Source organism: Cavia porcellus, unplaced genomic scaffold (genome assembly GCF_034190915.1).
Source record: "Cavia porcellus strain 051 isolate PalLab524CR breed Dunkin Hartley unplaced genomic scaffold, mCavPor4.1 scaffold_13, whole genome shotgun sequence".
In the NCBI taxonomy this organism is placed as follows: Eukaryota; Metazoa; Chordata; class Mammalia; order Rodentia; family Caviidae; genus Cavia; species Cavia porcellus.
The window spans coordinates 46,938,952-47,227,309 of NW_026947496.1; the positions used below are offsets into that span (position 1 = coordinate 46,938,952).

At 38.5% G+C, this 288,358-nt stretch overlaps 1 protein-coding gene, 3 long non-coding RNA genes and 2 pseudogenes across 9 annotated transcripts; 2 read left to right on the top strand and 4 right to left on the bottom strand.

Annotated features, from left to right (window-relative positions):
* Positions 1–57,401: 57,401 nt before the first annotated feature.
* Positions 57,402–58,018, bottom strand: LOC100714499 (prefoldin subunit 3-like; annotated as a pseudogene).
* A 33,832-nt stretch (positions 58,019–91,850) lies between these two features.
* Positions 91,851–94,259, bottom strand: LOC134478554 (uncharacterized). The gene is made up of 2 exons (XR_010051262.1): positions 93,172–94,259; positions 91,851–92,888 (listed from the first exon to the last, which is right to left on the bottom strand). It is a non-coding gene; the product is annotated as an uncharacterized LOC134478554 (long non-coding RNA).
* Positions 94,260–95,866: 1,607 nt separating this feature from the next.
* On the top strand, positions 95,867–207,789 carry Prkcq (protein kinase C theta). 5 transcript variants are annotated; one of them, XM_003473418.5, is made up of 18 exons: positions 95,867–96,000; positions 136,133–136,259; positions 140,134–140,333; positions 143,535–143,595; positions 150,899–151,061; positions 152,593–152,624; positions 152,721–152,806; positions 157,443–157,572; positions 162,594–162,703; positions 163,402–163,516; positions 164,792–164,952; positions 168,903–169,076; positions 182,860–182,951; positions 184,611–184,673; positions 189,711–189,849; positions 195,469–195,657; positions 204,242–204,370; positions 206,457–207,789. In XM_003473418.5, the coding sequence occupies exons 2-18, from the start codon at positions 136,142–136,144 to the stop codon at positions 206,610–206,612; spliced, it is 2,118 nt and encodes a 705-aa protein (XP_003473466.1). In that variant the 5' UTR covers positions 95,867–96,000; positions 136,133–136,141; the 3' UTR covers positions 206,613–207,789. The 5 variants fall into 5 exon arrangements, with proteins under 5 accessions (XP_003473466.1, XP_013011971.1, XP_063116232.1 ...); XM_013156517.3 differs by lacking the exon at positions 95,867–96,000 and adding an exon at positions 135,781–135,961; XM_063260162.1 differs by lacking the exons at positions 95,867–96,000; positions 136,133–136,259 and adding an exon at positions 139,330–139,460.
* On the bottom strand, positions 122,591–126,586 carry LOC134478555 (uncharacterized). 2 transcript variants are annotated; one of them, XR_010051264.1, is made up of 3 exons: positions 126,268–126,564; positions 123,084–123,298; positions 122,591–122,802 (listed from the first exon to the last, which is right to left on the bottom strand). It is a non-coding gene; the product is annotated as an uncharacterized LOC134478555 (long non-coding RNA). The 2 variants fall into 2 exon arrangements; XR_010051263.1 differs by lacking the exon at positions 122,591–122,802 and having other exon boundaries at positions 122,937–123,298; positions 126,268–126,586.
* On the bottom strand, positions 156,983–158,888 carry LOC134478556 (uncharacterized). The gene is made up of 2 exons (XR_010051265.1): positions 158,780–158,888; positions 156,983–157,070 (listed from the first exon to the last, which is right to left on the bottom strand). It is a non-coding gene; the product is annotated as an uncharacterized LOC134478556 (long non-coding RNA).
* A 33,996-nt stretch (positions 207,790–241,785) lies between the features above and the next one.
* On the top strand, positions 241,786–241,885 carry LOC111757917 (U6 spliceosomal RNA; annotated as a pseudogene).
* The last annotated feature ends 46,473 nt before the right edge of the window (positions 241,886–288,358 follow it).

Here is a 288,358-nt window from a genome sequence, read left to right on the forward strand (position 1 = left end):
GAGAATTATATCTCAAGACAAAAGTCTTTGTAAAGCTACCCTTCACTTCAGAAATATTTTATTGCTATTGACATGGTATTTACAAGGAGAACAAGGATTTGAATTTTTTAAAAATGTATTCACTAAAAAATGGTTTCTTACTGCATTGTTCCAGATAGTTTTATCGAACCACTAGTTGCAAAAATTAATGACTACCTCTGACCTCCTCTGGAAATAACCTACTCTCCAATTATGGTTTCCAGGATAGTTTTCTTTTCTGTAGAGCAGGAGGCAGAAGCAGCAAAAGATAATTAGCAAGAAATGTGAGTGCAGCATATTTTCTACACTGGGTGACACTGGGTTTGACTGAGGGAAGAGAATGTTATTTTCTCCCTTTGATGGAAATTTTGATCATCAACATTTCCATATATCTGAAGCATTTTGATATTGTGGAAAAATCATTGCCTTAAGGGACAGAGAAATTGAATAATGGGGGAATAAGAACAAGATAATTGGTGGTAACCAAAGCCAGGAAGGCTCGATGGTTTCCTAGACCCTGACAGTGTCAGATGTCTTTGTTCTTCCAGTGGCCTGGGAACTAGAAGGAAGCACAGACTAGAACTGGAATTAGTTGAAATGTTCAATAGGAAATAAGTGGTTTTCTAAATTTTTTTTTAAGTTTTAGCAGAAAACTGACATCAGGCAGATAGGCTCCCAACATAATGATGTCTTGGTGTCTACCATGCTGCCATGTATCTATCCTTGGAAAACATTCACACCGTTCATTTATTCAGTAGACATTTTCAGGCATGTTATATACCCCCAAGGATATGCGCTCAAAACCAAGAGAGTGATGGGGTCAAGAAAGTGGAGACCATTCAGAAAATAGCCTTCTAGGCTTGGTAAGATCAGCATGAAGTACTAGTTTGTGATCATGCGTGAAACACTAGAAACAAGTGGAAGAAAAAAAAAAAAAACAAAAGAAAAAAGAGCATTAGATTTCTAGGGGCTAATGCCAAAAAGACTTTGAACTTGATACAAGATGCCTTAAAGTTCAGAGGAGATGCAGGAGCGTACCTTTCTCATTTCAGTAGCATGCTCAGAAGGAAGTCAGAGCATCAGTCTGGAGGGATTTTCAAATACATACATTCTGTGTGCATTCATGAGGGGGGCAGCAGGAACTGAATTTTACATCAGTTTGTATAAAGCTGACTTGATTATACTTGAATTCTTCTACTCTGACATTTTTCCTCTACACTTCCAACTTGCCTCTATCAGCCATTCATACAGATAACAGAAAGAAATAAGACCTAGCCTGTTTTATACATAGGCAAAAGGAGGTACAAAAATCTAGGTTCTGTTTTCTGAGATGGCCAAGGACTCTGAAGAGGCAGGTTCTAAAAACCACCCTCCCTCCAGCATCTTGGGTGTCTCTAGGGAAGTCCTCCAGAAAAAAACTATTGCTTTATTTTTCAAGATAATACATTGGCAAGAAATCACTAACTCGGGAGATATTGCCGGAAATGGGAGACAGTGGCTCTCCTGATGGTCAGTTAGAATTTCTCATAATGACTATAGAGGAAAATAGTAGAAGGGACATCAGTGGTATAGGGATTATGTTTGTTTCAGTGCCATCTACATACGGTGAATGATGACATCTTTGATGCTGTCCTGTTGTCACGGCAGTGACTGCTGCTGCTGCTATTGTTCTGAGAGTGTGACCCAGGGCCTTGCCCAGGTTAGGCAGACAATATACTACTGAGCCAAACTCCAGGCCCAACACCTGTAACTTCTTTACTATATAATACTGCAGTGGGACGCTGAGTTGTTTAGTAGCCCTTTGCATCTTCTGAAACTTGCAACTTGAATTTCTTTCTGAATAAGAAGAAACAACAAAACAAAATTAAATTGTCCACACTTTCAGCTAAATTTTAAGCCAGCAAAGCTCTTCACATTTTAGACTGAACCTGAGATTTCTTTTTAATTTTTCCCTTTGGTCACTAGTGAAAGAAATTAAATTCTTTTTTACTTTTAATAATAAAAATAAATGAATTTTTGCTTATACAATAGAAAAACTATTTAGGCAAACCAGTCTTGAAGACAGCAGCAGCTGCTATGGCTTATTGGTCGGCGTCTTTCCCATCTCTCTGGCTTTGTCATTCTCCAGCTTCTCACTCAAAGAGATAGGAACAGGATAGAATCCCCATTGCTACTGTTAATACATTTAGAGATTCTTGGAGCCAAAAGGAAGTCACGCTGCCCATATACTCTACCAACTTCATTATAGGATTGCCTCAGTTTCCCTATCTAACAACCAAATGTACACTCAGAAGCAAAGATGTACTTTTTCCCCCCGTACTGTGAATTGACTCGGGCTTCACACAAGCTCAGTAAGCACCCTATCCTTGAGTTAGATTCTCAGCACCAAACAGGACTTTAAAAGCCAACTTTCTTGTCCAGAATTTTCGAGCCTCTAGCCTAATACGTGGTTACAGCTCTATTTATAATGTCACTCTCTCTGGCCATTTGCTGCATTACTGATCAGGCCTGCCTGACAAAAATACCTGCACAAAACAGATATGAGCTTAGAACATCTTTTGTCTACTATGTCTTGAAAGAAAACTTCCTGTAATCTACAGGTAGATCAGTTTCCCAATACCTGTGCTCTGTGACGTCAGTTTCCTTCCTCACCATCTGTTTACTTAAAAAGCAATGTGTTTACTAAAAAACACAGATACATACAGCTGAAACATCCCAGCAGCTTCTAGCTTCCAGTCTCTCTTGGATGAAGTGCCAGAGAAGGGTCAGGAAACACTGTCACCAAGAAGAGACCTCTTCAAAGATTTACTGAATCTTACTGGTGGATCCAGACATCTTTCCAGTCTATGTGAAGTGAAAGATCATCGCTGTTTCACAACACCAACACACTGATAAAAAATATAGCAGTTTTCTGAGGGAAAGACTAATAACTGTTGCCATCCTTTTCGTTGTGACTATTTTTAAAGCTACCTGACAACACAGACGTCCCCATCCCATAAGATCAATGATAAAAATCCTGACTCCAATGGGTCTCTGGTGACACCTGCAATGAGCAGGGAGGGAGGGATGGAGGGAGGAATCTTGTTATCCCAGCATGGGGATATAAATTCAGGCTCTCTGTGAGGCCTCTGCAGAGGGGATCCCAGGTCCCCGCTTGGCCTTTTCTCCTCCATTCCAGTAGGGATTGAGGAGAGCCTGTTTGCAACCTGTAGAGCATGAAAACTAGAGCTGTCATTCAGTCTTTGCTGGATGGTAGAGATTTGGGGGCCATAGATCTTTCTGTGGAATCTGGCTAAAGTAAAGTATTCTCTAAAAGTTTTCCATTTTGCTAGGCTACCTTTCCCTGGCCTCCTGAGTAAACAGAGCAAGCTTCTCATATACTTGTATATTTTATCTGTGCTCATTGATATTTCCAGTTTTCTGGTTTCTTCATGACCCAGCTCGTAATCTGTGAAGGAAAAAAAACACAGAGAACCCTCACTGATGTCATTCTTTGGATCCTGGGGTCTCTAGAGCACTGCCTTCATTGCTCTGCCTTCGAGAATCCTCTTGTGTTTGCTTTGTATGAAGGGTTCAGAATTTTTAATTGTACTTAGCAGGAAGAATAGGAAGTGTGTCTGTGCCATTGTGTTTGGGAAATCTATACCATTTGAAACTTTAAATTTGAAGCAAACTACTTTTAAAACTTAGTTATGGAACCATTATGTCCTACAAAAGCATGGGCAAGACAAGGAAGCATTTTCCAGGAAAACAAGAAGTTGTTTACTATGATCTGACCCACTGGAGCATGGACGAATAGGAGTCATTTACTGCACAACACAACAATGGGCTGCAAAGAGAAAAAGGTGCTGAAAGAAAAAAATGGTAGAAAAGATTGTTCAGAGCCTGTCCTTGGAGAGTTTGGGGTGAGAGGCAGAAGTAAAACCTACTTAGGTGTCACCGTGAGGTGTTGTAAACTTTGAAAGAAAGTGGGCTTTGGAGCAAGCTCTGGTATTTACACATAACTCACTTATATTACTTAACATCTCAAAGCATCTCTAGGCATTTTTAATCTCTAAAATGGGGATGATCATTAAAGGAATTACTGCAAGATTAAAGATAACAAGTATAATCATCTAGCTAGGGTCTGTGCTCAACACATGGTAATATTAAATGGGAAAGAGGTTATAAGCAATTTAAAGAACTGAAAAAAGATAGTAAAAGTGGATTCAAGAGCTTAATTTGATAAAGCATGAAGGGTATTAAAGAACATAAGCCTTGATGTGCTATTAGTGACTGTTGCAAGTTATTTGGGAGATGTGACAACAGCAAGAGCCTGGGAGTGGTTGAGAACCACCCTCCCCCCAAAAAATACAAAGACATTTTGATGATGGAAAATGACATCATTTACAACTAACTATGAGAAATGAAGGTGAGTAAAATCTCACTAATTTTTGGTCAGTAGTCGGAAACCTAGGAAAGTTTTAAAGAAATTTAGTATAACCTGCTGCAATTATTATCAGTGATTTTACCCAGGTGTACACAGTAAGTTCTTGCTATTGCTAAGCTTTTTCTAAGATGGTCTTATGATAATAAGAAAAATAGTCACAGTTTTAATTGTTTTGTTGTAAAGATGTTGAAATGTAATATTAAATAACTTCTGCTGTTAACATTTTAAACATGTCTACCAGAGGTTTTTTTGGCACATTCAATTTTTACTAGATAGTAAACAAAGACCTTTCTTTCTTTTTAGTTTTATTAGTGCATGTTTGTGATACATGATGAATATGTTCATCGTTGGTAGTTGGTACATAAACATATCATATCCTATTCTCTTTTATTATTCCTTCCCCTCCCTGCTTTCTGCCCCTGGATCTCTTTCCTATCTGCAAAAGGTCTATCTCTCTGATTTTTATCATCTATCTTTTAATTTCTCTTTAAATTATTTACATGTTGGGTTTCTCATTTCAGTAAAACTATGTGATATTGAACCTTTCATATCTGATTTATTATGCTTAGCATTTTGATCTCAAGGTACATATGTCTTCCTAAAAATGACTCATATTTTTTAAAAAGACTCATATTTACCCTTTTTATCACTGAGTAGTACTCCATTGGGTATATGCCATATTTTATCTATTCATCTGGTGATGTCACATAAACTGGTTCCAAGATTTAGCTGTTTTGAGTTGTGCTACTATAGACATGGGTATGCCTGTACTATGTCACTGTAATATGACATCTTTAACCTTTAAGCAAGATACCCAGAAAAGATAGAGTTGGAGCAAATATATTTCTATTTCTAGTTTTTTGAAAACTCTGCACAGTGTTTGTATTGGTTTACAGTCCCATCAATAATGTATAAGGGTTTCTTTTTTTCCCTGAACTCTCACAAGATTTCTTGTTTTTTGAGTTTTTGATGATAGCCATTGCTTCCGGAGTAGAATGGAATCTAGTGATGTTTTGTTTTGCATTTCTCTAGACACTGACCATTTGTTCATTTAATGCCCATTTGTACTTCTCCAGACAAGTGTCTACTCATTTCAATTACTTATTTTTTGATTAGGCCTTTCATTTGAAGGGGTCTAATTTTTGAGTTCTTCGTATATTCTAGGTGTTTGCTCTCTGTCTAAAGAGTAGCGAGCAAGTTTTTCCCATTCTGTTGGTTGTCTCTTCACTCTGTTGGAGATTCCCTTTGCTGTGCAGAAGCATTTTAATTTGAGATGATCCCATTTGGCATTATTTCTGGTACAACTGGGGTTCTATTCAGAAAGTCTTTGCCTATATCTGTGTCTTTAAGAGTTTTATCTCTTTTTTTTCCTGAAAATTTGCTGTTTCTGATTTAGAAGGTTTTTGTCCATTTTATTTTTATTTTAGTACAGGGTGATACATGTGGATCTATACTTATTCTTCTGCATATGGATAACCAGTTTCCCAGGAGAGTTTATTAAAGAGGATGCCTTTTTCCCATGTATGTTTTTGAATCCTTTGTCAAAACTTAGATGGTTGAATGTGCCTGGGGTCGCCTCAGCATTATCTGCTCTGTTCCATGAGTCTGCATGTCTGTTTTTGTGCCTGTACATGCTGTTTTTAATCACTGTAACTCCTTAATATAAATTGAAATGTGAGATTGTGATGCCTAGGATTGCTTTTGCTATTCTAGGTCTCCTCTGGTTCCATATAAATTTTAGAGTTGTTTTCTATGGTTCTGTAAAGACTATTGTTGGTATTTTGATTGAGGCTATATTAAATCTATAGATCAGTTTTGGTAGTATGATTTGTGTTCATGTATTTATTTAGGGTTCCTTTGTCTGAGAAACACTTCATCAGTTTTTAAGGAGGTGTGCATTTTGCAGGAGGTGTGCAAAGCATAGTGGACAATTCCTTGTTTTCAAGGTTTGGAAAACTTCACTTTAAGCGCTTATGGCCTTTACGGTTTATTCTGAGAAATACACTGTAATTCTAATAGGCTTGCCTTTGTAAGTAACTCACTGTTTTTCTCTAATAACTTCTAGTATTGTCTCTTTTTATGGAACTTCTGAAATTTTGATTTTGATGTGTCATGGAAAGGTTCTTTTCTGGCTGTGGCTAATTGTGTACTTGAATATTGAATTCTTTACTATATTTGGACAGTTTTCTGCTATTATTTCACTGAATAAATTTGTATAGCTTTTAGTTATCTTCTAATTTTTCCTTTATGCCTATAATTATGATGCTTTTTCTAAAGTCATGCAGCAGCTGTTGCACCAGGCTTCCAGGCTATCTTGTCAGTTTCAGGGTATCTTTGTTGTCATGGTTTACATACACCTCGGTTTCACCTTCTGAAACTTTATCCTCATATTGGTCCAATCTGTTGGCCAAGGTTCCCACTAAACTTTTTGGTATCTTGTATTTCTGCTTGCTTTCTCTTCACAATTTCTAATTCCTTACCAAGTTAGTGGTTCATGGCTCATATTCTCTTGTTTTACTCAATTAGTTTATTGTCTGTTTCTTCTCTAAATTCATCAAATATTTGATTAGTAGAATCCTCTATCTGTTTAATAAAGTCATTTTTAATCTTTCTAATCTTTCTAATCTTTCTAATCTTTCACTTTTTACAGTTGCTTTTGTGCTCCTTCTTTGTGGTCTTCTAACATTTTGACCATTTGGATTTTGAGTTCTTTGTTGTAATTTCCTCTACTTTGGTGTCCATGCTTTTGCTTTTGAGAGGCAAAGGATTTTTCTAGGTTCCTTTTATCTTGTCTTTTCATATTTCTATTATTTTTGCAGATTGAAGATCAGCGATGGTAGAGAGACTGTACCTCCTGTGCAGAACTCTTTAGTTAGAATCTGTCTTTGTGTGGTGTGCCTTTGTATTTGATTATATTTTGGTATTTACACCTCTCTTAAACCTACTTGTTTTAATGTTTGAGGTCTTTTTAGTGTCCAGCCTTCTTCTAAGAGCTTAATCTCCAGCACCACACAGAGAGGAGAAAATGAACTGCAGCAGTGTTGATGACACAAACATAGACCAGATATTAACATGCAATAAAAACCAATTGACAGCAGCAACTACCTACCACTGACAAAGCAAAAGAATCAGCAACAATAATAGAGTCAGAAACAAACCAGAAGTTGACACCATAAAAACCATTAGAAACAATAAATGTACCACCCTTAGCAATAGAAAAATGATCTACAATGATATAGACACAAAGATAAGCCGGATATTGACATGTAGAAAATATCTACAAAATGCAACAACTATGTCTTTATTAATAATAGAAAAAATAGGGGCTGGCGATTTAGCTCAGCAGCATAAGCGCCTGCTTGCAAGCAGGCAGTCATGAGTTCAATCCCTGGTATCGATAAAAAGGACACAAACAAACAAACAAAAAAATTCAGCAATAACAACATTTAGTTAACTAAATATCTAAAATATAAATAAAGCTCAATAATAGTAAAATGGAGGAGTAGAGAGAACAAAATGAATGAAGTAAAATTTTGAAAAAAGAATATGAGAAGGAAGAGAGAAAAATAAAAAAAAAATTCAATAGAAGAATAAAAGAAAGAATAAAATCCGGTGGTAAAAGTAAAAGAAAAAAATGAGAAATAGGAGATTAAAAACAGGAAAAGAATAAAACTAAATGCAAAAGAAAGGTACAAAAAGAAAAAAAAAAAAAACCTGAAAAAAAATCAAAAGAAAAATAAATACCTAACATCATAATCAATAAGGAAGAAACTGAAAGCTCCCCCTATAAAACTCAGTACAATGCAAAGATTCCCATTCTCAGCATTTTTACTGGGAATTCTAACCCGAGCAGTCACACAGGAAAAAGAAATGTCCAATTTAGAATAGAAAAAGCAAAATGACCTGTTTTCAGATGACATAGATACATATGCAGACAACTTAAAAGGCAAGAAAAACTGTCATAACTAATAAACAATTTCAATGTATCAAACAGTTGACATACAAAATTCAGTTATGTTTCTTTATATGAATAATAGACTACCCAAAAAGGAAATTAATAAAGCAATATTGTTCACAATACCAATAGTATTATATACCTAGGAAACAAATGGTGAAACAAAGAGGTAAAAGATTTGTACATGAATATCATAAAACATTAATCAAAGAAATTTAGACCATACACAGGTAAATAGAACAACATCAAATGTTCACAGATTGGAAGAATAAATATTATTAAAATTGTTCATGCTAGTTAAAGAGTTCTACAGATGAAACCAATCCCTAGAAAATCTTCAATGGCATTTTTATAAAAACAGGAAAAAATTCCTAAAATTCGTATAAAACCACTAAAGATCCCAAACAAAGAAAGCAATCTTAAGCAAGAATGGCAAAACCAGAGTAATCACACTTTCTGTTTTCAAAATATATATATATATATATATATATATATATATTTTTTTTTGTCTTTTTCGTTTTTACCGGTACCAGGGATCGAACTCATGACTGCCTGCTTGCAAGGCAGGTGCTTATGCCGCTGAGCTAAATCCCCAGCCCCCTCAAAATATATTATAAAACTAAGGTAATTCAAACAGCATGATAGGACAAAAATAGACATATATATATATATATATATATATATATATATATATATACATATATATACCAATGAAAAGAAATAGAAAGTACATAACTAAAACTACAGTAAAGCTTGGTTAATTGATCTTCAATAAAGGTGTTGTAGGCATGAAGGGAACCAAGTTTTCCACTCTTGACAACTGATTTTGCTGGAATAAACTGACAATAGCAGACTAACAAGAAAAAATGCATACTTACTGACTTGCACAAGAGCCACACAAAAGCTAAAATTCAAAGGGCCACATAGTGGAGGGTAAACTGCCCACTTCACAGAGGACAGAGAAGTGGGGACTCAGCAATTTTAGAGAATGATCAAATGATTTTCAAAAAAGAAGAAAGGACCTAAAGCCCAGAAAATAGGCTGGGACAGTCTCTCATATGAGATGGGAACAGTTGTGAAAAATCAAAACTACACTGCTAACAAAAGCTGTCTTGCCACATAAACAGGTCTCTCAGGCACAGGTATCAGGGGAGACAGAAGTCTGTGCTGTGAATATGATGTCAGCCTTCATTAACATGGTTTCAGGGAAGGTGGTCAAGACCATGGCAGAAGTGCCTTCTTCAGTCAGATGAACTTCACAAGTAAAATGTGTTGAAAATGAGTGTCCTTATCCATAATGCCTTAAATAAGCCTTGAAATCTTCTGTGATTGGGACTGTTAGAATGATCCCAGCTTCACAGACTCAGAAAGGTTAAGTGTTTTGTCCAAGGTGAGCCAATTAGTATAAAATTGAATTTGACTCTAAATTTATTTAATTTCCAATCTTAATCTTTTAAACCCTGTGAACACTGTTTCCCATAAACTCCTCCATCAGCAAAAACAGGTATGAATTATCTCTCCAATATTAAAATATTAACAAACTGTTTCATACTAAAAGCATTAAACCATTTTATTTAAATGTTTGCCCATTTAACCGTAGGAAGAAAGACTGTAGACTTGAATAACAACTAAGGAGGTATCTTGACTTAATTTCTGCTTCCCTCTTGTGTCAGAGACAAGTAATGACAACACAAAGAATAGCACACTGGCTTCTGTGTCCATTATCTCTCTGCTTTATTCATACAAAGAATGATTCCACTTTTCCATCTAAGTTAAGGAAAAATCTGAATTCTTAAGTTGGATCTGGCAACTAAGTATATCTTAGCTCCTTTGAAGCCCCCAGTAAAATAAATCTACTTCCTTAAAGGCATCAGTTTAGCTTGTGATAGTATAAGATTAAATCAATATAACACAACAAAAACAAACCTCCTTTGTCTTGCATTTTCCATACAAATGGTCTCCAAACAGTTTTTAATGTCAGGTAATGCTGTTACCCAGTTATAGGCAGCTCCTTGCAGGGACCAGAAGGGATAGTCTGACATACTGGAATTTAGGCTTATTTTAGAGCATTACTGATTTTTAACATGCTGATATGTTTTTGCCTTTTTTCATTGCTATGTTTCTAAAAAAAAAAAAAAAAAAACTTGCCATCTACTGAATCACAAAATGCTTTAGAAGAACTTTCTATTAAAAACCTTTGGTGAATCACTTTTCAAAAGCAAATAAAAGCCTCCCAATTTCAGCTGCCTTTACAAATTTACTTTTTATGCACAGCAGTTTTGCTTAGGGAAGATCTAGAATTTTCATATAAAAGACTTTACAGATAGACTTGGCAAGTGTTTTTGTTAGATTCCACATTTCTTCCAGGTGGTTTTGGTGTAACTATAGATGCTACTGGCCGGGGTACACAAGTGCTAGTCATCATTTGGGACTGTTGTCTGAATTAACATTAATATTATCTCTCATTTATACTACAAAAATTAAGACCTATAAAGTCCAGGATTCTAACCCTGATACGTCCTCCTTTTCCTTTTTTCATTGCTATCAGAATGTCTCACATCAGTGTCTGCGCCTTTCTATAGATTGCTACATCTGAAAAGTTTAGACACAACCTTATTATTTAAAGTGTGCTGAGGCAAAACTATCCCATGAAGCAGCTGTCTATGCCACTGAGCCTGACTTGATCACTGAGGAACTGGGTGCTGTGAGGTCTTTCATCTGAAAGAAGAAAAGCACTTTTGCCATAGCCTAGTCCAGCTGCCTTTCCCCCTTCTTGATCAGAGAAATTGGTCAGTCTGATTCAAACAGCAGCATTCTAGTAGAATGGGCACAACTGTGTGAAGAGGTCATTAGCATCCAAACTGTGCTATCTAACATGGTAGGTACTAACTACATATGAAAATCTACATTTAAATTAATTAAAATGACATAACACTAATACTGCAATTCCTCAGTTGCATCAGCCACATTTTAAGTGCTTACCAGCCACATATGGCTTGTGGCTACCACATGGGATAATGCAGATATAGAACACTGTGCTGGTCTGGACATCCAGTTTCCCATGAGGTTGTTTGGCTCCGACAACTTCATAGGCTCTGGTCCAAAGAATGGAGACAGAATCCTCAGAAGGCTTTCCCTTATGACTGTATGGATTAAGTCTAAGGTGAGTTAAGAGAATTTGAAAAAGCAGGATTTAAAAGTCACACAGGACCAGCAGGGGGCGCTATGATCCTCTGACATTGAGGTGGAGTTTTCCCCTACTACAAACTGAATTTTACACAAATGAGACAGAGTTAAGGCATCAAAATAGAAGTATAGTTGTTTTATAATTGTAGGATATTTCAAAACTCAAACACTTGTCACATTCTTAATTTTAGAAGCATTAGAAGAAAAACAAAAATCTGATAGGTTATTGACTGCAAAAAATATTGGATCACTATTCAAAATATGCAAAAAATGATACTATATAATTTTAAGGCTATGCACACAGCAAATATATGTAGGAGATGATTCTGTGTACCTTCAATATACATAAGTGATTTTTTTCACATAAGTGATTTTTTAAAAAATGTTTATAAGAATGAATTCCAGAAAATGATTTCTCCATCTCGAACTCTTTAAATCCAACCGTGGATGGGGTCTCTGCATACTTTTTGATGAAGAAAACAGGAAAAAAGAAAAAAATATGAATCTGTGGTATCATGAAATAAATAATACCTCTCACATCTTACTCTGAGAGAAAGACAAGTACCAGAATCCTGCAGCGTGAGTATACTAGCCCCCCTACACAGCAAGCGATCCACTTAAAGAGGAATTAACTCAGTCTTGTACATATCAGTACTGCACCGTTAGGAACATTTCCTAATTGTGTGATCAAAAGGGAGATTTGATATCATGAGTCAACATTCATAGATCAGCCTTTTGTGACCCACACATGTGGGAATTTTTAATTATTCTTTTATGAAGGCTTGACTAGAAACAGAAGCCAATATTTGGATTTCCAGGACCATACTATTTTCTGTTTAATACATCACTATACAGCCTGGCTTTGCCCACACAGGAAATTCATCTAGTAGATATTATTAACCCACTGCATTGATGAAGTAGTAGAAAAAGATACATGTGATGGTACAGTTTAGTGGGGTATTTAAAGGGTTTCCAGACATCACTCCTGGATTTTCCCTCCCAAATGTCAGGCATTTACATTATTGGCTTTTATTTGAAAAGGCCATTTGGGGGGGGGGACCCTAAACCACACAAGAGCCATTTTAATTGCCTTTGTGAATCTTTTGTCTTCTTTTTTTAAAAAAAAAGTTCTCACAAAAGGCTTTAATGAATTTTAGTATTTATTCAGCTTATCAAGGATAGAGCAACCTCATATTTCCAATTCAAATTTCCTAAGTACTGAACAAACTGACATTTTATTTGTTTTAAATCTTCCCATCGGAGCATACATCTTGGGTATCTTAAAATATATACCAATTTTTGAAAATCATTTAACAAAAATAGACCCTCAACATAGCTTTAGGGAAAGTAACTGATGAGAATATCAATACCATATGTTGTCCAGAACCTGCTAACAAGAAGACAATTGGACCTTAAGAAAACCTGAAAGCCAGAAACAGTTGTGTGAGCTTGTATTCCCAGGTCCTTGGACACAGAGGCAAAAGGTTGTCTTGAAGTGGGAGTTTGTGGCCAGCTGAACAACCTAGCATGAAATGGTCAGAAGAAAAGATAGGGGCCAGAAACTGAATGAAGTCTGTATTCTGTCTCTCCTCTCTGCTCTTATCTGCACATCTGATTTGTTTTTCTCTTTTGTTCTGCAGAATCACATGACAGGAAATATGGGCAACAGCATCTGTTGCACTTTGTATGTTACACTTACAGCTTCAGGGCCAACATTACCAAAGTGACTCTCGGTTTCCAATCTCACATCCCAAGAAGGGACTCAGAAGCCCATCAGGTGTGGACATGAATCAGGCCATGGTATTTCTTAAAGTGAATGGATAATTATTGAAAGAGAGAGAGACAGAGAGAGAGACAGAGAGAGAGAGAGAGAGAGAGAGAGAGAGAGAGAGAGAGACAGAGAGAGAGAGAGACAGAAAGAGACAGAGAGAGAGAGAGAGAGAGAGAAGAGAGAGAAAGAGAGAGAGAGCGAGAGAGAGAGAGAGACTAATCACAACTAAGGAATTATTGCTGGTTTTCTCAGTCTATCCTTTCTCTTGAAGTTATGATCTAAAAATTTCACTAGTGAATTTTTCTATGTACCTGGCTAAGTAGCAAAAAATATTTAACACTTAACCATACTTTTAGATTGAACCAACATTTTAAAATTTTAACACTGTTTTCAAGTACACTAAAATAAAATGCTTTCCACAAACTTGTGTTAGGTTTATTAGACATTCATATAATATGCAATTATTGTCTGAATACAATAAAATTTTAATTTTCTGAAATAACTAATGGAATTTATGTTGATTTCCCTTCTCAAAGAATTTTCAATTGCAGAAGCATACTTTAGAGAACTAAATAACATTATGGATTCCTAACATTTACACCAATTATAACAACAGAGGTTAAGTCATGTTTCCAGCACTTAAAAAGGGAACTATTAAATATATCTCCAATTCTCTAAGATTTTCCTTAATTACCTGTTCACATTATTGACACAGAGTCCATATATATATATTTATTCTAATTCATAAGAATTGACATATGATATATAAATGGAGGTCTAAGACAGTGTCTATCAACATTAACATCAATCTTCAGGCCAACTCTTTCAGCTTCTTCACTGCCAAACTGTCAATATTCTGATCCATCAGCCCACAAGGTAATCACTTCAAATAACAATCAAAGATAGTTCATTTGGTCAATATTCATACAAAACAATTCCCAATTGTATAGGAAAAAAAATTAGCTATATAGCTTTGGATATGGAACCTTCAAATAGAAATCCAAAGACACTACTGTTTCCTGGACCTAGCTTTATGAGACCTTAAAGAGATTATTTGCACATTGTGAGTTTCATTTTGTTTGTTTTATTTTGTGTATTGGTATTAGAAGATCAAACCTAGGAGCCTGTGTGCACCAGGTAAGCACTATATCATCACCTGTATCCTGGCCTTTGAGTCACAGTTTCTGCATGTATTAAATATTTCAAAGAGATACAGAAAATGGTTTTTAATTGAAGTAAAACTTCTATACAATGAAGTCCACAGCTCTTGAGTGCTCTATTTGGTATACTTTTGACAAGAATGGGTACTTACTCTAATCACACTGAAGTCAGAATACAGAATATTCCCGTTATCCCAGAATATTTCCTTATTATAGAAGGATTTAAAGATCTTCTAAATTTTTAGTACCATGTCATGCGTGAATCTGGACTTAAGTATAAGTAGCTACTACAAAAAATAGGTCCATGAATCTATATATATGCAACCAAGGCATTCATTAGAGTAATAGTTTTTCTCCCTCAACCAGTATTTCCGAAATGACATTTTATGAAATTTTTGTGGCAAGTTAACTTGTTCAGAAGATAAGTGAAAGAAAATGCCCAGTCCAATCAGACAGGTAAAAGGGTTAAACACTTGGGGACAATAGCTCAATGCTAAATATGGTTATTTAACTTATTAGTAGCTTTTTAAAAATTCTTCTTATGACTTGGAACTTTATCTCATGGGAATGTAACATTTCCAAAATTTATTGTGCACAGAACACTTTTGTCCAAAAAATCTGTATCTCAAGGGAACACAAGTTACTGCCAAGACAGTCTGAGAAATCTTGACCTTAATCCTGAGAGTCTCAAAAATATCAGTCTCCAAACTTTAATTTTCATCTCATTTGGATACTGAGATTTCCCTTAAGGCAACCCTCTTCTCCCAATCTTTCTGACTACTTCAGATGCATTAACTTTTTCAGAAGGTAATCAGCTAGCTTTTCCTTTGCTGGTGCCAAATATCTGAAACACACAAGTCAGAGTTCACGGTTTGGCTCATGGTTTCAGCCTACGGTCAGTGGACTCTAACGCAGAACCATCTCTGTGGAAGGGCTTGATGGGTCAACACTTATCAATTCATGGTGGCTGGGAAGTAGAGCGCAGGGAAATTGTGTCCTAAAGATTACAACTTCCAATGACAGCGACCTCCTCCAACTGAACTCCACCTCCTCACAGAAAATTTAACTATGCACATTAGTAGGTTAACCCACTGATTAGTATAGCACCCTCATGATCTAATCATCTTTCCAAGAGTCTCTTAAGCCAGTCAAGTTGACAATATTACATTTTTTTTTTTTTTTGTCTTTTTCTTTTTTATCGGTACCGGGGATTGAACTCATGACTGCCTGCTTGCAAGGCAGGCGCTTGTGCCGCTGAGCTAAACCTCCAGCCCCTAAGTTGACAATATTAATTGGTTCAGATGGATAGGAGAAAAAATCATGAAATTGTTCTTTTTCTGAAATCTTGCGAGAAATGTTTATCTACCATTATATCTTTGAAAATGAAATGATAAGATGTTTTAACAACCTGTATACATCTTATATGTTGTATTTAAACAACCTCAGACCCTTAAGGTTATAGATATCTTCGAGTGTTGTTTTTAACTCTGAAATAGCCTAAAGAGCTCTGTAAATATACATCCAATGCCTATTAATGTATTATTCCCTTTTCTATGTCACAAATTTTCCAAGATTTTGTCAGTAATTATTTCTACTGTATATTACATTTACTAAAAACACGTAAATTTATGTTTACTCAAAATATCTCTGTACTGCAAAAAAGTAGTCATCACAGGTGTTGATATTGATCTCCAGGTGTTTCCTTTGGTTTTAAACAACTATCACTCCAACCCTTTTGTTTTCTCTTAGTTTAGTTCTTATCTTTCTCTTCTCTTTATTTTTCTGGCCTCCCTTCATATGATTCAGCCTAATATACAAGTACCTGTATACAGAAAAATCACATGTCACTGTTTTCTGTCTATCTATATGTGTGTATTTTGCATTTATTTTGTTTGGTACTCCCAACTTGATTTCATAAAGACTTCTAGTTGTGAATTCCTTTTCATCAAATTGCTAAATTTATTAATAAGACCATAGGTTTATTAATATTTCAACTTGGGGAAATCTCAATACTAAGTTGGAGGAAGACATAGATAATTACAAACAAATCGGGTCTTATATGTTGTTTCCAATAAGGGGAGAAGAAACAGGGACAAGTTTCAGAGAGACTTTATTAAATCGTATTTTTCCAGGAAAGAACCTCAGTTGTCAACCATCGGTCACAGAGCTATAATAGAGATTTTGATTTCTTTGTGAAGAGAAACATTGTTTTTCAGGTTTTATAGGAAGAAACTTTTTGGATTGCTTGTAATGTTTTGTTATTTGCCATTAACTTGATCAATTCAAGTCTGTCATGGACTTTGAGCCCTTGAAAATAAATTTCTTATTCAAGACTTGACAGAAAAATCACTCCCTCTAACAGGTGTTTTAAAATCTATTCCTTTGGTAAATCTGTTTAAAATTATTGTAATAATTTTGAAACAGAGATAAAACAATAATAATTTTTGTACAAATTTAAACTAAGTTTCCTTGGTTATGAGACATGTATTGCAGGAAGGAAGCGGAGGCAGTTTATCAACGAGATGTGGGGCAACCTCCACTTTCTACTTTCTTGGCACAACATTACAGGCTTTTTGTATCAATAGGGCCACTTAAATGACCTAGAAGACCCCAGAGGCAGTGAGAAAGAGAAGACATTGTAACAATAATTGAGGCAAGAAGATCTCTGAATATTCACCTGGGAGAAGAAGCCAGTTCATCTTTGTAAGTTACAACCTTAAAAAGGAATGTTTTAAAAGAGCATCATGACATATATTTGAAAGGATCCCACTATTTTTCAGGGAAGATATTAAAGAAAGATATTCCACCAAGTCTTTATCTGTCTCTAATAACTGACACATTGTTTTACTTCAGAGAAGTTGAGATAGTCCTCATTTTGTATGTTGGTGTGTAATTAGTGGCCAAGATTTCCCTAATCCTTAAAAATTCAGGATGAAAAATAAAGGAAACTCTCACATCTGGTGAGAAAAGCAAAAAGCAATAACTAAAAAAGACTTGCTTATTTGATTTATTTATTTCTATAAAACCAACAGCCTATTTAGACTACAAATACAGATGTGGCAGGAAAAAAACCAGTCAGATATGAGTTCTCACTGCATTAATATGTGGGTACTCTCCCTCCAGCTCTGTTAGAGTGCTCAAGCCTTTTTTTTTAAGATTTAAAACTATCTAACTGATGAGATTGGATATAGGAGCCAGGGAAAGTGGCAGAGACACTCTATCATCATCATCATCATCATCATCACCATCATCATCATCATCAAATAATACTCGACTTCCTAAGAGCCCACGTGTTTAACGAAATTCACATTTTCAAACAATTGCTGCGTTATATCTCAGTGTTAAATAAAGACATGCATGACAGATATTTACCAGCCTGACCTCTCTCGTGAAGCAATGCAGAAAGAAAATGGATACATTTTTTATTGCTGTATTTTGTCTTTTTAACATCAATTGTGGTCTATGCTGTTTAAACAAGAAAAATCAAATTTCCTATTTATAAGGAAATAAGAGAGCAATGCTTCAGATGAACCAAATCTCCCAATTGCTTGATAATTTTTAAACTAAATGTAACATCCTTTACATTATTCTCAACTCTTCCCCCTTTTCTTTCTGAGATGCTTCAACATAAGGCATTCAGTTCTGCACAAATTGTTTAAAACACCCAAAGAGCACAGCCTCTGGAGCAGATTTGCATCAGGCTGGAAATCTGACTATGCATGAAGTAGGTAAAGCCTCAGTAGGAAGAAGGTAAAATGGTTCAGAATTATGATGATTTACTACCAAAATAAACTGGGAGCTATTACTAAATTTTATTAAATTTTTGGAGCTAGTTATAGATTGTTTTCTATAAACCGGAGGGGGCAAAAATCACTACTATATTCCTAGCTCAGCAGACTTCTCCAAAAGCTCAACAGGCTGAACTAGAGATAAATTCACTAAATATAATTTGCTATACACTTACCGTGTGCCAGGTACTGTTATAAGTAATTTATATTTATTAACCGATATATATAATTTTTATAAAAAGCATAGGAAACATGTCAGCAAGAATGGTTGTAAACAAATCTTTGAAAATCTGCCCCTGGGGGAAGGGGGCAATTATCAAATCATCATTTTCAGAATTCTGGAAATTAGCCAAAGTCATGCAACAATTTAAGGGGTATTTATTCTGGAAAAACAATTTAATATTGGCACAGTAGCTGAATATCAACAGCTTTGCAACCAGAGTGAAAACAATCATCCTACAAACCCTGAGGACAGACTAGGCAGACTAGGCAGACTAGGTTGGAATTCTGCAAAAGCACCTTTCTCAAACAAATGCCCTTGTTTTGCATTGCAGCTCCTTGGAAACCTGCACTCAAGGGTTTGTCTTTATTTGGCTTCAATCAGTGCTAACAGTGAGCAGCCTTACTCCCGAAGTGTTTTGTCAAAAGCAGTCTGCAGTAATTGTTTAACATTAAACCTTCCCAAAGCAGTGATAATGCTGTATCAAAAAAAGAGACTTAATAGGGCAGGGCATGCAGCTTAATGATAAAATTAAATGTCTAGCATGGACAAGACCCCGGGTTCAATTCTGAGTACTACAGGGGAAAAAAAAGAGGTTGAAAAGATCTTAAAAGGAAAATTTGGGAAATAAGATTCATAAGAACTTTGAAACATCAATGTATTTATGAGCACAAATATCGCATGACCAAATAACTACATAGACCACTTCTCAATACAATAGTGTTGGGGATTAAGTTTTCTGCAGGTGAACATAAGACAATACATTTAAACCACAGCAGAAAAAAAAACAGCAAGGAATTTAAAATAGTATTCTAAGAAATGTCTATTTATGACAGTGAGTCAATAATGAAAAAAAGAATGAACAAACTGTATAAAAAATAATGAATAATGTAAGTCCTACTTTATCAGTAACAATAAATACAAACAAATTAAATACTTCAGTCAAAAGATAGACTTTAGAAAAACTGATTTTAAAATGAGTATATACCGATTTCGCAAAATGAAAATTGTTCTTGCAAACATATACTATTTTAAATGGATTTTAAAAATCATGATTCAAATATGTAGTCTACAAGACATGCATTTTATGTCTAAAGACAAAAATATGTTTAAGTTGAAAGAATGAAAAGGATGCACATGCAAACTATGACCCAAAGAGAGCTGAAGTGGCTATACAAATGTCAGTAAAAACAAGTAAGAAAAATATTTTTACTCAAGTGAAGATGTTTGATTATGATGAGATGTATCAATCCAAAACAATTTAACAGTTATAAATATGCTAGAAAAATAACATACTAAGCTAAAACATATAAAGAATAAAATAAAAATTAGAGGAGAAATAAAGAAAAGAAAGAAAAACACAATAGAGCATAATCAGTGAAACTACGAGTTGGATAATACTAACAAAATTAAGTTAGCTAAACAGATAAAAAAAGAAGATTCAAATTGTTGAAACCAAGAATGAAAGATCGCACAGGACTTGTGATTATAGACAAATAACAAATAATTGTTTGTTTGATTATAGACAAAAGATTATAGATAATACAATGAACAATTTTGTGCTAAGAAGTTACATAACTTAGATAAAATGGACAAATTCCTAGAAAAATACAAACTACTGAAAATGACCCAAAATAGAATAGGCAATCAGGAAGTATAAATGAAACAGCTGAATTAATATTCAAGATTTTCCCCCAAAGAAAACACCAGTTCCTGATGACCTAACAGGTGGGTTTTACTGAATGTTTAAAAACATATTAACACAAATTCTGTGATAGGAGAGAAGAATGAGACAGAAAACAAGAATTTTTAAATCATAACATGAAGCAAGTATTATATGGAGACCAAAACCACAGGATAACTTCCAACAAGGGAATTGCAAGTGTTGAGAAAAATATGAACATAGAACAATCAGATATTGCTGGTAGGAATGCAAAAAATGAACCTACTTTAGATAATCTGGATATTTCTCAAAAGTTTAAACATAGTCCCAGGCCCATAATCTCACTCCCAGGTATATGTCCATAGGAATTAAAAAGCACGTCCATGTAAAAAGCATGCACCAATGTTTGTAGAAGTATTATTTGTAAAGCTAAACAGTGGAAACTCCAAAGGTCTATCGGTTAAGAGCCTAAATAAATGTGGTCTATCTACTCAGTGAAATGTGACTCAGCCATAAAAACACAACACAACAACATGATACACAACAACTGATACACAACAAGATAAAAATATCTCAGACATAAAAGGCCATATATTGATGAAAATCAGACTCATGGTTGTTTGGAGCTGGAGAAAAATGGGATATATGAAATTATTCAAGTAGTGAGAATTTTCTGGAGGATGATGAGTTGGTTTGGGAATTACATTATGGTGATAGATCACTCAGCATGCAATACAACAAAAATTATTGAGCTATACACTTTGGGCTATGGGGATATATGAAGTTAGGTACTATTATTTTAACTACTTTCTAGATTATTAAATGGAGATAGTAATGATTAAGCAATTTAATCATTAGTACCACAAAAATTACACAATACTTACCTGGTAAAATTAGAATTCAAACCTAGACTCTTTTTCTCAAGAATCCGAACTTTAAACACTGTCACATGGAACTCTTGCAAAGTTCTTTCTCATAGAAGTCCATCTAATATAAATGGATAGAACTATATTTCCTTTTCAGTTGAAGGCAATGATGTAAAATAGAGATATTTGTGCCATTTTTTGTAAATTATGTGGTATATCCAGGTATTCTGCAAGATTCCAATGACACATAGTGAAATCTGTAAGTACCTTTACAGAAATCACCTCTCGGTGAATCATTTGTAAACCCCTTTCATCTTTACCATATTGCAACTTTTCCCATAACGGTGACAGAAATAAGACTTTTACCTATAGAAGCATTACTAGTGCGTATTTGTCATTTCCTATTCTACAATGTCTTTTAATTCTTTGTATGCAATATAGGGGTCAGAGTTGTACCCTTTTAAAATGTTATGCATTTAAAATTGATGCTTAGATCTGTAACATGAGCATGGTGATTATGTATAAATGCTAGCTGTTATAATAATAAATAGTACCATGCTATCCCTGATATTATGAACAAACTTTTGATTGACTCTATTATTAATGCTGATATATTAAGTGACAGAGTTAATCACTTTAACTTAAAGGAGAATATGATAAATGTTCAGAAGCCAGTACAATGTTTGCCAGATGGCTAATCCATTGTGGACATGGTTGTAATCAATAGTGAAATAGCAGGATGGAACAGGGAGACTGAAAGGGAAGAGCATTCTGTAAAATGAGCAGGGATTTTCCTCAAGCAGAAAGTTTGGAAATAAATAGTAATTATAACAAATAGATTAGTGCTTTGTCCTTTGAACTAGAAATCAAACCCAGGGCCTTCTTCCTGAGGTACCTTCCGGGCCCTTTTTATTTATTTATTATTTTGAGACAGGATCTCACTGGGTTGCGCAGGCTGGGCTTGAACCTGTGATGTGCGTCAGCCTCCCCAGAGCGCTGGGTTTACAGGCATGCACCACCATGCCTGTAAGAGCCACGTAGCACAAGCACACAAATGCAGAAATGCTTGAAATTTGCCACTGGATATGGAGTCATCCTCACTTCCCTCCTCTTTTTATCTTTGAGCTTCTTTCTTTTCACTTTTCAGAAAACTGATTAACAAATTCTTTCATGACTACACAAAAATAACCAGAAGACACAGCGTCCTATGGGAACTTGGAAGGATATAGACCCAACCACAAATGTTTCCACTTCTGCGAGCATTGCCTGATGATCACCTTCTAACTCACAGTTTCACACTCCTCTCATGTGGTTTGAATTGTTTCCTTCCTTCTTTCCTTCCATCCCTGCTTTCCTGTAAAGGTATAAAAAGGATGGCAACAAATAGATCAAATCTAAAATCTACACCTAATCCCTTAAAAGCTGATCATTGGTTGAGAGAAAAGGCCTTTTACTACATAAAGACACAGGAAGACATGAATCAATACACAGGTTCTTTGCACTTGGTTTGATGTATTTTTGTACTGCAGCAAAGCGGGCTAGTGAGACTTAAAAATATTTGAGAAAAATTAAAACAATTCTTAACATATAAAGAGTTCAATATCACAATTCTTTTTTTTTTTTTTTTTTTTTTTTTGTCTTTTTCGTTTTTATTGGTACCAAGGATCGAACTCACAACTGCCTGCTTACAAGGCAGGCGCTTATGCCACTGAGCTAAATCCCCAGCCCCCAATATCACAATTCTTATAGTCTAAAAGTTATGTCTAATGCATGGCCTAAATTTCTTTTTCTGAAATCTACAATTTATTTATTTATTTATTTATTTTTATTTAAGAGGAAAAAGAGAAAAACACAAAACAAACCAAAGCGGCGTAAGGGTACACGCAATACAGAACTACAAAACAAAACAAAACAAAAAACCATAACAGTAAGAAATTACCCGCTAGTAGATTACACACTATTTTCTTGAAAATAGTTCCTCAAATCACAGTATCAAAGAACACAAGGTGGACATTCAAACAGGGAGACTGCAAACAGCTGTGTTCAATGTTCCAAAAACATTGATAAAGTCAGCTATTTAACACCCCCAAACACACTTGCTGTTATATCCGTTAGAGCTCTTTTTCTTTTTTTTTTTTTCCCTCTCTTTTTTACAACAAAATTTACACATCTTGGATTTTATTACTCCTTAGTGCTTATTACTTTCTTTGGGGGGGGGTGAAATCTACAATTTAAATTCTTAAAGGAAGGGATTTTTAAAATCACTTACTCCAAGTTCTAAATTTAATAAAAGTTAAAACAAAGACCCTTAAAAAAGTGATGTGACCTATTCAAGGTCACGCTGGTAATTATGAATATTTCTTCAAGGCATCTGCCTAAAATTTTTACAAAGATCTATAGATAACTCTCCGTGGCATTCAGGGTGGAATAGGAATGTCAATTTGATTGGCTTTGGGAGCCACCCAGATCCCAAAGGGATCTGCTTCTGAATGGGACCTGCTTCTGAATGTATCTGAGGACGTAGAGGTGTGGTCTTGAGAGCTGTGTCTGGTCCCTTGCCTGTCCCTCACTGGCACATTCCTCTGCTGTGCTTTCCAGCCACCATGAATTATGCAATTTTGCTCCACCATACCCTTCCACCATGATGTTTCTTCCCTAGAGCCAGTAAACCATAGACTGAATCCCCTTAAACTTTTCCTCTTGTAAATTGTGGATGTCAGGAATTGGGTCAGGCAAAGGGGAAAGGTAACCGATATACCACCTAGTTACTTAAATACATCATTACAATAGCATTTTATTTTACGACAAGACAGACAAGTAAAGCTCACTAGAGAAAAGACATTCAAATCTATTGAAATAAAATGCAAAGAAATATATATACCACTTTTCCCAGATAAATAATTATCCTTGTCATTTAAAATAGGAAATCATCTTAAATCTTTACTAGTTTACTTTACTTATTGGGGATATCCAGAAGATCTGAGTAAGAAGACTTAGTATAACTCCTCATATTTCTAAATCAGTTTCTTGCAGTATGATGGGATTATTATAATCAATATTTAATACACTGGCCATGTGTCTTCTAAGATCTTATTCAACATACTGCTGGTAGATACTTTTCTGTGAATTCCTCATGGTTCTGCATCTCTGGAGAGCTCTTTGTATCAAATAATTTGTCTGTACAGTCTGGAATACGGTCTGAAGCATACTCCCTTCAGGCATACTCGCTACTCCAGTTTGGTTCCATAAATTCCCATTTCCTCCCGGAATGATCCTACTTCACATCCAGCACCACCTGACCTTCTTCATGTTGAACTGTGAGAACAGAATTTAGAAAACAATCACAAACATTAAAAAAAATTTTTTTAAAAAAGAAAACAATCACAAACAATGCCCTCACTCACCACTGCTAGCTTACTCCTGCTATTGTTGCCTTAAGGGTCTCAGCATTTTCCAAGTAGCCACATAATACTAGCAGGCAAATTTGATGTCTGTGTACAGGGCAAAAGCTTAGACTTTTTATATATCCTGATATAGTGATTAACTCCAATCCTAAATGTTATGTAAGGTTCTGCATAAACCCAAATTTGCCTCATCACTCACTGCCCTGGTATTGTCTCTTTCCCTCTGTGCTCACGGCTCCTCTTCTTTAGAGACATCTGCATATTTCCATTCAACTGCTCTTACTGCCTTGAAGAGAATATATTGTATCACTTTTGCTTTATTAAATATCTCTACTTCCATGAGGCTCTAACTTTTCATGTGTAACATAAAAAATCTGTGAAGTTTCCATTTCTCTTATTATAACTGAAGAAATGAATTTACTGTCTTTGGTCAAGGAAATTTCTACTTGTATCTTTTTTTGATTTCAATAGTATGTCTTCTAAAACTATACTCTCTCCCATTCTCTGCCACTACTTCCAACCAGTGTACCATCAGAATGACATGCTCAGGACTTCCTGATACCATTCTTATTTGTAAACACTCATTACAATAGTTTGCCTCAATGTATTTTAATTATTTCAAGCTAGGGATTTAGTTCAGCCGAGCAAGGGCTTGCCTGGCAAGTGTGAGGTCATGAGTTTGATTCCTGGTATCAAAAACAAAACAAAAGCCAAACAAACAAAAAACTCATATAACATGTAGTCAGAATATTAACATTCTGGCAAGATTTATTTTGATTTCATAGTCACAAACCCACAGTCATATTTTGTGCTAAACCAAATCCAATAGATTCAATTTAATAAACATTCCTAAAAAGATGTAACTTCTATTTCCTGTTCACTTAGTAGTTTAATATAAATCTGGATTTGTATTTAAATAAAATAGAATAAATCTGTTAATATATTAGCATTTTTTTACAAAATTTTCTTTTGTCCTCAAATGACCCTTAAACTGATCAATGATATATTTCATACAGTCACAAGACTACAAAGAAGTAAATATCCATGTGCAAATATAGCAACAAAGTCCACTTAGCAGAAGGTCCCAGGTTTCCAAAGAAGAAAATGAATATCTTTTTTAATGAGGAGGTGTAAAATTCTATAAAAAGTTGTAAATTTTGTTGAATTGATATACAGATGTTGATGAAGAAAACAAAATCAAGAAAACCCTCTATGTATGCATATGGGCAAAATATTCGACTCTTCACATTTCTGGGTGATCATATTGAATTTTTGTAACTATAATCTGAGTTAAATGTCAGGAATAAATAAAGTCCAAGTGCTAATGTCAAAATTCTGCACAATTCTAAACCACTTATGCTATGAATGCTATGTTCTAAAATTTTTTTGTTATGGATGTCCAGGGAATTCTCTCATTCTGTATTCTCAGTTTAATACTTCATACAATTGAATGCCTCACTTTCAAATAAAGAGCTTAATCTATGGGCTTCTTCTTAGAGAAGAAGGTCTAGCAGCAAAGCTTCAGCTTCTATAGAAGGAACACAGAAGGAAGAGAATCAAAGAAGCAGAAGAATGGATGAAATGGATTGAAATTCTGCTTTCCAAAGGGCTAGAGTTGAGAGAGAACTCAATTCTGAATGGAGTTTTAAGTAAGAGAGCTCTGGGAGCAGAATTTTCATGTCTGAGTAGATAAGTTAGCTACAGGCATTAAAACGTGAACTAAGTAGGCCTGTTGTCAAGGGGAAACTTAAGGTGGAGGAGCTAGTAAGGTGTCATGCAAAAGGGCAGAGGATTTGTACCCTAAGACTGGTTGAATTTGTGTGATTGAAGGCAAGAGACCAATGTTTCTTTTTTTATTTTAAAGAGAAAAAAGATAGAAATGGAAATGAAACTGAACTTCAAAACAGGTTAGTAGGACAACTAAAATAATTAATATATTGCATATTCCTACCTTCATAACAGTTATTCAGTGTACGAAATACAGATATGACATCTTGTCCAAACAATTAGCACAAACCTTTCTTTTCAATGAACTAAGAGAAACTAGCTGTACAACTGTCTTAACTATCTTATATGTACATACATTTTTTCCGTTTCTTCTTTTCTTCTATCCCGCATCATAGTTTGTGTTTTGTTTTGAACAATTTCTTCCTAATTCACAATATCTATTGAACATTTGGGATCTTATTTACTTATTCAGTTTCTCACACTAGTGAGAACATATGATATCAAAACATAAGGATCTGATTTACCTCACTGATGAGTAGGGTCTCAAGTTGCATTCCTTTACTTATGAAGGCCTCCGGGTAAATCCTTCCTTACGGCTGAGTAGTTGTCCATTACATAAATAAAAAACACATATTTTTTATCCATTCTTTAGATGATGGGTATTTGGGTTGTTTTCAAGGTTTGGTTATTATGAATAAATATGAGATCACATATATCACTGTAGTATGTTTTTAAATCTTCAGAGAAAATGCCCAGAAAGGATACAGCGGATTTGAATGGAACCTCTAATTCTGGTTTTTTGGTTTTATTCTCTTCAAAAAAAGTAATAAGAATCATGGGAGTAATAAAACCCAAAAAGTCTAATTGTTATTGTAAAAAAGAGAGGAAAGGAAGGTGGACTAAGGGATATAACTGCAGGAATGTTCAAGTGTGTAGGATGGAAAACCATATAACTGAGCTTTTGTTGGATCATTGAATTTTCATGATCATATTGAATTTTTGTAACTATAATCTGTCTACAGTGTCACTGTATGAGTGTCCACTTTGTATGCTTTAATTTTGTAATTTGAACAGCTGTTTCTGGGAAGATAATGTGTAGCCTATTAACTGGTGGTTTCTTACTGTATAATTTTTTTCTTGAAATTCTCTATTACTTGTCCCCTTTTACTGCTTTGTTTTTTTCATGTCCTTTCTTTTTTCTCTTTAAATAAAAAAATTATTTGTATTCTTTTTTCCTTAAAAAAAAAAAAAAAAAAAAAAGGAATATCCACACAGATTTCCATAGTGGCTGCAGCAGTATACATTACCACCAACACTGGAAAAGGGCTCCTTTTTTCCCACAGTCCCACCAGTGGTTGATTTTTTTGATGATGGCCATTCTTTCTGGGGTGAGATGGAATCTCAGTGTTGTTTTAATTTGCATTTTTCAAATGACCAATGATACTGAATGTTTTTTGATATATTGATTTGCCATTTGTCTTTCTTCATCTGAGAAGCATATATTCACTTCAGATGCCCACTTCTGAATTGGGTCTTTGAATTTGGGGGATCAGATTTTGTTTTCAGTTCTTTATATGTTCTAAATTTAATTTCTTTGTCTGTGGGGCAACTGGCTATAATTTTTTTCCTACTCTGTAGGTTGCCTTTTCCCTTTTTGGTAATTCCTTTTGTTGTGAAAATAAAAACACTTTTTAGTAAGGTGAGATCCCATTTGTTGATTCTTTGTGATAATTCACTCACAGTCTGGGTTTTGTTCATGAAATCTCTGCCTACATCTGACTTTGAGACTTCTACCTATTTTCTCATCTAGTAAACTTAGTGTTTCTGTTTTAATATTTAACCTTTTATCTCTTTTGACTTTAGTTTAGTGTATGGTGATAGGCATAGATCTAGTTTTAGTCTTTGGAATGTGGAAAGTGAGTTTTTCCAGCACCATTTGTTGAAGAGGCTATCTTTCAGCAAACATGTTTGGTTCCTTTGTGAAAAATATGATGGTAAGATGTATTTGAGATTGCATCTGCATCTTCTATTCTGTTCCACTGATCTTCAGACTTCTGTTTTTTTGTTTGTTTGATTTTTGCTTGTTTTGTTCTTCTAATACCATGCTGTTTTTATCACAACAGCTTTATAGTATAATTTCAGGTCTCACATTGTGATGCCCCAGACTTGCCTTTGTTGACCAGAATTGCTTTGGCTATTCTAGGTCTTTTCTGGTTCTAGATGAATTTTAGGAATGCTTCTTTAGATCTCTGACATATGCTAATAGTATTTTTACTGGAATTACATTAAATCTGTATAACAGTTTTGGGTATATGATTCATTTTTATTGTGTTGGTTCTTCCTATCCATGAGCAAGGAATATCTTTGCATTTTCTGATATCCTCTTCAATCTCTTTTTTAAATTAGTGCAAGGTGCACTGTATATATCTTTTATTAAATTGATTTCAAAGTATTTCATAGTTTAGATACTATTGAGAAGGGTGTACATTCCCTAACTTCTCTCTGTGTGAGTTTGTTTTTTATGTACAGGCATGCTATTGATATTTGAGTGTTGATTTTGCATCCTACTACACTACTGAATTTGAATGATAAATCTATGAGTTTTTTGGGTGGAGTTCTTAGGGTCTTCTATGTAGAGTATAATGTCATCTGCAAATAATGTTAGAATAACTTCTCCCTTTCCTATCTTTATTCCTTTTACTTCTTCCTCTTGTCTAATTGCTCTGACTAAAGTTTCCAGGACAATGTTGAATAAGAGTGGAGAAAGTGGATATCCTTGTCTTATTCTTGATTTTAGAGTGAAGGCTTTCATTTTTGTCCATTTAGTATGATTGTGGATATTACTTTGTCATAGATTGATTTTATCAAATTGAGATAAAGACCATCTATTCCACTATTCTGGAGTGTTTTTATCATAAATGGATGTTGGACTTTGTCAAATGCTTTCTCCACATCTATTGAGATGATAATTTGACTTTTGTCTTTGGTTTTGTTGATATGGTGTATTACATATATTGATTTGCATATGCCAAATCTGCCCTGCATCCCTGGGATGAATTCTACTTGGTCATGGTGTACATTCTTGTGGATGATTTGCTGCATTCTGTTTACCAGTGTTTTATTAAGAATTTTTGCATCAATGTCCATAAGGGAGATTGGCTCGTAGGGTTTTTCTTTTTCTTTTTTTTTTTTTTTTTTCCAGTTGTATTTTTCTCTGGTTTTGGAATTAGGGTACTACTTGCTTCCTAGAATGATTTTGGGAGTACTGCTTCCCTTTCAATTTCTTTAAAGAGTTACAGCACTAATGGCATTAGTTCCCTAAATTTCTTACAGAATTCAATAGTGAATCCATTGGGGCCTGGGTTTTTATTTGTTGATAAATTTTTAATTACATTTTACATTTCATTGGCTGATATTGGGTTATTTAGAATTTTTATATCTTCTTGGTTTGGTTTTGGCGATTCAATTGTATCTAGGAATAAGTCCATTTCTTCTGTGTTTTCCATCTTGTTAGAAAATAGGTTCTCATAGTAGGTATTGATGATCACCTGGCTTTCTATGGGATTGGTTGCAATTTCCTTTTTCATTCCTAGTTGCTTGAATTTATGGGGGGGGTTCTTCTTTTTTGATGAGACTGGCTAATGGTTTATCAAATTTATTTATTCTTTCAAAGAACCAACTTTTTGAATCATTAATTCTTTGTTGTTTAGTTAGTCTCTAGTGCATTAATTTCTACTCTTTATAATTTTCTCCCTTGTACAAGCTTTGAATTTGATTTGTTTTTTGTTTCTTCTAGAAGTTTGCAGTTTGGCCTTAGGTTGTGTGTTTGAGCTTGTTCTGTTTTCCCAATGTGTGAATTCATAGCTATAAATTTTCCTCATAGAACTGCTTCATTTCATCCCATAATTTTCAGTATATTTTATCAGCATTATTGTTTAATTGTATATTCTGTTTAATTTCATCTTTAATTTCTTTTGTAACCCACTGGGTGTTCTGAAGGGTGTTGTTTAATATTCGTGCATTAATGCAGTGTTTGTGATTTCCTTTGTCGTTGATGTCAAGTTTCATTGATCTTTTGCCAAATAGTATGCTTAATATGATAGCAATTCCCTCGCCATTTCGGCTGTGCTTAGAGAACTATGGAGTTTCCAGCAAGCAGGTGGGCGCACACTATCCACGGAGCCCAGCCTATTTGGGACTCCTGCACCACACCATCTGGGTGCAGAGGAAGGGCTGGGTGGATCTGGGGCTCCTGCATCCACCTCCCTGTGTGTCTGGAGGACTGTGGATATCTCAGCAAGCAGGCGAGCATCACAGGTTCCAGAGGCCCCACAGCCTGCAGTAAGTGCTGAGTGCACTCTGGCCCAAGCCCAAACTGTTGGGGACACTCCAGGCTTCCGGGTGCAGTGAAGTGCATAAGTGGGTTTGAGGCATCTACATCCGCCTCCCCATTCTGGCTGCACTTGGAGAACTGTGGAGCTTCCAGCAAGCAGGTGGGCACACAGTGTCCCTAGAGCTCAGCTTATCTGGAACTACGGAGTTCTAAACAGGCAGAAGAGGGCCATTGGTTCTACAGGCCCAGTGGCTTGGGGGAACTGGGTGCCAGAGGCCCAGGAGCTGCGAACATAGAAGTAGATTTCCAACAGACCCTGAGGAAGCTTTCAAATAACACTTGAAACACAGAAATATAGGAAAATGACAAAACGAAAGACCAAATTACAACCTCAAACCTCCAGCCCATCTCAAGAAACCCTAGAAGCAATGTATATAGAAGAAAATATATGCCATTCACCTCAAATATCGGACATAATAGCTACTGAAATGAACAAGCAACTCCAGGAAGCTTTAAAGGAATTCAAACTCGAAATAATCTCCCAGGTAAAAAAAGAAATGACAAAAGAAATGAAAGAGATTCTGAATATATCTAAAGAAAACACAGTTAAAAAATTGGAGGAACTAAACCAAAAGATAGAATTCCTAGATGAGCAATATAAGAAACAAACAGAATACATAATGCAGATACACAGAGATATACAGGAAATAAAAAACTCCACTGAAAGTTATAAAAACCGCCTCAACAAAAGTGAAGATAGAATTTCAGACCTTGAAGACAGGATTGCAGCTAGTGAACAGGAAAGGAAAGATCTTTTAAAAATAACAAGGAATCAGGAAATAACAATTCAACAACTGCAAGATGATGCAAAGAAAAATAGCATAAGAATGATAGGGATTAATGAAAAAGAAGGAGACAACATAGAGGATATCAAGAGGATATTTAGAGAAGTAATAGCTGAAAATTTCCCAAGCATGAGATCAGAAACTGATATCAGGATCAGTGAAGCATATAGAACTCCAAATAGTCATAACCAAAATAAAACTACACCCAGACATATAATAATCACCATCCCATAATCCAACCCAAGAATGGATTATTAAAAACTGTCAGAGAGAAAAGACAGATCACTTATAAAGGAAAACCTATTAGAATCACAGCAGACTTGTCAGCACAAACAATAAAGTCAAGAAGAGCACGGAGTGAAGTATTCCAGATCCGAAAGCAAAATGATTTCCAACCTAGACTGATGTACCCTGCAAAACTATCATTCAAAATTGATGGTGAAATACTATACTTCCATGGCAAAGAACAGCTGAAGAACTTCATGAACAACAAGCCAACCCTGCAAAAAATATTGAAAGACAATTTAGATGCACAAAGGAAAAAAAAACCACTAAGCAAAGCAGATAATTAAACAGAACAGAAAGATAAAGATGCAACAGCAGAGAGATAACATGTCAACAATAAACCAGCATTTACCAGTAATAACTATTAATGTAAATGGTCTCAATGCACCAATCAAAAGAAATAGACTAGCAGAATGGATCAGAAACATAATCCAACCATATGCTGTTTACAGGAAACCTATCTAACCCAGAAGGATACTCACAGACTGAAAGTCAAAGGATGGAAAACAATACTTCATGCAGTAGGAATCCAAAAAAAAAAAAAAAAAAAAAAAAGCAGGAGTAGCCATTCTGTTTGCAGACAACGTGAACTTTAAACCAACAATGACCATAAAGGACAAAGAAAGTCACTACATACTCGTTAGGGGAAAACTCCAAGAGGAAGAGATAACTATCTTAAATATATATGCACCAAACGCCAGAGCACCCAGTTATATAAAACAACTATTAACAGAAATGAAAACTCAAATTATCAGTAACACAACTGTAACAGGAGACCTTAATATGCCATTGACACCAAGGGACAAATCAACCAGACAGAAAATGAGCAAAGAAATAACAGAACTGAATCACACCTGGGAACAAATAGATTGGATAGACATATACAGAATATTCCACCCAACAACATCAGAATACACATTCTTCTCAGCAGTACATGGGTCATTCTCTAAAATAGACCATATATTAGCTCTCAGAACATATTTTAAAAAATGCAAAAGAGTTGAAATCATCCCTTGCATGTTATCAGATCATAGCACTCTGAAATAGAAATTAATGATAAAAGATACTGCAAAAATCTCACAAACACATGGATACTGAATAACACACTCTTGAGTAATCACTGGGTCACAGAAGAAATTAAAGAAGAAATTAAAAAAAACACCTACAAGAAAATAAAAATGCAGGTACAACTTACCGGAATCTGTGGGATGCAATGAAAACCATCCTAAGAGGAAAATTTATTGCACTGAGTTCCCACATCAGAAAAACAAAACGAATACAAATAAATAACTTGATGCTACACCTCAAACAGCTAGAAAAAGAAGAGCAAGTCAAGCCCAAAGCCAAAAGAAGAGAGGAAATTATAAAAATCAGAGCAGAAATCAATGCAATAGAGACTAAGAAAACAATCCAAAGAATCAACGAATCAAAGAGTTGGTTCTTTGAAAGAATAAATAAAATCGATAAGCCCCTAGCCAACCTTATTTTAAAAAGGGAAGAAAAAGCTCAAATTCATGCAATAAGAAATGAAAAAGGTGAAATCACTACAGACTCTTATAGAAATACAGAGGATCATCAACACCTATTTCGAAAACCTCTACTCTCAAAGGTTTGATAACACAGAAGAAATAGACAGATTCTTAGAAACATATGAAGTACCAAAGCTAGATCAAGAGGATGTAAAACTGCAGAATAACCCAATCTCTATTAATGAAATTGAAAATGTAATTAAGGCCTTACCTACAAAGAAGAGCCTAGGCCCAGTGGGATTCACTGCAGAATTCTACAAAAAATACAAAGAAGACCTAGTGCCGACAATCCTCAAACTATTTAATGAAATTGAAAGGGAAGCAATCCTTCCTAAGTCATTCCTGAAGCAAATATTACTCTAGTACCAAAACCTGAGAAAGACCCAACTAAAAAAGAGAACTATAGACTGATGTCCCTAATGAACACAGATGCAAAAATCCTCAATAAAATATTGGCAAATAGGATCCAGCAAATCATCAAGAAAATTATACACCATGACCAAGTAGGATTCATCCCAGGAATGCAAGGATGGTTCAACATATGTAAATCAATAAATGTAATCCACCATATCAATAAAGCCAAAGGTAAGAATCACATGATCATTTCTATAGATGCTGAAAAAGCCTTCGATAAGGTCTAACATTCATTCATGATAAGAACTTTACAGAAAATTGAAATAGATGGTCTTTACCTCAATATAATAAAGGCCATTTATGACAAACCAACAGCCAGCATCATACTAAATGACCAAAAATTGAAAGCCTTTACTTTAAATTCAGGCACAAGACAAGGATGTCCTTTATCGCCACTCCTATTTAATATAGTACTGGAAGTACCAGCCAGAGCAATTAGACAAGAGAGAGAAATAAAAGGGGTAAAGGTAGGAAAAGAAGTTAAATTATCATTGTTTGCAGATGACATGATACTCTACATAGAAGACCCCCTAAACTCCATTGAAAGACTTAGATATAATAAATAAATTCAGTAATGTAGCTGGATACAAAATCAATACTCATAAATCAATAGCATTCCTATACACTAACAACAAAATCACAGAGAGGGAAATAACAGAAACCACACTCTTCACACTAGCAAGCAAAAAAATGAAATATTTAGGAATTACTCTTACGAAAGAAGTGAAAGACTTATACAGTGAAAATTATAATACACTGAAAAAGGAAATTGAAGATGATCTCAGAAAATGGAAAGACATCCCTTGCTCATGGATAGGAAGAACAAACATTGTGAAAATGGCCATTCTCTCAAAACTGCTATACAGATTCAATGCAATCCCAATAAAAATACCATCAACATACCTTATAAATCTAGAGAAATCACTCCTAAAATTCATCTGGAACCAGAAGAGACCTAGAATAGCAACGGCAATTCTAAGCAGCAAAGGCAAGGCAGGAGGCATCACAATCCCTGACTTGAAATTATACTACAAAGCAACAGTAGTAAAATCAACATGGTACTGGAATCAAAACAGAGACCAAGATCAATGGAATAGATTAGAAGATACAACCACAACTACAAATGCACTCAACCACCTTATCTTTGATAAATGAGCCAAGCAGGTTCACTGGAAGAACGACAGTCTTTTTAATAAATGGTGCTGGAAAAACTGGCTCTCCATTTGCCGAAAACTAAAGCTAGACCCATGCCTATCACCATGTACTAAATTAAAATCTAAAGGGTCAAAGATCTGAATATTAAAACAGAAACACTAAATCTATTGGAAGACAAATTGAGTAGAAACTTTGAAGACATAGGGGTAGGTAGAGAATTCATGAACAGGACTCAAACCACACGGAAAATACTTCCCAGAATCAATAACTAGGACCACCTCTTATTAAAAAGTTCCTGCATGTCAAAAGAAATCTCCAGCATAGTGAAAATAAAACCCACAAACTGGGAAAAGATTTTAGTGAACTCTCTCTCAGACAAGGGACTTTTATCTAAAACATATAAAAAATTTAAAAAAAACTCAGACCCCCAAAATTCAAAGATCCAATCCAAAAATGGGCATCTGAGATGAATAAGCACTTCTCAGATGAAGAAATACAAATGGCAAATAAATACATGAAAAAATGTTCATCATCATTGGTCATTAGAGAAATGCAAATTAAAACCACACTGAGATACCATCTCACTCCTGAAAGAATGGCCAGGATCAAGAGAACCAACAACAACAAATGCTGGAGAGGCTGTGGGGAAAAAGGAACTCTCCTACACTGTTGGTGGGAGTGTAGACTGGTACAACCTTTGTGGAGGTCAGTCTGGAGATTTCTCAAAAAGCTAGGATTGGAAGTCAGATTTATTCCAGCTATTCCACTTCTAGGCATATTCCCAGAAGAACTGAAAGCATTATACCACAGTGATATATGTACACCTATGTTTATAGCAGCACAATTTGTAATAGCCAGATCTTGGAAACAACCCAAGTGTCCATCAACTGAGGAATGGATAAAAAAGTTGTGGTATTTCTATACAATGGAGTATTACTCAGCTATAAAGAAGGATCATATTGAGATATTTATCAATAAATGGGCACAGCTTGAGACCATACTCATAAGTGAAATAAATCAATCTCGCATGTGTGAATACCAAATAGTTTCCCTAATGTAAGTAATGATTCAAATATATAAAAGTATGTGGTAATCATTATTCCCCAATATGTGGCCTTGAAGCCTTATAAAGTTTTCACTTATTAATTGGAAAGGCTTTATTCTGGGCTTCTTGATATGGAAATATTTGAAGCTGTAGTATATGAAGTTATATTCAAATATTTCAAGGAAAAAGACACTATGGTAACTACTATTAAGTCAGGTTATTTGGTGGTGAAGCACTAGGTTGCTGAAACAGTCATGCTTTGACCTGTATTATTATGCTGTTATGTCCTCTTTATCTCAATCTCTCCCTAATTCATTAAAAAATTTAGTTATTTTTTATGTTTTTTTTAATTAAGGGGAAAAATTTAAAAAATTAAAAGGATATATAATAGTAACTTTTTTTTGATTTCCTATTAACTTGTTTTGAAGTCCTGTAATACTCCCACTATCTTGTTTTGACTGATTAGACTCTGTTCCGTTCTGAATGATAGTATCAAGTTTGAGGGTATAGGCAACTACTTTGAAGCAAATAGGATTCACTAAGATACCCATTCTAGTTTGACTATTATCTCCTTTGGAAGTCCTGTAATGTTTACAATGTTTAAGTTTTATTGGTCTTGCTCTCTACTGTTTTGTTCAACTTTATAATACCTGATGAGATAGACAATTCTTTTTAAGGAAGCAAGAGGCATTATGGTAACCATTGCTGATAACCTTATACTCTGTTTTTACATCATGTACTATGTCTATCCTTGGTTTTGACTGACAGCTTTGTTTTGCCATATTTGACTTTATTCTCTTCCAAAAAAAAAAGTAATAAGAACTAAGGAGTAATAAAAACCAAAATGTGTAAATTTTGTTGTAAAAAAGAGAGAGAAAAAAAGTGCTCTAAAGGATACAACTGCAAGTGTGTTTAGGGGTGTTAAATAGCTGACCATATTAATGTTTTTGGTTGAATCATTGAACACAACTGTTTGCAGTCTCTCTGTTTGAATGTTCACTTTGTATGCTTTGATACTGTGACTTGAGCAACTATCTCTAAGATGATAATGTGTAATCTATTAACTGGTGATTTCTTACTGTTTTTTTTTTCTTTTTAGTTCTGTAATACTTGTATCCTTACACTTTGCTTTGTTTTGTTTTGTTTTTTCTCTTTTTCCTTTTAAATAAAATTTTTAAAAAATGATGGCAATTCCTCTATACATACTTAAAACATGTTTTGTTAGCTAATATATGGTCTATTTCAGAGAATGTGCCATGTGCATCTGAGAAGACCATGTATTCTGATGTTTTGGGGTAAAACACTCTGTACATACCAAGTCCATTTGTTTACAAGCTTGCTTTAATTCTAATGTTTCTTTGCTGTTTTTTGTCTAGTTGATCTATCTATTTGTGAAAGTAGGGTATTAAGGCCCCCCACTACAATTGTGTTAGTCTTATTTGGTTTTTAATGTCTATTAATATGTGTTTTATGTAGTTGGGTGTACTTTTGTTAGGTGCATAAATATTTATGATTGTTATCTCTTCTTCTTGGAGTTTTCCCTTAACAAGTATATATTGACCTTCTTTGTCTCTTTTGATCCGTTTTGGCTTAAAGTTTGCATTGTCTACAAATAGAGTAGCTACCTTGGCTTTTTTCTGAGTTTATGTGGCATCAAGAATTGTTTTCATCTCTGAATTTCTTTTTTGGTTAAATGGGGTTTGGTATGATTTGGTTTGGTTTGGTTTCATTTTTGCTTTTGTGTTTTTGGTACTGGGGATTGAACTTACAACCATGTCCTTATTGAGAGAAGCACATTATAGGATCTTGCTTCTTGATCAATTCTGCCAGAGTGTTTCTTCTTATTGGTGCATTGAAGCATTTATATTGATTGTTATAACTGGTATGTATTGGTTTTTCTTTTTTATGTTGTTTTCTTGTTGTCTGCTTCTTATCTTTCTTCTCTGTTTGTTTATGCTGTCTGGTAGCTTCTTTCTATTGGTGTTCATGTGTTTGTGGTCTTTGTTATCTCTTTCTAATATGTTCTTTAAAGCACTCTGTAAAACTGGTTCGGTGGTCATAAATTTCTTTAGTTATTATTATCTTAGATCTCCATCTTTTTTTTTTTTTTTGGTAGTGGGGATTGAACTCACAACCTTGTGCTCATCAGGCAGGTGCTTACACCACTGAGCCAAATCCTGGCCCCTCTTCATCAATTTTGAAAGACAGTTGTGTGGGGTACATCAATGTGGGTTGAAGATTGTTTTCTTTTAGGATTTGATATGCCTCATTTCAAGCTGTCCTTGAGTTAAGGATTTTCATTGAGAGATCTGCCATGGTTCTAATGGACTTTCCTTTAGAGGTGACATATTTGTTTTCTCTAACTGTTTTTAATATACAGTTATTGTGCTACATTTCTGAAATCTTGATGACTATATTCCTTGGTATAGATTTATTTGGGTAATGGCTATTTGGAGTTCTATATTCTTTATTTATTTGTATGCATAGTCTTTATCCAAATTTGAGAAATTTTCTGCCATTATTTCTGTGAAGAGGTTTTTAATAGTTTTTGTGCAGTGCCCAACTTTTTCACTGATTTCAGTCAGTCTTATGTTATTCTTCTTTGCTTCATCCAGCAGCTGCTGGCTTGATTTTTTTTTTTGTGTGTGTGTGTGTGTGTGTGTGATCTTTTGTGATTTTTAAGATATTTTTCTTTTCCTGGTTGCTACTCACATTTCTGTCTTCTAGATCTTACATTCTATCCTCACTTTCATACTTTTGATAGAGTTTCTAATCTCCTGAATTTCTGTTTGGATCTGTTTCATTGATTACATTTCTTGTCTGTGTTTGGCATTCATGATTTCCATCATTTTCCTGAGCTCTTCTTTTTGTTTATCTGTGTCTGTTTTACTGTCTTTTATTTTGATAGTCATTTCTTTTTTCACCTTAGAGATTTTTTCTTATGATCTCTTCCATTTGTTTTTTCACTTCTGCCATCATTTCAGAGAGTTCTGTTTGTTCCAATTTACTCTATCTCTTTGTGATGTGGACTTGTCCTGCATGGGCTGGGTCTTTGAGATTGCATTTTGCTTCTTTATCTTATCATTTTCCATTTTCTGTTTTGTTTTGTTTTATTTTCTGTACTGATGCTTATAGATTTCTTATATTAGGTAGCTCTATCACTGGTATTGAGGGTTTCTTAGGTGGTGCTTGTTCCTCCAAGTGTCTTTTAGATGTATGTGGTTCTTGATCTTTATGTCTACCCCTAGAACCTACCTTTCAATACATTAAGACTGAAGAGTTATCTATTTGACTTCAGGCTCATTTCTTTGGAAATGGACTATGGCCATGGGTTATGACCCTCACAATTAAAGTACTGACACTCCTCTCACAAGCAATGCCATCCAAGGGCAATGGAGGAAGAGAGGAGTGCAAATTCAGAATCTTCTCACCAGCTGTACCATACTTTTGTCACCAGTCACTCTGCCCCAGGATAATGGAGGAAGAGAGGACCACAAACTTACATTCCTCTCACTAACTGAGCTATCCGAGGCAATGGAATTAGAAAGGAGTGCAGACACTCACTGCTCTTGCCCGCACCACTATCCCAGTGTAATGGAGCAAGACCAATATTTCTGAGCTTTATTTTCTAATATAAAGCATGAGTGGTAGATTTCCAAGGATTCCCAAATTATACACATGAATGATTTTTCAAATAATACAAAAGGTTAAATAATTGCTATATCTTCTCTGCTATGAATTTCTCATTATGTGCAAACCTCCAAAACAATCCCTAGAGATTTGTCCCTTGCATTGTCTCTGAAGTTGAGCAGAGCCACAACACAGAATAGATCCTACTGTCATTTACAACTTCCCTACCTCCTCTGCCCAGGAGCCTAACGTATAAATCTACAAAATCCCCCTCAAAATTTGCAAATATTGAAAAGCCTTACTAGTAAAACCTGTCTACTATGATAAATGCAATCTAAAAAGTTTACAATTTTAAATTCAAGTTTATTATACGATCTAAATGAAATTATCTCAACCAGTTTTCTGAACATTCCATTGAGAGTTCTAGTTTGTGTCACATGGTAACTGTTGTCTTTTGCTGTTGTTAATACAAGGATGATTCTGGGCTATGTGGCTTAGCAACTCAGCAGCTCCAAGTATTTTCTGTTCACTCTTCATTCTGAGAAGATTGGGCCAGGAAGGTATTACGAAGCTGGGAGGCCTCATGCTTCTGCTCTCTTCTCTTTTTCCACGTTGCTTTCCTACATCAAAAGATAGAACTTTTGGAATCATTCCCTGCAATCCTCAGATGGGAACCCAAAGCCAGTCAAGTTGAAATCCCACCATAGCTACCACATTCTTGACATCAAGTATTTACCTAGAAACTAACAATACTTTCAATGTGTTTCTAAAGTTGAATCTAAAGAATGAAATTATAAGTAACAACTAGAGCATCATTCCACTTCATTAGGTGTATTCCAAATATATAAACGTTTATCATTCCCTCATTTCTGAATAAACATATAGGAAATAAATGGAAACTAAAAATAATTATTATTTCTTAAATAGTAGGTTTAGGTGATTATTTTCACTTTCTTCTTTATGCTTTTATATTCTTTGATTTCATATAATAAGCACATAGCATTAACTGAAAAACAATTGAGACAAATATGCCTGGTTGTTAATCATGGCTTAAACTAAGTGGTGAGACTTGTTGTTTTCCTTTGTATTTTTGTGTTTTCTTAATTATTTTGAAGTGGAATTTAATAAACAAAGAAAAGATATGGGAAGAATTTCAAATTATGTACAAGAAGTTCATATTTCTGAGTTTGTGAATGCAAATAAATTCAACTTGTATTAATTGCCCACTTTATGATTACCAAAAGATGAGTAAGATAACTCCTTTTAATGTTAAAGTCTATGGAGCTGGTTTGTACTGGTATTTGGGGTTGATGTTTTTATTATTAACAGATACTAATTTTACAAATTAATGTGTTTCACTGTGACATTTCTATACATGTGTGTATTATGGCTTGATCATGTCCACTCTCCTCTCCATGGCATGTGATCTCTAAGTTTTCATATATTTATGGAGCCAACTACTACATTTAGCTATTATTTAAAATTAAATCATATGTGCAACTATAATAGTTTTCATGCTAATGGATAGCTTAATCTTAATTTGATATATGACATTATAAGTAAAAAGGGTCACCAATGATGCTTTCTTTAAAAAGTTAAACCACACATATTTATAATATAATAAGTAGTATATCAAAGCAACGGTAATAAATACTCAGAACTCACCACTTCCTGCTTATTTTATTGCATTCCACTACTACTTGTGCTTTTGAGAATCCTCACACCTGTTATGCCTGTCTGGTGGTGGAGAGATGGCCACAGCAGGATACAGCACTTCTCTCCCCAAGTCTGCTTCCTGATCATACTGATCATACCTGCAGGAAAGACTTTCTCCATGGCAAATGTCAACTGCCACAGTTCTGGACTTGACTGACTGTATTAAAGAAGCAATGAAGAAAACATTGATGTACAAGTTGTTCTTCAATGAGTGCCACATCAGTGAATATGTGCTACTGGGGATGTCACGGCACATTTAAGGTAATATTCTTCTAGTACTGGAAACTGTCACCTGCTTCAGCAGAGGAATCGCTCATATTCCTGACAGAAGAGTGAAATTCCAACTATATCCTCCTTGTTTCACTTTTGTCTTGTCAAAATAAATGAAAATATCAAGTAATAACTGTGTTCTCTTTCCAATTGCAACTATATGTTGGTCACATACAAGAGTTCAGTAATACCAATGAAAGCATTTTATGAAAATCAACTGACTAAACAGAATTGACAATAGAATATTTATAGTATCATTGTTTGCCAATTATGTGTTTAGCATCCTTTATATTAGTGAAATTAGTAACAGACCCAGTTACATACATACATGCATACAATTTCTGTCAGAGTAAGTTGGTAAACATTTACCAATACAAGGCTGTACATAATCTAGTGTAGAAGAAAAATCCATGGAAGGTGATCAGTAACAAATGGCAGAATGCAAGAATCTACATCTTAGACTATAGTAGAACAACGTGATCCTCTGCCTGGAGAAAAAAATTTTCAACAAAAGAAAAGTTAAGCCTCATAAGGATTAAAAATATAGTTCAGTTCATCCCGACAGCAAAATCAATCAGAGCTGGCACTCAGCGCTAATCTCCCAGCAGCCGCCCGGGAGTGACTTTTTCTCATGCTGCCTGTGTGCCGTACACACACCATGGGTTCGCTCATTCCAGACCAGAGTCAGTGAGATGTGGAGGTATCCGGAAGCCTCTGAGCAACATGGTCAATGATCCAAGAACCAAGAGACTTCAGTTCTTCAAATCACTATTCTGTCTCTTGCTATAGTGCTGATTCTTCCCATGGGAGTCCTCCAATTCCTGCAAACCTGTGAAGTAAGGAGAGGACCGGAGCACATTTTCATGCACAACAGGGAACACTCTGAAGATACACATATACTTGATACAGAGCACACAGAAGCTGGAATACCTACCGTGTGGTTGCTATTTTTCTGACACAGAAATGGCATCAGTAATTTTAGTGAAACACAGGAGTCCTGATTAGATTATAGAGTATGTAGAAATTAATCTCTAACATAAACCTTTTCTGCTCCGGATAATAGCTGCAACCACCAGATAGAATCACAGAACAGAAAGGCAACTGGGGAAATGCTTGAATCCCAGCTGCGCCTTTATGCAGCTGAGTGACATGGGACCTCCATTTTAATCACCTATAAAACTAAAGTGTTTAACAGGATGGTTTTTATGTTCCTTTTCGGCTGTAACAATCCCTGACTCTAAGGAACAGAAGAGTAGAGATCTGTCTCTAAGGAAATTTTAGATCCAAACTGAGTTTGTTTTGCCTCAATGCCTGTTTTTGTAATTCAACTCCTTCCCTGACTAATGACTTGGGACTCTCTGGAAGGCAGAAAAGGCACCCTGATTCACACCCACTCTTCCCCAACACATTCTGCTTTGTGCCTTCAGTTAAACAGGAGCTTTGCGAAAAGTTCACCAGGCTGGCTGGATCCAAGCAGCCCTAGAGGAATCCAGATGGCACTGCTTATTCTGGCTTCTCCAGGGCACTATCTCTGGGGAGCTAGTGCTGAATCTTAGGCCTTACTGAGGCTTACAAAGTTAGAGTCGCATATTTGAGTATTTCTGGATTACTTCTATGTCTGCTAGATTTGGAGAAGTGTTGGGGTCCTTACCATCCATTCATATCATTTTCTGCATCTCTTTAGTATCTGTTCTTAAGCTTCAAACAGTTTCTGTTTTGCTTTTAAGAGTTAAAGCCATCATTCTATTCTCACTAGGATTGCTAATATTTTTATCAGTACTTGTGACAATGTTGCATAGGCCTTAGATTCTCTGCTTGCCTCAATATGATTTTTTCTCATTAACTTTATTATATAGATTAGTATATGACTTTGTAGAAAGCAAGGTTTTTCATGAATGTGTGTGTCACTTTATATCAGAAATACCAATACATTTGTTCAGTTCCATGTTTAACAAAATAACTCACTGAAATCTAATTTTATCCTTTTATAAAAGCTCATGTGTATCACTCAAGGTAAAAAAAAAAAAAGAAAAAAGAAAAAACAATCTCCCCTTCTTTTACAGAAGCCTGTACTCAGGAGACTGGTTTTCCCCTTTTCCTCAAACTTTCTCACCAACACCAGAAGTGCTATTTATATAGAGAGGAGGAAAATTCTCTGCTCTTGGCTCCATATGGAAACCACAATATATAAGAATACTGAAAGGGAGCGGGGATATAGCTCAGAACCATAAGCACCTGCCTAAAAGAATCACTAAAGATAAGCATATTTGGGTCTAGCATGGCACAAGCTTTTACATCATTCTAGTAAATTTCTGCGAGGCTATAAAAGGCATACTGCCTGGAGTCTGTTTTCCAAATAAGTGTAGATATATTTCTTAGCTTCCACCAGGGTGAACTGTGCAATCCCAAATGGCTGGGATCTCTAAAATATGGATACATGGTTTTCCTCCTGTCTCAAGTTCATTCTTTAGATGGGTACAGCTCTCAGGAAAGGATAAACATTGTTTGTCTAACACTGTGAATGTGGGCCAGCCATGTATCTTGCTGACTTGGGAGAGATGAGCCACCCCAGGCTTCCACCAGGACCTCTCCACAGACCCTGTCCATGCAGCCTGTGTGTCTGTAGGCTTCTTGTAGGCAGGAAGTGTTCTCTGCCTGCTGGGCTCCAATTTCAACTCCCTGGGCCTTGCTTAACTTCTGTGTGTTCTTTGTGGACCAAAGTAACTGTTTTCTTCTTCCAAGCCACTCTGCCAAAACAGGAACCCAGCTTATCATTCACTGTCCGAGATGTTTGCTGGCATATTTGGAGGAAAGGAGGGAAGGAGAGAGAGAGACAGAGACAGAGACAGAGACAGAGAGACAGAGACAGAGACAGAGAGACAGAGAGAGAACCAGAGCCAATTAAAAGGAGAGAAGGAAGGAAAGGAAAGACCAATAATTTTTATTTATTTGATTATAATCTTTATCCCTTTAATTCTCCATCTCTATTTTCATTCCTCTCCATCTTCAAGTGTTCCTTATTTTTCTGGAACCAGACTGGGAAGCCATAGCCAATCACTTACTGTCTTCATTATGGTGGTATGTGTATGTATGTCCTGTACTGACAAACTTCACATTTCCATATTTCATCTTCTAAATGTCCCCAAATACATAATCCTGTCTTATATTTTTGTATCACTATAATATAATCTGACAGAAGTGCCAATAAAATGGTTGCTCAATAACTTTCTGTTAAGTGGTTTTCCTGCCATAAGCTGATACCTAACTACTCACATGTTAGAACCTGGGGTGGCAGTGTGTAAGAGTGACTCAATGACACTGGCCTGCACCCAAGCACTTGAATCCCCTTTGCTAATTCTGAGCTAGGACCCTAATGCAAATTGATGATAATAGGAGGTAGAGTTTTGGAGAGGTAGTTAAGTTAATGAAAGGGATTAGTTCTGCTTTAAGGGACTGAAGAGACCCTTTCATCCCTTTCACCATACAAGGTCACAGAATGTGCCATCTGTGAATCAGGACACAAAATCTGCTGACACCATGATCTTGGACTTCTAACCTCCAGGACTACAAGAATTAAATTTCTGTTGTTTATAAGATAGCTAGCCTCTGCTACTTTATTATAGTACCCCTAAGATGTAGTCATTTTTCTCTCTCTGGCCCCTGTCTTTCTCTCTTTAAAAAAAAATTATTACATTTTAATGATAAACAAACCCAACAAAACAAAGCAGAATAAATACAATCAAAACCAAACAGTGAAACTGGTACTGAACTTCAAAGTAGGAAAACAGGAAAACAACAATAGCTACCATAGTATATCTTGTTATCTTCACAATAGTTGTCCATTCCTTCAGATATAGCAAAATCAAACCAAAACAAAACAGAATAAAACCAATCAAAGCAGAATATTGAATAAATAATTAATTAGAACAAAGCAAAACAGTGAGGATAATACCAGATTTAAAAAACAAGATAAAAGGAAATCCCCCATATTTACTATATTGCATACTGTTATCCTCTGTACAGATGCACAGACCACTGGCCTCAGGCTTGCAAAGTCAACCAAACAATAAAAGCATTCACTTGCTTTTTGTACCTCAGTTTCTGTGAACTCAGCCTGTCCTCCAAATCAACCCACTGATTATTGGGGAGGGGGTGTTATTGATTCCCAACCCATGAGCCAGTAGGCTCTGTTGGAGGCTCTAGCTAACTTTTCTTTTCCTAGGCTCCTCATGGCTTACATGGCTCACCAGAAAGGCTGGCTAGTTGGCTGGTTGGTTGGCTCCTCCCAGTCCCAGCATGGCTGGTTCTCGGGAGATGCTATCTGACTTTTCTCTTCCTGGGCCTGCTTCTGTCTTTCTCTCTTTGCAAACTTATGGCTGGTGGTGACCCTGTTCTATGAAGACTTCAAATCCCTGACTCTCTAGCCAAACTTTCCACCATCCTGGTTCTCACCCTGCCCATCTCTAAACACCATCTCTGATTCGTGGCCCTGGGAAGAGAAGATAGGGAAATGGGTGAAGAGCAAGACATCACCCTCATTAACCCAGACATTGCATAATTCATTTCCACCCTTTGCCTTCCGACAAAAGAATAACAACATAGACATGGCAGCCAAAAGGAGATGAGAAATGCATACTATTCTGGGAGCCATGTAACCACCTAGAAGATGAGAGAGACTGTTAAAGGGCCACTAGCAATCTCTCCACAAAAAGCATAGACAGGAAACCTTAAATGAGCTCAGGGAGAGCTTTCAGTAGCTTTGAAGGCAGATTCAGGTTCAGAAAATATTATTTTCTAACACTTGTTTCTCTCTCAGGCTACATCTGAGTTACAGGTAATTCAAAACAAGTACAAGAGAGTAGTATGTTGGTAGATTGACTTATTTTTCTGGAAATATAAGATCTTTCTAGAACTTCTTTATTAATTGATATGAGTAAAACTTTCCCCTTTTCCTATCCATCCGGCAGAAATAGTCTCGCCTCAGAATGACTAAGTGTTTTTGTAGTAAACCTCAGAAGAAGACGAGAGCTTCAAAGAAAAAGCTGAGATCCTTTCAAACACACCCCCCAATGCCGTAAGTAGATTCAGATGCTTTACATATTATATTGGTCAGGGTTTATTTTCAGATTCTACGATTTTCTGAGGGGTAAAATCAAATAATGAACAATTTGGGGGTCCTGGAAAGTTATACCTATGCCTCATTTTCTACTTTTCATGCTATTTTCCCAAATTCTCAGCATCAATTGAGAAGCTAGGTGCCCAGAAATCTTCAACAAAGATTCTTAAAAGTATTGATTCCTCACCCTCTTTCTCCAAAGAGATGCAATGAGTCTGGGTTAGGTGCCAGAAATCTGTATTTTTCAAATCCTTAAAAAGGATTTTAAACCATGTGTGGTGGCACATACCCATGATCCTAGCTCTTCTGGAGGCTGAACCAGAAGGATCACAATATTCAAGCTAGCCTGGACAATTTCACAAAACATTGCCTGAAAATAAAAAGAGTTAGGTGTGTAGCTCAGAAGTAAGATGTTTGCCTAGTATGTGTGAGCTCTTGGGTACAATCTTTAGTAACACACACACACACAAAAAGAAAAAATTAAAACGTGCAGGATTTGAAGTCAACAAGTGAATCACAGAGATACTATCCCTATGTTATAAGTAATTATATTGATAAAACAATATATGTAGATATACCACTATAAATTAATAACTACAGTATTTAGAAATATTTTTCATTAGTACTATTAAAAGCATTTTGATATATACGTGATATTAAAATTTTAGTAATCCTTAATAATACATATATTAAATTACTAGCACATAATTCTTGTTACACTTCAAATATATCTATGGAGTTGAATTTCTTCTTATGTAAAAAATAAAAGAAAACCTTGCAGATTTTCACTGGTCACCGGCCTACCATCAGGCATTATGATTATACATAACCAATGTGCTATTCTAGACAATCGAAGAATGAGGCCATTTGTAAGAGATTATGTCTGTTAACATTTGACCGGAAAACCAAAGACTCTTCAGGTACTTATACCAAAAGGAAGTCATTGCAGGGAAATAAATGGTTTATGGGTAGTGAAGGAGCTGAGCAGCCACACCAAGGCACAAGGCAACCCAAGCTTAAGCAACAGCAGGAAACCAGTGCTGCCCTTAGACCAGAGCAAAAGCAAGTAGCAGTGTCTCCTGGAACTTGGAACCTGTTCTGCCTTCTGGTCCTGGATGATTTGTAGATAAGCAAAAGAAAGAAGGGAGAAAAGAGAAGAAGGAAGAAGAGAAAACCTGTGTCAAAGTAAGATTCTGAACGATTTCACAATCTGTTACATGAAATGAACTTAAAATGGTATTTGCAACTTTTATATCTAAAACAAATGTATACATGCAGTATGTAAAGAATCCTTCTAATTCATGAATAAAAAGGCAATCCATTAAAAGTATACACAGAGCAGCTCAAACAGATACTCTACAAAGAAATTTATATTAATACTAAATATAAGAAAAATATCCATTATGTTATTATCTGGGAAACACAAGTCAAAATTATGAAGAGAAGGCAGACATGGTGGTGCACACCTGTGATCCCAGCACCCTGGGAGGTTGACGCAGGAGGAGGATTCCAAGTATGAGCCTTAGGCAACTTGCTGACTTAGTAAAGCCCTGTTTCAAAATAGAAAATAAAAAGGTGAGTTGAAGATGTAGCTCAGGGTAAGGACTTGTATTCAAACCCTGGCACTGCCAAAACAAATTATAGTGAGACATAATTGCACACCCACTAAAATGGCTAATATTTAAAATACTGAGTAATTGGAAATTGCACATGCTGCTAGTAGGAGTAAAATTTTGGTATAACTATTCTGGAAAAAAGTTTAATAGTTTCTTATAATGACTTTCCCCTTATTACCCAGAAATTCCACTTCTATTTACACAAGAGACACAAAACATACAGAAAAAGGGCTTCCAAACAAGTGTTTATAGACACTTTATTCATAATAGCTCAAAACTGGAAACAACCTTAATGTCCATTATCTCATGAACTGATAAGTCACAGAGATTAAAAAATGGTGCAAATCCATTGGCCTCCTGGAAGCTTTAAGATGTCCTCTAGTCATAACCACAGGAGCCAAAGATAGTAAAACAATTATCTTGCAAATATTTGTGAGTATGAAACAGATATCCAGTGAAATTCACTAAAGACCCACAAACTCCTTAAGAAAATGGTCTCAGCAAATACACTGCCATGTTGGACTAAAATGAAACCATAAGCAGAGATCCTACGTGAACCACATCCAGGCTGTGGCCACCCACACACTGTTTGGAGCTACTACATTGTTAGTAATTTGTTATGGAACAAGGAAAGGTAATACACTTTGCTTAAAGAAATTAAATATGAATTTGTTGCCTTCCTCCTCAAAAGAATGCAAAATATGTAACAAAGACAAAGGTGGAGTTATTTATCCAGTATCTGCTCTTTTTAATTTTTTAAATTATTTTGAAAGTAGTAAAATAGAACAGAACAAAGCCAGTCGAGACAATGCAGTGAAATTGGTACAGAACTTCACAGCAGATTACTGCGATAACAGTAATAGGTACCATAGTATATCTTATTATCTTCACAATAGTTGTTCTTTCAATCAGGTATAGCAAAATCAAACCAAATATAGAACATCATAAAATCTATCAAAACACAATATTGAATAAAGCAATGTAATTAACCAAAACAAAGCAAAACAGTGAGAACAATATTTGCCTTCAAAGAGATAAGTAAAAGGAAATCCCCCATATTTGCTATATTGCAGATGGTCATCCTCCCAAGAGATGCTCAGACCTCTGGCTCCCATTTGCTAATGTGTGTGTGTGGGGGGGAGGTTGATTCTCAGCCCCCATCCCATAGGCTCAGAGTTGCTACCAGAGGAGGCAAGCGGGTTTGTTGCCCAGCGCCCTAATTTCCAACATGCAGCAGATCTCGGGAGATGTTGGCTGGCTGGTTCTCTCTGCTCTTTACTGAGAATAGAGACCATGCATACAGGTGATACACATAGTATCCACTTAGCAGTTTTCACAATTTTCATATTTCTATTATGCTATTTCAGTTATAATATTTCAATAGAAATTTTGTGATAAGCAGGTGCATGGACAGATGAGGAAGGCACAGAGTATTTCCAAGAGTTTGCCCTCGGAGTAAATAAAATGTTATGATCTGGAGTATCTTTTATTGTCATCTGCTTTGTAGTTACAAGAATCTCTACTACATTCTTGCTAAATGTTCCCTAAGAAGTGCAGCATTACTTGACAATAATCAATAGATGGAAAAATGAAGTAATTTTTAAAACTATTATTGTTGTAGAACCTAGATTCTATCCTCTGTGTTCACAATATCCTGAGGGCTTACCCTCAATCCAATGCTTTGTTTCACCTACCCAGCCTTCTCCCATGGGCTCAGGATACCTAAATAAAGGAATGACTCTAAACACCAATATTTTCAATGGAAATTAAAATGTGGTCAATATTTTTCATTGAGATGTGGAATTAATACCAACAATGTTTTCAGTGGAAATTTGCTTGAAATTACAGAGGTTTTACCCCTAGGGTATGGTACATCCTACTTTTTAAAATTCAAGATAGATGAGAAGCCAGGCATGTTGGTGCACACCTGTAATGCCAGCACTCAGGAGACTTGAGGCAGAAGACTGCTTTCAGTTCAAGGTCAGCCTGGGCTACAAAATGAGTTTAAGGCCTGGCTGAACTATATAGCAAGACCCTGCCTCAAAATAATAATAATAGTAGCAGTAATAATAATAATAATAATAATAATAATAATAATTCGTGTCTGAAGGCAGACAGGAAGTGTTCCTTTTTCTCTGTTATGGTTTATGCCTAGATGTTCCCTAGGAACCTTATGCTCTCATAGATAGGGCTTTTGGAAAGTGATTGAATTGGGGCACTGTAGACCATTTGCTATTAGGAGGTGGCATTTGTTCTGAATAGGCAGGTTTCTGGGAGTGTGACCTGAAACCCTATATCTCCCTTCTTGCTTCCTCTTTCACTCTCTCTCTGTTTCCATGTTAGCATGAGGTGAGCAGTTTTTCCTCTGTCATGCCCCTAAAGCTACGCTAACTGGCCTTGGATCCAGCAGACTATAGTTTGAACTATAAGCCAAAATATACTTCTTGTCCTTTAAGTTGAAAGTGTTGGATATTATGTTTTACTAGGAAAGTGACTAAGGCCCCCACCCCTCTGTTTTTAGTACTAGGGATTTAACCCAGGACCTTCACATTGAAATACATCCCCAGCCCTTTTTATGAGATATTCTCAGACAGGGTTTCACTAACTCAATAAGTTGCATAGGCTGGGCTCGAACATGTAATTCTCATAAATCAGACTCCCAGAATGCTGGAATTACAGATGTGCAACACAATATATCCCTCTTTTTAAAAGGAAGATGGAGATTACAAAGGGGTGATAGCAAAGAAGACTAGTATAAAGGGTTGCCCCAAAGGGATTCCCAGACAGCATTTTTAGTAAAACTGATCTGTGCACATCAAGTTAAGAATCTGAAAACCAACTCTTTTAATATTCTGTCACCACATACTGCACAAAAAGTCTTCATGAAGTCTGCATTTCCCACTTTAAAAATTTCACATCAAGATATTCCTGAATAATTTCTAGAAATATAACTGCCAAAAAAGGGCCAGGAAATATAGGTCTTCCCCAGTCTTCACTTGAAGCACTGAAAAACAATTTTTGGGACTCATCACAAAAATCACCTCTAAACCTGGAGGGGTTTTTTTGTTTTGTTTTTGTTTTTTTTTTGTTGTTGTTGTTGTTTGTTTGTTTTGTTTTTGTCTTTTTCCTTTTTATCGGTACCAGGGATCAAACTCACGACTGCCTGCTTACAAGGCAGGCGCTTATGCCACTGAGCCAAATCCCCAACCTGGAGGTTTTTTGTTGCTTGTTAGCTATACCCCAGAAAGCCATGAGATTAGTATGTCTGTGTTTTTCATTGTAACTCTTTATAAAGATTTTAAATAAGAGAGGAAATTGAAACTTGAATACACTGACATTACAAATTTGAGTATTTTTGCATTGAATCTTGTCTAATATGGTGGTTCCATTGGTGCATCCAGGCACAAAGATTCTGATCTCAGTGATAGTCAAAATAGCCCATCACCTCATAGTGAAAACCTGTGCATAAGACTTGCTACAGCTGTATTCAGAATACAAGCATTCAAATTGGCAAGCATACTCAAGAAAATGACTTCTGTTCCATTTAAGATAATTAACATCTTTACTAGTTTTATCATGTACTTTGATTTATAGTGTAATTAAAGGGAATTTTTGGTGAATGATAGTAAGAGTGTAAAGTATTTGCAAGACTCGGTGTGAAGCTATCAATCTCCTATTTGTGGTGATATGCATGGAGAGAACAGTTGCAGAGTTTTACTAGACAAAAACCCTGTGAGGAGTTCATTAATGTTCAAGGAACTACCATTTATTATACTCAAAGACAAAGAAAATCAAAACTTAATCCATCTCAAGGGCAACTGAGGAAATGAAGACAGTCAATATTATTTTCTTCATTCCAAACATAAAAGTTCATCTCTTTGAAAGAAGCAGAGTAAATCCATCACAGAATAACCTTTTAATCTTATTATTACTCTTCTCTTGCTTGCTGGCTTGCACTGAGATGACCCAGTTTCTAAGAAGTAGCTGGCCAGTCATGTAACTTAGGGAGTCACGACCAGGAATTCACAGAGCAAATTTCAAAAATCATGTTGGGGACTGGAAACTTGTCCTGGACTTGGTAGATGTTTATTGGCCAGGTTTTATTGTATTCTACTTAACTCTGACCCAGCGACCAAGCCCCAGTTATGTTCTGAGCACCAGCAATGGCAATTATCTTCTATTTTTTAATATTTTGTCTTCACTAAGGATTGTGTTTAACATGCATCATTCTTTGCAATTATCACATTGACCCTAAGGATGGTAATAAATCTTGTATCTTCATTTTATATACAGTATGAGTGAAAAAAGTGGAGGAAAGTTTGGGTTATGACAAGGAATCAAGGTACACAGACACTCTGCACAAAATGTTATGCTCACATTGAAAACAATTCAATTTTAGTAAAATACATTTAAATCTGTAACATTAATGTTCTTAGTTGTATCAGTTTTATATTTTCTCATTTAAAATTTGTAACTCTAGTGTTTAAGAACCATAAAAATAAGGGCTTTGTAGTCTATTTCTGTGTGCCTAGGTTAAAATAATAAAACTAAATGAAATAAAAAAATAAAACCTGTGTAGTGTATTTTCCTTTCAGGGTTCTGTATTTTACTTAAGTTTATGAAACACTAGAGTACATATTTGCTATGATTTGAATGTTGAATTTAATTGCTCTCATAACACTATTAAGAAGTGGGATTTTAGAGAAGTGATTAGGCTGTGAAGGTTCCACTCTTGGAGATGGAAAAGGTGCTATTATAAAAGAGGTTTCTCTCTTCCCCACTTCTCTGTCTCTGTCTCTCCTTACGCTTTTTCCTCTTCCTCTTCCTCTCTCTTTTTGTCTTTTGCAATGTTATGACTTAACAACAAGACCCTCACCAGATGCCAGCACTTTTTATTAAACTTCCCAGTCTTCAGACCTACGAGTTGTTAAGTTTCTCTTCATTATAAATTTCCCAGCTGTCGCACCAAAAATATATTATAAAACAATGTTGATAGCTACAAGAGGATAAAAACAAGATGATGCTAGCTCTGAAGGAAAGAAAATTAGAGATGAAGAAATAAAGAGTCTTCAGTTACCTAAGAGGCTGCTGCTTGGTAAGTGCATTTTTCCCCATTGCTCTAAGCTCTGTAACTTTAATTGGTGAGTTGGAAGCCACAAACACACACAAGCACATATTCACACACATGACCACACATGGAATTGTAATAATAGCCTGTATAATGAGCAACTTTGAGTGAAAGTGCATTTTATTCCATTGTGAGAATTTGAAATAGAATTCTAGAGCTAATTTGTGCCACGGAAGTGAACTGGAAGACTAGACAGATGACTTTTGACATGTCTTTCCGAGATGGGCTTCTCTGGGTCCTAAGGAAAGAGCATTAAAACAAGGGAGACAGAAGACAGACTTCATTCGGGTCACTGCTTTTCCCAGGACTAGGTCTTCTTGTGTTGAAACCTGAAAAGTAGAGAGCATCTTTAGGATGTAGAAGCACAAGCCAGCAGGTAACAAGTTGCTAATCTGGAGAAACAAATGAGAACAGCTAAGAACACTGAAGGTGGTGACTTGTCACTGAACACACGGAATTGTCTCTCTCTTGACTTGCAGAAGGAGATCTCTCTGTTACCTCTTTGCTTTATTACATGTGTTAACAGATAATCTGGCTCTCCAGACTTCCCTTCCATACCCCAGCATACTCCTACTTAAAATAAAAATAAGTAAGATTGGCTCATTCCTCACCCTATCAATGTCCCAACTAAAGAAAGATGTCTTTATTGGTAAGATGAAGTCACTGGACAAAGAGCAGATGAACTGAAATCTTTTTAATTTATGCATCTATTGGCCGTGTTGGGCATTGAATCCACACCTTCACATGTTCTACCCAAATGCTTCACCCCAAACCTATGTATTTCATTTTGAGACAAGATGTTTCTAACTCACCTGGGCTGGGTTTGAACTTGATGATCCTATGACCTCAACTTCTCAAAGTGCTACATTTAGAGATATGCATCTCTGTGGGTGGCTAACACTTCACAGTCTCAAAGGAACTGAAAGCAGATGCAGAAGAAATAAGCATCTGGGGAGAGGGAATTAGCCCAAGGAACTAGAGCAGACAGAGACCTAGATGAGTTTATTGATGGTGGAATTGTTCACGTTCATGCCATAATCCAACATTTATTGTAAAAAAAAAATAGTTGAAAACTCAGATCTCATTATTACATTTTATAGCTTATCAAAGAAATTGAATAGATTTTCTCCAAATAGTGCCTGAATGGCTATGTATTTCCCTAATAAAATGCTCTTATACACTTTACTCATTGCAAACACTCTGCCCTCCAACTTTGTACTGCAACCTGCTTCTCACTCTTCCAGATCTCTATCTCCACTTTTTCTTTTCTCCATGGCAAACACAAATGACAGTATATTCAGTACATTTCTGTATTTTGTTTATATTTTTTTCTTTGCTAGGATGAGGACTTCATTGAGGATGGCTTGTCTCTAAGGTTGTTTTTTAATATATATCTCTGGGTCCAAAACAAAGCTTTACTTTGGGAAGTCTAATATTAAAGGTAGTTGGCCCACATTTGTTGAGTGAACATATCCCATTTGTGTCTTATCTGTCTTTCTGACTAAATTGTAGATTCCTTAAGCACAAGGACCCTCCTATGATGTAGCACAATGACCAGCATACCATGTAGTATTCTCCTATCCCAGCACACAATGATCTCATAACAATGTAGAATGGATGGAGGATGAGGAAAGAGCAGCACTGACTTTCACAAGTTGACCTGGATTCAAGTGATGCAGTGGTGTCTTCTTGCTACCCATAAACCACCAGGCTCAAGGATTGTACTCCAAGACCACTGTGAAATGAGAATTCATACAATTCATAATTCCACCTGGACACAGACAAAAATAAGATCACTGAGGCACTCATATATCAAACACTTCCTCTCTCAGTCAAAATGAATGACTGCTATTCTTTATCAAAGACAGTTTTCTCCTTGTTTTAATCTCCCCTTCCTGCAAGGAAGATTTACTGAAATTATAGTCATCACGTGTTCTAGAGTAAATCTCTGCTTCCTTCAGCCCTTTTCCAATTCAGTCAAAGCCCATGTCCTGTAATTGGTGTGAGGTTTTTGTTTGTCTGTTTGTATTATTCTTGTTGTTTTATTTTAGAACTCAGAATAAAAACCAGGACCTTTGCACTAGATACATCCCTAACTCTTTTTAAATTTCTGTTTTAAGACAAGATCTCATTGAATTGCCAAATCATCCAAGCTGGATTTGAACTTCAGATCATCCTGCCTCAATCCCCCCAAAGAACTGGGATTGTACACAGCTCTGCCGCCACACGCAGCTAATTAGTTCTTTTTATATCTCTTATAAAACTGCCTCTTTTTTCTCCTCACATGTGTACTCTTTAATACAGTAAGTCATAAGCCTAGTTTGTTTAACTATAGTACTGTTTGAGGGTCATTGACAGAATAAATATAATAGTCGATGCAAACATTCCATGAGTTATCTGTTTAGAAATGTCTTAAGTATACTGAGTGTTACAACTCCTCAAAGCCATTAGAAGGAAAAGTTTTACTTTCTTGCTTCTCCATCAAACATGACAGATCTTTCTATCTTCAGGAAAACCTCAAGAGACTCATCTCAATGGGATTCAGTCATCTGTAAGTTAACCCATATATCAAGGATGATACTTAAAAGCCTATGTATCTTTTAAATTATAAAATCAAGCCACATTACATCTATACATATGTACTTATTCATACTCACAAGCTCATCACCTATAAAAACAGCAAATTCAAATTACATCTCTGATCCACAGAGAACTATCTTTCCAAGACTATGATATATGGAGGATTTCAACAGCTCTTCTAAGAACCACATGATAAGTAGATATTACTTCAGATTCTGTGATCTACAAATCCAGAGAAATGAGGATAAAGGGAGGGTAAGGAAGGAACAGAGATTTGGAAGTCATTCTTAAAGAACGTGGTACCAAGGATAAATAACGCCAGACACTAGTTAAGAGAAATAAGAGGAGAATTTAGTCTATAACAATAGAGAAGAGAATATAGCATTGGTTTTCAGTCTGCCCAAAGGTGCCCCAGCATTTAAAAGGGTGAATGTGAGAATAGGACAGGGTAAGAGCTGGGGCTCAGTAGGGCCTGGGTAGTGACATTTACAAAAAGTAGGCAGAAATCACAGGGTTTTTGTTAGTTTGTGTTTAAATGCCCCCCAAACTCTCATGTGGCCATGGGGAGGTGGGCCTTTCAATGGCAGCTAAGTCTAACTTCTTTTTTTTTTTTAAAGTTTCAACATCACTATTTTAATAACATGAAATACAAGTACAGAACATTGTACAAATATACTTTTTTACTACACAGAGATGGAATAATACATTTGTGTTTTTACTCAAATCTGTATTACCCAGTACTTGCCACTGTACCAATGGCTTTCCACAGGGATTTTTTTTTTACTGTATTCCTATGCAGGTTTATCATGATTAAAAAGGCTCACAATTCTTTTAAACTATGCAGGTTTATATTTATCTTAATATTACTGCTAGAGAACTGTAAGAAATATAAAATTACCTTAGCAAAGGGTTTCAAATGCATAGTACTATTTCACATTGGCTAACATCTCCGTTATGCTGGCACTGGAAAGACACTGTGCACTTATTTGGTGTTAAAAGTGTTGTAACAGTAGCCCTCTTACTATGTAGGAAGGAAAAATCATCATTTTCTGAAAAGTTCAGAATATCATAATAGTTATTGTCAAGCAGTACCTCACAAAACTCCAATGGCAAAAGACAATGACACAGTGGACTAGAGAGTCTTACAAGTACTAAAAATTAAGTTTACAAATAGTGAAACTGCTTGTCTTTTCTACCTTGAAAATGGCTTAACCACGTAAGTCACTAAGAAATAAAGTGTGCTAATGCCCAGCATTCGGCTTCCACAGCATATCTCAGTTTTCTGCTAATTTTAGTTAAGATTTGCCTTTAACACCGATGGAAAACAAAGAGGAAAGTACCATTAATTTTGTTTGGAAATGTGAAAAAATACTGTTAACTTCGTAAGGCATTTGAAACTAATTTTGTTTTTATAAATAAATAAAATGGTGTTTTTCTTTTTAAAAAAGTTTTAATCATTCTTGCTCTTAAAAAAATCACTCAAAGTTATGTTAATCTTGAAGGAAAAATGCTGAATTTAAAGTTACATATTTGGAAAACTGAGTCTCATTTTTAATTGCCAACTAATATTATGCTTTTTTCCTTGGTAGGATCATCTTTCTTTCTTCTTTTGACATCCCAGTTGCAAACTCTGGCCGTATCTGTAGGAATGACTTCTGTCGCAGTAAATTGATCTCGAAGAAAGTCAAGGTCTTACTCAAGAGAATCAAGATTCTTCATGGAAGCTGGTAAATTCTTTTCCTACAAAGCGTGAGCTTCATCAGTATCATACTCAAGCATTACATTAGACCCCAACCACAAACACACTTTATCAGTAGGAGGAACCGAAGCTTTGCAGTACAGGTTATCTGCCAGTAAGAATATGGTTTCCAGTGAAGTGATACAGTCTTTTTTCTTCTGCATGTATTTTAGAATTTCCAAAGTCTGCTTGATTTCAGAAATTTAGCCTTTTAATCTCTGTTTCTTTTGAGCAAGATTGAGTTCCATAATTTATACTTCTGATACTGTTCGTCTAGCTTCTTTAGTACTGTACCTGCAGTCTCATTCCTAGGCAGTTTCATGGAGTCTACATCTTCCACAAACACAGCCTTAGAAATACCCAGGTTAAGCTGCTGCTCATTCCCCATAGCCACTTCTCCCAAACCACAGCCATCCTTGACTGCCGCCATCTTGAGGAAGCCAGTCTAGCATTTGTGATTGGTTCACTGTCTAGCACTGGGATTGGTTATGTGAGTGCTGTACCCACCAAGGAGTGAGTAGCTTGCATACAATACAAGGGAGGGAATGAGTCATACTTTTCCCTTCTGCCTTTTTCTCTCTTATCCTCTCTTATCACTTGTGACCATCATGAACAGCTGCCCTTTAGCCATATCATCCTGCATTGGAACCAGCTGAGTATGGACTGAAACCTCTGTTAACTGTAAGCTAAATAAATATTTCCTTGCTTTATTTTGGGTGTTGAGTATTTTGTCCCAGCAATGAGAGAAAAGTAACCAACACAGTTTTGTTAATAGTTACTGATCCAGGATGAGCTTCTACACTTCCAAAGATATTGGAAGACAAGGATCTTATCTTCCCATGTTGCCTCAGTGTTACTGGTTTATACATTGTGAGAAGTCTAGAAGCTTAACTAAGTGACTCCACAGCTCTACATCCTGGGGTATAGAGAACAAGCAGTTACTTTTCTAGGATAATGTTCATTGTGTCAATTTGAGGAGATCAGAAGTTTAACTAAGTTATTCAGCAGGGGCCAGGGTTCCTAGCTATAACTTCCTCAGCCTGTGCAAGAGGAGGGCAGGCAGATGGTGTGAGTGCTACACCAACCCCAGGGGAGCAGCCTGCACACAGTAAAGGGCAAAGGAGGACGGACTGATTGCCGCTTCTTCAGAGGAGCTCCAGCCTTGGCCTTCAGCTTGGGCATGTCTAGCACAGATTGTTCTGCTTCTGCCTGGGACTCTTCAGTCTTCCTCATAGACTCTTCAGCCTTTGTCCTAGACAGATTTTTTGGCATTCTGTCATAGACCCATCAGCCTACTGATATGGACTTGCATGGGACACTTAAGTAAGCTCCAGCCCTTGGGCTGGACTCTTCAACCTCTAGCATGTAGACCCCTCTGCACACTCCCTTATTCAACTTTGTGGCTGAGCACTGTAAACTAATCTTGTAATTTCTTAAACAGTTGTAAATCTTGTGTTATAACTGTTTCTTTAGTAAACCCCTACTGACACACTGAGACAGAAATTAATTGTTTTAGCAACTTTCAACCTTCCCAGGAAGGTGGATAGGGGGGTTGAATCTTGTCTTGAGGGACACAGACTTGAGCGTAGCTACTATGTTCAATGTTTATTAAAATTTTTAGGAGGAGGAGTAGACAAGTGAGATTGGTTGAGTATCTGCTGTAAGCATAGGCAAAGGTAAGGCCAAGCCCCCTCCCCCAAAAAATCCCTCAAAATAAAAAAACTTTTTAAAAAAGCAGCCTAGAAAAGCCCCATTTGGTCAAGAAGTTTGGTCTTTGTCAGTAGTTAGACTGACCCCTTGTAGTCATTTGCCTGTTTACAACTATTATATATGGCTTCTCCCAACATGGTAACTGGTGTAGGTTATTAATAGGCTACTGGTGTAGTCTATTAATAGACATCAAAGTTGTTTCCAAAACCTTCACTCTCCATGCCTTTTGTGTGCAACATCCACAGAGTTGAAGTGTGTCTGACCCAAGAATGAGTCTGTAGGAGAGAGTACTTGCTGGGGATGCAACAGTCCTATCCCTCTTGGTCAGGTACCCAACTGGTCAGCCTACTTATTTCTCCAGCTGCATGAATTGACAGATGTGGATCAATACATGAGAAGCTCAGTGCTTTGATTAGGTGACTGTTAGAGGTGACTCACACATTTTTCAGGAAGCATTTTCTGTATTTATGTATCTCCCTACCTGAAAGAAATCAGCTTGAAGACAAAAGTGCAATACAAAAAAAGGTAGTGAAGGGAACCTCTGAGACTAGAGCCAGGGCATTGGTCAAACGGTTAAGCCCGTTCTGCCTCCAGTCAACAAATCCCCATTGTTTAATACAAACTGGGTTTGCTTTTCTTGTTACTTGTAACTAAAAGCATCCAAACTGAAACGTAAATTCTAATGTGATGGGGAGGCAGTAGTACAAATAAAATCAGAGGGCAAACTTCATCTGGGAGGTAAACAGAGCTGGAAACAATAAATGCAGAACTATTTCACAGCTTCATGTATTGATGTTTCCTGTATCTGAAGACAGGAGTTTCCCAGCCTGTGATTGCATGTGGAAAGATGGAGGGTAAGTGGGGCCTGCGAGAGATTATAAAACATAATCCTTGGTACTCAGTGCATTTCTTCATCTGGGCATCTTTTATTATCACTCGCAGTAATTGATTGCTCCTAAGTATACATTAAAATAAAATTAGTTAGTGAATAATGACTCCTTTTAAATTCATGTACCTAATGATGTCAATTTATTTAAATAGTTGGCCTAAAAAGCCATTGTATTGAACTAGGCCTAAGTACCTAGACATGCAAGTGCCTTTTATAACCCTGTGTTCACTACACTCTCATATATTATGTCTTAATTAAACAACAAAGATTCCTTGGAAATGTCACAGTTAGACATCATTACCAAGCATTTTGCCACCACTTGCTAGATTAATGTGACTAATTATACAACCTGCAACCATGAGTCAAGACCTTGGTGAAACAGTAGAAATGAGGTGTGCAAATCCTCTTATAAGCTGCTTTAAATCAAAATAAGTCCATCTCTTATTAGTAGACAGGATCACTTTAAATGTTAGTAGTTCTCTTCTGCTCTCAGTCATGGAATCCTCTAAAAAGAAAATGGATGACTCATAACTCTTGAGAATTAGCTATCTGAGACAACCCTGGATCTATTTTCGACTCTAGGGTGCTGAACAGTTGAGCCGAGTCATGACACTGGATATTATATTAGGTCTTCACTTAGGATAGACTACAAGAGGAGATAAGAAGGAAAGTCTATGAAATGTACTGCATGTGGTGAAGAGCCATTCATGTTTTAAAAGATTTAGAAGAAGATGCTTTTACTGGTTCAAAAGGAGGGCTCTGAGAATGAATCACCAAGGTGCAGATTCTGGCCCCTCTCCTTCCTAGTTATGTAACTCTAGGGAAATTATTTAACCTTTTTTGAGCCTCATTTTCCATTCTGTGAAATGGAAAGAGCAATAGTACCCCTTATATAATGCCTTGAGAACTCCATGCTAGCAAAATACTCAGCCCCAGTGCTTACTGAAGTTCAACAAATGTTACCATATGGTTTTGCAAAAAAGGATTAAGACAAGCTGTTATAAAAAATGAGCATTAATGTAAATAAGTTTGTAGTCTGTTTATCCTTACTGCAGTTTTAGCAGTGTTAAAACAGAACTATAACAAATTTAGTTCAAGATCTAATTAGCTTATTCTATTCATGAATCACAGAAGCCTCTGTTCTATGAAATAGAATGCAAACTCCCATTGGCAATGGTTTTGTAATGTGGGAGAAAGGAAACAGAACATTAAGGGGAAAATGGTTAGTTAACATCAGTTTACTCCAGGTTACGGTATTTTGTAAAGATTAAAGGAGAGAGAGCTTCTTTATTATGCTGATTTCTACAAACTGGTATCTCCTATTCTCAAGAAAAACTAAACTGATTGGGAATCTATCTGCATCTTTAAAGTTCATCCTCGACTATGTGACATTTAGCATGAGTGATTCCATTTTGGCCTTCTCTGCTTTATTGGGGCTTAAGGTATGAAATAAATCGAAAATAAGGGCTTCCTACAACTTTTATTTCTCAGCATCATCTCAGAAAAGTACTCAGGATATTTGTGAGATTTTGAAGCCAATTTAAGACAGATCTTTCAATGTGGGGGCTTGATTAGGATTAGATAAAGATATAGTAGTTTAGGATGCGTACAGCTGTAATTCCAGCACCATGGGAGGTTGAGGCAGGAAGAATATAATTTTGAATACAGCCTGGACAATTAAACAACTTACAGAGACCATGTTTCAAAGTGAAAAAGAGCTGGAGCTGTAACTCAGGGCCAAGTCCTGGGTTCAATCTGCAGAACCTCATAAAATAAACGTACTGTAGTTTAGGAATGATGAATAAAGCAAGACAAATATTTTTGGGAAAATAGTCTTAGAGTATAAGCTTTTTTAATATTTTCTATTGGAGAATTGATGTGCCTTTTTTTGAAACGAATAATAAGGCCATTTGAAGGATTTATTCTCCCAGTCAACAGCTGCCTGAATAGCAAAATTGTGTTGATGGACACAGTGAAAAAATAAAGACACATTAATAAAGACGATAAGCTGTGTGGATTTCTACTTTCAACATAAATAAGTAGCAGTTAATTAAAAATTAATTAATTCAAATCATAGAAATTAATTTCTATGATTAACTTTGGCAGTGAACATCTATTTCTAATACTATTTTGTAAAAAGTGCTGCCTCTGTGTTTTCATTTATTATTTATTATCTACACACCAAAGAAAATGAACCATGAAGGAATAAAAGTAAGCCTTAGATTAAAATTTATCAACAGAGAATCCATATTTGCAAAATCAAGAAGGAATGTACCATAGTAAATTGTAAATGATTTTATCAAGAATTCCATCTTCTATTTAGAATGTTCTTGACATCTATGTTGGGGCACAGTACTAAGATTCTTTTTTATTTTAGAAAAGAAGGAAAAAATAAGATTATGGTAATAATTCTTGCAAGTTATCAATCATTTGAGTCTGTTGTACTTTCCAGAACCATCTCCATGGCTTCACATCCCTCCCAACTCCATTTATATTCTATAGACCAAAAGTGCAACCACTCCCATTGTGAGTACTTCAAATCTCCTGCTTCTATCTTCCTGGGTCTCACTTACCTTGCAAAATGCCATCTGTCAATAAAACCAGCTGTTGCAAGCTGGCATGTCAATCTGTACTTGTCCATGCAAAATCATTGGTTATTTTTGGTAGATAACAGTAATACAGAAAGTTTGAAGTGGATGAGGGTTGGCTGCTTCCTCATAAGACTGCCACTTGGTTGTAACAATAAAGTCACAGATCAAATATTGCTATACACATAGACATTTTATATATAGTCATTTATTAGCAGATGAGAAAGCCTGGGTAAGTTCTGTGGAGTCTCAGGTCTCTGATCCATTAGACACCTGTCCACATTTGGAACAAGACATTGGAGGCTGATGCAACGTTTCAAAAACAGGATTCTTTCACCCTTATGGGAGGGCAACCAGAAAACCTCAGAATCATGTTTAGACATTGCATCATTTAGAGACATATTTTGCTCTAAGTGTAAGTAATGTTTCTGAACATTTAAGGCCACCCATGTCACTTGAATACCATTGATTTAAGTACTGAAAGATCATTTCCAACAACTGTGCTTCATCTATGAATCCTTAGTTTCACAAATTTAAAAAAAAAAGCATTCTTAACATTAATGATACTAATAAGAAAAAAGTTTAGTGTTTATCACGGATAAAAAGGAGCTAAAATTTTTGGACTAAATGCTTATGGAGTGTGGCCTGTCTGACATCCCTAAAGGATAAATTCAAAGAAGGCAACTAAAGATTTTCTCAAACTTTTCAATCTAGAGGAATCCTTTCATTGATTTCAGGATCCAAAATTTAAAGTCACTATGTGTGACATGCATAGGTAAGTTGAAATTTGTTTCTCTTACTTAAAGCTAATAATGAGTTTTAAACCAGTATTTCCTAGAGAAAATAGAAAATTAGATAAGTAAGCCTAGTTTATCTTTCCTTTCCTTTCCTAAAAATTAAAAATTCTTATAAAGCATATATGATTAATTCCTGTTGAATAACTAGCTTAAGCAACAGTAGAATTTAACCTTACTAAATTTGACCCAATGGATTTAAATTAAGAGAAGACTGTAAATTTTCTTAATGTTATTTATAGGATGAAACTTACCCACCAACAAATAGGAAAAATTCTAAAATCTCAAGCCAAAGTAACATGAATAAAAATACATCTTTTATTTTATATAACTCTTGGGAAAAAATGTTTCTTACTGACTGATATGATCAGACTCAAATACAGGCCTAGCAATGATAAAATGTTATGCATTGATTTCTTCATCTCGTGATAAACTTAGATGCGATAAACTTTAAGAAGTGTTATTTCTGAAACTGAAAATAAAAAAGAATTTTTGTTTTTAATGTGCAACCTGTGCTTGTGTGGTGCTGCCTGAAAAATTAAGCACGAGTGGATCCCATTTTCAGCCTTTGCCCTCAGTGCTTGTGAAATAACAGAAACCTTGCTCATTGCATTACGAGATGCTGAAACCACAACATTGTTTCTCTGTGAACCCCGGAACATGCTTCCTACTCTGGACACAGGACTGGTCTCTAGAGAGATCTCGTGACCCACCAAGAAAGTAACGTGGATCCGGTTCTAGCTGTTGCTCCTCTTTGTCTCCAAACTGCTGAGGCTGAGCCAGTTTCAGAGAAAGGCCCCTCGCCTCCTTACACACTTGCATTTAAAATGCAGGGAAAAACGCTTCTTCCAAATTCTTCTCAATACGAATTGAGACTTGACATTACCCATAGATTCAAGCAGCAATAGAAATATCTCAAAGTTTTCTTTTGCAACATGATTTTTCCAAAAAATTCAGGTGCTTCTAAATTCAAAACCTTGGCATTTGTAGTAAAAACATTTTCTCCTGGGTTTTACAGGAACTTATTTAACTGGCTTATGTCATGAAAAAAGTATCTACTGATTTGTCCATGTCAGCAAGTCATTTTTGAGTTTCAAAACCTTTTGGAAAATCTGCTTTTGTATGTTTTCCAAAATACCCATAAAACATATCAGTGATATTTCTATTTAGAACTATTTGAGTTTCCTCACCATTTTTAAAATTATTTGAAATGATCTCTGTTTAGTAAAGCTAACCATATCCTTATCATATCATCCAAAACTTTTGCTATTTCCTTTCCAAGGATATTTAACCTCAGTACCTCTTTATGAACAAATGAATATGTTATGACAATGTCAGGATTTCTTCTTCTATAAAATAAGTAAAAGCTTTCAAGGAACCCACTATGCCTGAGGCATCATCAGCCCAGATACCAACACAACTCCTCCAAAATAGATGTTTTGTTTTAAGTTACAAACACATATATACTATATCTTGGGCTTTGCTTATACTCAGCAGTTTTTTGTAGCTGAAAATATTTCATAGTTTTGTCATTATTTACAATCTGTACAAATAAAATAATTGGTGTTAAGCTAGATGAAAAAGGTTTTCATCAAAACCTTTCAACAACAAGTGGTTTGCCCTTGGTGCCAATTTGTCATAGTTTGAGGCTGTAAACATCTGAATTTCATACATTACAAGTTATATCAGCATCTAGGTCAGTATGCTGTGTGTGCTGAGGATTATTCCATTCTCACTAAACATGTGACTTTTCCTTGGAAGGGGTGGTAAATTCTGCTACTAAACACTAAGTGGTTTCCTGATCAATGTCCCTGAAAGTAACTTTTCAAAACAAATAATTTGTGGAGTTATGCAATTTCAATGGCTGCTTCAGATAATCAGCACCTTTATTTGTTCAGTTGTGATACTTCTTTTATTTTGCCAATCATTGCCACATTCATAACTTGTTTACCATGAAGGACACAAGATAAAGTAGAATCTCAGATGACCCATAAAATCCACTGATAAGTAATTTCCATTGTCAGTAGGAACATACACATTTCTTGCATGTCCTCACTTGCATTTATACAATATGATGACTCAAATGATTGTAAGTCTTCATCACTTCATTACTTTATCTGAAATGGCTGTAGGTCTGCGCTAAAGATTTTCCTATTTCTTCTCACATCTCATTTTCAAAAGCCACCACATAGACCTTTAGACATATTTGAAAATATAAGTGCTAATAAATTATAACACAGGATGCAAAATGAATAACTGAACCTAAATTGAAAAATATTACAATGAAACTCTTCTTATGTACATACTCTTTGCTGTGCCATGCTTAAGATAGTGAAATGGCAAGAGGTAAAACTAAATGGAAATACATAAAAATTTCTTCCATGGAATGAAAGTTTCCCTCCAATTTTCCATAGCACTGAACACAAATGGTTTGAGGACGGGGAGGTTGGGTGGGTGAGGTGACTCCATGAGGGAGCAATTGGCTTCTTCAGCCAAAGGTCTTCTTTATAGGCCACATGATATTCAACAAGGATCAGTGAATGAGAATTTCCCCAGTTTGAACAGAAACTAAAATGGACCCCATAAATGAACACAATCTCACCACTCACAGAATTTCCACAGGGATTCTAAGTGTGTGTAGTATGAGAAAGTAAACAATGTTTTCTTTTTCATTTATAGTCTCTCATAAAACTACTAGTGACAACTTGCAAGATTCTAATAGAAAAACACTGTCGTAGAGAATGTCATTTAGCATTTAGCATGCACGCACACACACACACACACACACACACACACGCACGCACGCGCGCGCATGCATTCAAATCATACTGTTTATAATAGAGAATTAAACATAAATAACAGATAGCAGCATGCTGACTATCCACTTTATGCATTTCAGTGTTTTTGAAGAAACTTTATTTGACCAGGCTATAGCAGAGGGTTGTCTGAAGCCATGGAGTAGACTCAAAGACAAGACAAAAATCAAATTAGAAAAGTTTAGCTAGGTAACCGGACCCAGGAAGGGAATGTGAACTCAGAATGTACATGCTAAGTCCCATGCTACATGAGCTAAGCTATCTCTCTACCTCTTCTTGCCCCTCAAAAGAATTAAGGCTTTTTTAACTCAAAGAGTCCTTGAGCCAAATGATCTTGTAATTTAAGGACCACTGAATCTTGGATTCATCTATGTAAGTACCAGGTAGGGAATCAGAAAGCAATGTCACCTGCCCCATTAAAGGATGTTTGCTTTAAAAAAAATATTTTTCCTACTCTCTCTCTCTGAAGGTATGTTAGTGCAAAGTGAAAGTTAAGTAAATTAAAGTCATCATTTTGGACAAGTTTTGATGCAGTCCAACTTTCAAGGTCTGGCCTAGCCCCCAGATTGCTCTCATTTTCACCATGGTCATAATCTCTCCCACTCATCATGATCTAGGACCTCAAAGAAGCCTACCTCGCGTAGGCTTGCTCTGTCAGCCTCCCCAAGGACAAATTCACACCTTTCGTCCTCCCTTGCAGCCACACTCTGAGCATCCCTGCTTGCCTTCCCGCTGAAGCTCCTACTTTTAGATGATTTACTTCATACCTCACACAAGATCTGCAAATCTATTTGCAGTTACGCCCAGCTTTCCCTCACTCTCTTCTATTTTCATGAAGGAGGTGTCTTCCTCATCTCTACAGTAGTCTCTGTGCTTGTAATCTATTCCCATCTAGCTTTATCATTTTACAGAGTTGAATTTTTATTTTATTTGCTTCTTCAGAACTGTACCATCACTCTTTCTCCACTCAGCGATTCCCATCAATGTGAAAACAAACTCCAATATAGCTCTCTTTTTAAAGAGTATGAAAAATAAACTTTTGACCTATAGCCCCTTCCATATCAAGACTACCTAAAATAGTTCCCTCCACTTGATTCTTCAACCCAATTTTTATTCTGCCCCTTCACTGAATCTGCTCTTATCAAATTGACCAGTCTTCTACAGTTCAAATATATGAATAACCTCTATCCTAGTTCATATCATTCTTAAGAGCATTTTGTGTATTTCATCATCCTACTTTTCATTTTTAGTTACAAGAATATTTATTTCTTTAGCGTAAGCACCTTATTAAAATATAGCTTATATACACTAACAATAATTCAATTAAAACATACAATTCTGTAGTTTTTAGGATACTCACAGAGTTGTGCAGTCATCAGCAGAATCATTTTTAGAACATTTTGTCACCCCACAAAATAAACTTTGTACCTTTTAGCCATAACTCTCTAATCCTCCTCCATATTCCCTCCAGCCTAGGCAAACAAAAACCTACTCTTCATCTCTGTAGATTTGTGTATTCTGGACATTTCATATAAATGGAATTATACAGTGGGAATGATCAGTGCATTATTATGGGTTCTAGTTTTCTTTTTAAAAGTTGGTACTGCAAAGCAGCATTATTTTATATACAAAACATGTTCTAGTTCTCCAAGTGTTTGTCACATACTTTGTATTATGATCATTACCAAGTACAGTGTGGGAGGGTTGATCTCATAATCTTGTGTAGCAATGATATCGAGGGCACATAGTAGGAGACAAAAAAATTAGGGTCAAAACATGTCTAGACCACTTCCTTGGCTGTGAAATGGAGTTTTATAGAAACTAATTATGATAATGTGCATAAAATTCCAAGTACGATGCCTAGCACATAATTCATTTGCAGTATATGAGAGATTTTTTTGGTTTTGGGGGGGTTATTTTATGTTTTGCTGTGTCTATACCAATCTGGAGAAATTCAGGACAAGCATGATCACAATTAGAATCTCATCTACTCACCAGCAGCACTATGAGACAACTGTTTCCTGAATTTCCCAGAATGCTTCATGCTCTTTCTTTTTTTTTTTTTTTTTTTGTCTTTTTCCTTTTTATCGGTACCGGGGATCTAACTCACGACCGCCTGCTTGCAAGGCAGGTGCTTATGCCGCTGAGTAAATCCCCAGCCCTGCTTCATGTTCTTTCAAGGCCCTTTGACTTTCCTCCTGCTGCTCTAAAATTGCTGTCGCGCCTTTTCAATCCAGGTAACTTCTCACTATCCTTCCTCAAGCACTCTTTCCTATATCCCGTGCTGAGTGACCTTCTCTGGGCTCTTTACCCGACTATCCCCTCTTTCTGCTGTGTTTCACAGTGCTGTGTATTAGCTGCCTGTATGTCTGTCTCCTCTGCTGCCTGTACTTACCTTTTAAGGTAGCACATGTACCATTAATCTATTTCTGCAGTTCTTGTTTAGGCATTTTCTCCTTAAGTGAATGACTATACAAACAAGTACAAGAAAATAAGAAGAAATTCCTTCATTTGCTCTTTTGAGCATGTGCCCTTATAACCAAATGAGACACAGACCAACTTTTGGGGTATCTCACAGATAAGCCAGCAGCACCTTTTGAAGTTGAAAGCAGTAGGTCATTATTTCTCTAAACAGCTCTTGAATTTTCAGGAATCTGCCCTGTGGCCACAGGTATAAAAACTGACTGCTGGTTTGGGAGAAGGAGCATTATGGTTGCAAAGACTGGTTTTCTTGGCACTAGTGAAAGAGGAGAGCAGAGACATCTGCATGTCCAGTGACATCACTTGGCCCTGCCTTGCACAATAGAGAAATAAAAGCTGCCAGGGCAAATTTCCAGCTTATCTAGACATGGCTGAGTCAGGACCAAGATTTTCCCTCTCTCCACTGTTACACTGAAAATGATGCTTAGAGCATTAAATAAACTATCCAGTAAAAGCCAAATACTTAATTGGTTTTCAGTCAGGAATCCAAATACCCTTATCACATCATTCTTTTTCTGTTATCCGTCCATTCCTACCCCCAACTGCCACCCAACTGCCTTCAGTTTGAAAGTTAACATTACTACTCATTTCTTTACGCTTAAACTCTCTATACACAGACTTTTAACATTACATAGCATTGCTTGAACTTTTTAAACCTCATGTAAATTGTGTGTATTCATCTTTAACTTTCGTGTGTCTTCCCAAAACTGCAGTGTGAAGTTTGCACACGTGGATATGGACAGCACTGCTTCTTTCTTGATGGTTTTGACATTCCCTTGGGTGAGAGTCAGACCCCTTGTACCAAACGTGACAGGTGATGACCACAGATGTCTTCTGTGTTTTTTCAGACTGGTAGGAAGAAGAGGTACATTACTCACAGCTCTTAGTTTCTTCTCATCCTCAGCAAATATGCATCTGGGGTATCCGTGATTGGTTTTATTTCAAAGAGACTAAACCTAGAGCATTTCCTGAGCTTTGTTCACTTCATGAGTGATTTTACAGACAGTCTGCTATAACCAAACTAGGCTGAGCTGGGAGTCAGAAACCTTGATTCTTGTCCCAGTTTTGTGATCAGAATCCGTGTGACCGCTGGTAAGTGATGTCGCCTTAGCATACTTTGGTTCCCACACCAAGTGTAACTTCGTTTCCTAAGCCATGCTATCTCAAAAGAAGTCATAGGACACTCTTTTAACATGAGTTGAGGTAGCAGTGTCAGACCTCACAGAAGGACCCAGTTGTGGTTTTTGCATCTCTACTACCCAGGTGAAGATAATCAAGCAAATTACATTCCTCATTCTCCCTCCTTCACCTCCCCACACATTGAGAAAGTAGTGATTAAATTACACAGTGTATTTAAAGTATTCAGCATGAGAGTAGCACATAAAAAGTGACTGATATTAGTCAATAACAGTAATTTTTCTGGTGACAGTATTTTCTCTTTATTTAATAGAATCTTAGTTCTCCTGAGAATTGCCCTCCTATTTGACCCTTTAAATCATCAGAGGATGTTTTGCTGTCTCCCACGACTGCTCCTAATGGAAAGAACACAAATTCCTCCAAAATAGGTGCTTGTTTTAAGATATTTTTTAAAAGGCACTATAGAAAAATCTGCTCTTGAGTATATTTGAAAGTATCCCTCAATCATGCCGCCTCCACCTGCACAAGCCCGGTCAACACAGTCCATGATGCTCACCTTTTCCACAGTCTAAAAGACTTCTTAATGCCTAAATGAAACACGAAACTCTCTGTCTCCTCTCTAGGGACATAATTAGAGGGTATGGTAGGCAGAATAATGACCCCTCCAAAGATGTTCTCATGATAATCCCTAGAAACTATGAATATTAACATGACAAAAGAGACTGCCCAGGTATGATTGCATTAATGAATTTGAGATGACTACCCTGGATTACTGGGGTGGATTCAGTTTAGCCATGGCTTTCTTTCCTTCTTTCTTTTTGTGATACTAAAGGTTGAATCCGGTGAACAAGTGAGCTATGTCCTCACCCTTTTCTTTTTTCTTCTCTTTTCTTTTTCTTTCTTTCTTTCTTTCTTTCTTTCTTTCTTCTTTCATTCAAAATAAGTCATGCAAACAGCAACAATAAGACATATTTAAAGAAATGGAAATTTGCAATATGAGCTGTCACACCATGCTAGAGTGAAATTTAAAACTAACAGCAGAAATGTACCTTTTACCTAATCTGCTTTTTATTTCATATTTTATTTATCTATTAACTTTTTCATGTAAGGGTAACCAGGATGTTTAGGCTTGTGTATCTGACTTATTTCAGCAAAGGAAACCATCCACAAAATGATGAGACAACCTACAGAATGGGAGCAACTTTTCCCACTACTCCTTAGACAAAAGGCTAACATCTACAATACATAAAGAACTCAAGGAAATTGTATGCTCCCTAAATTTAAAGGCTTAATGAAAACAGCAGTCATCTAAAATACATAGACACTTCTCAGATGAATATATTTAGCTAGTCAATACGTGAAAAAATGTTTACCATCACCAGCCATTTGAGAAATACAAATTAAAATAACATTAAGATTCCTGTTTATTTTTTTAAATTTTGAGACAGGGTCTCACTAAACTGACCAGACTGGGCTCTCACTTGCAGTTTTCCTCCTCAGTGTCATGAGTTTTAGATACAGCACCTTCGGGCTCACAAAATACAAAAATTTTTTTGAAGGTCATTCACAGAAATGCCTTGATTCTTTGTTTATCAAAATAAAAAAATTTAAACCCTGAGTGTATGTATTTTTAAGTTAAACTTTCTAGTACAGTTAAAAACAGTTAATGCAGGGGAGGAACAAAGATGGTGGATAGATAACAACTAGCTACAGAAGCTCCCTGAGATAGTCAACTTAGAATTCAGCATAATACACCGTGGGAGCCCTAAACACAGAGAGATGAATTCTCTCATCCCAAGAAGAAATTAAGGTGACTTGCTGACCATCCGAGCTCCCACTATGACTGGCTGACACTGTGACTTCCCGGGGTCCCACCGTGACTTTCAGAGAGGTCCCGCTGTGACTGGCTGATTTCTTGCTGCGATATACCGAGGCCCCGCCGCGACTGGTTGAGGTCCCACCGTGACTTGCCGAGCTGTCCGAGGTCCCGATGCTTCGACTCACTGGAGGTGTCGTTACATTGAGCTCTGGGGGTCAGCGAGCTGAATGGAGAGCTGAGTTGGTGGGGAGTCTACATCGACCTATGGTAAGTGACAGGAGTGGAGCTATCCCATAAATAAGGGGGCCCCAACAGATGACATTCTGGGATCGGGCAGAACTGGCAAGTACAAGGGGCAGCAATGACTTCAGTCAATTGTTCCCTTCCCGAACGGGATTGGTAGAGTGACCTGGGTCACATGACCTGTCTGAGACAATAGGTTATTTGAGGTCAAGTCTCTGCAGTAGTTTCGCACACTAACCACACTGGCCCAGTGGGACCTTGGAGGTTTGACTGGTCCGGAGGGAGGCAGCGCAAAGTAACACAGTAGTGCAGGCCACAGCAGCTTCTACTAATCTGGAGGGGAAAGGCCAGCATAGGCTGCCCCTGTCTGCAACTCACTAACACACTGCAGTGTGAAGGGTCATCTAGCCAGCATGCTTCAGAAGAATTGTAACCAACAAAGAAAGAAACTGAGGCCTCCTGGAAGAAGCAAAAAATGATGGGAAGAGGAAGCAACAACAAAAAGTCCCCAGGCTCCAACCCTGAGAACACTGACTCAGGACAGGTAAATACAAAGGAGAATGAGAACAGCAAACATGCAATATCAGACACAGCACCAGTGGACATAAAGAGATATATTCAGGACCTCATAGACGAGTTCAAAAGTGAAATATTTAGCCAATAAAGCAAGATTTAAGAAGATTAATAAAAGAGATACTCAGCACCCCTCAAGCAGACACAAACAGAAGAAGGAAGGAACTCAAACACAGGAGAGAATCATTTGGTGAAGAATATAAAAAAAAAATAGAATACATGAAGCAGATTCAAAGAGATCACCAGGAAATTAAAAATTCTATGGAAAGATGATAAATCAGCTTGAAAGAAACTAAGGATAGATTATCCAAATTGGAGGACAACTTTGCAATGTGGGGGGGTGGGTATGGAAGGGAAAACTTTTTAAAAATAACAAGGAAACAAGTAGTAACAATACAAAGGCTAGAAGATGACAAAAGGATCTAAAATTTGAAAATAAAGAATGAAAATCAAGAAGCTGGGATACAAACAAAGGAACCACAAAGGTTATTCACAGAAATATTTAAGGAAAACTTCCCAAACATAGGAAAAGGAAATGATATTCTGATATATGAGGCATACAGAACCCCAGCCACCTACAACCAAAACAGAGTTACACCCAGACATATAATAATCAAGACCTCAGAAATTCCACATAAGAACAGAATATTAAAAGCTATTAGAGACAAGAAACAGATAACCTACAGAGGAAGGCCCATCAGAATAACAGCAGACTTCTTGACACAAACCATCAAGTCAAGAAGAACCTGGAGCAAAATATTCCAAGCCCTGAAAGAAAATAACCTCTAGCCAGACTGATATACCCTGATAAACTGTCTCTAGAAATTAATGGAGAAACAAGATGCTCCCAAGACAAAGAGGAACTTGGTAAATTTGCAACCAGCAATCCAACTGCAGGGCATTCTAGAGAGAGAGAAAAGTACTACGATTCCAGGAACAGTGGCAGAGAGGCCTCAGTGATTGGAGCAGAAAACAGAATGAAGAAGATACGCAGACAACTGATGGCAAAAAAAAGAGCATAATAGAAATGAGGCAGAGAACATTTTATTCAAAACTGATATGATTGATAGTATCAAGTCTGAGAGTATAGGCAACTACACTGAAGATCACAAGACTCAATGATACACATTCTGGTTTGATAAATGCCTGTTTTTGAAGTTCTATACTATATACAAAGTTGTGTTTTTATTAATACTATTATGTACTGACATATTCAATTATACTATGTCTGATGATATAGCCAATTCTATTGGAGATAACAAGAGACAACACAGGAACTATGATAGAACAATTCATACAATGGTCTTATAAGTTTATTTTGTTTCATGTGTTTATAGGAATATGTTTTGTTTTGCCATGCTTTGTTTTGTTTTTCCCTCTAATATAGAAAGGATAGAAATACATGTTAAGACTCATGCATGTGTAGAATCTATAAACAGTTTATGAGAACTGATCATATGACACATGATGAAATGAACAGATACTCTGAAGAAAAAGAGACACTAAAGTACCCAGTGCTGAACCTCGAGTGTCATAATGTGAAACCAAGCAATAGTATTATTCTTTGTTTAGAGTGATATTAGCCTGCTTGTGTTTATTCAATCTCAACATAATTGGAGAGATGGATAACTGCATGTATGTTTAAGTGTATAGGATTGATAACCATATTTCTAAGTTTTTGTTGGATAGTTGAACAGAACTGGTTGCAATCTCACTGTTTGAATCCCAATTTTATAAGCTTCACTTCAGTATCTTGAACAACTATTTATAAAACGACAATATATAAACATCAACTAGTGATTTCTTACTGTTCATTTTTTTCTCTGAACGTATGTATTATTTCTACCTGTTCTCTGTTTTGTTTAGTCTTTCTTTAAACAAAATGAAAAAAAAACAGTTAATGCTTATTCTAAATGTAGGGTATCCTTGGCACTTTCAAACCCAACCAAGTAAGATTATACTCCTAAACTTTTTCTTTTTCACTCTCGTTCTTTCTTGAGAATAGTTACAATCAGAGTAAAAGTTTAATTGCAGAAAATAAATTCGATTCCATCTAGTATAACTAAGGAAGGAAAGATTCATATCATTGGCTACTAAAAAACCTTCCAAAATCATGATGAGGGCTGCAGAAACAATTTCTGCAGTGTATGTACAAAAGCAACTTTCAGATTACACTACAACAGAGCTGTAAGTACTACCTCTGGGCACAGCCACCAGTCACAAATGCTACTTCTGCCTTTGCCAAATCTCATTGGTTCTTCTAGGATTTGCTTCAAATTCATATCCCAAGCAAATATTTCTGCTCAACAGAACCCAAACCTTATCAGAAACTTCGACTTCAGGGAAGCTGAGGGGATATACCTTTTAGCATCTGGGATCTGCTCTAAGAAGGCACGGGAGAAAATGATCTGTAGGGTTGGCGTTCCTGCTCTGAGGACTCCTAAATGAGACACTATCAGAGAACCATCTATAAAATCATGCAGTGAGAGTAATCAGAACCTAACAGTGGCATTGGTGAGCTCAGAATACACAAGGAATCTCTTAGTAAATGAGCCAGAGCACTGGGAAGGATGCAGAGCCAGCTGTCTCTGAGTGAGGGAGAAAATTCAGTCTCAGGGTAGACATCACTTCCACCAGAACTTCGAGGAGCTGGGGGAGAAAGTGTATGCTTAGCATGCACAAAGCTCTGGGTCCTATCCCCAGCACATGCAAAAAAGTGAACCCCAAAGTATTCCATTTTTATCTTTTTTTTTTTTGATAGTTTAGAAACATGTCTATTTTTTCCAGTTTTTACTTTTTATTAGCATATGCTTGCATTTCACAATGCCTCTATTCCTTATGAGGAGTTGGTATGTGTCACAACACTTCTCAATTCTTTTTTACCCCCTTTCCCTCCCCTACCTTCCTCCATCTTGACCTCCTTCCCGTTTGAGAAAGCTCTGTCTTGGTCTTTATATTTTGGGTTTCTTCTACAAAAGAAACCATGCAATATTCAATCTTGTGTACCTGTTTTATTTCATTTAACATATTTATAGTTACTTGTATTTTTTAAAGTTGTCCAAATTTATTTCATAATGAAGACAGAAAAAGATTTCCACACTCTATTCAAGACACATGTTGGGAGCAGTGAGAGACAATTGCTTCCCATCAGAGAGAAATTCCTTCCGCAGTTTCTACAGGGAATAAGTTGCAGCTTATGTCGAATTCGGCAAATGGGAGCCATATATACGTTGATTTTATTTTGGAATTTGGTTCTGTATAATTAACTAAGTGAAAGCTAGCATGCTGTGGGAATGCTAATTTCTTACCCTTCATTTAAATAACAACAATTAAGACATTGTTCAAACCGTATGAGTTTGCATATGCAAATCATGTTTGTCTCAGCTACTCCAAACTCACTGATCACAGCTGCAAATGCCTAGTTTATGAAACTTTCATCAGTCCTCACACGATAATGCTTAGTTATGGAAAATTAATTAGCATTTACAAATTAAGAAATCTGACTTACATTAATGTGTACCTTTAGCTCCTATGATTGGCCAGTTAATTCCTAAGAGAACTAGTGAAGAATAATCATTTAATATTAAATTAAAACACTTAAAACTGGGATGCATATATGTGGATGAGTTTGGGAATGAGGGAAATTCTGATGAATTGTGCCTGGGAAACCTTTTGCTTGATTTCAGAGACAGGATCTCCGAGAAGTCCCAGACAGTTTATGTTGGTGCAGAGTCTTCAACAACGGAACTTGTCCTTTTTTCTCTACACCTTGTTCTACTATCCCAAACATTTTAAAACTGTGTACTGCTTTTCTACACTGAAATTATCAAAATGCGTCCAAATTTTAAAGAAAAGAAAAATCATTCTTTAATCACAGCAGAAACAGGGTGCAGGAGCTGTCTTTACATTTCCCTCAACCCACAGAGCCAAAAACACTTAGCTCTCCTTGTGCATGCACAAGTTTTTTCTCTTTTTTAACTAACATCAAGAAAGTCTGACGTGATCTCATTTATGTGGCCATACATTGGAGGTTTGTGTGAAAGAAAGAAAGAAAGAAAGAAAGAAAGAAAGAAAGAAAGAAAGAAAGAAAGAAAGGAAGAAAGAAAGAAAGAAAGAAAGAAAGAAAGAAAGAAAGAAAAAAGAAAGAAAGAAAGAAAGAAAGAAAGAAAGAAAGAAAGAAAGAAAGAAAGAAAGAATATCTAGGGTCCTAAACTTAAACCATACTTTAAAAAATAAATCATTCTTTTTTTTCTAGTTACCTGATCTAGAATCCAAATAAGCTCTATAAGTAAACCTGAATATTTGTGGAAATCCAATATGGATAAATTAGTAAAGAAAACTACCCAGTTTTTCTTTATGCATTAAATTACAGTGTGGCAGTGGCTGCAAATCACATCATTCCTCTGCATCTCAAACCTTGGGTGGCTGCATGGGACTTTCCCCAGAGTTGTAAGATCAGCACTGACAGCTGATTATGTCACTGTGTCTCCAATTAGCAGCCTCTTTTCCTTCTTCTTGCTGTGCTGTTGATTAATGTGTAATCTACTAGTAGATCTCCCGATGCTTGTTACTAGATACGTATTTCTAGAAAGGATTTTTTTCTTTGCCAAACATTTCTTTAGTGACCATTTAAAGTACAGACATGCATCTTAACTTTTTTTGAGAACAGAAGTTATTGTGAATAGTCAATTTTGTTACTCATCTGCTTCTCTTTTGTGTCTCTGTCAGATAATACTTACCAACTGGATAATTTATCTGAAGAACTGGTTGCATATACTGGTGGTATATGTTAATGAGGAAAATTTTTCCAAGGAAAGTTGGTAGAAGTTTACTTGACAAGGTGTGCTGTCATTAACTGGACATGTGATTTTGGCAAGTCAGGTAAGCTTTCTGGCTTTCAGTTTTCTTTTCTGTAAAATGAGAGAAAAGCTACCTATTTCACAGTCTACGGCAGAAGTCAAGACTGGAACTGGGGTGGGGGCTGAGGTACAGTGTTTGTCTGGCGTATATGTGGCCCTGAATTCAGTCTCCAGCACAGGAAAAGAAATTAATCATGCTTATAAATTTTTTATAATAAATGAATAATAACAGGAAGCTTAGATATCAAAATTTTATTTTCTATCTCATCAAAACATGCTGAAAAATTAACTACTGTGTGATAGGAGGGTAATTAGTTTCCTAATTATAATTTCAGTCACTGGGATAGACTCTACTCACAGGAATAATTTTGAGTAGAATTTAAATGTCTCCATTAAATCTTGAAATTTCTATAAGAAGCATAAAGTCTGACTTATTGCTTATTTGTGAATGGCCTATTTAATTTTCATGGATTTATTTCACTGCCTTTCTCCTGACTCAAAAAGAAAATGGTAAATAGAAAGTTCTGTATTTGTTTCAACACGGTTCTTCTCAAATCACTTGAGATACCTGCTTTTAGCCTTACAATCATCTAAAAATTCTCTCACAAATTGTGAAATACACAGTATTGTCTTGATTTCCTTTGTCTGTTTGGAACTTAATTCTTTAAGAGTCAATGACTTCATTTTAATTACTCATTTTGATTGGTTCTTTTGGGGGATCTCATTTTTTAAATTCTATACATACTTTAGATATTAGTCTTCTATCTAAAGAGATGGCAAAGTTTTTTGCCCATTCCATAAGTTGGCTCCATTCTATTGGTTGTTTGCTTTGTTTTGTAAAACCTTTAATTTGATATAATCCCATTTGTTAATTTTTTTATGCCACTGGGGTTCAGTTAGGAAAATCCTTGCCTGTGCCTGTGTCTTCAAGAGTTTTGTCAATTTTTTTTTCATGGATTCAGTATTTCTGTTTTTATGGCTAAATCTTTGATCCACTCTGAGGAAGTACAAATGATCAAGAAATATAGAAAAAAATTTAGTATTTTTGGCCATTAGAGAAATGCAAATCAAAACAACACTGAGATTCCATTACTCTAGTAATTTACGGCCATTACCAAGAACTCAAAATAACAAATGTTGACAAGATTGTGAGGAAAAAGGAACACTTTTACACTGTTAATGAGAATGTTACCTTATACAGCCACTATGGAAACCAATAGGGAAATTCTTCAAAAACTAAGCATAGAAATTTCATCTGATCCAGCTATATCTCTCCTGGGTAACTTCAGAAAAAGTTGGAGTCATATTACAGTGATTCACGCCTGCCTCTGTGTTTATCAGCACAATTCACAATCACTGACGTAGCATATATGCCTATCAACAGAGAAGTGGATAAAGAAAATGCAGTATACATATACAGTGAAGCACTTCTCAGCCATAAAGAAGGATAAATTTGATCCATTTGCAGAAAAATGGATGCATTGTTAGGCCATAAAGCTAGGTAAACATAAGAGAGAGAGAAAAAGTGGAAGGGAGGGAGAGAGGAAGAGCAAAAATGGTCACAATGTGACAGTCTCAATTCCCCAAGCCAAATGTAGTCAGTATGTATTGTAAGCATAAATAATAAAAATTTTTAAAGGAGTCAGTGACTTAAGCTTGTTCTAAATCATCATAGTATAATTCAATTATATAAAATCAAAAAACACATTACTGAGAGAAAAATAAATGATAAACTCATATGCCTATACACTTTTCAAATGAATCACTGAATAAAGCTTTTTAAGTTAGATTGTTATAGGCAGACACAATATGCTTGATTAAAACTATAGAAATCAGCAAAAATCTCTAATATTCTTTAATAAGCTTGTTGATAGAATTTTTGGCACCGCTAAAAAGATAAGAAGTATGAAATAAAAGTGGCCTTTATTTTAAGAATGTGGAGAGAAACTCCACAGAGAAACTCTGGAGTCTGGCATTCTCTCCCCCAGACACGTGGTGTGGGGGCATACGTGTAGCTTAGGTTTGGGGTGGAGCCTAAGGGGCATTACTGATGCACAGGGAGTCCACTGGAATTCATTTCACACCACAGGTAAATTGCTTAGGGGTGGAAAAGGTGAACTCAAGATAGAGCCTCTTGGTTCCGCCTCCCAGGCTCCCACTGGCTACAGTGTCCCATCTGGGGCGAAATCCTCTCACTTGTTGTTTGTGATAGTGTATTAGTGAGGTATCTATTGAATAGGTCTCTATGGCTTTGTGCAACTTGGAAAAATACTTAGGAATGACATTTATAGATGCCATTTTTTACCTGTAGAAAATAACAACCAAGAAAAGCAGATCAAATATATAATACTTTAGTTAAACAGCTGTTTGTACCTGAAGATGGGAGAGAAATCTAGCACATTTATCCATAGGTGACATGCTTCCATTAGTTAGAAAGGAGACAAGACATACTGCAAAATGTGATTTCTATCACCAGCTTAAGGTGTTCAACAAAAATATTTTGACCTTACAACGTCTGCTTTAAAGCATGCTACACAAGTGGGTATTTTATTTATTTAATTTATTTATTTAATTATATAACTCTACTTCTTTAATCTGATAAGAGTATTTTTAAAAATAAGAGTTATCCTTTTTTTTGTACCGCAGATCGAACTCACGACCTAGTGCTTTCCAGACAAGTGCTTATGCTGCTGAGATAAATCACAAAAGACAAACTCAGTCACTGTTCAAAACCAACATGGCTAGGCTGAAAATATCAGCAAAATCTGTGACTTTCTCCACAAACCCAACAGCAGGAGCAGGAGGCAATTTAACAACCAAATAAGCAAAGTAAATAACTCTACAGAGAACCTCTTTGCATGCAATGGGCTATGAACTGGATGCAATCACATTATGCAGGCGATCCCACTGCGGCTGCAGTTTCTTCTCTCCAAATGTGCTGCCAGCCATTACTGCTGCTGCCCAGGTCTCCTGCCACTCATCTGCTACTCCACTCAAACAACAGGTCTCCACATTCTCCAAATATTAACTTCCACAGCTTATCTTCACTTATGCTGTTACCTCTTCCCCCATAACTTATACCTATTTGTCCCCTAGGAGAAAGCCTGGTCGTTCCTCCAGATCCTGTTTGCAGTATTATGTTCATGCAAAGATATTCTAGAAATAGGCTTCATGGTATTACTTCTGTCTTTTCATTTAATCATGTGGCCATAACTAACTTTAAAGGAATTTAGAAAGTGTCTAGGCATGTGCCCACGAAAGGAAGACTTGTTTTGGTACATGTTTGTAGTACATAATAATTACATTCATTGCGGGGTGTTGGTACATATACATAATATCTCTCAATTTTTTTTCAGGAGAGAAAGACTTTGATTAACAGCCATCTGTCCCTGACTCAACTTCCTTATTATTTTTAATAATCAACTTTTATCTATAATTTTGTTCTACTGTTATGTGAAAATACATTACTTTTCACATGTTGATTTTATGTATAAAATGCTTCCTAACTTTTCAACCTTATAATTTATTTAGAGATTTATTTTCCTTATTTATTTATTTGTAGATAAGACACAATTATCTTGTCTACAAATAATGATAAAAATGTTTTCACTACTCAATCTTTATACTTATCTCATCCTGTAGCTAAGACTAGAGTGTAATTATGCAGGTGAGTAAAGAAAATATTTTTGTATTCTTTCTGATATCACAGAAAAATTGTTCAATACTTCCTCATTAACAATGATAATTCTTGCTGGGGATTTATCTCAGCAGCATAAGCACTTGTCTGGAAAGCACTAGGTCGTGAGTTCGATCTGCGGTACAAAAAAAAGGATAACTCTTATTTTTAAAAATACTCTATCAGATTAAAGAAGTAGAGTTATATAATTACACTGTTTTATTCAGATGGATGTCATTATATAAATTGTTTTTCTGGATCTCTTAAAATGAAGATAATTTTTCTCTTCTACTTGGTTATTGAGATGATTTACATTAACTCAGATCACTATAAGATCGAACTGTAAATTTCTGTATGTCCTTTTCTAATAAAGCAAGTATGATCTATACATGCAATGCTGTATTATTCAGCCTTAAAAGATAAAGAAATTTTTCCACATGCAACAACACAGATTAACCTGGAGAACATTTTGTTAAGTAAAATAGACCAGTCATGGGAGTTAAGTACTGCACGGTTCTGCTTATCTGAGGTATCAAAAATAATCAAACTTACAGGAAAAGAGTAGAAAAGTAGTTTCCAGGGGGTGGGGGGAAGGGGAGTGGGGTGTCATTATTCAATGGAAGAAAAGATTCAGTTATGAAGATAACTAGTTTTAGAGGCCTGTTGTGTAGCTTTGTACCTATCGTGCTTAAAATTTCATAGGTGGACAGGTCTCGTGTTCTTAACACAACAAAGAGAAAACTTGAATTAACCTCCTAAAGTATGATTCTCCCATCTTCCCTTCTATTTAAGATTTATATTATTTCATTAATTTTATTATTTTCATGTCTTGTGTTAAAGAATAATTTATCTACCATAGAATTCACACATTTTAATTGCACAAGTCAGTGATGTTTGCCAAATTTGCACTATACAGCCACCACTCCAATCAAGATTCAGACTACTACTGGGAGGAGGTATGGAAATGTTAGTCAACGGATGCAAAATTTGAGTTAAACAGAGTGATAAATTCAAGAGATCTAGTGTGCAATATGGTGACTCCAGTTACTAACAACGTACTGTATTGCTGAAAATTGCTAAAAGAGTAGATTTTAAGTGGTCCCATCACAAATAAATGATAAATATATGAAATAATGCATATGTTAATTAGTTTGATTTAGTCATTCCATGATGTATACATATTCAAAGCATCATGTTGTACACCATAAGTGATACATACAATTTTTGTTGATCAAAAAGTAAATAAATGTGGGGAGTGGCTGAAGCTGGAGATCAATCACATGCGGGGCTGGAGCAAGGTCAGCCCCAAGAACACAGAGCACCTGAGGCAAGTCACATGAATAAGCTGTTCTAGTCTCAAGAACACTGGGTGCCTGAGATAAACCGCATGAATAAGTCATTAGGCAGACAGGTTTCAAGTGATACGCAGCCTCCCAAAGGTATAAATAAGTGCGCTGCAGTCACTGGAACCTCTCCTTTTCCTCCTCCTCCTCCTCCTCCTCCTCCTCCTCCTCCTCCTCCTCCTCCTCCTCCTCCTCCTCCTCTTTCCTTACTTGCCATCAAGAAGGAAGGATCCTACAGCCTCAGTTTTCAGTATTCCTACTCTTATCCTTTATCCTCCATCCTCTCATCATCCTTACCCTGGGAACACTGAAGACTGCACAGGACATGGCAAATGTATATCATGTAGAACACTTTCATCTTACCATAAAAGTCTCTAGCATCCTTATGCAGTCATTTCCATCTTCCTAGACTCCCACCCCAGAAAGACACTCATTTCTATCACCCTAAATTAGCTTTACTGATCTAGTATTTCATACAAATAGAACTGTGCTCAACTTCTTTTAATCAGTGTCATGTTAATGGAAGTTCTTCCTAGGCCAGTTATTTCCAGTAGGATTTTGTAGAAGCACCATCACAGCCATTCTCCAGGTTTGTAGGCTTGCTGAGAAATTGATGTGCAGACAATATCTAGAGGAGGTCTTGGGCAAATGCCCTGAGCTGGAGCTTGCTGGGTCTGCTGAGAAATAGGAAAGAAGGAGGCTAACATGTCTGGAGCTGAGTGAGAAAGACAAGTTAGTTACAGATCTGGGGAGTGGAGCCTGGGGCAGGTGGTAGGGAGAAGGGAGCCCTGGAGAACTGAACCTATTCTTCAAAGAGTTTAGGTCTAGCCCTGCTTGAACAGAATCATTCTGTCTGTTATGCAGAAAATAGACTGCAGTAGACCAAGGAATTGGCCCTAGTCCCATTCTGTATTGGGAGAAATGCATACGTTACCCTACCCAGCTGGCTTGGTATAAACACATTCTCACTGATAAGATCTTGCTCACTGCAGATAAGAGTCTGTGAGAGGCAGAAGGCTCACTCCTACTTTCTTGTTCTACACGGGCTGCTGCTGATTCCTCGGAAACTGCGCCCATATGTGAGCATCACTGACTTCTCTGCCGCTTGATACACTAAAAAGCTTCACTCATTATATTCTTATCTGATTGTGACCAGTAGTGCAACTGGAAGAAAAAATTAAACCACCGTGTATTTGTGACACCATAGACACAATTTTCTCTTGGGGGCTGAGCAGACGGCTTCCTGAACCAATCAATGCCTGACTGTTTTTGTTCCCACTGGTAGATAACCTATCTGAGGAGTATTTCCAAAGTTAAATAATAGCATCTTGTGAAAAAAGAATTTGCATAAAACTTATTTCATGTAACTTACCAGTTTTGGTGATTATATTTTAGAAAATCCTTGAGATGTTTTTGTTTGTGTTTTGAAATTCTTTATGATGAACTCTGAAGTACAGATGCATGGTCACATCAAAAACTTACTGCTCTGTGAATATTTTTTGAAGAATTAACTAATTTCAGATGAAGAGTGAACTCCGTGAGTCATGGTGGAAGGCAGAATCAGTAGTTGAAAATACCTGTGAAGGCAAACTTTGCTTCAAAGTGGAACCCAGTGAGACATTCTGAGCACTCTGTAGAAAGTGGGAAATGTCACCTAGAAAGATGCTGCCCCTCCATACCACCCCCATTTTCCCTAATTTGAATTGAAAGAAAAAAAGAGTTACTGCTTGGAGACATATTGGAGGACTGAACAGAAAGTCAGTTTTTGAAGCCTTCAAGGGTATTCAACCTCAACTCCATTACAGTTGCAACACCAGAAGTCATAAGGCCCTATTCTCCAACAACTTTTGAAAACTGTAGCAATTAACAACGTTCTTCTCAAGAGAAAACTTTTCTCACATGGGTTTTTATGATTAAAGCAGAAAGGAACTCCCCACAAGCACTCTTTCTGAGCTATGCTTTTTCTATTCTCTAGTGGAAATTATAACCACAAGTTACCATGTTTTCTTTCCTGTGTTTGAAAACCACATGTGTTTTAGTGAAAACATTAAGGTGAGTAATGAAATGGAAGACTTGAAAATACTAGATACCCGTCTGGAAATGCAAAAATCTTACTGTTTCTTCTATAGCAATCAATTTTAATAAGTTCAATGTGTAATTTTTGCCTACCCAATCATTCATGAGTAATTTGAAAATAGAATACAATACAGGTTAGTTATTTCAGAGTTTACGGATTTTTTTTCCAATGGACAGGAACATTATCCAGTCCCTTACTTTGTTTTGCAACTGAGAAACTGAGGCCCAGAAAATGATGTGACTTCTGAAGTCCACATATCCTGCAGGTAATAGAACCCAGAGATGACCAGAATGCCAGATTTGGAGTTCTAGGGCTCTGAAATCCATGAACTTTCCTCCACACACTACCTTCACTCTTAATAAAGCAGGGAGTGTCAGGAGAAAGAGGAAGGGCAGGGTAGTATTAAGCACTTACTTAATTTCTACCTATTTTATTTAAACTAATTCTCACTCATGAGGTAGACGAATAGAAGCAGAGTGTTGTTCACACAGTGAACCCTATCAGGTGAGTGCCACAACAAATGCCATTTTGAGGATGTGTTGTTCTTCAAGGTGATGAAGAAAGTAATGATCTTTCTTCTAGGTTGAATCACTTTACAGTTTCCTAAAAGCATAGATCGAAAATTCCACCTCCAAGTTTCTGATCTTCTCAGCAACATCACCTATATGTCCAGGACCAGAATGTAAAATGATGGCCAACCCACTATCATAGAACACACAGATCTCAACACACACAGGTAGATGCCAGAGACACAGCTGGCCTCCATGCTGGCCACATGGAACCTTTTTCTGTTACTTCACTCTCTGATTTGATGTTTCTCTCTGCTCTGGGCACAGAGCTGGCTACTGGAGGATGCTCAGGTGGTTGCTTCTTGAAAGATTCTTCTTTCTGAATGTTGTTGTTTCAGAGATATGGTTTTGTCTGGCTAGCCAGCAACAAAGCAAAAACCCTATAAAAGTCTGATCTCTTGTCTACCATAGAAGGTCTGACTCAGATCAGACTATTCCAATCATTCCAGAGACTAAGCCACCAATACTTTCTTTAATAAACAAATAAAACCATAAGAAAACAATAAGAAAAACAATAAGAAAGTAAAATGACAATGCTCCAAATAATATTAAGTCAAGCTAATTTTAGATAGGCTTATTTTTCTGCAGTTTGTCAACATCTTCTGTGTCTTGAACTAAATTGCACTAAAAAGTACTGTACAACTAAATACAAGTGAGTTAAAACTGAGGAAAATCTGACAAATCCTTGCCATTCAATTCTTCTTTGTAAGTAATCCTTACCAGTGCAAGGACTAAACCTTTTATTTACCTCAAATTAAAATTTTCTGCGGACACTTTTTAAACTTCCTTTATACTTTATAGCATTTCAGTGGTATCTCAGTTCATGAACCATTATTCTGGTCACTGAATTGGACAAGAACTGAATCAAATTTCTCTATAAGGTTAATGTTGAACCTAACCATTGAATTTGATTTGGTTCTCATCCAATTTGGTTTGTGGCCAGAATCATGAAGCTTAATGCATGGAGGCTCCACTGTACTTGGTGAGATTTGGTCTCATTGCTCTGCTACCTTTAAAGAGTAATATTGAGCAAATCATCGCTGTTGCCATATACTCTCTATGCACTTTTGTTGTTAGATTTCATTTAAAAATTGGTATAAACTGCCTTTTGCCCACGTAAAGATAGACTACGTTTTCAATCTTTGAGACATCTATCCACTGACTACAAAGCAGAATTCAAACTTTACCAAGCTTTTGTCTCTGTAGAATCAGTTTATTATTACTATTTGCTCTGTGTGAGGCAGCAAGCTGAGAAACCAGGGGAGACACAGAGAAAAGACTAACACAAGCACTGATGGGGGCAAGGGATGGGGTAGGGGAGAGAGAGAAAGAGAGGAGCCTAGAACAATAGCAGTGAGTGCAGAACAGCTGGAAGCAACATTTTATCTAACTCTCTCACTTATCAAATTGGAAGAAGGATTGAAAAAATACCAATGACTGTTTAAGGCCAACTGTCACTAAGCTTTGACCCTGTAAATAGCAAAGAAAGGAAAAATTTACATATTAGCTGAAAGGGTTTTGGCCCAGGCCGGGCACTAGCCAGGAAAGCCTCAACCCGAACCTCCCCCGCCCCCAGGGATTTACCTGTGACTCTATCTCCCCCTACCCTTAGGAATCTGCCCCTGGCGCCAAACATGTGCCAATGAGATACCTGTGCATCTCTAATGGCCCTAGGGCACTACCCTAAGCTTAGGCTACTTATATACCCCCCCCATGCCACATGTCTGCCAGAGAGAAAGCGGGACTCCAGCGGTGAGGGGGGGGGGTGTCGGTTCTCAGAATAAAGACCTCTTGTTTTATACTTCACATCTTTTGGAAGTGATCCTATCATTAGCCACCTAATCTCCCTCATTGAGCTCCTAGTGAACTTCGTATTACCTGGAAAACAAATCCTCTTCCGACTGCACAGAAAAGACTCCATAAATACAATAATATAATTGTCCGTTTTCAAATATTTTTGTTGGGAGTGACACATGTAGCATGCAAACCACCAGTGGACAGCTAAGTGAACTGCTAGAAAGTGGACATGCTTTCGTAACTATCCCCCAACTCAATCAAAGAACCATCCTAAGGCCCTTTCTAGTACTCACCTCGGGTAATGTAATAGCTACTCTCCTGACTTCCATGCTTTTAACTAACTTTACATGCTTTTGAACCTCTCAGAAACAAAATCATATAGTATATATTCTTTCAGCCCCAGCTTCTTTTGCTCAACACTGCATTTGCAACATTTGTTCAGGCTGCAGTATGTGGCAGTAGTTTGCAAATGCTCATTACAACATGGTTCGGATGATTGAAATACAACAATTTTATTATGTGCTTGGGTTATTTCTAGTTTTGAGTGATGGTGAACAGTGCTACATACAATGAACATATCATGCATATTTTTAGTGCGCATGCACACATTTCTGTGGCTGGTGTACCCATGATATGCCTGATTCACTGATTATCCTTATTTTCAGCTTTAGCAGATATTGTGAAACAATTTTCCAAAGCTCTGTTAATTTGCATGAGAATTCCACTTTCTCCACGCCCTTCCCATTCTGTACATAATGGATCCACTATGTCCACGGAATTACAAAGCACAGCATGGAATTTTTGGAATTTTCTCTCAGAACTAAGAAAAGGAAGAATTTAAGTTCAGAACCATGCAGATCTGCATTCTATCTAAATGCAATTCAAGAAGAAGAGAACATACAATTCTGCCAAAGAGGTTTGAGGAAATAAAGAAAGAGAAGGTTTTTTTTTTTTTTAAACTCTTTTTTTTACAACTCTAAGGAACATGGAAATGACCATAAACTCAAGAATTTAGACTTAAAGATTTTCAGGTCATTTATTATTTGATCTTTTTGGATCAATCTCTTACTATGTTTCTGGGAAAAATGGAAGCTCTGTAACAGTTGTAGTAGCTAGCTATTGGTGTACCTTGCTGAGTTTTATTCACAAAGAGTTCTTAAATTTTTAAGTTCTCTTAGCAGTATACCACATAACTTCAAGGTCTTCAGGGTACAGAATGGTCTCTTGCCTTTTGCTTGGGGAAAAATTATTTTAATGTGATTAAAATTTAATCCCTATTTCTGCAGCCTTTTCAAATTCATCTAACACCTAAACTTATTTGGTTACCCTGGTAGTTCAGACTCAGTTGCTTTAGTCTTGACCAAAATCCTCTTTTTTTTTTCTTTTCTAGTTAAAAGTACAGGAACCAATTAGTAAATGAAGAGTCTGTGTTTTCCTTTTGTATAGTGAGAACTGCTTCAAATAAGTTTCAGTTAAAAAAAAAATTAAAATCATTCTATGGAGTTATAATGGCAGACTTAAATAGTCATTCTTTGAAGTATTTGGTGGGGAAGGGGAGTAATTTTTATCTCTCAGTAAAAAGCAAGCAGAGAGTCACATTCAGAGCAACCAGAGGATTATAATCATCCACCTGAAAACCATACTTATAATTTCAAGAAAAAATCAAAAATCAAGTAAAGTCCAAACAAATAATTTTTAATGTGATATTTCAAGCTAAACCATATACTGTATGATGTAGATAATTTTAGCTTTAGTCTCAAATTATGTGGTCTAAGCCAAGAACTGAATAAAATGCCAAGCTGTAGCAGTTATCTTCATATTTTGAGAGTATCAGAGATTTGAGATTTCTTATATTTTTTCCAAAACTTTTACAGTGATAGTTATTACTGTATTATCCAACAACCAGTAAAGGTTATTTTTTTAAAACAAAACAACTCTAAACATTGTGCATAGATAAAAAAAATATATATGTGAAGTAATACTCCAAAAATTTAACTATCTTTGAGTTGTGTAATTTTTTGTTTTTGTTTTTCTCTCGTTTCTAGTTTTGAATGTATATGTGTGAATGCATAACTTTTACAGTAAGAAAAAGAACAGACATTATATTTCAAAATATGTATGTGGAAATAACCCCAGTTTGTGGCCTCCAATTGGGGCCAGAATTCTCTAGACACACTCACCCTGGACAACTAAATTCCACCCAGGTTTTGATCCTGGTTTTGCCATTCACTTACCTACTTTGTGAATTTGAATCAGTAACCCAACCTCTCTGAACTTCACTGTTCTCATCTGTAAAGTGGAACAACACCTATATTGCAGGTTTTTATAAGGATTGAATAAGATTATATGTGTAAAATACTACAGTAAAAACAGTATAAACATTGTATAAATAGCAGTTATTGATTAAAAGAACCTCATTCCTTTTTTGAAACTTATAGAGATCAAATTACTTCCATCTTCCCAATGAAATTGCTAGGATAGAATATGAACAACCCTTATTAACTTTAAAATAAATAGTGGAAGAAGGAGACTGTGAAGTAGTACATGATATTTGTAGCCAATTAAGAAAAAAATCTTTCTGATTTCAAATATCTTTGATCCTCAAATTTTCATGTGATATATGAGGATTAGCTCCTTAGTTTTTCATTATTTTTAATGCTGCATAAATGTAAAAATACAAATTATTTGATATGATCACTTAAACTTTAAATTTTTCTTTACAATAGTATATTTTATTTGTGTGCTTATCAATAGTGTATATGTTTTGTCTTTGTTTTTTAATGAATAAAAAGAAGATGAAAAATCTGGTCTCTGAGTAATAGGCTGAATCCCAAACTTAGAGCTTTTCTTTGTTGGTTTGCCATCTCTGCTTAGTGACAGGCAGACAAAAGAAGAAGAAGGAAGAAGAGGAGGAGGAGGAGGAGGAGAAAAAAAATGAAAGTAAGGAAAACATCAGCTTGTGTCTACTTAAACCATATCGGCCAACTCAAAGAACCGGTCCTGAGATTTAAGACCAAGATCAAACATTTTGAAGGTGAAATGCTTGTTTTGGGGGAATAAACTGTGGTCATAAGTACAACACATCTGAGTGACTTAAACAACAGTGAAATAGTCGGTTTGGTCTCATGCTCCTATTGTGGCCACTAAGGAAATCCTCCTTACATTTTTCTTTCACAAAAAATTTTTGTTTAAAGTGAAAGATTGAGGCACGGAATAGTCAGAAAACTGTACACAAAAAGTAGGGTGATGATGTCAGTGCTTTCCTTGTGCCATTGGCATATGATTTCATTTGAATTTTTTTATAGTTGTGAATATATTGAATTACCAGTGAGCACCACTGGAAATAAATTGTAGTACCTTCCCCATCCCTGAAATTTATTCTCAGAATTTTGTAGAAAAAACCTGATACAATCGGCCTATATTGTTCAATATACTATTTGTAAAACTCAAAATCTTGTGTGTGTGCGTGCATGTCTGTGTACTAACAACTAAGTAAAACCCTGTCCTATATAGTGTATGCTAGAAAGTGTGGTAGGAACAGAAGAGAGATGTATACTATTTGCCTTTGCAAAAAAGAAATTGAAGGATAAGGAATTCTACCCTCAAGTAATCTGACTTCACAAGAAGATTTTCAAATCCTAGTGCAAATGTTCTCTGTCAAAAAATAGTAAAACTGTAATAATCAAACTTATAAACATGCAAGATTTTTTTCTGAGATATAGTAATCTTTCTGGGAAAGATTTCACACAGAAAGTATTCTTTCAAGTTTTTGTGTCGCTTCTGCCCAAGTTGAACAAAATAATTAAAAGTACCTCTTTATTTAGTCTAAACTAAAAAGTAGATTGTTTAGTTCATCTCTTTAGTTTCAGGCAAAATTTTATGTCTACTTAGGCCATCCTTACAAGGTCTGTTATGTGACCGTAGGTTCTGGAACCCAGAAGAACCATGTCTGTGGATTCTTTAAAATACTGGATTGCATATGTGAAGGTATGGACAGCTATTTTGAAGAGAACAAGAGACATTATGGCAGCCATTGTTAATTTTCCTATTGTCTGGTTTTGAAGGCCTGTAATGCTTTCATTCTTTTGTTTTGAACAGTTTTATAATATCTTATTTTGTTTGAATTCATTATGTGTGACGATATGGCTAACTATTTCAAAGGAAACAAGAGACATTATAGTGGCCATTGTTGATTTCCTTTAGTCTTGTTTTGAAATCCTGTGTTGATTGCATTGTTTTGTTTGGATTGGCTTTGTTCTGCTCTGTTTTGTTTTGTTTTATTCTCCATAAACTACAATAAAATAAAATCCTGGATTGGGCTAGGTATGGTGGTGCATGCTTGTAATATCTGTACTCTGGGAGGTTGAGGCAGGAGGATCACAAGTTTAAGCCCCTTCTAGGCAATTCAAGCCCCACCTAGGCAACTCAGTGATTTAGTGAGATCCTGTTTCAAAATTTTAAAAGGTACAAAAGAATGAGAATGCAGCTCACTGAGAATACTACAGGTTCAATCCTTACTACAATAAAACAAACAAATAAAAATCTGGGCCATAGTTTCCTATTGATTCTACCCTTAGAATTTAGAAACACACCTAGAATGGTTTAACTTACGGCTATGTGAAAGCAATACTGAAGAATTGAAAATATAACCATTTATCATTTGATATACTTATGTTACAATTAAAGTCTCTATTGTGGTGATATAAATGCCTACAAGATTATAAAATGAAATGATAATGCTGATATTGCTGTATTTTTAAAATTACTTTACCTTAAAAATATAAAACAAAAGGAAAACTTTCATGCTCAATTTCATCTTTTTATAATTAATGATAATTGATATGCAGGAAAACAATCTATTCCAAGTGTTCTTCATCATTGAGGATTATAGTTTTTTTCTTTTTCTGCAGTTTTTATTAAGTGAACATTGTGACACACCATAATTTACACATTGGCCCTACATATACATAGGCATTTCTTTGTTTTCAGTATATATTATTACTCAGGAGGCCTATTAACGTACACAATCCTTTCATTATTTCAAGTTTGACTCTGTATGATGCAAAAATCATGAACTCAGGATCGATTGATTGAGGCATAACCCACATCCTAGAACTCATTTGTTAAATGAATGTGGGGAGTCATCTTTACAGCTCAGCTATGAAATGAAAAAGATACTACTTTTCTCAATGGATGTGTTGCAAGAATCAAATGAAGCATATAAAATAAAGTACTTCAGCCTGTGCTGGCACATGTAAAGCACAATAAAAACTAGTGAATATTTATTCTTCATCATCATCATCACAATGTGTCTTTAAGTGAATATATAATACCTACCTCCTTTGTCTTGTCTAAGATTATAAAGAAGTTTAAAATTACTAAGCATATGTACCAAATATTTCAAATCATGAGATTATGAGCATGTTCCTTTTTACCTCAGGTTAAGAATCACGTTCTCCTTTCACTGTTTTCCTTCGTGGTTTACAAGCATTGATATCTGTCTTACTATCAGTAGCAATAGAGGTTTACTTACTCCCCGACAGGAAGGAAAATTTTTGCTTCTAGCTCTAAATCTCTCTTTTGGCAATAACAATTTTCACTTGAAACACTAAGGTTAGGTTAAAGGGAAAAAACAGCCACCTCCCTTTCCCTTGTCCAAGCTGTGACTTTAAAATGCTTATTTTTGTTGTTGTCTCTGTCAGCATAATCCAAAGCTCCTAGAATAACGTTGACATTTTCTGAGTACATTTGCACTAGACGGCGTGTTACTTGGTGAAGGTAGATCACGGTCCTTCAGTTCCACACTGATTCTTCAAAGGACTCAGGGTCACTTCAGAAGTGATCTCTGCCAGGCTTTGGAAGAAATGCACAGCCAGCAAGGCAAATTCCTCTTAAAACAGTCCAAACTGTTTGCCTCCATGTGTGAATTCTGCAAAGACAAAAATGTCCTCGTTACATAAGAGTGCATTCAAATCATCTGTTTCTCATCTCCTACTTCTTCCCCAAATACCATCCTTTCCCAAACTGAGGCTCAAACAACAACATTTCCTATGTACCCTCCATCCTAAATCCTTCACAGGTTAATCCCACAGAAAGCTGCAACAGGTGGTTTCCCTGGGAGATAGAGCACAATCACCAGCTAGGTCCAAAGAAAAAGCAAAATGATGTCTCAGGCTCTCTTCCAAATTCCAAACTGGAGCAAAATGGCTTACAATAGCTTGAATGACAAGATGCATGGAAATTGCTTATTTCTTAGCTCTCAGGCGATCCACTGGATCCCAGGCAGGAATCAGGTATTTCCCAGCCGAAGTGAACTGAACAAAGAAGTTGCTCCATAGTCTCTAGTCAGCAGGATTCCAGGAAACCTTAGGCAGACACCGAAGGAGGGAAAAGAAGTGCACAACTGAAAGTTAAGATGTTTTTAACGCTATGAGTAGAACCTCATCACCCACATATCATCCTCTCCCGGAAATGCCATTTCCTCTTCCAGGAAACAAAGGTGTGGAGAACTTCTAAGCAGCAGCCATGTGCCTAAAACGGTAAGAGACAATCTGTCAGAAAACAGAAATACTTGGTAGTCTGTGAAAGGAGATTAGTCTGCTGGAGCCAAAGAGTTTAAAGGTTCCCACTCCACCCAACCTGTGCCAAAACAAGATTTGGAGTTTTAGTTTTAAATGAAATGCTAAGGTAAAAATAGTATCCTTTTAAAACATATTATGAATATTGTTTTTAAGACTTCTATCCTTCAGATTAATGGGTTTTCAGCTGTAGGACTAGATGGTCATAGGATAGTAAAGTAGCATGGGTCTTCAGAGAGCAGATGATCAAAAATGTGAGAAGCTGAAAACTATGGGCAAGATTGTAAGAATGGGGGTATTGTTCTACAGCACTTGAGAGGACTGCTTGAGACTGCTTGGAATTGAATCTTGGTTCTAGCACTTTGTTAATTGTGAGGCCTTGGACAAGCTACATACATGATCTTTCCAAACTGCATTATTTTCATTTGTTAAAAGACATGGGGGATGGGGATTTAGCTCAGCGGCATAACGCCTGCCTTGCAAGCAGGCAGTCGTGAGTTCGATCCCTGGTACTGATAAAAATGAAAAAGACAGAAAAAAAAAAAAAAAAGAGATGATGATGATAATGATATCTACCTTATAAGACTTATAAATATTAAATGTGTAGTGCACCAACAGTGTTCATCACAATGCTTGCTATATAAGCATTTAGTATATGGTCAGCACTATCATCTCTTGAAACTTTAAAGCTACTGGCTATTCAATAAATTAATAGCATTCACTGTATTTTTTAAAATCACACTTCACAAACATCTTATGAAGAGAAATTCCAGAACTGCTTCAATAATTGTCAAAAATGATGGAATAAGTATAGCCAAAGCAAAAGGAAATATTTTGAAGGGATTTAATGGATATGTGTCTCTTATGGCAATATTATCTAAATAGTCACCATAGTTTTAAATAGCCCTTGCATGATTTCCTTAAGTCCCTATACTTCCTTCTCAAAGTGTCAGTGGAAATACCAGAAATGGAGAATAAAGAGTTTACTGTCTCTTGGGCACAGAAGCAATGGTCAGCTTGCCATCTCTTCTCAACACAGTAGGCTCCAGTGAAAGATCTTTGGCACAGGAATCAGGGAGAAGACCTACATGCTGAGGATGACAGTGGCAGCGATGGTCATGGCATGACCTCGGCCAGGTTATAGTGATGTCGTGGGGATCCAGCACTTTACACCATTGGGCTAGATTCTTTCAAGAAGTGCAGCCTATGTATTATAGCATCCTCACCTATGCCATTGAGGTGTTGACAAATGGGAGTTTTAATGGAGTATATATCTTTATCCTTAGAAAGTGTGCATGATGGCTTTTTGAGATTCATATAAACGAAGGAATCAAAAATTTCTGAGATTTTTCATTTGAAAATTAAATTTGGAACTCACAGAACTGGGAGGTCCTCTAAAATGACACTGCATAGCTCGAGGAGCTGAAGCCTGCTAATCCAAGCTTTGGCTCTTTTGTACATTTTAAATCTCTTTTTAAAAAGAAGGAAGAAAAAAGGGTGGAAAGGATTACTGCTTAATTTCTCAGACTAATCTGGTTTTAGTATTTATAGAAACAACAGCTTCAACCAAATATACTTTAATTGTATCATCATTGAAAGAAAATCACTTTGTACAGTATTGATAATTAATTTTCAAACCTCGATGAAAAATTAATTCTGTGAAAAATAGGAAAAACCACCCCAACTATCCTCATTATAGCCATCACTAACTGGTATTACCAGCAAGGCATTAGGAAGTTCGAAAATGACAAACGCACCACCACAACAAAATGGTGCAGCTTTAAGGACTGTAAAGTTTAAAACACTTTAACTTTGAAAAATGTGTATAAAATAACGAAGAGTAAATTACAGAAAAGCAAAATAGTAAGTCAGAGTCTAGAAACCACTATCCTCAGGGCAGAACCGTGCCCAAATTTCTGGGGTAGGCATTTTAAAGAACAATATTTCTAAGTCCGTTGGAGTGTAAAATCGACTAAGCAGACCCAGTTTTGTTTCCACCCAGTGACCTGACCCCTTCCCCCTGGAAGGTCGCCTTCTGCATTCAGGTCGCTGACAGGCGACGACACGTGGTCTCTCCCCCTTTCCTGACTCGGAATGTGGCTGAGGCGGAGGCGCCTCGGCTCTGCAGCCCGAAGCATCGCCCCGCTCCGGGGGTGTCCCGTCCCCGTCTGCTGCACGCCGCTGGTCCAGGTCGCAGCCGGGCGGCGAGAGGCCAGAGGGGCGTGAGGATGGAGGCGGGGGGCGGCTCGAGCTGAGGCCGGGCGCAGCCGCGGGCGCCGCAGAGTGCTCGGCAGAGCCCGCGTCGGCGAGCTGGGCTCGGGGCGCCTCCCCGCCGGCCGCGCCGGGAGGGTGACGAGCGCCCCCTGGCCGAGTCGCCCGGGGCGCCCCCGCCGCGCCGGCCCTCGCCAGTCCGTGCCACCAAACCGCTGCGGCGCCGCGCTCGGACCGCCACCGCGCCACCGGGTACGTCCCCTGCGCCTCGCGCCTGGCCGGGAGGGAGCGGGCTGCGGGGACCTGCGCGGGAGGGCCGCCCGGTGCCCCTCGGAGCGGCTCCCAGAAGGGGCGAGGGCTGCCGTGGGTGAGAACGAAATCGAAAAAGAGCAGGAGCCAGAGCAAACTTTGGGGCTGCCCCTGGGGTTCTCGCTCGCTGGCAGGGACCTTGACTGGCGAGGCTGTGCCCCCCATCCTTCGTTTCCTTCTCACCTGCACTGATGGAGCAGGAGGGAAGGGACGAGGGGAAAGTTCGTCTGTCTGGGGGAAAGTGTTCTCATTCTTGTAAGGAAAGGTGTTTTCTGGAGCTGGCAACCTGTCCACAGAAGACACTCGGTTTTCTGGGGATTTGCCTGTGCAGGACACAGGGGTACCAATGCTCCCTTTTCTCCACAAACCGAATTTCTTTGAAAGGATTTGAAATATAGTGAGGTTAGATTCTGATAGGTTAAAAAAAAAAGTCTGGGTATTCAGTTCTGTAACCTTCAGTGAAATTGTTTCCAGGTTGGGGAACGTATGTCAAATAAAATCTCTTTATTTGATTGGATTTTTAATAGCCACAATTGTCAACCTGGAAGTAACTTTAAGGTTTGGGCATCCCCCACAGGGGCGGGGGGCAGGCAGGGCGGTCTTAGGCTGCCTGAGCAGGGAGGTTCTGGCGTTTCTGCAAGGAGAGTGCCACAGAGCTGCCTTGTCCTCTGACTTGTCCTGCCACTGTGTGGGCTGGACACGATGCTAATAAAAGATTATTCAGTAATGGCTAAAGCGGCAGCGCGTGAGGTGGAAAGAACAAGCACTGTGCTCTGCCAGGCAGAGGGGAAAACAGCCATCTAGACCCAAGACCCAAGGCCTTCCAGCCGCAGGTGCCCTTTGAGAGTTTGTGCCAAACCTGTGGAACTGTTTTATCAATCACCTACAAGATGTGAGCTCCGCTTCCTTGTCCTTAACATTTGACAGTAAATTTTAAAGCATCAGGATGCTTTAGGCTCTGGTGAAAAGAGTAAGAAATCTGGGGGTTTCCACGCAGTTGATCGTGGCTTTGCTTCCCCAGAAGCCATGGCCCTTTCCTGGCTAGGCTGTCTCATAGGCAAGATCTACTCATGAGGTCCTGGGGCTCTCACCCAACTCCATACCCCAACCTTGGCAAGCATCATCTCCGTGCTTTTCTCTAACTTGTCTCTGGTAACTTGTAAAATGGCAGGCTTACTGCAGGCACATTATCTCCTTTTAAAATGCTGTGTCTAGTGGGAAGAAGGGTGACATTTACTAATTTGGCTGCAAATTACTTTTGAAGTTTATGCACAGCTGTTTAAAATCCCTCAGAGATGAGTGCCATTGTTTGATGCAGGTGTCTGCCACAGAAAGCTCTCATCAGTCCCTTTCTTTGACTGATTTGAATGTGCATATATTTGAAGACAAGGCATAGGAAGAGCTTCTGAAACCTGCAAAACTCTTGCATGTCAGCAATTCAGTCTAAGGTTTTTGTTTTCTCCTCTCTTATCAGTGCGCATGCAACCTTTTGGTATCACCTGCTTCTGTTTCAAGCGTCCTTTGATTGTCTTTGACACATTTATAAACTTCCAAGGAAGAGTCTTGTTACCTTCCGCTTTGTCTTGTGCATTTCCACTACTGTCCTGGCTCAGGATGGCAAGTGACACTGGGAAAAGTTCTTCACCTGTGCTCCTATGCCAGAGACTCCTCATGAATCTGGGTGCCACTACACAGCGCAACTCGAGGAACTTTGATTTCTCTTGTGGTGTCACTTCTCTTTCAGGGAATACAGGGGTGTTGTTCATTTATTCACACTTGGGCTCTTAGGATCTTAATGATGTTTTCAGCATTAGCATCTATTTGTCTTGTTCACAACAGACACTAGAGGTCCTGAAATAGCCCATTCATTTTCGGTCATTTCTATAAAGATGAAGGTTCTTCATTTCATCCCTACACTGTAGAAAAGACTGGATTCTTCCGTCTACTAAATTCCCTGTGCACCAGGCCTAGGTTGTTCTTTCAGGAGTGCGAGTTTAGGGGACAAGCTTATGACTTCAGACCCCCTGGAATAGATCACTGCAGATAAATATCTCCTTCTAGTGCACTGTTTAATAAAAGTACATTTGCCTCTCTTTAAAATAGGAATTAGAGGCAGTACTTCCTGTTTTTGACATATTGAATGTTTTTGAGTTATTGATTTTGTTGTTTGCCTATGAGAATATTTCTAATATGGTAACCAATGTGATAGTTTGCTTTTAAGTTTTAAGTTTGTATTTTACCTCAGATGATTACTGTTTTATAGAGTTCAATTTTTAAATTCTAAAATAATTTTCCCTGAATTATTTAAACTAATAAACCATTAAATGGTGAAAAATCCCAATGCATAATATGAGAAATATATATCTGACCAAAATGAAACATGCAATTGTAAGCAGCGGTATTAGTGTTATGGTGATAAATATCGCTTTAAACTCATTATTTTGTTCCTGTTCAATATTTTTAAAGCTTTAAACATTTCATCTGTGAGCAATATGCATTCAACTTAGTTTTTCCATAACTATTCTAGCTGTTGAGGCAGCAATTGGGAAAATTCATAGAAAAACATGATGTTGAGTCAAAAAAGTGATTGAAAGGTGTTTTTCTGTAACACGCCAAACATGGGAAGTCAAATACACATACACAGTCAAATCTGATTGCTCCATAATCCAAACATACCTTAGGGTAAATGAGAATCAGAGGTTTTAGAAAATTAGAAGTTACCCACATCTAGAATCATAAATTTATGCTTAAGGATTAAATTAGCAGAAATTTAAAGCTCGTCACATCCTTCTACTGGTTACTTTTAATTGACATTAACTTTTGAATAAAGCTAATAATATTAATGGTAGTAACAATTGGAATAAACAAAAGCAATGAAGTATGGCTTTATTACTCATTACTTTAGATTTAAGTGCTAGGTATACTCAGAATTTTACTTACATTGACAAATGTTACTGCCATAGTTAATCTTCTTAAAATCTTTATAAGCTAAATGTTATCATTTTTCACATGTTGAAACCGAGACTCAAGAGAATTGAGTCACTATCCCAGGTTTTACAGCTTGTAAGTGGAGGAGTATGGTTTGTCATGCCATCAAGTGCTTGATATAAACTATACATGACGTAAAATTACCGCTTTAATCGTTTTAAATGTGAAGTTCAGGGGCATTAAGTTATTTGCTTTATGGTGCAGCCATCATTCTTTGTCTATCTACAGAGCTCTTTCTTTCTGTAAAACTGGAACTTTAACCATGAACAATAACTCTTTATCTCCCCCTTTTTCCAGGCCTTGGCACCCACCTTTCTCCTTTCTGACCCTGAATTTGACTGTCCTTGGCACCCACTATAAGTGGAATCATATTCAAACTCATATTTTCATGGCAAGCTTATTTTATTTAAGGTACATTCATACTTTAGCATGTGTACCCTGCTTTTTTAAAGCTGAATAATGGTCAACATTTTGCTTATCCATTCATCTGTCAAAAGTCACATGGGTTGCTCCTACCATTTGACTGCTGTGAATAGTGCCACTAGAAAGATGATACATGAATACTTGTTTGAGATTGTGTTCTCAGTTCTGTAGGGATCCATACACACAAGTGGAGTTGGTGGATAATATGGCAATCTTATATTTAACTTTTTTCTGGTAACTATCTTATTTCAGTATCTGATATAATCAAATAGTTTTTCTTTTTTTCTTTCCTTCCTTCCTATGGGAGCTACTGTTGATGCTTTGGTAACCATCATTCCTATTTTTTATGGAAAAAAGTAAAACAACATTTCATAACAGTATGGTAGGAGAAAAACCATAGTTTCTGGAAGAATCACTGTACTACTTTCCACGGTGGCTGGACCATTTTATATTCCCAGCAATGATATGTCAGTGTTCCACCCATTATTCCACATCCTCACCAACCTTTGTTATTTTCTTCTTTTTAATTTTAATCATCCTAAAAGGTGTGAAGTAATAGCCAATTAATTTTTAACCAATTCATTTGATGCTCTGGTCAAGCATGAGAGGCTGTTTGCTCCTTGCCTGTCTATGCCTCACTCTCCAAACCCCTTTCCTCAACATTTACCAGCAAGCAAAGAGTTAAAAAAAAAAAAAAAAAAAAGCTTTGGAATCAAAGAGGTCTGGTTTCACTCTGACTTTCCCAGTTACCAGCTGTGTGACTTTGGATGAACTTTTTTTCTGAACCTTTTTACTTTCTCTGAAATGGACAATGATGCCCACCTCCAGCGGGTTGAGCTAAAGCACAAAATGAGATGTGCAGCTGTAGGCCTACTGACCGTCCCAGAAGTGGTGGCAGTGTCTAGCATTCACTCTCAAATGACATCTGCTTCCCTGGTCCTCTGCGAAGAACATGATTTATATAAAGTAAAGACAGCATTTTCTCCAAGGATGTGTGTATTCCAATAGAACGGGTGTCATAACCTGAAGAAAATTTTATTTTCCTGAAGTTCCAAATTTTATGTAGGGTGCCAAAGATCATTTTTGTCATGATAATGGGACATTATACCTCTTGGTGGCCTTTTTGTTTCTGTATCACATTGACCAAAACTCAATAACGTCTGTGTGACCAGACACAGTGAATAATGCTCAGCCGCGAGCCGTGGCCCTCTCCTCTCTTGTCAGTCTCTCTATTTTGTTCTGGTTCTGTCTGTTTTCTTCCCCAGTGTTGTATAATAGTGAAGGATGACCAATAAAGAGAACTTTGAAGGCAGGCAGACATGGGTTCAAATCCAGGCTTCCTCTTTTGGAAGATGTGTCACCTTAGTCACTTAAGCTTTCTGAGTTTCACCAGTTTCTTTATCTGAAACGTAAGCATAATAAACTATCCAGAGCTGATTTGTGAATTAAAATAATCTTTGTAATGCATCATGTTTTGTTTCAGACATTAAATAAAACTGAACTATTAAATGCTTCTTCCTCTGAAGGCCTGATCTGTCTTTTATAACCCTATAGTAAAAAAAAAAAAAAAATCTTTTTACGACAAAAGACAAGACGTGAGGAAATAATTCACTTTAGTGCTCTATTGCATTCATTTCCCATGTGAGATATCTCTGATCCCAACTCCATCCCAGAGCATTTTAGTGAGTTAGTTTAAAACAAAAACTAAAACATCATGTTGTAGGCTCAACTAGCAGGATTTACTTGAAGTGCATAGAGCAGACCCTTGGCTGTCTTGACCCTGTTTCCCATATCTAATCCTCCAAGTCATTCACATGAAGTGGATACTAAGAGCCTAAGAAGTAGAGAGCTACCAAAATAAGGCTGAATTTCCAGTGCAAACCGAGCACTGTGAGTTCAGGACCAGGTAAAAGCATTATTGGTGGTCTAGGTGCATGAGTTGCCAAGTCTTTCATAAAAATAAGCTGAAATGTTCTCTTGTTTGCAGTTTGGGGAGAAGTTTGTCTCAGATGTGGGTTCAGTACTTGTAAGGTAGTAGGCTTCAACATTTTCCATTCTGCGCCCATTGAGATGCTTCAGCGGGTTTCTTTTAGGCTGTAAGACTCGGTCTATTACTAAATTATTGTATGGTGGCAAGCACGTCTTTAAAATGAAATAGTCCATATTAATGTTTTTGGTTGGATCATTGAACACAACTGTTTGCAGTCTCACTGTTTGAATGTCCACTTTGTATGCTTTGATACTGTGACTTGAGCAACTATCTCTAAGACGATAATGTGTAATCTATTAACTGGTGATTTCTTACTGGGTCTTTTTTGTAGTCTGTATTACTTGTACCCTTACACCACTTTGTTTTGTTTTGTTTTTTCTCTTTTTCCTTTTAAATAAAATTTAAAAAAATAAAAATAAAATGAAATAGTATAGAAAAGACTAAAATAAATATCATACAAGAGTAATTATTTTGTGAAATTTAATAATTTGGTTTAAAACATTTCTTTCTTAACTAAAACTTGAATATTATAGACATAAGGCGTCTTGTTTTTTATACCATCCCTTTAAATCATAGACTCTCATAAGTTTAAGCTCAAAGAAAAGAACAGAAATGAAAGAGTAAGTGGCACTTGGCAAGTGTGCATAAAGCCCATATGTTAGATGGATTGCTCAAGGTTATAGAGGAGTCACTGAAGTTTCTAGACACTGAAGACCCGATCAAAGACCACACAATTCGCTAGCATCAAATTTTGATATTTTTGTTTTTTCAGGATGGAGGGTTTGAAAGCCTCATGCTGTGTAGTCTAAGCTAGCCTTGAACTTCCTGTGTGTCTCAGACTGGTTTAAAATTGTGACAGTCCTCCTGCCCCAGCATTGCATCTGCTGAGATTAACAGCATACTCTGGCTCTGGCTCTCATCTCTTTCTTCTTCACTTAACATTCTTTTTGCCCTCCATCAGTTGTGTTCACAGTGTCTGTTAATCAATTGGCTATTTGGGGAAGACATTTTCTTGGAGAAAGGGGGCTACAACTGAGTCTTTTATTTGTTAGGAAGAATATAAACCTTGGAATACACTCCATCAGTTGCATAAAGAGCTAGGTTGATTGAGAAGAAATATTTATTACTCAGAATAGCGATCTTTCAACATGGAGTTGGCAAAGACGAAACATGGCTGCCTGTCTCTTCCCTGACGCTTCCCCCTGCCATGGGGAGGACACAGCTGGTACTGCCCTGCAGTGTAATGAGCTGCTTTTTCCAAATCTGAGCTCACTGCTGAATCCAACTGTCTGCTTTTCCTAGCAGATGAGTAAACTGGAAAAACTATGCAACTATGAAAATTCACAATGCGATACGCTGAACTAGGCTCTCCAGCTTCCCCGGTGGCGAGGCCTTTCTTGGTCATTTTTCTTGGCTTCTGCAGCAGCCATTGCAGCTTCTGCCTCCACCACCGTTCCACTCATCCCCGGAGGAGGCCTAGCGTCTGCTCCACTGAGAAGAGAGTTTGCCAGATGAGAGCTCCCTTCACCCCATAACCGCCAGACTACATACCTAACTTTATTTGGGTCCACTTTCTCATCCTCATCTTTCATTACAACAAAAACAAAAAATCCCACACTGCCTACTGAGAAGTCCCAATATTTCCCACTGGTCCCTGGAATCCACTCTCAGTCTTGGGAACCACGTGTACTTAGTTGTCTGCTCCCCTGTATTTCTCTTCTCCCCTCACTACTGACTCTGTTCTTAGTATTAAACATGCTTAAATTCCTTCCTTCTTTGAATAAAGGTCATCTTTGTGTGCCTTCCCTGACCTGCCTCCTCCTTTCTGTCCTCTTCACGGTGAAATTCTTTAGGTTGTTCACTATGCTTACTGCCTCTGTTCCCTCATGCCCTGTGTCCTGGCCCATAGATCACCTCATGGGCACTGCCCTTTGGACACCATCACACTCACATGCCTCATTGCTATCTATTGCTGAGGTCCGCTCCTGCCTTACGGCACGTTCTCCACTGGTCCATTCTGCTGAGTCCTTTGCACCAACTTTCTTTGATTCTCCTACCTCCCCTCCCATTTTGCTTTCTTCCTCTCCTTTGCAACCTCATCCTCTCTTTCCTCCAACCTGAAAGCTTAATGTTTCTCAGATTTCTCATCCTAAGGGCTGCTTTATCCCTCATGGATCCAAATAGGTCCCGATCTCCTTGTGGACCTCAACGCTAGTCTCCATTACTCTTAGTGGTTCCCTTTGCTACCGATGGGAGGACCTTTCTAGAACCCAGATTTGAGTATGTCACACCCCAGCTTTAAGTTCTCCTGTGACTCCCCAATGTTAGGATGAAGCCCAGACATACAGATTAGAAGGTGCTAAGCCTTTCTTCCCCAACCTCTTCTCCCCAGCCCCACGTATCACATCCTCCAAGCATGGCCTTAGTAGCTTCCTCAGATATTCTGTGGCCTTGCCTTGCCTTCTGGACCACCCTACCCATCCTCTGAACCTCGCTTTCCTTTAGATAAATCCTATATATCTCAGCCTCTGCCATAGACATGTTTTCCTAAAGGATTTTCTTGATCCTGCAAATCAAGATTTGGTTTCCTAAAATGTGTTCTGAAAACCCCTGTCAGATCATTTGTGTGATGAGCTCAGTACAGTGTGTGACATAGTAACCAGTCAGTCAGCATTAGGTACAGCTGCCCTTAGAAAAGGTGTACTTCTATTTCTTTCCTTTTAGACTCCTCCAGTAGGCTGTACACTGCATCAGGGCAGAATCTACACTCTCATTCTTTGTTGTAATCTGAGATCTAATATAGTAGATGTCATAATAGGTGTCAATGCTTGTAAAAGAAATAAGTATCCCATAAAGTTTAGAATCTGTAGTAGCTAAAGGATGTGTCCTATGTTAGAAAAAGGAATCCCAGTCTGATTTAAATATCTGCACAAGTAGAATCCTTATTACCCTACAAACTTTTGTTCGTGAGCCTTTGGAAATATTTACATAAATTCTAGAAGAAATCAGAGCTGCAGGTGATGGCCTCACTACTTTCTATTAATATGAATTTTTAAATTTAAAACTTCTGGCAGTGACTTACTGCAAGAAAAGGATTCTGCTTTCTTCTGCATGTCTGTGGTTTTCTTTCCTCATGGCATCTCACTATATTGATCATTATTATGCCAATCATAAAGATTAAGCTAAGGATGAAATGAAAGATTATATTAAAATATTCTTAAATATGCTAAGGCAAAAGGATAGACAATAGGTTAACATAAGTGTAGATGTGTCAAGAACTCAAGGTTTATTTTAATAAAGGGACAATATTAAAAATGAAAAGGAGATATACTTTTTAAATTAAATGATAAAAGATGTTAAAGATTCTTCAAAACAAGAGCATAATTATTTTAAAATTCATTAAAGCAGCCAGGAGGAAGAAAGATAAAAAACAAAATATGAGATTCAAGAATTAGAGTGACAAGGGGCTGGGGATTTAGCTCAGCAGCATAAGCACCTGCCTTGCAAGCAGGCGGTCATGAGTTTGATCCCTGGTACCAATAAAAATGAAAAAGACAAAAAGAAAAAGAGAATTAGAGTGACAGAAGTATGTCAAAGATACAAAGAGGACCCACTAAAAGGTAAAAAATCAAAAATGTGAATCTAAGAAAAAAGTCTTTTAGAGAAGATTCAAAACAAATCCGAACGGTAATAAAATAAAATGGACACAGTAAGGGTTCCCAAAGACTGCTAACCAAAGCTAAAACAATGCTAAAATCAGTAATTTGGTGCCAGTTCATACCACAAATGTCCACGGTAGGTAACCTCTATAGAATGTGAGAGTCGAAGTTTCCAAAGGGAAACACACTGTGACTCCACTGTGACATTTTCCTCCTGGGAAGTGTTAGGACAGGGTCATGTAAGGGCACATATAAGAGTTCTGTTCCTGTTCCCTGCGGAGTAGGGCTGACACATCTCACAGAGTGAGGCTTGTACAGTCGGGCCCCTAATGACATCATCATCTGAAGTATCCTGCTTACTTTTTGGAAACAGGAAAGGTTTCTGGTACCTTAAATGCCACATGCCTTCCCCACTGCAGCCACGGCCACGAAGTTACCTTTTCAAACAACCCTACTTTCTCCTACATAACTGGCAACTCTTTCTCAAGTATCCTTATGTGTTATACCTTTCCATAAAGAGTCACTTGCAATGTGTTTACTCTCTGTATTCTCTTTCCTGTGTCTCCAGGGACTTGGAGCGACTATCCAGCTCATTGCTGGAGCCTTAATTCAATGATCATCTGCTGTGTAGGCATGCCTAGGTGTATATACTGATACCTATTTCTCTCTCTCTCTCTCTCTCTCTCTCTCTCTCTCTTTCTCTCTCTCTTTCTTGGCACAGAGTTAAGGCTGAAGTTTCATTTGAGAAAGTTCATAGAGTCTCTTCCCTCCAGACTTCATTGTGAAGGATTCTAAGCATGAATATTGTATTTTAAATTTTTAAGGTCTAATCATTACTATTAACAGCACTAAACACTCCAATTTTGGTCCATAGTCTCAAAATGAGTCTTTTGGAAATTTGCCTGAAAGTGATTAGGAATGACCAGGTTTATGGCAAAGTGGTGTGTTGACTTATCTTTGCCCAGTGTCTGCTCAGGCATCTGCTGCTTTCTTCTCTACCAAGTTCTCTCTACCTCACTGATCTCCAGACTCTTGCACTAATCTGGAACATTCCATAGTTGGCACTCAAGGATACTGTGGATGAAAATTCAATTGTGTTTGATGAGAGATGAGACTAAAGAGAACTTACTGATTCTTGTTGTCATCCAAGTGCCTTGACTCTACTTGGCCATGATACCTCTCAAAACCAACCAAGAGCAAAGGTCTAAAAGTCACAGAAGTAAGAATTCAAGGACAAAGTTCCAACTGATTCCAACTTGGCCAAACTGACTTTTGAATGATTGAGCTACATGAGAGCATCTCTAAGATTCCTTCAGATACTAATACGTCATAAATTTTGGGGGTATCATTTGAAATCTATGCATTCCAGTCAGATCACAACCTCATCCAGGTATCTATGAAATTTATCCACACAGAGGTGCATAAATTTCAAGAATCCTGGATTGTGGTTAAGCAATCTCACTGTAACTATTGGCAAATGCCTTATATACATTGTAGAACATATCCATTACCAGCACTTTAACCCTCACCAATAAAATGAAATATAATCACCTAAGCATGGAAGCTACTTGACTCCAGTTAGTTTTGATTTGAGAAAGTAAAATTTAATACAATAACAGAAAAATCAGCAAGGCATTGCTCCTCTTGTTGGTAATGATAATAACACAAGGAATATTATGAAAACCAAGTTTCTCCAAAAAAGGGTATTTTGAATTCTTCAGTAGCCTTTACTTCTGAGAGGTAACAGTGAATAATAGACAGGTGTGATGTTCTATAATAATAGGAACACATTTAATTCTTCTGTGTTATTCAGAAAGAAATTAATGAGACACATGCTATTTCAGATATTCTTGGGCAATACAGAGGGATAATATTAACAGCAGTCATAAATACCTCTTCCAAAAAACTCTAAGTACTCTTATATGGAACTACTCCTAGGCATGTCTATTAAAAACCACTTGATGTTGATGCAAATAATTCAGTAAGAATTCCAGTTTCTGAAGTGGAGGCAGCTGAAGTGCCCGTCAAAAGCACAGCACAAACCCCTGTAACCTTCCTCCCTCCATCCACCGGGAGCAGGCTTTTACTACTGAGATACTTCCCTACTTCCTGGATGTTGACGTTTTTAATATTTATAGTACACTTGACTTCTAAAAGTGACTAAAGGTATTTAAAGAAAGTAAAGCATCAGAGTAGGAGGAAAAAAGACTTTTTTTACTTTTTAAAATAAAGTAAATGCAACATCTTTGACAGAAAAAGGCTTCTATTGCTAAGCATAAATTAGCACATCATTTTAGAAACTAATAAAGCAAAATTCATTTGTTAACATAGGTGTTTCTCATAGTTGGATCCGGCAGAGAAAAATGTCAACAGAGAGCATCATATCTGAATTTTGTTACTTAGTGTGACCAAAGAACAAAAGGTAAACCCCTTTTCTTTGGAGAACAGACTTGAGCAAGTCGCAGCGGAGAGAATGTATGTTCATGAAAATACATAAAATCAATTTTCTCTTGGAAAAATAGTGTGGATATCTGCTTGTGAAAAAATAGTCCCTACCTCTGGGTCTACATCTTTAAGCCTAGAGAAGGATCCCACTCTTTATGCAAGTACAGTCTCAAAACACTTAATCATAACAGCTAAAAAAGAAAAGAATAAAGAACCATCAAATATCTTTCTACAAGCTCAAAAAGTGAAACACACATTTGTTTAGATATTTATCTTAAAATCACCAGTAGGAAAATTCAATCCAAATTCCAGAGGGTTTTAATCCACATGCAACACAAATTTTCTTGATGTTTTGCAAACTAGAATCCGAGGATTACATTTTCTAAGAACCCTTTTTTGAAATGCTTAAGCCCTAAGCAGTTAAGTGTGACACAGGCTTCATGTGGAATTAGGAATCACGTAATTAAGAGTCAAGTACAAGTTGGTACATATTGACCTAGACCAATGTTACTGCCCCGATACTGTCCCTGCGGTTTGTTGCTTTTTGACATAGATTTATTTGACTCAGAGCATTGCTTTTGGGTGTTAATGTGAGACAAACTATGCATATTTAATGGATTAAAACAGCGTCATTTGATTTGTTCATGATTCTCAGAGTCAGGAATTTGGGCCAGCTCTGGATTGGTTGTTCTGCTTCTCACAGCATCTGTGAGGGTTGGAGACAGGTTTGCTCACATCACTGGCCCATGATGGACATTGCTATTAAAGAGCATTTATTTTCTGATGTCATGTTTTTAGTGTCCCTCATTACGTAGCTTGACTGCAGGATCTTCCCAAAACAAAAATCTGATTCGCATTCTTCATTTTAAAACTTTGTGCTTATTGCATGTCCCCTGTAAATGAGAATTCAGTCTTTTGCAAGGCTTGCTGATTGGGTCCTTCCTGGTGTCTGCTCCCATGCGAGGTGCATATTCCCACAGCTTGGCTACTTGAACATTTTGTGGGTCTCCAAATACCCCCTACATCCACACAGCCCCATACGGAATCTCAGAGTCACAAAGTGCTTCCTCCCATCTTGCAGCGACTTTGCTAACCCCTGAGTCATCCCATGCTGTAAGCTGGCATCCTATACATATGACAACAATAGCCTTCCTCTATCTGTCCCAGCCGTGTTGTGGGGTCCCAAAGAGCAAGCTTTGCATTTGTCTCCAGTCTAGCCCTTGCTCTTAGCAGAGAGTCCCACACATTGTACATGTGCAGTGTGTCAGTTGAGATAGGCTAATGACAGTGTGGCAAGTGCCCGAGGGAAAGACAAGAAAACCCCAAATGGGAAGAAGATGAATGTGTTAAAGAGGAGATCCAGGGCCATAGCAGTGACAGGATGGACCCAAACCTGGGCTATGGTGGACAGAGTGGTGAATGAGAATGCTCCAGACAATGACAGACACAAAGCAAGAGCAGAGAGTAAACAACATCCAACTCAGTGGAAGAGAAACCCAGACCTGTGTCATGGTCAAGTATTAAGAGAGAAGAAGCAGGGCAAAGACAGGGTGGCCTAATATCAGGGTGATCATAGGCAGCCACAAGGACACAGGAGGGACCACCAACAGAGTACCCCTGACCTAGAATCAAAACATGGAGGCCCCAGGATCCAGACTAGCAGCACTGCCCCTCCAGATACCAGGCACAGACCCACAGGTGGCCTCTCAGAACCGAGGAAAGAGGAGGTTGGCCAAAATGAAATTGTTGCTTCTGAGAAGAGCTGGAGGGCTCTCACTCTGAAAGCAGAGCTGCCACCTATTCAGCAGGTGGAGTATCTTTAGTCTTGGGCCACATTGACTGAGTAACTGACAAGTGAATCTATGTGTGTGCTTGACTCTATTGACAAGGTCCAGGGAATATTTTCCTATAGAGGAACACAAAAGTGAAGCCATAGCAACCAAGGGCCACCAAAGAAGATCTACCTAGAATTTTCTCTTGACAAAAAATTCTAAGTGAAATAATCAACATAAGAAATTACTTTTCTGCTAAATATTCGGAGAAAACATGATTTCTACTAAATATTTGAAGAAAACATGAGCCTCCAAATATACAATCATGATAGCTAACATACAGTAAGCTTTTTCTGTCTCCTAGATGTTGCTTTTATCATTTCATACCTAGTAACCTATCCAGTCCTTGTAGCTATCTTTGAGGTTGGTACTTTGGTTATCCCATTTTGCAGGCAAGCAAACTGAGATTAAATAAACTGTTCAAAGTCACAGAGCTGGAATTCAAGCCCATGCAGTTTGATTTCTTTATTTGTATTCTTACCATTCATCTTGGCTAAGCCTGAATTTGGCAATATACTGCATTTACTGATTCATTTTTAAAAATAATACTGGATATTGATACTAATTCTAAGAAATGAGTTCTGAGATTCCCTTAACTCTTTAAATATCATTGCTGTGCGAGACACAGTACCTTGTTTAGGTGCCCAGTGCGTTTCCCATTTAAGTGACAGGAGGCAGCTTCCTCATCAGGTCAGGCGCTCTGGATTTCTGGATCCTTCTGCAGCACTTTTCACTTAAAGTTAAAGCATTAGAGGATGCATCTAAATGTTCAGAGATGTTGAAAATGCATGGAACTCCTAAAGGTTTTGTACATTCACAGACAATGTGGAAGGGAGAGGAGATTCATCTTTTCCTTTCCACTACATTCATTACTCTGTATACACTTCTACCCAACTGTATTTCAAACCTGTACTTTTGTAAGTTAATACATATATATATATATATATATATATATATATATATATATAGCTAGCCTGAAAATATACTTTAGAATCCTAATCCATTCTTCCTTTGGGCATTTAATTCATCTCATTGTCATTATTGTCATTATTCTTTCCTTGAACTTTGTTGCTTTTCTTCTTTCATTCACTATTTCATGTCTTTCATGCTATACGTATTTGACAATACACTAAATATTCAATTTGGGGTAAGGATGTAGCTCAGTGGTATACCATATGCTGAATATGTGCAAAACCATGTATTCAATTCCCATTAACCCCATCACACACACACACACACACACACACACTACCTGACTGCTTTAACTTGGAAAGAACTGTTAAGAAGAAAGTTTGCTTAATTAAAATTGAGTGAAAAACACAATCAGATTAACATTCTTGAACAACAGGTTTGAAGTTTGAATTTCAACTTTATGGGGCAGCTCTGGGAATTAGAAAGAGAATATAATCTGCCAAACTATGAAACATGCTTAAATTATTTTTAAGGTATAGCTGATGTAAATTTTTAAATTTGTTATTTATTCAATGTAGTCTCATACACATGAATCATTAGGAAATTTATAACAAGTTTCTGATACTTTGCATGCCTATTGTTGATTATTTAACAGGTTTCTGAAGCACTAGATTTCAAAGTTTTCCAAAGATACCCTTCATAAATAAAATTCTTTTGTCAACAATTTTAAAACCTAATTTCTCAAATTCTGAGGTGATCTATACTCATCCTCTTTATTTCAAAATAAAAGTAGAAATACAATGTATTTTTCATATTCATATGAAATTTTTGCAGGTTAACAATTAATTGAAATTGTATATTATCCCTGAAAATGATTAAATAGAATTAGAATAACCACCAAGCTATGGAACATCCGTGGCATAGTGTCTCAGGGGCAGAAGCAAACTATCCACATTTAGTATGTCTTCTTTTTTTACTTCATCCCTGGATATGCACATGTTCACTGTCAAGGATTTTAGAGAAAGAAAAGAAACTGTGAAAACCATAGAAGAGAAAACATTTTTGCCCTGAAGCCAGCTGCCCAACACTGCGCCCCACCTGATTTCAAGTATTGCAGGAAGTTTTCACTACACTTTATTCTAATACTTGAAATGCTGTCAAGAAGGATTTTGAGGAACATAGATCCTCTTAAAAATGCAAGTGCTGCTGAGATTTCCTTCCAACCTGAGAGCAGCTTAAACAGTAACAAAGAGAAAGTGGATAGTGTTGTAGGGAAGGGAAAGGCTGGTTTTATTCAGTCAACAAATACTTTCTGATCAAACAGCTAACATGTCAGGCGTTGTTCTGAATAGGAATACAGGAGAGAAAAGAGAATCAGGGTGTACTACTCACGAAGCCTAGCTTCATTTGGAAGAAAATGACACTCTCAAGGTAAAGGCCCATGCATAAGACAGTATAGGCAATGGCAGGAGCTATGAAATACACTTCTTGGGCCGCTTTTAGATGACCAAATGCTGTCATTTATGAAGGATGAAGGAGAGAAGAACATCAGATAAGTCCTCATTGCCACAAATAAAAGTAAGGAGGGTGCAGATGAGCCCTGGGGTGTTATCAAAAACGCTTGTTCTTCATTTGTGGGAACCGAGTGCTACAGAGTCTCTTCTCCTCTCTTACTCCTGGAGAGCTGAGGACAGTATGCCCTCCCCACTTTTTAGGATTGCAGATGGAACCCATGGCTTTCACAGTGAACTACTTCCCCAGTTCAATTGTTTATTTTATTTTCTATGTTGATACAGGATCTCACTGAGTCATGATCTACCTGCCTCCGCCTTCTAGAACTTGCCACCATACAAGGCACATAGCTTTTTGTTCACCACTGTGTTTCATTGCTGGTACTTAGTAGGTGATCTGTGCACATTTACTCCTAAACAAATCTAACTAAGAAATCTAACTGCTCTCATTCTTATTCATAATAGAGATCTATAAGTTTATTTTTATCCTTACTCTTTTATTGCTGAAACTTTGTCAGTGAGTTAAATGAGCAGAATGAAGCTCAAGAGCTGGCTAATTTAATTCCCACTCATGCAGTCCAAGCCCAGAAGTTTTTATTTCCTGTCCTTTTTTGACCTTCTGCAGGTGTCACCTCTCAAGGGACATGCATCACTGTGCACAATCATTCACTGAGTAAACATCTCACTGGGAAAGGAAGGAGCCTTATTAATTTTTCAAGAATTTTTGTGGCCCTTTTTTTCTTACACCTTAAGGATAAAAAACCAACTCTGGGAATTTACCCCAAATTCTCATACAGATTTAAAACAGTAAAATATTGCATCAGCTTCAACTTTAAAATTCTATTCCTCCTCCTGAGTCAAGGTGTGACCATGTTATCATGAGTGGAAGAAACAACCCCCAGGTGACAGTATTCCAGCAAGTAGTGATTCCCTGAGCACTTGCTGCCCTGGGGTTCTGTGAGGTCCACATGCAGCTCCCTAGACCGAAGCCGTGTCTCAGATTTCCTATTACACCCATGATGTTTGCTTGCTAAACCACCAGCTGAAGTTATTTACCCAGTCTCTCATCTCAGTTTTCTGGCTGTATTTTATCTAAGTCATCTTTACTTTAGTTGAGCTGAGGCTGTGGTTTTGCAATTTAAATCAGATGTGGGTTTCTGCATATGGCTTTCCCATGTGTTTACTAAGCTTTTTTGTTGTTGTTGTTGTTAATATTGTATGTCTGTTTTCATCTTTACAGTTGTGTGAAGAAAGATTTGTTTTGCTTACAGCTCATCATACAAATTGAAGTCTATTTAGAAGGACACATTAACATCTTTTAAATTCCTTGCTTAAAATACATCTTTAGCCACAATTGACTCCTTTAAAGTCTTGAAAAATGAAGAGATCAGGTGGCTCACACCTTACACTTTAGGTGAAGGGGCTCTGTTTCATGCTTCTAACCAAGAAAGAATTTTTTATAAAGACAGCTCATATGGCTAATATGGAGGAAGAATAGACAGAATGGCAAGGCACAGTGGTGGCTTCTAACTAAACATCTATTGCAATCATTTTCAAAAATCTAGAAAAGGCATTTGCACTTCTCGAACCAAAACTGAACAGTGGTGGTTGAATACAAAAGAAATAATCGGGTAAAGCTAGTATGACTTGTTATATAGATAGATAGAGGTAAGGGAAAAGGATACATAACAGTTGAAAAGAATGAAATAAATTCAAAATGTGGGTACATTCCATACTACTTAAGTAAATACAGTGAGACCCACATTGGTAACTGAAAAGTGGCTGAAGAGATGGAGGACATCGGGTGAAGAGGAGAGAGAATAGGAAAAGAACAAGAATGAGCCAGTGGGTGTGGACATAGCAAGTCACTTACGCCCCTTCAGAAAGCAAGGTCAGCAGTGGAGGGCAGGAGAAGCCAACTAGCAGAGCGCAGAGGGGGGAGTGGAAGAGGAGGGAGTACTGATGATCCAGGAAGCTTGGTGGTGAGGGCGGTGAGGCCACATCTGCTGGAGAAGCAATGTCAGAAGTCGTTAGAGAATGGAAAACATGACTATGCTTGTAAGTGAGGGTGAGAGAGCCTAACACCACAAGAAGGACAAGGGATCAAAGAAAAAGAATAATTGTGAGAGTGTGGACTGGGTAGGAGCAGGCACACAGAACACTCAAGGGAGAATAGGTGGCAACCAAGAGAAATTGAGCCAGAGACAAAGAAACTGAGCAAACGTACATCTTGTGGCTTTCATTTTCTCTTTGAAATAGACAGGCTCATCTACCTAGCGTGGAAAATGCAGAGGTATGATTTTGGACAAAACAACTGTTTGGGAAATGAGAAAAGAAATAGGACAGAAATTAAACAAAAATAAAGACTGTCGACAAATTCCCAATGCATGGCATGCTTATAATAGTAAATATAAAATCATGGTAAAAATAGACATAACAAAATTCACCATTTTAACCATTTTAGATATATAATTTAATGTCGTTAATTAGATTCATGATGTCACACTCTGTCTTCATCACTTCGCCATGGCCAAAACACAATACCTGCCACCCACAGCTTAAAGAAGGAGACGTTTGTTTGCACTCATAGGGTTTAGAGAATTTGGCTCATAGTTAGCTGCTGGATCAGCGATAAAGCATGGGGAAGGGTCTGGTGGAGGAAATCTGCTCTTACCATGGTGGTCAGGAAGCAGCGAGGGAAAAGAGGAGATGGAGAGTGATTTCTACTCTTCCAGGTCACGATCCAAGTGACCCATCTCCTCTTGCCAGGCCCACCTCCCAGCAGCACACTCAGCTATGGATCCATCGGTGTGTTAATCTACTGATGATCACAGTGCCCCTATGACCCAGTTATCCCCCAAACACATGAGTGTTGGGGGACACCCCAGACTGAAACCATAACATGCACCCATCCCCGTTTTCTGTTTCCAGTACTGTTTCATCTTCCCAAAAAGGATCTCATACTCATGAGGTAATAATTGAACCTCAGCCCGCTTTCAGCCTCTGGTAAACTCGTTGTACTTCATGTCTAGGTGAATATGCCTCTTTTAACATTTGTTGCTTTTAAAGCACAATTCACAAAATAAGAAAAAGGAAGGATTAACAGAAAGGGAATCATTCTTACAGAATTGTTCTCTAGATAAAGAGATCTTTCTTAAGTCACATTATTTGCTTAATTCATTGTACAGTATCCACTTGAAAAACATTTCTAGTGTTATAATTTAGTATAATGCATTACTTTTAAAATGGTTCAAATTAGCTACAACCTCTGAACATCACTAAACCTTATTTTATATTTAGTATTTTATTTATCACACATGCCCAGCTGTGAATATCTGTTTTTCCCATACAAATCATAATACAGATTTGCACTTTTGGTAAATATTTTTCTTTTTAGTGGTATGTGTCAGAGGATTGGTTTGTTCATCCGAATGTATGTTGTCTGAAATAGAAGTTGCCACAAATAGCTTGTATATGCATCATTTAGAAAGTGGAGAGGTTTTGCTATTAACATATGCAAACAAGTAATTCTGCTCAGTTGTAGGTGACATAAACAGATCTTTACTTCTCAAGAGGGGATGAAAATGAGTCACTATAGGATTACATTTAGTTATTTTTTCTTTCCAATGAAAGTAAGTTATTATAAGAGGTTTACTGGAAGAAATATCTGATTCCTAAGATAATGTTCATTTTCACTTTCTGTGAACCTCCAGCAAAAATTTACAAATTTCCTGCAGTGGGGATGAATGGAATATGCCTCTTCTTGTCAAGGCAGATAGCAGACATGGCTTATGGTTGCCTTCTAAATTGAGAGCTACAGATTGAATTGATAGCAGCCACAGGCAGCATTAGCCTGGCCCTCGTGCTAGCTGTCCCCCTCTAACTATCAATGAACTAAGCTACCAAATGGGAAACTATTTTCCTACTGTCTCAGTTCCTCTGAATCTAATTCCAATTGTCATTTAATTCCCAACCAGGATCCCTTCCACTCCTCAGACTACAGAACTGCAATTTCATCCTTGATCTGTGAAGATTTTGGGGCACCCAGGCCTTTGCTACCTTGTGTGTGAATTCTGCATCACAAAGAGACTACAGTCCTTTTTGTTTTTAAATTTTAAAGATCAAACACAATGATATAAAATTTCAAAACAAGATAATAGGACAGTAACAATCAATAGTACATTGCATATTGTCTGTGTTTTAATTCACTGAATTGTGAAAAAGTACCATTTTAACAGATAAGGAAATTAGACTTAGACAAGTAAAGCAACTTGCTTAAGGTCATACAGCTGAATTTAGTCAGTGGCTGTCTTTCATCCCTAAAACTATTTGTATGGTCTTCTTTTTCATCAAAGACTTACCAATGGCCAAGAAGCACATGAAAATTTGCTCAATATCACAAATTAGAAAAATGCAAATTATAACCATGAGATATTACCTCATACCCACTATAAGAGTTCCTATCAAAACCAGAAAACAGTAAATACTGGCAAGGATATGGATAAAATGCAAACTTTGTACACTATTTTTGGGAATGTAAAAACAGCTGCTATGCAAAACAGTATAGTAGTTCCTCAAAAAATTAAAAATAGGACAATTATATGATCCAAGACTTCTCCTTCTGGGTATATGCCTAAAGGAATCGAAAGCAGGGACTTAAAAACATTAGTTACTATAACCAACAAGTGAAAGCAACCTAAAAATCCACTGACAAATGCAGGGGTGAACAAAGTAAAGTATAGCCATGAAATGGAATATTATCCAGCCTTAAAAAGGAGGAAATCCTTTCACACACTATGACATGGATGAACCTCAAAGACATTATGCTAAGCCATATAAGCCAATCACAAAAGCACAGATACTATGTGATTCTACTTAGTTGCGGTATCTGAAGTAGTCCAATTCATAGAAACAGAAAGTAGAATAGTAGTTGTTTGGGGCTGGGGAAGGTGAAAATGGGGAGTTACTGTTTAAAGTACAAATTTTCAAGTTTATAAAAAGAAGTTGGGGTGATGGGTGCAAACAATGTGACTATAATAATACAGCTCAACTATGTGTTTCAAATGATCATCCCTCAGTATTGCACAAATAATAAGATAGTAAGTTTCATGTGGTTTGTGGTCCAGTTATTATAAACTGTTAACTATTTTTGAACTATCTAACTGAATGTCTTGCCCAAACTCCTTACTTTAGTTGAGTCCTTGACATAGGCTCATATTAAACATTCTTTCTTTCAAAAGTGTTCCAGAAGTTGCTCTCCACTTGCTTAAGTCCTACCCAAAGAAACTCTAGTGATCCCACTGTAGGAATCCCAACCATATCCTGCAATTTTCATGATATATCTGTGAACCAATCCAGACTTCTTGGCTTCCTCCTGCCTTAAGGAACAGGCATGGCACACTTTGTGCATAACTTCTCTCATTACTCGGATGCCTCATGGATTGCTTCTTCATTTGTCAGAGGGTTTTTGTTCACTTCTTGTAGAACCTAAGGCCTTGGAAGGCAGGAGCCACAATCACATACTGTGGCGTATTGGAGAGCTTTGCATGCAGCCAACACACAGCAAGACTAGTAAATGTGCATCAGTGGATGAATGAATGGATGAGTCAGGGTGATCTTTAACATGTAGGTGAGCTGAACGTGCTGTGAATTAAGGGTAGCATTTTCTATGAACCAGTCCGGCTCCAGAAGCCCTGTGCTTTACCTAAATTCCTTGTTCCATGCTGACATTTCCCTTCCTCAGCAGCCTCATCTTGTTTTATCCCCCAGAGCAGATTGAATATGGAGCAAGGCAGTCCCTCCCCCCGCCCTCATTGTCATTCATCGTTCATTGCCCTTTTTTGTTTTAAAGGGTTTGCTATTAATCAACACACAAAATAGTAAATAATAAAAATACTAAGCAGCAGGTTCTGTACAACATAGTGACTACTGCCTGATATATAATGTTAGTTCCTCATCTCTCCACTTACCAGCTAGGAGTCTTGCACAATCTATTTTAACCCTGCTGTTGTTGATATATTATCTACATTGATATTGTATCTATAGAGAGATTATATCTATATCTTATATATAATCTCATAAAGTTTTCTGTGTTATCTACTTTCAAGCACTGAGTTTAGTGATAAGAATATCTGCATTGTTGGGCAAGTTTCCTTACTATCTTCCTCAAGAGCTGTTACATCTTCCGAAGAAGAAATTTTGAATCCATTAAGCACTAACCCCCCATGTCACCTCCCCCAAGCCCTTGGTAACCACCACTCTTCTGTCTACCTCTATGACTATGTAGCCTGCTTATGTGGAATCATACAGTATTGGTCCCTTTTTGTGACTGCTTGTTTTACTTAATACAGTGTCCTCAAGGTTCATCCATATTGCAACATGTCTTAGAATTTCCTTCTTTTGATGCCTGAATAATATTTTCTCTAACCTTTTAAGCATCTGTTGCATTATCTGCAAAATAGGAGAGTAGCTGGTCTTTCGAATATAGTGTTAAGGACTTAATGAGATCTTGAAAAATAAGAGACAGTGCCCAACGCAGTGGATACTAATTTACCTTTCTTCTCTTTCCTTTTTAAATTGTAAGTCCCATGAAGATCAGAGGTGAGAAACGCACCTTTTTCATTTACCCAGCTCCTGAGATCAGACATAGTAGGTTCTCTGCTGCTGTTATTATTATTTTATAAAGGAGAGATTGGCTCCCAAAGTGCTGGCTTCATGAAAATGATCATTTTTTTCACACTTCTCCGCTGCTGTCTCCCCTATTCGCCAATCACAAGGAAATTTACAACAGGTCTGCATCAGGGGAGCCAAGTGGATAGAACACGGCTCAGGGTTAGTTAGATAAGAGAATAGGGGCTGAATGGTCATCACATGAATTCAAATAATGAATCTCAGCCAAATGAATCAAACCAACAAGCAAAGACCCAGTTTTCTGGTATAGTATCTTAATTTGTTAACCTTGGCCTAAGTCAAAGAGAGTTGATCATTGTAGTTAATTGTAGGCTTGCTCCTTGTTGGTAACAATAAATTCTCTAGTCGCTGGGTTATTAGAATGGACAGATTGGTACTTCAGCTGACATGGGGATTGAATCATTAAATCTGTTTGGTGAAGAACCTTGAGCAACATTAATTTGGGGAGAAACATAAAGCTATATGAGAACTATCACAATGGATGTCATGTGGCAGGAATTAAACTCAAAATGATTACTCTGATAAATAGCTTACCTGCTTTCAGAGTTATTTTCCTAATAAAATTTCCACAAAAAATTATACTTCGCATAATCTCGTAATTCTATAAACCTTCTTCTCCCCAAGCCTCTTTTCCAAGACCTTTCAAACAGATGGTAAGTTTACCATAGTGAGATCAGTGACACCATCAGTTTGGCTTATCTGGGGCAACAGCGAAGATGGGCTGCTTTGAAGTTGTGTACAGACAGGAAAACCTTTTAGCATTATGAGAGACGACTTGTCTCCTTCTACCATGGCTGCCTTTGGCATTGCTTTTCTTTTCAGTGCTGCCAGCTGCCTGCAGAGAGCATTAGCCAATAAGACCACTATCATTTCAACCCAGAAGGGTATGATGGGACATTAGTGGAAATGAGCATGTCCAACTCCATATTCCCTGAGTCCTTGTTCTCTTGCTGGTCCCTGGCCCCTGCCCTACTCAGGGTGCCTCTCTGGAAAGCAGCACTGCAGGGCCTGAAGGCATTGTGTGCAAATCTGCACTCTTAGCAGGGAGTTCATATGCTCATCTGTGACAGTGTTTTCAGTGGCTGGAGGTGTGTGTTTGTTTTTCTTAAGCAACCACAAAGTAGCAGTTAGTTTCTTTCTGATAAGGGTGACAGAGTTGACATTATCTTTAAGATGATGTATGATCTCTTACTCTCGTGAATGGACTCAGTAAACTTAGTTGTAACAGATTTCTTTTTCTTCTCTCACCTTTTTGTCAACATCACCTTTCCTCCCATTTTGTTGTTTGCTTTTTCCTTATTTGCAGACCGAAAGAAAACAGATTAGACTCAACAGACAGTGACAGTGAAGCATGTGCCACACTGCCAGGGCTGAGTATTTTCAGATGCCTGAGCACCACCTGTGTGACTTTTTCTTCCTTTCTTTTTAAATGTAAACATGGCAGGATGTGAGCTCACCAATTACTGAGCACACAGAAATACAGGAACTGCTGGCCTAACTAATGAGCATGACTTCAAAGGACGGTGGAGAGCAGCCCCTGCCTCCTACTAGACATTTAAGGGCTGTGCTCTCTCTGGGAGGCAACTTGCTGGTTGGGGTCCACCAAAACAGTGACTTCCCAGCCTGTGACTTCCCTTAGAGCCTGCACAAGGAACTCTATATAGGTAAAAGTTACACTGGTGGTGACATTTCCTTCTTGTTTTCAGGACTTTGGAACAGAAGTAGAGAAAGAGTTCTTTTGTTTTGTTTGGCAGACACAATACAGAATGTAACCTGGCCTTTGCATTGCCCTATACCTACGGATTATATATCTTCCCAGCATATTCCAGGGATTATATAATAGAAGTATGATATAGGTAGCCATATGACTTCTGTAATTTGAAGCACAAAGTAGGCAAGTTTATAAAATCAAATTAAACATTAAGCTTATCTTTTTCCTTCTTTCTTTTTTTTCTTTTCATGGATTTTTGAGACAAGGTCTTCCTATGTAATTTAGAATGGCCTCAGATTCACTGTGCTGGGCCAGATGGCTTTGAACTTGTGGTGATTCTCTTTGCCTGAGCCTCCTGAGTGCTGGAATTATAGGCATGTACCACTATACCTGTCTTAGAATTTATTTTATGATGTTGTAATATATGGCCCTAGAAGACAGTGTTACAAAAAGCGTGATCAAATGCCCCTGGCAATTCAGTCAATGCATTACATTCAAATTCTGTTCCTGTCTCAGAGAGATCTAGCAATGCAAAATTGTAGATGCTGTGTTGTAAGCTATTCAGGCCTCCAAAGTTTCTATCAGTACTGTTGTAGTCATGGTTTTTTGCTTCCACTAAAACTCAAGGATTTCATGGGCAAACTTCTTATTTCCCACCAACACTAGCCTATAATTCATTCTTGATAGATATTTGTGATATAAATAAACAGATCATTTATAGATTATTGCCATAAGATGAGAAGCCTCTAGCCAACTAAACCTTTATTTTTATTTAAATTGGGGAATTGTATAGCTAAATACACAGTGAATGAGTCACACAAAATACAGATCAATGCAGTGTGCTGCCCCAAAGGACTTTTTAAAGAGTTAATATACGTAAATTCTTAAAAGAATAAACATCCCCAAATTCGCAGGAAAAAAACCAAAACTATTCTCCTCAGAGTTCCAAAATGTGGTAGCCTTCCTCACTGATCAGTCCTGAAATTGCAACAAAACAAAACTGGGCACCAAAGAAGGAAAAGTTGAGCCATAATAATTAAATTTACTCTCATTTCTTCCTGAGAATTAGAGAACTGTTCCTACTTATGTCACTATCAAATATTAAAAACAAAAGTGTCTTCTTTCTAGGTCGTTTGGAAACGCAAAATTTAATAGCCTGGAACCTAAATGAGGAGGTTTGGTCTCATTCCAGCTCCAGCTTTCCACCAGATAATGACTGGGTGGTTAGAGAGCTACACCGTCAGGGATATCAGCAGAGTATCATAGCAAAGCAAGAACAGTCTCACTGTTTAACGGTGATGTTCTAGAGGCAGAAAGAACCAGTGGGGAGGTTCTTGCTCCACAGGAACCATTCTGTACATCCTTCAAACCTAACCCTGGCCAGGAGTGGTGGTGCACACCTGTAATCCCAGCACTCAAGAGGCAGAGGCAGGAGGATCACTGCAAGTCCAAGACCAGCCTGGGCTACAAAGTGAGCTCAAGGCCAGCTCAAACTGCATAGTGAAACTCTGTCTCCAAAAAGACACAAAAAAACAAAACACAAAAAACCCTAACTCTGGCAACCAGAGCCTTGAATGGCAAGCTTGAGCCTCACATTTCCCAGTGGAACTGCTTCTATCTAATGCTGCCTATCTCTTTGCTGAGTGGCTATTCCCATGTATAAAGCAATCCAAAACCAGCCCCTAGCTTACAGAGGCCCAGTGAAGAAGTCATGACTCGGTTGCAGATAGCACAGGCAGACTTGCCTGCTGTATCCTCCAAACTGCCCACCGAAGACTCTTCCTTCCAGCCCCAGCCACAAGGCCCAGAGTTTGAATCTCAGTGAGCCACCACCCTAATGCAGCTATTCCTGCCTGAGTCCAAGCAACCAAGAGGTGAGAGGAGGGTAGTGTCAGCCAGGAACAGAAGGCACATCTGTGGGGAAGCTGTAGGGCCAGGATCCCACTCCATGCTCCTGGGGCAATCAGCAAATTTCTTCTGCAAAGAGAAAACCCTTCCACTTCCTTTTTTCCCACTTTGCCTGCAGCCCAGATATTCTGTTTATATCATTCGCCTCTTAGCCCCTTATACATCTACATCAAAGACTCAGAAGCATTGAACTCCAAAGGGCCCAAGGAGGAAGTATGGGGGAGGGTGGGCACAGAACCAGAAAAGCAGCCTGTGTCCCCCTCTCCCTAAGTGTAAATATGGGAAGATAAGAGACTCCTCATCTTAGCTCCTACAGCAATGGAGGCCAAAGCCCTGGATGAGCCTGGGATAAATAATCACATTACAGATTCAAAACATCTTTTAATCATCCTGTCTCTGCAGTGAGGACCACCGCAGGGAACACAGGGAGAACAGAAAGTTTCTTGACAAAAAGATTTCACCCAATAAGATGTAATTAAAAATAATTATTAATAGAACTGCACTTAGGTTACAGGAGACAAAAAACCCTATGAGCTTTCAGAGGGGCCGAGGAAGGAGACTTGGCCACAGCATACTCTTGGCTAGCTGTGGCTCTTGAGTTCTGTTTCCCATTCGGCTGTGGCTAGTTATGCAGTGTTGGATAAATCACCTGGTCTGTCTGAGATTGTGTCCCCATCTGAAAAATAAGGACAAGAATATCATCTTGGATATGACTCAAGATTATGGCAATAAATGACACACATGAAAGTGATAATGGAGTGGGGATCCCTTGACTCAGTGGTGAAAAAAATGCAAAACTAGGCCAAGAAATATGAGCCAAAGCTTGTATTTCAAAAGGAAGATAGAAAAGGGAGGGCCTTCAGCTTGCGCTGAAGAGGGAAAAGTGAGAGAGAGAAAATCAGGATGATGATTTATCAAAGGAAGGCTGTAGCTTTTAACCAGGCTACTGGCATGGACCTGATTTCTAGCTGATTTCTGAGGTGGCTCCAGAGGAGTCCTCACTGCTTGACGGATGAGTCTGATTCCCATGAGATGATCGCTCCTACTTAGCAGGTGAGCGAGTCACAGGTGGTTCCTCTGGAATCCAAGATGGTTGCAGGTTTGGGATGATGATTGGTACCACTGCAGGAGGTCTGGAACAGGCCGTGGTAAAGGCTGTTCATTGAGTGTCCCTGTAAATCATGAAAACAATGTAGTTATGCTTGTCTTGATATTCTCATTATTGAAGAGCGAGATAGGATAAGTAGTTTTAAGGCTAATATATCAGTCTTTAGGTAAACATTCTTTGTATGATTAACATGCTGAGCAGGAACCCGAGCCAACATTTAAGATAATAAAGGAGACAAATGTGATGCCAAGCTTCGTCTTACTTTTAGTTATCCATTTGGCATCTGCAGGCCACGTGAAGATTCCGTGCTTTTTTGTTAAAGTAGCTTCTAAGTCCCTGGCTCAGAAGGAAAAACAAAACAAAACAAAACAAAACAAAAAAACCCCAAAAAACAAAAAACAACTCAGGCTTTTAATGAGTACCAGGTTGAGGGCCAGAAAGTTTGTGCTCTGTCCCTCTGTGATGATCCCTAACAGCCTTATTTTCTCATCTGGTTTGTTCCTGTCCATGTTTGAGACCAGTCAGGTGGTGCAGGAGGGTGAGGGTTAGGATGAGTGCAGACCATGCTTTTAATGGTAGCAGGTCCTGAGTTAAGGCTCCAGCGGTGCGCCTATTCTTTATCCCCAGAACCGCCTCTGACTGTCTCAAAGCACTTTGAGTAAATGTCAGATTTAGTCAGTCCTTATTCTTATTCAATTCCCTAAAAGATAGCAGAAGTACAGGTTAAAATTGCATATTGATTTCAATCCTTTTAGAACAAGGCAAAGTTTTATTTTTAAAAATAAAAACAAGGAAGAAAAAGATCTGCAACCTTTGAACAGGGATTCAACATATACCCTGGGGAAGAGCCAAGAGCAAAAGGCACAGCTCCTCATCTGACTCCCCGCCAGCCAGGCCCCCTGCCCCATCTGTCTATCACACGTGCTCACATCAGCTCAGTGAGCATGTGTTCAGTTCCAAGCGCCTGGGTCAGGAGACTCAGCATGGTGTGAGGATGGATAGCATCAAGATGTCCTAGGCTTTGCTCCTTTAAAGAGGAAAAGTTGTCTCTCCAGGATTTAGCCCTTTTCTTCCCTGCAGCCCAAGGATACCCTGGCTGTGCACATGCTTCCCTCCTAACATTCTTAAACAAAATATGAATTTCAAATTTTTGGACTTGGGGAAATCACTTTTGCCAGGAAGCTATTTGGTTTGTTTTACACTGTCAGCTGTGTAGATGGCACAGGACATGGAACTTGGTGCCTCATCTGGTTCTCATTATTTATCCTTCCTTACTCCATTCCCCAAAGATGGTTAGAGAGGGTGGTGATCTCTTCCCATTCTGTGTTTGTGATGAACATAGAAGAGAGCCCTATGGGGTGTGGATGATGAGCAGTTAGTTGAACTCACTCATCTGGCTGCTGCATTTGAGGCTAGAACAGTTTGAAATTAGCAAAACTAGTACAAATCATAGATAATGAAGTGTGAGTGGACCGAGGTGCTGCCATCTGGTTGATTAAGTTGTTCTTTCAGTCCAAGAGGGACTGAGGCTGTGTGCAGAAGCAAACCTAGTCACTCATTTAAAATCAGATTCCTGCTAAGGGGATCTATAGACCACTAAGACAATGAGACAGAGGAAAGGCGACAGGTATTTGGCACCTGGTACCACTTCTCCCTTGAACTGAACAAGTAGCTTGGGTCACTTGCTTGGATTGTTCTGAGGCTCAGTGCCCTCCTGTGTTGTACAAGAGGCCAAACTATTTGACCACTAAGGACCATCTCAACTTTCAAAATGGGAGAAAAAAAGAAAGATAAAGACAGAGACAGAGAGAGGGAAGAGGAGAGGAGAATAAAAATATCCCCAGCTGATATATCTCCTTATTGTAACTGACTCATCCATTCACTTGCTCAGGATACTTATTGTGACCATATTACATACCAAAGTCTATGTTATGTGTGATCTTCAAATGAGAGAGGAATATGATAAAGAGAAAAACAAACTTCCCCAACCTAGTATTCCCTCTTCACTTTGGACCTAGAGTTAGCCAATTTTGAGGATGTGATAGGAGATTGTGAAGAATGGACTGGGGCGGTATTCCTGGTACTGCCTCTTTTAATACAAATTTAGAACAAGTTTCCCTAGCCTCAGCCCCATGGGTGTATCTGGTGCGGAGAGGGGTCTGGTCTACACCCTACAGATTATCTGGCATTATCGCTGACTTTAACCTACTCATTGTTGATTGCATCTCTTGCCCCTAACTTGTGACAACCAAAATTATCTCCACACTTGACCAAATATCTCTAGGAGAGCAATCTTTTTCCTGGCTGAGCAGCAATGACTTTGAATTACGTAAACCCAGGGGCTGTACTGGATGCTGAGCAAGCAAAGATGAGGAAGCTTCAGCCCTGGCTTTGGTTTCTGTCTAACACAGCTTCTCTGACTGTGTAACTTCCTAAAGTTCAGATCGCTGAGCCCCACCCCACAGTTTCTAACTCATCAGGCATGAACAAAGAAGGGCTAGAAGTTTGCATTTCTATAGAGTTCCCAGGTGATGCTGACCTTGGGGTTCCCCCAGGGCCACACTTAGAGAAACAATGAGCTAGTGGCTTTATCTTGCAGAGAGGTGGTGATGTAGCTGCAACTTGGAAAAAGTGAATTCATATGGTAAAATAAACTCTCACAGTAAAACCAATTCATAGTTTTTAGATTCAGAAATTAGGTCCCAAGTGCGCTACTTAGCCCAGAGTCAATCTGAAGTGTCACAGAAAGAAAAACAGAGTATACTGTGAGAACAATGCCTCGTACGCAATTAGTTTTATAAATTAACCTTTGCTGCCTTAAGAATTAACAGGTTAGTGATTAATGATGTGAGAATGTAAATATTACTTAGCCTTGTACTTGCCATGGATTTGACACTCCAAACATTTGCAAACAAGCTTTTACAAGATGCTCATTTGTAAACTGGGGGCATTTCTGTGTGCAAGACGCAGGGCAGTGCACAGAGACCTCAGCGCACGTCCACTCAGCTCTGAGTTCCCACCTGGTCCTCTTACCTGGGCCACACTGCCTGTACTGCAGCATCCTTCATTTGATGGCAGTGACCCAGACCACCATCACCTGCTCTTGCTAGCAGTTAAACGAGTCCATGTGAATTCCGGGTACAAAACTGGTGACTTGTCTGAGGACTGAGTACTGCCATTTCCGCTTGCTGTGGTGATACTACTCAATACTGTATTTTCTTTGTAAAGTGTCACACACCCTCCGAAGGAAGTGGGGTGTGGTGTTAGCCCAACGCAAGAAGAAAGACATGTGTTAGCTGCTGTCTCACATCAAGTTCATGTTAACTGGCAGTGTCACTCTGTTCATAAGGTAAAAGGCAGATAGGTGGAGCCCAGCACTGCAAAGCTCCCTTCCCTGGCTGCCCTTTAGCAGGAAAGGTGTGGTCCTATCTGAAGTTCATGGCTCATCTACAGCAAGGACTGTGTCACTCTATGGCCCAGCACTGTGCTTTGCAACATAGCTAACGGGTTCAGCAAGTGTTTATTGAATAATGGCAAAAAGGAAAGTGAGTGTCATTTCACCTACTTGCCAGTACATTTAAATTTCTTTTGGGCCATGTCAGATAATCCATGGAAGAAATTACCACCGTATTTTCAAGAGAGAAAATTTTTCTAAAGGTATTTCAAAAAAAAAATACCTCTGTGATCATAGTAGCTACCTTTTCCATCAAGCAATGTGATAAGCATTTTCCATGATTTAATTCTTTTAACCTTCACAATATAAACATAGACCAACCCTTCAGAGACTCATTAGAAAGTAGATCTATTATATTCTGTTGACTTTAGAAACATAGAGAAGTTAAGTCTTTGTCAGGACTATATAGTTGGTAAGTGATTAAGTTGGTTTTTATCCTGTGACTGTCCCATTTACAAATCTATGTACACCTCCATGTGTTCAGTCATTCCTGGGTCCCTGTGCCCATTTGTACACTGCCAGGAGGATGATGGAGCTCCCATCCCCAAGGATGTCAGCCTCCTTTTTTCAATGACACACCCTGGATTCAAGTCTGAAGTTGACATCCCAATTTTATCTGGAAAGCATTACCTTACTAAGTACCTACCCAGCAGGAAGAAGACTATTACTGGTACATTTAGAAGACAAAGTACCCAAAGTTAGAGCTCCTGGGCCAGGGAGACAACAGATTTACAGAGACCATCTTTGCAGAGGAAATTTTGATCCAAAGAACAGAGCCACAAATTAAATAAATTTGCTTCTTATGCAAGGCAGCATCTTTACTATTTCATACACTATAAGAATCCAAGTCTTTCCAGAGTTTTCTCAAGTTTGAAGGGTATGTTAATCCCCTTCAGAATCCTCTCTTAATCTCTTACATCGTTGCCACAATACCTGACGTCAGTTTCAACACACACACACACACACACACACACAAATCCATTCATTCTGTTGTTTTCCCTAGTTAAGTCTAAAATAATTCTGTCAATGAGAATTAGAATAAGATTTCTAGGTGCTAAAGAAGCATTGGGTTCCCATTTAACTGATAGCATTCGATTTTGTCTGTAAAAATAAAAGTGTTTTGCAAGTAATGGAGACTTATTTTAGACATATTATTATAGAAATGACATAAGTGAATCTTTAATAATCATGAGACTATTTAGAATATATGTATATAGTGTAGGGTTTTTTTTAGCTTGCAGAGTTTTTCATATGCTATCTCATTTAATCTTCAAGAGTGTCATGTCAATTGTCCTAAGAAGCAGATTTGTAGATGGATACAAAAGTCACAAGTATTACTCTTTGAGGTAGCTACTATGGGGGGAGCAGGGATGTTGAAGTAAGTTGGGGGAGAAGGCAAGGCATTATGCCCCCAACTTTTAGATTTGTAGACCCACTGTATATGTAGTTTCTTCAAAGTAACACTTGATGGTCTCTAGTTAGAGCTTCCATATGGATACCAAACTGAAAAAATGATCTGCTGCCTACAGATTGATGAGAAAAGAAGTTGAAGACCCTCAGTCTACCTCCTGCAGCTGGTCAGGCACCTTAGAAAGACTAGAAGTGCAAGGGGGGAGCCAGACAGGGGCACAGAGGACATGCAGCCTGAAGGATCTGGCCTCTCCTGGAGGCTGTTACAAATGGCCATGCCCCCTGCTTGCCCTTCACCTGCTTTCTTCATCACAGCAACAGCTGTGACAGCAGAGATAATGATCATAGTTGTCCTGTCTACCAAACAGTTATTAAGGGGAAAGATATAAAGAGAAAACATATGCCAAAATGTCCTTAAGAGTTAATACCATTATGAATGCATGATAATTTAAAATATTATTAGACAAATATCTACTAATATATATTGTATACACCATAAGACTTTCTGAAGTCATAAGTCATACTTTCTTTCAAGCTATATTTTGAAATAAAATGCAGTCATAACCTTTGTAATAGTAAGTACACATATATTCTCATAACCATGCAGTCTTCATTGCTACAGCAGAATGCATCCATGTTAGAATTTCCCAAGTGTGTCCCAAGGACCATCTGCAGCGGTCACATGTGTGATGTATGAAATGTAGGTTCCTAAGTCCCACCTCCCTCCCTACCCATGGAAAAGAAGCCCCGGAATGTGATTCTCCTGCACACTGAAGATTGAAAACTAGTAATCTAGAAACATCATTCTTGGATCTAACACAGAATTCTTATTTTTACCCTAAAAGATGTGGAGTTTATTCACTAAAGTTGAATAAATATTTTTTGACCATCTATATCCAGTTGTTAGTGATAAACTCTTTAGAAGATAGGCAGGGTAAAATGTTAAAAATGAGTCACAAATTCCTACATGTCTTCTGGTCAGTAGAGTTTATTCCCTACCACTTGTGGCAGAGCTGGTCTTAAAATCTTCTCTGAACAACTGAATTCAGGAGAAGTGTGTTGACTATCCCATGTCTGGCCCTCAAAAGGCCTTGAAATCCCTCTTAACTTTCAGAGTGGAGCTTCCATGCACACCATCAGGGGATACTTCCTAGAGGATACAGATCCTATGCAGAGAGGCTTCACTGGCCAAGATGGCCCTGTGTGACCCCAGTTGACAGCTTGTGAACTAGAGATGACCCATCCAACTCAACATGGCTCAAATTATAGACACAGAACAAGTATATGATTGGCATTTAATTTTTGAGGTCACCTGTTATATTACAAAAGACAAACAGGAGCAAAGATGAGTAAAACACAGCCATTCCAAAATAGAAACGGAAGTTCAAACATCCTGCTTGACTAGATACAGTGGTACCTCTGTTCACGAACTCAATTCTTTCCATGATTTCGGTCATAGAATTTGTTCCATAGTATGCACGCAGTTCGGTTGCAACCAGATTCATGAAATAAATTCTGTAGCCAGAATCATGGAAAGAATGAAGTTTGTGGGCCAAGATACCACTATATAAGAAGTCTTATATGAAAGAAACCAACAGTAGATTTCTTGTTTTTATCATGGAAAAAAATTGGGGGAGAGATTAGTTTCCGCTGAGCAGAAGGAGAAGGAAAGGAATTCTGAATAAGCCAATACATAACAGGTCCGTGATGGATGAGACATTTGGAAGATGGTAAATTGTGGATGGGTGGAGATGGACAGGGAATTGGGGGAAAAAGAAAGGCCATAATCAGAGCGACAAAGGTACCCCAGGGTATACTCAGCAGAGAAGTCCTGATAGGCTAGGATTCCTTCAGAGTCCTGTGTGTGGGAAGGGCAAGATGAAACCAATATATGAAGGCTTGTAAGTGAAAGGTTAAGATTTATGGCTTAACACCACAAAGAGTAGAACAGTTTTCTTGGGGATGAGTAATTTAATCCGACCTCTGCTTTCATGTAATGCAGTAAAGTTAGTATCAGAATATTAATAGTGTCATTTCATGTGCTTTATTGTCTGTATTTAGATTTGTTTGGCACTGTTGTTGTGAGGTGACTTTGTTTACAGTGACCATAGTTTTGGGGGAGAGGATCTTGCTAACATTTGCAGGTAGCAAGAAAGTGCTATCTCCATCCACAAATCCCCCTCATTCCAACAGATGACTGATGGTTTGGCTTGTGTTCCTTTTGTCATATGTATTGCAAGGTTATCGTAAAATATTTCTTAAGTTTATATGTATTGTTTCAGTTCACATTTTTTAAATTTTATTTTTAAAATGAAACAAAAAAAGACATAAATATAGAATTTGAACCTGTGTCTGTGGGCAAGAGGCTAATATTTAACTTGACTCTTTTTAATATATTACTTTTACAGAGGTCAGAAACAGAGTAAACTACTACTCAATTATGTTATTTTTCACTCGTAGCATCTTCTGTATACTTTGCAAGAAAAATTATTTTTTACTATATGTTACTTTCAGTAGCAGTACGTCACTTTTTAAAGCAATCACTTTTCCCTAAGATGTCTCGCAAGAAAATAAATGTAAAATCTATAGGTGTAGTGTAATTTGCCAAGGTTTCCTAAGCCAGTGTTTCTCCAGTTTAGCTAAGCACATGCAACTGTAAACCAATGAATGTTTTTCTCATTTCCAAGTTTACTACTTATTATTCTATATTCCTTCTAAGTGTTAGAGATTTTGATGCAAGTAGTTATTTTACTATGACACCCTCCCCTGTTACTGAGACATCTCCAAGTGAGTTACAGCAATGAAAATGCTGCCGAAGCCAGGCATGGTTGTGCACACTTATAATCCCAATATTTGGGAGGCTGAGGCAGGAGGATCACGTGAGTTTGGGGTCAGCTTAGGCTACATAGTGAGCTCAAAGCCAATCTGAACTACATAGCAAGACTTTATCTCAAAAAAAAAAAAAAAAAAAAAAAGAAGAAGAAGAAAGAAAATGCTGTCCAATATTTTATCAGGCACGGTGGAATATGCCTATCATCCCAGCACTCTGGAAGGCTGAACAGAGGGATCATAAATCTGAACCCAGCCTGTGGAACTTAGCAGACTTAATGAAACCCTATCTCAAAATAAAAACAAATATAAGGTCTGAGTTCAATCCCCAGTACCAAGACAATAAAATAAGATAAAGAAATATGGTAATTCTTATTTCAGTTGCTACAAAAGAAAAAATTCTTGATTTTTTTTTCAGTTAATGAGAGTATATAGAACATGTATTGTTTTCTAGTTCTAGGAAACTTGTCCTTGTAGAGTTTGGATATATGAACACCCAACCTTAACACAGCCATAAAAGAATCTGGGGAATTTGACTTGCACAGTCTGTGTCAGCCTAGGTAAATAAGTGAGTTGATGTCCAATGAGTCAGGAGACCAGAATTCTCAGTTGACTTAATCACTGACCCAAAGGACACCGCTGAGCAGTTATACTTGATCAGGTACCTGTCTCAAAGCCATGTACCAAAACCAAATGAGGTCACATTTAAAGGTAAAACTATTAAGTTCATAAGAGTAAAGATTCTTCGCAGAATTTTGCACCTGGGATAGCAAAAGCATGGAAGACTTGATAGATATACCTTATATCCGTCAGACTAAGTGTCAGCAGTGAGATGACTGTACTTGAGGGTAGTAAGCGCTGTATGAGAGATATATGTAGAGTTTTACAGCAATTTTCTAGCAGAGCACAGAGCAAGTTAATATAATTCATCCAGATATACCCTTAAAAGTCTCTTTCTGCTCTTCTCCTGCCCTATTTGGTACATATCATCAAAATTTAGAAAGCCCATTAGAAATATATCAAGGCTATAACACTAATAGCTAACATTTATTGAGTTTGCTGTGGCCCACTCTAAGCATCTTATGTGTATTTGCCCATCTAATTCACATAGCCCTTGAGACCAGTAGTAATAACAACAGTGCTTTCCAAATGAGAAAACAGGTTTAAAGAGATTAAATAACTCCAGAAGCTAAGTTCATAAGAGCATTGATCTTCTTAATATAACAAGTGCTGGGATGTTTCCTTTGCTGTTGACTTCTTCCACAACTGTCTCTTGCTTAATTTTTTTTTTACTTTATTTAAAAAATTAAGATAAAAGAGGACATAACAAAACAGGTCAGAACAGAACAATTTAAGCAGCATAGCACTTCACCACAAGACAATCCGACATAACAGTAGCTACCATAGTGTCTCTTTTCTTGATCTCTTGCTTAATTTGACTACTGTATATCTTTGCAGGTACAACAAATACATGAGATTAAGAGATTATGTAAAATGTTGCTTTGGAAAATTAATTCCTGCAGCAAAAATACATTGAGCATTTCAGACCTTCAAACAGAGAACTGACTCAAGGAGCAAACAGGTGATTAAGTCATGGTCCCTGTACTCAGAATCCACAGACTTGCTAAGGCAGGCAGATATAAACCCATAAATCTAATAAGGCATTCTAGGAAAACATGACAGTGTAAGCACAGGCACTTTGTGCTTTTCCCCCATCCCACAAGCTGACTGAATGCCCCAAGAGATGTGCTAGTGGAAGAAATCCATTATCTTCCCTAGGAAAGAGGGAGGTAACACATTGTGAGCACACCGGAGAGGGGGTTTCTACCAAGTATGTTACAGACGGAGCTAGAGAGCTCCTGAAGTTGGAGTCGAGCCCCTCTTCTGAGGATATGAGGCTTCTCAAAGGTAAATAGGAGACATCTTGGAGTTTTGCTAAGCCCCACATGCGATGGCTGAGAGCTGGAGACACAAGCTCAGGGAAAGAGTTGCAGGATATGTCCTACTGCAGACTTCAGAACTGGCAGCATCAAGGCACACACATGTAGCAGGTTCTGTACAGCATCATAGCCAGGAGCCATGGGAGTCTGGAAGGCAAAGAAAATCCCACCAAGATGTGTCAACAGGAAGGTGCTGGAAGACGAGGAAGAAAGACTTCAAAGCAGAGAGACACTGAGCAGGAACTTTCAGGTTGAGGAAAACAAAGGATGGGGTGAAATAAGATGTTCCAGGGAGGGGTGTATTTTACTAAAACTCTAGGGCTATGAACTCTGAAAAACCATGGGAACTCAGCAAGATCCTAAAAACATCATTCAGTGTGAAGAATGGTGATGCTGTGGAAGGAGAAGTGACCAGAAATTGACAGAGATGCAAGGAAAACTGCATAGTGCACCATACAAGAGGCAGTGCACAACCAAACTGAGGTGAAAATGAAGGAAGCTGAGGAGAAGGTGGGGCAGCAGATAAAGCCAGTGGACAGTGAGGTGGGAGGGGAAGGTGCCATGGAAACAGAAGGCTAGGTTGAGTGATGACACAGGTCACTGCTGGCAAAGTAAAACAAGGGGCCGAGTTGAAACGGATGCTGGTGAGTAGCTTATGGGACCAAGTGGGTATGTGGTGGACACATATGGAGATGACAGATGAGAGCTGACAGTATGATTTTATTGCTCAGCTGAGATGTATATAGAGGAACATGGCCGAGCCCTATTAGAAGCAGCCTGGAGAATCAGTCATCTTATGCACATGCTTCTGGGAAGTGCAAGCCTACATGACTGGAGAAAAAAGAGACCATTGATGGAAATTTACAGTCTACAGAGCACAGTTCACAAGTTCCATCCTGAGGCAGGCTGTTTCAGCTCTCATAGATTTGTACACAAGGAACACTCCTTTCTATTTTTACACCCAGGGAAATCCCCGCTCCTGTCATCAGCTCTGGACCCAATATGGCAGCCTATAAGATGTTCTATGTTAAGTCCATCCTCATAGGATGACTATACTCTTCTTGGCTCTTGATATATATCCACACAAATGCCACTTCTGTCTTGTAGATGTCAAAATATATATCAGATCATGTCGCCAAGACCAGATCTTGTATTAATTTCTCACAAAGAATATAAACATTATGTGCTACAAATATGTACTAATAAAAATAATTTTAAGAAAAGAGAGGCACTGACTTAACTATCAAAGAGATACATGCATTGAGTAAATTTTTGAAATGCTTATGGAGAAAAGAATTGTGCAAATGAACTGAATGGAATTCAATTGAATCTGCATTGCTTGTTAAATGAGAAATTACTGATACCTAAGCAAGACCTTCAAGAAGGGAAAGCATTCTTCCTCAGCTCCCTTACACCCTGTAATAGACACCCTGGTACGTGACCATCTCTATTCCTGAGATAGATCCTTGCTGGGCAGAAGCTGCCTGATTAGGAACCCAACCAATTAGGAACTCAATCTGGAAATAGCAGACAAGTCTCCAAAGGTCAGAGTGGTTGTAACTCAGCCTCCTTGAGTCAGCAATTCTTCCACATTCAAATCAGAAGTAAATATTTTTCTTCAGAGATCTTCGGAAGTCCATACGTGGTTACATTCCTGTGAATGAGGGATGTTTCCTAATTAGTGAAGAAATAGAGACGGGCCTAAAATATCCCCATGGGCCAGGGAAGAAGATGCTCTCACAGAAGTCCTCTTAGAGGATTTTTAGTAGGTATTCTGACTCCTGCCCAAGAATCCTAAACTCAAAAATAGAGGGGTCCTATAAGATAAGACCAGAAATCATCTGGTTGCAATTCAACAGTGTGATCTATACGGAAAATGCTGCAAAGATGAAGGCCAGACTGCTCATGTTTACACAACCACTCCCTTTAGACCAACCTCCCAAACCCGTAGGAAATTAAGGTTTTATTAATATCTGGGAAATTAACTGTTTTTTAAAAGCACCTAATTTGCCTCTTTGTAGGCTCAAAATTTATCCAGGATAATCAGCATTTAAGAGTATTGGAGATTCTTCTTTCTTTCCTTCCTTTTTTTTTTCTTCCTTTGTCTTTCTTTCCTTTTTTCTTTCTTTCTTTCTTCTTTCTTTTTCTTATTTAATTTGAGAGTATTGGAGATTTCTTATACTTTTTCTAGATTAACTATTAGAGGCCCAAGATTTCCAGTTACATTACTGATTCTCAGTTCTGAATTCCTATTACTCCAAATAGTTTTTCAACCTCCACACAAAAGCAAAGGGGACAACCAAGACTCTGTTGGTGTTAGCTTTGGTTTACTTCAGAAAGTTTGGGAAAATTCACGAAAAGAGAATGATTCAAGAAAAGAGAGGAAGCCAGGAAATTACATTTTCACTCAATACCATCTGACAGTTTCAGAAAGTAAGATCTTGTGAAGCAGAAAGAAAAAATGGTGTTTAGTCAAGGTAAATCCTGTAACAAAGAATATAGCATAGTAGGTGAAGAATCAGACCAGATTCCTGAAATCAAGAGCAAATGTTACACTATGTTTTAGGAAAATATAATTACTAGTGGGTGGCTTTTGGCGATCATGTTGTATTTAGTTTATCCTTAAACAGCAAGGTACTACATTACAGTGGAGTCAATGGTTTAGAGTACAGTTTGGTGGTTTATAATGTCCAAAGGTTTTTTGCGTGGGATGAGAGGTCCGTGTATGTGTGCCTGTGTGACTAAAGAGAGCAGACCTTTTTGAAATATCCAAAGTAAACAAGGATCAGCTGCTAAATGCCTAGAGCCAATTCCATTACACACATAAATAGACCATGTAAGAATTTTGTGGTGTCATATTTAACTAGTGTGACTAAAATAGACCCGCTCTTTATAAACTCATTTTCTCATTACTGTATGTTGTTTCTTGGGCACCAGCTGAACAAGAGAAGAAATAAAATGCTGGAAAACTGCCTCATTCTGCAGCTATTAAAGATAACTCCATTAGGTGGAGTGGAATTAACTCTTTAGTTCTCACTACAGGGTTGGAGCAGAGTTCTAGAAAGCCACATCTCAGGGCCAGTCTGTGGTTTGGGTGAGTCCTACAAAATACTTTGCAAAAGAGGAAATAAAAGCATTTGTTCAGATGGATAGTTGGCCCAGTTGAGGCAGTGGCTGTTAGTGATACTGGTTCAGTGGACATGGAACACCAAAAATAATACATTTTATAACCCCCAAACCACATTTACTTTTTGTTGTTTTCCAGGGAGCAACCATGTCACCATTTCTTCGGATTGGTTTGTCCAACTTTGACTGCGGGTCCTGCCAGTCTTGTCAGGGCGAGGCTGTGAACCCTTACTGCGCTGTGCTTGTCAAAGAGTACGTTGAATCAGGTAAGTGTGGTGGGGGAGAGGGAGGAGACTCAAGCGAAACTTCCCAGAACTTTCGAGGTCATCTGGTTCAACTGCAATTTCCAGCTCAGGAGACAGCTTATCCAGTCAAGCCAAGTATGTGAGGGACACTTTAAGCCAGAACCTTTGTGCCTCATTGTACCATTTTCTCTCTATAAGCAGGGATAAGGGGAAGGTTGGGGGAGGGGGATTACATGAAGAGATAATGGGAAAGAAACCTATATGTATGTAAATATATACAAGATAGCTACACTACTAATGTCTGTTGGTTCATCCAAAAGAACAGTTTGTGCTTTCATTGTTTGATTAGATTTTTTTTTTTTTTGGTGCCTAAATCTTGGTAACCTGAACAACTACTTCTAAGATAACAATATGCAATATATTAATTAGCATTAATTTCCTATTATTTTTTTAAATTCTGTATTCTATACTTTTTTGTTTTGCTTTTTTAAAATAAAAGAGAAAATAAAAAAGACACCTAGTGAGCTAAAATAATACATATATCCTATATTCTATATATTCTATATGCAAAGAATATGCATAACTTATATGTATAACCTAATGGATGTAGGTTATTATAGATAGATTAAGACGGCCTAAGCTACTTGTAGGAGTGCATTCCTAGACTGCTAGCACTCTGAGAGACTGAGACATGAGAGTCAAAGTTATAGTCCAATCCCGCCTGGGCAATTAGCAATTTAGTGAGACCCTGTCTCAAGATTTTAAAAATATAAAGTTAGTGATATGTCTCGGTTAGGTTCTGGGTTCAGTCTGGACTAGGTTCAGTCCTGTATAACACACACACACACACACACACACACACACACACACACGCACGCACGCACGCACACGCACACACACACACACACACACACACACACACACACATGGTGTACATCCTGATTTGGGATGGTCTTGAAATCATCTCTAAACATTGCTTGCTGCTTCCCTGATTAAGCATAGATGATTGCGGAGAAACTACAATTAATAATTAGAATCCAAATTTTAGTAATTTTCACTTACTAATGTCTGCCCAAATGAAGGAATAATCATGTTTTGTCATCTGTGCATTTCAGAGGCAGTTCATACTGAGGCAGAAAGTGTGTCAGCACCCAGGATTCTTTGTGTGGGTTTAGAACATTCTGTTAAAACACTCCTATTGCGAAGAGACTCTTTAGGAGATCACTTTAACTGGCTCCCACTCTCTTGATCCCAGCCTCTGCATTTTAAAATTCTTATGGACTTCCCAAGGAAGAATACAAGGAACTTTACATCCCAAGAGCTTCCCAGCCCCGTTAGTTTTTCCTATTTCCTTATGAACAGATGCACTATAGCTAAGTCTGATGCACATTAATGCAGATTTGCAGTAACCAGAAAACCCATCAAAGTTCAGTTACCAAAAATGTGTTCATGGAAAGCCTGCTCTGAGGGCCCTGGGGTAAGACCAGAGAGGAAAACAAACAAATAAACCCAACAACTCAGAAAAACTGCCTTCCCTTTAGAGCTTCTATTCTCCCAGAGGGAGAGAGACAAAAAACCCAAAATATAATACAGAAAGTAATGATACACTAAGAAGAAAATAAAGTAAGGTACAAGGGAGAGAGATATTGGGGACAATATCTCAATATAACTGAGAAGTCTGTTATACTTTCTAGGCTGATCCTAAAATGACCTCTGTGGAGATTGGGCATTGGCAGCTCCAAGAAAAAACTGAGCCTGCTGTTTTGAATCTTGAGCTGGATATGTAGAATTCTAGGGTTCTAAATCCTACTCTGCTGGATCCTGCCTGATCCAGTGAAAGCCATTCCTCTCCATGGCTGACTCTATCCTTCTGGTCCACTCTGAGCACATCAAAGCCAAGGAGATTGAATCATCTTGATTCTCCTTCTGTCCAGAGTTCTGTGCTGTTTAGTTAAAAAGTGAGAATGCCACTTGCTTCACCCTAAACCCTTTCAAATGTCAGGGACATCTTTGAAGTGTGAAATGTTTGAGTTTTTCAAAGCTGCCTTTGGCTTAATGGGGCTCCTAGATCCCCTTCTCTTTACAACCTCAGGTCTCACTGACATTTGCCTCCCGAGAGCCTTTTTTTCTCCCTTTCTTCATCTTCTTTTGGCCTTGCCTTTGAACTTGGCCTAATCAGCCATGTGGATCAAGGGACATTGTCAGAAAAAAAGGAAACTTTTTCCAAAAGATTAAGCCTCTGGAATTTAGAGATTTTCTTGTATTTGTTTTTAACTTTTGTTTCGGTCGCGTTCTAAAACGAAATTGCTTGGAACACTGTCATTCTGTAGAATTTAAACATTCTTCAATATTTGGGAAATGAGCCACACTTTTTGCTACGAGTTGACAGAATAGAGACAAACAGACCACGGGTGCTGTGGCCTTTTGAAAAGAGTAACACTCTATGCAAACAGAACCCTGAGTCCTGAGCCACTTTTTAGGTAATTACTAACCTAATGGATGGAAATGCAAAACATGCTTGTCTGGGGGGTTTTTGTCCTTTCTTCTGGCATAGATAATGGTTACGATTGGAGAGAAATATTTGATAGGGAAGCTCTGGGTCTGTGGGAATAAAATGCTATTATAGTTTCTTTTTTCTTTTTTTTTTTTTTTTTTTTTTTTTTTTTTTTTTTTTTTTTTTGTCTTCTTCGTTTTTATCGGTACCAGGGATCGAACTCACGACTGCCTGCTTGCAAGGCAGGCGCTTATGCCACTGAGCTAAATCCCCAGCCTCCAACATTATAGTTAGTTTCTAAAAAGCCCAGTCCATAAATTTTTTTTACCAAGTCATAAAAAAATCTTCCCCTTCTTATTTCAGCCTTAACAGTACCACAACTTACACTTACACAAGCAGATTTACCTGAAATTTGAAGTTTCAATTTTGTTCAACTAGTTGTATCCCCTCAAAATAAATATTAATTTAACAAATGCCAAACACCTGTTCTGTTTAACTTTATGCCTTGTAGAGAAGGGCCCCAGGGGAGCTGGAGCTGCTGTGTGTCCCCGGCTTTTCTTCCTTTTTGCCATATCAATGTCTGTGAATTGCTAAGACTGCCACTTAATGTGTTCATTAGCACAAGCAGCAAACAATTGCAGAAGCACTTTTCTAATTCCAAGATGATTAAGAAATAAATGCTGAGAAAATCCAGTGTGGCTGAAAGACAGCACAAAACTATCCCATTGGTAAGCTCTTTCCCAGTCACCTGGTGGCTTCTAACGGGACTGCCCTGCCCATGGCTCCCATTCCTACATCCCTATCCAACCTGTCCCCATGACCCATGTTCAAGTCTACAATCTGTGACACTGACCACAAGGTGAAGGTCACTGCTCTCTAACCTACTTGTCAGCTCCTGCTTACAGTGCATATAAAATGCACCTTCCTTCAGAATTAGAGAGATAATCGCTCATTGTAGTTTAGAAACTGTTGTCTCTAGGTATACTAATGTCAAGTAGAAACTTAAATATTCTTTTAAAGGAATACTCTAAATATGCCACAGTGTTTTTCAGTTGAACACAGTAGTTTTGTAACTATTTTTTTAACCAAATTCCAATAAAATTAATCAATCGTGACCAAGCTGTTATAGGTTAACAAAGGAGGATCTCAAAAGCAATAAGAGATTTTTTGTTAGTTTGCCCAGATGTTCACTCCCAAAGTGAAACAAGAAACTGTTGAATATGAAAGAATATTTCCAATCCAAGAAAGTAGCATATGGTTAATCCTCAAATTAGCTGAACTGCGCATTTAAGATTCAGTGTATTACCTGCATTTTGCCCATGGCTGTCTCAGTTTCGTGTTACTTTGTTATTCTCCAGAGCAGGAAGGAGGAATAATGAGAACATATGTTTCTGCTCCTAGAAAATGGGCAGATGTATATCCAGAAAAAACCAACCATGTACCCACCCTGGGACAGCACCTTTGACGCCCACATCAACAAGGGGAGAGTGATGCAAATCATCGTGAAGGGCAAAAATGTGGATCTCATCTCTGAAACCACTGTGGAGCTCTACTCGCTGGCTGAGAGATGCAGAAAGAACAATGGGAGGACAGAAATATGGGTAAATGTCAGAGCTGGGAACTTTGTTTGAAGTGTGTACACCTTGATGATAGTTGATGACTCACTCAGAATTTCCCTGTCGCCCTAAGGGTATGACTACAGTGGCTTTGGGTCAACAGATTCCCTACAACTGACTCATTGCTGATCTAGTAACAGTGGCAATTATTCATTATGGACTACAAAGTGTACTGACATATGCAAATCAGAATTGGCATATTTGCCTATGAAGTGTGAAGGTCTCTTAAGCTATAAAAATTGCTATTAATTTATAAGTATTGAGGTAAGCTTTGAAATATCACAGAATTCCCTTAATTGAGGAACCTAACTACTGTCTGTGAAGATTTGAATGCTATAAGACAGAATAAAGACCTGTTTTGTGTTTGGTCTTCTCTCTTCATACTTTACCAATTACTATAAACTTTTTCCCAGGCAGAATTAATTGATTTAGCTCACATTATGATAAAAAGTATATCATTTACAATTCATGTTAGCACACCAAGTTTTGGAAAATTTATTTTAAACTGTTTGGGTAGCAAATTACTGAAGAGAAAAATAAAATATGAAAGCATAAGAAATTCTAATAAACATGTCTAGGACACAAAATAAAACAATATATCTGTAAAAACCTCTCTTACATTGTCAGAAACCCAGAACACATTTTCAAACTTTTGTATCATTTATGTCAAAGAAGTGAATTTTGCCTTTCTGTTTGTTGATATCTGTAATACAGATTTTAGGAACTCACTCAAAATATTCCCAAGTCACAGATTTCACATGGGAATGATATAAGCTTAAAATCTATACTTCTGTATTAGTTTTATATTTTGACCTATGAAAAATCACTTTTTAGGAAAGTACATGAATCTTTCCTTATATCACTAAAGCAGTCTTAAAAGACAAACACGTGTCAAGATTTATTTTTAAAAGGCCCCCACATTTAGCTATGCTGGGTAATATAGCAGTGTTCATTGAACATTTCTATGCAGCATGAAGAGAGAGATCTTGGGCCCAAAGCTCCAGCTGGGTAACTTCTTAGGAAAGTAGGAAATGGTTAAAGAACCAGACAACACCAGATGTTGAACTCAGTGCCAAGGGGTTTACACAGAGAAGGTAGAGAGAGATGGGGTCCCAGATGAGCCCAGATTATAGAACCGTTAGCCTGGGGAGAAGAAAAAACAGACAAGTAACAGCAAGTCTCCCCCAGTATGAACACCCTCATCCCCATTTATTTTTTTACTTTCTGTCTTACTTTTGGTTAAAAGAGTTTTCCACCCTTGAATGCTTAAAATAAGATTCTATTTGTGTTTCCTTCTCAATGAGAGGACAGCAAGTGTCTTTTTTTATCCTTCTGTTAGACTTCACTGATATACAGCTTGCTTTTCTGTTTCTATCTCTTAAAAGTTGCATTTGATTTCATTCTTATGTTTTTGCTGATTTTCCTATCAGACATCCTGTTTTTTTCTTCTCTTTTTTCAGTGTAGGGTGATATGTAGAAGGGACCACAACAAAGTGCCATGGTAAGCACAGCTCTTCCCTAACCAGCTAGCAAACTTCTCCCATTTTTAAGCTTCAGACTTTTTTCACAGTTATTCTTGATTTACTTTTAAGAATCAACAAGCTATTTTGAATATGTACTTTTCCTTGCTTCTACTGATGTCTACTTTTCCAGGTGATTTGTTTTCTAGCATTGGAGATAACGCCCAGGGCCTTGTTACGCTGGGCAAATGTTCTACCACTATGCTATATCCTCAGTCCCTTGAAAGCTGTTTTCTTAACATTAACTCCTCTAAGAAACTTTTTTTCCCTCAAATTTGTCCTGCATCTTCATAGACACTATCCTGCTTCCAAACACCGCAGGGAGACTTGCTTTCTTCTTTCCCAGAGTTCCATCTGTTGGCATGGTTAATTCCCATTCACTCTCAAAACATCATAAAACGTCACTTCTGGAGGGAACTGTTTTTCCAGGGCCTGCCTGGTTTAATTTCTTCCATCACCACAATTTCCTGAATATTGATAACAGTGTGTTCATCTGGTATTGATTTTCACCACTTTGGGAATAGGCCCCTAATTCCTGGCTCTTGTTCATTTTTATTTCCAGCTTTACTACTTACTGAAAATTGTAGAACAAATAGTGACTATACGTGATATCAAGAGCATTTCTCTTTCATCTGTTTAAGCTTTCATGAGAATTTATAGTTGGCTAAGCAGTGCGAGCCCTTTTATCATGAATAGTAGTGATGCTGTAGACATCAGTACTGCTATAATTTGATTCTTCCAAACAAAGATCTTCAAGGCTTAGTGACTCACACAGGATCATAGAGCCAGAAAATTACTTATAGTTCAGATTCAACCCTGGGTTCATCAGGTTCATTTGTATTATTTCTCACTTATTCTAGTTAGCTTACAGATGTGATTATCAGTACAACCACCATCTTTTTTATTCATTTTAGTCTATCATGGTACAGTGTGATGGTTTCATAAATTAGAAGGTATTCAGGTTGTCTTGGATTTCTTCTTTTCTTTGTTTGTTGTCACATTGTATGAGTCCTGCATTGTCTCTTAAAATGGCACTTTGTCCCTTCTACATAATGCTCAAATATACATTGTAATATACGTATATATGTAATCTCTTCTCAGACCAAACTGTTCACAGTTTCTTTTAGCAGACCATCCAGCATTTTTTCAAGGAAATAATTTCTCCTTGTGAAAAAATAAAAACTACTCCTATTAAATACTCCTGTTTACCTACATGTGCTCTACGAGGAGAAGGGAGGGAGGAGGGTGTGAAGGTACCCCCACAGGATTTATTTTTCATCTGAAAGTCCTGCTTTTCTCAGGGGGGCTAGTCCTGGTTCCTGGGATGCTTTGGGCATGATTAACATCCAGGTATATCTTTTATAGTTCTTCAGAGCATCAGCATCACACAGCAAGAAAACTAAATAGAACCTATTTATAGTTTTGTTTCTTTGTATAAATTTTGATCTCTAAGTAAAATTAATGAATTGCCAAGGTATCATAATAAAAGAAAGGCTGCCATCCCAAATGTGGCACTATTCTGATAATAATGAGCATGAGTAAAGTGAAAAGAATGATGATTGTTTCTATATTAGAAATCTCCTGCTGCACCCCAGTAGCCAGTTGTGATGTCATTGAGCCCGGGGCTGGCTTCACATTCTGACATTTCTCTCCTTCTCTCAACCAGTTAGAGCTGAAACCTCAAGGCCGAATGCTAATGAATGCAAGATACTTTCTGGAAATGAGTGGCAAGTGACATTTCTTCTTCTGGTTTGGGGGTTAGGAGGGCATGGCCTTCTCTTCTGGTATCATTTGTTTTATTTTAACAATGATCATAGAAAAGAATAGAGAAAAGGCATATTTTATTAAAATTCTCAGTGGTGCTTAGGTATGAGAGGAAAATAAATATGTGGGCCAGGTAAACAGAGAAAATATAAATATATAAATATAAACATAAATTATGTGAACTCATATGCCTGGCACTTCTATAGTCTTTCTATTTTAGTGTGGGGGTTTAATGTAAATACACAAGGCTCTGTTTATGTGTTTCTGTGTATGTCACATTGTTTGTACATAATAGTGTTCTATACAAGCTATCACACTATCAGCAGAATATAAAATAAGAAACTGATAATGTTTTCCATAGAGCTAGTAGTAAAAGCTAAGGCTTAAAATTAGTCACTTCACATTTTTTTTTTTTTTTAGGAACAAGGAACAGCAAAAAAAAATGCATTGCTAAAGAGTTTCAGTTCCATGCAACACACACACTTTGGTCACAGAAGTTAAATTTGTAAACACTATACACTGGAGGTCTGTGTCTGCCTGTTAGTGTTATTTAAATGAGTCAAATGTTACTACTAGTAAAATCTTAAACCTCAGAATGAAGATGTAAACCTACTAATGTAAACTGATTTTATTTTTTCCTAAATTAGTTTTGTTACAGGTTGAGTGTCGCTTATTCAAAATGTTTGAGACCAGAAAGGTTTCAGATTGTGGACTATTTTGAATTTGGGGATATTTGCATATCCATTAGGAGAGATCTTGGAAATGGGACTGAAGTCAAAACACGTAATTCTTTTTTTTCCCCCCTATATGGCTTATGCATATAGCCTTAAGGTAATTTCAAACAATTTTTTAATAATTTTGTACATGACAAAGTTTCATACATGATATTTCTCACTGTATTCTCAAAAAGTTGCAGATTGTGAAGTATTCTATATTCAGATTTTTGGATTAGGAATGCTTAATATACATGACAACTGAGTTTTAGTTAGAGATTTACAGTGCTTTTGCTTAGCATATATAATTTCTTTTATGTCCAGATGATACATACATTGGAGAAGACACTTTTATATGGCAATCAGGGGAACTTGAATACACACCAGATATTTGCTGATATGAGACATGGTTATTAATTTCCTAGATGTGATAATGATGATATGATTATTTAAAAAGAAATTTAATTCTTATACATATAAGCTGAGGTAGTTGTCAATAAAATAAAATGACCACGTGGATTTGTTTCAGAACGACCCACTGGCACAGGTATGGAGGTAGACAGTCACTGGAAGGCAGTGGCCATAAATTGATCATCTTCAAAGATGAATAATTGATATTTGGAAACTGATTACAACACTTGCATAGTTTTTGTATATACTTAAGTTTTTCCATACTAAAGTTTTTTAAAAGAAATTTTAAAGTCCTGAGGAGGAAAAATATACTCTGAATTTTTCTAAATGTCTCCCTAGTCTCTAAATATATAGTACATATAATTTACTATTTGTTAGCTGACTAAATGAGATACAAGGAGTGAGTGGTATCTGAATAATCAGTAAAAATACTGACCTAAGTTATACTAGTAATGATGTTTAATTTCTTGAATGAGTACAACAAGATTTTTAAAAATATGGTCTCCTATTAGTTCAACAAATGGTCCAATGAAAATTGGAGAAAAATTCCACTGGACAGAAAGTAATCTTGGTAAATAATGAAAAAAATCTCTGCTTTTGAAAAAAAATGCATAGGTATTTCTCCAGTTACCAGGGAATTTAAATGTTCTATTAAAATAAGAAAGTAAATTCAAATGAGGTAAAAGCAGCACTATTTCTTTTTTTTAAAAGCAGTACTATTTCATGAATAATAATTACATAAACCCAGGAATATTTAAAAACTTATAGTATTAAATTTTGTAAACTATACCCAGATTGAGATTTATCTCTAAATTTTCATATATCCAAAAAAAATCTAATTTTAATAACCTTTATCGTGAAATGACCTAACTAGAAAATTCCCTGCTGATGATAAGAAGAAAGTACAGGATGTTATTAAATTTTAAGAATGTTTGTAATTATATACAAGAAATAGTTTCCTAAAGGATTCAGAAAAGCAAAATATGAGTTCACACATTTAGAGGACTCAGCCTTAAAAAGTGATGTGTATAAAACAGCTAGAAAATAGTTATATCCTGCACTACATAAGTGCTGAATAACCAAGAGATAAATATGGATTGCCTTCATTCCATGACATTCCATAGTATGTTCTTTGAAAAAGAGGAAGAATTAAGAGTTCTGTCTTGTCTCAGTTAAAATGAAGGCATGAGGAAAACATGACATGGGTAGTGTGAAGACACCAAGTAGGCCACGTGGCCCTGCTAAAATCACAAGAGTCATATACAATGCTGGTAGGCATAGAAACCAGACAAGAAGAATCTGTAGCTTTCATCGTGTTTTGAACAAAAGGGAAAGCACACTCTCTCTTACTTGTAGAGTTAAACATTATTTACCTATAGAATCTCCTTTATGGTGCAGAGGAATGATGAGAATCTAGTTTAAGAGTGTGGTAACAAGAGTAAAATAAAAAGAAAAATCTGAAAGAAAAGAAAGCAAGATTTCATGGTAGTCTAGATGAAAGAGAATGCTTATAAATATACAGTGGAGGTGCTTTATGATTATTTTTAAATAAAAGAGGCATGCAGGGGAAAGTGTTGAGGATATCTCTTAAAATAGCTGCCTCGTGAAAATGATGGGATACAAAAAGAGAAGACAATGGGGTGGACAATCAGAAATTTTAGCTTAGGTAACATTTAAGGTAATAGCATGACTCCTGAATCATTCTTCAACAGAAGCCTGTACTCTTGTCTATCCCTTAATGAAGCAAATGGCTCTCCATTCACAGATCACTGGAGTCTTGCTCTGTGAACATTTCCATTTGTTCATTTCTGTGCTTGCATCACTTTTCCTCTTCTTTTCACTTCTGTGGCTTAAAAATGCACCATCATCATTTGATACATCTCTCACATGTTCCTACTTGTTATCCAGTCTGATAGGAATCTCACCCATGTCTTCACTCAAAATTCTCCAACTTTATGAACTCAGACTCCGACCTTGTTCTCAGAGCTCATTTGTCTCCCCGGTCAATTCTGTCCTTCCTCTCAATAAGTCCTAGACTTTTCTCTTTCATCCTCTATTATCCCACTTCTGGCATTAATTCCTCATCTACCTTAGTCCCCATGAAATGTTCTTGACAATACCACACTCTCATCAATTTTCTCTTCTACCAGACACATTTTGATCTCCAAGCATTGCATTCTCCATTCTTATTTTCTACGGATTTGCTAGGAAACACCACTCAACTGAGTCTGCTACAAACACATGCTGTTAGGTGATGTTCCAATATTTCAGACTCATATACTTGACCTCTTCAACTAGATTCCCTGTAAGTCCTTTAAATTATGTTGAGTTTAAATTACATGATTTGAAGGCCAACCAAATCATGTTAAAAGTATACTCAACCATTTTCCACAGTAATTCTTCCCTTTGTACCCACTATTTTAGTCAATTACTCTATCTTCCATAAAACCTGAAAGTAATTTTTATACTTTTCTTTTTTTACCTCCTATATTAGTTAATAATTTCTCTCCCTGTGATGAACATTTTTCAATTTTACCTTTTTTGCATCCTTGCTTACCGTGTCTCATTCATTTGCCTTACATTGCTGACCAGAAAGAACAGATTGGCCTCCATTCTGACTGTATCATGCTCTGCTTTACTCTCTCCCTGCCCCTGCTGCAGCTGTTTAGTGTTTGCAGTTTATCTACAAGAAAATATTCAGACTGCTCTCACATCTGCACATTCTCCACGTGTGAGCACTGATTTGATTTGCTGCCACTCCCCTCTCTCATGTACTCCTGTATTTTAGTGCCCCACTTGTATCCTGAGAACTCCTGTTTCTGTACCCTTTACCATTCTCTTCCACCTGGAAAGAATACTTTTGCTTTTCCCCACCCTGCTTTCTCCTGAACATTAGTAGGATTATTTATTCTTCAGAACTCAGCTCAGAAACCCTTGCTACTTGTACCTTACCTAGTTTTTCTAATTCATACCTCTGTCTACCTTAATTGGTGCTGTTTCCTCACCTTCGTGATCCCATAGTATCCTGGGCATATTTCTGCTGTTACATTACCACCTAGTTACCTTTCCTTTTAACTGCTCAATTCTTGCAAGGCAGCAATGGTTGGTTGATAGCTTATCTATTCCTTTAACTCCAGCACCAGGTTGCAGATAGGAGGAAGAACAAATACAATCATTGTTTATTGCATCATTCATTTGAATTCTCCTTGACATCTAGAAGCTTCCTTTATTTCCTTTGATTCTCACACAATGACTATTTCAACCATGCCTATCCTCCTTGATATCTGAGGGTTTATTTTTCTCTCACTCCTAGAGCTTGACCTTTGGCAGGTCTGTTGTTAGAGATTCTATCTTCTGTACATTACAGTGTACATTACTGTGTGGCTGCTTCTTGTATCCTCTTCTTGTTCCAGTGCTTTGGAGAAAGTCCCTCCCTGTTCTGACCTCAAGCCTCTCACCCCAGCAGAACTGCTCCCTCAAATCACTTCCTCCCAACGTCCTCAACTTTCCCTTCTCTGTGGCTTCCTCCTCATTATCAAGACACAACACAGCAGCCATCTTCCCCTATCATGGAAAATGTCACTTTTTTAACCATTTTACCTCTGCTATGCAGTTCACGCTGGTTTGAACTCAATTTGTAATCCACATTGGCCTCAAACTCACAGAAATCCTCCTGACTCAGCCTCTCAAGTGCTGGAAGTGCAGACCTGCACCACTGTGCCCAACCTCCCTGACATTTCTTTAAAAAAAAATTTGTTAGTCTCTTTTTATTTGCTATATTCCCAATCTCAGTCCCTCACAGTCTGGCTGAAATGTCCTTCTCCAAGATTATGGATCTTCTAAACAAGTTCCCAGTTTTTAGCTTTCAATTTCCTTGACTGCTCTCTATCAGTCAATGTAGAAAGCTGCATTCTTTTTTTTTACATATATGATGTAATCATATCTAAGTTTTGCCCTTAATTTTTCAACTACTCCCTCTTAGTCTCTCTAGTGACTCTTTTTCATACCTCCTAAAAGCTGTGGATGTACATATCCCTGAGACTACTCCACACCATCGTACACTGTTTCATACAGTTAGCTGCTCTTTGTGTGAGCAATGTATCTCCCTGTTGTGATCATAGCTGCTCAATGGTTAGGAATAATATCTCAGATTCTGTTAGGACACTCAGTGTAGTCATTTACACTTAGCTGATCAAGGAACACTTGTCTTGTGTTTGACTATAAATAAGACTAAATAAAAAGATTTGGAGTCATTGGTTTAAAAGACATAGCCAAACCTTTATATGTAAAACAACAACAAACTTATTCAAGCTGATAGAGGAGCAAATTACTTCAGAAATAATGCAGTTGATATCAAAAGAATTAAATCCCATGTTCTTACACATTTACTTATAATAATTGGAATCATTAGTGGACAGAGCAACAAGGAAGGAAGAAGGGAATAAATTCATTTCTAGAATTTTCTGATATTTGTTAAATGTATAGTAGTCCAATCCCTAGACTACTATACATGTATGTGTAGTATAGTTAGGGTTCCAGACTAATTCACTTTCATTTTCTGAATTAAAAGTACTTTTATTCTTTATTTCATGTCAGTTCATTGCATCTGACCAAGCCATATCAAAACATAATCTATTATACAAGCAGTAAATAGTTCTGCACATTTGTACCGGAGCATGTGAAAGAAAATTATTAACTCAGAGATTATTAAGCCCTCATTCAGCAAGCCTAATTCTTTCCATCCTTGTGTCAAATAAAATAACCTGAGTTACTTAGCCTTAAAGTAACAGGCAAAGTATTATGGTCCATCTGTAGAACTCTAGACAATTACTGGCACAAGGGTTTGGAGTTGCCCTGACACAGAACTGTGAACCACTGTAAAGAAGATGTGAGTCCTAAAATGAGTCTTGAGACTTGGCTAGCTTGCTGTAGGAGAGGTCTCCACATACACAGCTACTCCGTTGTCTGCCCAGTGTGTTTCTAGCCCAGACAATATTAGGAATGTAAAAACAAAGTACCTCATCAGGAACATTTGCCTCAAATACATTGTCAGACCTCTGTCACTGCAGCCAGAATGGCTAATAATGTTAACGCTATCTTTTCAAGTATGATGAGCCTCTTACTTTCACTAAATTTTAATTTTTTGCATTAAAAATAAAAGAAATACAAGTGATACAAAAATCTTCAAGCTATTAAATTATTATGATTCAAGCCATTATAATAATTATACTTAATATCTTTATTCTAGTAAGGATACTATTTTGCTATTTATCATGTTATTCTTTCTCACCTGCTGGAGTATTCATCATGCTATCTACCCATGATTACCCCACCATTTTGTATTCTTTGGGGTCCTGAGCCTCATGCATATTTCAGAATATCATGCATGTTTTCCGAATTCTACCATCTTATGCCCCCCTCCCAGCCTTTTAGAAAAATGTCATCTGGGCATTGGGCCCTGTGAACAGTGACTACTCAATGCCAGTATGCACAAGCCCAGTGAATACATGTGGATTTGATGGTTTGACTCAGATGATTAAACAATACACAGGATTACTTGTGCTTGTAAAAAATGCAGTTATCAATTTTCTGGCCTTTCCCACATTGATGAGTACAGACTGAAGCTGATACAGTGTATCTGATCCCTGTGGCCATCAAAACCCAGAACATAAATGCCTTGCCTTCTCAAAGTTCCTTTGTCCTCACACAAAAGGCTGGATAGCTCCTACCTGTCTGTGCCACTGACTAAATGGAGTCTGTTGCAAAGTGCCCTGACATCTCAGAAATGCTGCTCCCAAGTTGCTCTCAGTCACCACATTATTCTCTAGAGTTACATAAAGACTTGAAAGTGCTGATTTCTGGTTTTAAAATCTGAGGGTAACCTCAGCTCAGCCAAAGAGTGAAGGATGAAACCAGCCATCCAATTTCAGTTCAGTCCTCTAATATACCCTGTGATAATTCGGTATTATAGGCTTAAGGAAAGAAGTTTGCCTTTTACCCCCTTTCATAAGTATCTGGAATTTTATTGCTGTAGGTGATGAATGCTTGTCTGCTTGTCTTCCTCACCCAGTTCCCACTGTCCCACCCAACCGTGACTATCATACTGCAGAATCTCACTTTGCCCCTTCTTCTCTGCCTGCAGACACAAAAGACATGAGTGAATTGGAGACCGAAGGCTTCTTTGCCCTGCATCACCGCCGAGGAGCTATCAAACAGGCCAAAGTCCACCACGTCAAGTGCCACGAGTTCACCGCCACATTTTTCCCACAACCTACCTTTTGTTCTGTCTGCCATGAGTTTGTCTGGTACAGTAACTTAGCATTTTACTCCAAACTACAGGCTATGCATTTTGTCTTAATTCACAAAGTGTGGTGTGTTCTGTGGGGAAATTTATGGGGTGCAAGTACTAAGAGTTAGCAGTGACCTTGGCAGTACCAAAGAGGTTAAAGTGTGTGCTTTAATATGAGCATTTCATAATGTGGTTCCTGTAAAACAAAGTCCACTCAGGCAAGGTGCCTGTGTTAGCAATCCTTTACTGTGACAAAACACACAAGAAAATCAACCTAAAATGAAGAAATTTTTCTTTCACCCAGTGCTTTCAGAGGCGTCAGTGTGTAGCTACTTGGCCTTGTTACTGAGCGCTCGTGGTGAGGCAGAATATCATGGCAGACAGTAAATGGCAGCGTGAAGCTGCTCAACTCACGGCGGCCAAGAAGTAAAAAAGACAGACAGAGGGAAGGAGTGGGTCCCAGTATCTCTTTCAAAGGCGCTTCTCCAGTGACCTCATATCCTTTCACTAAACTCCACCTCCTAAAATTTTCACTATTTCCCAGTAATGCCAAAAGCTGGCAACCAATACTTTAGCTATGACCACTAGGAGAGAGGGGTACTTCAGATCCAAACCATAACAAAGCCAAGAGGATATTAGTTTCTGACTAAATGGTATGCTGATAGCGGCAAGAGGGAAAGAACACAAGTGGCAATGTATTATGAGTACGGTTTTGTAGTCAAACCTCAGTAACCCAAGTGGACTGGCATTATTGCGAGTCCCAGACTGTGCTTTTGCACTGTAATAAGTGATTTGAATGTGGATGAACAATTAGGGGACTCAGCCTCAGAGACCAGTTTAAACCTCAATAACCACATAGCAGAGGCTACCGTACAATCGAGACTTCGAACCACTTCTGTTTCTATTTTCAGCATCTGTGTCTATTAAGGAATGCTCTGTTGGGCTCCTGCAGAATGTTTTCATGCACAACTCCAATTTAACTAGGATATCCAAAGGTCAAAAAGGTTGCAATGGATTTTTATTAACTTGTTTTCTTCTAATTACTTAAGTCTTCTTTCTTTCAAACTCCGGAATTGGTTTTAAGGTTAAGCTTTATTGGTTGCAAATATTCTCACTCAGAAAGAGGAAGTAAGATACGTTACAGATGTCTTTGTTCATTTACATATAAACAAAGACAGTAGATGAGAGAGACAATATACTTTCAAATGAGACGATGATTTTTTTTTTTTTTTTTTTTTTACTGTAGGACATGAAACTTTGCTGCCAGGAGCCTGTGCTGCATATCATTTAGGCATTGTAACCTCTGTGTTTACTTAGCAAATACAAGCATGAAAAAGAAAATCAATGGTTCTTTATTTATTTAATTATCAGATTTTTAGTAAACTAGCTTAAAATTAAAACACAGGCTTGGCAAATGATACACTGGGACTACTAATCAGCAAAAATGTCCTGTGACCTTAGGAAGTCATGAGATCTGTCTCACCTCTAAAGTGGTTTCTGATGTTGACATGAACATCCAAACAAATCTGCCATGTGCTTTGTTACAGGGGTCTAAACAAACAGGGCTACCAGTGTCGACGTAAGTAAAAAAGATTTCTGTCGTATTGTCACTATTTTTTAAACTTAATTTCACCTTACATTCTAGAAATCTTAAGCCATCATTATTTGTTTTCAGAATGTAATGCAGCAATTCACAAGAAGTGTATTGATAAAGTCATAGCTAAGTGCACAGGATCAGCTATCAATAGCCGAGAAACCATGGTATGTATGTGCCATAAATGGAATCCTCTCTTTGACGTACAGTAATTTTATCCTGTTGTTAAACTTTATAGCACGCTAGTTCTTTGTAATAGTACCTGCCTGAACCTGAATCCTTAAACTTATCCATGAATATGAATCTCCCTAAAGTCTTTTTCTTTTTAAAACTTTGTATTGAGTTACCAAAGAAAAGCACAGTAAGAAGTTTTTCAGAAAAAATGTGAAGAAAGTGGCCAGAAAGCACAACTTAAGGATTTGAAAACAAGCCTTGTGGACTGTATAGCTGGTAATGGCAATGAAAAAGTAAATAAAGACAAGTGATTAAAAGTATGAGGACAGAAACATGTACAAGGTTTTTGAGAGATGGTAGCAAAAGGGTAATCCTAGTGTTGAGTGGAAATACTTGCTTCAGATGAACTTTGAGATTTAGTCTAAAAATAGGTTAGGTTTGACTTTGTAGAGGAGGGCACCTTAGATGAAAGTCAGGCAGCCTATCACTGCAAAATATTTTTTCTTCCTTCTCCCACCTACTTCTTCATCCAACAGATGTTTTGCGAGTGTCTAATTCATGGACAATATCATGCTATGTCAGATGTACAGCACAGCACAAAACAGGCACAGTTCTGCTTTCATGGACTTTCCGCAAAGCTGGAGAAACATATAATAAACCAAATGTGATCAGTTTCATTAATATCAGGTGCTATAAAGATAGCAAACAAGTTACAAGGATGGAAAATCACCAGTGGGCCTAAGGAGACCACGTGGTCAGAGCATTTCGCTAAGCAAAGGAGCATTTGAACTGAGACCTGAAAGTGAAAGGAGCCAAGTGTAACCAGCCAGAGGAAGGAGGTCTGAGATAGACTGATGGCCCTGAAGGGGGAGAGTCCAGCACGCTCTGGAAACTAAAATGAGACCGGTATGGCTAGATGCACGAGGCCCAGAGAAAAAGGGACACAAGTTGGGGAACCTGGCAGGATGTAAATCATGTAGGGATCCTTCAGACCCTGAGAAAGTGATTGATAATGATGGGTCTCATAATAACAAGCTCATCTTGTGACACCATAAGAGAAACAGTGCATTAAGATGTGAGAGTAAAGCCAGAGGATGCTGAAGGGGTCATATCAGGAGAGAGGGAGGTTGTTTGTATTAGCGTGGTGACAGCAGAGATGGAACAAAGTCAGAAGACTTTCAAGTGATTTCTATTTCAGAAATGCTTGGACCATTTTAGAGCAATAAGTACGGAGAATGAAAGAGAAGGACATATGGATGACTCCCACTACTGTCCCAGCTGAGAAGCGAGGGGACATCTAAGTATAATTATCAATGGAGAGTTTTGCACTTTTGATTTGTATGAGCCAGTGCACCAGTTCTACAAGGTTGAGAGTGATGATATTTCATAGGTGAGCTTGAAAGCTAAGAGATTCCTTAGTAATGAAATAAAGAAAGAAGACAATTCAGGGCTAATTGCAAATTAGATGTTAGGTAGGGGAGAGAAAGACAAAGAACCCAGGTTTGAAGAGAGAGTCCTACACTTAGAGCATATGAGGTTCTAGAGCTAGAAAGGAAAGGGGTAAACTGTATTCTATACAGCTGAACTGCTGAGGGAAACAAGGATGACATGGAGATGTTTGCAGCTCTTTGATCGGAGGGAGCGCAGGACGTTTGTGTTCCTGTTAGTGTGGCGGAGCTATAGTGAAGATGACTATAGAATGGCACCAAAACAAGATGCGCATTGATTTACCATTATCAAGAGATCACTACAAAGGACAGGTAGCTGGAAAGAAAGGGTTCAAAAAGCTGTGGGAGATACTACCATGCTAGGAGAGATAGATGGAGCTGGAGAATGATGAACAAGCAAAGCAAGTCAAGTCTGCTGGCAAGAAGGACAAGAGTCCCAGCTTCTGCAGAGAGGGGTTTTGGATAGAATGACATATCAGCAATTTTAACTGGAAAGGAGTAGGGCAAGATAGGAGCCAATGGGGTAGCAGCTTTCTCTCCAATAACGGGGACTGAACCCAAGCCCTTCACACTGAGCTACATTCCCAGCTCTTTTTATCTTTTTTAATTTTGAAACAGGGCCTCACTAAGTTGCTAAGTTGCCTGGTCTGTGCTCAAACTTACAATCCTCCTGCTCAGCCTTCTTGGTGGGCAGTGAGGAAGCTCCTTTTAGCTCGTTTATGTCCTCAAGGAAGTCTGCACACTGGAAGAAGAAGCAGAGTAGGCAATAAATATGGCTTTGAAGAAAGAATCAGAAATCAGAAAGCAAGGCAGAATGGCAGCAGAACTGAACTTTCACTTGAGTTTGGCAGGGCCACCCTGCCCAGATGTGTAAACTTCCCTGACAAAGGGACAGGTAGAGAGGGCAAATCAGCTGAATTTTTCCATCCAGAGAGGACATCCGTACCTATAACACCAGCACCCCGCGAGGCTGAGGCAGGTGGCTTATGAATTCAAACCCAGCCCAGGCAGCTTAGTGATAGAGTCTGTCTCAAAACTTCAAAATAATTTTTTAAAAGGATTGAGGCTGAGGCTCAGTACAAAAGTTCTGGAGTCAATCCTAAGTACTTGAAAAAAGAGAAAGAAGGAGAAAGAAAGGCCATTCTCTAACAGTCAGAGCCACACAAGCATAATGCCATCTTACCGTGTGATTCAGGTAAGGCTCAGTGTGGTCAAAGCAGTCTCTATGTAGTGAGTCACCTACAAGTAGCAAACCTGGGACAAAAACTCAAGACAACTGTCTTCCAGAGTTTTTGTTTGTTTAAACCAAACTGCCACCTCTAATCCTTCTCCCATTACTTGATGCTATCCGCTTTTCTGAAAAATCATGAATTATGAGCAATCATTATTAACCTCAGTGGGTAACAAAATTGCTGGCACAAGGTCAACTATTATAAATCATTAATTCTATGAATACATGACTGTATGAATAATATTATACTCTCTGGGAAAGTCTTAATTTTGTGCACATGCAAGAAAGTATTTTTAGGGCCTTTTTATACTCCTAAACCTGAAGTGGTATTATCTCATAGAAATAGTCTGAGAGCTACATGTATAGTTTTAGATGTTTAAGTAACTACTTTAAATAAAAGAGAAAAGCACATATGAACTCAAGTTTAGTCAATGTTTTGTCAAGCCCAATATGTCTGAATATTATCATTTCAGCCTATAATTAGTACAAAAAATAATAAGTTATTTCACACTATTTTCCCTACCAAGTTTTCACAATCTGGTGTGTATTTTAAACATACTTTTCCAATTCTAGCTCACCATGTTTTCAGTGTTCACTAACCCTAAGCAGCAATTCTGCTTGCATGTTGGAAAGATCAGATCTAGAGTCTTTATCAGCCTTATCTTGAGCTGTATAAGCCTGTACTAGAGTTTGAAATGAATTCTTTCTATCTGGGACCTTGACCTATTAATTACCATATTCATACTCCATAACATGAAATGGGCTTTGAAAATTATTTATTTATGGGGGAGGGTTGAAAAAGACTAGTGTGGGTTCTGAGCAGCTTTTAAATAATTCAAAGCAGCTATTCTATGGCTCCGATGCTGACAACATCAACCACAGAAGCAATATTATCACTATGTTAGCAAATAAAGCTTCTTTGCTGTGTATATCCTCAAGTAAATGGTTTAATTAGAAACCTCTGAAGTGATTATAAATCTTAAGTAAATAAAACTTTTTGTACTGCACAAAGAATATTTGCAGTCTTACCAGGAAGTAAGTTGCCCATGGTTGTGGTTGCTGTCATTGTCATTATTTTTCTTATTGTTCAGGTAAGAACTTTGATTGAAGGAGAGGATTTAAACTCTGGGAAACTTCAAATTCCTGAAATAAATCTACCACTAGCATCTCTCTATCCTACCTCTCTCCTTAAGTTGTATTTCTTTGGAGACTTCAAATAGAATGGTAGGCTCTCTGATTCTGATTGCCAAGCTCCTTGCTATCCAGACTCAATAACAGTGTGACCTGGGCAAGTTTCTGTGCTTGATCTCCTCACCTATCAAGTGAGGGAAGTAACAGAGCTCCTTCAAATGTGGTGCCTGAGGATTACATCAGATGCCATAAGTGTACCAGGTGACACATGTGACATACTTGTCCTCTATTCATGGGAAGAACTCTTAGCTGTCTCTTGCCTCTGTTATTCAGTTCATGAGTAAGGGGTGAGAAAATGCTTCAAGCTAATAGTAGGCTTTTATTTTAGTATCATCTTCTAGAAGAGGCATTTTTAGCATCCTTCCAAAGGTTAAGCACTGGTTCTGGCTAAAAAAAAAAAAAAGGAAATATTTATATTAAAGCAGGAAGGGCAGTTTCATCTGTTTAAACAAAAGCAGCATTTCCTTAGCTCCCATTAGATAAATAACCCCATTCTGTCTGCCTATGACATTCACCTGTCTGTCTGATGCCTTAGACATCTGCTGAGGATCTCTGTATGCTCAACATGTGCCAACATCCAGCTCATCCTTACCTGAAAGAGCCATGAGCTCTCTGCCACCCTTAAACAAGACAGGAAGGCCTGACAAGTCCCAGGGATGGCCTATGTCTGTATTGAAGTTCCTGTTAGGCTAAAGTGTCTGTGACAAAAGATGGGTCCCAGGGACATGTATGTAATGACACCTTCTGCCCTTCTTCCAGTTCCACAAGGAGAGATTCAAGATAGACATGCCACACAGATTCAAAGTCTACAATTACAAAAGCCCGACCTTCTGTGAGCACTGTGGGACCCTGCTGTGGGGGCTGGCACGACAAGGACTCAAGTGTGATGGTGAGTCCAATGGGAGGTGAGCATGGTCCCACTGGGGCACTGTGCGGTGTCTTAGCAAGAAGAAGGTAGCAAGGATGACTTCTACCCCAGCCTCATGTGGATGTGACTGTGACCATGAATGTCACTTCCTGGAACAATACATCCCTGCTGCTGTTTGCCTTCTACCCTACAATACTGTCTGTCGTGTTCACAGTCCAGAAAAGTGCGCAGGAACTCAGGTTCAAGATCAAGTCTCCAGGCTCGTGCTTTATGTTGTTATACACAGCCCTGAGGAGACGCAAAGCCGGTATTTCTCCTCTGACTCCACTTCACTCTAACCTGGCCTGCTGTCTCCTTGGTAGGGTCTGGCCTGACTCTTCCTAACTCCAGCCAAGTCTAGCTATGTGATACCTCAGCCTTCCCCTTTGCACCAGCTAGTGACCATCTCCCCTCATCTCTGCAAGTAGCAACCCCTACTCCCTTGAATGAGAAACCAAGTTCAGCACTGATCTCCCTTCTCCCTTGTCTGATCTTCCCCAAGGGCTGCGATCATTAGCAGAGTCCAAGCCTGCCATTCTCTGCTGATGGTGTTACTCAGCCCTATCCGGGAACAAAACAAAAAAAACAACACAAGCGGCATTCTTGCTTTAAATCTCTAAATTGCTAAGGAAATAAACTTTAGAAATTTGTAATGCTGCTGTGCCAAGATGAGGGAGTAGGGAGGAAAAATCCCAAGAAGAACTGACTTTCCAGGTGGGAACAAGGGAGGGGCAGGGCCTGGATAACATGGTCCCCCAAAGTTTCCTGCTGCAGTGCAGACCTTTGTATGATGGACTATTAAATGCATTAGCCCTTTGATTTGTCCTTGCTGCCCTGTCTTAGTTAATACCACTGGTTACATGTTTCTTCCCTTTTAGGTGCCAGAGGGGAAAGACAATCTTCTGCAGCTTCCATGATGCTTATGTGCCCCCATGCTTGTTTGAGTCTAGAGTGAAATCTTAGGGAGGCAGGAAGGGTTAGGTTTCCTAAGCAATCCCCAAGGCAGACACAGGTGGTCAAAGTGAACTTTTAGGGATCCCTTCATTGCCCCAAAGTACCACTTACATGCTTTTCTCTATACGCCTACTCAAGAATATATGGACATGAAGGGTATGATGTAGTATGTCCTAAGAGCCCCAAATCTCCCACTATTCTAGTTGTGTAAATGGAAATACAAATAAATTCTCACCAGCCATTACTCTTGTGATGGTCTCAAGGCCAAGTGTCATTTCCATGAGCCTGAGTGCCCACTTGCTAACGCAGAGCTGGTCTTGAGAGCCTGCCTAGGAAGTTTAGAACTTCCCCAAAGAATCCTTGGTATTATTTCACACTGATGTGTGCAGCTTTGTTCCATTCTTTCTAACATTCTTTCCCTTCCCCTCCATTCCTTCCCCATTCTCTCTTACCTACTTCATTCCAAGAACTCCTTTCCCTCTTTTCTTTCATCCCCATCCCTTTCCCCACCCCTCCTTCCCTCCTTTCCCCTCTCATTTCACTTTCTATTTTTAACTTTATTATTCCCCCCAAATTTCTCGGTTACTCAACTCTGTTCAACTCCACATGCCTGCATCTTCAACTCTTGATTTTTCTCTTTTTCTCTAGTTCTCTTTGTCCTTTGTCTTACCTCACTCTTTTCTTACCCCCTTATAAATCATCTACTTAAGTTAAGGTCCCTTATCAGTCTTTATCCTGCCTACTTTGTTCTCTCTCTCTTTTCTCTCCCTTTCTCTCTCCCCTTTCCCCTCCCTCCACAATAATTTCCATGAAAATAATCATCAAAAGGGACTCTTGGCACTCACAGAGATCAAGTTGCCGCCTGATAGGTTAGTGGCAGAGACTTATGGTATTTAGTAGTGGGAATGGTGGCCTTTCTTCAGTACAGTGTCCATCTCAAACAAGCATAGAGCTAGCTACAATTCCAAGAAGCAAAGTAAAATACCAGTTCTGTTGCACTAAATTCTCAACAAGTGTCTCACTTTACATTGTATGGTTAAGTAAGAAAATGTGTCTAGGGACATCACATTAAAACCTAACGCCTGCGAAATGAGCCCAATGTCAGTCATGCTGGTGATGCAGAATTCTAAGCACGATTATCAAAACCAACCTCCTATAGTAAAGATCTTAAATACACATGAAATATTTTGCTTCAAATGGATTTTTGTGGCTATATCTAAGCATATATATTGGGAATAGTAATATAGCTATTTACATAGAAAATGCTGTATTGATTTATGATGAACTATCTGAAGGATTGTAAGCTAAGTAAAACCAAAGGTAAGTGATGTCAGAATTTCACTTAGATTTTATATCAATGTAATAATTAATCAAGATGAATGAAAAATTGTAGTTGATAAACACATGCCTACTCCGTAACACTAAGCTAAGCTCTTTGCACACAAGTGTAATGGTACGCAGCTAAAATTAAAATTTGCAGGATTTCTTAGGTCCTACTAAATAATTCTGTTATAACAACTCTATTTAAATTTTTGCAGAAGCAAGTAGGTTTGACACTAGAGTTCTATCAGCTAGAGTTTGGAAATCTTTACATTATTTTTTCTTTTTAACAATGACATTTCAAAAGCAAAGTTTGGGTTTTCTAAAACTTGTAACATAACATGACAGTTGTCTTTACAGAAATTCACAGGCACACCCCATCCCTCTCAATCCAACAGAAGTCCTTTGGTCACTAGAAGTCATGAACACTTTCTTATTGTTAGTTGTTGTTAGTTACTTTCTTATTGCTAAGACACAATAGCTGACACCCACAGTGTAAAGGAAGAAATCTTTATTTTGGCTTGCAACTTGTAGAGCTTTGAGTTCATAGTCAACTGACTCCAAAGCAGAGGGACATGGCAGAGGAGAAACAGCTCATAGCATGGCAGCAACAAGCAGAGAGCAATCAAGACCAAAAGGAGGGAGAGAGACCCTTCCAGGCCACGCCCCCAATGACCCACCTCCTCCAATCAGGCTTTTCCATCTACATCACCATAGCTATAAACTCATCAGTGGATTAGTTCACTGATGAGTATAACAACCCCATGATCCAGTCACAACCCCATGATCCTCTTTCCCAAACCCCCACCTGTGAGCTCATGAGGCTAGAAATAAACCATAATAGTACTGTTTTCAGGACTCATGATTCCAAGTACTCATGGAGTCTGGACAGAGCATAAGTTCAGGGTGTGGACCCTCCTCAGAAACTCTTGAGACTTATGCAAGGTCATGTAGGGTCAGACCCTTGTGTAACTTATGACTGGCATGTGTCCTCCTTCCCTACCTGTTCTTGAATATTTCCCACTTCTCTTTGCTTTTCTTTAGAAATAACAAAAATAATGTCATGACATACAACATTGAAAGAAAACAGATTGGTTTCCTTTCCCTGAGTTGCTTTCTATCATTGCATCATAAATGCACATTTAAGATGATAACTCATGTGTACAAGAAATACCACTTTCTTTTATGACCTTGAAATCCACGTTAAGTGGGACGCTATTAACTGCAGTGGTCCTCCACCTTTCCTGTAACCACACAAGATTTAGGGGTCCTAAAGACATGATAATATCTTTTAACACCCTACTGTCGGTCCTGTTGGTGTCACAGCGAAACCCATTATGGACACGCCTATGGCTTGCTGTATTTGCACCGCCTGGAGCCTGTGATTTTGTCAAAGTTGAGATCTTAGTGTCTAGGACCAGCCTCTCTAGATGCACTCTGCTGTGACCTCCCCTGGCATTACAGGCCAGTGAAGAGTGTCTCTGTGCTCCCAGATCCACAATTACTTTCTTCTCCCTTGTGAAGTTCAACTGAGGTAAGGGAACACCTCCCTTCTATAACCTCTTTCCCCTCGCACTCTCAAGTACTTCCCAATCACTTCCTTCTCACGGATACCTAGCTAGGAGCCTTCACTTGCCACCCGCTCTCAAATATGAGACAAGCAAGAAGGAGAAGAACCAGACATGGAAAACCAAAATAATATTTCAAAAACTTGCTTATTATAATTGAAAAGTGTGGTGATAATTCTAAAGAGGTCTGATTCTGTTGGTTGGTTTCCTTTAACTAGGTCTTTATCACTTCTGACATCTTCAAACACTAGGTTTTCTTCCCCTGATTTGTTGTACTGGCCATGAGAAGTGTGGCAGTGTTTTCCAAACAAGGTTAGAAAGGCATCTGTCAATCAAAGAAGAAATGTTCATGAACTTTAGGAGAGTTTTATCCCAAGGATAGGACCGTAAGGATGATGTGCAAGGCTTGGCTGAAAAGGACAGGGGATAAGAACAGGAGGTGGCTTTGCTAAGTCCCATTGACAAGCTCTAGCAAAGTCACAGTGTGGCTGCCTAAGAAGTTCAGCAGTGTTCACATGAGAAACAGCTCAACATTGTCACAAGGCAACAAAATGAAAAGTTAATCTTGAGACTTACATGTTCCCTACCTTTTCTGTTATTCTTTGTTCCAAAGAAAAGATATTGCTTCAACAGGTTCAGATGGATTTTAGAAGTAAAATATCTATGTTTTTCTGGAAGTTCCCAAAAGTCCATTGGGTCCCAGCTCATCCAAGCTATCAGTTCTGCCCTCGAGAGAAACAGCCAACCTGACAGTCACCCCCAGCCAGGGCTCAGAGCTGTGCCCTTATGTCACAGCCTCATCACCACCAATTCTCGTAATTTATTCACTCTGCCCATCCCCAAAGTAAACCCCTGGCACAGGGCCACTCTTCCTCCGCCCACTCGCATCCCTTAACACACACAAACACCATTTCTTCTCTCTCAGTTCCATCTCACAGGCTGAGGCTGCAGCTGGGGCTTCAGCCAGGAGGATAAAGTTCCTCAAAGCCCAGTTGGGGAAGGGGACACTTAAGACTCGAGTGTGAGGTCACACTCCTCTGTTCCAGCATTTGTTGAATCCTTCTCTAGCAGAAAGACTCTGAATCTATCCCAAGAGAAAGTGATTTCCCAGCACCAGTGGGTACTTTCTCCCCTGCTCACCATCCACTTTCTTCCTTTCAGCATGTGGCATGAACGTCCACCACCGATGCCAGACAAAAGTTGCCAACCTTTGTGGTATAAACCAGAAGCTAATGGCTGAAGCACTAGCAATGATTGAAAGCACCCAGCAGGTAGGGAGACCGTGGAACGGGCAAACTCCCTGCCCCATGTCCACTCAAATCCTCACTCTGACCTGCAGCATAGAACATCCTGGGCTGTATTTCCAAGCATTTACTTAGCTATCTTTCATTTTGACACCCATGCCGCGCAGATCTTTGTAGGGTCTTAAATTCTTTATGGAGTGAGACGAGGCAGAAACAAATTTATTAAAATTATTGAGGACTTATTGCCAGCTTTAAATCCATACATTACACCTATGTAATACCCAGGGAAAATAGTTATTTACTCTAGCAAATTCATCACTAGACTACCCTCAGAACAAGAATCTGTGGAAGTTTTTGCATTGCTGTTTATACCTTAGCATTGAATGAACTCTCATATATAAAAAGAAATCCTCTTTAAGACTTTGCACTGTTCCTGTAATCTACTTTTTTACCAACCTCTTCTTATTGGCTAGAAAGGATGCAGACAGATAGTGTAGGAGATTCCAGATAGGCCCCAGAAAAGAGGGAAGGAGCTAAGTACTTTTTGCTGGTGCACCAAATACAACAGACCCTTAGGAAGTAAGGAATCCTTAAAAAGTGTTAAAGAGGAACTTTTATTGTCCTGTGCATTTTGGAATTTTAAATGGCTTTTGTCCTCTCAGACAGCAGACAGAGCTGGCCCATTCACAAGGGGTGAGTGGTCTGACTCTCTGTTTGTAATTTAGGCTCGCTCCTTAAGAGATTCAGAACACATCTTTCGAGAAGGTCCAGTTGAAATTGGTCTCCCATGTTCAGTCAAAAATGAAGCAAGGCTACCATACTTACCAACTGGGAAAAAAGGTAATTATATCGGAATGGTTTGCTACAGGTAAATGGAGAATCAACGTTAAGTGGTGTTCTCTAGACTTAAGTTCTCAGTTCACCTGGTCAAATAAGAGATCCTTTTCTATTTAACAATTTTAGACCTGACTGCCAAGTAAGAAGCTCCTACTTCTTAGAAATAAAACTGAAGCATGCCTCACCACAATGCCTTTTATGAGAGAGAGAGAGAGAAGGAAGGCAGACAGTGGGATAGATCTGGAGGAAATAGCTGAAAATGTTTTCTTAGAATTTTAGAATATTGTTTTCTGCCTATGTTAAATGATTTTACAGAAATAAATCTATCATAAAGCACACTAGTTGGAATATCACAGAAGATGTTCTTATTCTGGGAAGACTTTTATGAAAAATTTTAGAATAGAAAAGAGAAGAACAACCAGACCAAAAGCTCTTAATATTTATGACATTCTGGAATTTTTTCCAAGCTGCTGTTTGAAGGTGGTTCATGGGAAAATATGAGCACATGACTCTGAGACCTGAATCCACAAACGATGTGAATTACTTTCCTTGTATTTAAGAGAGAATATGAAAAAATATTTTAAAATGAAAGCAATATTATAATGGAAAGAATCACCTCCCCACCTCCCACTCCAAATTTTTGCATACCTCTTCTGATATTAGGCAAGAGCTAAACGGACATAAAATTTTTTCAAGAAGGTTTGGATTGGATTTAGGAAAGGTCACCAGTGAAGTAGACCTTATCTCAGCAATGATCAGTGCAGGCAGTATCTTGATATGCAGACTACAATGAATAAGGCAGTACAGATCTTTAACAATCTGCTAGATTTTATCCTTCTGCCCTCATATTGTAATTTACAGAAATTAATGCCATTGGTATCAAATAGGCTCATAGGCAAAATTAATGTCTATGAGCCAAATATATGATTAAGAATTACTTTTCCCCTAGAATTTGATTAAAATATCTATTTATCCATGGTCTGACATTTTAAAAAAAGCGCTCTTTTATTTTCCATAGGTGGTCTTTTGTTGATTGAAATGTTTCTTACATTGAATGGTTGGTTAGACAGAGGCAGTCCACAGCCCAAAGGTCAGACTTCCAGACAGAGAGAAAAGTAATGAAGTTGCCAGAAATGTAGAAAACTGCCTGCCCTCTACCCAGTTATTGCCAATGGAGCCTCAGAATGCAAAGTGGAAAAAAGAACAGGTGCTCTAAGTAAATATAATGACCTTCCCTTGCTCCATGTTCACAGTTGACCACTGGTTTTGTCTTTGTAGAGCCTCAAGGAATCTCCTGGGACTCTCCATTGGATGGGATGGATAAAGTGTGCCATCGACCAGAACCTGAACCAAACATAGAAAAACCAACTCTGCACCTGAAGCTAAAAATCGATGACTTCATTTTGCATAAAATGCTGGGGAAGGGAAGTTTTGGCAAGGTATGCTACCACGCTGTAGGATTCGATGCACCAGATTCCAAGAACTACAGAACAGTGCCCCTGGGTAGAACTAAGCTCTTGGAACCAGAGTGGAGCAGTGTGGAGAAAACATTCCTGATGTGTTGTAAGAGGACTGTGGACATCTCTGAATAAATGGTTATTTAGGGGCCTCTGATTCCTACTACTTTGCTTTGGGGGCACACACACCTCGTGTGCATGAGATGGATGTCTCGGTAACAAATAAGAAGGTTCTTTGGCCACTTAGTGTTTCATACACATCTTTTGCTTGTTTGATTGTTTAGTTTCACTGCTGCTTCCTTGAGTGTGGAATATTGGTTTTATTTCATATGTAATTTTTTTATCTAACAAATATCTTCAGGCTTGTATTAGTTTGCCCGGGCTTCTGTAACAAACCATTGCAGCCTGGGTAACTCAAACAAGAGAAATTTATTCTCTTACCAACATCAAGGTTTTGGCAGGTTGTTTCTTCCAATATCTCTCTTCTTAACTTTTAAGTAGTCACTTTATCCCTATATTTTCATACCATTTTTTTTCTCTGTGCCTGTCTGCGTCTAAATTTTCTTTTTGTATGGATGCCAATCATATTGGATTAAAATCCACCCTAATGACCTCATTTAACCTTAATTGCTTCTTCAAATGTTTCATCTCCAAGTATAGTCACATTTAAGGACACACATAAGTACTAACAGTTAAAATTTCAACATATGAATTGGGGGACATTGGAGAGGACATAATATGGGCCTGTAGCTTGGGAGAGTCCTAAGAAAAATTTCACACAAAAAAAACCTTTCTTCAAAATCTTTCCTGCCACACACTCAGGTTTTGAGCTGTCTCTGTTACTCACAGAGGATAAGTAAAGGAGGAGAGGATGGAAAGAAGAACACGGAAGAAAAGAGATGAGAAAGAAACAAACATAATTTAAGAAAATATCAAGGACAGCTGAAACTTTTCAAACTAGTGGCTGTGTAAGGAACGATGATACTGAATGTATAGACTTCCAAGTTATTTTAGAACTAAAGGTACTTAATGTATTAATAGGGCTCCCAGTTGTTTTACACTCTTACACAGCTACTCAGAAAGATTTAATCAAAGACTACTGTCCTGTAAACTTACGCATCCAAACCCAGAAATATGCACACCATACTTTGGCAGGAAAATGTTCTCAGTTAACTTAATATTAAACCAAAATGCAACTGAGCATCCACCACAGCTGAATGATATCATGCTTTAAAAGGCTTAAATTTAAACACCAGTCCATTACTTTTCAAAAATCTGCTCCACCCTCCAAACTGTAGCTGTAGTCCATGAATTCTTTTAGTTTATTTCCGCAGTAAAGTGAGCCACAATGGACTCATTTGGTTTTAATCTGGATGTAATAGGCAATTTTACAGCCAGTCCTTATTATAATTTAGCAGCAATTAATGCGTAATTATAACCTGTTTCCAAAAATTGAAAGCACATTATATAGATGGAAATTGCCTTTTCAGCTTCTTGGTTTATGGCTGGCTTTAAGATGTTTTACTGAAAGAAACAATTACTAAAAGAGTACTTTTAATTGTTAATGAAATGTTTATCTTTCTTTTTTTCCCATGTGGATTTCTACACTTGGACAAGGTTAATAAGCAGCACATTAAGCCTGTAAACTCAGCACTTGGGAGGCTGAGGTAGGATAATCACTGTGAGTTCAAGGTTAACCTAGGCTGCACAGTGAGTTCAGGGCCAGGTGTAACTATGCAATGAGACCCTGTCTCAAAAATAAATGACATTAAATTATGCATGCATACACACATACAAGCCTTGGTACATGTTCCAAGGGGCAGCTTGGAATGCTAGATGTCCTCTACTCATTGTCCAAAGCAGATTATATCTTTCCATGGGGACTTTGGGTCCCTGTTCACTGAGAGGACCGAAGAAGGACACACCAAAGTAAGATAAGATGTCTCCAATTCCCTTTTCACACCACTTAGCAGTGGTTTTTTGTTTGTTTGCTTTTGTTTTTCTTTTTCTTTTTTACACTGGAGATCAAACTCATGACCTCGCACTTCAACAGTCTATGGAATCTTCAACTCCAAAACTCGTATTTTCTCTTTTCACTCTGTATAGGAAGTGCAGGTCTTCACCAATATGCTAACCTACATGCGCTGTTTGAAATCTACTTTAAACCCAGGAGAACAAATTACATGCTGTTTAGAAAAATGAACATTATTCATTTGCCTGGGACATTCTGTGTACCTCCTATTAGTTCAGCTACCATGGATCTGCATAATATTGTTTTAAACCTACACACTCGTATTTTCATTGCTGGTACTGGTTTAGTAACACTGACTTCCACAATCTCTAAAAAGTCAACATTAATGACAAATTACAAGTGTCCTATTTTTATTTTACTTAAAAAAGTAAAATTTAATAACCAAACAAGAGAATAACAATAGTTATGACACTATGTATCATTGTCTTCTAAGTAGTTATTCTGCACAAGATATAAACCAAAAGGATTCTTACCAAAAAAATATAATAGCACAAACTTTGTTTTCAACAAACTAAAATAAACTAGTAGTATAAATGTAGCAAAAAAGTAGATAAACTTGAGGTATTCATAGGTAAATGGATGCAATTTAAGTACATAATGTTAAGTGACACACTTCAGTCAGACACACAGCTCAAATATATCCCATGGTTTGTCTTATATGACAGCCATATATGTATACAAATAAAGAACAAAATTGAAGAGTGATAAATAAGAAGTAGGGAGACCTTCAAATGCTTTCCAAAATTATACACTCCATTGTTTTAAAACTATTTCAATAACAAGAATTCTGAATGATTGTTGTTTATAAATCATTTTATACTTTACAAATGACTTTCCCATTGATATCCTACTAGAGTCTCAAGACTGTCATGTAAGTTAGAGAATACAACAATGTTTATCCATTTTCATGTAAGAAAGTGAAGCCCAGAGAAATCAGCTGCATTGTCCACATGTCTACAGCTAGCCAGTGTCTGTGAAATGCCACCAGATCTCAAATTTGTTGAGTCTAAATGTCACGTTAGCACTGCTGGGATATGAAAGTCACTGTGTATCATCTGGCCTTCACTGATACAAGACACCTGAAATCCAGTGGGAAAAATACACTTCAGAGTTAGTTCTTCCACTGAGTAATTCCACAATTTGGGGGCAGTTATATTACCTTCTGAACTCAGGTCAGAGAGATGTCATTAGAAGCTAAGTGTTAAGAACAATATTGAAGGGGCTGGGGATTTAGCTCAGCGGCATAAGCACCTGCCTTACAAGCAGGCGGTTGTGAGTTTGATCCCCGGTACTGATAAAAAAAAAGAATATTGAAAGCTAAAAATTAGATAATAAAATTAGATAGCACAAATAAGTACATAGCAGATTATCTGACATACAGTTGCTCTTAAAAATATTGTTTTTATATAATCAGGTTAAAAGGTATCTACTTATTACTATATAAGGAAAACTATATTCCTCAAGTTTTCTTTTTTGCATTGTGCTGGTTGAAATGTAAAGCTAAATTTGTGCCCATTATCAGTAATATTTCAAGTTCAGCACTATCCCCTTCTTCCTTTAGTGTGTACTTTTTCTCTCTGAATTTCTATTACACATGTAAGACCCTGGAGGGCATACCTTTTTAAATAGAATTGTTCATGTATTGAAAATACATTTAATCTATAATAATTTCAAGAAACACTTTAAAAGGTACAAAGACAATATGACACTGCTATGCAATATCCTAGACCAATTAGATGCTCCATTCTATCTAAGTAACATCCTACCCAGGATGGAGAAAACCTGGAGAAAGCTCCCTTTTGGCCCACCCAGAACAGGCCTCTCTGAGGTACTTTGCCTTGTCTTTCATGAGTGGAAATCCAAATTCTAAAATAAAATTATTTCTTCCTCTTCTTTCCAGGTCTTCCTTGCAGAATTCAAGAAAACCAATCAGTTTTTTGCAATAAAAGCTTTAAAGAAAGATGTGGTTTTGATGGACGACGATGTCGAGTGTACCATGGTAGAGAAGAGAGTCCTCTCCTTGGCCTGGGAGCACCCATTTCTAACACACATGTTCTGTACATTCCAGACCAAGGTATGGCTTCTGCTCAGACACCTTTCCTGCCACCTCCAGACTGTCTCAAGCCTCAGGCATTAGCCTTCCGTGCAGTCAAAGGATATTGTCTCTATTTTTATCTTCTTACTACCTTTCAGTCCACTTTCTATCCAGCCATCCATCCACCAATCCATTTATCCATCCATCCATATATCCATTCCAAAGATTTCATCTCTTTTAAACACCTAGAAATATTACTTAGAAATTTTTAATGTAGTCTGTTGAGTGAGCCTTTTGCTTATAGATCTGTCTGTTGATTTACTTAGATTTCTAGAATTTGATTTAACATAGCAAAGCCACCCGGTTTGTGAGCAGTTGGTAACTTGAAGGGGGAATACAAACATGTCTGTTTACCTAGTGTATGTGTATGTAACGAGACAAAAGTTGGAAATAGTTTAAAACATACATGTGCTGTTGCTTTCCTTTCAAATACTGGCAGAAAAAAATGGCTCATGCTTGGACTCCATCACTGGGTCAGCTGGTCCATGGGGGCTCTTTCCTTATGCTAATCTTGTCAGAAAGTGCTATCATTCTAGAAAGACTCTTTCCTTAAGAAAATATTGTGAATCCTTTTTTTCTGACTCAGATTATCCAGAGAATTTGGAAAATGCTTCCAAGCATTTATAAGAAAAAAAATCATGTATAATTCCATCACCTGGGTAGACTATTAATACTTTGAAATTTATCCCTCTAGATTTCTGACTTTTATGAATTTCATCAAATAAATACCCACCATTCTGTAACTTGCTTTTTTAACCTCCTGTTATACTCATTTCCTCATACCTATGAATATTCTTCTACACTATAGGCATTTAATTTGAAATTGGCTTTTGTTCTGACCTAAATAACATTGAAATGAACTGTCTTGTAGGTCACTCTTCATGCAGGATCATTATAGTTTTTCTTCCCTAATTTTTCTTGCTCTTACCCTATTCCCATTATGAAAAGCCTGAAATAATACGCCGACCCATGTGGGACCCTGGAATTTAGGTTCAATGAGTGCAAAGGATGGAGTATTCCTCTTTTTCTATGTCAAGTCATGGTATGAGACCGAGAGGGCTTCTAAGGTGACTTCAGCCATTGAAAGAACTAAACAGGGAATCAGGCAGGAGAAGTAGATGGCATCCTGAGGTCCTTCACTATTTCTGCAGTCCCAATAGATTCACAACAAATGTTTTATTGAAGTGCACTTACTTAAAATAAAGAGTACCATGGTAGAGAAGAGAGTCCTCTCCTTGGCCTGGGAACACCCATTTCTAACACATAAAGAGAAAGGCCATGACAAGACCAAGCATATAGTATATTCAAAGCACTGTAGAAGATAAAGAAATACGCAAAACAGCTCCTCACTGGAGAACTGCATACTCTAATAAAAGAGATGAGATCTATATACTTAGAAATTAGTCTGATAAGAAGAAAGGACATTGGGCATTTAAGCTGTAGGGCTTTAGGAGAAAAGGATGAAAGTGAAGACAGAGAGCAAAGTGAAAACAGGCTCACTTCCTAAAGCAGGAAAAAAGCTGGAGTTTCTGGTTATAAGAGAAAAATCTACTAGAAACTTTCTCCAGAGAATAATTATAAATGCTTGTTGGCCTGGGTGGTAGAGATATGTTACATGTAGTCAAAGTGGCAAATTCTGTCTCTCTCTCCTAGGTCAAAGTGCTTTCCAAATTCTCACAGGCCAGATTTATGAGATACCCTGGGGGCTGCTTATAATCCTGTTGTCTCCCGTAGAATGTTGTAAAACTTGTAGAAAACTGCAGGATATGTCACCTTGGTCTTCTAGGAACAATCAAGCAAATTGAACCCTAATTTCATATCCTTTGTTTCCACTACTGTGTGTGTGTGTGTGTGTGTGTGTGTGTACCTATATTGTAGGTATGATTATTTTCCTATATCATGGAGAAGGCTATTAGGAATCTCACTTTGTAGAAAGCAGATGTATTCCCTTCTTTGTGTAACAGAATCTTTGATGTTATTTGTTTCTTTCCCTTTATGGGAAATATTCTTAAGGTTTCACTCAATTATGATGCTTTACCAAGACCAGAGATGTCAGTGTACTTACTGCATTCACTACAAGAGAAGGAAAAAGGGAGGCCCAGAAGGCACATGTCAAACGTAAATGTGACTGGTTCGGAACTTAGAAATAAGAAAAGAAAGAACAGAAAAGAAAAGAAAGGAAAAAGAGAGGAGAGGAGAGGAGAGGAGAGGAGAGGAGAGGAGAGGAGAGGAGAGGGGAAGAGAGGAGGTTGTGTTACATCTTGCCAAGAATTCTGCATTATTGCGTTTGAGATGTTTTAATTTATTATTCAGACCTTGCACATCAAAGTAACTGAATAAATATCCCAAGTGAATGTAAAAAAACAACATCTGAGAGTTGATCAGCTCTGGGAACATTAGAGGACAGGCATTATGTGAGGGGACAGTTATCTCTGCACACTAGCAAAGACAGTAGGTAGATAAATTAGCCGTTTACTTCTCTAGGGGATTGTTATTTTTCAGAGAAAGTTATTCATTGGCTTTCTGCCTCTAAGGAGAGCACCTGTTGAATATCAGAGTATTCAGCAGGTGTCCAGGGAGCTTATTCACTAGTTATTTATCAGGACCATGTGGATTAAATCATTTGAGACTTTTTAAAAGTTATAAATGACTCTATGTATGACCTGTTGCAAGGTGAAGATCCCCAGTGCATTCAAAATATATGGTGAACAGTTTCTTAAATTTTTTTATTTTAAAGAGAGTAAAGCCAAACAAAATAAAATAGAATAAAGCCACTCAAGACAAAATAGTGAAAGTGATACAGAACTTCAAAACAAAGTAATGGGAAATCAACAATGGCTACCATAATGCCTTTTATCTTAAAAATTGCTGCCCATCCCATCAGACATAATAAAATCAAACAGAACAGAATAAAATCAATCAGAACAAAGCAATATATGACTTCAAAACAAGAGAATAAGAAATCAACAGTGTCTACCATAATATATATTATCTTTGAAACATATGCCCACACCATCAGATATAATAAAACCTAACAAAACAAAACAATGAAAATGATATAGGATTTTAAAACAAGATAATAGGGAATTAACAATGGCTATCACCTTCAGAAAGAAATTCCTGATAGGTGCTATATTGCATATTGTTATCCTCTAAATAGACGCTCAGAATACTGGCTTTAGGCCTGCAAAGTCAGTCAAACATTAAGTTGTTTTTTACTTCAGTAGCTACCATCTCAGACTGTGTTTCTCCAAATCCGCCAGTGTTGGGGGGAGAGGGTGTCAGGAGCTCAGTACTTCTTGTCTCCAAGCACACATGCTGACTGGCTCACAGGAAGGGGTTAGCTTCTTCTTGGTTCTCTTCCCAGGACACATGACTGCCTTTAAAATTTTAATCTATGGCAGTAAAAGACACACTACCATTAACCTTTGGACTCATTTACCCAGCTTGTGAATTTCTGAAGCAGTTGTGGAAGTCCACTTTTGGTTCTTTAGGTGACCTATAATGGCTAAAGTTATTCAACACTTTACGTTTTGTGATTATTTTTATTTTGGAAAAGAGCAAGATTCATACAGCAGTGAATTCAGTGAATAACAGGGGCCACAAATGTAGCTCAGTGGCACAGCACCCACTTGGCAAGCATAAGACCCTGATTTCAATTCCTGGTACAAAAAAAAATTAAAAATATATTACAGTAAAAGACACTGTCATTGATCCCCTTCAAAATACTCAAAATACTGTACACTTCAGACACACAATCCATCATTTCTTGTCAATATCTCTTTCACAATAATAAGTGTTGTTTTTTGTTTGGTGTTTTTTGTTTTGTTTTTTTTTAATCAAGGATCGAACTCATAACCTTGCACTTACCAGGCAAACGCTTGAGCCACCAAGGTTAATCTCCAGTTCCCTTTACAGTAATAAGTTTTTCTTAATGTAAACATTCAACTTAATTTTCAGTTGCTCTTTGTATGGTAAAGAAATTTAAGAAGCTCCAAGGAGTTAGGGAGCTGTCAGTTTGGGCGGTGATGTTTGGCCCCAGGTCTGCTGTTGCACAATGGGCCTCTGAGACTGCTGTGCCTCTCCTGCGCAGCTCAGAGAGGAAAAATTACGGTGCAGAGAGCTTGCAGTGTGCAAACCCCATTTCCCTTGGGGAAGCACAGCTCTCACCCCAGGCATACAGACATCCCACTGAATCTGAACACGGACACAAGTGAAGCTCAAACGCATCTTCCAAGTTGATTCTCTCAGAGCTACATCAAGATGACCTTGTATATCACTCAGCTCTGACATGAGCCACTGGCATTGGAGTCTAAAGCAGATCAGCATTTGAAGGGCTGTTATTGTCTTAGCTGGAGGAAGAATGGCTTTCTATTCTTTATTTGCACTAACATTTCTTTGTTTTCCCTGCACATTTACAGTTTCTGTGCTTCACATGAAAGTTCACAGGCTTATAAGTACATGATTTTCTCCAGTGTCCGCTCAGCATGAATGTAACTGACTGGGCACTACAGGATTTTAAAAATGTTCAACATTAGTTTTACATAATTTATATTTTATGAAGTAAAATGTAGGGGAGAAATTCACTATAAAATTTTCCTACAGGAATAAATGTCATAAATCTCTTTAATGGAATTCACGAACAAGGAATTTAAAAACTGGGGGAAAATAAACATAAAATTTTGAAGCCACATTTCACAAATTTATTTCAAAAGTTACAAGTTCTTCTTGGGACTTTACTCTTTTTAAAATCTGTATTTCTCCCCAGTGATGCTAGATTTAAAAATCGTAAGTGTGTAAATTACAAAGCTATTTTTTATATGTAGTTCTAATTAGTTGAAGAAAAAAAAGACCCACCTAACATGAAAAGTAATGTTCTATTTTCTTGATTTTAAAGAACTTTGAATATGTCATCTCATTTAACTTTGATAACCTTGACAAAGTATACATTAGTATTCACGGTTTACCCAAGGAAAAATTGAAGGCCTTTGGAGATTCTGACTTGCCTATAATTGTGCAGCTTGCTGCGGGGCACAAGTAGGACCTTCCCACTTGTCAGTGTCCAGATGCTGGCTTCCTCTGTACTCACGCTATGCCAGTATCATAGTGACGCATGCCTTTATAGTAACTAAATGTTCACCTACAAGAGAGAAAAACTGCTTTGAACAGTAGTATCCCTCTCTTCTTCCTTATGCTAGAGTAAAAGAAAGATCAGCAATTCAAATAAACTATTGCTGATAAAACCATTTCAAAGAAGAGGATTTAAATTCAAAGCTAGTCTGGAAAGAAAAGATGCACCTAACAGTATGAGAATATTGTGGAGTTTTTTTCAGAAATAATTTTTTCCTAAGCATTAGAAGTGAACTAAGGCCTTCCCTCATTTGAAAAGTCCTGTATTCAAATATTATCAAGCATATGAAACTGTAACTTAAGAAATGTTACAATTTCACACCTAAAAGAGCTTCCTATGAGACCATCTCTGAGTCCTTTCTCTGTGAATTTGAGGCAAAGCAGCTGTGGGTTTTGCAGAGCTCCATGCCCCGCCCCCATCCCCCTAGAGGAACTAGAATGCTGGTGTCCGTGGATTTACACCATGGCCCTTGCCTGCAGCACTCCTAGGTTGAGCCAGTTGAAGATTCTTTGTCAGTATTGCCTTGAAATTTCTCTTTTATGAAAAAGAAAACTTGAGTTTCACTTTCTATTTATGGGACATCCAAAGCTTCACTTCCGGCGATGGCTTCAGGGCATGAGTTAATGCCCTTTGAGTGAGTCTTCACATTTCTTTGTGACATTGGTTCTCCTTTTATGACTCCAAAAGGGCAATGTTAAAAAATAAAAATAGCACTTGCAGAAAAGTTGCAACCTTTGGTGAAGAGAGTACCATCTTAATTGCAAGATATTATTTGAAATAAAAGAAAAACTCCCTTTTAATACCAGTCTCTGGTATTTCCAGTATTTGAAAATTAAAGCCATTTAAGATTGCCCAGTGTTTAACTTGAAACATTTTATTCAGGAAAATGCCTCATCCAAAACTGTCAAAAACATTTTAGTGCATAAACCCTTCGGTTGAGTTAGGAGCCCGAGCCATTGTTACAATTTTAGCAAGGAAAAGAAAAAAGCCACACAAACCACATCCTTCAAAAGACCTGGCCCTGCATTAAGAGCAGAGTTAACTTCACATGCTGTCCTCGTTTATAGTAACTGATAAACCTCTTTCTTTAAGGTGCCGTGGCGAGTTGTTATTTCAGAAATTGTGAATCATTTGGATGTGCGTCAGGTCCCTAGCCACACACAGCATAATTGTGATTCAGCATATAGATTTACAGTAAATTTACCAAAATTAGTAGATTAGAGCCAATTTATGCTATATTATTGTTGCACCCACAACGTTTGCTTAAGGTGTTATATCCAAAGCCAAGGAAGATAATGTGGCGTTAGGGAACATATTCAGGAATTCTCCAGCTTGTAAGAAAAACACTTTGGGCACATCTGAAATTTCATATGCTCCTACATGCTTGCTTTTTAAATTCATAGGCAGTTTCTCACCTTTATATGACTCTCCTGTTTCTTCAGGGTTCATGGAACTATGTGGTCAGTCTATTCCTTTGTCAGCCCCATAAGTATTGTCACCAGCTTCCTACAGACATGAGCATTGTGCATATGCTTTTAGAGAGTCCAAAGGAATGTGCCTTTCTGTGGTTCATAGTTCCCTCCTTTTTGAAAATTGCCTTGAACACTGCCTCCTCCATAGTCACTTTCTAACCTACTATGTGACTTGCAAGCAAGTTACAAAGTACGGATATGTTGGATAAAGAAATGACTCACATTACAGATGAGATGGAACAAGACAGGACAAGATCTTATCAGGCAACTAAAGACAGTGTTAATCAGCTTTCCCATAGCTGGGACATAATAGTCACAATGTAAAGGAGAGGTTTAACTAGGCTCACAGTTTCAGGGGATTCAGTCCATGGTTATAGTTGACTCCAAGACAAAAACATGATGGCAGAAGGAGATAGTGGAACAAAGTTGCTCAGTCATGATGGCTGGGAAGCAGAGCAGGGCAACAGTACCAAGGAGGAAGGAGTCAGGGACCAAAGAGGAAAGAGCTGGGAACCAGGTTTATGCCTTCATGATCACCCAGACATTTCCAGAAGTGCACTTAGTAATCCCCTAGCTTTGTTAATCCAATCAAATTGTCATATCATGATTTATACTGATGGCTGCATAAGTTAAAACTTACAAATTGTGTGTTTCTGATATTTTGATCCTTCTGGAAGAATTACTTTATTCATATTAGTTTGGTTAAAATCAATGAATATGTAAAAATTTAAATTTTTTTTAAATTTTTAAAAATTTTATTTAAAGAAAGACTAAACAAAACAGAAAATAGGTAGAAATAATACATACATTCAGAGAAAAAAATAAACAGTAAGAAATCACTAGTTGATGTTTACATATTGTTTTACAAACAGTTGTTCAAGATACAAAAATGGAACATGTAAAGTGGGAATTCAAACAGCGAGACTGCAAACAGTTCTGTTTCAACTGTCCAACAGAAACTTAGTAACATGGTTGTCAATCCTATACACTTAAACATACATGCAGTTATCCATATCTTCATTTATGTTTAGATTAAACAAACTAAAGCAGGTTAAAATCATTCTGAACAAAGAATAATAGTATTGCTGGATTTCACATCATGACACTCCGTGATCAGCACTGCGTACTGTAGTGTTTTTTTTTTTTTATTTAAAAATTTAAATATTTTAAAATCTGAATTTACATTTGATTGGATGACTCTTCTGCCCTGTACCTGACTATAGTTTCTTTATAGTGTTTAATTATGTTTCAATTTAAGTGAAATAAAGGGATAGCATCCGAATTTACTTCAAACACTGAATCCAAATTTCTGTGTCAGTACTACAAATGGCAGTGTTCATGTGACTCTATCAGTGAACCCTACCTTGTTAGGAATTAGCATTTTCTGATACTTTGGAGAGCTTACTCTTCAATAGCCTAAATCTGGATATAAATTGCGAGCCTTCTTGCAAATATTACAGATCATTTAAACAGAGGTGATAGATGACTTCTCTGGAAAAAAAAAAGAAAAAAACCCTTGCTTATAATTTTGAGAAGTAAAACTTACTGAAAATTTTTTTAATTATCAAAAACCATCAAAATATACTTCAAAATTCAGATATATGCAAAAGTATTCTGAAAGGAAGGAGTCGCTCGTTGTATTCAGGGGCCCCAGAGGTAGGATTTTTGAGTATGTCCTTTCATCTTTCTTTCTTTGCAAGTTCACAGCAGTGATAATTTAGTGACTTTAAAATATTAAACAGAATAGGTCATTTTCACATCAAACCCGTGTTGCTGAAAACTCACCTTTTATGTTCAAACTCAATCGGTCCCCAGGACTCTTCTGTGCTGGTGAAGATATATTATTCCATGTGCATATGCATGAATATTATATTTAATAACTATAGTCATAAATATAATAACAGCATCTGATACTTATAGGGCACTTATTATGTGCCACGCTATGTTCTGGGTACATTACATATTTTAATGCATTCTATCCTCATAGTAACCCTATGAAGTAGACATTGTTATTGTCCCTGTTTGATGGGTAGGGATACAGAGGGAGCCCCAAGGGAATACACAACCCACTGAAGGTGAAACAGCTATTAAGTAGAGAAGCCAGGATTTTGCTATACTACCTCTCCACAGAGATCTAACCATGTCAAGAACAATTTTAAAATTCACGAAAGAGCTCTATTTGTACTTTTGCTGTGAAGGAAAAGACTTTATTAGTTAAGACCAGAAAAGTCCTATGGGACAATTAAGGCAGTAAATACCAACTGAGCCCAAATCCCTGTTGCAAGGTACGGACTTCTAGAAATTCAGGAGCATTAGTTCTGACACACACTAATGAATCAATGGAAGATAGTGAATTTTACTGATTAGAGTCCACAGTAGAAATATAAACAAACCCTAATGAATGCATCTGCTGGTTTTCAGAAAATCGTTGCTCTCTGAATCCCTTTCTTTCATTCTCATTCTCTTTCTCCTCTTTTTTTCTCTCAATATAAAAAGTACACAAGTCTGTTGTATTTTTAATGATGTATCCTTATGAAAAAGCAAAAATCTGTTTTATAGCCAAATATATTCATAATAGTTACTCCAGAGTCTAAATTGCCTTCCAAATACCAGCGTACCTCAAAAATTTAATGTGAATGTGGCCACACTAATGTGGGATGTTCAAATACACTAGGAGGATATTTCACCCCTGACAGGACACTGTCCCATGTGGTAAGCTAGAAATATAATCCCATCCCCATCTAAAGCATTCATTACCTGTCAAGTGTGTGCTTGGACATGTCTGTGGTCCTCACCAAACCACCAAGACCTCCCTTTACTCACAGAGGGCAAATGTCAAAAGGATGGCCTTGCAGCTCATTTTGGGGGATGGCTCTACCAGACGATGTGTACATCCTTTCTCTTTGAGAAGCAGACTTGGAGAATGCAAAGCTTCACCATGGTAGTCCACACACCACAGGGAATCTCCATCTGTACTCACACAAATCAACCCACCATGTATAGGTAGTTGATACAAAGGCAGAGTCCCAGACAGATATCAGGATAGTGGGCTACAATTAGCTCAGTGATTGAAAGATTTGGCCCTGAAAACTGCTGAAGTTATTTCTTATTTTAAAAATTGACTGTTTCAGGGGCTGGGGATTTCGCTCAGTGGCATAAGCGCTTGCCTTGCAAATGTGCGGTTGTGAATTCAATCCCTGGCATCGATAAAAAAAAGAAAAAGACCAAAAAAATTGACTGTTTCCAGTTTCTGTATTCACAAACTATTGTAAGCTTTTTATTCTTAAATACAATTTTTTAACTCTTTACTTTCACAAGAACAGGTCACCTTTACAACTAACTTGTTACGCAGATCTTTAACACAGAAAATTAATATAGAAGAATCTGAGTTTCAGAGTCACCCAAAGTGATCTTATATTTTTAGAAATACAGAAGAAAACAAAATATGTAGATAGTTCTATCAGCCAAGTGATATTTGTAGATGCTCTGAGAAATATACTACTTCATATGCAAATATACAGAATTCTCTTAAAAATACTGGGATATTTTGACAGTGTTTCATGTATATATTTAAGTAATTTTGCAAGAATCATTTGCATTTTAAAGCACCAAGAAAATAATCAAAAAGTAGAGGTTTGATTTTACATGTATCAACAGAATATTGACATTGATTATTCCTTTCAATCAGTTGTGGGAAAATCACAGCAAAGCAGTGAATAACTGTGGTTGTCTCATTTTTATACTTTTAGCAGACAGAGCAGCATGCATGCTGTAGGTATATTTTTGAAAACTGGAAAGTTCATTAGTAAATGTCACTGAGTCGTACATTGAATGTTTTTCTTTTAGCCAAGGCACATGAGCGTTACCCAGTCAATCTCCACTTCCAAGAGCCCTGATATAACTGCACACTCAGACTCCAGATGAAACCACTTCACCTCCAAGATACAAAGAGCTTGATATCTTATATTATTAATCAATACAGTGGACAATGGAAGGACATTCACAGGCACACTCCAAAGACCATGCACTGTAGTACAGGAAGCCTTGTAAGAATGTTCACCTTACAAATCAGTATGTTTGACTTAATACCAACAGAGTTGGCAAAATTTTAGTGTTTCCTCTCCTGGTTGAGCAAATGTAAAATTCACTTATCCAGAAAGCCACTTGACCAAAAGCCATGTCTGTGTTACCTAAAAAAGCAGGCAGAAGTCCCAGAGATCATCAGTCCCTCTGTTTCCATTCCCTTGCTCCAGGTACATCTGCTTAAGTTCCTCCTTAGAAAATGAGACGCACATTTTAGAAACAAAATACCAAGACTAATCAAAAATATCCTCATTAGTCCTTTTCTGCCCAAAGCAGGGTAAAGCCACATTCTCTTCTGACCTGTCTGCTTTTGTACCCTTTGTCCTTGGTGGGATGAATTCAAATATTTAAGCAACTCATGATCCTTGGAGCCTTTTATACCTGTGTACACACAGACGTGTTTGCACTAACCAGTAGCCCCGCTCTGTGAGCCTGCTGGGGCGGGGTGGTGGTGGTGGTCCTGGTGGTGGTATTTAAGCAAAGGAAGCCCCTGCCCTTTGTCGTACAACTTTCTAGAGCTTTTAGTGGGCCATAATGAACCCGCCATAATTCTCAACTCCTCTGAGGAAGGTTCAAAGAGAAGATTCATCCCTTAATTAACTTCAAGTCTGCATTATTTCTAGACAGTGATCTCTCCTAGAAGTTTGCAAGCACAGCATATCTTCTAGCCAACGTTTATTTTACAATCTGGGAAGCTCTACATAAATATCAGTATAATGTGCTTAATAATCATCTTTTGACCAAGAAAAAGAGAAAACTCCATAAATGCAGTCCTTAGGCTAGGAAAAGGGAATTTACTCCAGCGTCTCTTGATGACATCTCCCCTTTTGCTTATGATGAAACAGTGACAGTCTAGCATCTGGCTCACAGACTAGAATTCCACTTAATAAATGCTGTGCCAGTGGCGGTTGATAGACTGTCAGGCTGGGGTGGATTTGTGGGTTTCTTCTCCCAACACTATCACAGCTCCACTTCTCACTCACCAGGAAAAGTCATTTGCATCAGCTAATGTATCACTTAGCAAGTGGTTAGACGGTCATATAACATTGACCCAGGCACAAGCCCTGCTCCCTCTTACCAGCCCTGTTCACCAGCCCTGTTTTGCAATTTCTGTCAGCTGATGACCAAAACACAAAAAGAAACCTAATTTTCAATTTTTTTTTCAAGAGCATGGAATTATTCGTTTCCATCCTCTGGGAAGCATTTAGCCTAAATGTTATCTTAGGATCTCCCAGGGGACTTAAACTGACACACAATGCCATCATAAATGAGAAGAGATAAGCAATTGGATTGTTCAGTGTCCTGACTTAGTATCAAAATGAGAACCGGAACAGGTTATTTTGAAAGATTTACTGTGGAGCCATCAAATCTCTTAGAGGGATTAAATGTGGCATCCAACATGTGAAAAATCTCCACTGCTGTTTAATTAATAGTGACTGTAGCAGTGCAGTCTTCTCACTGCCGTGGAAGTAAGGAGAGCTTACGCACCAAGCCCCAGGGTATTGTGGACTCTTAGTGGCAGCTTCAACTCCCCGCTCATCGAGTAGTGCAGAGTCTAATTTAGTTGTGAGAACAGGCGAGATTGGTGTGCAGAACATTTGAGATGGAGCTGAACTTTTGTCTCCAATCTCCTCCCCACATTTTCTCCAAGTCTAAATTGGCAGTTTATTCATTGTGAAATTGCAACCTTTATATAGCTTTGTAAGCATCCTAACACTAAAGGCAATGTTCCCCTGAGCACTGTTATAAGTAGTCTTATGGTATGTATTGAGCATTGCATTCTCCTGGGTACCTAAGTGAAGATGTCACCCTGTGGCTAGGGTGGGGCCAGTATGTTTTTGAGTAAAGAGGTAAAAATTAGAAGTTATTCATGAAGTATTTAAGGAACAAGAGCAACAGATAAGGTGTGTCAAGGAAAAGGTAAGTATGTGTAAATGCACTAATAATTACTCTCAAGTGAAGTCTGAAATAGCAATTTAAGATTTATGGTACCTGAAAATTTTGGCTTGTCCACAAGGTAAGTGTGCTCCATTTAAAAAGGATTAGAATCAGGAAACTGGATCTTTGGAAAAAGCAGATGGGCACAATTTTACCCGAATTATTAAGACAATCATCACAACATTTGCATTTCCTTACTTTGTAGAAAACTGAGCTCAGTGCAAACAAGAGGCTGTGAATGTCACCAAGACCAGATCACTGTTTATACCATTGCCTTGTACACGCAGGACCTTGGTTAGTCACACATTCAGATGTGAGGTGTTAAAAATCAGCCGATGAGGTTTTTAGGTGCAAATTCATACACAAACATGCCAAATGCCCTTATATCCCTATATTTGACAGGTTACTGATTCTGTTGAGTCTCAAGAACCCTTGAAAATTCAGGGTGCTCAACGAGTCTGCATAGCACAGACTGGTTGAAAGTTCAGTGACCTCTGACAACCCAACCCACAGTCTGCAGAGCACTCGGCCTTGATTTTGATGGCTGCCCCTCAAGGACACTAGGTCTAATATCACATGTGGTGCCCTCTGCTAGGAGGAACATGCTCAAAACCATGGTTTGCCTCTGCAACAAGTGAAGTGTGGACTGGGGAGGAATAAAGCAAACTTGATTGCAGTCTTCAAAAGAGTGGGCTCTGTCTCATCACCTTTGATAGATGAAGTAGAACTGAACATCCTGTGCTCACTCACTCCCAGAATGTGGTCAGGGCTGACTTACTGACTGTTATGGGCCCCGCTTCTGGGTCAGAAGCCTAGTTTTGACCATATTCTACATCATTAATCTCAACAACTGTCTGATCTGCACCCATCAATGGCTCAACTCTTTTCCAGGATCCAGTGGGCAAGTTCAAGCTGCACCCCACAGCAAACAAGCAGATGGTACCCAACATTGCACCTCCATTCCTTAGCCAGCCTAGGGTTTAAAAAATATACATTAGCTAAATGATTTTGATAGTCTTTTTGTAAGTTATTTCAAAATAGAATAGTTTTTTATGAAATTAATCCATTTTCTAAAACTTCTTTCCTTTCTCTTTTATTTTTAAGGAAATAAAAGTTAAGATTTTCTTTTTTCCTCTAGGAAAATCTCTTTTTTGTGATGGAGTATCTCAACGGAGGAGATTTAATGTACCACATTCAAAGTTGCCACAAGTTTGACCTTCCCAGAGCCACGTAAGAGCTGAATAAAGGGATTGGGGGGGGGGGTTCGTGTTTGTAACAGTTTGTGCAAACCCAGCACTGACAAAATATTTTTCCTGTGTGATAAGTGTGACATTTCTTTTACCTCCTCATTCAGCATGTCTAAATCCCAGGGCCATGTAAACCTTAGGGATTACTGTATTACCAAACAAAGCGATCATTTTCCCTGTTTATAAAACTGAAATTTGTGTCCCTTTTATTTCTCTATGTTTTGAGAACAACTGCTTATTTTCATGAGGAACCACTTCACTTGTAAATAAGCACAGAAGCAAATATTTGCTTTTTGGAAAGAAAGCAGTCAAATGAAACACAAATAGTGGAAGTCACCCCAGGGATGCAGCTTTTAGCTGAAGCCTTGAGTGGGAAGCCCAGTGCAAAAGCATAAAGCATCTGGCTTCTGGGGGAAGGAAACTGGAAGAGACATTTGCTCAATCTGAGAAGAAATCTTCCTCTTCTTTGACACCAAACAGTAACAGATGCCATTGGGAAGGTACAGGCTGGGTCAACCTGGTAGGGCCATTGCAGAGTCCCACCAGCACCTGCATACACTGTCCCCGTGGGTCCTTCCTGTGTCCTAAACCCACTATGACATTCAAGTAAAGCAAACTGTGCCATCAGGCTCCTCTAAAGTGACAGGTCCATACTAGATTTCTTTGCTCGATGCTGGCTCAACATTCACTCACCTCTGCATGAACACTTTGAGTGACTTAGGGTAGAAATGGTTTGAAAGGTGGTCTTGGTCCATTGGTCCTACAAAAACCCTGACTAAAACAGCTAGTTTGTCAAATCTAGGGGATAGCATGAGCACATTTCATTGCCTCCAGGAATCCTCAGCAAAGCACTCAGAAATCATTTTCTGGGATTCTGGCTGCACAGAAATCACTGGGCATTTTTGTTAGATGGGGTCAAATGATTGTCCCACTGTCCTCTCCTGGCTTCATGCATGAAGTCAGTTTGGACACATGCCGTCCATTGTTCTGAATGGAAGGAAGAAGATGTTTGCGTTCATCCATGAGGCCCTGCATGCCTCACTTCCAGGATGTTCCCCTTGTATCTGGCCCTAATGCCACTAAAGCTATGCTCACTCATTTCCTTTAAGCCTGTCACCATTGAGGATCAGTAACTTATCACTTTCCATCTTCTAATATCCTTTTTTACACCTCTCAGGCTGTATTTCTTGTGCACGCCAAATATTGTCAATATAAAAATAAGCCAGCCAGATCTATTCGAAATCACTGCGCCTTGTAGAACTATGAGCTTGAAGTAGACTTTCAAATAAAAAGCATAACTATTTTCCTACTGTGCTATATCATTACATTTGATGTCTCTGTGTGTTTTATTAGCAGAAAATGACAGTACAAACATTATGCTTTATAAATAAACACGAACTATAGGAGAGGCTGGCTTAAGACCCCAGCTCTGTTTTGTACACTCAAGGCTCTGACTGGATGCTCTGACCGTTCATTTTCTCAAGTGTAGAATGAATAACACTTTCCTTCTTAGGATTAAACAAAATTATGTGTGTGCATAATTCGGTCAAGCACTAAACATGCATAAAGCATCAGACAGGCTTTGGGGACTTCATTTTGTTCTCTTAACACATTCATGTTGAACCTTGGCTTTTTCCCTTAGATTTTATGCTGCTGAAATCATCCTTGGTCTGCAGTTCCTTCATTCCAAAGGAATTGTCTATAGGTAAGTTGTGCTCTTTGGAAACAATTACTAAGATGTCTAATTTCCTGGCCCAGGTAATTTAATCATTGCACTTCAGTGATGTGAAATTGCCAGTGAGTAAGATATTGTTAGAACGTTCCCCACCCAGACCTCCAGCTAACCATGATTACATGAAAGGTGATTAGATAGCAACCAGGTAAGCAATTATAGTCTCCAAAGCAAGAAGGTTCTAACCTGATTTTGTTATTTATGCTGGTCCTAACTCTTATTCTCTCATCTTCTTCCTTTCTGTCATTTCATTCCAACATCCTCCTTTCTCATGTCTTACTCTTTTTTGCTCTCACATTTTTCTCTTTGTACCTCTTGATTTTGTTTATATTTACTTGGACCTCCTTGAAATACTTTTGCAATATTCTCCTTTTGTGTTGAGGCTTTTTTTCATACATACATATAACATATTGTGATCATTCCATCCCTGCTGTGAAATATTCCCCTCTTCGTTGGGGTGGGAAGTTCTGGGACACTCACATACCCACGAAAACCTGCTGTCTTATGCCTTGCAAAAGTGCACAGAATGCTCCTGGTGTGCTCTTTCATGAGTCCAAAATTTCTCCATTCTGTGCTATCATTTCATGCTCTGCTGCCAAAGCTCTCAGATGGGAGCTATTGTATTTCAGTCTTCTTTCTTCTTTTCTCAAAACCCAGTTGACACTTACTTAACATACAAATCTTCAAAGGCTTAGTTGTCGTGTTTCCAGTGCACTGTAGATTAGAGCGGGGAAAATAGAAAGCGATAAAGAGAGGAGTGGAGAAGAGGCTGGCTAAGCTGCTGAAAACTCAGAGGGACCTCTTCTGTGACAGACTCACAATGACTGGGAGTCACCAATAAAGATTTCATTGTGTTCCACTCAGATTGTTGAAACAGCAAGCAGCACAGAGAGTTGGTTAATACTGAAGCTTTGGTGCTTACAGTATATCTGGAAAATTCCCTTAAGGAGGAAGGACCCCTTCATTTCCGGAGGCTGTCAGTGTGAGTCTACAGTATTTAGCATCACCGGAAGCTAGGGAAGTTTGGGAAGCCAGGTTTCTTAAACAGGCTTTTGTATATATATATATATATATTTTTTTTTAAACTGGCTTATGTATATATTATACATATACTTATATAGAGAGAATTATGTACATATATACATATGTGTATATATGTATGTACATCATAATATATGTATGTAATGCAAATATGTCTGTAAAATAATAGATTTTGAAGATATTTTATGATTTTTAAAATCTCCATCAAGTTGCAACTCACCTTGATCAGAATCCATAGGTTTTATATTTTTCTCTATATATCTATAATGACTGTGATATCTAAAATACACTTGTACCTGGATGCTAAGAAGATTATATTGAATGGGTGCGTGGATAGATGGATGAATGAATAGAAGGAAGGGAAGAAGGAAGATAGCAAGGCATATGAGGGTGGGAAAAATCAAGAAGATTAGCAAAAAAGACAGAGATCTGTAAGTAGAAGGCAGCTCCCTTAACCATATCTATTCTTCCCTACCCCAGTGCTTCTGTCATACCTTCTAAATTATTATCACATCTTCTAAATTATTGGACACATGCAACATAAAGACCAGTTAAGGTCTGTAAGTAGTACTATTAGCACAATCAACACATGTCTAGTTTAGAGCTCTTATTCTGTCCATGCATGGAAATCATGTTAAGTCTTCTTCTACACCACTAAGATAAAATGCCGGGCTTATTTGGCATAATCATAAAGTTGTAGGAGGTTTTTAAAAGCTATCATCAGGTAGTTAAAAATGAGGACAGTCATTGATCCTAAATTGCATGCTGATTGTTACAGACTGAAGGCTAAAAACTATAAGCAGGCTGGGAGCGGGGTGCCAGTGCTGCTGATGTGGTGACTGCTCATGTGTAATTTGAACTAAACTTTTAATTTGGCAACTGATCGAACAAGGAGTTTTTATTAATTTTCTTCTTTTGATTAAATACAATTATGATTTTCTAGGGTCACAAAACTGATATATTAGTTTTGATGGGCTGTTTTAAATAAATTTACTGCCAATTTAGTGGCTTAAAGAAACAAAACTATTCTATTATAATTCTAGAGGTGCAAACTCTGGATTTAGGTGCTGGCAGAATCAATGCTTGCATCAAAGGCTCTGGAGGCCCCTTCTTTGCCTCTCTTCGCCTCTCGTATCTCCTGGCCTCTTTGGCTGTGGCTGCATCACACCGGTCTCCTCCTCTATCTTATACATGCCCTTCTCTGTACATGCATACCCTCTGTGTGTCTCTTAGAATAGTCCTGGACAGATTTAATCCATACACACGCCCAGCATGATCCCCTTTTGAAATTCTTAATTATATCTGCAAAGACATTTTCTCTAAAAAAAAAATAAAGTCACATTATCAGAGTTCTGGGGATCAGGACATAGAGATATCTTTGAGGACCACCATCCACCATCCAACCCTCCACAACTGGTATTACAGATTGTCTGCTGAATTACAACCCTTTGCTAAGCATTATGGTGGCCACAAAATATGTAGAGGACCTAACCCACAGATGCCACTTTCTGGGTTTAATATGCTGTAGAATTACATGAAAGGGCATAAGAAGTAGATTCTTTTTTTTTAAACCCAATTGATTATAATATAATTAAAAATGTAAGTGCAGAGGGAAGAAAAGACCTCTTCAGAACTGAGTAAGGGAGAGGCATCTGCCAACAAAACTTTCTAAGCAGAAGGTAAATCTTTTAAGGGAAAGAGGCTTTGCAAGTGGAGGAAGTGAGTCCAGAGGAGATGCAGAAATAATAAAGGGAAGGACAAATGGGAAAATGTTAAACAAATGTCTCTAGGTTTAACTATAAGCCTGTTGTTGAACAGCCACAAGACCCAAGGCCCTGAGATATAGAGAAGCAGGTGCACCATCACGTGATTTAACCACCTACTAGTGGGACTATAAAGGAAGTGGCTTCTTCCAGGAATTTAGAGGAACATGAATATTGATGACCAGTCTCATAAATCTACATAAACAAAAGTTAGGTCTCATTAAGAACTTAGAAGCAAGAAGGTAGACCATTGGAAACCAGGGCAGCATCTCACTTGTCTCTTCATTTTCTGCTCTTGGCCTACATACTTCATTGTTCCTTCTTTTACAAGCTAGTCTTCTATTTCTCCAAGGACATGCAAGAATCTAAGGTTTTACCAATCTGAATGTGCCCAATTTCATCCAAGGGCATCCCAGAGCCAGTGCCATAGCAGCTCTGGGACCTAACCAAGACACACAGAGTGTCGTATCACAACTCAAGCATCCAATAACATAGAAAATAAATGATCCAGTCAAGTCAATCCACTAAATATTGCTTACTTTACCCTCTGGGAGGAGAACCTTCAAGAAAAAAGCTTCAGAAAGTCCTAATCTAAAAATTCCATCAAGAGATAAAAACAATGGCTGTTCCTACTCCCACCCATGTTATTTTAGCTAACCAAGCAGGGCAGTGATTTCCGTTACAGCCACATGTTCTAGATTTAAAGATCTAGTTCTTAGAAGGCGCAGACAACCCAAGAAAGACAGATGTGAATGAAAAACTAGAATTTGTGAATTTCACTGACTCAAGTCAACAGGATAAAAGTTTCCAAAATTGATGGCAAGTGAAACACTTAAATTATCTTTAAAAAGTCAATTTTGCAGTTGCAAAATAAGAAATGTGAATAGTGTCACTTTGTATAGAAAGCTTTGGCTTATAGTAATCTCACTGTCAACCACTGTTCTGGAGAAGTTCCTAACACAAGGACAGGACATCTTACCAGAAGCCAGAGAATCCTAAGAGGAGCTGATAGTGTCTCTGAGTCCGCACCAGTCAGCTCACCCACCTGGAGAACGTTGCTTCCATCCTGAGCAGCGCCTCTCAGGAAGAAAACTGAAAAATTCTAGATGTTTAAAGTGTCCAAACAAAGTCTGTGAGCTTGGTGAAGCAAAGATGAGAGAAAATTTGATGTCATTTCAAATATTTGAGGTATCATGTGTAGTGACAGTACTATAAAGACCAGCGGGTAAAATAACAAGAAAGCACAATGTGGCTGGTTTATTTTTAAAAAGTTGTCACTTACACTTATCTGAGAATAGAATGAGCTATTTTAAGAGGATTCTGTTTCTCTAAGGAAAGAAGAATGTATAGAATGATGTCCTGTTATTGGGACATTCTGTTACTGGGGCTTCTGGTTCTAGAGTGGTTCTTCAATGGTTAGGAATGGTGTTTTCAACTAGACTTGGAGTTAGGTGCAGTCTAATTTATTCACAAAAACCAAAATGTATTTAAAAATAGCATACTGTAAGTATATTTTTAGGTCATTCCCACTTCATCCTTAGCTCCAGAAAAGGTCCTGGGTTAAAGGCTGATATTCTTCCTCCCTTACATAGAGTTGTGCTCCTTGATAAATCAGAAAATCAGCAGTAGCAGCCAGCACCTTGAGCAATGAGCTTTGTCTGCACCCACTTTTTAACAATGCACCTGTGTACATGTTGTGCTCTACAGCATTAGAGATTATCCTGCTCCAAATGCATCACCGGCCCAGAAGGCATTGCACTGTTAGCCCTGTCTTTACATTCAGACATTGTGTGAAAGCCCCTTTTAAAAATCATAGGATGCTGCACTGAGGAGATGACGCAAAACATGCATGCACTCTCTCACCTGCCAGCTCATGCATACAGGAAATATGCTCCAGAGATTCACCAGTTGCTGAGTGGAGCATACAGGGCAGAAGAAGTTGTCAGAGAGTCAGGCCCAAGGCAGCTGCCGGTAGAGACCTGAGCATGAGCTGTGGGTCTAGAAGTGAACACCAAAGAGCAGGGAGAAGGGCATACTGAGCAGAGCTGTGATCTAAGGATCAGGTGGCAAGGAGGAGGAAGGGCTAGCTAATCTCCCCCTTGTGCACCAGGACAGGCCATGATGAGACCAGCTACCTTCTTCCTGTGACAATGTTCTTCTAATTGCATTTACTAGTGTGGGACTTAGCTTTGCTTTTGTTTTTCAGGGACCTGAAACTAGATAATATCCTGCTAGACAAAGATGGACACATCAAAATAGCAGACTTTGGGATGTGCAAGGAAAACATGGTAGGAGATGCAAGGACCAACACTTTCTGCGGGACTCCAGACTACATTGCCCCGGAGGTAGGGATGTACTTCCCAGCTTGCTCTGCAACTGCTTTTTCCCAGCTCAGCATTTCTGGGCCAAACTCTTTTTTGTCCCTGTCGAATCAGATGGTTTTCAGTATTTGGGTTCAAATTTTGTGAGTTTTTTTTTTTTGAAACATTTGCTAAAAGTGGCTGCAAATACGGTTGTTGCTTATCTTATGGAGCATGCTAGTCTAACTAATGCCAGCACCTCCCAGGGGCTTGAAGAGTCCAGTACTCTCTTTCAACTGTGACTCTAACTCACTGCAGGCTTAAAATATGCTCATGATGCTCAGACCAACCAGAAGGAGCAACTGATGAAGAACAAAGTGGAAACAAGTGTTCAGCTAAGGGAGTTTCCTCATAGGGTGGAAGACCAGCCTGGTGATTTCCACGCCTCTGTGTTAGTGAGCGCTGAGTGCTTGCCAGAGACTCTCTGACCCCATTTCCTCTTTTATGCCACAATTGTAAATGCAAACATTAAATAAGAGAGCTGCTGAAAGTTAAACCTCAGAACACCCGGGATTATAATAATAGTAAACAGCAATAATAATCATTACCATCTCAGCACCCTGAGGAATGGCGTTTGTTCAGAAGTCATCTAGCCATCCAACTAAACCCTATTTTTCCAGAAACTTCCATAGCCTTCCACTCCAGATTAGATTGGGTTATACTGGAATGGATTAGACTGGATTAGTTCAGGCCTTACCTTGTAGTTACTTGTTCTGCTTACCTTTTCATCTTTTTTTTTTTTTTTTTTTTTTTTTTTTTTTTTTTTTTGTCTTTTTCCTTTTTACCGGTACCAGGGATGGAACTCACGACTGCCTGCTTGACAGGCAGATGCTTATGCCACTGAGCTAAATCCCCAGCCCCACCTTTTCATCTTTCAATCTCACTACACAACTAAATATTTGCTCTAAATTGGGTCCTGCTTCTTACTCATCTTTTTAAACTTTTATTTCAAAGTGATTGTAGATTCACTAGAAGTTACAAAATTAGCACAGAAATGAATCCCATATGTCCCTTCACTCAGGTTCCCCTTGAGTTTCATGCCCAGGGGTTTCATGCTGCATTGCTATGGTACAGTATCAAAACCAGGATTCTGACACTGGCTCAAAATAGATATGATTCTGTGTCATTTTCTTGCACAGGTAGATGCAGGTGATCTTCCCTTTATATATAAAGAACAAGGGCAGAGATTGGCACTAAATAGCTTGTGAAAGAATGGATGGATGGCTGAATGAATAAGCATGTGAGTATGTGACAGTTGTCTGAGGAAGGCAGTGATAGGCCTCTGAGTCCCAGGTTTAAAAAAAAATCAAGCAGCAAAGCCCTGTCCCCACACAAGTAACTGTGGCATTTGGAGTCTAAGAACTGTGATTTTTGCCCTGTGATGGTGGGTATTCAATTTTAATTTAACCTTGTTTAAAGGCAAGGTTGACTTCTGTCCCAAAAGAAATTCTGACTCTTACTGTCAAGGAATTGTTGAGCTCACAGAGCTTTGCTCATTATTTAATAACTTTCCAGTATGAGAAATTTGTGCCTCCTTCAGGTTGGCACAAATACAGATATCAATACAGAAAACTATTTCGTCTGAAGGGAAGCCAAAGCTAATTAAGGTACGAGTGGAGGAGATCTCAGAGCAGAGATTCAGTTCAGCACTTGGTTTCCTTAGGGATAATTCTCAACTGCATTCACTCGACTCAGGCCATATCACTGTCATTACCAGCAGAGGTCTCCTTTGTCATCTTCTCAAGCTCATCGGAGCTGCCTCAGTTTCCTTCCTTTCTACTCTAAGAGAACTTAGTATGCTTCTCTTGCTCTTATTCATACCCATCAGCAAACATTTTGTGCCACACCTTTTCCTTGGCAAGCCTTCTTGATTCTGTTTTCTTCTAACTCTTCCAGATTTACATGGAGAGATACCCTTTTCTCTCTGTAATTCCTCTTTTTCTCATTTTCAAGCATGCTTGTCTCCACGTGCATCCATGCTTGGCCCTCTGCTCTTCTTACTGGGTTTTTTCAAGGGGATCTGTTTATGACAATGGTTTTAGTTCCAGAATCCAAATGGCCAACCCAGACGTCTTGGCCCAGAACCGTAGGTCTGTGTTCCTACTTGAGATCTCCCAGGAAATGTCAGAAGCCTTCCAGTTAACAGGTCCCAGACTCACTGTCTCTGTTGAATTCATCTCGCCACCTTCTATATTTTTAACCTATCTTAATTAATCATGTGTCACATATCCGGTCATTCGCATAGAAAACTATGATTTTATCCATGTTTTCTCCTTACTCCCCAAGTCCAACCAAGCACTAAGACTTCCTACAATTGAGCCTCTCAGGTCTATTCGCTCCTTCAATCTTGTGACCAAATCAAGGTTCTCTCTTTAATCTTTTTATCAAAAAGAATCCCTTTGGTTCACTACTCAAAGAGTCTCCAGTTCTTTCCATGCTTCCTGCAGCTAACCTCGTCTAAGACCTTTCACATGACGTCCCTCCACCCCAACTCATCACCACACAACTGCTTACACATTTCAAACTTTCAATCATGTTCCCTCATTAAACAAGCACCCCCACTATTAGTAGTACAAAAACACTTGTTCTCTATTAGAATAATGAGATTCAACAACTTTTTTTAAAAAAATCTTAAAATCCTAATGTATTTATCTCAATTTTTGGTTCTCATGGCTATCATAGCTAGAAAAGGTACTTCACAGAGGTATAACATTAAAAAAAAACTATAATATGTAAAATTAAGGCAAGGCCATCACTGATAATTATGACTTTAGTATATATTTCAAAACAATGTTTTTGACATGCTCAGTTATTTTAAGTCAACCTCCTGTTGGTTAAAACTTAACTATTGAGGTCGTCACTGTTTTTAGTTTCCTTACTCATGACTAGCAAAGAGCTTGTACAAGGAGAGAGATATCAGTGATACCATTTTCTCAGGCTTTGCTTATGTTTGCATTATTTGTTTCAGCATTATCTTTAATTCAGATGTTACATTTGCATTAATATTGCCATATTATCTTCAATCCAAACCACGTTGCAGATAACTGTTTAAGTATTTCTCATAACATAGAAATTTGTTTAGTTAACACACCACCCAGCATGGCCACACACCTTCCGTTTCATGAAAATAACTATGCAGGTAACCGCCAAGCTGCTCTGAGATGGGGTTTCTCGTCCTTCCCTCAGGGTACCTCACTTGCTGCTTACATTTCTAGGTGATGGCATTGGTGTTGTTTGCACAGCACCTATGGCTGAAGAGTACATTTTTTTCATTTTAGATTTTTTAAATGGATATAAATATAGTTCTAATTTGCTTCCTATGTCTTGTAGAATAACATGGTCACCTCTCCTTGCATTCATCTACCAAATTTTTGGATTTGCCGGTATAAAATGCAAACCTGTCACTCCAGTGTTTGTAGTCTTTAGGAAGCATTCATTAGCAACTGCATGTAAAGCAAAATCCAGACAATGGGTTCCTAATGATAGATCCAATCATTTTGACGTGTGTACCTCCCCTGACTGGGCCATTCTATGCTGTCTGCCCTGACATGTCCTATGCCTTGGCCTACGGTCACCCTCACCTCCCATCATCTTCCCTCTGAAGATCTCCATGTCTCTTCCTCCCTAGGGCAGCCATAGCATGTGTGTCCCCAGTTATCCAGTAAACTAGAGACCAAGAGTGACCCCCCTGTGTCCTCTCAAGGTTCCGAGTAACAAGTCACAGAGTACCATCAGAAACAGTTCCTGAAAAATAGACTGTGCATCCCATGCCTGAGTCTCCTGAGATGTAACACTCCTCTCCAAAAGATCCACTGTTCCCCCTGTGTCCCACTACAGGAGTGAGGAGGGTCTAAAACACATGGTTTGCGGCTCACCTTATTTTGACAAGCCATAAGGACACAGTTACACGGGGAAACATTCAACTTTCTACTGCAGACTAGCAGCACCATTAATCCATATGGGATTTCAGTACCTAAACACAGTTCTTGGAAAAGTCTGGGTCACACGGAAACCAAATCAATATAGGTCCTGGTGACTGGTCACCTAGTGTTAGAGCACCACTTGCCCCAGTACGTGCCAGTGCAGATCAGTGCAAGACTGCAGACCTTAAAACGCCCACTCCACAGACCTCAGGAGCTGCAGGTATAGGTCACAGTAAGGGAAAAGGAGGAACTCCGTGGTGATGCCACTGTCAGTACTTTTCTGGGTTTCTCCAGTTTAGAGCTCTGCTTTGGACGGAGACAAAAGAGGACAGCATGGTAATCTGGAGAAGACTGCCTTTCTAAGTCTACCCTGGGACACCTCACTCTGTCTTTACCAGTACTGAGCATGAGCACACCAGAGAGCAGCAGAAGCCAGGAAATAACTTTATAAAATAAAAGGAGCATCATACAGCAAAATCTCCAAAGACTGGAATTCAGAATATAGCTTTCAACACCCTCACTAACACCTATTAAGTAAGAAACATATGTCCCGGAACCCAGTCATCCTCCCCAGGGATAATAATACCAGTTCAGAGAATTTTTCTAAATAAAGGCACAATATCTGAAAACGCCTCTGATGTATCAGTGCTCCTTCCGATGGAATTCTGTTCTGTGTATGAATTTCCACTCTGATTTTTCCTCCTAATGTTAGAATGAGATTTTTATGAGCATCCTCTAGCCTCGAAGGCTTAATTTCTACCACAGCTGTCTCCTGTCCTCCAAATTTCTTTTCATTTGTTCTGCTAGAACTAAGCTATTTACAAAGATGTCTTGCTCGGAGGGGTTTCTTTGGCTCCCTCTTGTGGTAAGTCTTGGGACTCATGCACGAACACGCCCTCAAACAGCACATTTGAGCTAAAATTGTTTTGTGAGGCTTGTGCACACTCTACCTTCCCACAGTAAACAAAGAAACTGCTGAAACTCAACACGCAAAACCCCTTTTATTTCCAAAAATGTAAATTGGTGAAAGGATCGACATTTTGTAGAAAGTCAGGATTTCAGACTTCAGATATTCCCTAGCAGAGAAGGCAGACCAGTTCTCCCTAGAACCTGCTTGGTAGCTACATGTAGCTTAAATAAATCTTTGATTTCTAGATTTCTAAACAATTGCAACAAGAAGCTTGACTCCTAAACTCAATAGCTGTGACTAGCTCAGCTTTAAAGGTAAGACTTGGTCGATAGTATCTTTGGAGGCTGACTTCTTTCAGAGATTTTATGCAAAGATTCAGGACAGCAGAAGCCTGGTTTGGTTTAGATGCTCATATCAGAGGCACAGAAAAACATAATTCACATACAAACTCCATTAGGCCCAATATTTGCCACCCAAGTCCTCACATTAGAGATGGGAAAACGAAAGGTAAGGGCATGGTTTGTTTCTCTTAAAACCAGAAGCAAAGGAGAAACTGAAACTCTAAAGTGTTTACTCAAACTCAGAAATTTTGGCACTGTGAAGTCATTTCGATTCATTCATCAGTGTGTCAAAAGAGAGTTTCCAGTGTGGTCTTGTTGAAACCATGTATTACCGTCAGTACGCATGATTTACAGAATGCCCTTGAGAAGGCAGAGCATCATGGTCATGATCTTCATCTGTTAATTATGTCTTTCCCTTTTGGTTGCACAGATCTTGCTCGGTCAGAAGTATAACCATTCCGTTGACTGGTGGTCCTTTGGTGTTCTCCTCTATGAAATGTTGATCGGCCAATCACCTTTCCACGGGCAAGATGAAGAAGAACTTTTCCACTCTATCCGCATGGACAATCCCTTTTACCCACGATGGCTAGAGAAGGAAGCCAAGGATCTTCTAGTGAAGGTAAGAAATGAAGTCAAGATTTTTATATGATTAGCATAGGTTTTTCTGTTTAATATATCCATTAGTTTCAAGACTCTGACTTATGCATGATAGGACACACATTTTTTGCAATGAACTGGATTTAAATGGGATACACATTCGGTGTAATAACTGAGGTATAGAATCCTGGGTATCAAAATGAGTTTAAGATACACCCTTCTTTACTCCAATTAGTTCCATGGCTCTAAAATGTCATTACACATGGAGATGCAGGTGAACCATTGATCAGTAATAGTTCGTAGCTTAAAACTCATTCTTTTGATTCCTATATAAAAAAATATTCACTCCAGTTCACCATTTCCCTGCCCTGGTTGAAGCATTAGACAAGACTCATGGTTTTTCAGCTCATTCTTGAATGCAAAATAAATCTATCATCCCTCTTACGTCATAAAAACACTGCCTCAGTTGAGAAATTAAATAACCTAGTCCAAGATATAAGCTGCCCTATAGATCTTAATATGAAAGCTATGCGTCCTGCTCTCTTTCTTCTTGTCTGAGCAGCTCCTCACCTTTGGAGAAGCAACTGTAGTCACGTTTCAGTTGAACGTGTCCTTCTTTTCATCCTAACTCTCGAATATGCTTAACACTGTACCAGGTTGAAGCCAGGAAAGGCTAAAAAAAGGATAAGGAGAAAGAAGAGTTCTTATGGGGCTGGATCACTTCACACTCTTTGAACCTGGCAGACGTTAAAGCTGAGACTTCTGTGAAGCACTCTGTAGGTTCTTAGGACATACTTACACGTGAGGACATTTTTGGCTGAATCCTTTGAGGTACAAAGCTGTTCATCCCACTCCCTAGCATTGCCACCTAGGTAGCACTTTCATCCCAGTTTATTGTCTGCCCAGCATATTGTCTTATATACCACTTAAAATGCATGCAGACAAGCTCTGCCCTGCATGCCTACCTGTTTTGCCTTGGAAATACTGATGCATTCCTCACCATGACAAACTGTGAGAGGGAAATTATCACCATCTTAGCAGCAATGCCAAGAATTTACCATCAACACAAAAACTGCATGAAAGTCAAGGCTATATTAAAAATCCATGAGCAGTGCTGTCCATAGAGACAAGGCTCTGAGAATCCCGTGCTATGAGCTAAGAGCTCCCAAGGCACACAGGTGTAGCCTGAGAACACCTGAGAACCATCATTAAGAATTAGCACTTTCAGTAGAACTCTGATTTTCCTTTTCTAAGGATATAGAATACCATCTATGTGGTAAGAGTATAACAGGTTGTGAGGTGAATATAAATTACACCAACACAGCATGCTGAATAGTTATAAGAATACTAAATCCTCACATTTACTGCACTGTCTCAGAAAATATTTGGATCAGTGAAACCCACCTGTAGGACCAAGAGCCCAGCCAAACTGCAGATGCACCAAGAAGCAGACCAAGAATATCAGTGTTTTGGGAAAAACATTGTTTTGACTTCTAAACCTCATATGTGTGCTGGTTGAAAATTATCATTTAGGGAGATATTGTTTAGCCTTGCTTTCACTATATTAAAAAAATGAGAATAAGATTTTTCAACATCAGATATCAGTGGGTTTTAAATCAAAACTTTGAAAAATATTTCCAGGCCTGTCTTTTTTCACTAGTCTTTTTTTGCCTCTTGAAAAACTACTTGAAGTTAAATTTAAAGGGTATTACTCATCCCTCTCCAACGCAAGTGACAGCTTGTCTGAGGCATTAGAAATGTTGAGGTAACTCCAGAGCTGTCCCTGGGAATCAAAGCCTTGAATCTGAGAGGTGTTGAAAAAACCTTCACAGTATGCCCAGCACAAGGGTAATGGAAGTGGGTTTTTAAAAATCTGGGCCTGTTGCATTTGGCTTTCACTTCCTACAAGCCAGGCAAGCAATAAACTAAGAAACTCCCTGAATGTCCAATTAAATTCTCTTTTAATGATTGAACAAAATACATGTAAAATGAAAGCTAATTTCAAAATTAACCAATAAAAAAGATGACAACAGTACAAATAAGCTAGTTAGTCCTGATTATAAGGTTTTATTTTATGCAAAGGCAAGTCCAATCGTTATCACCACTGATACATTGACCTTACACTTGGTTCTGTGAAGGGTTCACTGTGATGCATGCATGTAGGCTCCGGCTGCTCTAACAGGAGGCCACAGGCTGAGCAACTGGAATAACAGATGTTTATTTCTAACACTTCAGCAGGTCACAGTTCACTGTCCAAGACCAAATTCAAACAGGATCCCTTCTGGTTGTCTTCATTGCTTAGAGATGTTCACATTTGTGTATGTGTGTTTATGTTACCATGTAAGAATATGGTAAGAGACACTGACAGACATGCAGACAGACAGAGAAAACACTCCAATTGCTCTTCTTCAAAAGAAATTAACCCTATTGGATCAGGGCTCCACCCATGTGACCTCATTTAATATTAGTTAATTTTCTGTAGTCTCCATATGTAATCATAGTGGAGGTTAAGGCTTCCACGTGTGAATTTTGAGAGGGTTCAACTCTGTCCATAGCATGAGAAACTCGGGCCAAGTAAAACCATTGAAAAATGAATGAGGTTAGGGTCGAGGGCACTTTCAGGGAGCTGAGCACACTTTTACACTCAGAAGTTGTCTTCAGACGAGTCCCAGAACAGAAGCCCTGGGTCTAGATATGGACCCCAATTCCAGCCAATACCCCGGAAAGACCAGGCTTCTGACTGAGCCTCTCAGTCTCAAGCACAGAGTGGAGGAAAACATAGATGATGAAGCAGGGGCAGGGGCACGGGCTAAGCAGAGCTCACCAAAAGTCGCCATGGAAGGAAGCTGCAAAGTGATAGTCTCAAAGAAGAATCACAAAGCTGAGTAGGAGGAAAGGATTACTTCCAGTTGGGGTGAAAAGATGAATATTTATATGCACAGAAACCAAATCAACAATTACAAGGGACAAAACATTGATACTCCAAACCACTTGGATGGATCTCCAGAGTAAAGAACCAATTTCACAAGCCCATGTACTCTGAATCCTTTGATATGACATAACTGAACGGCAGCATTGCAGAGATGAGAATCAGGCTGGTGGTGGCCAGGGAGTCGGGGAGTTGGCACTGAGGAAGGGATAGGACTACGAAGGGCAGCAAGAGGAAGGTGTTTGTGTTGATGGAAGTGTTTGTATCTTTCCACACATGTGACAAACTGCCCTTCATGTACAGTCCCAGTTCCTGGTTCTGATATTTTGTTGAGATGTAACCACTAGGACAGACTCCGTGAAGGGCACACAAGACATCTCTGTAGTGTCTTCTCAGGGTCCTGTAGACCTGTTATTTCAGAAAGAAAAGCTGAAGAACAAAATTAAATGTAAAGTTCACTGCCATGCAAATACAAAAAGAAGATATTTGCAAAATATCTGTGACGGATGATAGACTTGCAACAAAAGTAGGATATAAATTTGGTTGAGGAGAGCAGAAACCAAAATAATTAAGGATAAAGAACAAAGAAGCACTAGCAGGGGAAAGTGCTTTAAAGCTACTTGGAAGAGTCGAGCTTAGTAGTTCTCTTGACCTGCACATATTCCAGTGATGAAGCTGATCAAAATTAGTTTCTGCTATGCAGTTTGCCACCGACAAGACTGGTTTCCACTCTTCAGTGGCTTCATCAGCTTGACTAACCCTTCACACATCTTTAGGTTCCTCGTCTGCAAAAAATCAAAGATAAGACCATTTCTCAAAAATTTCCTCCAGAGACTTCATGTGATGTAGTGAAATGCAGAAGTCATGGGTGCTTTGGAAAAGCTAAGCAAGGCACAACTTCACAGCATCTGTTCCCGCATCCAGACTGTGTCCTCTTACTCCTTGGAGACATGGGCGTATGTAGCACAGCCCACAGTCGCACATCAAGAGAGGCTGCCTTCCACGGAGAAGTACAGCTGGGGTGCTGCTGTCCAGCTGATTGATGCCCAAGAAACACTGTTTTCCTCCCCCACTTAGTCAGCCAGGATGTCCTGTCCATTTGTTTGAAAGTGATGAAAAACTAATGATCTTGAAAAGTAACCTGCCTCCCTTCTAACAGAAGGATGTATCTGAGAAGGACTCAAGAAGGAAGAGCAGGTTTCAGGGAGAACCTGTCACAGCGGCTCGCGGTCATCCTCTGTAGTTTGGAACTGCTCTCTGGCCCATCGTCAAGTAAACGAACTCCAGCTACATCCTGGCCATTTATGTCGGAGCATTCTGCTTCCTGCAAATGTCAACAGTCCTCCTGCTGGCTTTTAGGGAGAAAAATAAATCTGCATTCATCAACTTGATCTCCTAGTTGTACCTTTCCTGCCATGAATCCATAGTTCTGGCCTTCGCAGGACCTGTCACCCTCAGGAACATGGGCAGGCACTTTGCTTCAGAACAGAAAGGATAATAGTTAACCACTGTGGGTCAAACTAGACAAAATATTGAACTTTGAAGCTGGGTATCACATTATCTTCTTATTACTCATTTCACTTTTTAAAATATTTTTTAAATCTCAGAGGTATGTACACCAAGTTCAGGAGGCATTCTGTTATGATTTTCTTGGTAAAAATACCACAGTATCTGAAAAAAGATCTAATGTAAAACCTAGCACGGTGAACACTTAGCCTGGGGTAGTTAATTTTAACTTAATGCCCTGAAACATTTCTTTATAACATCAGCTAGTTTGGGGCCCATTTTGGAGGCACGTAAGCTGTATTTTCTGCTTATTTTTTATTGGTACATATTTGCCACACATAATTATTCCATTCATCTTAGAGAATTTGTGCCAGTATACAATACATCTTAATTCCTCTGTTTTTATTTCCCTTCCCTCCCTTTAACCCTCTTTACCCTCTCTATTTACAAAAGTTTCATTCCCATTTTTTCCTTTCCATCCTTTTTTAAATCCCTCTTCCCTTCTTTCCCTCTCCCCTCCCCCTCGCTTGTTCTCCTTCCTATTTGAACATTTTCTTTGTACTTCCCAATAACTATCCTCTGTTTTGCTCGTTATTTACCCTTTGGCTTTCTCACAGAAGAGAAACAATGCAATATTAAATTTCTGTGTCTTATTTATTTCACTTAAAATTGTAATCTCAAAGTGCATCCATTTACCTACACATAAGTCAAGGTTAGCCTTCTTTAGGGCAGAGTAGTACTCCATTATGTACAAATACCATTTTTTCTTTATCTGTTCATCTGTTGATGGGCATGTGGGCTGTTTCCAAGATTTAGCTATTATAATTTATGTTGCTATAAACATAGGTATGCAATATACTATATCACTTTTAACTCTTTTAGGAAGATACCTAAGAAGGGCAACAGCTGAGTTTAGATCCTCTATCTAATCTTATTTCCTTGTTTCCTTTAAAGCAGAGGTCAATAACTAATTGTAATCATTTCTATGAGAAAGACATGGAGCAAGTGACTTCTCTCTGCTCTTAAACAATCAGTCTGATTTTCCATCTAGATACTCATTGGTTTTGTTTGCTTTGTTTGTTTTGAGGAATGGTCCACCATGCAGTTTAGGCTGATCACTATGTAGCCTTGGTTGACCTCAAATTTGTAGCTATCCTACTCTCTCAGCCTACTTGCTGGGAATACGGGTGTATGCCATCATGCTCAGCTTGGTTTTTTTGTTTTTGTACTGGGGATTGAACTCACGACCTCACACTTACCAGGCAGGTACTTATGCCACTGAGCTAAATCCCTGGCCTTCAGCTTGGTTTTTGAATCTATAGGGAAAAAAATACATTTAGCTGTGAATTTGGTGCCTTTTTTGTGTGCTGAAAACTAGAGGTTAACAGAAGATAAGATGAAAGATGCATGACCTATAGGTAAAGTAGAAAGAAAGAATATTCACTTATTCAGCCATTTACTGAATGTCTACTTTGGGCATGGCACACTGCTAGACTCTGTAAGAAACAGAAGTAGAAAGGGTGTCTGTCCTCCAAAGCTTACCATCCAGTGAAACAGACAGATTCAGGAAAAAACCCCAAGATATAAATTTCTGCAGTGAAAGATATTCTATGGAGCATGGCAGAGAGACGGCCCCACCAGAGAGGGGAGGAAGCTGTGGACCACTGAGGCTCCGCTGCTGGCTGGATTTATGATCTCAGTAAGTAACTGCTACTGTGAGCCTCGGTTTCCTTAACTGTCAGTCAAGATAACAATATGGTACCTGCTTTCTGCAATGCAAATGCCCATCAGCTGGTGAATGAATAAAGAAATGTGGCTTTTTATACAGTGGAGTACTACTCTGCCATAAGGAAGGATATGCTCAAGACATTTCTAGGAAAACGGATGCACCATGAGTCTGAACTCTTAAGTGAAATAAATTGGACCCCCATGTGTAAATAGTGCATTGTTTCTTGGGTGTGAGAAACTGAAAGTGTAAATAAAGACTAAAGTGTATAATACATAGTGTGAAATAGGAAGAAAATGTTCAAATGGGGCTGGGAACAAGGAGGAGGGAAAAGGTGAGGGAAGGAAGTGAAAAGTAAAGAAGAAATGAAGAATGAAGGGAAATAAACTTGTTTTTAAAATTAGGATAAGGACAGAAGGTTTTAATTAAACAGGAGGAATACATTCTGAAGATCTATCACACAGCATAGACTATAGTTAGTACTATATAAGTGAGATTTGCAGAGAGAGATTTTAAATGTTTTCATTACACAAAAATGATAAGTATGTGAGGTGATGAGTACGTTAACCAGCTTGATGTAATCATTCCACAAGGTACAATAGAATAAATGAATAAATAAATGCCATCAAAATAAATAAATAAAAATCAAGATGATGTCATTGAGGCATCTGGTACAATACCGAACTCTCAGAGAACAATGGTTGGGATAAATTGTTTATGTCCAGTCATTTGACCATGACTGTAACTTGAAGAGGAGAAAGAGCTCACTGTCAATGAGGGTAATCAATGAAGGGAAAATAGGAGAGGAGTCCTGAAAGACGGGGCAGGATTTACAAATGAGGGTTAGGGTTAGTTGACAAAATCTGAGGAGAGACACCTCCTTCAAGATGGAAAAATCATTATGAAATTTCAAAAGGCAGGTGTTATATTCAATGAGAATTTTTCAGACAGGAGAGGGTGCATGTCTTAGTGTCACATTATAAAGATCCTTGCATGCCAGCCTGGGGACCCATGGACTTAGAATTCTGGGCCCTAGAGATCACTTGGACTAAGCTCTCACTGTCCGGATGAGGACTGCTGTAGTCTGAATCAGAAATGTCCCTGAAAATCTCCTGTGCTAAAGGTTTAGTCTTCAGCTTGGCCTGTTGGGAGGTGGAGGGACCTTTAAGAGATGGAGCTGTGAGAGAGGTCTTAGACCATTGGTGGTGCACCCTGGAATGTATGTGCCTGTGTCTGTATACACACATTCTTATGCATGTGTGTGTGCCTGTCTACGTGATGGGACGCTATGTGTGTCTGTCTTAGTCATTTTTTCCTTATTCGATGCCTGATACAATTTAAGGGAAGAGAGGTTTATCTTGGCCCACATTTCAAAAGTCTGAGTCCATGTTTGGCAGGCTTGAACCTAGAAATGGCACGGTAGAAGGGCTTGGGAAGAGGAGAATGGCTCACATCATGGAGGCCAGGAAGCAGAGAAAGAAGGGAAGAGGCAGGAAAAAGATACATCCCTCAATGGCCTGCTCCAGCCCCACCCCACTTCCTATCAGCTAGGCAGCCGTAGTGCCCTGCATCCCAGCCACCTTCCACAGCCTGCCTTTCTCTGAGCAATGTCACCAGAGTGTAAGGAATTGTGCTGGATCTAAACCCTAATGGTATGATTTAAAAATACAGTGAGCATTGCTGCCAAGGGCTGTGTCAGGCTCATGAAAATTTTACAGTAGCTGCTCAAGCACCTCATTCATCAGATCTGGCACCTTGTGAGTTCTAACTTTTCCTGAAAGTCAATGACCAGGAAAGGTAAACATTTTGAATCAATTCAGGTCATCAAGGCTGCTACAACAGTGCAACAGAAGACACTCATGGAAGAGACTTCCGGAGCTGCTTCAGAAAGCGACAAGAGTGTGGGGACCTGTGGGTTCTCAGTGAGGGGGGGCATTGTAAGAGAGGTTAATGCCACTGTGTCTTTTACTGTAATTTTTTTTAGATTTTAATATTTGCCATGTTTTTCAGTCATACCTCATACTCTACATGTGCATGTGCGTGTGCGTGTGCGTGTGTGTGTGCGTGTGTGTGTGTTGCTAATTTATTTAATCCTCAGACTAGCCCTATGAGAAGGGTACTGAGCTCACTGTACTGGTGACAAAACTGATTCAGTGTTCTAACAACCTTGAAGATCCCATACATAACACTTGAGTTCATGCTGCGTCTACTTAAAATATAACATGTCTAGGGCAGGGAATGAGGTAGTCAAAGCCTAGAGTTCTGAATGTTCAGAAAAGTGCACTAGCAGAGCATGTCAGGGCCAGTTTGACTTAGTCCATCTTCAGAAAAGCAAGTGGGAAACGAAGTTTAGAAGAGCAAGTGGCCATACCAGAAATACGATGCCCACCTGATGCCAACTATATGGGCAGAGAAATAAGCTGTTCCGTCTCTGCTTCTTTTCAGCTGTTTGTGAGAGAACCTGAAAAGAGGCTGGGAGTGAGAGGAGACATCCGCCAACATCCTTTGTTTCAGGAGATCAACTGGGATGAACTTGAGAGAAAGGAGATTGACCCACCTTTCAAGCCAAAAGTGGTAAGGGTCACCCTCGGGGCAGTTTGCTTTCAGCTCTTGCCTAACTCACAGGCTGGGGCTTGATCAGGTACTAGCAGTCCCTTCCCTTATCCCCTACCCCTCTCCGACCCCTCCTCCCATCCCACCATCAGGCAAGGATGTGCTGCTTCCACACCAACCATTTGGCTGGTGGAGGAAAGAAAGGCTTACTCTTTTGGTTTGCAAAATTTAACTTCTATGGTCAAACGCCCTTGCGTGAAGAATGGACAGCTGGATATACTGAGGGTGGATATGTATTTGTGAGCAGTAGGTGACTGTCAGGCCAGAGGATTTTGCACATGACACACACACACATACTTAATGGCCATAGTCTGGGTGACACAAATTTGTCCATAAATTCTCCATCCTATGTAAAGAATTCAGGGCCATTTTTCCCATATGTGTTCAAATTTACTTACCATCAGTAATATGTGCACACAATTATATTCCCTAGTAGGTGTCCCTCACTTTAAGGGAGAAAAAGGAAACCAGTGTTTAGAAAAAGATAGATCTGTAAATTCCCATTGTACATTGTGCATATATGCTAGCACAAATCCCCAACCCACAGTAGAAAGAGCAGAAAGGCCTGGTTCAGGCAAAGAATGGGCCACTGGAAAGTGAAGACAAAATTACAAATTAAGATGAAGAAAGTTCTGGAGATGGGTGGTGGCAATGCTTGCATGGGAATTTACTTAATTCCACTGAACTGTACACTTAAAATAGTTAAAGAGTAAATTTTATGTTTCCAATGTCACTATCTTAAAGGTTTTTTTTTTTTTTCAATAAACCAAAGTGGTAGATTTCCTATCTTTAACATTTCCTGGTGGTTTCTGGAAATATGATAATAATTACCTGGCTAAGAATGTCTCTACCATTATTTTGCTGAAAAGCGTATGGGGCTCGTAGGTATCACAATAAAAGTTGCACTCTACAGAGCAACCACACTTGTTGGTTGTTCAGTGCATGACTGAAAAATGCAAATGTGCCTTGTTCCCAGGATAAGAATAGTTGTTCTCAGCATCTGCCCCAAGCACTGGAGATGTTCAACAGATTGGCCTTTGGCACTCTGACTAGGTGTGACAATATCATACCTAATATATGTTTAATCTTTTGTTTGTCCTAAAACAAATTTTTGCCATATTTTAGCTTGGTTCATGCCTGTCCTTCCATTGCAGATTAAAATTCACTCAATATTTTCCACACAAAAATCAGAACTTTGATGTAGGCTTACCCTAAAGGACAATTACCAGTTCTGCCAAGAGAAGGAAATTTCCCTCTCCTCTGATCTGAGCATCTATCTATACAGAAGAGTTACTGACCACCAACCTCACCAGCCCACCGGCCCTCCTCGGATGGGGAGGCTTCACCTTGTGCTTATGTGACTTTCTTTTCATAATGGCTAGTCTCATCTTCCAGAGCTTAAATATGAGCATCACATGAAAGAGTATTTATGAATAGATGGGTTTTTTTTTTACTCTGCCTCTCCTTCTCCTCACCCCACCCCTCTTTCTCTCCCTATCTCTCTATCTTGATCATGATAATCAATGGCCCAGTGCTCTGAAAGGAGTTTCTTCCATTCTATATTTTCTATGGAAGATAATCCATGAGGAATAATAATAAAAACATAGGTAGAAGAACCATCAGTACCAACGATGCTGATAAAAGACTGTGAACACATAACCACCTGTGCACCTTCTTTTTCTCCCGCCCCTTTCTCCCTACCCCCACTTTTGTCCTGTAAGAATAAAAGGAAAGAGACCAAATTAGGGCTCTCCACTTTTTCTAAAGTTGCCAATTGTTCATGAAACTCAGAGCATTAGATCCTAATGAAAGTATGCAGTGGAGTTCCTGTGTGTGAGTTTAATCATGCCAGTAAGAAACTGATAAAGGGACCATAGAGCTGTTCAATGCAAGCCATAACTTACAATCTAAGTATCATTTCAGTTTTGTTTAATCTGCAAATGCCAGCTTTGTCATGCACAGATCATAGATAAAGTAACTGATGTTAAAATAATGGATTTAATGGCTCATTTTCTTCTCTTTTTCTTCCCCTTAAACTCTGTCCAAGAAATCGCCATACGACTGTAGCAATTTCGACAAGGAATTCCTGAATGAGAAACCCCGACTGTCGTTTGCTGATGGAGCACTGATCAACAGCATGGACCAGAACATGTTTAGGAACTTTTCTTTTGTGAACCCAGGGATGGAGGGGCTCATCTCCTGAACCCCACCTCTCCAGAAACTTGAAGAAATTTGCATCATCTGGGAACTGGTTCAAGTAACACTTCTTGGGTCACTTTTTCAAGCTGGGAAAGAAAAGAAACACGACAGTAAAGGCTGAGACCTTTTAGCTCCTCAAGTGACTTTTTATCTGTAGCGAAAACCAACTCTACTTCACTAAGGACAACGCCTCTAGCTCATCGCCTGATCTTTCCCAACCGCCCTTGAAGTTAGGTCATTACTAACCCTAATTATTAACTTGAAAAATGGTTCTCCACACTGTGACGGATTTAAAACTTAATACTTCTCTAAATTATAGATCTTCCCTTGGGCACCAACTGCTGATCAATAAAAACGTGGTAAGCCAAGGAGCAAAGAGAACAAACTTCTCAAGTCTGACACAGCCCATTGCCTGGATCCGACTCAGCCATAGAAAAATAATCACTAACTCATTTGATTCTGCGTATATCTGTGGATGTGGCCTGCAAGGAAGCCCTGCATAAGTTCTTACGGGATTCTTCACAATAAACGTAGCTTGCAACTGGAGATTTACAAATCAGTGCGTTCCGGTTGGCCATGAAATGGAAAGAGCTTCATGTCACAGATAGGGAAGGTCAACTAGAACACCCATGGTGGTTATCTTGTCAACATAGAAACTGAGTTCAGAGACCAACAAAGATCAGTTTGTTCCTGCTAATAAAACCTGTCTGTCCATCTGTTCTCAGTTGATTTCAATAGCAGTGCAGTTATTCATCACTATCCTCACATCCTGACAAGAAAAGAAATGATGTGCATAATCCTTCTAAGAGAAAAGAAAACCAATCCCCTATCATCCATTATGGTGATTTGATGACAAGTCTCTCTTTAGGCATCGTTCAAAATAAGTGACCCTGCATGCTATTTGCAGTAGCCAAATTTGGCTAATTAGAGTTCTAACTATACATTTTAAAGCATTTGTGCTGTTTGTATATTTTGTTAAAATGTTGTGACTGTGATAAAGATATGAATGTGTCAAAATAGAATAAAAGAAGAAAGGTGTCCTTAATAGTTTAATTCCCTACATGACTCCCCAAGAATTTCCTCTGCTGTGTTGATCACCAAGATGTAGCTACCAGTGATGTTTTGCAATTTGGAAATAAAAATAAATCCCCAAGTGGGTGAGAAATTCAGATAACCCTTAACTGCTGTTGGTCTGTTCCTCTCTCTGCTCTCCATTTCTTAAAGGGAGGATCCATGTGCGCTTTCTCTACTGCCCTCCACCCTTCAAACCTCTGATGGCACTGCCTCTTCCACGGCTTCCTTTTCTTCATTTCTCATCACCTTTGTGCGGCTTCGCATATATGAAGCATGCTGCCTTTGAATTCAGGGCATTTCCCTGTGTTTTGTCTTCCGCCTGTCCTTACTCCTCTGCTGGTTCCTTTTCTTCTGTCTCAGATCCCCCAAAGGACATGCTTTCTTTCCCTTTTCTTCCCCCTTGGTGTTCTCCATCCCCTCTGTCTTCAAGGACCGCTCCAAGGCTGATAATCCAAGTTCATGCCTCTGGCTCTAGTCTGTTTACCAGTTTGCAAGCAGACTCCGTGACCATGTGCCTCAAATGAGCTCAGGGACTTCCTCATGATCATGGTCTCTCTTGCATTTACTATTTCTGCTCATGGCCACACCATTGAGCCCCTTCATCTAGACTCAGAATGACTCATTAGTAACCATTCCCTTTCAGCCTTCTAACCTTCCTGGTTTTTTTTCTCTTTATCAAATCCTTATGATTCTGCTGCTGCAGTCTCCCCCTGTAATACATACTCAACTCAACTTTGTTTACTGCTAACATGATGAAATCGATAGCCTCTGAATCAGCTTAAAAAGTCTCCATCTTATTCTTATATACACCTGTATATTGTCTTTGCACTTGGAAGTTTTTAATCATATCACACCCACGTTCAAAAACTCATGTAATCTTCATTCATTAAAACCCACTCAGAATCACCAATTCTGTCCAGGACCACTTCTCTACCTTAACCCTCATTGCAGCCTTTCATTAACTCTGTGTTCCATACCTGGTGCATTTCTCAGCACTGCCTGCACACACCTATTTTTGCCTGTTTCTGAGCACTCCTGCTGCTAATGTTTCTGTCTCAAGTGTCTCATTGCCACAGGTTCAGAGTCCAGAGTCTATTGAGCTTTCATGCCCAGTTTAGAGTCCGGGTCTGCCATGAAATAGCACCCTGTCCTGCCTGATTTCCACCCAGGCTGGTGTATCCCCATCTATCTGAGCTCCCATGGCACACACTGTTTTCCAGTAGGCTATAACATCCTCTGAGGACAGAATCTGTGTCCAATTCTCTTTTGCATTCCCCATGTTTCCTTTCCATTTTAGTGCTCAAGAGGTACTGTCAGATGAGTGAGTCAATAAATGAATGATCTATGGTATGATTTGGACATGCCCCTTAAAGCTCATACATTGGAAACTTCATCCTCAATAGAAAAATGTTGGGAGGTGGGACCTAGTAAGAGGTGATTGGATCTTGAATGGACTAGTGTCATTATTGTGGAAATGGGCTAGTTATCATAACAGTGGGTTGTTACAAAAACCACTGGTACCATTCCATCATGGGTTAATGTACCACAAAGCAGATACTTTTGGACTCCAGCCTCAGGAACCATGAGCCACATAAATCTCTATAAATCATCCAGTCTCTGGTACTCTGCTATAGTAGAAAAAATGCACTAAAACACACCATGTAGTGGGTTGAATAGTAGTCCCTTAAAAGATGTATCTGCCTGGAACCTGTGAATGTGACCTTATTTGGGAAAAGGGTCTTTGTAGATATAATTAAGAATCTTAAAATGAAATCATCCTGAATTATATGGATGGGATTTAAACCCAATTGCAGGTGTCCTTAGAAAGGAAGGGAGAAATGAGATGGATATAGAAGAGCAGAGGTCTTTGTGAAGACAAAAGCAGAAATGCGCCTAAGTAACATTAAGTGTCCCTAGGCCCACAAGTCTAGGGACGTCTCATGTTAGAAGTTGCAGCAGACAAGGGAAGGTCCTACCCCAGGGACTCTGGAGAGAAGAGGCCCTCACAACACCTTCATTTCAGACTTCTTACCTTTCTGGATGACATTTCCCACCTGTAAAATGAAGCCCAAAATTCATACCATGAAACACGTTGTCCATACCAAGGAGTCCACTGTTTGTATCATGTTATGTTTTGGGGTTATTTTCCATAACAGATGCTATATGGAAAATGCTCAGCATAGTGGGAGAACTTAGTGCTTGTTTTCTAAATTAGAGAATTTTTGCGATATTCTTGAGTTGGTCACGAGCCTGCCAAAGATGGAGAAAGGGAAAGGGGAAGGAGGAGGAGGAGGAGGGAAGGGAGATAAGGGGAGAAGGGAGGAAAAAGAAGAGAAGATATAAATAGGATGGATAGAGAGATGGAAGATAGATACCATAGATAGGATTTAAGATAGTCTGGTGTGTCTTTTATAGTCAAATCAGTTAACAAGAGAAATAAATCTAGACAGTCTCTGCTGGGTAGTTTAGAACCAGCTTCTAGTTATTGACTGAGGTGCTGTGACTAGCCATGACTAACACATTTGGAATATGGAAGGTAAATTATATAAAATATTGTACCAATGAAAATTTATAAAGTTCATAACTGAGCTATAATTCTGCAAGACATTACACCATTCTTAGGAAATATACACTAGGCATAAAGATTCATGATCTGTGCCCCTCAAATACTTCTGAAAAAGGAAATATCAAGCACAAATTATAAAGCACATGGGGTAAAATGCGAATATGTGAAATTAGTCATGGGTATATATGGGAAATTAGAGTATTTTGATTTCTAAATTTTTTTTGCAAATTTGAAATTATTTCCATATAAAATTTTTATTGAAAGCATGCTGTTTTATCACACAAATTAATAATAATAGTGGAAATTTCACCATAAACATTTCCTGGAATTTTTCCTCTACACTGAAAGTGGCTAGGATATGGTGACAAGATGCCAGACTTAACACCAGGAAACATGGTTTTATGTTTGGAAATGTCATTGATGACCTCTAGCTGGATGTGGTAGTACATACCTGTAGGTCCAGCACTTGGGAGGCTGAGGCAGGAGGATTGTTGCAAGTTCGAGACCAACCAAGACTACAAAGGGAATGCAGTGCCAGCCTGGACAGCATAATGAAACCCTGGCTCAAAAAAAAAGACCTCTGTAGCCAGGCATAGTGGCCCACGCTTGTAATCCCAGCACTTAGGAGTCTGAGGCTGGAGGATCACCATGAGATCAAAGCCAGCCTTGACTAAAATAGTAAGTGACTCCATCTCAAAACAAACAAACAAACAAAAAACACAAAAAACCTCTGTACTATGGTTTACAGATTTATAAAGGAGTAAGATGCAAAGGAGTAAGATTACAGATTTATCAGGGAGTAAGATGCATTTTAGAAGCAAGGATTTTTAAATCAACAACAAAAAAGATATTACGCAAACCCTAAAGTGTCATGCAGTTCTCTAGGGAGGGCACCATCATCTGTTTATTCTAAAGGTGGAGTCAGAACCTTGTGGACATCCATAATCCTTTCCTTCACTTCCCACACTGCACTGGAATCTGTGAGTCTGTCTGGTTGCCTCAAACGTGTGTCCACATCTGTCCTCGCCCTCCGTTTCCACCTCTACATCTCATTTCCACATTCCTGGATTAGGACAAGAGCCTCCTAACAAATTGCTCAGCTCACCTGGTCCATGCCTGTAGCCATCTTGTAACATGCTAACCTGACGTGTGTTCTTCCTAATTCTCTTTCCTGGGTCCTTTAAGCAAGAATTCTGGCTGCTTCTGGTACTGGGAATTGAATCCAGAGCCTTTGCACTGTGCTAATGTATCACACAGTATCAGATGGACCCAGGATTTCTTGCAATCTTTCCATTAAGTAGATAATCTCAGGTTTTATGGCTCCTCACTTCCCTCAAAACAATAATCCTAACTCCATTGCAAAACCAACTTCACATCCAGGTCCTGCCATCTTTTCCAGTCTCATTTTCCATCCTTTCTCCACCTGCTGTATTTCCTGGCATTTGTAGTCTAGCACCCTTGCTCATCTCTCAGTTGTGAACATGCAGTTTTGCATGCCTGCAATACTTCTGCCACACTTCAGCTTGACCAACCCCTAACTGTCCTGCAAAACTACCTTGGTTTGATGGTCCATCAAAACTACCTTGGTTGGGAAGGATTTCCTGAGCATATGTGGCCAAATTAGTGGCTCACCGTTCCTGCCTTCACATGTTTCTATGCACAGCCCGCCCATAGCCCTTCTTTCACTGAACTGTGTCTTCCTGCCCGACTCGGAACTCCTTGAGAATCCCTTTCCTATATCCTCAGTTCCAGCATCATAAACACCTGGTGAATGAGCAAATAAAATAGCAAGTACTGCAAAAGTATTATTATTAAGATGTTATTTCTCTTTCTCCAAAATGGTCCACTGTCAATAATCAGTGGTGTAAAGATAGGAAGAGCAATATAACTAGAATGCTAGAATGACTTAACGTTCCCTTTCAACCATTTGCTTTTTTTTTTTTTTTTTTAAACAGGGAATTGAACTCAGATCCATGTGGTTCAGGCAGGCACTGTGCCACTGAGCTAAATCCCCTGGCCCTGCTTTGACTTTTTTGCCCGCTGAGGTTTTTGTTTTGTTTTGTTTTGTTTTTGTTTTGTTTTTTCCCAGAGTTTAGGGCATCTACACTAAACTTTCTGATTCTCTTCACAGGCTCTGACAGAGATGATTCTTAGAAGATAGGGAAAAAACATCAGGAAACACCATTACCTACTGTCTTAAGAAAGACCCACTGCTATCCAGGTGTGGTGGCGCATGCCTATAATCCCAGCATTTGGGAGGCTGAGACAGGAGGCTTGTTGCAAGTTCAAAAACAACCTAGGCTACAAAGTGAGCTCAAGACCAGCCTGAACTTTATAATGAGACCCTGTCTCAAAAAAGACAAAAACAAAAAACAAAAAAAAGACCCACTGCCTAGATTTAAGAGGTCAACATTGTAAAATGCTAAGTAAATCAGAATCTCTGGTCTGAGATTTCTAAGATACTGGAAATGTCAATAGATTCATGAAGCCAAAGGTGAGGGGGGGTCACATGTGGGAGCAATTAGTCTTCACAAAAGCAAAGCAGGAATCTTCACAACTGGCTCCTTATTCATTACCAAGGTAAAGTAATCTTAACAGAAATAGAATGAGAAAAGGAGACAATAAGAAAACTAGAAAAAAGTAAAGGGCACAATGCTTAGCTGAGTTTATAGAAGGTAAACTAGAAAATATAATAGACTTAAGTATTTTCTTTTAATATAAATGTAACCATGAAAAGATTAGAAATAAACTGTTTTACTTTCCAACAATTAGATGAACAATGAAAACTAAATTAAAGGAAACAGTTACAAAGAAGCATAGTATACAGAAACATAAAAAAAGGGAGGAATAAATTCAAGTATTCATTAATCACCGTGTGTGTCAATGAGCTAAATTTTTCTGAAAAAAGAGACTGAGGCTGGTTTTTAATAAAAGTTTGTCTCTATGCTATTTAGAGTTGTAGATAAACAAAATGACCAGAAATGTTGATGATAAATGAATAAGAAAATATATAGTAGAAAATGTAAAAGAAAAAAGAAAAGAAGGTTTGAAAACAGAAGAAAAGATTAGGAAGATAAAGAAACTAAAGCCAGACATCAAGTAATTAAGTTAAAGCTGGGAAAAAAAAAAAAAAAAAAAAGCTGCTTGGGAACTAATGAAAGAGGGAAGAGACTCATGATAAAAGTGAGCTTAATTTCAAATACAACCTAGAAAAGCAGGGATTTACAGGTAAAGAGAAGGTGGGTCAGGAGATTAAAAAATGATTAAGAGGAAACTACGGGGGTAAGGAGAGACCAAAAAGGATTCTTGATGAATGCTGGCCAGAGCAATCATCACGTAGGGAATGGTGAGGAATTTGATCAGCTGTTCAGAGTGAACAAATATCAAGGGCATGTGGGCTGCAAAACAAGAGGAGTCAGCCCCTGCCCCCACCAACCCTCTCCCACCCCATCCCCACACCCACCCCGAGCCATAAGTGACCAGCTGATTGGGAGAAACACAGGCTGCAATCAAAGTTATTGCGGTGAAATACTATTTGATGCTTGTGGTGTTTGGTGTTTCCCTGACTTTGCAGAGCAGTAGTCTGATCATCTGTTCAGAGGATAATGGTACACAGTGTGATATCTATTGGGGATCTCTTGGTGATAGCTATTGTTAATTTCCTATTATCTTGTTTTGAAGTCCTGTATCATTTTCATTGCTTTATTGGAGTGGATTTTACCGTTTTGTTTTGTTTGATTTTGTTATATCTGATGGCATGGGCAGCTATTTCAAAGACAGCAAGATATAGTAGCCATTTTGGACTTACCATTTTCTTGTTTTGAAGTCCTTTACTGCATTCATTGTTTTGTTTTTATTGGTTCTATTGTGTTCTGTTTTGTTTAATTTTTACTACGTCTGAAGATATCTGCATCTATTTTGAAGATAACAAGAGGCATTATAATAACCATTGTTGATTTTTGTATGGTTTTGAAGTCCTGTGTCACTTACACTGGTTTGTTTTGATGGGATTTATTTTGTTTTATTTTGTTTGGTTTTATTCTCTTTATAATAAAAATTTAAAAAAGAAGAAAGAAAGAAAGAAATTTAATCTTGTTATAGCCTAGTTTTAACCTTTGCACCTCGTTTCTGTTCTGTAAGTGCTGTTCAGCTCCCCCTTCCCTTCCTATCTTTCTAGGTTAAGTTTCTATTTCCTGAGAAAGCTGTAAAAGCCTTAGGTATCAGTTTCCTGTAACCCCCCCCCTACCCCTCATCCAGCTATCTGTAATAAAATGTGCTGTTCTTTAAGAAATGCTTAACTTCAAGGAAATTATAGGAAGTTCTGTAAGGCCCAAATGCTATCTAACTGAGTCAAAGTTCGCGACATTCCTGTGGTTTTCGGCTTTAAAACCCAACCTTTCTAGCTGTAAAGCACGAAGTCTCCATTGGCTCCTGGAGACTGTGACGCCAGGCCTGGCCTAAAATAAAGCCTTTGCTCCCCAAATTTTAATTTCTTGCTTCCTTGGGTTTTATTCAGGGGTCTGAGCTATTACATTTGGGGGCTCGCCCGGGGTGGGAGCAAGACCCCAGACTCATTGCTGAACATTTAAAAGTAAGTACACTGGAAGGTTTGTTTGGGCCACGGTCAGTTTGTACTCTTGGGGAGGGGACACCCTCAATTTGGGAAGTGGGGACTTCCCGAGGACAGAGTCAATTGGTTTTTGGGATAGTTTTTGGGATGAACTTCATCCATTTCTGACTCTGCCCTGGGTGGGGAACCGCTCCGTTGGTTAATTTGTTAATTCCTCCAGATCCCAAAATTTGACCAATTTTTGAGCAAAGGCCATTTTGCTGCAGCTTGTCTTGTCTTGTACGTCTGTTTGTGTGTCCATTTGTTCTAATTGTTCTCCTTTTGGTTACCCCAAATCTAACAGAACATTCTCTCCTAGGAACCCCTTCTGTGAGCCCAAAATGGACAAAAGGATTTAGATATTTATGTTCAGTGTTTTTGTACTTTAGAATTGTCTGCCTGTTTAAATTTTTTACTAACTTAGGGGCTCGCTGCCCATTTCTGTTGCAGGATCCATATGGCTTATTAGACTCAATTCATAATTTAAAAAAAATTCATTTTCTTTAGCTCACCAAACTGTGCATGAAGCAACCTTTGTTTGTGTCTTTTATGTTGTGGTGCCTTGTATAATGTTTTAGTCCTCAATTGATTACTAGCAACTTTGGCATGCCTTTTTAAAAAGAGTATTTTTCTTTCTGGTTAAAATGTAAACATATGTGCACATATATATATATGTATATTTATGGTTTTTAAGAATCATATCAACTTTACCAAGTAAAAACCAGGTAATACTATATTTGAGCCAGTTAAAAGGTTACAGTTTTTTTTTAAAATACAGCATTTTAATGTGGTAAAAAGACATAAAATACTTAAATATGTTTTAGACTACTAAAAGATGACTTCAAGGGTTTTGTTGAGAATTTTAATGTTGTCTAAGAAGCAAGAGGAAAGGTAATTGACTGGTAATAGTAAGAAAAAGAGGGACAAAGAAAGTGGTTTTGTCTTCAAGTAAAAATGTCTGGCTGTGCCAGAATGTGGAAGAAGATAAAAGTTCAACTTGGGGGCATATTGTAAGTTGTAGAAAGCTCAAGAGGATGTGAATTTTATTTGTCTTTGTTTATAGTACTGCAAATAACAGGTTTGACAAGAAGTAAATGTATTCAGAATTTGACAGTATTAGATCAGTTTTGGTAGATTTATTCATAAGATTGGTAAACCTTTGCTGCAAAATGTTTCCATTAAAATGAGATTATAGGTGATAATAGAGATAAGGTATAAGTTCTTGCATGTGCTGTGAACATCTGGGAGATTATGCAGCACAATTTTGTTACCTATGAAAAAGCTCTTTTTTGTTAAGCATGTAGTTTCAGTAAAATGATGGCCTGCCATGTGACACTAGTTCAAAAAGCAGTGTGCCATCCAGATGAAGCCTGCTGTCTGATCCGGAATGCCAAAACCATGTTCTCCTTTTGTCCCACCCCAATTGAACAACCAGAGGTAAGGAGGTTCCCCCCAAGTATTGCCAGTTGTTCTCTTTGTAACTCAGTCAGCCCCACATGTTAGACAAAAATTGCAAAGGTTTGAGAGATTTGAAAAAATGCCCCTCAGCCAGTTAATAGAGATAGCACAAAAGATTTTGAGAACTGAGGGAATTTACAAGAAGCTACCAACAAGAAGATAACCAAGGTGTTAGAATTGCTCTATGAGAGAAAATTAAAAAAAAAACAGATGAGAATTTCTGGGGGCAGTTGGATACTGTAGGCTAAATTTTACTGAAAAGCTTGCCTCTATATGACTCCCATAAGGGAGAAACTCAAAACTCACTAAACTGAACTGATAAATGTGAACCAGCCTTCCAGCAGCTCAAGTGGGCCTTGACAGAGGCCCCAGCCCTGGGACTCCCTGACGTTACCAAGCCATTCACCTTGGTCATAGATAAACTCAGGGTCATTGCCAAAGGAGCCCTAACCGAGGACATTGGCCCTTGGAAGAGGCCTATAGCCTACCTCTCCAAAAGATTGGATCTGGTGACAGGAGGATGACCCCCCTGCCTGAGAATGCTAGCTGCTGTGGCAATGTTACTTAAAGATGCTAAAAAAACTTACTTATGGACAGAAGATTTCTGTGGTGATCTCCCACAGTTTAGAGACTCTTATCAAAACCCCTCCCAAAAAATGGCTTTCGAACACTAGAATTTCACACTATCAGCCCCTGCCCCTAGACCTGGGTCAGTAGTTTTCAAGACTTCTTCAGCTTTAAATCCAGCCACCCTTATGCCTGATGACGACCCCGAGGCACAAAGGACACCTCTCCATGAGTGTGCTGACATCCTCCAAATGCAGCAGAACCTATGGGCTGATCTTACCAACCAGCCTTTGAGAAATGCCGACAACTATTTCATCGATGGAAGCAGCTTCATCCAGAATGGCAAATGAGTGGCCGGGTCAGCAGTGACCACCGAAAAGGAGGTACTCTGGGTTAAGCAGTTAGAGTCTGGCACCTCTGCACAAAAGGCAGAGCTCATTGCTTTGACTGAGGTGCTAAAACTAGCCATGGGAAAGAGGGTAAATATCTATACTGACATTAAATATGCTTTTGCTACTGTACATGAACATGGAGCCATCTATCAGGAGTGAGGTGTCTTAACCTCGGCAGGGACTAAGATAAAAAAATGCTCCACAGATCCTAGACTTGCTGGCAGCAGTCTGGCTGCCTCAGCGGGTTGCTGTCATTCACCCTAGGGAAAATTTGGCAGATCAGGCTGCTCGAAAAATAGCCACTACATCAGAGGGGCCAACCCAAGAGGTAAATGCTCTGATGCTAGTCCCTCCGACCTTGGCAGAACCAGTCTACACGAAGAAAGACCTACAGTTAGCATCTCAACTTGGAGCAAAGTCCCCCACCCCAGGGGACTGGTACCAGTTACCTGATAAACGAGTTCTGTTACCGGAGGCACTAGGATGGGAGCTGTTACACAGAGCTCACCAAACTACCCATTTAGGGGGAACTAAACTTGTTGAATTGTTCAGAATTCAGTTTTTTATTCCAAAACTCTGCAAATTGACAGCCTCTTTGAGCTCCAGATGCCTACAGCGCTTGTTAGTAAACTCAGCAAAGAGCTCTATGCTGGAAACCACCCAACATCGAGGAATTGTTCCAGGAGAACATTGGGAAGCAGACTTCATGGACATGGTAAAGCCTGGTTTACAGGGACACTGCTATCTCTTGGTATTAGTAGACACCTTCACTGACTGGGTAGAGGCTTTCCCTACTAAGTCCGAGTCAGCCTTAGGGGTAGTTAAAAGCTATTGCATGAGATCGTACCTCGATTTGGCCTCCCACTATCAGTGGGGTCTGATAAAGGCCCAGCTTACATAGCCCAAGTCACCCAAAAGTTAGCCCAGACATTAAAGATTAATTTTAAAAAACTCCACTGTGCTTATCAGCCCTATAGCTCAGGGCAAGTAGAACATATGACCCAAACTCTCAAGGACATTTTAGCTAAGCTGTCTTCAAAAACTGGCGATAATTGGGTGAGCCTTCTTCCCTTTACACTGTTAAGAGCAAAATGTACCCCTATGTTCCTAAAATTTCCCCCTTTGAAGCTATGTTTGGGAGGCCCCCGTCACTGGTTCCAAGATTGTCAGAAGATAAACTAGCTGAAATAACTAATCAAGATCTCATTAAGTCCCGGCAGACTCTCCAATCCGTGGTAACTTCAATCCACCAGCTGTTTAGACAAAAACACCCGGATCTGCCTTCAGAAACACCCCTCAAAGCACCGATTGAGCCGGGGACTCCAGTCTTGGTGCGATGTCACCACCGAGACTTCCTCAAACCCCACTGGGAAGGACCTTTCACCATGGGGGTCAGCACTCCCACCGCCGTCAAAGTAGCAAGACAGACTGCATGGTTTCACCATACCCACATCAAACCACTGGAAGCAACAGACAGCCAGGAGTGTTCTCAATGGACTGTACAGCAGACTGGTAACCCCTTAAAGTTAAGATTGACTAAAACATAGTTAGATTATGCCAGTCATAAACTATTTTAGCTTGCTTGCTTTGATTTTTAACAATTGATGCCGACCTTGCATGGCGGCTTTGATCCCCCTGTAAGCAAAGAACAATTGTTAAGATCTTTATATGGGAACCCCTGTGATTGCGGAGAGGGCTATATTACTAAAGGTAAAGACACCAACTGGGGGGGGGGAATTCTACATACAATAGGACACAAGGATCGAGATCCTTCCCACACAAATGATAAATTGTATACATACAGTCTTCAGACAGATTGTGGGGACAAGTTAACATTCCTTGCTGCTATACCCTCAGTTACAGGGGGTTTGACAAAAGGTGGATGTGTATGTTAAAGCCCCGTGTGATACCTAAAAAGGCAGCCAGCCAGGGCCATGCCCTCAGAATTGTTCTTAGTATTCAGAAATGCATTCCTCCTGCTATGACTCTGTATACAAGAATGTATAGGCATAGATAGCAAAACTTACTTCACTGCTGAGCTTATGAGGACAAGGACTGAAAGTGTTAGAGGTGATTGGTCCACCAATCCGACAGTAATAGGAAGTTCAAAGTATGCCCAAGGCTCATGTCTTGGCACGGTTGGTAAATCAGTGTGCTGGAGCAGGGTGGCCCTTATACATGTGTCTGATGGGGGTGGCCTACAAGATAAGATCAGAAAACTCATGGTTGAGGAACGAGTCAAGCAGCTAATAAAAATAATGTTTCCCCAGATACATTACCACCCCTTGATGCTGCCTAAATCGCGGGGAATTGATCTGGATGCTCAAACTTCTGATATTCTAGAGGCCACTCATAAAGCCTTAAATGCTTCCAAACAAACTGTTGAAGAATTGCTGGTTATGCATGGCACAGGGCTCCCCCATGCCCCTTGCGATCCCCATCAGTGTTTCTCTGATTACACTGGAGAAACAAGATTACTTAAATTGTAGTGCTGGTCTCCCCCTTTAGAGTACAACCAGGAGGCTTCAAGGACTCTCTCTGTCTCCAAGGAGGTTTTCATACCTCCAACACTGACGTGGGGTTCATTGCATTTACTAATTGTAGTTCCATAGTTAATCGGACTACCTTCCTCTATCCCACCGAAGGGCAAGTATTTATTTGTGGAGGAAATATAGCCTATACTTTCCTCCCAATTAACTGGACAGAGATATGTGTAACAGCTGTCCTGTTGCCTGATATAGAGATCCTACCTGGGGATGAGCCTGTCCCCATTCCTAGTTTAGATTACATTACAGACTGCTCAAAGAGGGCAATTCAATTTATCCCTTTATTGGTAGGCCTAGGAATATCAGGAGCCTTAGGTATGGGGGCAGCAGGAGTAGTGGTTTCTGTCCAACTTTCCAACCAGATTGTTAGTGATGTGCAGGCATTATCTAGTACCATTCAGGTCATTCAAGACCAAATAGACTCATTGGCTGAAGTAGTTCTCCAAAACAGAATGGGACTAGACCTTCTAACAGCAGAACAAGTAGGGATCTGTGCGGCATTGCAGGAACGATGCTGCTTTTATGTAAATAAGTCCGGCATTGTCTGAGACAAAATCAAGAGACTACAGGAAGACCTAGTTAAAAGAAGGAGAGAGCTATTTAAAAACCCTTTATGGAGTGTCTAAAATGAAATTTGGCCCTATCGCCTGCCCTTGCTTGGACCATTGTTAGGAGTACTGCTCTTGGTCACAGCAGGTCCTTGTATACTCAATAAAATAACTGCATATGTCAGACAACAAATGCAAGGCATAAAGTTGATGATGTTATACCAGCACGCCGACGAGCCCATACCTCAAAATTCTTCAAAAATTAGCTCAAAGATTTGACCACAGTCACAACAACAGAGGGGAATGTTATAGCCTAGTTTTAACTCTTGCACCTCGTTTCTGTTCTGTAAGCGCTGCTCAGTCCCCTTTCCCTTCCTATCTTTCTAGGTTAAGTTTCTATTTCCTGAGAAAGCTGTAAAAGCCTTAGGTATCAGTTTCCTGTAACCCCCTCCCCTACCCCTTATCCAGCTATCTGTAATAAAATGTGCTGTTCTTTAAGAAATGCTTAACTTCAAGAAAATTATAGGAAGTTCTGTAAGGCTCAAATGCTATCTAACTGAGTCAAAGTTCGCGACATTCCTGTGGTTTTCGGCTTTAAAACCTAACCTTTCTAGCTGTAAGGCGCTCAGTCTCCAAATTGGCTCCTGGAGACTGTGACGCCAGGCCTGGCCTAAAGTAAAGCCTTTGCTCCCCAAATTTTAATTTCTTGCTTCCTTGGGTTTTATTCCAGGGTCCGAGCTATCACAAATCTAAGAGAAGAAACATAAGTGCAATAAAAACTATAAAATATTGCTAAAATTTAAAAAGACACAAATAAATAGAAAGACATCCTTATGTATTAATCAAAAGACTCTTGTTCATATGTCAACGCTGTACAAAGTGATCCACAGGTGTAATTCAGTCTCTATCAAAATATCACTAATTTTTTTTTACAAAAGGAGAAAAGTCCAACCTAAAATTTCAAAGGATATTGAGTGGCAAAAAGAAAGAAATGAAATGAAAAGAAAAAAGATTGAAAAAGAGCAAAGTTAGAGACCTTATACCTCATGATTTCAAAATTTGTTACAAAGCTACAGTGATCAAAGGAGGGTAAGGTTAGCATAAAAATAGACATACAGACCATTGGAATAGAGAGACTAGAAATAATCGCTTGCATTGATAGTTAAGTAATTCTCAATGGATGCCAATGAGAAAGGTTTCTTCAGCAAATAATTCTGGAAAACTGGCTACTCGCATGCAAAAAAATGAAAGCAGATCCTTATCTTATACCATCCACAGAAATTAACTCAGAGTGGATCAAAGACGTAAAATGTAGGATTTAGAACTCTAAAACTCTTAGCAGAAAACTAGAGAAAAGCTTTATTATGTTGAATTTGGAAACGACTTCCTAAAATGGTACCAAAAGCACAGGCAACAAGAATAAAAATAGATAAACTGGATTACACTAAAGTGTGAAACTTCTGCACATCAAAGGGCACATCAACAGAGTGAAGAGGCAGTGTATGCAATAGGAGAAAATGCACTCGAGTAAGAAGTTGACATCCAGAATATATAAAGAACCCCTACAATACAAAAAACTAAAAAGTAGGCAAAGGGCTTGAGACAATTCTCCAAAGACGACATACAAGTGCCAAGCGAGTAGAGAAAAGATGCCCAGCATTATTAGCTTTTAGGGAGATTCAAACCAAAACACCATAGCCCTTAAGATAGCTATTATTTAAAACAATAATTTTGGCAAGTAGAATAATCAAAATCCTTGTGTACTATAAGCAGGAATTGCAGAGTCACTATGGAAAACACAGTCAAACGAAATTATTATATGATCCACAATATTGTTTTTACCAAGACAACTTACTATCTTCACATTTGAAAAATAACTTTTTAAAGAAACATTGCTTTCTACACATTCTTGGTACTTTAATCCTGATTATAAAATTTCCACCAACATAAAGGACCTCAGAGATCCTGTAAGCCTATGCATACCCTTTCATTACCCACTAGCAGAGGGCAGTCCACCCTTGGAGCTCCTGACCTGCACTGCCACAGTCAGGCAGGACATAATGTCTCCCGTTAACCAAGCAGCCAGAGACTGGATTAGCTGTTTCTTTTATGCTCTAAAAGAAAATGACATATTTTTCAGGTTCATTTTATTTCTTTTGAGCTCGAGTCAGATGGGAGTTCAGAGGCTTATTTATTTTAAAGCTTTTCTATTTTATCAGCGTTCAATTTCTTGAGCTAGATTGGTTAATCCCTTTGAAAGTTTTCAGTGTTAAAAGAGACTCAGAAAAACATTTAATTTATTATTGACACTTGCTCCAAAGATTTAGCTAGACAGCTGCCATGGAACTTTTGCTCCTACAATAATTAGGATCAAGAAAAGATGTCCCAGACAACTAAAATAACCACATGGGACTGCATTAGCCATGGGTCTTGCAAAAGAAGGGCACATTTCTTACAGACAAGAAGCTCAAACAGCCTGGGGTTCATTGCAGGCGTGGCTCAACCTGCACCACAGAGGGAAACTGAAACCACAAAGCAGAGAAGCATCCAGAGGAACTAGCTTTTATCTTACTAAATGTATGGGGGACATGGGTTAAAGGGCTTTGTCCTAATTTCTTGGAAATGTTTACTAGAATAAAAAAGAAGCTCCATCTTCTCTCAAGAAAACAAAAAAGTCAATGAGGCAATGAGCTGTTGGAGTAAAACTCTAGGGACTAATCAATAATTCTTTTATCATGTCCTTTAGAGCTGGTTTTGTTGTTTGTATTTACTTCCAACTGATTTGCATTCCCACCAATCGCTCCAGGCAGCACACTGAGCCCACTGAGCCTGTCTGATAGGTTTTGTCCCCGACTGTGTCTGTAACAGACAGCGCTCACTGTGTAGCCCTGATTTTCAGTAAGTATGCATCAACATATCTACCTGCCTTGTTTGTAAAGTGACATCTGTTTTGTTTAATTGGTGCCCATGCTAGAAGGGTGTTAGGAGATTTTTAGTATATGGGCAAATGGGATGGGGAAATGATATCTATTAGGAAAAAAGGGGGCGCTTATCAATTCCCTGTCTTCTAGCATTAGCATTTGAGAAACAAGGATAGAACCAGAAGGGTCTGCACTGTCTCAGACCTAATCTTACACTCCATGTTACAGTGGTTTTGGAACCACTGGACTGCCACTCAATGAGCACCCACCTAGCTGCCTACCCGCCAGACCACATCAAAATGGCAACACATCAAACCATGAACCCTCTGGAATATTTAAAATGCTGGAGAAAGTCTTAGCTATTTTAAAAATATTTCATGTGATTACCTTCTATATCTTCTTTAAAGTATTTCTATTATGAAATGCTTCTTTAAAGTATTTCAATCATGAAAACTGTGTGCCACAGAAGGATGAGTTAAAATATTGGGTGAGGACCTATGCATGTTTTTTTACTCTGCCTTTGGTTTTGCATGGTTTGTCCATGGTCCAATTATTCTATACTTTTCCAATTAAATCTCTATTTCCTGTCACCTATGATACCCTAGAATTTGAAATACATATTGATATAGGGTAGGATTTTATGAGGTAACATGTATTTCCCATGATTTGTAGTTATTCACCTAGCTCATCAGAGTACTGGAAATACATTTGACAGTATATATAAAATATAGCCCCATGTTTTTTTTCCTAAATTAGAGAGTATTACTTATCTATGATATAGTCAAGAAGGAAATAATGTGAAATACCTTGCCAAGATAAAATAACTGACCAAACTGGAGGAAATGAGGGCATTCATTTGGAGTTAGGTTTCTCACCTGTAATTTCATTCTAGAAGAGTAAGAAGTCATCAATAAACAGTTGTTTCCATAGTTTTTTTTAGCTGTAGTCCACTCTATAGCAGAGAAGATGAAGTTAAGACACTGTGTGCAATTTTATTATAGGCGTCAAAACCTGAAAACATGATTATTGCTATGGACAAAATACTTGGTATATAAAACTGAAAAGGTCAAAGACTTATTTTGGCTCATGGTTTCAGAGAGCTGGCTCCAAAGCAGAGCATCGCTGTGGAAAGTTGTGGCAGAGGCAAGCTGTTCACCTTATGGTGGCTGGAAGCACAGAGTAGTTTGAAAGACAGAGAGGAAAAGATACCGTTTAAAGACCCAGTTCCACTGGCCTTCGTCCTTCAAACAGGGCCCACCTCCTAACAACACGTTGGTGGACTTATCTATTGATGGGGTTGACATTTCCATGAGCTAACCACCTTCTGAAAACTCCACCTCTGAACACAAGTAACTATTCTAGAAGAACCATCCAGTTAAGTTACAGCTCAGCTATGTCAGAACTGCTCCTTTTGTTTATTTTTTTTCTTCCATTTTTGGCACTATTGTGACCTCTTTTAAGAGTAATCTACAATCATCCAAGTAATTGAATTGCTCCAGACAGGAAAAGCCAGCCGAGGAAAATAAAATAGTATAGTAACACCAAAGGGTTAGGGATTCATGTGACCATAAAGCAGTAATAAAAGCAATCTGACAGTATGACAAGTATGCTATGAATATTCTGACAGTATTGATGCTATTTGGGTATTTTTAAAAAAATAAGCTTCCTGCTGACATGAATACAGGTAGGTACCTATCTTCAGATGGATCCACTAATGCATTCTGAAAATAATACTAAGACAACATATCTCTGGTTATATGGAAAAGCAGTGCTTGCCTTTCCTTTCCTTCCAATGAAAATGGTCACAGATGCTTACCGAATTTAGCTACTTGCAGGAGGAAGAAAATGTAGCCAGGGCCTAGAGCAAACAGCCTGAGAGAAGGGTTGGCATTTGCTCTGAACATTCCTCTGTGTTGAATTTTCTGTGAAACCCTGAACAAGTCATTTCATCTTTGGGGTCCTAAAATAAGGGTGTCCTCCAGATGATATCTAAGTCCCTTCTAGTTTGAATGCTTTGTGGTTCCAATCTGAACCAAAATCCTGAGAAACTGAAATATTGGTGAACAATACTTTCCATACATATAGGGGCTCACTCAGTTTTTGTAAAACTGGCGTCAGCCTGGAGTTCTTCATCTCCTCTCAGTGCCTCCCCTCTTTTCGGGGGTTCCCAGTATACTCTGCCCAAGCAATTAGCATCCTCTTGCTGCCTAGAAATGCCACAGGGCCCCAACGTGAAGACAGACAAGTAAATGAAGACCATTGGCTCTTGAAAATAATCTACACACTTGTTTAATTACCTTCACTATACCTAAAATAATGCCTCATTGATCATTCATTCTTAATAAATGTTGCCTAGTTGAAATTGTTAGATGTCTGTTAATATTTGTTTCATACTGCACAAAGTATTTCCACAGTTTCTCCTAGTCTTAAAAAAAACATCAGAAATTCTTTAATAATGTACCTATTTAATGGATGAGGAAACTGAGACACAAGAAGACGGTGATTTACCTAAGGTCACCCTGAAAAGTTGCCAGGTGAAAAGTGGAGTACAGACTTCTCAACAGGTCCCACTTCACTCTGGAGTACAGGATCCCCGCTGCATCTCTCCTCAATGACCAGTGACTGTTACTTACTAGAGAGCTGTACATAGATTCCTCCAGTTCAGGGCCACACTGGGCATACCTGTTCCACTTCTAGAGAAATGAGCTCAGAGAGACAATCTCCTCATTCTGCTGTTCTTGCCACATCCCAGGTCCGTACCCACATTTTACTGGTATCTAGACTCTACCTTGCCAATAGAAATGAAGACTTGAACTTAAAACCCAGCAAGAGACACAGGAAAGAGAGGCCAGCATTTCTTTTTGGAAGACAGGGACTAAGAGTTTGGCTCTGCAAACATCCTGTATCACCTCTGCATTTGTGGATGTGAGGCATGGGTGCTTCCTTAGGATAAGACACCTACCTCTGAAGGAACCCTGCCCAGTGAGGGTCAGCTTGCTCAGATACCATCTAGCAAGATTATGCTTGGGGATGGAAGAAGCTATGAACCACCGGCCAAGGCACAAAAAATGCTTTTGCTCTATCAAAAACTGTAGGTAGAGACAGAACTCAACCTGCAGAGGACTCATCAAGGACCTCTAGAGAGAAAATATCTGCTTTAAACCCCACCAGGTCCAGAAATGCCAGAATCCATTAGCATCAGACCAAATCAGTTCAAATCAAGGACCCCTTTTCATTTCATTCCTCTCCTAACCAGAGGAAAAAGCAAAAACCATAATTATAAGTAAGAAAGCACGCAGAGGCTATTATCATCCCACAAGCAGCCAACATGCAGCTTGCATGAACTAGATGAAGGGCAGTTTACTCAAAATGAATTTTGAATATTCCTGGTACTGTACATTTCTGTTACCAAAATGAGACTTGAGGGAGAAATTAAAGGAAAAGTTTAATGGAACCAGAAAATTCATGGAACCTGTGATGTTTCAGCCAAAGTTTGAAAATGAGCCCCTATGGAGCATATTTGAACAGACAGTAGGAAAAATAAAAAAAATTATTTTGTTTTGCCATAGAAATTCTGCTTGATTGCATCCAACCATATAGTGAAGACAAGATCATGTTGCTTTTGGTATCACAGGATTTGTGTGAGATTTCTTACACATAGAAGACCTTCATCACTGACCCACTACCACCCTGGAAGGTCCTCAGCAGCCGTGCATTTGGCTAAGTGAGTGAAGGAATTGGAGAGGTCTCCACTGTGACCATCTGTCCAGGTCTGGGTCTGGTGAAAGAAAGTCCCAGAGGTGAGTGCTTTGTCCAACATCAGATTCTCTGTCTTAAGAAATCCTGGACAGAGACAGAAATGAGCTAACCAAAAGAAAAGGCATCAAAACAGCAGAAGTCAAAAGGTAGGGAGCAATCAGGGGAGCAGTGACAGGAAGTAACCCTGTCACCATAACATAAGCCATTCAAGTAGGCCCAAGAACTAGTCATTTCTGGGACATCTCATGTTATGCCAGCATCCTAGAGTTGCTAGGGAATCCCCCAAGCTGCTGAGGAGCTAGGAAAGGGATTCCCCCAAGATGCTGAGGAGACAGGCAAGAAATTCACAAGTCAGTCTTGTGTTGGTCCTCCAACCCCCAAATGCACTCCAACACACTTAGAGATCCATCCTCAGAGGGCAGGGATCAGCTCCATACAGAAAGGAGGGTTGGGCTCAGCTGCTGTTTCTCCATGTGCCCTGTGACCAGAGACCTGAGTGCGCCTCTGAAGTGTGTGTGTGTGTGTGTGTGTGTGTGTGTGTGTCACAGACAGACAGAGACCAAGTAAACTATTATGAAGTGTGGCCCACAGCTATGAGTGTCAACAAACTGGTTGACTCATTGCTCCCTACACCCTTGATGTGTGTTCCTCCCCCCCAAATTTTACTCATCCTCTCCTACCAGCATATCTTGTAACAGCCCCAAGTCAACCCAGTCCTCAAGGCCCAGCCCCAGCTCCCTCTTCCCACACAAGACCTTGGCTGATTGCCACATGATGGTGGTCTGTGATGCATCTTGCCTCTGTTTCCCCTTGAAAATGAAAGGAGTTAAGAACACAGCCAAACTCACAGAGCCCGCAGATACTCAGGAATGGATAGGCATGTCCCAAGCTTCTTGGGGTGATGGTGGAGAGCTCTCAACTCTCTCTCTCAGAAAAGCACCCTCAGGGGATGGACAACTTCCCTACAGGGACCTGTTGGGGAGATGAAGAGCCTGACTCTGGTCAGGAGGATAGGTAAAAAATGTTCCAGGTTAGGAGGCTATTTTCTATTTAATAGTCATTGGTCTTTGATACTTACTTTTTCGTTCTGCTGCTGCTGACATTTTGACCATAAAATACACCATAAGAATGCAATCACATACACAAAAATGCAATCACATCATTAAGAGGAGTAGCCACTTGGATAGCCTCTCACTGACTACTAGGGAGTTAAATTCCCTTTTGGAAACCCTTCCATACATCAGGTACTGTATCAGGTACTTTGCATATATTATTTCATTCAATCTTTACAAGTATCCTGTGAGGACAAGATAATTGCCCTTGTTTTTAAAAACAAGGATCCTGATGTTTGGAAAGTTTCATTATGTTTCCTAAAGTCATTGTTATAAAGGTGGAAATGAAATCCAAGCTTGTTTGATCACAAACCCCATGCCGCCTGTCATTATAAGAGGATGAAGACAAAACCATCATTGCTGAGAGTGGATTCTAGAGTCAGTGTGACCAGTTCATGATTCATATGCCAGCTTCACTACCTATGTGATGCACGACTTCAGACTTCAACATCCAGGGTCTGTCTCCTATTTTTAAAATGAGTGTAATAATAGTGCCTAGCTCACAGAGGCCTTAGGAGCAGTGAATGACATATGCAGAAGATTGCCTAATGTATCATAAGCACATCAATATTGTTGTTTTAGAGGTGCTTCCCAGTAGAAATTACTTAGAGATCCCTAAGGAGGGGATATGTCCAACTTAAGTGTGAGAAACTTTAAAACACAAACAGAACACATAAGTTATCACCTTTATATAACTCTGAAATCAAAAATCAAGGTGCAATTTTTAAAGTTGACACAAAATCTCCAAAAGTAAACACATGAAATTAACAATATTAATTTTGCCTGCCGACGACACAGAAAGATTAAAAGTGAATCATCACCCACAAATAAGTATACACTAAGTCCCTTAGCACACATTCTTTCTAGTTTGGCACAGTTAGGTGACATTTATTATCAATGACTCCATCTCTTTACCACTTTTCTCTAGTAGATATCAAGAAAGCATCAGTGATGTAGTGGGTCCTGGTGTCATAAAAAGGGCCTTCATCTTCACAAATGATTAACTAGAGCTCTTCCCTTTTCTTACAGAGTTGGATAAGTTAATGACATTGGTGGAAATACAGTCACAAACAAAACCCACCACAAACTCTAGATTTTACCAATATTAAATAGTACTTTCTGCCATGATGGAAATGACCATACTAGCCACTAACCACACGGCTCTCTTGCATGCTTGAAAGGTAACTGACACTTTAAAAATTCATTAATTATTTAATATTAAGATTATTTCACATTTATAGCTATATTTGTCATAATAGGTATTATTTTGTACCTTGCTGTTGTAAAATCTTATAATACTACTTGGTTATAAGGAAGCCACTTATATGATCAAACATAAATGCATCAGAAACCAATGTAATGTGTACATGTGTATTTGTATACACAAAACTTTCAAATATACAGTGAGAACCTTGTAAGTATTACAGTCTCTGAATTTGAGGAATACTATCTTATGATACCATGTATTCTTTCCATTGAAAAGAGCTATTTAATTCCAATTTTGATGCCAAGTGTTGTTTACAAGGTTTACAAGGGAAAGTATTTAATACAGGGAACATAATTTATGGGATTATTTTACATTATTCACCCAAAATGTCAAATGCAAAAGAGTGTGGGAGATCTGTTCACACACTGGAGACCGAAAGATCTAGCTAATGGCCTGAATCTCACAGCAATGTCCTACATGTGTCCTAATGCTTTGGTACAGACCTAGTAGTGGGTTAAAGGTAGGAAATCTAGGAATTCTGAAATAAGCAGCCTGTGCCAACAGTTTGGTGTAACATTTTAAGGTACATTTGAAAGAATTAAGCTCACTGGCCAGAAAGACAAGGAAAATCAAATTATACCACATCAGAAAGTTTAGAGAACTGAATGTATTTGGTTTGGAGAAGAAAGAAAAAAATCCCATGATCACTGTGGTTAAATAACTGGAAGTCATTGCTATGTGAAAGAAAGATTACAGTTGTTTCAATTAGCTTGAATTTAGAGAAAGCAGAAGATGGACCCAAGTAAAAATGAGATAAATTATAATTAATATAAGAAATATGGATGTGATTTGTACCTTAAAACAGACTCTTGTAGCTTTTATGTTGTCCAAGGGAATAAAAAGCCTAGTACATTGGTGATAGCATCAGTAGCAAGCTTTTCACCCATTTCGTACCAGCTGCACTTAATTTTTTAAAGACAGATTGTTGTAGTCAGGAGTTGCAAGGAGAAAACTTATATATAGGACCCAGATTTTATATTATTTTATGATGGTCACCAGAGTTAAATACAAAAAAGTGCAAGAAATCTGTCTACAACACTAAAGACATAGAAAATCCAGCAGAGGGCCTAGATCCCACAGCAATGTCCTGCATGAGTTCAGCTGAAGACCTAGAGCCATGTCAGTGCCTCCCACAAGTCCAATTGGAGGTCTAGAGCCCAAAACAATGATTCATGCAAATCTGCTTCATGGATCTGCATTGGGAAGGCCCAAAGGTTAACAGTGGAAGCTAGAAAGTCTATGCCAGTGGGGTGAGGGAGCTGTGCTGGTAGCTTGAGGATTCTACACTGGAGCCAAGAAGTGACACTCAAATTAAGGACCAAAGCTGCCCTGAAAAGTACCACACCCATCCTCAGTGACAATGAGGTTCCAATTTCCTTCAATGATGAGAACACTCGAGTACATGTCAGGAAGCCAGCATAAACAAGCTTCTTCTAGAGATTCAACAGCACACATCTTCCCCTGTGAAGCCAGGAAGCAATGCTCAATGTAAGCAGCAAAGCTCCAGCAAAGTGAACGGTCATTCTCAGTGACAAGATCCAAAGCTCCTCCCATGAGAATGGCCCAATTCATATCAGGAAAGCTAGCCATGACAAGCTCCTCCAGGAGAAACAAGAGCTTCAAACAACACTTAGGAGAACACGCAATGTCTCTCTCTTCCTCTCCACATCTTTTCTACTGGCAACTTTCCTTAGGTGGGCCATCTACACTCAACACCACACCGATTTAATTCAGCTGGTGTTAAGTTGTTGCCAGTTTTTAATCCATAACACTAATACACAATTTAAAAGAACAAAGGGAACAAGAAGGGAGATGAAAGCTGTTAATAAAATTTTGGAAGTCAGACTTGGAAAGTTGAAGAAGACTTGGAACAGCAGAGAGAGAAATCCTGAGCCTGAAATTATTTATTCTGTAGAATTTCAGAAAGGAACAGGAATTTGAATTGTGGAGATCACAGAAGGTGAGAACATAGAAAAGAGCTGAAGAAGAGGAGCTATAACTCTACATAAGGGGGATAAAGCACCAACTGTTATCCCAATACCTATTCTGGAAGTACAGATGGAGTGGGAAAGGGCTAAAAATTCACTTACATTATGCCCTATTTTTCCATAGTTCTGTTTGATTCTTTGTGAATAAATTAGACTGCACCTAACGCCAAGTCTAGTTGATAAAAGCCAACCTAACCAGTGAAGAACCACTGTAGAACCAGAAGCCCCAGTAACACAATGTCCCAATAACAAGACGTCATTTCAATACATTCTTCTTTCCTTGGAGAACCAGAATCCTCTTAAAATAGCTTATTCTATTCTCAGGTAAGTGTAACTGGTAAGTTTTTAAAATAAACCAGCCATGTTGTGCTTTCCTGTGATTTTATCCACTGGAGTTCATAGTATTATCATTACACATGGCACGCTAAATGTTTGAAACTGACATCAAGTTTTTGCCCATCTCTGCTTTACCAAGATCAGGGACTTTGTTACTTATATAATGTGAGTTTTGGACTCTTTGAATATCTAGAATTTTTCAGTTTTCTTCCCAAGAGGTGTTGCTCAGGATAGAAGCAATCTTCTCCAGGTAGATGAGCTGACTCTGATGTATTCTTTGAAATTCTGAGCTTTCTGAGATCTAATTCTTTAAAACCAGTATACATGACTGTGATGGAGACCGCTCTGCTCTTTTTTAGCTAAGATGACTTGGGTGGGAGTAGGAATAGGCATTGTTCTTATCCCTCCTGGACTTCTTAGATGTAGGACTTTCTCAGGCTCTTTGCTTGAAGGTTCTCCTTCGAAAGGGTCAATTAAATAATATTTAGTGGATTGACTCAACTAAATCATTCACTTTTCCTGTTTTTGGATGCTGAAGTTGTGACATGGGGCACTTCTCATAGGTGCCAGAGCTAAGAAGATATCTAGAGTGGCTATGACACCTGTTTTAGCATGCCCTTGGCAAAATCAGGCACATTTGGGGTGGTATGGTGTAGATTATACATGCCCTTGGAGACTTGTCAAAGAAGAAATAAATGAAGTGGCCAAATCTAGAGCAGAGAGAGAGAGAGAGAAACCATGCAAGTCTTAAGAGAATGGAGATGACAAGCAAGATGCTGCCATTGTTTCTGAGTCATCAATTGTCTTTGGTTCTAGTTTCTTAACAAAGTCTAACTCTTGTGTATGCAAAACTTTGAGTGGTTTTATGCTATTTGTCATCAATGTTCACATTCTTCTAAGGTTTCTCCACTATTTGATTTTCTACCTTATTAAACTGGAAGTCTCATGAGAATTGACATCAATATTTCTTGTTTTTCATTTTATTCTGATGGATCTGATAACAGTACTACCTTCTTTGAGATATGAAAGCAAATGATACACAGAAAGCCAAATAAATTAATAAACTGGGTACCTATTATGCATAACATTTGTTCAAAAATGCAAAATTAATCATAAGTAATACATAAGTAATCACTGTGAGTAATAGTCACATGTCAACAACTAAGTAAATGTAAAATTAATGAAACAGAGCTACACCCTAATTAAGAGAAGATTATCAGTGAAAGGTGTGTCTATGGGGAAGTAGTAAAATAAACTCAACTTGCTTAACAGGAAGCTAAAAGATAATCTCAAAATATGAAAAAACAAGAAGGAGCTGTATACAAATATACTTATGATCCATTAAGAAGAAACAGCTAAAAGATTTTTAAATTATGTGTATTATTGCTGTGAATGTACACACCTAACATAGACGCATGCACACATATCAGGTATGATCAAAATCAGTGTTTACCTCTTTTAATTATTACAATAAAAGACACACTGCTATTAATTCCACTAAAATACTCTATTTGTTTAGAAACACTTATCTTTCTTGCCAATTTATGAAACAATTCGATGAGTCCTCTTTTGTATCTTTACAAGGTGTGATAAAAAATACACTGAACGCAGTTGCCAAGTGCTGCCCAGTGAAAGCCAGGCTCATAAAAACACTTTGGCATGTGCTCCACCTTATTCACCAGATCTGGCACCATGTGGCTTCTGACTCTTTCCCAAAGTCAAAATGATAGTGAAAAATAAACATTTTACATCAATTCAGAATACTAAGGTGGCAATGACACCACCACTAAAGACATTCATGAAAGAGGACTTACTTCTGCAAGTGGCAAAAACAGTGAGATAAATGTGCTTGAAAAGAAGAGGAGTATTTTGAGTATTGCAATGGGTTGGCTATAACCTCAGTCTCAGGCTTGAAAACCCTCAACATGCTTCTAATAATGGAAGAGGAGTATTGTGATTAACAGTGATATGGCTTTTATTGCAATAAATTTGTAAAATTCAAGCATTTGCCATATTTTGATCACTTGTTGTATATAGATAGAAATAAATAGTATAGATTATAAAGATTCATAGGTTGGTTGACTGATAAAAGATAAAAGGAGCATGACAGACAAATAGGATGGATAGATGGATGCATGCATGCAAGGACAACTGATGGATACATAGATCCTAAAGCAATGCATATTCATTAGAAACCATACTTTGAATTTTGATCTTTTCCCAAGCTAGACCTATGTGCTCTAATACTCTCTCATGATGCTGGGCAGCAGCAGCAAGCCACAGCTCCCAGTCAGTCACACAATCATGAAGGTGAACATCTGATATACTACAGAGTGCTGTGTTGCTAAGTTCTGACATTTCATATATTAGAAACATTAAATGCAGTTTCAGCTTAGATAATTTCAATTTATAATAGGTTTAAGTACTTAATCTTAAAATGTGTCAAAGAGCCTCGACATATGGATGAATGGATAGACAGACAGTAAGGCAGACAGAAAGACAACCCTCCAAGGAGGGCTGAAAGTTCCTTGGAGCTATATCTAAGCAAGCACAGAAACTATAACTACATTATTAGAAGCATGTTGAGGGTTTTCAAACCTGAGGTTGAGGTTATAGCCAACCCACTGCAAGCCTCTCTCTACTGTCTGTGCCCCTGTGTGTGAAGAGGACCCCACTGGCCTCCAGAACTGAGGGCCAGAGCCAGAAGTGGGGATGGTGGGGAGAAAGTCCTATAAGGAGTAGCAGTAACCTACAAGGGCTGTAACCCACAATGGCACAGACAGTAGAACAGGAGCAGATTGGGGAGCAAAGAAGAGGAAGCTATCTGTGTTCTGTTCCCTGACTCCCCAAGGAAGCCTGAGACACAGCAGACTGGCCTGTGACCTGAAGGACAATGGATTCTCACAAGTATTCCAAGCTTTCCCACTAGCTCTTTGAAGTTCATTAGTGTACTCAAGCAAGAGACAAAGATCCAGACATTTTAGCAACATAAGGATTTCTCAAAGCCAGGACATTTTAGAGAAGTGTCTTTTTCTCTCTTTTTAATAAACTCAGAGGTTCTCTAGCTGCATGTGTAAATCAATTTTAAAAACAAGGTTATTGTTATTTGGAAGAAGGTCCATTTTTAACTTCTTTTGTTTTTTTTTTTTTTGTTTGTTTGTTTCATTTTTTGTTTTTTGAACTGTGTAGCCCAGGCTAGCCTTAAACTCATCAACCTCCTGCCTCAGCCTCCTGAGTGCTAGGATTACAGTCATGTACCACCACACCATGCTAGTTTTAAATTCATGTTGCCAGAAATGCTTTCAGGAAAAAAAAAAGTTTCAGAAGAGCACAGGGAGGTTCATGAAACAAAAAAGTGGTTTCCTGGGAGATGGTGATGGTGGAAGAACTCTATTTGTGAAGTAAATAGTATTGAGAAGCCAAAAACTGATGGCACCAAAGTTACCTGAGCCACTAGGGAGCCAAGAACCAGCGGGCAAGAGGCAGTACATGAGCCAACTGAACATACTGTGCTTTTCCCAACCTGTCTCCACTCCCCTAACAACACCTTTGTCCCGTTGAGGTGACACTGGATGCCCAGGACCTCAGACAGCCATCAAGGAAGTGATCCAAAACAAGCATCGATGGATTAACAGTCTCTAGACTCCTATCTTAAAATCATTTTAAATGCATGCATTCCAAACATCAAAGTAATCACTCAATGATCTTAACTTGAATTTTGGATCATTAAAGTCAAATCCAAAGGGAGGAGAATTTCTCTTTAGAGGCCTGTAGTAAGGACCATACAGTTGTTTTTTGGTTTTTTTTTTTTTTTTTTTTTTTTTTTAATGTTAGTTTAGTTTGTGTTTTTCCAGTGCTGCAGGCTTTGAAAAGCTTTGGATGTCCAACCAGAGATAGAAATCTGAAAAACAAGTGGAAAATCTAAGTCCCCCAAAGCCTACTCAAATTTCAGTCAGTATTTCAAAATACCAGCAGGTGACAAACACTCAACAGAAACTAGAAACCACCCACCTCAAACTGTCTCCCAAGGCAGTTTGCCGCCTCAGATCCCTCCCTTCTGATCCCTCAGAGACAAGATACCCATCTCTGTTACTGCAAAAAATTATGCATTTAAAGGTTTCCTCTGAGCTGTCGTTTGTTATATGATAAAGTGGAGACTCCCAGTGTCCCAAAATTATATTTCCCATAAGACAAGAGACAGCAATTGTTAATTATAGTGAATTTATCAGAAGGAAAGCTAACGCTCTTGGCTGAGTCTAATTCTAAAATGGTCAAACCTAAGGTGGGATAAAAATAAGAATTCTTCCTGATCATTGTGTGCCTAGTCAACCATATCAGGAATTCAAATTGCTATGTTACGGTGAATATTTGACTCCTACACACAGGCTTATTTGCCAAATCGTCTACAAACTGGGCCAATCCTTTTATGCAAGAGAAAACAATTAGAAAGAATTGTGTCGACAACTCCAACCATAACTTGGCCCTATCAATTCCAGAATGCCTGAAACAGTTTCTCAAAATCAGTAACAAACTACAACCATGGGAAGAGAGTGTGATTTGTCACCTTTCCCATGAGGGAGCCATCAGGATCCTTTTGGCTTTACTTTTATGATCTAAACTAGAAACTTCTTAACCTGAGGCTTGTGAATGAGCTGAAATTTTCTGCCTCTTCCAAGTGTGTGTGCACATATCTCTGCATCAATAGGTTTAGGAAATTTGATTATGATTTGCTGTGATGTAGTATTCCTCATATTTATTGAGAGTGGAGTGTGTTGAGCTTATTGGATCAATATGCTTGAAGTTTTCCACATATTTAGAAAATTGGGAGTTATTACATCTTGAAATATATTGTCCTTCTTTCCCTTTCCTTTTTTCTCCTGTTGTAATTTTTGTTTGACCACTAGAAGTTATCCTACAGTTCATTTATGTTTTGGGTTTTTCAGACTCAGAAACTTCTCTGAGGTGCGTAGATGGCACCAGGGATCCAGAGAATTCAAGGTATCTGGGTTCACAGAAACAGAAAAAAGAAGAGAAGGTACACATTACTCAATCATATTCTTCCTTTTCATTTTTGAGTATATTTTGCAATCTTAAAAGTATTTTTACTTATCCTATGATGGAAAAGTTGCTTAGAAACTGTCTCCATGGGTTGGGGAATACTAACCTATAATCTAAATGAAAGTATAGTAAAATATTTGAACCTACCATGGCTATCTGAGATGGAGTAACAAGGACTAGATTTTCCCTCATTTCTGATTCGACTAATAGCCAAAAACCAAACCAAGCCAAACCAAACCAAATCAAACCAAAAAAGACACAACAGCTTTCAAGAATTTGGATACCAGGTCAAAAAGAATTTCAGTGATCCCTGAGTGAAGAGAAACAAATGAAAGGATGAGCCCTACTATTGCATCACTTTATTAACTGGAGAACATTTTGGGGCAATGGTGAATGGAGACTCAGAAGTCTCCCTGAGGTGAGTAGATGGCACCAGGGGTCCAGAGAATCTAAAGCATTGGGGTGCACAGAAGTGGATCAAAGAGGAAAGAGGGTGCACATTAGTCAGCTTTTCCATCACTGGCACCAAGTATCTGACACTGACAATTTAAAGGAAGATTCTTTTTGAAATGATTTATTTGGTTCATAGTTACTTCACTAGACATAGCCAGAATACTATTTAATCTAGGGTAGTTCAGTTTCCACTACTGAGGATCCTCTGCAGACCTCAGGTTTCCCCTTCCCCTGCTCTGTGGTAGCTCATTTGAGTGCCTTGAGAATTGCCTAGGGAATGAGTAAAGCCCCTCATCTGAGTGGGTCATGAAGGTGCGACCACCGATAGTGTACCTGATCCCTGGCCCCTTTCCTCTCTCACCCTGTCCTTCTGCTCTGCTTCCTGGCTGCCATGAATAAGCAGCCTTGCTTACCAAGTCCCTCCCCATGGTGTTTCCGCCTTAGAGCTACCCAGCCATGGACTGAAGCCTCTGTAACTATGAATGTGCTTATGAATAATTATAGAAAACAATAACCAGTTTAGGCTGTGGAGGACAGGAATCAGAGGAATCAGTAAAGGATTCCTGTAAACTGATTCCTATAAAGGAATCAGTAACCTCAGTCACTATTTTCATTATACTAGTACTAAGAGTTTGATGGTCAGAATACTCTGAACTAAGAAATCAGGAATTTTTTTTATTTTGAAGAGGATAAAACTAAACATAACAAAATAGAACAAAGCAGATTAAAAAAAATAATGTAAGTGACAGATTTCAAAGCATGACATCAGGAGATCTATAAGTGGCTACCAAAATATCCCTTGTTTTCTTCTAAATGGTCATCTATATCTTCACACACAATGAATTTATACAAAGCAAAATAGTATAAAACTGATCAAAACAGAATAATAAAGGCATTATAGGCCTTCAAAATGAGACAATAGGAAAATCAACAATGGCTGCCATAATGTCTCTTGTTCTCTTCAAAATAGCTGTCTGTACCTTCATGTAGGTTGAAATTAAATAATGCAAAACAGACTGAAGCCACTCTGAACAAAGAATAAAAGCATTACTGGATTTCATAACATGATGATATGGAATCAGCAATGGATGCCATAATGTCTCTTTTTTTCAAAGTAGTTGTTCATTCTATCATGCATAATAATTGATTCTCGTAAACTGTTTAGGAGAAGTTCTAGGCATGTATAAGCCTTTAGATTTATACATATCCTTTCTGTATTACAGGGAAAAAGAAAACAAAACAGATTACTAGAAAAGCAAGAAACCAGACAAATAATAACAATAGCAAAGAGCCCCAAACAGTAATGATATAGGCCTTCAAAACAAGGTGATAGGAGCAATACTAAGGTGATTTTACACATTGATCTTCAAGAGTTCCTCAGATCACCAGACACAAATGTGCAAAACTGTTTCAATCCTATGAAATCTTAAATGTTATGGAATTTGTAGCACAATCATCTTAGGTATCCAAAGTGTGTTTATACAGATTTAGATATTTTTTTCTTTTCCCTTCCTTTTTCTTTTTCCTCCTTTTTTCCCCTTTTGCTGTATTTATTGTTTTGTATCTTATGTACTCTTACCAAAAATCAGGCATTTTAAAAATAACCTTACTTTTATATTATTTTATCATACATGTCTGAATATGATCTATTATGATCTATTGCTCTATCTAGTCTGTTGATGTTTCTCAACAAGAACTATAGATATTTGGGGAAGAATTATGATTTGCTTTATAACTTATCACTTATTTGCTTCCCTGGTTACCAAGTACTAAATACTAATAAGGCCCACTACCTCCGCTGCTAGCACCATCTTGAAAATCAGAATTCCTAAGCATTTCTAATCCTCACTGCCAAATGCCATGGGTTGGGAAGTCTTTGGAGTCAACTCTGGCAACTGCTGAGTTCAAAGTAAAGCTCTACCTCTTGCTTTAAGTTTTTCCCAACAAGACAGCAGTCACTGAGGTAAAGGGCATGTCTTCTTAGCTTTGCTCAGCCCTGATAGGGTTCCCAACAGAAAATCAGTTGTGATCTCCATCACTTGCAATTCAAATTATGGGTTTCACTTTCAAAGCACATAGCTTGCCAAAGAAGTGATGTGGAGGGACCACCAAGCCACATTCTTCTGAGAAATTAAGCCCCTTGCCTCCATCTTTACCTGACCTTTACCTCAACCCTATTTGCTGAGATATGTAGAGCTGGCTGTATAGAAGAAAATGTTCCCTTAATTGACAAAAATAATGTGATTGAGTTTGGCCAGGTGCCAATCTATCTTATCATAGCAAGCCAGCCGGGAGGAACTGTCCCCCTAACCTGTTCAACCTCCCTCCGGCTGGAATGGAAGTTTCAGCAAAAGCCTGTGAAATTTCAGGGCTAACACATGAGATCACATCTCAGCTGAGGCCATGGGACTCAAAAAAGAAGTATACCATGCCAATAATAAAGGTGCTAGCTTTCCAAATATCAAGTTACCTATTGCACCACCAACCGAGGAGCTTCTGCACTTGGTGCAAGAGTGGTTTGTCCCTCCTCTACAAGCCATGCTTGCACAAGTTATTCTTCCAATGCACTTTGCCGCGACCCTTCCCCCACCGTGCCTCACTGATTAGTACCAATAAAAACTGTGGTCGCTCTGATTCTTGCTCCACTGAGAGCAATTGGTCATCCTGGAGCCCCTTGGAAGTGCAGATCTCTCTCTTTGTATTTTTTCATCTGTGTGCCACATTGCCAGGTAGGATATTGAATACTCCATGGGGGTTTTGGGAAAGCAACCCTTGAAATGATCCCGTAATGTTTCTTTTTTCCCCAAAATAATAAAACCTACCAGGAATATAAATTCTATTAGACTTTAGAAGAGACATCTCCCCAAAATGAGAAAATCATGCTAGAATTTGTTTTTTGGATAGGTCTTATTTTAGGGAGACACAGTAAAAGATCATCAGATCCAAACAGAAAATAAGAAAGTTTGAGAACTGTTGGGTTACAACATCTTGCTTCCAAGTATTGTTTGTCAGTGATGATTAATAGCTATGGAATAGAACGTCCAGTGCACAAAGACCTCTCTTGAGCAGTGAGTATGCAAGAGCTATAAAGGGATAGCTTCAGGCCAGTACACAGTAATCTTTCCCGTAGCTCAGTAGTTTCTGCCAGACTTCTGAAGTTAACAAAGTCTCTTAAATTTTGCATGGCATCAACTAGCCTTTTAATGTATTTCACAAGAGGCATCATGAACTAACATTTCTCTGTTATAAGACTTGTAATTTTGCCACTGGACAAAGAGACTCTTTGATTGGCCATCTTAATTCTAGTGATTGTTAACCTTCCACAAAAATGGTACTTTTTTAGTATATCCATATTTATTCTATAATATCTCCTCAAATCCATAATATATTCTCCCACAAGGTTATTCACATTTCAACCAGATTACTGTTATCAAAACTGTGATATTTGGAAGTTATTTAAGGAATAAGGAGTGAAATTCCACTTAGAAATACCAGAAAACATATTTAAAATAAAAAGTAAATAAGTACTTCAAGTTCTAAAGAAGAAAAACACCAACATTATTTTTTACAAGGTTGCAAGGAGGAGCTTGCATCTGAATTTAGTTCTTTCTTCCAGAGTCCTCTATTGATCAGTTAATAGAAGAAGATGAGAAATACCTGGGATCAATTAAAAACTCTACAGTAAACTTCCTTGTATCTCTCTTCATTATTGAGAAAATGAAAACCCAACAAAATATCACTATACATCCACAGAGGTAAAACATGGGAAAATCAACAAACGTGAAGGGGCACAAATTTCAAGGTCACTGCTGAGGGAAGTGTGAATTGAAACAATCACTTTGGAAAACAGTTTGGCATCAACTGCACAAATGGAGTCTGGTCATATCTACAACTGTGTCATTCTACTTCTAAGGAAATTTTTGTTCAAGTCATTACTAGGAAGCAGTCTCATAGCAACGTTCTTCAACTTAGCAAAAACTTTTAAACCATCCAAAAACCTATGAATATTGGAATGGATAAATACTATCACCTAATGAATTGATAGACAACAGCTACTAATACCTCCAAAAGAATGATAACTATATTTTATTCATCTCATGAAAAATAGAGCACTGTATATAAAGTAGACTTGCAAAACAATGCATTAATTGAATCTGAGTGGTCAAATTCTACATTCCACTACTAATCTACAAGAAATACAAAACATGGAATAACAAGTCAAAGCTTACACTGGAAATATATCAGCAGATACAAAACTATACAATTCTATAAGAGTGTTCTCCAGTGAATAAGCTACAAGAAAATAGATATGACTATGGATTTAAGACAAACTAAAAGATTTATCAATCATAGCTTAAAGACATTATTTGGATTCTGGTCTCAAAATCTGTTTTGTAAAAAGCAAAACTAACCTGAGATCACTGGCTACTTGAACACTGATAATTTGATGATATTAAGAATTAATATTAATTTTCTTGGAATAATAATACATTGTGCTTCCGTTTAAAAATACTTTTTTAAGTGCTCACTTAAGCAGCACACACTAAAATTGGAGCAATACAGAGATTAGCATGGCCTTTGCTCAAGGATGGGGTGCAAATTTGTGAAGTTTTCCATATTTAAAAAAAAACAGTTTTTGAGAGAAATTTAGAGATATATACTTCACATAATACTTAAATACATAGAAGGTTTTCACAAGTAGAATGATATATATAAAATTCGTTTCAAAGTAACACTGGGGGAATGGATTAAGTGAGGATGGGGGTGAAGCAGGGTGGTCTGTGGGTTGATGCCTGTTGAACCCAGTAAATGGGTAAATGAAGAATCATTCTACCATTCTCTTTGTTTGCTGTTGTTTATGGTTGAAATTCTTCATAATCAAAAGTTATTTACATACTCATACATGAAATAAGTCAAATTCACATTTGTGAATACTGTATTGTCTTTCTAGTGTAAGAAACGGAAAGAGCAAATAAGATCCAAAATCTATAGTAAATTTGTGTGAGGGTAAGAAACTGCTCCAAGAGGAAACTATTCAAAGGGATAGGGGACAAAAGGAAAGAAGGATGGGAAAAGGAAAAAGACATAAACTTGTATAAATATACATAAGATAGCTAAGATATATGCTTCTCATTCTACCTGTTCTTGGAAAAGAACAGTTAATACTCATGTGATTAAAACAATTTTGCATGTCTATATCTGGTAAGCTAAGCAAACCTTTTGTAGATAACAATATGCAATATAACAACCTTTGTTAAATTCCCCTCATATTATTTTGAAAGACTATATTGTTATTGTTTTGGATTTGTTGTTGTTTGTCTCTCTCTTTTTGTGGGGGTTGTTTGTTTGTTTGTTTGTTTCATACCGGGGATTGAACTCATGACCTTGCGCTTGCCAGGCAGGCACTTATGCTGTGTTTGTCTCTTTTGCTTTTTTCCTTTTCTGTGTCTTTTTGTCTCTTAAAAAAATTAACAATTTTAAAAATTTTAAGTTATTTAAATAGATAAGCCTTTGTTGTACAATCAATGAAATACAAATACTATAATTAATGTGAACTATGTATAGATTGTGCTTCAATATATTTGAATCTCAAAGACAGCAGTGGAATCCATAGGATCTGGTTATAGATTATACGTGAAGGTAGAAAAAAGAAGCATCAAGAACAACTTCCAAGATTCTGGCATAAATAGCAGTTTGGTTGGATTTGCTCAAAGAACAAAGAGGTACAGAGAGCAGAGCGCATTGTCATTTTGGACATATAGTGTTTAAGATATCTATGAGACCACTAAGTGGTAGTGTTCATAGATCATGTATGATCCTGAAGATTAGAAAAAAATGTTGAGATTGGGAATTTAAACATTGGAAGACTTAGAATATGGATCAGATTCAAACTCATCAGCAAGTATAGTATTTCCTTCCAAGAAAAAATTGTCCTTTGCTGCTGAAAGAGCTCATAAACTAAGAACTGAAAAGTGACTGTTGTATCTGGCAACTTTGAGATTACTGGTGACTGCCCAGAGCATTTTTTTCTGGAGTGAGGGAGATGTAAACCATATTAGACTAAGTAGAAGACTTACTGGGAGCACAGGAGAATAAAATTTATGTGAACAAAAGTTTCAAGATGTTTGTTTTTTTTTTTTTCAAGATGGTACAAATGGAATCTGTACACAGTTATATACTCTATATACAGCGTGTATTTCTTTTTTCCTGTGGAAATCTCTTCAATTCTTCTGACAATTTTCTAATTTATTTCTTTTTATGACTGCATGCTATCCTGTTCAAATAATCGTAATTTTTCAACCATTCTGTCACCAGTATGCATTCAGATTGTTTTCAGTTCTTGGCTGCTACCAACAATGAAGTAATAAATAGCTCCATATGTTTGCTTTTATTTCCATGAGTCAGATATTCAGGGGAGGTAGCGCTGGGCTGAACATCTATTGCCAAGTTGCTTGCCAAAAAGACTTTGCAATTGCAACCGTGGTGATTAAGACAACATGTTCCCTCACATTCTCACAAGCAATCTAGTTCTTTTTCATTTTGCCAGCCTGCTGGGTATAACGTACAGTTCGCGTTTCCCGAATTGCTTGCAAACTGCAACATCTTTATATTGTTTCTTGTCCATTTAGACTTGCTCTTCTATGATATTTTTATATCAGTATCATGTGTCCATGCTTCTCTTGAGTCATATGACTTGTTCTGTTTTATTCTGGTCAATTTATAAGAATCTTTTGGTTAATCTTTTGTCAAGCAAAATTTAATTTTATCCATGAAACATGTCTTTCTAGCATAAATTCTGGGTTTCTGGGTTTCGTTATTAAAAAACACTATATTTATATTTATTTGTATGCCTGTTCAGGTATAGTTGAGTGTGGGAAACACACAAGAGGAAACAAATTAAACTGTTTACACAGGGAATGAGAAGTTGTGATGTGAGAGGGAAAGGGAAACTCAGAAAAAAATTTAAAAACTAGACTAAGGAAAATCACATATATGATCACTTTAAATAGATTCATTACATTTTATTCATATATAAATGATAATAATAATTTCAAAAGTTAACCAAACAAAAAATTCCAAAACTGAATATTTAGGGAGTATCTGCATTCAGGTAGTTTCTGTTAAACTATTTATGACACAGCTTTGCTATATATGTTATATTTTTGTCCCAGGGTGATACTAACTTTGAGTACTCGGTTAAGTTGATCTGTCAGGCGTCTCTACTATAAAGTTACTTTTCTTTTGAATTTTCCACATTTATGTGTTTTTGTTTGTTCGTTTATTTTACAGTGTGTATCTATATCAATGTGCACTTTTTGGATTGTTTTATTATTTCATGGATTAGAACACTTTAAAATTAGCCCCTTTTTCTGCAAGGATTACATTCCAAGACACCCCTCATGGATGTCTGAAACCACAGATAGTACCAAACCCTATATTATATGTTTCTTCCTATACATATATCCCTATGATAAAGTTTAATTTATGAATTAGGTGTAGTATAAAATTAACAGCAATAACCTCATAGATCTTAGCAACTTCAGCAGTTCACCTTTACTATGTCAAAAAGTTTTACCTTTTCACTTAAATGAAGCTCTATTCAAATTGCCAGTATGACTGCTCTGATCTTTGGGGCCATAATTAAATAAAATAAGAGTTTCGTGAACACAAACATTGAAATATTGTGATAATCAATCTGATGATAACTGAATCCGCTATTAACTGACCAATCTGAAGGCAGCATTACAGCCTGGCTATGAAGGATGGTGAAACACTTCGTGTCTCACTCAGAATGGAGCAGGATATCATGAGATTTCATGAGATTCTGAGTGGTACGCAATTTAAAACGGATACATTTTTTATCCCTGGGATTTTCCATTTCATGTTTCCAAACCGCAGTAAACCCTAGGTAACTGACCCTATAAAAAATAAAGCATGCGTAAGGGAGGACTACACAGCTCTAATTGTTTATACAGGTGTTCAGACTTGGTCAGTGGAAGCTCCCTCAAGCTGGTTTCTGTTTTATTTTGACAGGTCCCACCATTCTTTGAACATTCCTTTACTAGCAAGACATTTCAGGCTCATTATAAACTTTGCCTGCTCTGTCTCAGGAATCATATTTTTCTGAAGAACCTTAGTTCCTTTTCAAGGAGAATGGCATTTAGAAACCAAGACCTGAGCAATAGTGTATTTACTGCTACTTGGGTGTAATCGTTCTAAAAGTGACCTCTCAGAGGATGGAACCAGGCCATATGCAGCGTAAATGTCCATGTATAAATATTTACTTCAGTATCTGCCTTTCTATATATCTATGCCTACCTCTATGCCTTAAAAACATGACTTTATAATGACACTTCCAATTTCAAACCAGTATCATAGTGCTCACTCTGACCCTTTCTCTCACATATTTGTAGTTATTTTCTCTAACAGTGAAAATAATTTTTCCTGTTTTCTATAAGTAATTAACTTTCATCAACAATTGTATCCCTGGTAAACAGGTGATTCAGATGAACACAGTCTGAGTTGTTAGCAACTAAGGTACAAAAACAACTTAATACTTACATTATTTAAGTGACTTTGCAGGTCTAAAGTTGGTAGTGTGAACATCTATTAAGAGGATAACAATATGCAATATAGCAACTATGGGGGATTTTCTTCTGTCTTGTTTCTGAAATCCAATATTGTTCCCACTGTTTTGTTTTGTTTCATTTTATTGTTTTATTTGATTTAACGTTCTGTTTTGATTGGGTTTATTTTGTCCTGTTTTGTATGATTTTTCTTCTGTCTGATGGATGGACAGCAATATTGAAGATAACAAGAGGCATTATGGTAGTCATTGTTGACTTCCTATTATACCCTGTTTCAAGGTCCTGTATCACTTTCACTGTTTTGCTTTGATTGGCTTTATTCTGTTTTATTTTGTTTGGTTTTATTCTTTTTATAATAAAATTTTAAAATACACAGAAAATAGTTTTATTTTGCTACTATAATTAAAAAAGACTATAATTATAATTTGTTACTTAGGATTCTCTGTCCATAAGATGTCTTTTTGTCCTTCGTTGAAGAACATATATATGGCTCATGAAATTGATTTTTAAATTTATTTTCCAATAATTTAGTGCAAGAATGCTTAAAAGGCAATTGATTCTTATATTATCTTTATATCCTGCTACTTTGCCTTATTTATATATTTATTCTAATATGTTTTTTGGCATATTTATTAGAGGATTCTGCTTAAACAATATGCTATGTTCTAATAAAAAACAACTTCATTTCTTTTAAATCTTTATGTGTTTGTTTCTCTTGCTTTGCTGCACTGTCTAGAACCTCTAGTCTAACATTGACTAGATTAATATTTCACCATTAAGAATGATACAAGTGGTACATTTTTTGCTGATGCCCGTTATCATGGTAAGGAATTTCTCTTCCAGTCCTGGTTTGCTGCTGTGATTTTTCTCTTAATAAATAGAATTTTAATTTTATTCAATGTCTTTACTGCCTCTATTGAAATTATCTTGTACTTTTACATTGATTGGCTTTTCAAATGCTTCAGCAACCTTGTATTCCTGGGTTAGAACCCTATTTGATCATGACAGGCTCTTTATATACAGCATTTTTATATATTCAAGCACAATAAAATGCTCAAGCCTCCTCATGTACTTTATCCTTAGCAGTTCCATATATTAGTTGCTTGGGGCTGCTATAGGAAATTATCATAAAATTTGTCCCTTTAGAACAACAGAGATTTGCTTTCCTGTGATTCCAAACACAGGCTATCTGAGATCAGTGTCACACACACACACACACACACACACACACACACACACACACACACACATTTTATCCATGTAATTCCACATATATACCAAATAGTTTCTTACTCCTGGTACCAAACACAAGCTTCAGCCTGCAATGTCTTCTCACTGTAATCTTCTCTTTTGATTTCTACCAGATGCATTTATGCCCCCACGAATCATCTCACCCATCCCCGCCTCCTGTAGCACTGAGTGCACACCCTCACCACCATACTCCAAACTGCTAGTCAACATCTATAACCACCACCAGCAATGGAAGTTAGTCTTATCTATTTTTTATTTCCAATCTATAACAGAATGCCTGATATGGCACCCCATGGAATGAATAGTTGGATGAATAAATTGCTGAATCATTTAGAGTGATCTATTAGAATTTACAACTCTTTCTGGACTTTTAAAAGGAAAAAAATTTAGTTTATTGATTTTTTTCAAACTAAAAGTGACAGCATATTTTACATGTTCAATATGTATTAATTCATTTCAATTTTATGATTGTCATCTCATCAAAACTATTTTTCCAGTTTCTTATTTATTCCATTTAGAATTGCACCAGGGTTTTTACATGTTGATTACATAATTAACTGTGATTAAATTGCCAAAACTAAAATCAGTAACTGTACTCACGGGAGACTTCTTGATGAATCTTGTACTAAGTCAACCAAATATTTATATCTTGCAATTGAATAGTTCTGGTTTGGGGAGTTTTGTTTTGTTTTGTTTTGTTTTGTTTTGTTTTGTTTTGTTTCAATACTTGGATTGACCCTAGAACCTTGTGCATACTAGGCAAGTGCTATACCACCGAGTTAATCTCCAGCCCTATTTTCCTTTATTTTGAGAGGTGTTAGGATTGCTCATACTGACGTCAAACTTACAATTCTCCTGCCTCAGCTTCCTGCATAGCTGAGATTATAAGCATGCACCACTACTCTGTCCAGCTGGAAAATGTTCTTGAAAGTAGCTAAAACTCTAGTTCCTCACTTTCTTTGGCAGCAGTGATGAATACCCATTCTGATAACCAGGACTTATTAGCACCTACAACCTCAGGATCTCAGCTAGCTGGTCTTCAGTATGAACATATTATCCTACAATCTGCACAGAGATCCCATGTTAGTAATTTTCTCCTCTGTGGAACACAGTGCCTGGCACTCACAATTTAAAAGAGGAGACATTTATTTTGACTCAAGTTTCAGTCCTGACTTCAAGACAGGATAGCATGGCAGAGGAGCACAGTGGAGGAAATAAAAATTAAAATACAAGTAAAAATTATAAGAAGAAAAATTGAGAGAGAAGCCAACAGTAGAGGAGGGGTTTCATCTAGCTTGCAAAAGAGGAAGAGCAGATACAAAACAGCGGCTGCCTCCAGTAAAGCAATGACTTGAGCACCCAAAGCCTGGAGACAGAGGTGAATCTGTCCACTTGCACAGCACACAGGCCCAGCTCTTGGAGACCATAAAGTGTTTTCTACCAGCTGTGCTTATAACCGTGCTGGGAAAACCCACAAAGAGTTTGTATAGTTGCCTGGAATCAGCAACTAGGAGCTGGGAAAGAAGGGAAGAGGTAGGCCAGGTTGAAGCAGCAAACTGCTATTGTATTGTAGATTTTCTATGTGGCAATATGACACTTATCACATTGCTCGTGTTTTTTAGTTACTGATGCATTGTCTTTCAGCTCCAAAATCACGTTTCATTGTCCTGCATGTGATACCTAAGCTGGATTTAATATCCAATTCTTCTTTAGTGGCTGGCGCATATGTTAAGCTTTGTAGAGGGCACTGGAGGGAGGGACACTATAGAAGACAGGGAGGATGAAGGTACTTCTTGATTCTGGGAAATACAAATGTTCCTGTCAAACAATGGGCCCCTTCACCTAGACAAGCTTGGCCCTTGCCAAGTGTTCAGACTGCCTGCAAGCTGCGCCCTCCTGGGACAAGCCCAACTGCTCCCGTGAGGTCTGCACCTTCACTTTGCAGAGCTGCCTTCCAAGTTTCTAGCTCCTTCTATGTCTTCTCTTCCTTTATAGTAGAGGTAGCAGCTACTTCCTGCATGTGCCATTCCTATGATCCTCTGAGCCCTGTTTTACCCTTCTCATCACTCCTTTTACTATTAGTAACATTTTTGAGTAAATATTTCTTATTCAAGGGGCGAAAATCAATAGCACAATGATAGTAGTCTCCACCATTAATCAATAGATTAAAAGTAGGTCTATCTCAAATTCCCACCAGCTCTTTACATGTACTGAGATGAGCATTCATTTCTTGGAGAACTGGAAATATTGACCTTAAAATCCATGTTGAAAAATAAAGATCAAAAACTGCCAAGATAATTTTGAAGATGGTAAGAGATTTTCATTATTAGGTAGATGCTCATTGTGGAACAACAATAATTAATGTTATGAGGCATTGTGCACACATGAAAAACTAGCTCTAGACCTAGACATGTGAGAACTTGATTTGTGACAGAGGTAGCCAGGTAAATTTGTAATAAAATCAGTAACAGCAAACATTCATTAAACGTTAACTTGGTGATAGGCACTGTTTTAGTTGTAACATGTCTAATCTCCCTCAACAATTCTATAACAGAGTAACTATTATTTATTCTAATTTTGCGGATGAAAAATGGAAACCCAGAGAATCTAGATAGCAGATCATATCTTACTTAATTAAAGATGAAGCTGAAGTGTAGACTCTGACCCCATAGCCCGTGGCCCGAGAAAGGAAAGGCTTTGGTAGTCAATAACAATTGATTCTGCACATAAAATTTAATTAGCTTCCTCCTTTCTCTTACAAAATTAGTTACAAGTGAATCAAGATCTAGGTGAGTAGAGGATGGGTTGTATCTCAGTGGAAGAACGTGTGCTCAGTATATGCAAAGGCCATAGTTCAACACCCAGTGCTCTAAAAAGAGCTTAGCTGAAAAAAATTTTAACCCTCTTACATACATACAATGTGCACACAACAAGCCATCAAAGAAAATAATGATAACTCAGTCATCTTGAAATACAAACTTCTGTAGGTCAAAAAAATGCGATTTTTAAAGAGAAGAGGATAATCCATATACCGGAAGAAAGTGTATAACTCCTGAAAATGTATTCTATGTGTGTAAATAAATCTCATTAATAAATTTTAAAAGACTCAAATCAGTAGAAAAATGCTACAAAGATGCAAACAGACTATTCAGAGGGGAAAGACAAAGGACAAAAACATGTTTAAATTTTCCAAAAATGAAGCTAAAACTTAAAAATAAAGTTTTTATTTTTAACATGACATAGGCAAACAATCAAGTCAAACCTTTGCTAATATTGCAGCACAGCTGAGGGAGTGAGAGCCCTCAGACACTAAGAACATAAAGGGATAAAAAATTCATCAGAGTAGTTTATTTAAACTGTGATTTAGCAGTTTCATCCCCAGGTTGATACCCAGAACCTTAGATAATTTTTACTACTTCATACCACTCAAATGAATGAGAAGGCTCCTGTTCTACTGGCAGCTATTAAGACTGTGGTGTTTGCATTTAAGATAGTGTGATAAATATACATGTCAAAGTTTTCTTTTACACTTATGTGAAAATTCCTCTAGAATACAATGAGATCAAGCTGGGTAAGGAAACAACCCTGAAATTTACTGAGGGATGTGTGCAGATCTCTGTATTTGCATTATTTCATTTTAAAATGTAATTACTACCTTTTTAAAAAAGATAGCTTTCTCAGCCCAGCCTGAAATTTTGCCTTGGTATTTTCTGCAACTTGAATTTTAGACACTGGGGGGCGACTTAACATTATTTTACCACCAAATTCTGGAACCACAAGTCAAGAGTTCTAAAGAACATGGCGTGAATTTGTCCTTTAAAAGATGCCCCCTTCCAAGTGTAACCTAATTAGTTGTTGGCAGAAGCTGATCTACAGCACAATTCTGAATTTAAAGAAAAATCTTAGGTTGATGTTTAATGTAGGAGCTATATGGTATCTCCAGTTCTGACATAAATTAATTCTAAATCAAGGATTTTTCTAAAATATTATACATTTTAAATCTACACAATGCTTTAGAGTTTGCACTTTTACAAACTAAACTCATTTTCAAGTTATGTTACTATCATTATGCTTCTATTCTATTGTGGTAAAATATGAAAAGTGTTGATTGTCAAAACATCTGAAAAACGCGGCCAGATTGCCTTGTAAGATGAGTATTCAGGATTGGAAGCTCTTGGTAGTCAAAAGCCTGACCAGAAACTGTACCTAGATGAAATTATTATTCCAAGGGTGGAGGTGCTGGGAGATACTAAGCAGTAGTATATAGCACTTGCCTAGCAAGGAAGGGAGGAAGGGAGAAGGAAAGTAAAGGGAAGGGAAGGGAAGGGAAGGGAAGGGAAGGGAAGGGAAGGGAAGGGAAGAGGAGGGGAGGGGAGGGGAGGGGAGGGGAGGGGAGGGGAGGGAAGGGAAGGGGAGGGGAGAGGAGGGGAGGGGAGGGGAGGGAAGGGAAGGGGAGGGGAGAGGAGGGGAGGGAAGGGAAGGGAAGGGAAGGGAAGGGAAGGGAAGGGAAGGGAAGGGGAGGGAAGGGAAGGGAAGGGAAGGGGAGGGGAGGGGAGGGGAGGGGAGGGGAGGGGAGGGAAGGGAAGGGAAGGGAAGGGAAGGGAAGGGAAGGGGAGGGAAGGGAAGGGAAGGGAAGGGGAGGGGAGGGGAGAGGAGGGGAGAGGAGGGAAGGGAAGGGGAGGGAAGGGAAGGGGAGGGAAGGGAAGGGAAGGGAAGGGGAGGGGAGGGGAGAGGAGGGGAGAGGAGGGAAGGGAAGGGGAGGGGAGAGGAGGGGAGGGGAGGGAAGGGAAGGGGAGGGGAGGGGAGGGGAGGGGAGGAATAAGGAGTTCAACCAGGGTCCTTCTAACTGCATGAAAATACCTCCACACTAGTAGCAAATGATAATCTGCTGAGTTGGGAAGCTGTCATTTCCCCTCTGAGGCACCTGGATAACATGAACAGTCCCTTAAAATACCCACTACACTGGTAAGCACTGCTAAGTTTACACCCTGACACTTCCAGGAGTAGCAATCCCCACCCTGCCTCCAGCCCCACCGCCATATCCAGAATCATGTGACTGCCTGTTTAGAAAAAGTGGGACAAAAAAACTGAGCCATCTTCTATTGTATTTTGGAGGACAGTGGGCAAATTCTCATTTCCAAAATGCCTGCCTTCACCTCTATTTCATAACATTTTAATATTAAAAATCTATTCATGAAATCAAAAACTACTCGGAACTCTGGAGCCCTACAAAAAAAAAAAAAAGCCCGTAATTAGGAGTGATTAACATTTAGATTAGTTGTTATCATATGTGATTCGAAGCGCTGCTGGAAAGAGTGCAGGCAGCCGCCTTGGTCTGAGGCAGGGACCTGAGCAAGAGGAACCGATCAGCAAAGCCGAAGCAAGATGAGGCCCAGGGCAGAGTTGCCTAAGACACAGATTTGCCCAAAGGAAAGCTGCAGGCTAGAAAAAGGCAAGTCAGGTTGTGATTCAGCTATTGACATAAAAATGATATTATATAAAAGGCATATCAATATGAAAACTGAAGAGGGCTTTGTTTTTTAATCTAATCATTTATATTTGAGTTAGTTCTCTACTTGTAGTTTCCAGACAGTGTCAATCCCTCTCCCTCTCGCTCTCTCTCTCCTTTTCCCTTCTCTTCTTCCTTTCTTCCCCTCCTTCTCCCTCTCTTTATCGACACTAAAGGATTTTGCTTTTAATTAAGCTCAGCAAGGGAAAGATGAAATTGTATTATTATTGTTGTTATTAAAACTCTGATCATGTTAGCTTTTCATCACTGGGACAAAATACCTGACACACAATTTAAAGGAGGGCGGGTTTCTTTTGGCTTCCAGCTTCGGGCTTTCAGTCCATGGTAAGCTGGCTCCCCGTTCTAGAGCTGCGGTGAGGCAGAGACATCAGCACAGAAGAGGGATAGCAGAGCAAAGCTTTCCACATCAGGGCAGCCGGGAAGCAAAGAAGAAAAAATAGTCAGAGAACAAGGGGTCAGAGACAACTACAGTCCCTGAAGTCTTGCACCCATGATCAGCGACACTCAGCCAGGTCCCAATCGTGAAGTTTTCATGACTTCTTAGTAATGTCATCCAATCATGATGTCCTTGTAGATTAGTCCTCAGCTAAGGTCAGAGCCCTCGTGATGCAAACACCCTCATAAAGCTCTACCTCTGAACACAAGATACTTCAGGGGGAACTCTTTAGACCCAGACCATCACAGTGACTATCATCCTGAAAACTATCTCTCATTTATCAGAATCTGCTGGCATTTTTTATCAGGCAGCATCACACATCTCCAGCTTTTATATTCTAGTATCTCTGTCTTTCTTCACATGCATCCTTCAGTCTTGGAGACTACCAAACCAGATGCCTTCTCTGAAGTTTTCAGAGGTCCCATATTTGTTGACTTAGCAACCGTAATAAGGACAAATTAAATTCTTGTCTTTAATTTTGAGAACACAATATTGCTAAGGATAACCATTACTCATTCTGTTATGCCTTGTATCTAGGTGTTCCCCAAAGCCTCATGTACTCATAGGTGGGGCTTTTTGAAGGTGGCTGGATCTCAGGTGTGCGATGCTGGACTAATCTGCTAATTGGTTTAGCACAGTTCTGGGTGTGGATAATAGAAAGGACCTTCCTGGGTGTGGTGTAGCCTGGATAGCATACAAAAGGAGGCTTCTTTGCTGTTTCCACTGCTGCCACCACTGCTGCTGTTTGCTGCTTTGATATCCCCTGCCTGTTTAGTTATGATAATTTCTAGTCTATGAGGCCCTTTGCTGTATTACTCTGCCTTAGAGTCACCTGACTATGAACTGAAACTTCCACAAACTGTGAGCTAACACCAACCTTTCCACCTTTAAGTGTCTGGTATTTTATCTCAACAATGAAAAAAGTAATTAAGACACATTCATCCTTTCCTTCTTTCATTCTTAAGAAATTATTAAGTACCCAGCATGCTCCAAGCCTCAATAATTCTAATATCAATTAGCATCATCCAAGCTTTTAGCCCTTCCACTTCAATAGGAAAGGTAAATACTTGATTGCAACACGTTGTGCCTGAGAGCAAGAATTAGAGGAACACAGATTAAAAATTGTCTGGTATAGTCCCTCATACCTCCATTATCCCTGCCCTTCAACCAGGTCCCACCAGTTAAGTGAAACATCCACATGATAACTTCTTAGGGGTCCCTCCAATCACTGGCATGGAGACAAGTGTTGTTTCCATGGTTAGCAAAGGTAGAAAAGATCTCATCTGAGACCCATGAAGGTCAGGAGTGCTGAGAGCTCGTAATCCAGGCAGGTAGGCCATATCCAAGAGGCAGCAGAAGGGTGATGAGAACCCAGATGCTGAGCTAGACTCCGCAGGTACTGGAGGACCAAATCATTCCACTCCAGCTCTTACATGAAGAGGACATTCAGAGCCCTGTTCCTCCATTCTTGGGTTCTAAGTAGAATCTGTCACTTGCCCATGGCCTTGCCATGTTCTGACTGGGATGCTGGCAGCAAACTCATCAGTGTTTGTGGGAACACAGAGTCGTTGAGAAGCCAGATTCCTGCCCTACCCCACCTCTGGGTGTTTACCAGTGTTTACATTGCTGGAAACTGGATGTTCTAGCACAAAGGGAAATAATGCTTCCCTCCTTTAGAACCAACAGAACTGCACAGTGTGTGCTGCGCCTGGCTGTTGAGGTGCTGATGGGCAGAGTAGATAAAACCTAAGGAGCACCCGAGGAGGAGTGGAAGAGTAGAGCGAGAGAGAAAAAGAGACGAATGGGAAGGAGGGGAAAGAAGAACGGACGTGGCGGAGCCACAAGACAGTGGGAGACACTGAATTAACAGGATTTGCTGTCATAGGCGTCTCAGGAGCACACGTTCCACCTCATTTACACAGGGAAGACTGGGACAGACTGCAAAAGCAGCTACTGCCTCTCCGCTTTGAATCTCACATCCTCTTTGTTTCTGTCAAGGCTTCCTGAAGGGAAAATGCAGGGCCAGGGTTTTATCTGTGTGTCCTTGATGTTTGTACAATGTTTCACACACATGAAGGCGAGGAAGGAAGGGAAGCGAGGAGTAAAAGGGGCAGATAAATCTCAGCGACACTGTCTATTCTGTATTTTCTGTCAGGAATTGCCAACTGTTTAACACACACAGTCACACATTCATGCGGTATTTTACGCAGGGTACCTTACCTGGATTATGTGGAATAGTAATTTGGGGCTGGAGTCACTAGGGGGAGACAGAGAAACATGAGAAAATCAGAAATTGATGTGCGTGTGATGAACTATTTCACTGCCCAGGCAAGACTAGAAATTAGAATTAAATTTTTCAGTCTTCTTCTTCAGTCAAAATGTGTATCCTGCCTTTAATCGAACTGTCATCTGTATATCTGTAGGAAATAAGGAGAAGAATCAGCTTTTCATAAAGCAGCACCGAGTTGTGGCATGGAAGTCAGAGGGGGACTCCCACATCATCAGACAAGGTGACTCAGCAGAGCTCTCTGGCCGTGCAGGTTTCAACAAGGCGTTTGCCCTCGCAGAATCCCAGTCCCTTCATCGGTGCAAGGGTGACAGTGACAAAGCTACTTATCAGGTAACTGTGCAGACCATATAAAATGATCAGTGAAAAACAACATCCTCTCAAACAGCAGCAGAGAGTCATATGGATGTAAATCCAGTTATTATAATGAACCCTGCATTCAAGTCACGAGGCTATTTACATAGTTATGGTCTCCAGGGACAGAGTCCACAGTCAGTTCTGGAAGAGCAGGAACTACAGCCATCGCTCTCAGTATCTGAGATGGCAACTGGCAAAGAGGAGATAATTCTTAATGAGTTTCTTAAATGAGTGAGTAAAATTTTGTGAGTAGGAGAACTATGTAATTGACTGGCTAAAATGTGCCTTATTTTCAGTTCCTTTGCAAGAGAAAAACATCGTTAGTAATTACTCCAGGAAACTTGAAAAGCAACGTTATCCTATGCCAATTGAGATGTAGGACACACAGTTACTCCCTGATATAGCGTTCACTCTGCTGTAATGTAGTTCTAGGCATGCTGCCCAGGGCTGGGCACAACACAGTACCTACCACACTGCTGCTTCTTCCTAACAATACCTTTGTTAGGAAGGTTGGTTTTATTACTAATCATACCCAACAGATATATAATATCCACCTGCTATGTGACCCAAGTCTTCTAATCTGGGAATACATCAGTAACAACTACTAAACAGACATTTCCGTGCTTTGAGAATGCAAGTTGGGAAAGACAGATAGTAATTTGGAAAATTTGGAGTGTTGACTAAGGAAACTTAGCTACAGAAATGTGTAAGCTGCCGAAGTCTCCATCTGTTCTGTGATAGAGCCCCAAATCTAGTCCAAGCTATCAGCCCAGGTTCCTGCTTTTAGCCTTGACATTGCTTTCATTTTCCATTCTGTTGTGCATCTAACCTTGCTACCTATTCAAATTTATTTCCCCCGTATGTGCCAGAGAATACAAAATCTGACAGTCTTCCCTGAACTAAACTTGGTAACCTCCCCCATCAATGCCAGACATTTCTCATAACTGATGTCTTGATTCCAGTGACAGTTTAATCCACTGGGTCCCCAGAATTGCTTGCCTACCCAAAAGAAATGGCCACAACCCTGTTCCATCTAGAAAACTATTTGTTCATGAGTTTGGGGAAGTGGTCAACCCCACCACACAGGACTAAACAAATGACTTTTAGGGGAAGGGCCAGGTTTCCCAAAAGTCTAAATTGCTTGAACTAGTGAACTGAAGCATGTTTGAGCCACTTAAACCACATGATGTCAAACTTCCTCTATCCCTCCCCCTCCCCCCACCTCCCATTTCTTACCCTTCCTCATCTCATGATTTGGGCAAAACTTCTGGGTGTACGTTCAACCTGCCTCAAGACATCTTGTACAAAAAAAAAAAAAAAAAAAAATGATGGAAAAAGGAAAGAAAAAACGGCCTGTGCAGGCTCCAGGGCTCAGGCTGCTGGGCTCAGCAAGGCCAGCGCTGCCAAAAATCTATCAATAGCTCAAGGGATGCAGGGAACACAACAGAAGCTTTAAATGTGAAATTCCATCTGCAGAAAGGAATTGTGCATATTCGTTACATCTGAGTTTATAGATCCATGGGTAAATGTACATCATCTAATAAGCAAATTATGGCAAGAGTCTGTGCTGACAGTTATTTGCTTGCATGGATGCTATCACTTTCACCCAAATCTGTCTTCTTGTAGACTTTTTTTATGTCTATAATGTGAAGGAATTTACATTGACATTCTGGAAATTCGACTTTAAATCTCTAAAAATTCAGCTCGCAGGACTGTGAGTATTCTGAAAGCAGAGATCATGTCTTGTTTATCATTCTCCCCCAAGCGTGTAGCTCAGGTCATGTCAGAGAAAAAATTATAGGTGAATGTAGACTTAACAAATCACACTTCTGCAATAAGGCTCTGCAAGCTTTCAAAAACCAGCCAAAGGCTGACTCATGCCCATTTACAAAGGTGTATGAAAACATGTTGAACAGCTTGGCACCTAAAACGTTTTGACATTCACAGAAGAATACAAGCTAATTCCTGACACCTTTGAAAAGCTAAATGTATCTTCAATATAGTCAATTTGTGTCACAAACAACTTCTTATTTTTTTAAAAAAGTCATTTAAATAACTAAATGGAAGGATATACACTTCCTACTTTCAAATTTTACTACAGCAACCAAGACAATGTGGTATTGGCATAAAACTAGATGCATAGATTAATGGAATAAAATAGAACTCACTGATCATTGTCACTGATTTTCAACAAATGTGCCAAGGGACTTCAACAGGAAAAGAGGAGTGTTTTCAGCAGAAGACACTGAATTGCTGAATATTTACATTCAAAATAATTCATTTGGACCTCAATCATGCACAAAAGTTAACTCAAAATGGATTGCATGTAAAATACAACACAAAAAATTCATGGATGAAAATATATAAGTGAATCTTTATGACCTCTGATTGGGTCAGGGATTTCTTGGCCACTAAACCAAAAAAAGCAACAGGTGATAAAAGAAAAAAAGGATAAATTTACCTCATCAAAACTGTAAAAGTTTATGCTTCAAAAAGTGCCATAAAGAAATTAAAGAAATAATCAACAGAATGGAAGATCAAGTGACTATAATAAAAATGACAATTAATGTGGACAAGGTCACTGAAAAACTAGAACCATTGCTGACACAGATGCAAACTGATATAATGACTGACAAATAGTTTAGCAGTTAAATGTTAAACATACACTTTCCATATGACTTGCCAATTCTTATAGTTATCTACCCAGTAGAAGTTAAAACATATATCTATGTAAAAATTCACACAAATTTCATATCAACTTACTCAAAACAGCCAAAAATATATATGTGTTTGTATTTATCAGTGGATGACTCAATATTCAAATGCAGTGTATCCATGCAACAGAATACTACTCAGCAATAAAAAGGAATGAAGTACTAATATACCATATAATATAAATAAACCTCAAATATATTAATCTAAGTTGAGGAAGAAAGTCACAAAAGATCATATATTGTATACATACATATGTGTGTGTATGTACATGTATGCAAGATAGATAAATATACTACTAATCTCTGTTAGTTCACCAAAAAGAAGTTTGTACTACAATTGTTTGATGGTTTCATTATTTTTTATGCCTAAATCTTGTGACCTGAGCAACTATTTCTAAAGTAACAATATGCAATATATTAACTAGTATTAATTTCCTACTATTTTTTTCAAACTCTGTATTTTCCTGTCCTTTTTTCATTTTGCTTTTTAAAATAAAAAAGACCATCTATTACATGATTCCATTTATACGAAAGGCCTAGAATAAGCAAATCTATTGTAATACAATGTTTATTAGGGGTTACAAGGGCTGTGGCAGAACGGAAAATGACTGCTAATGTACAGGGCTCTTTTGAGGGTGAGGAAATGTCCTAAAATTAGAGTACATGAAATCATTGAATTATGTACTTTGAAGTAGTTGTTTTATGAAAATTATATCCCAATAAAGCTTATTTTTAAAAATATGCCAACTCTTGAGGGGAACATCTTTTAGGCAATATGTTAAAATCTGGCTGAAGATAAAGGGAATTAATTGTTGGACTCCAGTGCTTCGAGGTGATTTTTCAAGTGTATTAGCCATTAGAAGTATGATTAACATTAGTGTTTAAGTGACTAGGACAGAAATGATTTGCTATTGGACAGTTTTAATTAGCTAGTAATTTCTTTTGTCCCTTGAGGCAGGAGGTCTTAGTATTTGAGAATTCCATTATGTCTGCCTATATCTTTCTGAAAGAGAACATTGAAGAAACACTGTGGGCTTTGTCATGATGGGTTTTAAAAAAAGTGGGAGCAAAGAAAGCCAAAGAATAACTTCTGAAAAATACATTCAACATAATACATGAGAATAGGAGCTCAGTGATGTGGAGAGCAGTGAGTACCAGACCATCCTAGCTTGTGGAAAACCTTCATGGGCTATTCATAAAAAGGAGTGGAATATGTGTGTCTGGAAAAGAAATTCTCAAATTATGCCTCTTAACATTCTTATGCTAACACAATCAGCCTTTGATTTTGAGAAAACAGATCATACATTGCCCCATTTCTTGGTAGCAATGTAGGTTTAATTTCTCCTCCTGGGTTTGCATTTGTCACTTGCTCTTTTCCTAATCAGTTGCTGAGCTAAGCTCATCTAATTCGACATATTGCTCAGTGTGTATTCCAGTTCTGACAGTTTGCTGTATGCATCTATTATGTGCATCTGACCAGGCAGATTCTCTGGCACATGAGACTGAGACTGAGTTTCCAAGTTGGGCTCCTAGTCAGGAGACGGAGTGGTACTGCTCATTGAAACTGACAGTCAGGAAGCTGATTATTTTTGGTCTTTCCTGTACATTTTTGGTATTGGGGTTATGATTTTTCTACTCTTTTGCAGATGATTAGCAAAGTGACTGATCTAGGTCAAAGACTTATATGGAGTGCTGTATGCCCCATGGATCAGCACACACACCACAGAGCCACCTTGCTGGTGACTGTGGACACCAGCAGCCTACACTGCAGGCAGTAAAGACCTAGAGATTATTAAAATTCAAATAAACAGGCTCATACTGAACTCCACTTCTCACTAAAAATTGGGAATAGGCAGAAAGGCACCTTCACAGAGAAACTAACCAGAATTAAATAACTCTACATAAAATGGTAGTAGCAGCTTCCTTGTCTCACGTACTCTAAGAAATCGTTTCTTCTTGTATCTTTGTTAATTCATTTAATGTATATCGATTGTCCACCCCATGCCAGTATATCAGGGAAGCCATAAGTGTAGGTAAAGTATAAGACAGACCTGACACAAGTAAATACAGTAAGATCTATCAAATATGCAGAGGGAAAATGGTAGATTAAGGCACTTCTCAAAACAATTTTCAGAACTCAGAGCCAGTGAAATGCCCTTGAGACAACTGAACCAAGCTCTACCCTTCCTCTTGTGTTTTCAGGTTAATAAATATTTTTTTGTGAAGGATATCCTAAATCAGGAACCAATAAACTGCAGCCCAAGTACACCAGTTAGTTCAATTCACTGCCCATATTTTGTAAATAAAGTTTTATTGAAACACAAACACATTCATTAACTTAAGTATTGTCCAGTCTATGACTGCTTTTACTCTATAGTGACAGAGATAAGTAGATCATTCACTCAAAAAGTGGTAGATATTTATTATGCTACTCTTTACAGAAAAAGTTTGCTATACATTATACTAAGAAAAAATGTTCAACAAATTAACAGGAAAGGTTCTCCGTGCGCCCAGCATGAGCAGAGAAAACCAGAAGAAAGCCCACCTCTGCCTGCTGGGCACCACCACTGGAAGGCCTTTCATCCATGTGCCGAGCATTGGCAGAAAGAACCAGGCGATACGTCTCTGCCTACCAAGCACTGCCACCAGAAGGCCCCTTCCTTTGCACTCCCAGCACAGGCCAAAGAAGACAGGCAGATTCACCTCTGCCTGCTATGCAGTGCCACCAAAAGGCCACATCCTACAGGCTGCCACTGTGGACTGAGACAAACAGCAGATCCACCTGCACCTTCAGGGAGCTGCCACAGAAAAGTCCCTGCCTACAGGCAGATAGCAGGAGCAGGGACACACAGTTAGGTAAGCCCTGTGCATCTGTAGTACCCCATTGGAGGCCCTTGGTTCCCTCAGACAGTCAACATGCACTAGCAGAACCAGACAAACACACCCCTATATGACTGCCACCATTGTAGGAGTCTCAGTGTAGACACATATGCGAGAGAAGCAGCCCCACCTACATGCACCCCTGACTGTCAGTGAAGCCCCAGTGTAACTGCATAGCTCTGGAGAAGCCCACTCCACACCCTGCTACCTCCCTGTAAACCTGGAATTAGAGGAACCCAAGTGCCTGTCCCATCCCCCTACCCTGCCTAGGGGCAGCCAACATGGGAAGTCCCTGGAACCCCACAACCAGCTTGATGGGAGGAACCCGGAGAATGTCAGGACAAAGGAGCAAGAGGCAAACTCAGATCTCTAGCCCACATACAACAAGTCTGGGACATACAGTCATGGAAGAAAATGGAAGTCACATATCTGAAATCTCTGAGAGGATAGCAACTGAAGTAAGGAAACAACTTCATGAGATTGTAAATGCAGTCAAGTCAGAAATAATGTCCCAGGTAAAAGAACAAATCACAAACACACTGAAAGAATTGCTCAGCAGGTCTAAAGAAGACAGATACAATAAAGAGGAACATAGGTAAATGATGGAAACCTTGAACGAATATAGAAAGAGATGAAACAGATTCAAAGAGAGATGCAGGAAATTAAAAATTCAATTGAAAGCTGGCAAACCACTTGAAAGAGACTGAACATAGACTTTCAAAACCTGAAGACAAGATTTCAGCTAGTGACTGTGAAAAGGAAAGATCTCTTAAAAATAACACAGAATCAGGAAATAACTCAGTGGCTGCAAGATGACGCAAAGAAGCATAATTTAAGAGTGATAGGTGCAGGTGAAGAAACAGAAGTCAACACAAATGAAATTAAAAGGATATTCACAGAAGTAATAGAAGAAAACTTCCCAACATGGGAAATGGATTTGGCATGCGGATAAGTGAGGCATATAGGACCCCAATTAGCCATAACCAAAGTAAATCTATACTCAGACATATAATAATCAAGATCCCAGAAGTTCAGCACAAAAATAGAATATTAAAAGCTGTTAGAGAAAAGAGATAGATCACCTATAAAGGAAAACCAATCAGAATTACAGCAGATTTATCAACACAAACCATCAAGTGAGGAAGAGTTTGGAGTGAAGTGTTTCAAACCCTGAAAGAAAATAACTTCCAACCCAGATTGATCTATCCAGAAAAATTATCTTTCAAAATTGATGGAAAAATAAGATACTTATATGATAAAGAACAACTGAAGAAATTCATGACTACTAAGCCAACCCTATAGAGAGTGCTAAAGGATATTCTAGAGACAGATAAAGCTGACCATGGTTCCAGGAACAGAGGAGAGGGGATTGCCAAACAGGACAGGCAATTGAATGAAGGGAGAAAGTGGAGGGCCAACATCAGAAGGATAGCAGGGCAGAGACAAACCAATGTATGCTGGTTGTAACCATTAATGTAAATGGCCTCAGGTCAGCAATAAAATGAAGCACAGGGAGAGTGGATCAAGAAACAAGATCCATAGATATACTGTATACAAGAAACACATTTAACTGAAAAGGAAATTCATAGACTGAAAATCAAAGGAGAGAAAACAATCGTTCCATGTAACAGGAGACCCCCCCCCCAAAAAAAGGCAAGAATAACTTGGCCATCAACCACAGAACGGATAAGAAAGATACAGTATTTTCATGTAGTGGAAAGCTACCCAGCTTTAAAGTAGAATAATCTCAAAGCTCCTGTAGGTAAATGGATGCAACTGGAGATTGTGTTCATGGCGGAAACCATTTGAACTCATATACATGAATCCTAGCATAAGAAACAGAAGGAGTTAATAGGATCCAAAAGCAAAATAATTAATGTAAGAGCAAAGAGGAGGAAAGGTGCAAACTACTGTCAATTACACAATTTTGTTAAGTTTGGCTATGTTCTGTCTTGTTTTGTTAGATTTTATGCTGTCAGATGGTAGGGGCAGTTATTTTGAATATTTTATGGTAATCATGGTTTCCTATTATATTGCTTTGAAGTCTTATAATGTTTTCATTCATTGGTTTGCTTCTGTTTTATTTGATTTTGTTATGTGTGATGGTATGAACAGCTATTTTGAAGAAAACAAGATATTATGGCAGCCATTGCTGATTTACTATCATCTTGTTTTGAAGTCCTACCATGCTTTTGTTCTTCTGTTGTGATTGGTGTCTTATTTGATTGTATTATGTATGGTAGTATAAACAAATTTTTTAAGGAAAATGAGATATTATAGTAGTCATTGTTCATTTCCTGTTATTTGGTTTTGAATGCTTTCATTCTTTTGATTGGTTTTTTACTATTTTGTTATGTTTGATACTATTGCATGTGAAGGTATGCTCAACTATTTCAAAGAAAAGAGACATTATGGTAGCTACTGTTGATGTCTGGTTGTCTTGATGTGAAGTGCTATGTTGTTTGCATTGTTCTGTTCTAATTTGCTTTGTTCTGTCCTCTTTGTTTTATTCTCTTTAAAATAAAAAATTATAAATTAAGAGGAAAAGCTTCATAGAAAGAAAACTATAAAATCTTTTTGAAGTACCTCAAACAGATTCTAAATAAATAGAGGCATATCATAGAATGAGAAAACAGTAACATAAATATATGCCAATTCTCTCAACAATCAGCATACAAATTTAGTCTTTCCATCAGAAAGTGGTGGAGTGTCACTTTTGAGATTAGACAACAAAAACCAGGAGTGATGGCACACACCTGAAATCCCAACACTCAGGAAGCTGAGGCAGGAAGATCACTGCAGTTCAAGGTCAGTGTGAGGCAAAAAGTCAGTTCGAGGCCAACCTGAACTATCTCAAAAAGTAAAAAGAAAGAAAGAGATTAAATAACAAAAAGAGAAACTTTCATCATATCCTCTTCCACTTGCTCTTGGACAAAAGCCAGCTGCCATGCTGTGGGCTCTCCTAGAGAAAGGTCAGGTGACAAAGTGTTGGCATCTCTGGCCAACAGCCAGTGAGGGACCTGAGGCCTGGGGGAGCCTGGAAACAAATCATCTCCTACTGATTCTAAGGACCTGAGCTGGTCTAGCAGCCATCATGGCAGCCTTTCCAGAGACCCTGAGCCAGAGATCCTAGCTAAGCCTCACCCAGACTCCTGAGCATAAACACAGGGAGATGAACATGCTTATTGACTTAGGCTGCTAAATGATGGGGAGATTTATTACACAGAAATAAGTCTGTAGGCTATATGACTCAGCTTTGACTAGCTTTTCCATAATTACTAAAGTAAATATAAAATATTAATCTGACCAAACCTTGGGAGGTCAAACACAGTCTAGATAAATAGAGGCATATTAAAGGAAGTCAAAGGGTTAGAAAGCTATGAGTGCCTGACAGAAGGTGATAGGAGAGAACAGAAACCTCTGCTCCATGGACAGAAGTCAAGTAGTGGGTAGAAGACTGAAAAAATAAAAAGTAGCAGTGTGAGATTGCTTGCTCAAGGAGGATAACGGAAATGCTGGTCTGGTCTTTTTCTTTTTTTTTAAACCATGAACCTTGTATAACTAGGATTATCCTTTAAATTTGGAACATATATATCTTTGAGAAAAATATTCACGACACAATCCTCATGTGGTTCTTTTGTCTATCCTAAATTTCTTTTTCTACTCAAAGTTTAAAGTTGAACAATTTTCCTCTATTATTTCCTTTATGTTTTGACCCTTAAGTTTCCATTTAATCTTTTATAGTTTTTATAATATCAAACTTTTCACTCTGTACTGAAGCTGGTAAATCTCAAAATCTCCAGCCTCTCAATCCTTTTTTCCCTTTGGGTGCATGTTATAATTTACATGTAGGTTGCGTCATGTATTATAAGCTTGGCCACCACCTACAGCTCCACTGGGAGATAGTGAAATCTTAAGCAGGAAGGTGGGTCACTGGGACATGCCTGTCACCTCTTCCCCTCTCTTCTGCTCCTTATCTGCAATGAGATTAGCAGCTTTGCCCCTACGATGTGCAACCTTGCTACAGGCCCAGAACCACTGGGACAAGTGACCATGGACTGAAACCTCTGAAATCGTGAGCCAAGCTAAGCCTTTCCTCTTCTGAAGTCATTTATCGCAGGTATTTTATCACAACAACAGAAGTGGACTAACAGTATGTTTGTGTGCATTTGGGTGCATGAATGTATATGTGAATGTGTGTGCCTGTTTTGTGTAATGTGTTTAATATATGTATGTGTATGTTTGTGTGCCTCCCTATCTGTCTACAACTTTGTGTATGTGTGTGCTTCTGTGTGTGTATCTGTGTGTGTTTACACCACACAGTATCCGTTCCACTTCTTTCTTCCTCATGAATCAGGGTGTCCCACCAGTGCATCTATGGCATTTCATCTCAGTATCTGGCAGGAGAAACTCTCAGTTGGTGTTGGGTAGAGGAATGAGCCTTCTGGTTATACATACTTTCCACTGTGGAGGTCTGGAAAGCACAGAAGCAGATGAGGCTGAGACAGAACGTAGGAGGAAGGCTTCTGGTTGAGAAACCCATCGCAGCCCTTATGGGGATGGAGGCTGCTGGGCTCAGCATCCTGCTCCATGAGGCAAGCACCAGGTAGCACCAAACTGATGGCAGAGAGGAAGCCAGGACCACAGCCAGAGAGTGCCCACATTCAGCACAGGCCAGCGAGGAGCTCTGGAAAGCTCCATGGAGGAAGAGGTTCCAGTCACTAAATATCCCACCCACTCTCTCCAAACAAACAACCATTACCAGCAAGGGACAGGAAATGAAAATGAGGCCCCAGTGTGATTTCTGCTTGGGTGGTTCCATGGTGCAAAGCCAGTCAGGCAAATTCTTGTGAGCTCTTGGATGCCAGGAACCAGTGAGTCTCTTCATGAGTTATGAGGCACAAGACTGAAGAGAACGTTCTAATTTCAGAGTGTCATGGGAGGGTTGGAAGTTCTCTGAGTGAGCCAGAGCCTTTCAAATTGCTTAACATCCACCGACTTCACTCAGCCACCAGTTACAGATTTTGCTCCCCACACTGAATGCCTGGAGCACAATAGGCCCCATAAACATAGGACAAACACAGGAAGGGTGACCAAGAATCCTGGAGCTAAGAGCTGTAGCCAAAATCCTGGCCTTGAGAGGGCCTTTGCACTGAACTACATTCCCACCCACCCCATCTTCCTTTCTTGCTTTCTTTCTATCTTTTTTCTTATTTTGAGACAGAGTCTCACTAAGTGGTCATAATGTTAAGACTGGACTTATAATCCTCGTGCCTCAGCCTCCCAGAGTGCTGAGGTTACAGACCTGCATCACCACACCTGGCTAGGTCTTTATGAGAGTAACATTTTAGTTGTTTTCCTCACATCCATAAGAGCAGATATTAGGAAGGATAAGAACATCTTGGAGGTCCCCCACCCAATTAAAGCCTCACTGTATCTTCAAGAGTGGCCTGCTTCTACCTGCAATCCCATGGAGTCATCTGTTAGATTTGTTGGTGTAAGTCACCCTCCATTTGTTATGATATCAATTATGTTTGTCACTAGCTTAAAGTGGCCTTGTCGAAGAAAACTCACTCAATCCTTGTAACTCCAAAATCCAAAAGAGAAAGAAATAGACAACAAAAGGCCATGGCCCTGTAATGAGACATGTCCATCCATTCAACATTAGGGCAAGGGACCCTTGTTGATCATCGCCCTTTTAAGTGTTAAGCACACTAGTGAAGCCATCCAGCTAGTCTAGGGTCCAAAAAATGAGAGACTTGAGTGTCACAATTCACTGTGACAGGAAGCTCCAGAGAGACCAGTCATAGCTGCAGTTTCTCTACTGAGGCGTCCTTCGTTCTTGCTGGGTCCACCGCCCATTTGTGAGCTACTTCTATGTCTCACCTCAAAGACTAACTCTTCTACCTGAACCTTGGTCATTCTGAGGCAGAGTTGGAATTCAAACCAAGGGGAAAGGGGGGAAACTGTGGCAGAGAGGTATGCAGCTCTAGAGATAGCTCACTTGGGTGGGCTTGAGTCCTGGATCAGCCACACACTAGTGACATGGCTGAAGCAGGTCACATTTATGAGAAGAGCATAAGGACAATGCCTCTGCTGAGGTGAGATAAGAAGCAGAGGCATAAGGAGAAAAACAGCTGGGGAAAACCATGCTCCATGACTGTGACCATTTTCAGTGTTTCCACAAAAATAGCCTGGATATTCCTGTCCTGGAGCCGCTTCGGCTGTCCACAGGCAGATTCAGCTCAAGAGAAAAACCAGCCTTGGAATCTCCATCAGAAAACTGGTGGAATTTCACAACTAATCCTTAAATAACCCGTGCTCCTGGGAAAACAAAGCGGGAGGCAAATCTCAGGTTCCAGTGCTGTGAGAAAGTGAGAACAATTGCAGAAGCAAGAGCAGGAAGGGCAAGGAAGGGAAGCAGCAATAGGAAAATGCAAAGACAAGCACGTGCCCAGCTGTCACAGCTTCAGAAGAAACAGTTCAGTCAATGGGACATTTTTGAGCAGGTCAAATGGTATTACACCCATTGGAGCAGGTCATGAATGGAGGCAGGAAAGAGATGAGGAGGGAAGAGATGAGAATTTGTAGTGCTCAAGCTACCACCTGCCTCACAGCAGAGGCGTCAAACCTATCAGCCTCGACCTGCACCCAGGTTGCTCTCACCCACAGTGTACTGACTCGCCTGGACCCACAGGCTAAGACTCCAGGCCCTCTAGGTGGTAGATGGGAGCCTACACCTCACGGCATGGCACCTCACTCAAGTCTGGGTATAGTGGGAGCAGCTATGGCCACTTGAAGACTACTGAGTTGGCGCTAGAGATTAGGAAGCAGAACTGCCATGATTCTCACTTCTGAGGACCTGGAGTGCAGGTAGTATGACCAAGTGACAGTGTGGAGGCACATGTGTATATCTAGTTCAGTTTGGCCCCTTTGGGTAAAATAATGAGTTGTATGTTCATATAGTATTTTTCTTTTTTTAGTGTAACTTCAACGCAAGAAACCCAATTGCATTTGTATTAATAAATGTTTCTTCTCCTGGTCTCAAAGTAAAATATAAAGGAAAGCATAACTCAAAATTTAGAGTTATTCTCACCCCCTATTTCTTTATTTCCCAGGGCCAACTATAATCACTTGCAAAATCAGCTCAAGTTGAAGCTTAGTACTTCACACATTCCAGCTGCAGGTTATGGTGCTCTCCCATGTATTAATTAACTTTCCCACTACTTGACACAATACCTGACGCTGGTAATTTTAAGGAAGGTTTAATCTAGTCAGTGGTTTGGGAGAATTCAGTCTATGTTCAGCTGGATGTACAGCAGGAACGCCATGGTGGCAAGGTGTGGCAGAACAAAGCCACTTAGTTCATGGCCAGGGTCCAAAAGAGAGCAACTGTACCAGAGAGAAGAGAACAAGGGTCCAAGTAGAGTACCCAAGGCCACACCTCCATCATTCACCCAGACACACCTAGGAGCACATTCTACTAATCTGCTGGGTGGTTCTTAATCCAGTGAAGATGACATAACCAGATCAATGATCATGTCCTAAAAACCCTAGAATCACCCATTAGTTCAATATTTCTACAGCCAAAGACTATCTATTCCATTCAGAGGCATCATATTTACAGACTATGTGCCCCAATAATATCATTAGGAAAATATAATCACTGTAGTCATCATGCTGGAGTATGTCAAAGGCAGGTATTTTCCCAGCCCTGATGTTCACACTCTACATTCTTGTGGAGTCGCTATTGACTGGATCCAAAAGAGCTGCCTCTCCATAGGCCCAAAAGCAAGGGCCATCTGACTACTGACTGAAAACGTCCAAAACTGTGAGATCCAGAATACAACTTGTCTCTTTATAAACTGTTATTTGCTACAGTAACAGAAAATTCATTAACACAGAGGATGTTCACCAAAACTTTACGATGCTTTTTCCTTAGAATATTCAAAGTGTACAGTCTGGGCAAGCAATAATATGTAAAGTTGAAGGTGCTTCATTGCATGAGGATTTGAATATAAGCAAAGTCATGTGCTGTGTAGGAAAATTTAGATTAGAAGTCAGGATAATAGGCTCCTCTTCCCTGCACAGGCACTGACAACCTGTGTTAATACTGTGTAGATCAGCCAATCTCCAGCATCTCTCAGTTCCTCCCCATAAAGTTAGGTCAAATTCCTGCAGCGCTAGCATCCTGTGATTCAGTTACCATAACAAAGCAAAAGAGAGCTCTGTGCTTTCAAAAGCCATTACTCCATCTTTCAAAAACTCAGAGTTCTTCAAGCTCAAAATTGAAAGGCATAGTGCTCTCCACACCTCTCTTGCTGACAGAGAATAAAGCATTCTAACAAGGCCTCCAAAGGCTTGGCTTCATATAATGTTCTGTAGAGTTTCTTGTTTCCGTGATTTGTGTAGCTGTGTAATCAAAGGTGGAGATTGTAACCACCTGGACAGACTCCCTGCACAGTCCTGTGGGCAATCTCCTTCCAGGTGTCAGGTTATCTATCTGGAAATCAGGCTGAGTGGTCTACTGGAAATCTACAGAAGGCTTCTAATGCTTACTCAAGCAACCCCTCAAAAGTGTACACACTATATTTTCCTCATCCATTCATCTGTGATGGACATTAGGTTGATTCCATATTCTGTCTGGTGGGAATAGTGCTGCATTAAACATAGGGTCTTTTTGACATACTGATGGTGTTTCCTTTGGGTATATATGCAGTAGTAAAGTTGCTGGTTTGTATTTGAGCTCCATTTTTAGTCTTTAAAAAGTCCTGAAATTCCGTTCTTTGCGACAACATGGGTGGATCTAGAGAAATATGAGAAATAAGTGAATAAGCCAGGAACAGGAAGATAAACACAGCATGATTTCGATCATAAGTAGAATCTTTGAAGATTGATCTCATGGAAGCTGAGATAGAATTGTGATTACCAGAGACTGAAAAGGATAGTAAGAAGGGCCCAAGGGAAAAGATTCGTTGATGAGTACAGTGCTACAGTTAGATATGAGGAATAAACCCTGGTGTCATATGGTGCAGAAGGGTAAGTATGAGTAACAGTGATACAGTATAGGTCTCAATATAGTTAAAGGAATTTGAATATATTCATTATAAAGAAATGAGCAAAGTTTAAGATGTTGGACATACTAAGTATCCTGTGTTGCTCTCTACATCAAGTATGCCTCAAAAATATGTACAAGTATGATGGTCTATCAAAAACGATTTTTAAATTTTTAAAAAGTGTCTATAGTCAGAGTTCATCTTAAAACATTTGCAAGTCTACTTTTGCTACCCATTAGTTCCCTGTAAGAAAAACAAAACAATCAAAAAGGAAGAATCAAAGATCAAAAAGACAAGCTATGTGGACAAGCAGATTCATGAGCCATGTGGAAGGGATTTGATGCACCCTGTTGGGAACTCATGGACATGAGGCCTGGCCCAGCTCTTTGAGGCAAGAGTTGCCAGTAAGAGTCAGAATCCTAAATCTCAGTGGTGTGGGTCCATCTTTTGAAATCCCATTTGGGAAATGTAGTTTGGCAGTTTGATGTTGGCTACCGCATTGCTTACTTCAATGTAAGATTATGCTAATTTTACTAACTTCAAAATGCATTAGATATGCATGACTCTCCCAAACCAGAAAAACACCAAATTTGGGTGGAGTTCAGATTTTCTAACAAGTAAGGACATCATGGCTTTCCTACTGTTTGTTGTAGCTCTTCAAATAGAAAGAACACTCACTAGTCTCCACAGATGACATGAGATATAAAATTTGTATCATAAACTAATAGAGTAATGGAATCTAATCACTAATAGAGAGACTTGGGATCTCTTTAGAAAATGTTAAATATTCAACAATGTATAGATATGCCAAGGGATTATATGTGTGTGTGAAACTGTATTGAAAGTAACATATATAAGCTTTTACTTTTCATCACCATAGCACATTTATTGGATTAAGAGCCTTTTAAAGAAGATGGACGATTGATTAACTATACACATATTTTTAAGCACTGATATTTTATTTATAATAGGTGGGGTTTGAGGATGATGAATATTTCCTAAATTCTTCATTCACAAGCCAGTAATTATTCCTGCAGGTGAAATGAAGCGCTATGGTTAAATAAAGGCCAGGGGCTGTGGGTGTCCTTTGGGCCTGAAACCATGCATGGATTGGCCAGGTCCCAAAATAGCAGTGTGTAAAAAGTGGATTAGGGCATGATCATTAACAGTTAAAATCCAAGTGATATTTATTATAGTGGAAATATCACTGGGCTGGAAATTAAAAGACTGAGTTGGAATCTTACCCTTATCACTTTCTTCCTGTGTGATTTACATCCTGTTTTCCTATATGTAAGATAAGATACTATGCCACATGACTTCTTTGTTCCCTTCTACCTCTGGAGAACTATATGCTATTCCCTGGACATAAATTGGTATCTTTTATGTAGCCATATTTACCATTTAGCAAAAATTAGTCATAAGTTATCATGTAATCCTACAGACTCAGGTAACCTATCCAACCTATTTTATGATAAAGACCAGAGCTGTCCTGAAAAACACCACAGCTATCCTCAGTGACATGGAGGTCCTGAGCTCTTCTGATGATAAGAACAGTTAAGTACATGCCAGGATGCCAGCATAATGAGTTTGTCCTGGAGATTAAACAGCACACATCTTCCCCTCTGGAGCCAGGAAGTAAGTGATGCTCAAGGTAAAGGCCAGAGCTTCTCCAGGAGAACCAATGGCTGAAACACCAACACGTAGGAGAACGCCTCTCTTCTCCTTCTCCACATCTCTATTTATGCTAGCAACTTTTCTCAGGTGGAACATTTACATTCAGCACTGTGCTGATTTAATTCAGCCAGTGTCAAGTGGACCATCAGTTCTTAATCCATAACACTCTCCAATCCGGGAGCCCTAGGCTGCACTTTCAAAGCCAAAGCATCAACACTGGGGATGAAAGGCGGATTAATTTTCTCTTGGTAGGTGGAGTTACTTCCCACTTAGATCCTAAATTCAAAATGCATCTCTCCCTGCATTCCCATGACGCAAGGTAAGACTCTCCCGAGCAGTGTTATTAAGCAGACCATGCACCCCACCCATAAACTCTGGTGCTGAGCACCTCTTCACATTCAGGATCTTAACTGAAGGCACTGCCAGTCCTGAGCTCAGTCCAGCCATAAAGGCCCTCCACCTACCACCTAGGCCTTGGCTCTTCCTGTGAAGGAGAGACAATGTGACAGACCAGCCCCTTCATGGACATTAAACAGAAATAGATAAATTAGAAAAATAGCAGGCTGAATAAAAATGCCACATTTTTTTTATTCATTCTGCGTTTGGTGGGCATCTTGGTTGTTTCCAAGATTTAGCTATTACAAACTCTGCTGCTGTAAACATGGGTGCATGGCCTCCCTGGTAAGCAGCTGTGGTATGGCAGGCTGCAGCCGCCCCAGGGGGAGAACCACCAGCATCTCCTGAGATCTGTGCCATGTTGGAATTTAGAATGCTGGGAAACCAAGCAACCAGCCTGCTAAGCAATAGTGAGCCTACCGGCACACGGGCTGAGAGTCAAACATCCCACTTCCCCTGCCCCCTTTTAGCAAATGGGAACCAGAGATCTGAACATCTCTTGGGAGGTTGACCATATGCAATATAGCAAATAAGGGGGATTTCCTTCTACCATCTTTTCAAAGGCAAATATTTTTACTAGTGTTTTACTTTATTCTGATTAATGGTACTGTTTTATTCAATATTCTGTTTTGATAAGTTCTATAATTTTTTGTACTTCATTTTATTTTGCTATACATGATTGAAAGAACAACTATTGTGAAAATAACAAGGTATACTGTGAAACCTATTACTGTTATCTGGGTAATCTGCTGTGAAATTTTGTACCAATTTCACTACACTGTCTCAATTGGCTTTGTTATGTCTTGTTCTGTTGTATTTTACTACCTTCAAAATAAAAATAATGGGTGCATATATATTGCTATGGCATAACATTTTCAATTTTCTTGGAAAATACTCGGAAGGGTAATAGCTGGATTGAATAAGGATTCCAATCCTAATTTTTTGAGGAATCTCCATACTGATTTCCACAGTGATCAATTAACTACTTCTAAGGCAACAATATGCAATATATTAACTAGTGTTAATTTCTTACTATTTTTTAAAATTCTGTATTATTTTTATCCTTTTTTCTTTTTTCTTTTTAAAATTAAAAAGTCAGGCTGACTTTCTCTTAACTCCTAGAGCAGCTCCACAACACCCAAGAGGCTCTCCTATCAGTCTCTTAGTAGAAAAGAGCTCTCCAGGCAAAGGGGACCTGCAATCAAAAGATACCACTGGCCCAAAGCATCCCTTCTTAGGTCCCAGAATTCCTTGTATGGTAGCAAACTTGGTCATGCACTGTTTTAAAACACTGTGTAAACCATTTGTTAGGAAAACTAATGTACTTTGAGACCGTTAATATTAAAATAAATCGGACACACAAGCTTAAATGGTTTCTCTTATACAAGAAACCCAAAATATAAATAAAGAGCAAAATAAATGATAGATAATAAGAAGTAGGGAGATAAAGGGAAAGGGACCAAGAAATGAAAACTAGGGACAGAAAAGTATGAAAAAAGATTTAAGATGTCTTATAGATGTGTACCAACTACCCATGAGAGACACACATAATCCACTTCATTACAAACATCCACCAATAAAAATAAAAGTTTAACTTAAAAAATTGTTAATTTTTAAAGAGCCCTATTTGTTAGCTGACACAACAGCAAGGATATGTCTAATATTTTAATTAATATTACTTTGCAATCCAGAGCAGGTCCCAAGGCCACAGGACGCAGACATCACATGTTGACCTGGGAAGGCCAGCTGGGACTGTCAGAGGCCTCGTCCTGGCAGGAGTGTGGAGTCAGAGATACAGAGGAATGGCTGTGGGGCCTGAAAGGGACTAGGGAGGCCTGGAAGCTGGCCTTGAGGGGCACAAGACCAAACTTTGTAAACCCACACAACTGTGCCCAGGCAGGCTCCGTCTCATGGTTACATCTCAACTCTTGACAATAAACGCAAAGCCTAGAGAATGAATGGCTTTTGTTTGCCTTTTCTGAGATTCATCTTAATTCAAGTACTTTTGCCCAAGTGAGTCAGAGGCAGGAAAGCCTCCAGCTCCACACCAGCTGGTATTTTTCCATGCCTTCCCCTGAATTATATAACATGGCACATTTTTAGAAACTTGGTTCTAGTTGCAGAGACTTCTAAGCTAAAATTTCAACTTCCTGGTTCTTATACTGTCTACTTTTCAAGAAAGGAGATGTTAGGGCTTTGAGCTAGGGGCAATATCTGTAAGAGAATAATATATTCTTATTATATGTAAAAGGAAAAATGAGTTGTACCATATGCATTAACTCAAAATGTCTCCTTTTTATGCCTCTATGTAGGGACAGGATAAGAGACCATGAGTACTATCTTGTTGAGCTTTATAGCTGAGTTTCATCTTGTTTCACCTAGGAAAGTTCCTTCCTTGGGATATTTTTAGTGTCACAGAAGAGGTGGTGCCTCATCTAAATTCATGCTAAAATATACATGACTAATAAAACATCCACAGGAATGTTCTGTAGTAAGGAAGTTTAGCAGGGCCATCTTCACACAACTGGACTCCTGCAATTAGGAGATGTTGAAGCAAGAAAAGTATATGATAGACATGGAAGTGCTTAGGACCCAAAAAGGAAACTGAGGCAAAGATCATTCCAGTGACTATCACATTCATGTGGCAAGATAAGTGATTACAAGGACTAGATTCTGGTTTCTTGTTTCTCACTTCACTTCTTACAATGTCCAGTTTCACTTTCTTTGAACCATTTGCAAAGCAGCCTCTTGTTCCGAGTGATCGGTTTTGACCAAATCCTGTCCTGTCTAACCACTGTGGAAGCAAAAAAGCAAATACTTGATGCCAATTTGTCAGCCACTTGACGCAAATCCGTCCACACAGTGAGGAGCATCTTCTGCTTTTATGTCTACTTAGCCGTAACGATCACAAAACCTTAGTCACAGCCTGAAACCTTGGTCCAAAGCCAAACAGGAACCAAAGGAAGCAAAGGGCAGGACAGTGTGAGCTGCAGCTGCTCATCATGCTCTGCAGCACTCAGGACTCGTTTCCTTCCTTCCCATGCTCACAGACACCAGCATCTTGTGACCAACCGTTTCCATGGGCCTTCAGACTAAATAAGCATCACGCTCAGCTGTGCTTCTGAGCACTAGTGTCATGAACTATGCAAAGAGCCACAGCTTCCCACTGGCTTGATATGTTTCTAGGCACCTGATTTTTGCAGCCAGTAGTCTTTGCTAATTCACTTATATAACCTCTCCCTGTGTCAGTGGAATCCAGGGGCCACACTCTGTGCTGTAGCTGCACTTTAGGTGAACATTAATCTCAGACTGAGAAACAAAGTAGTGAAGAAGTGGAAGGGTCTTGATACAGAAGTCCTCAGATCCTTGTTCCTGCTCTCAAAATAAAGCCAGTTATGTATGTGTACTTGTCCTGCACCTACCTGGGTCATGTGGCTGTCCTTAGGGTGCTCTCACTGTATGGTGTTTGTTCCAGCACAGTCACAGCTGTCCACCTCTAAAGAATCAGACACTGAGTTTGTCCATGGAGAGATGTAGTAACAGCCAGTCTTCATATAATAGGTACCAGACAGATCTTTCCTACTGCGTCAGCTAACCGATAGGGTTCTTAACCAACATATTGAGTGCTCACCACACACCAAACACAAGATTAGGCACTAGTCACCAAAGTTAAGTTAGACACACTCTCTGTCTCCCTCCCCTGAATGCTTCCGTGGTCTAAGTGAAACCTGAACCCTGATGAGCCCATGTCTATGACTCCACGTGGTGGGTAGTGCCTCTGCCAACTCTTCACAATTAACATTAAGCATCATTTCCCAACTCTGAGTTTAGGAATGTCACAGTATTAGCTTCAGTCAGCCATGGTAGAAAGATTTACACTGCAATAATTGGTATATACTGCGAATAGGATCTTATTTTTTGTTTGATTAGGATTTTTTTGGTTTCTTTGGTTGGTTGGTTGATTAGTTGGTTGGTTTTTGTTATTGATGCTATTGTGGTAGTAAGCTTTCAACTCAGGGCACTGCACAAGTTAAGCAAGCCCTAATACAATCAAGGCACATTCCCAGCCTTGGTATTAAAATTGGAGGACTGGGGCTGGGGATTTAGCTCAGCAGCATAAGTGCCTGCCTTGCAAGCAGGCAGTCGTGAGTTCGATTCCTGGTATTGATAAAAAGGAAAAAGACCAAAAAAAAAATTGGAGGACTTTTTGTTTTGCTTTTGTTTTATTACTATTAAGTAATTACCTAATTAATTTATAACTACCAACACCACTCTCTGAAATGAGAGCGTGACTAGAGTGCTCTAGCTGAAAACATACTTTTCTGCTTTTAGGGGTTACAGCAATGCTTTACGCAAGAGATGACATAGTATGTGCATACTTCAAGCTGAGTAGGCTTTTACCAGACACCAAAAGAGGAACAGAGAAAGAAACCAACATAGTTGATACACTATCCATGATACATTAAATGAGAGCTAAAGAATAGATTGGTCTGCCTCAGGCAGCCTTCAAGTGAAAGGGGGAAGCTGTAGCGGGTACAGCAGTTGTGGCCACCAGCGTGAAACTGTGAGTGAAGCTGTCCAAGTTCCCTGGGGCAGATGAGACCAGCATGACAAAGGCGGGATCCTCTCTCTTCTGCTCTTCCCATACTAGATGCACCTATAGTAGATTCTGTCCATTCAGAGAGACGTAGAATCAAGTCATGCAAAAAAAAAAAATTACAGCTTCCATGTTTCTTCAAAATGCACAAATGGAGAAGGGAATCTGGTTTTAGTTCAGATTTTAGAGAAATTCTGTTTCTCTGAGTTTACCAAAAACCACCAATTCTCCCCTCAGGCAAGTAATTCTATTCCTGAAAAACTCTATTTATGCCCTTCTTTTTTTTTCAATAATGTGAAAGGGGAGTGGAGGAAATTCTGTATTTTCATGGCTTAAAATTATGGTTTTAATAAATTGGCCCAAAAGCTGCTACATATTTTCTAGAGTCACTGAAATTCAGGGCACTGATGATGCCAATGCCAGTGAGTACGTGGAAAAACAGGACCACCTACTCCTAGATGGGAGGGAATGCAAAATGGTGCAGCCACGTTGGGAGACTGAGTTTTGTTTTGTGTTTTACAAAACTAGACTTACTCTTACCATATGATCTGGCACTCGTGCTCCTTGATATTTACTCAAATGAGTTGAAAAGTTATATCACACAAAAACCTGCTCTTGGATGTTTATAGCAGCTTTATGCAGAATTGTCAAAATATGGAAACAACCAACATGTTCCTCAGCAGGTGAAGTGGATAAAAAACACTGGAAAATCCAGACAGTGGAATATAATTCAGTACCACAAATAAATGAGCTATCAAGCTATGCAAAGACATGAAGGAAACAAATGAATATTACTGATGAAATTGCCGTCTGAAAGGCCTACACCTGTATGATATCCTGAAAAAAGAAAAACATCGGAGATAGTAGAGAGATCAATGGTTGCCAAGGGTTGAGGGGAGGCAGGGATGCACAGGTGAAGCACGGAGGATTTTTAGGGCAGTGAAACCACTCTGTACACCTCCACAGTGCTAAACACATGTCCTTATGCACTTGTCTACACTCATAGAATGTCTAACACCAACAGTGAACCCCGATGCAAATCCTGGATTCTGGGTGGTAACAATAGGTCAAAGTGGGCTCCTCAGTGGTAACAAATGTGTTACTGTGTGTGGGATGTGGTGGATGGGAGAAGCTATGCATGAACCAGGGAAACAAGGATTTGGCAACTGTATTTTTCTGTTTTTCTCTGAACTTAAAGCTGTTCTAAAAATTAAACTGTACATTTTTTAAAAGACATTGTAGTCAGAGGTTGTGAGGAGAACAATTAGAACCAGGACAGAGAATTTATAATATTATTTATGATGGTCATTCAGAATTAACACAAGAAAGTGCAGGAAATCTATCCACAACACTAAAGACAGAATATTCTGGATCCCACAGCAATGTCCCACATGAGTCCAGATGAAGACCCAGAGCTCATGACAATGCCTTGCATGAGACCAACTAGAAGTCTAGAGCCCACAAGAAGGACTCATGCCAGTCTATCTTACGGATCTGTGCTGGGAGGGCTCAAAGGTCAGCGGTAGAAGCTAGAAAGTCTATGCCAGCAGATGAAGGAGCTGTGCTGGTAGGTTGAGGTTTCTATGCTGGAGCAGAGAAGTCACACTCAAAACAAAGACCAGGCCTGTCCTGAAAAGCACCACAGCCATCCTCAGTGACACGGAGGTCCTGAGCTTCTCCGACAATAAGAACAGTCAAGTACATGCCAGAAAGCCAGCATGACAAATTTTTCCTGGAAATTAAGTGGCACATGTTTTCCCCTCCAGAACACACAGCCACTCTCATCAGCAAGGTCCCGAGCTCCTCCAATGACAATGGTAGGACTCACACTGGAGTAGCCAGTCATAACGAGCTTCCCCAGGTGAACTAATGACTAGAAACAGCAACACTTAGAGAAATCCACAATGCCCGTTCTTCCTCTCCATGTCTCTATTTATGCTGGCAACTTTCCTCAGGTCTAAGCTAAGCACCATGCTAATTTAATTCAGCTAGTGTTGTTAACCATCAGTTTTTAATCCATAACAGACATATAAATTTATCCTAATGGAACAGCCTATCTTTTTAAAAAAATTTCTTAATTTTTTTATCTTAAAGAGATTAAAAGAGAACAGAACAAAGAAGATCAGAACAGAACAATGTAAGCAACACAGTACTTCACCACAAGACAATCCGATATTAACAGTAGCTACCATAATGTCTCTTTCTTTGAAATAGTTGAGCATACCTTCTTGTACAATAGTATCAAACATAATAAAATAGTATAAAACCATTCAAGAGAATGAAAGTATGACAGGACACTCAGAACCAAATAAAAACGAACACTGTCTTCTATACTATCTCATTGTCCATAAAAAATTTGTTTATACTATCACGCATAATAAAATCCAATAAGATGCAACATGATAGAACCAATGGGAACAGAAGAACAAAAGCATGGTAGGACTTCAGAGTAAGATGGTATTAAATCAGCAATGGCTATCATAAAGTCTTGTTTTCTTTAAAATAGCTGTTCATACCATCACACATAATAAAATCAAGCAAACCAGAATAAAACCATCCCAACTAATGAATGAAAACATTATAAGTCTTCAAAGCAATGTAATGGAGAATCATAATTAATATAATCTTATGTACTCTTACCATTTCTTAAACTAGGGAGACTATATGATATTTATACATGTAAGTTCGATGTATTTCACTTATGAGTATGGTCTCAAGTTGCATCCATTTATCATTCCTTATAGCTGAGTAATACTCTATTGCATAAAAATACTACATCTTTTTATCCATTCCTTAGTTGATGGACACTTAGGTTGTTTCCAAGATCTGACAATTAAAATTGTGCTGCTATAGACATGGGTGCATATATATCATTGTATGATGTTTTCAGTTCTTCTAGGAATATGCCCAGAAGTAGAGTAGGTGGGTCAAATGGGACTTCCAATCCCAGCTTTCTGAGGGCTCTCCAGACTGACCTCCATAGTGGATGCACAAGTCTACACTCCCACCAACAGTGCAGGAAAGTTTCTTTTTCCCCACAGCCTCTCCAGCATTTGTTGTTGGTAGTGTTCTTGATCCTGGCCATTCTTTCAGGAGTGAGATGGAATCTCAGTGTGGTTTTAATTTGCATTTCTCTAATGAGTAATGATGATGAACGTTTTTTCATGTATTCATTTGCCATTTGTACTTCATCATCTGAGAATTGTGTATTTATCTCAGATGCCCATTTTGGATTGGATCTTTGAATTTTTTGATCTGATTTTTTAAAAATTCTTTATGTTTTAGACAGAAGTCCTCTGTCTGAGGGAGAGTTCACTAAGATTTTTTCCCAGTTTGTGGGTTTTCTTTTCACTATGCTGGAGATTTATTTTGACATGCAGAAACTTTTTAATAATACTAAGACGTGATCCCAGTTATTGATTCTGGGAAGTATTTTCTGTGCGGTTTGAGTCCTGTTCATGAATTCTCTACCTACCTCTGGGCCTTCAAGGTTTTTACCCAATTTGTCTCCCAATAGATTTAGTGTTTCTGTTTTAATATTCAGATCTTTGATCCATTTAGATTTTAATTTAGTACATGGTGATGGGCATGGATCTAGCTTCAGTTTTTGGCATATGAAGAGCCAGATTTTCTAACACCATTTATTCAAGAGACTGTCGTTCTTCCAGTGAACATGTTTGGCCCCTTTATCAAACATAAGGTGATTAATTGTGTTCGTAGTTGTGGTTGTATCTTCTAATCTATTACATTGATCTTTAGATCTGTTTTTATTCCAGTACCATGTTGATTTTATTACAGTAGCTTTGTAATATAAGTTCAAGTCAGGGATTGTGATGCCTCCTGCCTTACTTTTGCTGCTTAGAATTTCCTTTGCTATTCTAGCTCTCTTCTGGTTCCAGATGAATTTTAGGAGTGATTTCTCTAGATCTATGAGATATGTTGATGGTGTTTTCATTGGGATTGCACTAAATTTGTATGACAGTTTTGGGAAAATGGCCATTTTCACAATATTTATTCTTCCTATCCATGAACAAGGGATGTCTTTCCATTTTCCGAGATCCTCTTTGATTTCTTTTTTCAGGATATTATGTTTTTGTATAGATCTTTTACTTCTTTCATGAGATTGATTTCTAAGTATTTCATTTTTTTTAGATGCTTGTGTGAAGAGTGTGGCTTTTCTTATTTCTCTCTCAGTGATTTTGTTGTTAGTAAAAGGAATGCTATTTTTTTGAGTATTGATTTTGTATGCAGCTACACTGCTGAATTTATTTATTATATCTAGGAGTATTTTAATGGAGTTTTGAGGGTCTTCTATATAGAGTATCATGCGGTCTGCAAATATTGATAATTTAGCCTCCTTTTTCCTATCTTTACCCCTTTTATTTCTCTCTCTCTCTAGTACCAAAACCTGAGAAAGACTCAACTAGAAAAGAGAACTACAGGCCAGTCTCCCTAATGAACATAGATGCAAAAACCCTCAATAAAATATTGGCAAACAAGATGCAGAAAATCATTAAGAAGATTATACACCATGACCAAGTGGGATTCATCCCAGGTATGCAGGGATGGTTCAACATACATAAATCAATAAATGTGATCTACCATATCAATAAAGCAAAAACCAAGAAACACATGATCATTTCTATAGGTGCAGAAAAAGCTTTTTATAAGATCCAACACTCATTCATGATATGAACCTTACAGAAAATTGGAATAGATGGTCTTTACCTCGATATGATAAAGGCCATCTATGACAAACCAACAGCCAGTATCATACTAAAAGGCCAAAAACTGAAAGCCTTCACCTTAAAATCAGGCACAAGACAAGGATGTCCATTATTACCACTCCTATCCAACATAGTACTGGAAATACTAGCCGGAACAGCTTATCTCTTAAGATGCTCTGCTTCACCAGGCCACCTGCTCCTTATCACTGGGAAGAGTTTGTTCCCCTGCGCGCCTAGAAGCCACTAGGTGGCGCTGCCACCAACCCCGAAGTAGGCTTGCAGGTAGACAGGTAGAAAGAAGGCCAGGGCTCCAGGATCCCTGTCTCCAGGATCCTAGAAAGTGAGCGCACATAGGTGGCTCCAAAGCAAAAGGGAAGCCAGAGGAGGAAGAAAGTATCAGCTCCCTGGGATGGCTACAGATTAGGTCAGAATGCATCAAGCTACGTTATCACTAATTCTTCCCTACAAAACATTGTATTTAAAATGGCAGAAAGAACAGCAGATTGGAAGGATGCATTTCTCTCCATCTTGTGCTAAGGTTTTGAGGATAGTTTAAAAATTCCCACTAGACTGTGGCACTAGTACCTGGCTCAACTCTGAGATAGTTTGTTGGAGTGAACTAGACATACGTGCCTCTCCCTGAGTATCTTCACCAGACCAAAGAGTAGGGTGCTGGTTGCAGTCTCTGCCACATACCAGGGTTTTGCCCAGCTTCAGGTGACTCACTTGTGAGATAGGAAAACAGTACACACACCTCCCGTAGACAATCTGAAATAATCTACATAACCAGAAATACTTCACAATCATTATTTGTATTGTTGTACTCTTCACTCCCCTACACCAACAGCTGTCTCCACATCCACACAAGAGGCAATATTCATCAGAACTGGACTCCCACTAGGTTTCAAGCTTCCCAGCATCTCTGGACCTGGATCTCTGCAGATACTCTTCAGTAGTTTCCCACCTGGCGCCTCTCCAACTCCGCCCTGCCGAGTTTCTGGAATTCTACAGTATGACGCATATCACACTGGTGCATGCTTGGTCACTTCTCTAGTTCTCCCATCATCTTCTGAAAGGAAGAAACACTGCTTAACTTGTTGGCATTCAAAGTCCTGCAGATCTGCACGTCTGTCCCACAGACTGACTACATGTGGCTCTCAGGCGCCATGCATCATCCCCATAACCTTACCTCTTACCTTCTTGTTTTGGTTTTCCCTGTCAGTTGTTGCCTTCTCTCAGCCTCCAGTTTCTCCTCACAAATGCTCATGTATTCTCTAGACCGCTTCTAAAATGATCCTTCATATTAACTTTTGTGACTCTTGTTCCAATTCTATTTGCCCCTGAATGCCCCCCAAATCCCATGTAATTTGTTTTTTATTCCCACCTTGCCTAACATATCTTGCAACAGTAAACTTAGTGAGTGATTGGGACTTAGGAATTTAATTTACCTCTTCATCAAAGTATAAAGCTCCATGGAAAAATCATGCCGAGTTACTTTTCTTCCAATGCATACACTCCCAACATAGTGATTGTACTAAATAGGAGATCAATAAATATGTACTGAATTGACATGAAGAAGTGAAATAAAGAAGGACTTAGATGAGATTAGTGAAGATCTTAAAGCTAATTGTTCAGAATTTAAATTCAATATCAGATGTATTTAAACTACTTTTTTAAATCATTCGGGGGACCTGCTTAGAATTTGCCAAATTGTTTTTGCTTTTCACCTAACAGTTATATTTTCTGCATTTAATTTGCCAATGATTTTACCACCTATATTTGTAGTGCCTTGTAAGTACCACCTATAATTGTAGTGCCAAAGTTGCACTATTTCAGAACTTCAGTTCCTCTGCCTCTATTAGATAGCTTTTCAGTAGTATAACAAAATACATGAGAAAATCCATTTCAGAAGAGGAAAGGTTTATTTTGGCTCACAATTTTGGAGTTTCCAGTCCAAGTCAGTTGGCTCTGTTTCTTTTGAGCCTGTGGCAAGCAACACACCAAAGTGGGGAATACATGGGGAATAAGCTGTTCATCTCATGGAGGCCAGTAAGCAAATACAGGAAGGAAGGAAGGGGATCCCAATATTCCCATCAAGAACAAGCCCCAGAAACCTAACTTCCTGCCACTAAGTCTTACATCCTAACCTTCCACCACCTCCCAGAGCACCTCAAGCTGCCAACTAAGTCTTTAAACCGGGGCTTCAAACATTGCTTATCCAGACCATTAGCACCTAGCTACTTCTCTGTAGACAGTTTCATGTTTGATGAAAGCACTTTTGAGAGCAGCAGTTCTCCAAATATGATCTTTGGTCCTAATGATACTCATCGCCTGGGAATTACTACAAATACAGATTTAAGGTCCCACCCAGATCTACTGATGTAAAGGACAGTGGTTGCGGAAAGGCAAATTCATGTTTCAAAAACTCTTCAGGTGAGCCTGGGAACTTGTTAAAGAGGAAAGATCTGAAGCCTCACCCCACATTACTGAATCAGAATCTACGTCTTAACAAGATCATCAGGTAATTCTTTTACACACTGATATTTAAGATGCATGATTCTAGAATGCTTTGGGGCAGAAGATGCCTCCATCAAAAAACTGTTAAGCAAGAAGAATAGAGACTAAAAATGATCCACATCTTTGCCACTTCTCCCACTGGGAGATGGAGGGAATTTCCCATATCCTTGCACTTGGGCCTATGAGCTGTTTTGATCAATCAGTATGGCAACATGATGCTGTGTAACCCCCAAAGCAGGTCTTTCAGAGGTCTGAAGCCTCTGTGTTCACCTTGTAGAACCCTCACTCTTGGGACTCAGCCACCACACTGTGAGAAGGCCTTGGAGATCCCATGGGAGGAGCACTAAGACATTCTGGTCCTCCACTCCAGCCAACTGCCCCGGGCAGCCATGAGAGTAAACCATTTTAGATGCAGCAGCCCTGGTGGTCCCTCACAGAGCAGAACATTCCAACTGAACAGAGCCACAAAAGTGACACAGAAAACAAAGATTTCTTCGGCCATTGTATTGTGGGATGATTTGTTATATAGTAGTCTACAAACTAATGAGTGCATGAATCGTGTCTGCAGGGGGAATCACTTTCCCCAAAGCCAATTGCCGAAGTATAAAATTATAAACATTGCAAGTGTCATGAACTTTCCCTGAAGCTTTCAGAAGTGAATATTGTGGCTATTTGAGAGCTGCAGCAACCCATAAGCTAAAGACTGCATCAGAAAATACCATGAACTTGTGACTCGGCACTGACGTCATCCACAGATGAAAACAGATGAGCCCTGGCAGGAAAGAGCGCTATATCTTTAGCCAGAGGCCTCTATGCTAAGCTAACAATTTTCTCTGGGGCATCAGTTATTCATTTAAAAACATTTTGAAGTGTTGGTATTTCAGGAAGGAAAAAAGTTTACATTCTAGAAAGACAAATTCAGAAATGCCACCACTCATAATATTAGATTTCCTGATAAGTCCATCAATTTGCATGGGACCCCATATATGCAAACCTAAGTCCAGGCAGATAAAGATCTTCTAAGTTAACTGTCCTTAGCCCTCAACAACAATAACAAACTGTGACAGGTACATAGTACATAATAAAGTGTAGTTGAAAGAATATAAACTGGCAGCCAAGAGACCTGGCAGCTAGTTCTGTCAGGTTCTGATCAGTATCTGCTGGTAGAAATAAAATAGATGCCACAATTATCTTTAAGAATTGGTTGCTGGGTACAAATGATCTTCAGCTGGAACTGTAACCACCCTAGAAACCACTGAATTCCAAGCCCGTTCCTCTGTCTCTTGTGTGGGCCACATGATTTCTCCTAGAAGAATCTTTTATATCTCTGAATGTACTCCATTCTCTCTCTTCTCTTTTTGAAGTTTGTTCTTCCTCATGGATGCAGCACACACTGGCTTTTCCATAGCTGTTCAAATGCCCTCCATATTATGACTTTAGCAGCTTTAGCTCTCATTTCTGAGTTCAAATGCCTGAGGAGAAAATCAGATTGGTCAAAGGTTGAAGGTTAAAGGTTATGGGCTAAAGGTTGTGGATAAGCCAATAGAATTGCTGTGCATGGATCAATGAATACCCACAGCTCAAGAGAATATCACAGAGAATTGAGGTCACACTTTCACAAGATGACCACCTAAATAGGGCACAGGGAAAGCAGTTGTCACAGATGGAGGTGTGAGTAGGCAGGCAGTAAGGACTGGCATCCTTCCATGGCTGCTCTGAACCAGCTGGAATATCTGGGGCAAATCATTTAATCTCCAGCTTTTGCTTCTTCAACAAAAGGAAGAGTTGAGCTATGCCTCTCAAGCTTCTTTCTTCCACTATAGTGTGTATATCATATAATGTATAAAGTTGAAAGAAACAAGATAAACCTATTGTGGTGACAAGGGCTTCTATAAAACCACGCTCAAGCCACATGTGATGGCACATGCCTGAAATCCCAGTACTCCAGAGGCTGAAGCAAGAGGATTGCTGTGAATTCAAGACCAGCCTGGGCTATGTAGTGAGTTCAAAGCCAGTCTGAACTATGTAGCAAGACCCTGTCTCATATCACACACAAACACAAACACAAAACCAAGGCTCAAACAAATAGCAAGATCTGGAAAAAGGGATATTTTTCAAACCACCTGCAAAAATCTAGACACCAGGAGCAGGATTGTGCTTCAGAGTGCTTGTATTCTTTGCAACGCATACCTACTAGACAAGACAGCTTTGACAGGTGGTAAATGAGGATTCAGTTTAACAGGGTTTGTAATTAGCATAGCTATGGAAAAGTGCTGGTACCTATGGACCCTAGCTTGTCAATTCTGTGCTCCTGTCTTCTCCCTTTCACTACTCATAATTATGAAAGACCTCTGGCACCATGCCCACATATACTAAGAGCTCAGTGGGCAAAGTTCCACTTTCAACAAGTTTTGTTGTGTTTTTAATCTTTGATTTGTTTTAACACTTAATCCATTCATAGTTATCAATCAAAGCTGAAATCTGAAACATACCATTTATACTTCAGAGTAGATTTAGATCAGTGTGTTTTCTCTCCTAAGGTAGTTGCATTTAACCACACATATAAATTAGAAGGTGTTGGTTTTAGGCAGATAGGGAAATAATAAAGACTTTTCTCTTGTGTTTAATTTAACTTTTGTTTAGGAGAAAGGTCTTTCTTGGTGGCATCACTGCAGAGACTGGGGCAGCCTTCTATTCTGTACATATAAGATGCACAAACTGCATAGACAGACCTACAACTCCATCAAGAAGTGATGAATTAAGTCGGTTATGTGTACACCACCTCTTATGTTATGCAAAGAGTCTTCAGTGAGGGGCCCAGAAATGCCATTCCAAAATATTCTGCTTGGGCATGTGACTGTTTTGAGTTACAGATACTCAAAACCCAGCAGAAATAGGAAAAGCTTCTCATCTCTCCCTTACCACCTAAAACAAAAGTACATACATTTTTCTGTTAGTTAAGAAACTTATACTTTATGATGGAAATTTCCATTTGCAAAGATGTCTCTGTATTGGAAATGGAGCTAGCCTCTGAGGGAAGAGCCTCAGCCTCTTACCTGCATATAAGACAACCCTCATTTACCACGCATCTCCTGCCTGCCCCTTGTGCAACCTGTCCCCAACCAGAAGCCCCACATGCTTTGTCCTTTGTTTATCTTGAGATGGTATAGAAGCTTCCATTGTCTGCCTGCCTCATGAGTCATAATTTCTTTGTGAATTCCCCTAAAACTTTTTTTTCTTATCTTAATGTGTCATTTATCAGTTTGATTCAAGGGCCCCAACCTTTCAACCCAGGGTGGAGGAAAAAAGTTTTTCCTACCATACATTCATATGTGAATGTGTCAATGCCAGAAATGTGATGGGCGTAGAGTCACCAAAACACACAGGGAGAAATTTCTGCTAGTCACTGAAAGGGTGACCTCTGAGGTCCTGCTGTAGTCAAAAAATGAAATATGGAAAAAAGAGAAAGGAGTATGATCCAACTGGCAGCTGTCACACCCTCTCTTCTCACTTTCTTTCACCTCCTCAGGTGCCTGAGTCATCCCTGCACACTGGGGATATTTTGGGGGCTGCCCACCAGGCCACGCTAAGAAGCCACAGCTGGGTCTCCTCTCACGGCTCCCACTGCTGCCACCTCTCAGAGAAGCAGCAGGGAAACTATATATGATAAGCCAAAGACTGGGAGGGACAGGGCCCACTGTTACTATTGCAAAAATCCCTAAACCCAGAGAGTTCATAATCAGCACAGCCAGGCCTCCTAAAGATTCCTGAAAAAGAGCTGCAGTCATGGTTTCAGTCCCATCATCGTTCCTCCCAGACAAGCTGTATTTCAAGCAGTGCTTCTTTGACTACGGTCATGGCAGCCAAAGACAGTTTTGGTAAATACCTTTTGGCCACAGCAGGCTTGAAATTGTCACTTATCCCAAATGCTTCTACCCTACAGCCACTCCTGATGACTATCCTGTATGTCATTCCTTCCAAAGCTCTCAAATAGACCCATGAAATGCACAGAGCTGTGCCTGAACAGCCCACTGCTGCTCTATATAAATAGTTTCCTCATTCTCCACAGCCGCAGCGTAGGTCCCA

Coding starts and splice junctions, on each gene's coding strand:
- Prkcq (XM_003473418.5), top strand. CDS start 136,142: ATGTCACCATTTCTTCGGATTGGTTTGTCCAACTTTGACTGCGGGTCC. Junction 163,517..164,791: donor CTTACCAACTGGGAAAAAAG/GTAATTATATCG, acceptor TTGTCTTTGTAG/AGCCTCAAGGAATCTCCTGG. Junction 204,371..206,456: donor CACCTTTCAAGCCAAAAGTG/GTAAGGGTCACC, acceptor ACTCTGTCCAAG/AAATCGCCATACGACTGTAG.